General features: G+C 46.1%; 10 protein-coding genes, 1 non-coding gene and 1 pseudogene across 14 annotated transcripts in view; 9 read left to right on the forward strand and 3 right to left on the reverse strand.

Annotated features, from left to right (window-relative positions):
• Nucleotides 1-11,518: 11,518 nt before the first annotated feature.
• LOC113189718 (glycosylation-dependent cell adhesion molecule 1-like) lies at nucleotides 11,519-15,193 on the forward strand. Its single transcript, XM_077799059.1, has 3 exons — nucleotides 11,519-12,883; nucleotides 13,539-13,583; nucleotides 14,229-15,193. Exons 1-3 carry the CDS (start codon nucleotides 12,787-12,789, stop codon nucleotides 14,660-14,662), a joined length of 576 nt encoding a protein of 191 aa, XP_077655185.1. The 5' UTR covers nucleotides 11,519-12,786; the 3' UTR covers nucleotides 14,663-15,193.
• A 24,557-nt stretch (nucleotides 15,194-39,750) lies between these two features.
• Nucleotides 39,751-47,859, forward strand: Ppp1r1a (protein phosphatase 1 regulatory inhibitor subunit 1A). The gene is made up of 7 exons (XM_026398832.2): nucleotides 39,751-39,938; nucleotides 43,418-43,478; nucleotides 44,454-44,491; nucleotides 44,983-45,046; nucleotides 45,655-45,810; nucleotides 47,133-47,224; nucleotides 47,728-47,859. The coding sequence occupies exons 1-7, from the start codon at nucleotides 39,855-39,857 to the stop codon at nucleotides 47,731-47,733; spliced, it is 501 nt and encodes a 166-aa protein (XP_026254617.1). The 5' UTR covers nucleotides 39,751-39,854; the 3' UTR covers nucleotides 47,734-47,859.
• A 1,970-nt stretch (nucleotides 47,860-49,829) lies between these two features.
• Pde1b (phosphodiesterase 1B) lies at nucleotides 49,830-75,519 on the reverse strand. The gene is made up of 15 exons (XM_026398829.2): nucleotides 75,410-75,519; nucleotides 58,847-58,960; nucleotides 57,560-57,742; nucleotides 57,294-57,360; nucleotides 56,852-56,968; nucleotides 54,623-54,763; nucleotides 54,203-54,303; nucleotides 53,996-54,121; nucleotides 53,769-53,870; nucleotides 52,577-52,697; nucleotides 52,178-52,259; nucleotides 51,699-51,807; nucleotides 51,120-51,250; nucleotides 50,573-50,691; nucleotides 49,830-50,146 (listed from the first exon to the last, which is right to left on the reverse strand). Exons 1-14 carry the CDS (start codon nucleotides 75,517-75,519, stop codon nucleotides 50,588-50,590), a joined length of 1,608 nt encoding a protein of 535 aa, XP_026254614.1. The 3' UTR covers nucleotides 49,830-50,146; nucleotides 50,573-50,587.
• A 4,962-nt stretch (nucleotides 75,520-80,481) lies between these two features.
• Nckap1l (NCK associated protein 1 like) lies at nucleotides 80,482-130,656 on the reverse strand. Its single transcript, XM_026398780.2, has 31 exons — nucleotides 130,546-130,656; nucleotides 129,142-129,252; nucleotides 128,175-128,267; nucleotides 119,988-120,044; nucleotides 119,379-119,521; nucleotides 118,429-118,519; nucleotides 118,202-118,339; nucleotides 117,060-117,108; nucleotides 116,808-116,964; nucleotides 109,870-109,926; nucleotides 109,069-109,165; nucleotides 107,831-107,940; nucleotides 107,536-107,668; nucleotides 106,932-107,013; nucleotides 106,684-106,742; nucleotides 106,343-106,488; nucleotides 105,125-105,257; nucleotides 104,718-104,837; nucleotides 102,305-102,450; nucleotides 101,449-101,580; nucleotides 98,048-98,266; nucleotides 96,398-96,528; nucleotides 92,990-93,087; nucleotides 92,754-92,847; nucleotides 92,518-92,600; nucleotides 92,169-92,249; nucleotides 89,559-89,652; nucleotides 88,402-88,518; nucleotides 87,792-87,901; nucleotides 85,926-86,015; nucleotides 80,482-81,844 (listed from the first exon to the last, which is right to left on the reverse strand). The coding sequence occupies exons 1-31, from the start codon at nucleotides 130,645-130,647 to the stop codon at nucleotides 81,713-81,715; spliced, it is 3,405 nt and encodes a 1,134-aa protein (XP_026254565.2). The 5' UTR covers nucleotides 130,648-130,656; the 3' UTR covers nucleotides 80,482-81,712.
• A 5,008-nt stretch (nucleotides 130,657-135,664) lies between these two features.
• Nucleotides 135,665-149,063, forward strand: LOC113189719 (gametocyte-specific factor 1-like). The gene is made up of 7 exons (XM_077799060.1): nucleotides 135,665-135,757; nucleotides 136,164-136,284; nucleotides 136,433-136,534; nucleotides 138,294-138,360; nucleotides 139,343-139,413; nucleotides 148,843-148,922; nucleotides 149,043-149,063. The coding sequence occupies exons 1-7, from the start codon at nucleotides 135,665-135,667 to the stop codon at nucleotides 149,061-149,063; spliced, it is 555 nt and encodes a 184-aa protein (XP_077655186.1).
• On the forward strand, nucleotides 139,722-139,824 carry LOC113189837 (U6 spliceosomal RNA). Its single transcript, XR_003301701.1, has one exon. It is a non-coding gene; the product is annotated as a U6 spliceosomal RNA (small nuclear RNA).
• Nucleotides 149,064-151,005: 1,942 nt separating the features above from the next.
• Nucleotides 151,006-162,072, forward strand: Gtsf1 (gametocyte specific factor 1). Its single transcript, XM_026398827.2, has 6 exons — nucleotides 151,006-151,021; nucleotides 157,558-157,658; nucleotides 159,795-159,921; nucleotides 160,336-160,419; nucleotides 160,886-160,949; nucleotides 161,970-162,072. The coding sequence occupies exons 1-6, from the start codon at nucleotides 151,006-151,008 to the stop codon at nucleotides 162,070-162,072; spliced, it is 495 nt and encodes a 164-aa protein (XP_026254612.2).
• Nucleotides 162,073-200,876: 38,804 nt separating this feature from the next.
• Itga5 (integrin subunit alpha 5) lies at nucleotides 200,877-224,516 on the forward strand. Of its 2 annotated transcripts, XM_026398792.2 has the most exons (30): nucleotides 200,877-201,325; nucleotides 207,836-207,966; nucleotides 210,367-210,479; nucleotides 210,612-210,732; nucleotides 210,926-210,987; nucleotides 211,074-211,119; nucleotides 211,354-211,479; nucleotides 211,695-211,739; nucleotides 211,860-211,903; nucleotides 213,750-213,806; nucleotides 213,981-214,033; nucleotides 214,321-214,529; nucleotides 214,820-215,011; nucleotides 215,222-215,267; nucleotides 216,068-216,169; nucleotides 216,344-216,399; nucleotides 216,532-216,686; nucleotides 216,984-217,121; nucleotides 217,254-217,321; nucleotides 217,791-217,941; nucleotides 218,024-218,116; nucleotides 218,276-218,355; nucleotides 218,472-218,552; nucleotides 218,659-218,764; nucleotides 219,147-219,299; nucleotides 220,840-220,923; nucleotides 221,030-221,143; nucleotides 221,743-221,844; nucleotides 222,380-222,502; nucleotides 223,428-224,516. In XM_026398792.2, the coding sequence occupies exons 1-30, from the start codon at nucleotides 200,934-200,936 to the stop codon at nucleotides 223,509-223,511; spliced, it is 3,327 nt and encodes a 1,108-aa protein (XP_026254577.2). In that variant the 5' UTR covers nucleotides 200,877-200,933; the 3' UTR covers nucleotides 223,512-224,516. The 2 variants fall into 2 exon arrangements, with proteins under 2 accessions (XP_026254577.2, XP_026254578.2); XM_026398793.2 differs by lacking the exon at nucleotides 214,820-215,011.
• Nucleotides 224,517-233,693: 9,177 nt separating this feature from the next.
• On the forward strand, nucleotides 233,694-250,609 carry Znf385a (zinc finger protein 385A). 2 transcript variants are annotated; one of them, XM_026398776.2, is made up of 8 exons: nucleotides 233,694-233,771; nucleotides 234,842-234,975; nucleotides 244,042-244,152; nucleotides 245,952-246,114; nucleotides 248,095-248,337; nucleotides 248,693-248,862; nucleotides 249,078-249,173; nucleotides 249,306-250,609. In XM_026398776.2, the coding sequence occupies exons 2-8, from the start codon at nucleotides 234,892-234,894 to the stop codon at nucleotides 249,534-249,536; spliced, it is 1,098 nt and encodes a 365-aa protein (XP_026254561.1). In that variant the 5' UTR covers nucleotides 233,694-233,771; nucleotides 234,842-234,891; the 3' UTR covers nucleotides 249,537-250,609. The 2 variants fall into 2 exon arrangements, with proteins under 2 accessions (XP_026254561.1, XP_026254562.1); XM_026398777.2 differs by having other exon boundaries at nucleotides 233,702-233,771; nucleotides 234,821-234,975.
• A 1,238-nt stretch (nucleotides 250,610-251,847) lies between these two features.
• LOC113189836 (small nucleolar RNA U3) lies at nucleotides 251,848-252,045 on the forward strand (annotated as a pseudogene).
• Nucleotides 252,046-257,447: 5,402 nt separating this feature from the next.
• Nucleotides 257,448-258,629, forward strand: Gpr84 (G protein-coupled receptor 84). The gene has a single exon (XM_026398835.2). The coding sequence runs from the start codon at nucleotides 257,448-257,450 to the stop codon at nucleotides 258,627-258,629; it is 1,182 nt and encodes a 393-aa protein (XP_026254620.2).
• A 9,600-nt stretch (nucleotides 258,630-268,229) lies between these two features.
• Copz1 (coat protein complex I subunit zeta 1) overlaps nucleotides 268,230-284,591 on the reverse strand; it is a 24,645-nt gene continuing 8,283 nt past the window's right edge. The window contains exons 2-9 of one of the 2 annotated variants that reach the window (XM_026398688.2): nucleotides 278,579-278,647; nucleotides 276,940-277,021; nucleotides 276,236-276,327; nucleotides 274,473-274,528; nucleotides 272,801-272,878; nucleotides 271,982-272,033; nucleotides 270,363-270,401; nucleotides 268,230-269,591 (exon numbers count right to left, since the gene is read on the reverse strand). In XM_026398688.2, coding sequence (XP_026254473.1) covers nucleotides 269,544-269,591; nucleotides 270,363-270,401; nucleotides 271,982-272,033; nucleotides 272,801-272,878; nucleotides 274,473-274,528; nucleotides 276,236-276,327; nucleotides 276,940-277,021; nucleotides 278,579-278,647 — 516 coding nt within the window. In that variant the 3' untranslated portion in view covers nucleotides 268,230-269,543. Of the gene's footprint in view, nucleotides 269,592-270,362; nucleotides 270,402-271,981; nucleotides 272,034-272,800; nucleotides 272,879-274,472; nucleotides 274,529-276,235; nucleotides 276,328-276,939; nucleotides 277,022-278,578; nucleotides 278,690-284,591 lie in introns of those variants that run through there. The other variant, XM_026398687.2, reaches the window with a different exon arrangement.

Below are 284,591 nucleotides of genomic sequence, written 5' to 3' on the forward strand. Positions count from 1 at the left end.
AGAAGCATCAATGAGTGCTAAAACTAATTGATTTAATTATGATGAGCAATGAATATCTACATAATCTTGAAGTAACTTCCCACAAATAATTTTATTAATTACAAGGGGAAAAGAGTAACTTCACAGTGGAGAAACCTGGCAGATATCACCTTAATCAGTGATCAAAGTTAACATTACAATACTGGGATAAATGGAAATCATGTATCACCTAATAGAACTTAATGTGAGGAACGTAGTGTGGCCTCTTGATATATCTGCCAAAAGTGTACAACCTGAGTCTAATCGTGAGGAACCTCAGATGAACCCAAATTGGGAGACGTCCTATAGAATAAATGGCCTCTCATCTTCAAAAGTGGCAATGTCATGAAAGTCAAAGAAACACTGAGGAAGTGTGGCAGCTAAATGCTATACATAAGGGTGAACTGGATGTTTTTATCACGGAGATATTATTGGGACAACTGACAAGTTTTATTTTTTTTTTTAATGGTAACAAAGCAAATTTATTTTTGTGGCACTGGATACCGTCATCTATCCAAGCTGGCGACCTACGCTGGGTTCACAAAATCTGACTTATTCTAATAACTTAAGAAAACAGTGAAGAAAGCATGCAAACACACAGAAGTACCTTTTGAAAATCCGGGGACAGCTCTGTGACCTTAGGGGTTCGTTGAAAGACAGAGATCCACTGGAATTCTTTATTTTTATATAGGGGACACACAAGGGGAGTTTCCATGGAACACTCTATCCCAAAAAGGGCAAAGTAGCAGGATGACAAAGGAACAGGTGGGTGTAATTCAACCCCATAGTGTGACGCCCACTGATGGAGCCACACCTTCCTTATCTGAGCAGAGGTAAAGCCCAATGTTTTGAGGGGTGCAATAACTATTCAGCACCCCTTTACTCAGGGCTTACAGTTGTGCACATAGCTTCTGTTCAAAGCGGCTCCCAACAACTGGGGATCAAACCCAGGGCATTGCTCATGCTGGGCAAGTGCTCTACCACTGAGCTACACTGCCAGCCCACAGAGCAAAATTTTTAACTATAGAAGAAGAAAAAGAAAGGGTATGGGAATGTGGGGAGTGAAGAGAGAACTTAGAAATATAAAAATTATCTCTTAATTAATGAAAATTAGTGACACCCCATAAAATACATTTCCTTTTTTAAAAAAAAATTTTTTTGAATTGTCAATAGGTCTTTATTTTATTTATTTATGTACAGTGCTGAGAATTGAATCCAGTGCCTCACACGTGCTAGGCAAGCACTCTGCCACTGAGCCACAACCCCAGCCCCCAAAAATACATTTCTTACAACCATTTGGGGCCCTAACAACATCCCTGAAATTCTCATCAAATGCCATATCCACCTGGATGAACCATCAAAGACCCACAAATATCTGCCCCCAAATCTCTTAAGCAGCACTCTTTTTTCTCTTTGAGCACAAGCAGGTCTAAAAATCCTGAGATCAAGTGATCCTCCTGCCCCAGCTTCCAGGTATCTGGGGCCACAGGTGCCCCCACCTCACCTGGATCTGGCATCACCCTTGAGCTTGTTGTCCCCATTAGCGGTGTCACTTCTTGACTGCAGCATTCGTCTCTGAGTCCCACTTTTAAATCATGGGCTGAAGCATTCCCACTCAGCAATTCTTTTCCTGAACACCCCTAGTCTATACACACCCACTTTTTCATTCTATCACCAGCCTCCCTCCTTGGTTCCTTCCTTGATACACTTGGATTTAATGACCCCACATTTCATCACTCCCTTGCAAAGAATTGGAACTTCCTTGTCTTTCTCCTGGTCAATCCCAATACTGGTTACAACAAATCATGGGGATACGCTACGCCCACTTGCACCAAAGCAGCTGAAGATGGTTGGGAAAAGCAATAGAGTTGTCTCCTGATATTAATGGTTGCATTGAGACGACAATAAGAATGTCCTTGTTTGTAGAAATTAAACACAAAATTCAATAGAAATAGAAATTCATGTAACTCGAAAGTTTTTAACTTTTGATTGAAAGTTGAAAGATCAGCAGAAGCCCTTTACACCAATTTTGAAAAAGAGAACATTGATCTTAATGTCAGCCAATATTTCTTTCAGGGTTATAAGTGTACCTAAGCAGTCTAGTTCTAAGTCTACACTGTTGACCAATACTTTAATAAACTCTAAAAGGTAGAAATAATGCAAATGGACTTTCTCTGATCATAAGGTTATAAAACTAGAAATTAAAAACAGAACTAATATAATCCAAAAAAATCTTATTTATATGAGGATTTATAACCCTCTTAAGCAACTCTTGATTAAAATAGGAAAACAAAACCAAAATTAATGAAGAGCTAGAACATGATAACAATAAAAATACTGAATATCAAAACCTATGAGATACAGCTAAAACAGCATAGAAAATTTCAAAATCTTAAATATTTTTATTAAAGAAGAGGTTTTTAAAAATTAAATAAGCACCCTGTATAATACATCAAAATACATTCTACTGTCATGTATAACTAAAAAGAACAAATAAAAATTCTTTTAAAAATTAACTAAACACCCAAAAAAAAGCCTAAAGAACAATTTAAATTTAATATAAACAGAAATTAGTTAAACAGAAAATTATAGGACCTAAACTTAAAATATCCAAGAGCTAGAGCTGGGGAGGTGGCTCAGTGGTGGAGCAATCGCCTCGCACGTGTGAGACCTGGGTTCGATCCTCAGCACCACATAAAAATGAATAAGTGAAATTAAAGGTATCATGTCCAAAAAACACACTCAGGAGATTTGCCACCAAAAAATCCATTTGGAAAACCATCACAGAAGACACATTCCAACAAACTGATCTAGAAAGATGCTTTGAGAGATATGGAAAATGAGAATAATTAAATAATTATCTAAAGGACTACAGCAAGTAAAAAAAGAAATACCCTAGAACTAAATCTACAATATAAAACTAAACTTCTGGAAAATACCAACCGTGGTAGGATATGGAGGAATAGATTAAAGGGACAAAGAAGCATAAAGTACCTGTCCCATTAGAGAAGAAATATAGATACCCATAGCTCCAATTCTTCCCACCAACATTTTCTCTCCACTCTCTTTCTCTGCCAGAGTTAAAGGGAAAGGTCTAGGCTGGAGGGTTTTTTTATTTTTTATTTTTTTAGTACCAGGAATGGAACTCATGGACACTCAACCACTGAGCCACGTCCCCAGCCCTATTTTGTATTTTATTTAGAGACAGGGTCTCACTGAGTTGCTTAGTGCTGGATTTTGCTGAGGCTGTCTTTGAATTCTCAGTCTTCCTGCCTCAGCCTCCTGAGCCACTGGGATCACAGGCGTGTGCCACTGAGCAGAGCTGAAAATACATTTTTAAGAGTAATAAGTATATATATGGGCTATAGATGGGATTTAAAGCCACCAAAGGAGAGAACTATAAATAGAAAGCACAAATAGAAGGAAAAAATATCTCCACCAATATTTAGAGGTTGGAGAAAGATAGGAGAAAAAGGCAAAGAAAACAGAGACAGTGAGGTAAGAAAAGATCAGGAAAACGTGGTGTCCTAGAAGCCAAAAGAAAAAAAAATGTATTTCCAAGAGGATGAGGTGATCAAATGTGTTAAATATTCCTGAAAGATAAAGCAATCCAGGGAGACTAGTAGAATCAACAACAGGACACTCTCTCTCTCTCTCTCTCTCTCTCTCTCTCTCTCTCTCTCTCTCTCTTTTTTTAGTTGTTGATAGACATTTATTTTATTTATTTATTTTTATGTGGTGCTGAGGTTTGAACCCAGTGCCTCACATGTGTTGGGCAAGCACTGTACCACTGAGCCACCACCCAGCCCCAACAGGACTCTCTTGACAAGAGCAATTTGGGGGGTGGCGTGGGTAGAAGCCTGTTTTAGAGTGGGTTTTGTAGAAATTGGTGAAAATGAGTACAGAGAATTCTTTAAATGGATTTGGCTGTTAGTAAAGTTGAGCAAAGAACCAAGCTGTTCCCCAAAAGGGACGTTGTTTTAGTTAACTTTCTGTTACTGTAACAAATACCTGAGATAATCTAACTCATAAAGAGAAAAGGTTTACTTTGCCTCACCCTTCTGGAGGTTGCAGAACATGGTCAGTTGGCTAAGTTGCTTTCAGTCTGTGTGGACATCATGGAGGAAGTAAGTGTGTGACATAACAAAACCACCCACCAGATGCAAAGAGAGAGAGAGAGAGAGAGAGAGAGAGAGGGAGAAAGCAAGAGATCGGGGTCCCACAATCCTCTTTGAAGACATGCCCCCAGTGACCTAAAACCTCCTAAAAGTCCCTACCTCCTAGAATTTCCACCACTTCCCAATAGACCAAACAGGGGACCAAGGCTTGGGGGACATTCCAAATCTAAACTATAGCAGGCATTCACTCTGTTCAATGTCCACCCTAGATAAGGCCCTAAAAGACAACAGACAAGGAAGATCCTCCCGGAGAGCAGATCTGGAGGATGCCAGATTGGCTGACCAAGGGTTCCATTCCATTGCTAGCTAGAGTACCATTGCTCTTGCTAACAGCACTGTGAATCATTGGCCGATGGCAGTGGGATTTTCTTTATTCTCTTCCTCCTCTGCTATTGTATATTGGAATTTTTACCATAGCCATAAGACATCAGGTGTGACAACTAGACTTGAGATCTAGATCTACAACAAGGTTCAGTAAATAAATGAGCACCTCTGGGGTGTCTTCTTTCAGAGAAGGCAATGTGTTTCACATAGGGCAAAAATTATTCAAGTGTGTACGTGAAATAAGATGCTGAATAAGAAATCCCCATTATTTGATCATTAAGACTAGAGCTACAAGGTGAAAAGAGGGAGTACTCCATACCATAACCTAAAGACAGCCAGCAAGGAACCACCAGACGCATCCCAGAGGATTGATTCGGAAGTCACCGAATTGGTTGTATCACCATCTCCCTACTTCCCAGCATGAGTAAAGAACATAAGTGAGAGGAAAAAAAATGTAGTTTTATTGGGATCGTGAATTGTCACGTTTTTTCCCCTCCAGCCAAGAAGCAAGGGCTTGGTGCCTTCTGGAAAAAAAGACTGCAGTCTCATTCCAAACTCAACACCTGCTTGCCCGGCAGACTTTCTGATCTGCCCTCTGTGCCACTTGAACACAGAATACCATGTAGTTGGAGAGGTGCAGCAGGGCAGGAGGGACAGAGAGTGCATTGGGCAAGCCAGCTGCCGTCCACTGACTGGTGAGGAAAGGAGGCGAGTGTCCCCTGCAGGTTAGTAGATCTGTGACTTGAGCCCCCTTGTTGGCAATCCCACCCAAAGAGGGTGGTTAATTGACAAAGGGACTCCAATGAGAAAAGATCCAGAAAATACTGCCAGAAACAGTTGTTATGATGGGTTGGAAGGTAAAACTGTACCATGGGGAGATCCCATAGAACCCCCAAGATCTCCAAGTAACACCCCTTCCTTGAGGCAGCTCTTCCCAGGCAGAGGATGTGGTCATCTGGTCTGGGCCAGTGAGGATTACAAGAGCAGTCAGATAGGGACTTTTATTTCTTTTTATTGATTCAGCCCCTCCTCCTGACCTAAAGACACGGGGAGAAGGAGGAGACCAGCAAGAGGAAGGAGGAAATGGAGAACGTGAGTGCTGAACTAGACGGGAGATCAAAATTTTAAACTGGTCCACCATATCCCTGGGGACCAGCCAGCCCCGTGTTGGTAGGCTGATTACGTTGGACCCCTTCTATCACAGAGGGGACAACCATTTGCCCTTGCTAGAAAAGACATGCATTCTGAATAGGATCTGCCTTCCTCATGTATCGTTCCAGCCAACATCACCGAATGCACTTTCATGGAAATCCATACAACAATGCTTCTGATGAAAGGAATAATTTCCCAGCAAACAAATAGCAGCAGCAAGTATGTGCGCATATAATTTTACTAATATTGCATGTACCTGTGACCAAGAAGCAGCTGGCTTAAATGAATGGTGGAACAGCCCACTGGAGATTCTGTTCTCATGCCAAATTGAGGGGAAAAAATGCTTAATAAAAGTATGGGATCTGTCTTACACAATTTGATCTATGCTATAAATATCATATGTAGCCAATGATGAAGGACCAGGATGTAGCTCAGTGGCAGAGTGATTGCCCAGGCACATGTGAGGGCTTCAATTTGATCCCCAGCCCCTCCCCCTGGGGAGATTATATATATATATATATATATATATATAACTATATATGAAGGTCTAAAAATAAGAGAAAATTCCTCTTGCTATTACTCCTAATATTAATTTCTGTTCCAACGGCTTCAATCTCCCATGAAAGGTCTTAGTTCCCAAGGGAGAAATAGTATTAGGGGACACAATTATGACACCATTGAACTGAAATCTGGACACGTTGCACTTGTCAGTTGGTGAAGAAAAAGGTTACTGTCTGTGATGACTCACTCCAGTTATCAACTTGAATTGCTGTTATAGAGGCAGAAAAATGATATCTGGAACCCAGAGGATTCTATATGGTTCTTCTTAGTACTCCCATGTTCACTAGTAAACATTAATGGCAGAAAACAAAATGTTAACAGGAATTTAAGCAACTCCAACCAAATAGGACCACTGAGAATTCAGATCCTTTGGAAATGAAATTTTGAGTCAGTCTACCAGATAAAGAACACTAACCTGCTAAAGTCCCAGCAGAAGGCAAAATAAACATGGAGAGGATAGCAGAAAGAATTTATAATATTAACCACAACCTTGTGTAAAGGAGTAGCCTTAGACTTGATGCAGCAGATTATAGCTCCTCTGTGGCTTTTTTTTTTTTTTGGTACTGGGATTTGAACCTAGGGGTGCTTAACCTCTGGAGACACATCCCAGTCTTTTTCATTTTGAAACAGAGTCTAGCTAAGTTGCTTAGGACCTTGCCAAGATGCTGAGACTAGCTTTGAACTTGCAGTCCTCCTGCCTCCTTCCTATTTGCTGGGATTATAGATATGTACCAATATACCAGGCTCTACTGTGACTTTCAAAGATAATTCTAACATTCTGTCAGGATAGTCAGCTTCAAGGTGGTAATGATTTACAGTAGGATCACTGTGTCAAGCTGATTATTTCTTTGTTTTTGTGTTGGGGATTGAACCCAGGATCTTCTGTAAACCTGGCAAGTGTTGTACCACTGAGCTATATCCCCAGCCATGATCAAGGTTTTTAAGGACTATATTATTATTATTTGTTGCTTTTCTTTTTCTTCTTTTTCTCCTTTGAGATGAGATCTCACTTTGTTGCCCAGGCTGGTCTCAAACTCTTGGGTTCAAGCAATCCTCCTGCCTCAGCCTCCCAAGTAGCTGGAACTGCAGGTATGTGCCATCATTCCTGGCTTTAGGACTACATTGGGATAGAAAGCAGGAGAATTATCCCTGAGGTAGGACTATAAACATCATCTGCTGTCCATCATGGATAAACACTGTCTGCTTGGAGCCTTTTCCCTGGTAGCCACTAAAAAGACGGCATTTGCAAGATCAAAAGCATCATACCAAGTGTTCTATCATAGTAAAGATGTTCCATCTGGCACAGCAGCTGCAATTAAGGCTACCACTTGGTTAAATTAGGACAGTCTACTGTCATCTGCTGTGACATAATCAGCTTTTGCAAGGGTTATACCAGAGAACTGAACAGAGTACTGTTCTCTACCATTCCATCTGGTGCATGATTACTTCTGATGGACTGTGTTAGCCAAACAATGGGCTCAAACAGTTTGAGAGACTTCTACTTCCACTTGGCCTTTCTAACCATAACAGTTCTCAATAAGCCAGAGAATAAATGTGTGGGTTCTGCTGAGAAAAAAAATACATAATTACAACAGAAGAGTCTTTTTCTGCCTCTGAATATTGCAAAGAGTGGCAACAGCCAGCTTGCTACTGAAGATAAATGGCGGAAAGACAGGCTCCCGGACAGAGAAGAGCCATGGGAAGAAAAGGAATCTGACATCCTTGATGATTTCATTGCGCTGCTGAATTAACCAAGCCTCGTTCAGTATTCCTGTTAGGTGAGACAGCACCTTTTTTTATTGTTTGAGCTAGCCAAATTAGAATGTCCGTCATTCACAGGCAAGAGGGTCCTAGCCGAAGTTATCCAGGAAACGGAGTGTTCTGAATGACATTCAGGGGAGCTCAGAGACAGGAAGACCCCACTTTCACAGCACAATGGAGCAGCTGGGGAGAGAGCAGCTTTTGCCTTATTTCTAGTCACGTTCAAATGGTTCCTCCTGAGTGAGCCTCCAGTTCCTCCTTCAGGGTCCATGGCCGATGTGTCATATCATATGTCACAGCCATAGCCACTGTCTCTGCAGGAAGGTCTGAGCCAGACGTGGCTCCGCCTGAGCAGTCTGTGAAAATACTCTCCATATGAAAGAGAATGGGTTCTGAAAAACGTTGACCATGTGGGCTGGCCACTCAATGTCCCCATGGAGCTCAGTGAGCTGGGTCGGGTGTGTTTGAGTGACCCTGGTGTGAGAACTGGACAGGCTAGCTACACTGGAAGCTGCAGTTATGGACACGTCTCTCGGCCACTCCCCAACCTATGAAGGTCTGGACAGTCATCTTTCTATCCTCTTGTAGCCCTTAGGAGTGACTCCTCAAGCTACATAAGCAATTCCCAAGTTGAAGGCTCTGTGTCCAGAACTCTGGTCTGTGGGATTGTCTCCTGGTGTGAGGACTGTGGGCTGTGAGAAGGGCTATAACACATCAGCGTGGTTGGATGTTAAGCAACCTGGGGGCAGGATGTCTGTCCTCCATAATAAAAAATGGCTGAGTGCACAGTGGGAGGGATGGAGGTTGCTGTTGGGGATAACTGAGGAAAAACCTAAAACACATATGGTTGTGACCCATTATGGTCACATCAATGTGTCAGGGATGCTCATATTTCTATTAATTTATTCAGGGGATATGTATGTGGGTTATTACAGGGGCCCTCGTTTAAGGATGTACTGGCTTTAAAACATAGGTATCTATTTATTGGCTTTGCAGTGCTGGGGATTAACCAGGGCCTTGAGTATGCTAATAACATAGGTGTTGAATGTCTCTCTCTCTCTCTCTCTCTTTCTCTCTCTCTCTCTCTCTCTCTCTCTCTCTCTCTCTCTCTCTCTCTCATACACACACACACACACACACACACACACACACACACGCACACACACACACACAATAACACTCTCTGACTCCCCAAATCTTTGTCACAGAAGAAGTTTGAGCTTTTGCTTAGAAGCCATGCTGTCAACCTAAGATAGGGTTGTCCCCAACACCTCCACTTCAGAACTTCTTTGGACTCTGGTTTTAGAAGACTATTCCTGGGCTACATCCCAGACCTACTAAATGAAGAGGAAAGAAATTCAAAGAAACTCCCTCAGCTGTTTCTGATGTGCACTGAAGTTTGAGTATAACCTGCCTGACGCCCTTTTCCTTCTAAAATGAAAACCTCCCAAGAAGTTTACCCTGGACCCAAGGGGCTGTCAGATATTGGAACAAGAATCCTAGATGGCCCTGGAAAGCCATCTGGACCTTCCCTCTCCTTGCTGAGGAGGAGACTGAGGCCCAGAGAAAGGGCATGGCTGGATAGAGGCCATACAGTGGAGGGGGTGGCAGAGCTGAACCTTAGATGCATGTGTTCTGAGTTAATATCGTCAAATGAAATTGACTTTCTTCCCATTTATAAGATGCACTCAGGTGACAACCAGTGACAGAAGGAAGGAAGAACAGGAACCATTTCAGGAGGCCTCCTGGAGTACAGGGTACAAGTGTAACTGAGCCATAAGCCCCTCCAGCTGCTCTGGCAAATCTGACACCAGGTCCAGAGCTCCTCTAGGCATGGGTTTTCTCCTCTGTCTCCATATTTTTTTTTCATGATACTGTGCATTGTATCTAGGGTCACTCTGCCATTCACTTCCATCCTCAGCCCTTTTTTTATTTTGAGACAGGATGCCACTAAGTTGCCCTGGCTGGCCTTGAACTTGAGATCCTCCTGCCTCAGCCTCCCAAGTCACTGGAATTACAAGCGTGCACCATCATGCCCAACTCTATCTCCATTTCTCTGCTTCCTCCTTTCTTCCTCTACTGTGTTTATGTCTCTTTATTTTTGTATCTCTGTCTCAAAATTCACTGAGGAGGACCTTGTTGACTTAGAAACCGTCCAATATGGAGCACCAGAAAAGACAGCTCTCTCACCCTGGCCTCCTCAGAAGCCACTGGTCTTCCTTATACCCACCCTATTGAGAGTTGCCTCTGAATAAAGCCCAGATTCCTCACAAAACAGGAATAGGCAGGAAGATAAAGTCACTCTGACATTTATATGCAAGAACCCCTGTGACCTCTTTTCTCAGGAGGAAGTTACGATATGGCAGGCAACTTTCCCTACACCTGAACCAAGCACATAGGATGAGGCCGGGACCTTAGAGTGACAGGTCAGAAAGAGTATGTATGGGAAATCTTCCCTGCTTCTCCTGCTAGTCTGAGGCTGGCCTGGAGTCTTGAAGGCCAAATTTAGCAAATAAATACAGAACACATTAAATAGGTTTTCAGACATGTTTATTATGGCTTGTGAAATATTTGAGACATACTTATTCTGAATTTTTTTTTCATTCCTTATATTAAATCGACATTTGGCTGAGTGACTTCTATTTTAACTGGTACCTTGAGCTGGAAGAACAGGGACAAGATCTGTTTTGTTAGAGCTCTAAAAGCCTCATCATGCCTGGTAGACAGCAGGCACTCATTGAATTCTTTTTGAAATATTTATTTGTTGATGAAAGCCTCTGAAAGATCTCAAACACACTCAGGAGACACTTCATTGGGCAAACACGTCCCCAGGGGCCATCTTTGAATAAACAAATTGACTCATTCAATAAAGCCAGACTGGAGCATGCTGCAAATGTTAAGATCTATGCTAAATAAATCGAGATGCAGAGATAAACAAACTATGGCTCTTGTCCTTGACATGGCAATTGACCAGTAAAACCAACAGATTTCAAATCACAATAGAATGTGATAAGTGCTAGACAATCAACCTCATAAGGCCAGGGACCAGATGGTTTTGTTTGCCATTACATCTCCAAAACTTGCACATGTCATTCCTCACTGGTATGTGACAATAAAAAGATGACAATATGAACAGTGCATTGTGGAGCCACCGAGGTGAGATGACTGACCAAGGTGCTTGTCTTCCCTCCAGTGGGGAGGTCTGGTCTCGATCATGATGCAGGAACATACCAAGAAGAAGGAGAGGCGACAGCAGTTCTGAAAGAGAAGTAGCATGAACCCAGGTCTAACAGGGGAATAACTCACAGAAGTAAGAGGTGAGGTTGGAAGGGCTGAGAAGTCTGGGCTTGATCCCCTGGGTAATGGCTAGTCATTAAAGACTGTCAAGTAGCAAGCTGCATGAAATTCAGGAGATCCCCGCAGCATTAGTGTGGACGATGGATTTTGGTGGAGACAGAATGGAGGCCAGAAGAGCGGTGATGGGGGGGTTTTAGGTGTATCAGGAAAGAAGCCTACAGACCTGAAATCCTGTCCTCTTGGACTCACTGTGACTGCCCTTATTTGTCCATGTCCTGCTCCTAAGTCCCCTGAGGTACGGGAGGGAAGATTGCTGGTAAGAGAGGGAATCAGGAAGGAAGGAGAGGGGAGAGGTAGCCCAAGACAAACTTCCTTCGCCTCACCATCTTGCCTAAGGAGAGGACTGTCCTGCAGAAATTGGAGGACAACTGCCAGCTCCTGGGGCTCTCCTCTCCAGGAAAGGAAGACTCCAATGAGCTGGCACAGCCCAGCGCTCACTGTGCTCTAGAGGCCTAGGCTGCGCTCCGTGGGACCCCACATGCCCAGTGAGCATGCTCCCTGCTGAGGGCAGGACGCTCCGTCTCAGGGTTGGCAGCCCAGAAACAGAGGTTTCAGAGAGATCATGAAAACTTCCAGCTACCTGACGACAGAGGAGATCTACTAACTCAGTCCTGAGGCCCAGGACCAGAACCCAAGTCCTAGGCCCACCTTCCACCTCCTCTCCAGATCCCTCCTCAGGAAAACCTCCTGCTTCATCTTGCCCACTAGACTCTGGATGTGGAACTAGTCTGACCTGGTCCAAATGCACCCAAATATGTGACTTTATACAAATCACCTCACCTCTGTGAATATGAATTTCTATGCCAAGTAAATAACCTCCTGTCACGAATTAACTATCCCACGGGAACAAACTCTGGACAGTTGCTTGGAATTCCTGTAACAGCCTCTCTCCTGAACTATTGGGGAGATTTAGCTGCACCCTAGAGGGCAATTTGACCCCTTCTTGATTCAGTCACCCAATTAATATTTTCCAGGCTCCTACTTTGTACCAGCTACTTGAAAAGTACTGGGAAAACAATGCCAGCAAAATGGGTAGAATTCCAGTCTTCATGGAAGATCCATTCTTCTGTGGGAGATGGATATTAATTGAATGATTGCATGAATAAAAGTAAAAAAAATATATACCAGTCATGAGTACCATGAAGGAGGGGAACTCGGACCCAGGAAATTATTCCATAGGCATACGCGATGGAGCCTGGGGCTGGCACACCTGTGGCATGGCCTTACTTTCCTGTTAACTGGTTTCCCAGAATCTCCAGTTCCCAAAAATAAACATATTCAGAACAGGGAACTTAGAAGGGGAAACCTGGTTTGCTCCAATCCCAAACCAGTTTCCCCACAGTCCATTCTTACCCCCAAAATAAATAAGGCCCTTCCAGACTGCCTCCTCACTAGAGCCTCCCCCAGGACAAACAGCTCCTGCTCCAGCTCCACCATGAAGCTCTTCACTGTCCTGCTGCTGGCCAGCCTGGCCTCCACCTCTCTGGCCATCCTTCATGGTGAGTATAGCCTCCTTCTCATTCCCTCGGTCCCCTAGAGGTCATCGAGTTGTCATCTGGGAGAATCAGCACAAGGGAGGCCCTTTCTCAATCCTTGTAATGTGCTATGAGAGAGATGGGGAGATGCAGAAGAGAGAGTCCACACTTGGGATGACCAAGGGATGGAGGTAGGGAACCAAGGCATATGGCCCTCGGGATCCTGCAACCCAGAAAGCTTGAGACTGGGGCCAAGGGAGATAAGCTGGGCCTAAATCAGAGTAGATTATGGGTCAACAGAGTTTCAGATTGGATCTCAGCTTCTGGCAATGGTGAACTACCCAAGCAGAGTCAGTACCATCCCCTGGACCTCCTTCTCTGTCTGTATGATCACACACACACACACACACACACACACACACACACATTCAATAGCTATTTAGTAAGCACTTACTCTGTGTCAGACGCAGCTCTAAGGACTTAGGATCCACTAACAGACTAGACAGTCCTCAATCTTCACTAAGATTATATTCAAGGAGAAAGAAAATATAATAAACATTAAATAAATTACCTGGTGGGTTAGAAATGAGAAGAAAAACATTAGAAAAGCAAGGGAGATTGGGAATGTTGGGGTATGGGGTTGGTTATAGAGGAATGACTCACATGTTAGCTGTCTTGAGAGCCCTGGAGGCTTTAATCTCTTCTTTTTCAGAGTCAGAAGATGAAATCCCCGTGAAGACTCAAGTCACCAATGACTGTAAGTCTCACACTAGTGTCCTTTAGAGTAAGATGGTGGGGGTAAAAAGTTGTTCAATAAGTGACAAATTCCTCACCTGAAGAAGTGGAGTAAAGACAGTCCCTCTTGGTGTTGGTCTTAATCCTTCCTGCTGCAAGAACTGGCCAAGATCTGGGGACCAGGAACCATTTGAACAGCGTTCATGCTGACTAGTCATCAGAGCCTGGAATGGGACCACACCTCACCTCCAAACGCTAGCCAGCAAAGGGCCTCGGTTCACCTAAGGCAAGCATGCCGCAGGGTCACCAGTTCCAGCCTCCTCACCCCCATAATCCCAAAACCATGCACATGTGGAGGTCTGACTTTGTAGATTATCTGTAGACATGGGTTAATCTCAGGTGATAATATCCAGAATTCACAGGAAAAGAACCAATATTTATGAATTCCTCCGATGAAGCAGACAAGTGTAGGCCGAGTTAATTTCTTTTAACCGGTTATAGGTGGATTTGGTGAGAAGAGTGTAATTCCTAATCAATGTCATTCAGACTCAAGCATGTACCTCGGCGGTGCTCGTAGAATCGGCTTGGCCCAGGACATCTATCCCACTTGTATGTTGGTTCAGCCACACACAAGTGGGATACACCCTGATGGCCTCACCGCGTTAAGGGACGGATATGGCAATGGCTGACTGCTTCTCACCAGGAGCTCTTTCTCTGCCCCATACTCCCTCCATCTCCTTAGTCCCAGCTTCCCAGTTTGCTTCTATCAACCATCCCAGGAAAGCCTCTATCTCCAGTGAGGACCTCACCGTGGAGCCTTTCATCCTCAGTGAAGAGCTGATTTCCAAAGAGAATGTGGTGATACAATCCACCAGACCAATGAGTCAAACACCTGAAATCCTTCACCCCGTACTCCAAGGGGACAGTTCCAAAAGTTCCATAGAAGAGACCACAGAATTCACTCCTACTGCTGGTATGAGCCAGGGAAGAGAGGAAATGACCGGGGAGGTGTTGAGAAGAAAAGGGCAGGGGTCGGGGAGCGACTTGGATGGGAATAAGGTGGGGTTAGAAAGAGGGGGATCGAGAATGAAATATAAGTGAGATCAAAAGACCCCACTGATTCCTAGTTCTGTGGAAGGTTGTTGCCAGAATGCTGGGAAGGGTTGGGAGAGAACCAGCCTGAACTTGACATTTTTCTCCCCATATTTCCCAGCAACCACCTCGGAGGGAAAACTGACCAAGTTTGGCAATAAAATGGGGAAGGATCTGAAGAAAGCCATCAAAGGAATCTTGGACTATCTGAAAAGCCTGATACCTGATGCCAATGATGTCATGAGGCCCTGAGGACAAGGACTCGACATCCCAGGCTGGGCCATGAGAGGTGCCTACATCACCCACACTGCACTCTTCCCAACCACCATCAACCCCTCAAATCCAGGCATTAAAGCATTCAACCCAAACACAGCTCTGTGGTGACTTTGTGGGAAAGGAGGCAGGAGGCCCCCACTATTCTTCCTCAACTCCCCAATCCCCACAGACCTGTTCAAGTCTCTGCATCCCACAACATCCTTGGCGAAGCCTTGACACTGCTCGCCCTGCCCCTCCACGTCACCAGAGTGGCACCTCCCTGCAGTCTGCCCTTTCCCACCCATAGCCCACCACTATTCCCCCCCAAATCACTGACAACAACAAGTCTCACAGCTCCCTCTCAGTCCTGACTCTACATTGTCTGTCAATGGAAGACTGGATCCCTTCTAGAAAATTCCCCTCGGAAGTTTCCAGGACACTGCACTCTCCAAACTCCCTGTTTATTTTCTAGTACATTTCCTAGTGGACTCCAGAGTCCAATGTCATACCTTCTTGCCTTCTCTCCACCCTCCCTCCTCTCCACCCTCATTTCCCAGAACTTCTCAAGGTAGATCACTCTGATTTACTCACTCCGCTAACATCCACCAGTGTCCACCATGTGCCAGACCCATCTATCTAGAATGTGCCCATCTCCCTGTGGCCCTGGGCATGCGGGATTCATTGGGTAAAAAAGAACATGAGAGAATGAAAGTCTCTTTGTGTCCGCTCAAGGGCAGGTAGGATGGCAGGAAGGAAGACACCTCTGGTCTCTGGCACCCTATTCCAAGGACACAGGAAAGGCACTCAGGATACCAATAGAGCAGCTGACCTACCACAGTGCAGGACTGGCAGTATCCTGGCCCAGGAATATCTGGAAGAAGAAAGATACAAAAATCTCCTTCCTTCCTTTGCTTTCTCCTGGTGTAGAAAGTAGCCACCTGTCCACTTTCCCTTGCTTAGTACCCACTCCCACAACGCCACCAAACTAGACGAAAATTTCTACTAAGAATCTTTCTCAAGCCGTTGCTTGAGACACTGCAAAAAATTCTTGCCAAAATATCAAAGATTATGGAGTTCAGGAAGAAATTGGAAGGAAGGTTTCCTAAGATTAAATTAGAAAAATTGAAGTGTCTTGGAGGATAAGACACTCTCCAGTTCAGACCACTACAGAAAATGACATGAGGCCCAATGCCCAGTGGCAATCAAAGTGTCCACCTAACTAAGGACTGGACAGCTGTGCCAATAAGGCTCCAATGCAGGGCTTCCTATTAAAACTAGATAAGAGGCCAAAGAGCAAAGGGGCCTTCTCCTCTCTCCCGTACTCTCCCCCACCCCAGCCCACTCTAAGTGAGCAGAGACAGAGTGGGAGGAGCCACTGCCAGGCTTTCACTCCCAAGGCCATCCCCTTGGGAATGAGGGAGGAATGGAAAGGTGGGCTCCCTCCAACCTGCTCCTCTGTCTGAAGGGAACATATAAAGGAGAAAGCCCCCAACATGAGCACCTGCTCTTTTCTCAATGCAGAAGGCTTAACTGATGGGCCTGTGATCAATCACAGGCAGGAATGGGAGTGGGACAGAGAAGACCAACAGTGCACCAGGATGACCACCCGTTTTGCAGACATTTGGCCATTTGTGACCAAACACGTGACCATGTGGCCCACAGATTTATAAAGCTCTCACTATGTGGCAGGCCCTATTTCCAAGTGCTTTACACATATTTTCTCACCCAACCCTTGCAAAAGACTTTAATATTTGTTAATCACACTTCCGGGGGGAAAAAAGTGAGGTACAGGTTCTCACCACTCTTCTTTGTATCCTCCTGGAATCAGTGAGGTGGCCAACAAGCTGCTGTTGGCCCCAGAGACCACTGGATTGGGTCCTAGTAGGACAGGAATTAACTCCAAAACTGTACCGTGCCCCAGACTCTACTTCCTCTCTGCAGTCTGCTCAGTCCCATGGCTCAATACAGCTCCCTTGAGGCTTACCAAATGAGCACTGCACAGCAGCGTCAAATACCAAACAATTCAACACCACCAACCAATAAAATGCCCTTAATTAATGCCCTAATTTCAAGAGGAGCAAATAATAAAACTGAAATTAAACTCTCTTTTAAACTAAAATGAAAGGAAATAAAAGTCTGACGCACACCCTCCCCGGGTACCCATTACTTATTTTGCTCCTTATTAACCAGGGGGACTCACTGCAAAGGAAGCTACATCTGGCCATAGGCTGCATCCTGGTCTTTTTCCCCCTGAAGTGGTAGTACTTCCTCTAGCTTCTTCAAAGTTCACTTACTCCATCCCCAAGCAGCTCAGGGATCCATCTTTTTCAAAATCAGTGTAACTAGGACACATGGGAGTCCATGGCACCAGCTCCACACCTACAAAATTTAGGAACTCAGGCATATTCTCAGGTCCCAGGGAAATTAGGTTTCCATTACCTAGTGCATGGTTTTGAGTGGTGCTGAGGTGCCGGGGGAGAAGCCTTTAACACAGGTTCAAGGGGCATGAGGAAGAGATAGAAGGCCAGAGTCAGCCACAGCACTTCCTGTGTGTGTGGCTGTAAGGTCTCCAGCCATGTATATCTCACTGGGTTCTTCCTAAGGGTCATCAGCAGGCAGCTTATGGTGGCACAGGGGACAGATGCAGCTGGAAGGGAAGCGGTGACGCCAAGGCATCTCAATGACAGTCTCTCCCTCCTCCTCAAATTCCAAAAGGCAGGCAGAAGCTTTGATCTCAGCAGGAATTGCCTTGTAATGCCAGCAACACACGTGGCAGAAACCTGGAGACTTCGGAGAAAGACCAGCGAGGATGCTCTCAGTCTGCACCACTTAAACTTGAACCTCAAACAGAGAACTCTCCTAAGGAGGGTTAATTTTAGCATGAAGTTTACCACTAGAGGGTGGTACGTGCACACTGTCTATTGGGTTATCGTGTTATAGTTAGGGATTTAAAGTATTGTTCCCAGAAGTCCCAATTTAACTCAACTAGACCTATTTCTCTTGTGCATGAGTTTCATCCTCTCAGTAACTGTGAGGCATGGCTCCTGGGCATGTTTCTTCAAGGCCTGGGCAATATCTCTACAAAAAAAGAAATAAATAAAAAAGAAAAAGAAAGAAAGAAATGAACAACTGTGCCCCTCTGAAACTTACCTAGTAGCGTTTGCAATCTCTACACTAAACCTCTAGGTCTGAGCCACTGTCCACAATATTTCCTGGGTCCCTGCTCCCTCTAGTGGCCTCCTTCTCTTTTGCATCCTTGTTAAATTTCTCATGGCCTCCTTCACCCTCCTGGTCTAGTAAGGAATGAATCTTCTACTCTTCTCTAGTTTTATCCTTAAAAGTACTTAAGCATGTAAACACTTCCTTTTGCCTTTTAATCTATCTTCAGTATGGGCGCTAAGAGCTCAACGTTTCTCCCAGAAAAATCTCATCCTTTCTCCCAGCTCAATCAACAGAAACACCTTCTCTCTTTTCCTTTCTCTCCGACTTTTCTCACTATAGGAACAAGACTTGAGCCAGGCACTGTGGTGCAGGCTTGTAATCCCAGCGGCCTGGGAGGCTGAAGCCAGAAAATTGGAAGGTCAAAGCCAGCTTCAGCAACAGTGAGGTGCTTAGCAACTCAGACCCTGTCTCTAAATAAAATACAAAATAGGGCTGTGGATGTGGTTCAGTGGTTAACCCCCCCCCCCTGAGTTTGCTCCCTGGCATCAAAAGAAAAAAGGAAAAAGACCAAGACTTGTTTCTGACATGAACCCCAGGCTCCCTGAATAAGTCTGTTCTGTAAGGACAGAGCGTTCCAGGTACAGGAATTATTCATTGTTCTTTCAGGTTGCTAATCATTCCATGAGGTTTTTTCCACTTCCTCCTCCAATGACATTTCCTCTCTACAGGGGTCCTATTCCTTTATAACTGTGGTTAGTCCCACAGCGGGCCTCTGAAATCCCCAGCCCCAGTCAGAGCTTAAAAAATGTCCAACTCCAAGCCAACTGGAGATTATGTGGCAGGAAATAATTCCAGAAGCCTGTGATCAGATCATAAATTAAATCCCTCCATGATTCCTGCTGCAGCCCTGAGTGCAATCCCAAGGTGACAGGAAACTGGGACAGTCAACCTAGCCTCACCTACTGAAGACTGCCACACATAATCTGAAGCCAAAATTTCACAGTCTGGTTGTCTATACTCCCATGGAATTGGGGAAATTTCATTCCAGCCTCAGCTGCATTTACACACCAGCTGGTCAGAGTTACTTTCAGAGCTTTTGCCCTATTAAAATCCACTCTACAGAGTCCCCTTTAAGCTTACCCTCCAGGCCCCAGGGAGCTCCACCTGCATGTCATCCCTCTGAGCCCAGTCGATGGCGAAAGGGACGAGAACAGGAACAGAAAAGGAGACCAAAGTGTCTATTTTATTAATGGCCAGACAAGTGCCACACCACCCAGAGCACTCTGACCTCGCTGGCAAAGCTGGACTGGAGACTGTCATGGAGACACAAGCCCAAAAGGGACCACTTTGCCTTCCTTCTGCCTGAGCCACCAAACAGAGAAGGAATTAGCAGAGGAGAAAGAGGGGGGAAGGGAAGCTGTGTCCAAGCCTGTGCCCTTGTGAGAGAGGGCAGGAGAGAAAGGCAAGTTGTTCAGGAACATTCCTGTTAATGCATTAGCTCCACCCTTCTGTGAAACGTGGTCTAAAGTTCTGTCTCACCAGCTGTCATAGCATCCAACCCTACAGGAGGGAGCGGTCACCAGGAGAGGAGAACCTTTCATCTGGTATCGGTTTTCTAATTACAAATTACCATGATCCATCTTGCTGGTTTAAAACAACACAGGTTTATTATCTTGCAGTTGTGTAGTTCAGAAGTCCCCATGGGTCTCACTAGGCTAAAATCAAGGAGTGTCAACAGAGCCACATTCCTTCCCTGGAGGCTGTCGGGGAGAATCTGCTTCCTCGCTCTTTCCAACATTCTTTGGCCCATGGCCCCTTCCCTCTGTTCCAGCAACATCTGGTCAAGGCTTCTCACCTGCCATCAATCAGGTTCTCTCTTCTGCCTCCCTTGTCCATATTTAAGGATCCTTCCTATTACCTTGGGTCCATCTAGATAATCTAGATAATCTCCCTATTTTAAGGCCAGTGGATTAGCCACCTCGATTCTATCTGCAAACTTCCCCGCTCATGACAGAACTGGACTTATTCACAGGTTCTGGGGATTAGGATGTAGACATCATTTGGGAAATTTATTATGTTTGCACATATCTCCTGTTCCTATGGGATTGGCCATCACCTTAGGTCACAGGAATCAGTCTCTGAAGATACCCTAAATCATCTAGGCAGATATTGAGACCTACCCTTTAACCCAGTTGCTCTTAGAGGAAAGAGGGCTAGTTACCACGTTCCTAATGTCACACCTGTTAATGTTGACCTCAAGGACCCAAGTCAAAGCCTCTAGGGATCTTGTTATCCAGACCCCCAATTCCACTTGGCTCTGCCAGCCCCTGATCCAACCCAATCTCTGCTCAGTCTCTCCCTCCCAAACTTTTTCATTGTGGCTTATAGAATTCCTGACCTGTAATCAGCAATTCTTTGATATTCCCAATATCTTATTTTGTATATTTTACCACCTAATCTTTTTTTTTTTCTTCCCAGTATTGGGGATTGAACCCAGGGGTACTCTGCCACTGAACTATAACCTCAGCACTTTTTATTTTTTATTTTAAGACAGGGTCTCTCTAAGTTGCCAAAGCTGGCCTCAAAGTTGCAATCCTTCTTCCTCAGCCTCCTAAATTGCTGGAATTACATTTGTGTGCCATTGCTCCTGACTTCTGTCAACTAAACTTGATAACATTTTAAGACTTCCTGAGAATCCCACAGCCTCTACAGCCCTCTGAAGTGGAAACTGCCTACTCCCTTAGCTGCTAATCACTTCAGAACCAGAAGGTGCAAAGGGGTGTCCTCCTTATATTGTATCACTGCTTCTGAACCATATCATATCTCCTTTCCTTCCTGAAAAAGCTCCCTCTTTGGACGCTCAGGACCAGGCTGCCCTGCCCCTCAGCCCCTCTCACTCTTCACTAATGACCTTAGCACCTGTTCTTCCCTCTCACTTGCTCTTGACCTCATTCTTGAGGACATTCAGCATTCATGAAAAACACTTCACCAACACTCTGGCTTCTCCATCCTTGACCTTTGCACCTCAGCCCACACAGTGCTACAGGAACCTCCAAAATCCTGATTTCAAGGACCCACCCTCTCGCCACAACCTCCTGTCCTTCCACCTCCATTACCCCAAGAGTCCCCTTGTTACGATTCCTTGACCTGTTCCTGACCTCCAGTTCAGTGACCCCGCCATTTTTTCCGTGTACCTGATGACTACCCCCAGCTTCCCTACAGCTGGATGCCACCACCTGACCAGATATTGGTCAGTAGGATGTGAGCGAATATTAGGGCAAATTATGACATAAGAGGAGTCTGTCCTCCCTGTCTCCTTTCTAAACCCTGCTCACTGATTGGAATGAGATGCCAAGGTGCAAGCTGGGGCAGCCACGAGAAGCCACATAGTGAAAAAAAAAAGCATCAGGATAGGAAGTCCCAGGTGTTGTGCAGCCACCACGTCACCCAGTTTAACTTCCATTCTTTTTATACCATGGCATTATGACCTAAGTACTGCACCTAAACAAATGCTTGAATACCTTTGCCCACCCCGTCTTCCTAACTGATTAAATATCACCACCTATGTTCCATTTCCCAAGCCAAAATTTAGAAGTCAATTTTTTTGCCGGGGCGGGCAGCACAGGGATTGAACTCAGGGGCACCCAACCACTAAGCCACATTCCCAGCCCTATTTTCTATTTTATTTAGAGACAGGGTCTCACTGAGTTGCTTAGTGCCTCACTTTTGCTGAGGCTGGTTTTGAACACTCAACCCTGAGTGTTCCTGCCTCAGCCTCCAGAGCCACTGAGATTACAAGCGTGTACCACGGCACCCAGCCTAGGAGTCGATCTTGATCCCCGTCTTTCCCTCAGTGCCCCCAATCAATACATGAACAAGTCTGCAGACTCCATCTCCAAAATATATCTAGACAACCTCCCTGTCTCCCCATTTCCTAGTTCCACCACCATTATTTACCACCTGGACTTTTGCAGTTACTTCCTGACTGATTTCTTCCACTCTTCCTCTTCTGATCCATCCTCCATTCAGCATTTAGACAAGTGACCTTTTGTTTGTTTGTTTCAGACAAGTGAAATTTTAAAAAATGTATCAGATCATGTCAATTGGCAGTCTACTCAAAAACCCTTAGAAGGTGTCCAATTTCGCTTTGAATAAAATCCAACTCCACCTGGCCCTCCAAAGCCCTGCATAATCTGGTTCCCAAATACCCCCCAGCTCACACCATCAGGCTCTCCTGATGGATGCATCATGGCCACGCTGCCATCCTCCCTGGTCCTGGACACATGGGCATCCTTCTCCAGCTCGAGGCTCTTATCCTGGGTTCCCCTTGCTGTTTGCATAGGTGCCCCCTCTCCTTGGCTCACACACTGCCTTCATAGAGAGCTGCCCCGGCCACACCGTTTAACACCTTCTCCCCGGTTCCTTCTGTCACCTCCCCTTGATATCCCCTCTTTGCATTTCCTATGCTCTGAAATGATCTCATGTATATATTTGTTAACTTGTTCTTAGGCTTTTCGCCTCACAAAATGTATGCTCCATGAAACCTGGGAACTTACCAGTTGCTATGATTCACTCTTTTTTCTCCTAGACCTTGAACCATAATACCTAACTCTAAAAGAGTTAGAGTTCAGTGAATGAATCTGAATTGAACTCATGAGTGAGTTCAAGGAATGAATGGTGAAATCAGCTGCTTCCTTGTTAGAAAGAGGTAAGTAAGGAAGAGAGGGTTCTGTCCAGCACTCGCCAGTTCCTCTCTTCTGATGGAAGTGGGCACAGGGACTGGGAGCAGATAAGGGCCTTCCTCTCAGAGTGTCTGGGAAGAGAAGACCCCTGGGAAAGGCTGAGAAGGCGTCCTGCTCAGCTCTCCCGTCCCAGCCTCTGCATTCCTGGAGAGATGAGAGGCTGGCTGCCCCGGGAATTTGACACAGAATCAGAAATCCAGACACCAGAGTGAGGAGGCCAAGGTCGCCCTTCAGGAAGGCTTCTCGACACACACAGGGCCAGGGGAACCTCGATTACTTTCTCTTATTGAAGGTGGAGTCTCTATGAAAACAGAACATCCCTCACCACACCCAGATTCCCTTCACAGAACCTGCAGAAGGGACAGGACAACCTCTACTGAGCCTCCTGCAGGCCTTTCCCGGACCCGAGGAGACAGGACAGCTGAGGCCTCAGATGATCTGGCCCTAGACTAGCAGAGCACTGATTCATTCCTCTGCTGGCTCTTTTTTCTGGATCCCAGGGCCCTTCTTCAGAGTCTTTCATCCATGTACTCCGATAGATAGTTTCAGAAAGACCCAGGATTCCAAAGCATCTTGTTGGGAAAAGCCCCTGGACAGACTCCACTTGGGCACTTCCGGCAACAGAGATCTCCTCCAGGTTCTGGGCCTTGGATGGAGCACTCTCCCTCCCAGCCAACCCCAGACTCTCTCCATCACATATCCATGGTTCAGCCTGCTGAGTGGCACAGTTAAGTGCCGTCCATGTGACAACTTTAAAAATATCTGAAAACAATTATCATTTCATTAATAAACACTACCATTTAACAAACTGTTACTAGGTACCGTGTGGAAAATTTTATGTACATCACCTTATTCAATATCTGCAACATCCCTAGAATGTAGAGATCGTTCTTCCCATTCCATAGATAAAGCAGTAAGCTCAGAGAAGCAAAGCGGCCAGCCCGCCCCAGGTCACCTGGATACTGGAAGAAGCAGGATTGTTCCAGGGCCAGTCTGAAGCTCACACCCTCACCCCTCGGTTAAGCTGCACTCACCCCCTGCACCCCAGCAAACTGAGTCTCCTTCTCTGCCTACTGAACAGCATCAAGTCCTTCAAGAGTTTCTTCTCTGAAAAGCTAAAGCTCCCATCCTCTCCCATTTTCCCCCATAAGCTTCAAGTTCAACGAAATCTTTGCAGCCAGAGCCTCATACCCTCCTCCATGAAACGGGGAGCGGGAGGGAAAATTCTATTGCTACAGGGAGGGCCCAATCTCCTCTCAGTCCTCAAACACAGCTCCAGCAAACTGACACTTTCTGCTGTCCCCTCAGTCCCCCCTTGAACATTTCACCTCCCTTGTCCCCAGGAACTTGTCAATCTGCCTTCCCCTTATTCTCACATTCTTCTTCCTCAAAGTTCCACTCATCCAGAAGAAGGAGAGAAGGAAGAGGAAGAGGGGGGAAGGAAAGAAGGAAGGAAGGAAGGAAGGAAGGAAGGGAGGGAGGGAGGGTAGGAGGGAGGGAGGGAAAGGGAAGGGAGGGGGAAGGAAGAGAGGAAGGTAGGGAGGGGGAGGGGAGGGGAAGGGAAGGGAAGGGAGCCGGGAAGGATGGGAAGAAAGACCGGAAGGCTAACTCCAATGTGCCCTCCTCTAAAAATTCTTCTCCAATTTCTTTCCATTGCTCTTTCCTGAATGCTTACAAAGCCCTTATTTCCTATTTCTTGTTTTGCAGTTCTGGGTGTCTGCTCTCAGGTCTCCCTCCCAGTTGGGCTTCTCCAGGGCAGAGACAATGGCTTTAATCTCTTCACCCATGACAACATAGGTACTCCATAAATGACCATCAGTTTCAAATGCAAACGGATTTCTTTTTGATATTCACCTGGAAGAACAATGGTTAGACTGCAGAAATCCAGGAAGCAGGCCAATGTCAGGAATCCAGATGTGATACTGAAGCCAAAATGAGACAGGCAGTCAGTCTAGATAGGTAAATCGAGTCAGATCAGGTCAAGGAGGCCAATTCTGAGTGAGTCCGGGAAGTTGGAGACTGTCCCCTGAGGGATTGAAATGTTAATTCCTTCAGAGCACTTCCTCCACCCTTATCAAGAACCTGCCCCTGGCCATTAGGTGGAATCCCGCCAGCCAAGCCCACACTGATCCTTGGGCCTAGTCCGGGATCTCAGAAGGGGAAGGAAGCGGTACAGTCCCATCCCCCACAGCGGACACTCCACCGAGGCAGTCAGCGGCCACCATCCGGTAAAGCTGAGGGATACACAGCCACTCTCCCACAGAGTGCAACATCAAAACAGGTTTGTGTCAATCAGCTCACCCCCCAGACATCGGGAATTCGCATAAAATCTCTCCTAGGCTTGCCGGGAGAGGGAGTATCAAGCTGAGCCTCCATAAAGACTAGGGGGAAACTAGAGACACCTGACCTCCAACCCCTCCTCCCAGTAGCAGCCAAAACGAAACCTGGCTAGCCAGCTCTGGGGGAGGGGCAAGCAGAAAAAATCAAAGTGATAGAGTGCCGGGGATCCCAACAGCCAGCAGCAGGACCCTGGAGATCCAGGCCGACTGACTCGTGCGGCCTGCCCCGCGGCTACAGAAGGCGTGGTGCCGCAGAGAAGTGATTAATTAGCAAGCAGGGAGATTAGGGACCGCCATTAGGTGGAATCCCGCCAGCCAAGCCCACACTGATCCTTGGGCCGAGTCAGGGATCTCAGAAGGGGAAGGAAGCGGTACAGTCCCATCCCCCACAGCGGACACTCCACCGAGGCAGTCAGCGGCCACCATCCGGTAAAGCTGAAGGATACACCGCCACTCTCCCACAGAGTGCAACATCAAAACAGCGGACACTCCACTGAGGCAGTCAGCGGCCACCATCTGGGAAAGCTGAAGTATCCACCACCACTCTCCGACAGATTGCAACGACAAAACAGGAGAAATCAAGACTAACAGGAGAAACCAGGAGACTAGAGGCAAGACCCTGGCCAGTGAGCGGCTGGAAACCGCAGGCCCGCCGGCGACAGTTCACCCACTGCCTGCGTAACTGGGCAGTAGGAGAACGCCGCCTGCAGACGACCGATCACCTGCCAGCGGCCTGTGATACTGGGCGGCTGAAGACTGCCTGCCGGCCATGACTGGGAACCGAAATCAAACAGAGGCAGTCCAGTCACACCCCCCTTTAGGACACCCCAGCAAGGAGCCTGGGGCCCGCCATAGCAGAGCAGTGTTGTCACTGGAACTCGGACGTCAGAATACCCTTCCCAGCGGAATCCAAGTTAGCAGGCATAGTTTAACAACACAAAGGAGAGACATCAGAGTAATACAGAACCAAAACAAAGCTATAGAAGAGAGCAGAAACACGACAATCAAAAAGAGCTGGGAAGCAACGTGGACAACATGAGAAAACAAGGGAAAAAAGGAGTACAAACAATGCAAGACAACTTAATGCTACAGGAGGACATAGAAACATCAGAAGCAGGGATAGGGAAAGAACTCAAGGCATACCTAACTCAAATGGAAAGGAATATTAGAGAAGACGTGAGACAGCAAGTCCAAGAAATAAAAGTATATTTTGAAAATGAATTAAACAAACAAATTCAAATGGCAAAGAACGAGCTCTACCAGGAGATAGAGATCTTAAAAAAAAAATCAAACGATAATCCCAGAATTGCAGGAAACTATAAACCAAATTAAAAATTCAAATGAGAATATTACAAATAGACTTGATCAAGTAGAAATCAGAACATCAGATAATGAAGACAAGGTTTATCAACTTGAAAAGAGTATAGTCAACACAGAAAAGATGCTTAAAACCCACGAGCAATCTATTCAACAGATATGGGACGTCATAAAAAAAACAAATTTGAGAGTCATTGGGATAGAAGAAGGAACAGAGATTCAAACCAAAGGAATGGACAGCATATTAAATGAAATAATTGTAGAAAACTTCCCAGAGATGAAAGATAGAATGGATTGCCAAATCCTGGAAGCCTACAGGACCCCAAGCATTCAAAACCATAATAGACCAACTCCAAGACACATAATAATGAAGATAGCCAACATACAGAGCAAGGAGAGAATATTAAAAGCTACGAGAGAAAAGAGGCAGATCACATTCAGGGGTAAACCAATTAGGTTAACGACGGATTTCTCATCACAGACTTTGAAAGCGAGAAGATCCTGGAACAATGTATTTCAAACACTGAAAAATAATGGATTCCAACCAAGAATACTGTATCCAGCAAAACTGAGCTTCAGATTTGACAACGAAATTAAAATCTTTCATGATAAACAAAAGCTAAAAGAATTCGCAGCAAGAAAACCAGCACTGCAAAGTATTTTGAGCAAAATACTACAAGAAGAGGAGTTGAAAAATAGTGCACAAAACCAATAGCAGGAAGTAGCTCAGTAAAGGGGGAGGAAAATAACCAAAAAGTAAAATTAGCCAAACTAAAATAAATAAATAAAGAAGCATGACTGGAAGTACAAATCATATCTCAATTGTAACCTTAAATGTTAATGGCCTAAACTCACCAATCAAGAGACATAGGCTAGTAACCTGGATCAAAAAAATAAATCCAACAATATGCTGCCTTCAGGAGACTCATATGATAGGAAAAGACATACACAGGCTGAAGGTAAAAGGTTGGGATAAATCATACCACTCACATGGCCCTCGGAAACAAGCAGGAGTGGCCATACTCATATCGAATAAAATCAACTTCAAACCTAAGTTAATCAAGAAAGATAAAGAAGGGCACTATATACTGTTAAAAGGAACCATCCACCAACAAGACATAACAATTATCAATGTGTATGCACCAAACAATGGAGCTGCAACGTTCATAAAACAAACCCTCCTCAAGTTCAAGAGTCAAATAGACCACAACACAATAATTATGGGTGATTTCAATACACCGCTCTCGCCATTAGACAGATCCTCTAGACAAAAATTGAATAAAGAAACTATAGAACTCAACAGCACAATCAACAACCTAGACTTAACCGACATATATAGAATATATCAACCATCATCAAGTGGATACACGTTCTTCTCAGCAGCACATGGATCGTACTCAAAGATAGACCATATATTATGCCATAAGACAACTCTCAGTAAATATAAAGGTGTGGAGATTATACCATGCACCATATCTGACCATAATGGAATGAAATTGGAAATCAATGATAAAAGAAGGAAGGAAAAACCCTACACCACATGGAAAATGAACAATATGTTATTGAATGATCAATGGGTTACAGAAGACATAAAGGAGGAGATGAAAAAATTCTTAGAGTCAAATGATAATACAGACACAACATACCGGAATCTATGGGACACAATGAAAGCAGTTTTAAGAGGGAAATTCATTTCTTGGAGTTCTTTTCTCAAAAAAAGAAAAAACCAACAAATAAATGAACTCACACTATGCCTCAAAAACCTAGAAAAGGAAGAGCAAAACAACAGCAAATGTAGTAGAAGACAAGAAATAATTAAAATTAGAGCAGAAATCAACGAAATTGAAACAAAAACAACCATTGAAAAAATAGATAAAACTAAAAGTTGGTTCTTTGAAAAAATAAATAAGATAGACAAGCCCTTAGCCATACTAACGAAAAGAAGAAGAGAGAGAACTCAAATTACTAACATACGGGATGAAAAAGGCAATATCACAACAGACACTACAGAAATACAGAAGATAATTAGAAAGTATTTTGAAACCCTATATTCCAATAAAATAGAAGATAGTGAAGATATTGATAAATTTCTTAAGGCATATGATTTGCCCAGATTGAGACAGGAAGACACACAAAATTTAAACAGACCAATAACAAAGGAAGAAATTGAAGAAGCCATCAAAAGACTACCAACCAAGAAAAGCCCTGGACCGGATGGGTATACAGCGGAGTTCTACAAAACCTTCAAAGAAGAATTAATACTAATACTTTTCAAGCTATTTCAAGAAATAGAAAAAGAAGGAGCTCTTCCAAATTCATTCTATGAGGCTAACATCACCCTGATCCCAAAACCAGAGAAAGATACTTCAAGGAAAGAAAACTACAGACCAATATCTCTAATGAACTTGGATGCAAAAATTCTCAATAAAATTCTGGCGAATCGAATACAAAAACATATCAGAAAACTTGTGCACCATGACCAAGTAGGATTCATCCCAGGGATGCAAGGATGGTTCAATATACGGAAATCAATAAATGCTATTCACCACATCAATAGACTTAAAGACAAGAACCATATGATCATCTCGATAGATGCAGAAAAAGCATTTGACAAAGTACAGCATCCCTTTATGTTCAAAACACTAGAAAAACTAGGGATAACGGGAACTTACCTCAACATTGTAAAAGCTATATATGATAAACCTCAGGCTAGCATCATCCTAAATGGAGAAAAATTGAAGGCATTCCCCCTAAAATCTGGAACAAGACAGGGGTGCCCTCTATCACCACTTCTATTCAATTTAGTTCTCGAAGTTCTAGCCAGAGCAATTAGACAGACAAAAGAAATTAAAGGCATAAAAATAGGAAAAGAAGAAGTTAAATTATCGCTATTTGCGGATGACATGATAATATACTTAACAGACCCAAAAGGGTCTACAAAGAAGCTGCTAGAGTTAATAAATGAATTCAGCAAAGTGGCAGGTTATAAAATCAACATGCATAAATCAAAGGCATTCCTGTATGTCAGCAACAAAACCTCTGAAATGGAAATAAGGAAAACCACTCCATTCACAATATCCCCAAAGAAAATAAGATACTTGGGAATCAACCTAACAAAAGAGGTGAAAGATTTATACAATGAAAACTACAGAACCCTAAAGAGAGAAATAGAAGAAGATCTCAGAAGATGGAAAAATGTACCCTGTTCATGGATAGGCAGAACTAACATCATCAAAATGGCGATATTACCCAAAGTTCTCTACAGGTTTAATGCAATGCCAATCAAAATCCCAACGGCATTTCTTGAAGAAATAGATAAAGCAATCATGAAATTCATATGGAAAAACAAAAGACCCAGAATAGCAAAAGCAATTCTAAGCAGGAAGTGTGAATCTGGAGGTATAGCGATACCAGAGTTCAAACTGTATTACAAAGCAATAGTAACAAAAACAGCATGATACTGGTACCAAAACAGGCGGGTGGACCAATGGTACAGAATAGAGGATACAGAGACTAATCCACAAAGTTACAACTATCTTATATTTGATAAAGGGGCTAAAATCATGCAATGGAGGAAGGATAGCATCTTCAACAAATGGTGCTGGGAAAATTGGAAATCCATATGCAACAAAATGAAATTGAATCCCTTTCTCTCACCAGCCACAAAAGTTAACTCAAAATGGATCAAGGAGCTAGATATCAAACCAGAGACACTGCGTCTGATAGAAGAAAAAGTTGGCTATGATCTACATATTGTGGGGTCGGGCTCCAAATTCCTTAATAGGACTCCCATAGCCCAAGAGTTAACAACAAGAATCAACAAATGGGACTTACTTAAACTAAAAAGTTTTTCTCAGCAAGAGAAACAATAAAAGAGGTAAATAGAGAGCCTACATCCTGGGAACAAATTTTTACCCCCCACACATCAGATAGAGCCCTAATTTCCAGAATGTACAAAGAACTAAAAAAATTAAATAATAAGATAACAAATAATCCAATCAACAAATGGGCCAAGGACCTGAACAGACATTTCTCAGAGGAGGACATACAATCAATCAACAAGTACATGAAAAAATGCTCACCATCATTAGCAATCAGAGAAATGCAAATCAAAACCACCCTAAGATACCATCTCACTCCAGTAAGATTGGCAGCCATTATGAAGTCAAACAACAATAAGTGTTGGCGAGGATGTGGGGAAAAGGGTACACTTGTACACTGCTGGTGGGACTGCAAAATGGTGAGGCCAATTTGGAAAGCAGTATGGAGATTCCTGGGAAAGCTGGGAATGGATCCACCATTTGACCCAGCTATAGCCCTTCTCGGACTATTCCCTGAGGACCTTAAAAGGGCGCACTATAGGGATACGGCCACATCAATGATTATAGCGGCACAATTCACAATAGCTAGACTGTGGAACCAACCTAGATGCCCTTCAATAGATGAATGGATAAAAAAAATGTGGCATCTATATACAATGGAGTATTATGCAGCAATAAGAAAAGACAAAATCATAGAATTTGCAGGGAAATGGATGGCATTAGAGCAGATTATGCTAAGTGAAGCTAGCCAAGCCCTAAAAAACAAATGCCAAATGTCTCCTTTGATATAAAGAGAGCAACTAAGAACACAACAGGAAGGAAGAGCATGAGGAAAAGACTAACTGTAAACAAAGACGAATGGGGGGAGAGAAAGGGAGAGAGAACTGAAAGGATTTGCAAATGGTAGGAGACCTTCAATGATACACAAAAGTATAAGAGGTTATGATGGGCAAGGGGGAGGGGGGGAAAAAGGGAGAGAGTTGAACAACAGCAGAGGAGGCAGAGAGGGAAGGTGGGAGGGGAGGGGAGGGGGGATAGTAGGGGTTAGGAAAGGTAGCAGATTAAGACAGTCACTAATATGCCATTATGTAAAAATGTGAGTATGTAACAGATGTGATTCTGCTATCTGTGTTTGGGGTAGAAATGGGAGTTCAAAACCCAATAGAGTCGAATGTGTGAAGGATGATTTATCAAGAGCTCTGTAATGTTTGGAACAATCAATAAAAAAAAAAAAGGAAAAAAAAAAAAGAAGATATAGGTCTATGTTTCAACACTGCATTTGGACAAGCGTTCCAAAGATTTTCTTGGTGTCTTCACTGGTAAAATTGAAATAAATTTCTACCTTAAGAAAAAAAAAAAAAAAAAAAAGAACCTGCCCCTGCTCCAACCTGTTGCCAAGGTAACCCAGGAATTGCCCTCCCTACAAGGAGCTGTGAGGTGGTTAATGTGTCCTTGGCTGCTCCATCCTGCCTTTCCCCCTTCAGCCCACCTGTTTCCTACCTTAGGGCCATTCCAGGAGCATTCCTGGGCCTAGTCAAGTATGCAGGACAGAGAAAGATAAGGAGAAGAGGGCAGTAGAACAAAGGAAGCCTAGGACACATGAAAATCTCAATTCTTGGAATAGAAGGATACCAGCTATGGTCCCCTTCTCCCTCCCGGGTGATGTCTGTTACCTCTTTTTAAATAAACCCTGCTTTATATGCTTGCATCGTCATGCTTCTCTAATCTTCAAACTTCAACAGGTGAGGAAGCAGAACTTGTCACTGGTAACCGGGGTAACAATACCAAGAGAGCTGAGACCTAAGCACCTGCGGGGACCTAACCTTAAGAGATTATTGGATAAAGCCATCTCTTTCCAAGGAAGCCAAGGAAACAGGATTTGAAGTAGGATCTGCTGCCCTCTGGTGGCCATTTCACCTCATCGCGGTTTGTTGAAGAGCTTAGCTCCTCTGGTCAAAGAGAAGTTGCTAGTGCAGACTTGGAGGCTGACCTCCCTCTCCCTGGGCACAATGGTAACTACCCCCCGTTATTTTTGTAAAAAGAAATTAAAATTATAATTTCAACTAGACACCAAAATACAATAGGTGAAACTTCAAAGTGAGATATCTCATACAAAGAATTTCAAAGGAAATCTTTAAGAACCAGTTTCTAACCCCTTCAGCCAGATTAAAGACAGAAAAAGGAATTATGGTATGAAGGGGGAGCGGGGAGGAGGGATTTTGTGAGGAAAAAAATGGTGCCGTCATCCCCATCTCCTCCCTCCATCTCCTCATGACCCACCCTGACAGGAGCCTTAGTGGGGACACTGGCAGAGGCGACCCCCAGAGCTGTGATTGTGTCACCTGGGGTAGGCAGCAGAATGTTCTGGAGTCTGAGTGCTAACAGAAGTTCAGGAGAGAGAGGATTGAGGAATCCTGTGGGCACCTAGGGATTGCTGCTGAGACACCCTGGCTCCCAGGAGGAGGAGAACAAGCTATGGCCCTGGAGAGGGAGGAGGTGCACCGTCATGGGTCCAGCTCAGGACCTGACTGACCATAGGGCCACCTCAAGGGACAAAAGGACCTTGTAGCTGAAGAAAGAATCTCAAGCTTCTAGAACAAAAGATGGCAGGTGAAGAAGGGGCCGGCAGGGGAGCTCTGAGGAGCCAAGAGATCCCCCCACCAGAGAATGGTCCCCAAAGAGTACAGAGTTCTGAGGACAGACGGGTGGTGGAGAAGAAGGTTGAGCACCAACTGGCAAACCCACAGTCACCTGATCCACGGCTGTCTGTCTGCTCCACACCCCTCCCACCCCCACCCCCATACCACCATCACCACGGCCACCTCGGCCACCTCAACCACCTTGCACTACTGCACACTCTGGTATAGCACCTATGAGAGGAGGAGAAGGGCTGGGTGGGGCCGAGGGCAGAGAGAATGAGTCAGATAAGGGAAGCCAGTCCTCAGCCTTTTCCCACTGCAGGCTGCCACCAAAGCAGGGGCCCCTGCAGGCTGGAGAAGGGGAGTGGGGTGGGTCCAGGATTTGCATCGTACCTGAGCCCAGTTGTCCTAATGTCAGAACTGAGACTACGCCTTACCTGAGGCTCAGGGAGGAGGCTTCCCTAGGTTTTCACCCAAGAGCAAGGAAAAAATTACCCTTGCCCCCCACCCAGAACTGTACAAAGGATAGCGGGAAACAAGACCATGAAAACAGAATGCGCCTCGAGTCCTGTGATCAAGTGCGACTTTTTAATTATGACAAGTTCTCATTGTGCATCACAAGGACACAAGAGTTTCCCTTCCAAGCCCCTCAGCCTTCTTTTCTGCCATCTAGAACTCCCTGGTCTCATGTCTCCCCTCTTCACCCCTAGTGGCCTCCCCTTCAAGATCTCCTGAGACCCAGCCCAACCCCAACCAGGGCCCTCAGCTCTTCCTCCACTTCTTAGGGACAAGCGAGAGCTCCCGTGCCACTGACCCCCTGTGCCAATCCCAGCACAGACCCTGAGCATCCCAGGGTCCTCCCTCTCCCTACCCTGTCGGGTATTCGCACCATCCATCCTGGGTGAATAGTGTCTCAGGAAAATGCATGTCCACCCCGAACTTCAGAAGACAAAATGAGGTCTTTGCTGATGTATTTAGTTAAGAATCTCAAGAAGAATTATCCTGAATTATGAGTGGGCCCTAAATCTAATGATGTGTCCCTATAAGAGGAGAGGACACAGAGCCTGACAGAGGAGAGACACCATGAGAAGACAGATGTGAAGCCCGCTGTGGTGGCACCTGTAATCCCAGCAGCTGGGGAGGCTGAGGCAGGATGATCCTGAGTTCAGGCCAGCCTCAATTTAGCAAGGCCCTAAGCAACTCAGCGAGACCCTGTCTCTAAATAAAATATAAAAAAAAGGTCTGGGGATGTGGCTCAGTAGTTAAGCACCCTTGGGTTCAATCCCTGGTACCAAAAAAAAAAAAAAAAAAAAAAAGGATAAAAGTAAAAACTGAAGTCCTGCTGGGATGAGTCAAGGAATGCCTGGGGTTATTAGAGCTGAAGAGGCAAAGAAGGGTCCCTCCCAGAGCCTATGGCTGCTGGCACCTTGATTCTGGACCTCCCACCCCAGAACTGTGAGAGGATAACCCCCTGTTGTTTTAAACCAGCCAGTTTTGTGGCACTTTGTCATAGTCCTAGGAAGTCATCTCACCAAGGCTCACCTGGCAAGAGGAGCATAAGGCTGGGGCCAGGCCCAGCACCCTCCGGAGGCAGCCTGGGAGGAGTGCTGGGCTGTAACTTCCAAATGACTCCCTCCCACCACACTCCCCTGCTGAGCAGCCCCAGAACACCTGGCATCTGCTCCCCAGCCACCTACAACAACATGCCCAGCCCAGGGGGCCCTTCCCTCCCCTCATTCCTACCACCTACCACGTCCCTGCGTCCTGTCCTGTGGCAGGGGAATTTTCCATCCTCCCACCCCCAAGTCAAAGTCATCAGATTTAATCATTAACAGGGCGGGTGTTAATTAGCAGGACTGGGTGATGTCCACAGTCCACGTCCATGCTGATAAGGTCACAGCTGGACATCAAGAACAGCTGATCCGACAAAGGAGAGGAAGAACAAGACCCAGCTGAGAGGTGGAAGAGGTGTTCTCCTTATAGACACCTCCCTCCCCTCCCTCCCGAGTACTGACTACATTGAAACCCCCTCCTTCGTTCCTGTTTCTGCAGGAGCCAAAGGAGAAAGCACCAGCAAATGCTTAATAGGTGCCAGACACTTCAGGACATGACCTCATCCCATCTCTCACCATTTATGATAGGGATGCCTGCTGTTTAAGCCAGTTCTAAGGCTGAGGAAATTGAGGCTCAGAGAGGATAAGCAAATTGTCTAAGGTCACAGAGCTACTAAATGGCAGAGTTGGAATGTGAACCCAGGCAGACCACCACAATGAAGGGAACTGAGCGTGGAGGAGGAGGAACAGTGGATCTAAGCAGCTAGAGGTCATGTTGACCTCCTTCCTCCTTCCTGCTGCCCCTTAGTCCATAATGACTCGTGCTTCCACTTTTGTAATATTCATGGCTGAAAATTACTTGGCAACCCCACTAGCCCCCTGACTCTGAGTAGGCTGAACACTGTCGCTGGATAGAAATAGTATCTATTTTGTGTTCCACTGTATTCACAGTATCCCTAGCACTTAGCATAATGACTGGCATATATGAATACCTGATCAGTATTTGTTGGGGAAAAAATTGAACCTGTTACAGAGTTGGGAAGGGAAGGGGCTAGCTAGAGGGACTGGGTCTAGGGACTGGGTCTTCCAGAGTCTTGATCATACGATTAAAATGTATGTCCAGAGGCCCTCTGGGGGGGCTGGGGTTGTGGCTCAGTGGCAGAGTGCTTGCCTGGCAGGTGTGAGGCCCTGAGTTTGATCCTCAGCACCACATAAAAATAAAGAATAAAGAGATTTTTTTAAAAAGAGGTCCTCTGGAGGCTGAGGTTGTGGCTCAGGGGTGGAGCGCTTGCCTAACACATGTGAGGCGTTGGGTTCCATCCTCAGCACGACATAAAAATAAATAAATAAGATAAAGATATTGTGTCCATCTACCACTAAAAAATAAAAATAAAAATTTAAAAAAGAGATCACCTGGCCCATGCCCTGCTCCAGGTCTAGCCATTGCCCCGCCAGAGCCACCAAATCTGTGTCACTGGGAAAAGTGCTGGCCCCGCCCTGGTCCTTGAGAGAGCTGCTGCTTGTCTGTAGCTCTAGCGGGTGGCGTAGGCTGAGGTCTCTTCCACCTCTACCAGCGGTATCTGTGGTGGTGAAGAGACAAAGCCCTGTGGAAATGAGCAGCCCGCCTGAATCAGCAGCTCTGGCCCCGTTCCCAAGAGCGCCAGCTGCAGGGGTGGTGAGCTCCCACGCCGGGCAGAACTGGAGCCGTGGGCTTCTTCACAGGCCAATGGGGCCTTCCACAGTCAGAGGGCACCGGGCCTTCTAACCCATCCTGGGAGAGGCCACACATCCACCTCTGGTGCACCTGGAGCCCACAAGAAGCTCTGGAAACTTCTCCTGCGAGGCCCTGTAGGGTACAGGGCATCCACACTTCTTCCAGGCCAGGCCTGCCCCCCACCTGGCCTCCTTCCTTCTTCCCAAGACTTGGCCTTAAAGACCCTCGGTCATTTTCAAAAGAGGAAAGCCACCCTGAAGGACAGAGATGCACTCCCCAGTGAGGCTTTTCAGAGCATATGCCACAAGCTCTGAGATGATTCCAAGAGTTTCCAGAAATGTCGGAGAAACAGCAGCACCCTGGTACGAGCATATGGCTTCCCCGGGGGGGGGGGGGGCCACTTGGATGGGGTCATTGCTCCTTTGGGGGTTTCAAAGCAGGCTGGAGTCTCACCTCCTCCGCAGAACAGTGTGTGAGCACGGGCCTGCGCACCTGTGTTCAGCACACAGGAGTCGGCCTGGCCACACCGGCCTCCGGGGTTCTAACCCTGGTTTCTAAGCTCCCTGGCTAAGGGACCATTACATCCCTAACTCAGGGCAGACATAAAAATACAAAGAAATCTGCAGGACACCTGGTCCCCCCCCCCTTTTGTAGATGAGGAAACCGAGCCCAGCGAGAGGAGGGAGGTGTTGGGGGATCCCAGAGGCACCCAAGGACCTGGTAGCAGAGGCTGATGCTGAACCCGGCCTCCCAAATCCCTGCCCAAGTGGCCCATCTCAGCAAGGCCCCACGCTCCCACTCTGCCCTCAAAAAGTAAAATAAAGATACGAATAACGCCTGCCCGCCCTCCCGGCTGGTGGTGAGAATTGGAGAACTCAGGCGTGGGGAGGTTATCGGGGTGAGGAGGGGTAGATGAGCAGAAGCAAAAAACCCAGAGCAACCCAGAGTGGCCCCATTAGCCCAGAGCCCAGGCACGAGGGCAGGGAGAGTGGGAGCCGTTAAGTGACTGCATCAGCGAGTCGCATCCCTGTAACCTTAAATATTCATGGCCCCAGAGTGCGCCATAGAACAGCTGCTGCTCTGTGGCCACCAGGCTGTGGCTGCATCGGGGACTTGCACACTCAGACACGCAAAGGCTGGCCTCGAACTCTTACTCACGCTAAGATGGGTTCCAAGTGCAGTGACAGGCCCTCTGCCACTCCCAGCCCGTGTGAGCAGCCCCCGCTTGCAGACACCCACACACCCAGCAGGCACGCTCAGTTACTCACCCGGCTCTGGGCATGAGTAAAGGTCAAAGCGACGCACACACCTTCACAGACAGACACACTCCGCCACCACGCCACCCACAGATGCTGCTCCCCCGGCCCCATCCCCCCCTCCCAGGAGCTCTCTCCCCCTCTCTACCCTCTCCTCCTCTGCTCCACCCCCCAACCAGCTGCTCCCAAAGCCCCTCTTCCCAGGAAACCCCTAGCCAGCCATCTCTCCAAGGCCTGAGCTCTCAGGGCCCCTCTCCCAACCTGTGGCTTTCAGGACAAGGGGCTCTGAGGGTCTGGGCTTGACAAGGGAAAGGTGAGTGTGAGACTTTGGGGGGCCTCTCCATGACCAGACCAAAGTTTGAGGGAAGGAAGAGATCTGGGAACACTGGATCATGGAAGAGAGTGGGCACACTGGGTGACCTGGTGCTGTAGGCTGGGGGTGTCTTCTGGAAAGCCTGGGACGGTGACATCCTGCCAGGAGAGAACCAGAGGGCAGAACCTGCAGCTATCAGTGAGCGTGGACCTTCCAGGGGCCAGGTAGCCACCTCACATGATCTGTCCCTGCTCCATGAGGCAGACACCATTCTGCCATTTTTTTTTTTTTTTTTTTTTTTTTACTAAAGAGATCCAGGCTCAGTGAGAGGAGCCTGAGTCCACAAAGATAGGTGTGTGGGGATCCTGGCTTCGGGTCCTGCTCTGTATGTGGCAGACCGCCACCCTCTGCTTCCCAAGCCCTCCTCCATGTCCTGGAGGCGGGTGCACAGACAGGGGACCTGGAGGACTGGGAAGCCCAACCAGCTGCTTGGGGGCAGACCCGGCTACCTTGACAGAGCAAAGGGACCCTGCAGGTGGCCACCAGGTAGAGGGAGGCACTTCTCTACCTATCCACAGCAGAAAGGGATCACTTAACATGCAAGTGCTGGCCACAGCCTTCAGGGCCCACTGGGTCCCCACACCCCCAGCCTGGCAGTGAGAAAACTGAGCCGGCCTGTGTAAAGAGATCCAGCCAGGGGAGGAGGCAGGAGAGGTTATTTTGGGAGGTAAGAGGGGAAGGGGCCATGTGAAATCCCCACCAGGAGAGGAGGCCACTGAGAGCAGAAGCTGACCCCTTGGAGGACCCTTGGAGAACCAGCTGTAAATCCGTAAGGAACTTGCCAGTTGCTTGGCTTAAGTTTAAAAAGAAACAGATCTCCTGGAAAGCACTCCCTCTCCCTCCTCCTCCCCCCAATTCTCCCACTTCATTCTCCCTCCCTCCCCAAACCCCAGCACCTCCCCTCCAGCTGTCCAATGATCCCCAGTCCCTAGCACAGGGCACATCAGCTCCTATGAATATACTATCTCCCTCACTGGCTAGTATTGATTGGCATCTTGGTCCTATACCAAACCAGTAAGTTCTTCACATAGTCTAACTTCCATGCCTTCAGTTACAGCAGATCATTTTCATTATTCTGCCAATAATAATGAAACTGGAAACCAACCCAGTCTGTAAACAAGCCACCCCACCAAAGGAGTCTTCCTTTCCATCCCTCAGCATTCTCCCTTTGCAAGCCTTTCACCCACTTGAGATCCCCATAATTCAGCAAGTCGAAAGTGAAATCTATTTCACAAGCATTAGCGGCTCCCCACCCCCATTACTCCTTCTGCCGAGCCCCAGATGGTCCTCTCTCCCCAAGCCCTCCACCCACTCCCTTTGGCACTTGAAGGGAGGCTCCCTCTGAAGACCTTCTGGGGCCTTCAGCTCCTTCTCTCAGTTGCTGAGTGAGCACTGGACAAGGGTCTAGAGCCCCCACTTCCCCTCCAAGTGTTCACCTCCACTCTAGGGTTTTCCTCTCAGAGGAAAGTTCCTCTCCAAGTCTAACCTTAATTCCTCCTGCTGCAAGCCTAAATTCCCTTTCCATCTTTTCTCCATGGGATCATTCCCTTTGGATTAGAAATGAAATCTTCCTCCCCTCCCCACCGCGCCCCTCCACTTTCCCAGCCCCTCAAACCTGCCCCAGCTTGAAAAAGTTCTTGGTAACGGCTCCCTACACCCACTGCCTGCTCTGAACTCCGAAGATACCTGGGTATCCGCCCCGGCTGTCAGTCGCCCGGGACAGTGACCCGGCCACGGAGTGGCTCGCTCGCCCGGAGGCGGTGACCCCCGCAGCCGCTGGCGCAGCCACGACGGGGTTAAGGCTCCAGGCTGGGGGAGGGGAGGGGGCCGGGAGGGGCGGGTGCGGAGCCAATCGGCGGCCACCGAGTCCCCGGGGCGGCGAGCGGGGAGCGCTGAGCCGGGAGCCGGAGCCGAGCGCGCCGGGCTGGGGCCGGGGCCGGAGCGCAGCGGAGAGGGAGCTGCCCGCCCCAGCCCGAGTCCCGCCGCCGTCCCCCCTCCCGCGGCGCGGGCCAGCGGCCGCCGCCCCAGCCATGGAGCAGGACCACAGCCCCCGGAAGATCCAGTTCACGGTCCCGCTGCTGGAGCCGCACCTGGACCCCGAGGCGGCGGAGCAGGTGCGGAGCAGGGCGGGGCTGCAGGGGACTCTCGGCCAAGGACAGGGACCCCGTGGGGAACCCGGGGTCCCCGCCTCGTCCTCGCGGCCGTGCGCCCTTAGGAGGGTGAACGCGCTCAGTTTGGGGGTCTCCTGCCCCCTCCCCCACCGTCGGAGCCACGTCGCCCATCAGGGCTTCTCTGAGCTGGAGCGAAGGACGAGTGCGTCCAGGCGCTGTCTGTCCCCCAGAGTGTGGCTCCCTTCCTCCCCAGCCCTGGGGGAGGGGGCCTGCCCGAGGACGCGACCCCTCCCCCCTTCTGTAAGCTCGCGTCCCCCACCCAGGCAGCCCCCGCCGGAGTTCCTGAGCTGGGTGGCGGCGCCCAGGGTGCCCACAGCAGCCGGGAGGGAGGGCAGGGCGGGGGTCGGTAATGGAGAGAGCCTGGTACTGTGGGAGTTGGGGAAGGAGGAGCCGCTCTCCCTGCCTCCTCCTAACTGGAGCTCCGGAGAGTGCTAACGGGAAGGGGCTGAGGTCACCCAGAGGGCCGGGGGCTTAGGGGACAGGGCTAGGAGGTCCGCAGACTTGAGGCTCCATTCAGCGAGGTTTGACACGTGGGTCCTGATTCCCAACTCCTGCCCTTGGCAGCGGGGCCAGTGTAGAAGGAGTGACACTGTGGGCCAAAGGTGGTGCCGCCTAGGGACGGGGGTCCAAGCTGAGCCATTCGCGAGGCACTGTGCGGGCCTTGGCTCCAGGGTGGGAGTCCAGGGCCCTGGCCCAGCCTCCTGGCCTGGGCTATTTTTAGCTCACGCAGCCAGGCAGAGGCGGCAGTGTGTGAGTGGTGTCTCGGGGAGAGCGGGCGGGCGTGTGTGGAGAGGGCTACTACCTGCCGTGGGTGGCCAAATATTTGCGTATTTGCCCATGGCTCCATCTCCTTTTGTGATCTCTGTGCATTCACACAGACCTCCCCATTCCTAAGACTATCCAGTTCCCACAAGGTCAATGCTCTGCCCCAGCCAGCTACCAGGTTCTGGCTAGGCCCCCTACTGAAAAACTTGGGGACCCCTTGGGACCCGCAGGAGAGAATAGTTTTGTTGCTGCCCCAGCTGTTTGGTAGAATAAGGTCCAGATGTGAAGGGAAAGGCGGGTATCTCTCTATAACTAGCTTCCCAAAGGTGGGGTGCAGTAGGTGCCCTCCTCCCTGGCCAGGGTGAGCCCCTCTGCAGACCTCTAAAGTGTGACTGCAGGAGGGACTGTGGTGAGACCTTACAGACTGAGGATGTGGGGAATGAGGAACCACTAGCATGGTGAGCATTCCCCTGTGGTCAGGAAATAGGCTTTTCTGCCCAGAGACAAGGGACTTGCTAAAATACCTCCTAATCCAGGAAAGAGTCCCAGGAGTGTGGGCAGGGGGGGGGGGCAGTCCACACAGCATCACCTCCCACCAGACAGACAGGCCCCACACCTGCTCCTGTTTGGTGTTGGAGGAGGCAGGTGTAGTGGGGGGGGGGCAGGCCCACTGGTTTGGGGACCTGGGGGGCAAGGGAGGAACACCAGGCAGTCCAAAGAAGCCAGAGGGAAAAGAAGAGCTGAGACTTGGGTCTGCTTTTCTCTAGTCTTCAGAACTCTGTGTTTCCCCAGCCCTGAAATTCGACCTGCAGACCCGGCTCAGCCCCTCCTGCTGTGTTAGCAAGTGTGGAGGCAAAAAGATCCAGAGGGGGCAGGAGAGCCTAACCCAGACCCACAGGGAGGGTGAAAGGAGTTGGGAGTTCTGAGTTAAGGAGGATGAAGTACCTGGAGGAGGGGATGGAAAAGTGCCCCAAACGACCAGAACTTTGGCATGATGGGTTTGAAAATAAATAAGGGGAAGTCACACATACTGTTGGTAGCTAGGATTTGAGATGGGTACCAAAAAACAAAAGTGGCCATCTACTCGTTTCCTAATAGTTCAGGTGCCTGGGAGGTGCCTTCAGAAGTCTATCTTTCCTCCCTCCTGCCGTTCAAAGTTCTCAAACATATCAAAGTTCTCAAGGGCTCTGAGTGCCTCAAAATCTTGTCCAAGGCAAGGAAATAGGTTAAGTAAAGGGACCCATCCAAGATCACAAAGCCCTGCTGCCCTTTCAAAGGCCATTTTTTTACTTGAAGTCACCTTGAGCTCCCTGTCTGTTCCACCACTCCCCAACCCCAGGACAGGAAAGAAATTGAGGAGTCCTCTCCTAGTAAAGGTATGGTCTCCACCCAGCGCGTCCATGAAGCACCTGTCAGACATGAATGTCGGGCAGCCTGTCTTCCACCCACCGCACCAGAAACAGCCAGAGACAACTCACAGTTAATGTTTGTGCATGTGTATACACACACACACACACACACACACACACACAGGACTCAGGCTGCCAGGGACCTTGAAATGTCACTAAAAACAGATGCTACTATGTTCTCGTGGAATGATGCCTTTCCCCCACAGACCGTCATTCTGTGCTGCTACCTTTTCTTTGGGGAGAGTCCCCTTCTCAGGCTAAACAGCCCCTCTTGCTGTAGCTGGTACCCACTTTCTAGACACAGAGAAGGGCACTGGTCTACCACCCCAGCCTTCACTGCCAGAGGTAATGATACTGAATAATGGACACACAAAGATAGGGGCTTGGTCATTCATCCTCACCCCGCTCCTCTGAGCCCTAAGTAATTTTAGCCCTTCCCCAACCCCATTAGCCTTTTCTGCCCTCTGCTACCCCATTGTTTCACTCTCTTCCAACCCTCTAAAGCATCCCAAGAAGGAGAAAAACTACACATCCCAGGAGTCCTTGGACTGACTTCAACAACAATCAACTTTATTGACAGCAGGACAAAAGTACAGCAGCAGGTGGTGTGGTTGGGGGTTGAGGGGAACGCAGAGACTCAACAGTCAATCAGCTTTATATGTTTATATCTTAGAATGGGACCTTGAACCCGGGACAAGATTTTTTAGCTAACCTCTAGGCCTTGACAAGGGTCCTATATAGGGGACTTGCACATTCACACCATACCTCCTGGAACTAATCTCCCCGACTGCGCTGGCTTGAGGCATGTTCCCTGCAGGTGCTGGCCCCAAAACAGTTAATATCTGCTTGAGGGATAGGATGGGAGGCTGAGGGAAAGCCCTATGCCCTCTCAGGTTATTTCTGACCATTGATCCAGGACGGACGGAAGGACAGCAGGCCAAGATCGATGCGTTAGAGAGATAAAGCTGCTGAGCTGGGGCAGAACCAGGGGGAGAGAGACAGACAGAACAGGGGGCTGGGGGTCTTATAGGGAGCAGAGGTGATCTTTTGGGTTGTCAGGAGTAGTTCTCCCCCGAGGAGGGGGATGGGTCCAAGGATGTCTGCCCTACAATAGTGGGTCAGTATAACATGGCACTTTTTGAGGTAGGTTAAGTGAACTGGCCTGCACTATGTTTCTCAATGGCTTCGAATGAGGCTTAATACTTCCATGTGCATTTGACCTCTTCCTTCTCTCCCACCTTCCCCCAGATTCGGAGGCGCCGCCCCACCCCAGCCACCCTTGTGCTGACCAGTGACCAGTCATCCCCAGGTAAACCAAGGATGGGTCACTGAAGGAACTAGGGGCCACTGCAGACAGCAGGGTTCTGGTGAGAGCAGATGGGTGCTAGGCAGAAGGCAGATGTGAGGAGTCAGGGATCTCCTTGTCCTAAGGAAGGGAAGTGGTAGCTGGACAAGCAGAATATCCTTTTCTGGAGCAGTGCAAGGAAGGAGAGGGGGACCACCTGGTTCCCAAGCCCCTCAGGAATTGGGATGGTCAACTGAGGGCTGGTTGCTGCGGCAACAGTTTTCCAGGTTTCTCCAGCAACTGAGATGTGCTGCCCCCACCCCCAGAGGCAGTGACAGCTGTGAGGGGGAGGACCCGCCTCCATCAGCTATCTTCATGGCCCCCAGAGGGGAAGGGGAAGGTTAGAAACAGTCAGGGAGCAGCTGGGATTCTGGCCACCAGTGTCCCCATCAAGGTCTGGGGAGAGAACAAGGTCTCAAAGAATGTCAAGGGAGCCTGACAAAGGACTGAAGAAATGGTGGCCAGGCTAATGAGCCAGCCTAGAATTCATGATGCTGGGGTCTCCACTTTCCCTCCACCCGTCAAAATGACTGCACTATCCTGGAGCCTACACAGAACAAAGTCACTGTTCTCTACAGATGTGCCTTCCCATGCAGAGCTCAGTTCAGGCCTTGGGGTGGGGGAACAGTTGGAAGAAAGACACATGGATACTTCAGAGGGAGAGACAAAGCAGGAAGACCACAAATTCTGCCTTCAGGAACCTCAAGGGCTGGGCAAGGATGTAGGCACCGATGGGCCACAGAGTCAAGGATAGGACTAGATGCACAGGACAGAGCCAGCCAGAAGGACAGAAGGGGAGCTAGAGGGAGCAGACCAGCTTCTGGGGGGGCAGATCAGGAAGGGGGTGATTTCAGAGTCCTTTCCCCATAGAGGTCAGATCTTCAGGGTCCCCTGGATTTCCTGTCCATATCACCTTTTCCTTCCCTTTGTTCCTCTCAGAGGTAGATGAAGACCGGATCCCCAACCCACTTCTCAAGGTGAGCTGGCCCTGCTTACTAAGCCCAGCCCAAAGAACCTACCGAGGCATTAGGGGATTCTTCCTCCAAACCCTAATACTCTAGACCTTGCTTGGGAGGTAGCTCAGTGGTGGAGTGCTTGCCTGGCATGTGCAAGACCCTGAATTCAGTCCCCAGCCCTGACAACAACAACAACAAAAAAACACACTACAGAATCTTTGACTCTCTCTTCCCTGCAGTCCCCCAAAAGTGCCCAAGTGGACCCGAACCCATGCCCCTGCACACACATGCACGCGCGCATGCACACACACACACACACACACACACACACACACACACACACACACACACTGTGTCTTACTCACCATGGTAGAAACAGCTGGGAAGCAGGAAATTTCTTCCCCCACCCTTTCTGAAGCCCATACCTAGCCAATCTGCAGTCTAAAGCACGGCAAGGCAGAGGGGGAGGGTGGGAAGCGCTGACCCCCATCTGTGCTCTGTGTCCTTCATAGTCCACTTTGTCAATGTCTCCACGACAACGAAAGAAGACGACAAGGACCACACCCACAATGAAAGGTTCGGCAGACCCTTCCATCCCTCTTTGCCCCTCTATGCCTGAAACCCGGGAGCAGACTCAATGACCCTTTGGAAGGAGCGCTTGAGAGGTCACTGAATCTACTTTAATTAGATTGGAGCTATTGCTAGGTGTCCTGGGCCTACACCCTTGCTCTGCCACCATCTAGCAGATGACCTTAGAGAAACTGCTTAACCTACCCAGCTCTGAATGCCACCTCAGTATGGCAGATAAATAATATATGTGAACTCATCAGCATAGTGCACAGCACAAAGAAGGTACTTAAATTATTTCCTGAATCCAAATTGAGTCTTTTCTCCTGCCCCAGGGGAGACCAGACAGCCCAGCAAGCTAGGAGTATCTGTCTGGTATCCTTAAAGACTCTTCCCCTGCGCCTCCCTTCCCTTTGGAAGAAGGGCTTTCTGTGTTCTAGCTTATATTTCTCCCTATTGCCCAACTAATGTCCCTCCTTGTTCAGATCTCAGGGAATGGGAATGTCAAACACCCAGCAATGTGTCGCCAGTCCCTGAGTGGGGCTGTTGGATTGGGGACCACAGGGGAGGTTCTGGGCAGTATGTCTAATGCTGTCTCCCTTCCCGTGTGCCCCCAGAGCTCCAGACGATGGTTGAACATCACCTGGGGCAACAGAAGCAAGGAGAGGAGCCTGAGGGAGCCGCTGAGAGCACAGGGACCCAGGAGACCCGCCCACCTGGGATCACAGACACAGGAGCAGAGCCACGCCTGGGCACCTCTGGGACAGCACAAAGTACGTTTGCAGGCCAGGGAGGGCCCCAGGCATCCTGTCCCCCAGCCCTGCAGGAGGCACACCTTATCTACTGGGGGAAGGGAAAGAGTTGGTGCCTGGGAGGGTTCTCATCTAGCCGAAATCTACCCCAGGGCCATGGATGTCTGTCCACACATTGCGCATATTTGAATCCTCATCTTTCCTTACCATATGACTGAGCCCTTCCAACTTGGACCCCAGAGGTCCCTGCTGTGGCTGGACGGGAGAAACCACACAATGGGAACACCACTCACAGGCTAGAATCCTGGCTCTGCCACTTGCCACTTTACAGCTAAGAGGCTTTGAGCAACTCAACCTCAGTCTGTAAAATGATAATGTGATAATGACGGTCCTATTTCATTGGGTTGTTTGTAAATATTGAAATGAGTCCGATTCTTAGCTTAGCACCTGACACATACAAAGCCTGCAGTAAATGGCATCTGGTGGCAGTGGTGTTAATCCATGTCCACAGTGCCTTATCCCACATGAATTCCCAGAATTCAGAAGTTTTCCAATTTTGTGAAAGTGATACAATGTATGTGTGTGTGTGTATACTGTATGTTATATAATACACTATAACCAAACATCAATATCCTATAATCCAAAGCATAGTCTTACTAATTGGGATACATAAAGACTAAAAATAGCCTCATATCAGTTCAGGTCAGCTTTAGCTACATCTTAAGCTTTTATCCCAACTTTTTTTTTTTTTTTTTTTTGGATGGGGGCGGTATCTGGGATTCTACTAAGGAGCACTTTACCACTAAGCTATATCCCCAGCCCTTTTTTTTTTTTTTTTTTTTGAGACAGGTTCTTACTAAGTTGCTGGCGCCTCCCTAAATTGCTGCCTCAGCTTTGCCAGTTGCTGGGGATCACAGACAAGCACCACCGGGTTCACTGGTTTTTTTGTTTTGCCTTTTTTTTTTAATCTACTCTCAGAAATTGAAAAAACAAACTCTAAAAAAAAATGTTTTTAACAGTTGGGGTACAGAGCAGGATTCCATGGTGCACGCCTATAATCCCAGCAATTTGGGAAGCTGAGACAGGCAAGTTCAAAGCTGGCCTCAGCAACTTAGCAAGACCTTGTCTAAAAATAAATAGATAGATAGATAGAGAGTGAGCCTATAGCAGCAATTGTGATTAGAGAAACCCCTGTTTTGGTCTTTCCAGTTTGTTCCCAGCTTGGTCTTGAGCCCCTTTCAGGGATCACTGGGCCAGAGGATGCAGTGAGCAGAAGCAGTCCCTTCTCTCCAAGGCCTTCATAAATGCTACCTCACCTCCCACCTCCCATTTTCCCTCTTTAGAGCCTGCAGAACCCATCCCTAAAACTCAGGAGCGTTGCAGTGAGAAACCCAGCACCCATATACCACCATTGGATTCCCAGGGAGCCAACTCGGTAAGAGCCCAGGGCTGGGCCACCAGGCCTACAGGAGAACAGGCTATGTACATAAGGGCAAGAGGCTAATATCTGGAATCAGAGAAGGGGGAAGCAAAGGACCAGCTTCTGTCGCCAAAAAGTTAGCCTTTAGGGCAAAGGAGTTGCATCTCCTCTGACAGACAAATGAAGAGAAATGGGATTGAGCTGAAACAGGAGGGATTAAGGTTAGACTTTGTGTCGGACTTTTGGCTCCTGGAACAGGTAATAAAAGTGGATCACAGATTTTTTTTCATCAAGGGCATTTGGAATCCAAATGGAGACTGTCACCTGCCCACACTTGAGTGGACAGTGGCCCTACCTGAAGGTAGAGGCATTGCCGAGACAACCTTTTGGCAAGGGACAGAGACTTGTGACTCCTGAGCTAGCTTCCTGAGAAGTGGATGGTTGGGTGGGCCAGAGGGGACAAGATGACCCTCTGGCCCCTCAGTCACCTTCCCTTTCTGCCCCTTTCCCCACAACAGGTCTGAGAGGAGGAGGCATCCTGGACCCACAACTGCAGTTTGACAATGCATGGACACTGGATCTGTTTCTTATTTCTTCACTTTTGGGGAAAATCTCTTGTTTTTAAAAAGTGATAAATTTGGTGTTAGGTCCTTGGCACTTTCCTTCTTTCCAGTCTTGGAGAATCCTTCTCCCTCCCCTCCTGTCTGCCCTCCTACATCCCCCACCACTTCACCAGCTGCCTCTGGGTGAAGGAAACACGGAAACTGGTCAGAAGCCTTAAGAGGGGAATCCTTCCCCTTGACTTGATGTGGGAAAAGACAAGGGTCTCAGGTACAAGGTATACCTTCCGGGTTCCCAAGAAGGAAGGACAGCCCCTGGTTCTTCTTTCTCACTGAGGAAAGATCGCGCCACCTGGCAGGGGTGCCCTGCTGCTAGCATGGAGCCTAAAGCCTGTGCCCTTGTCCAGCAGTGACTGGGTTGCAGGCGCCATCTGCTGGACAGAGCGGGAAGTGCACTCTGGCCCTTAGCTCATGGAAAAAAGAGGCATTTATTGATGCGTCCCTCCTCGGACAGTGAGACAGACCACCAGCCCTTATTCCAGTCCATTAACAAAAGATGGATAAAGAGACCCTGGAGGGGAAGTAAAGAGTCATCTCTCCCTGGTTCTAGGGACTGAGGGGCCAGAGTTAAACAAAGACCAAGCATAAGTGAAGAAATGTCCTCTGATCCCACAGACAGACCTCTCCTGCCACTGACTTTGATTTTCTGGGGTAGTAGAGAAGAGAAAGAGAAAGAAAGAGAGGAGATAATCATTCTTTTGCTCTCCTTGCTGAAGCAGCAGTGTTGTGGAGAGGGAAAAAGGGCACAGTTTGGGAGGTGTAAGCTGAACCCTGAAGGCCCCTCGTGTGCCTCTGACAAGACCTCAGCTCTGGGTGTCCCTCAGCTCACGCTCAGGGGGAGCACCCCACCAGCATCCCATCCAGCACATGACGAAGCTCCACCAACTTCCACCCAGTGAACACAAACACAGCCAGGCCCAGTCTCCCTTCTTTATTGAACTCTGGCTATAGCAGGGGCCAGGGAGACCAGGGCAGGGGTGAGTCACATGCGTTTCTCCCCACTCAGGGTGGGGTGGGAAGGGCAAGTTTCAGGGTGGCAGGTCTGAGAGACCATGAATATGGACTTCACAAGAACAGGGTCCACTGTACAAATGCATGAGTGGTATCTACAAGAAAGGAGGAGCCAGTCACCTGGACTTTGGCCTTTCCTGGGGCCAGGTGGGGGGGAGAGGAGCCTGAGGAGAGGAAGGGGCACCGGGCCTGGCTGGGCTCTCCCCAGAGGTTATGACAGCAGTGGCCCTGACCCCACCCCCACTCCCACTGTCTGCCTTCTACCCACCAAGGTCCCAGGGAAGGGGTCTTCTGGTGCCTGCGGCTGAGACAGTTCTGGGAGATGGAGGGAGGGGAGGGACCCTCTCTGTTAGTAATACAGGATTCTTGGATTATAGCTCACCCTCCCCACATGCCCTAAACCCCAACCCAGCTGGTCTCTCCTGCCTGTGCTCATAAAATACACCCTGAAGGTGCTTTGCTGTGGAGACCTCAAAGCACTTTACAGACATTGGTCGGATGGGAGCCTCCTAGCCCTGGGGGCAGGAAGGAGGCAAAGGGCTCAAGACTTGGCCAGGGCAGAGCCTAGACAAGCCCCCAGCTCTCGAGGCCCTCAGGACAGGCCTCCCCTCAGACCTTGGCCCCCATGGTTCCTCTCTTCCCCCAGTCACCATCTGGGCATGAGAGAGAGAGAGAGGATCACAGGGAGTCAGGCAAGAGATGGGGCCAAAGCAGTGCAAGTGTGGGTCAAAAGGATCCCACCCCACCCCTGTCCAAAAAAGGGACCATGCCCTGAAGGAACCCCCTCCCCTTCCTGCACATAGGGCTTTGAAAACCCCCAGCTTTTTATCCTATTCCAGCCCTTCCCAAAGGAGGAGAAGGGGAACCCAGACCTGCCAGCTAAGATCTGGGGTGGGGGACTGAGGGAACCCCCAAAATGTATTGCTTAGAAACTTGGAGGCAAAAAGGATAGGGGAGGGCCCAGGGGGCTGGCATCTCTGACCCTCCCCTTTAGGCCCTGGGAAGCCTCCAGGAAGCTCCCCGCTTCCAGGTAGCCATCCGGCCACGAGGGGAGCCCAGAGGCAGGGGGATGGGCACAGTGACCACTGGGAGCCTGAAGTTCCCCAGTCTTGCTGCTGGGAAATTAAAGTGCGCCCCAGAGAGTGTCAGATGGGGAGGGGCCCTTCCCCCAACCCCACAATCTCTGGCGTTTGGCCTTCTGGTGGGTGGTCTCTTCCATGACCTCCATGCTCCCTGGGAGCAGATGGGGGAGCCAGTCCCGATGGATGGTGCTAATGACATCAAACACTTCAGACTCGGTGAGGACCTGGGGAAAGAGGGAGAAGCTTCAATGCTCTGGTCTTTGCCTTCATCTCCAGCCCAACCTGCTCCTCCAGGTCCTGCCAGATCCCCACTGGTCCCAAGTACAGTTGTACAAAAATGCCCTTCAGAAGCGAGCCAGCCGAGGGTATGAGCTGGGCTGAGATGGAAGTGGGGTTTACCTGACCTCACCAAGCCTGTACCCCGGTGGGTGCGCTGTCCCTAACCCTCACAAAGCCTGGTGCGGGTGCCACCCTGCACAGTTCTGCCCTTCCTTCCTGCAGGGACTGTGGGACCAAAGAGGGTGGAAGTATTTCCCATCTCCTACCCCTTTGCCCTGTGCCTTCACCTCCTCCACTTTATTGCCTGAAATGAGGACAGGAGAACCAAGAGGCCGTGTTGGTGTGACTCCCAGCCTCCATCACCGGCTCACCTGGGCCAGCCGGGGCTAGTCCAGATTCCCATTCTGGTTGTGTTCGTCTTCTGCAGGGGAGGACGGGGTCTCTTCTTCACAGGGGGACAGCTCATCAATGGACATCTGGTTGGTGATGCCTGCAGAGGGGTGCAAAGGAAGCCAAGTTTAGACCAAGAAGTATTTTTTCCCCAAGAAAAAAAGTGTGAAGGAGAAAATTTTAAAAAAAAATAGGGAATTCTCACCCACTGCTCTGCCTTCCAGCCGAGCTCCCCTCTACCCATCATCCTTGGAAGATCCTCTCTAGCCTTGCCAAAACCCACAACTCCCACCCCGCAAGGAAGAGCCAGAGCCACCCAGTCACCCAGATCTACAGAGGCACACATCCATTCTAGAACAACCCAGGCCACTCAGCTAGTCAACCTTTCCTGTGACCTAACTTTAGTCTAATTGGCTCCTTTCCCAACTCCAGGGGGTCAGAGTTGCCCCAGGGCTTAGGAAAGCCTAGGCCTGCTGTTGCTCCCTCGGCCACCACACAGGCTCACCCCCCACATGCAAGGCCACCCACCACTCGCTGCCCGTTCCTTCCACTTCTGTTTGTTCTCCTGAATGTACTTGGTCCAGGTGGCACGGAAGCTGACCACGTCGGGGTTGGGGTCTCCCACCTCCACGTCTAGAGAAGGCTGGCGCCACTGGAAGCTGGGAACAGGACCCCACCCCAGATCCGGAAGTTAGAACAAGCCACTCCAGTGGCACCTTCACGGCCCTCAGAGCGGAATGGAGGAGACCAATGGCCCAGAGGAGGCCTAGGGATCCAGGTCCTCTTTCCCTCTACTAGGCCTGCTGCAAGTCCCTGTCCCTCACCCCCCAGTGTCACCCCTCCCTCTCCACGCCTTCTCTTTGGAAACAAAGATTACTGGGAAAGCAGTAAAGACCAAAAAGGAAGAAACAAAAATGTGGCGAGGTGCAGGGTACGGTCCCAGGCCCTAGTTCCATCGTCCACCCCGTGGCAAGAGGCAGACGGGCTCCAAGCTTGGAGTAGGCTCCTCCCCATGGCCCTGCCATGGCTGGACCTCATCCCCAGGAATTAGTCCTCCACACATCCTCCCCGGGAACCAGGAGACCCGCTTACTCCAGCCCCCCTCACCTGGGCTGGTTTTTAGACTTGGAGTCATCATCCACCAGGGGCTGGACACTCTTCTCTGCCACATCGGTCAGCACAGAGAACGTGGGCTCCACAATGAAGTCAATGAAACCTGCAGGCAGGACAACAGAGGTGTCCTACCTGGAGGGCGGGGCAGAGGACACAGCTGACACGGCCATGACCCCCAGCTGTAGGTGGAACAAAGTGGGGAGGTAAGGAGGTAAGGGGGGGAGGGGCTGGAACCTTCCCAGCGGGGACAGACTTTGGGATGATGTCTTTGTGAGCCCAGAGAACTACTCCTGCCATTGTCCCCCCTCCCTCCCCCCCCATGGCGGAGCCCCATGCTGGAGCGCAGAAGCAGCCCTGCCTCTGCAGGAGGAGTGGTTCGGGGGTATTTAGGGACTTGAAGAAATCTTGGCCCAGGCCCACGCAGCACCCTTGACCCTTGCTGATGCACCCGCTTCCTGCAGCAAGGCACTCACCAATCTGAGACTGCGCCACCAGAGTGGACGTGCGATCGCAGAGTGGTGAAAAGGGCAGGCCCAGCTCTGCCTCCTTGTCTCCCTGCGGGGACAGGACAGGTGGGGAAGCTTGGAGAGAGCGCCTCAGCCCCACCAGACTGGTGTGCAGCTGGGACGGCAGGGGCTTTGGGAGAACAGGGAGTTTCTGTGCCTGGGACCTGGGAGTGACTGATGTGCAAGGGAACGGAACTACGGCAACCACCGTGAAGCTGTGAGGATGGAGGAGTTTATACCCCAGGTTCAGGATGAGGTCAGCAGCAGAAGGTGGCTGAACCATCTGGAGCAGGAGTAGGGAACTTGCAGAGTGAAAGCCACGAGAAAGCCCCCATGGGCAGAGGGTAGCCAAAGATGCCACTCTACCTGGCGAAAGAATTCTTCCATGAGGGCTTTGGTCCAGCGGCTGTGGACTGACCACTGCTTGGTAGGATGGCTGATGTCAGCAGCATGGAGCAGAAGAGACAGGGCCTTGGACTTGTCGATCCTGGGTGGGGCAGGTGTCAAGGAAAGGGAAACTGATCTTTTAGGGAAAGGAAACCTGGGCCATTGCCAATCCCATGCCCTCTCCCGGACCCATTCAAACATATCCTTTCACATAACTCTGAACACCTTCTGAGCTGCACACACACACACACACACACACACACACCTATATGCGTACAGGTAGCAGCACAGGTTGGGAGTGGGAAGCCAGGCTCCTAGAATCTAAGGGCCTGGGTTTGAATCCCCCAAACCCACAGCACACTAGCTGTGTGCCAAGGAGCCAGTTACTTAAAATTTCCATATTTCATTTTCTTCCATTCTAAAATGAAAATAACTCTATCACATGTTGAGTTGTTCTAAGAATTAAATGACATACAACAAATAAGTAGGGAAAAGAGTGTCTGGCACATAATAAATGCTCAGTTGATGTTATTTATAGTGATAATCATTATTATTATAGTACCCCCAACAATGACCCGCCGTGACACTGTACACTCTCCCACACAGAGAGTACACAGAGATAGGCACACACGTTCAGGGCACACACAAACATATTCTGTTCTCTTTTACATTTAGATACGCCCCACTTCTAAGCAGCACTAGATGTAATTTTAGCATTTGGTTTGTCCTGTTTGGGGTTTTTTTGGTTTTTTTTTCTTAACCTCACACGACTCTCCCAATGGCCCTATTAGAGCAGGAGCTAGTGGCAAGCGGATGTGGTGAGAAGTGTATCATTTTTGCCATTTCAACAATGAGGACGCTGGATCCGTAAGAGTTGAGCGAGTTTCCCAACACTGTGGAGGAAGCCCATCCTCGGGCTACTGGGGAGACCCATCTTGGACTCCAGGCCAAGTGCCCTCCAGCAGGTCAGGTGACCAGCTGCCCACAAACCCAGGGCCATGGTCAGACATGCCACACGCACTCTCACACAGGGATACACTCAGGAAGAAGGCTGGAGCCCGCAGAGTCTCCACACCCAGCTAAAGACCCAGCACACCAACTTCCCGGCACACACCCCATTCACACGCCCCTCCCTCTGGCCTGGCACCAGCCGCTCCCCAGCCCAGGCCACCTCTCCAGCTGCTGCAAGGCTGTCTTCATGGTCTTCACTTGCTGAAAATGGCAGGACATGTCTGTGGCCAACACCATCTCAATGACCAGGGCCCGCAGCTCTCTGCATGGAGAGAAAAAGACAGGTGATGGGCCCTCCCAGTCCTGCCACTCAGGAAGTCCCACAGGTGGGAGAAGACGTCTGGGCTGAGGGGTCTCTGAGGAGGCCTAGGGCTGGCTTCTGCTCACACAAACTCATCCTTGGTGAGGTTGATGAAAATGTTCATCTCGTCGTCCTGCATCAGGCGGAAGACAGAGCTGATGTGGTGATTCTCCAGCACAGAGCGGTCATTGTATAGGATGGCGCATTCCGACCTGCAAAGAGCCAGGGTCGTCCTGTCTGGTCGTCGCTGAGGGGGGCCCTGGCAGCCTCCCCTCCCCCACCCGGCCCCTCACTTGGTCTGGATGTGGAAACTGTTGGTGGTGCCCGTGTGCTCATAGTCGTGAATGGCTGCGGCGAAGACGATGGCCAAGACCTCGATCTCCGACAGGCAGTGCTGGGGGAAAGAGTCAGCATGAGGGACGCGCCCCACTAGGTCGTCTTCCAGTCTTCACGGCCAGCTCCCGGCATGGCCAAGGACCCTCCTTCACCCCAGCCTGCGAGAGTCCTAAGGCACTGTCCCCAGCACTGCCTGTGAAATTCTGATATCCCTGGGAATTCCCTAGAGTGAGCTCATCCAATTTGACTCTGTAAAGGCTTTGGGATGCCAAAGAGGGAAGAAGCAGAAAGGGGGAAATGGAGCTGGAGGATGACCTAGACTCCCAACGCTGACACGGTGACCCTGAGCCACGGGAAAGTGCTCTCCGGGCACCTACCACCATCCCAGTGCGGAGCAGGAAGCAGTGCACCGTCTGGGTGACGTCGGCCGCATGGATCTGGTTGTGGTAAGGGTTCTTGTATTTCCCATAGCCTGTCTCCAAGGCCTCCAGGAAACTCATCAAAAACACAGTGGGGATCTATGGTAGGAGGGAGAACATGGAGAAATATCAGGATCTGCAGGAATGGCAGCCACGAGCAAGTCAGTGTGACCTAGGGAGAGAACAGGGGCGACAGCCAGCTGAACCTGGGCTCACATCCTAGCTCTATCGCCTGCTGGCTGTGTGACCTTGGGCAAGTCACGACCTTGGGCAAGTCACTGTGCCTCCCTGTGCCTTGGATACTTAACTGCAGAACGAAGATAATACCACCTACCTGGAATTTAATGAGATAAGTACAAGGCACTTAGAACGTGCTCTCTAAAGAGTAGCTATAATTATTGTTATTTCCCTGGAGATTTGTAAGAAAAAGAAAGAAAGCTTCCCTCCTATCTTCCAACCATACAGCCCCATCCCCAAACCCAGGACCACAGGAAAAGGCTCAGAAGCAGGGGAAAGAAGATGACAGAGAGAGGACCCACCCATCCGGCAGATGTGGGTCACCCTCTGCTCAGAGAAGCCTTTCCTGAACCCCTCCCTAGTACACTCACTGCCATCCACCCAACAGTCCCACAGCACACACATCCACATGTCTAGCCCTGTCTCTATATATGCCCTGGGTGTCTCTGCCTCCTTCAAAAGGCTCAAGGCTCCCAGAGGGCGGAGCTGATGTCTTCACCTGTCCTAGGCTGGGAAGGGACCAAGGTTCTGCACTTTGGGAAGCTTCTATAGAGATGAGCTCTAAAGTGCAGAGACAGAAGACATGCCACTAGTCAGACCCCGCATCCCCCTCCCCTACCCCTGGAGGGCTGTGCCCCAAATTCAGGGAATTTTAAAGGACTGTTGCCATGACAACTGCCCTTGCTTTTGCGTTGCCATGACATCCCTGGAGGGAAGGGAAGGGAAAGAGAGGAGCAAGGAGGGGCTGGGTGCCCAGAAAGAGAATGCGGAGCTCAAGACAGAGGCTGTGCCCAGCAAACAAAAAGCCTGTGTGTGCCACACCCCACACACTCACACTCACACACACACACACTCACACACACTGACTGCCTCGAGCTCGCAGATGAGGTGGGCCAAACCCAGCCTGGTGTCCCTTCCAGGTAGAGAGGCGGAGTTGGGGGAAGCTGGTGGCTGACGTATGTCTGTGACCAGTGCAGAGCTGGGAAAAGGACCCTGCTGTTCTCTGTCACAGGGACAGGGACAGCAGGACTGGAGGGAAGATCATGAAGCCACAGGACAGGCGGCAGGAAAGTGCTGAAGAACATCTCAGCTGAGCACCACGGGAAAGTTTGGAAACTGTCTTGGGAATTGTTGGGAGGAGAGGACGGGAGAGTCAAGAAGAGGCTCACAGGGACGCGAGGACTGTGGTCTGTTACAGTGAGCGGGGCGAGGATGGCCACAGGGGCCTTCCAGAGCCCAGCTGGGAGGGGACCCTCCGCCTGGACTCCCTGGACTGCGCCTCTCTACGGCGCTGTCTGGGAACACTGGCCTCCCCTCTGCCTCTAACCTCCACTGTGTACCCAGGAGCTACCAGGAACCCCCACGGCAACTCTTCAACCCTCACCCCCACTTCTAATGTGGTTTTTCGATGTGGAAGTGCTGCCTCCTGGTCTTTGCTCCTCCCCAGTGCAGGACCTGGAGACCCCTCCTGCCCACACACCCCACCAGCCCTGTCAAGAGCTGGTCCCCTCCACAAAAGCCCTCGCTGCAGAGGCCGAAGCTGGGGGGCAAGGGAAGGAAGGGGTAACCAAATGTGTCCCTCTCCCTGCCCAGGAAAAAAAGAAGACTCTAGTCCCAAAGGACACCGGCTGACAGCATCTGCACTCTAGGCCCCCAGAGTCACAGACAGGAGCTGAAAGGGGAGTGAGCACCGCCCAGATTTGCGGAGAAGGGAGCAAAAATCCCAGGCCAGACAGGTACAGACCTGAAATCCCCCTAGGGTGAAATCCCCCTAGGGAAGCAATCAGGAAGGTCAGAGGCTGGGACTACAGCCAAGGCCAGCAAGGGAGGCTGCCCTGGCACTGAGACTGAATGAGGGAGCCTGTGGAATCTCCTCCTGAGACTCTTTCAGAACAGGAATGAGAGGAGTGGAGAATCCTGCCTGGAGACTGAGGCAGAATGCTGGCCAACCTTGAAGCGACTGATGAGGTTATGTCGAGTCAGCAACTCAAACACAATGGTCCTCAGGGCATGGTCATCTGCTGCCCGGTTCAAGGAAAAGACATCAAAGCACCAGAGGTCCAGGTTCTGTGGAGAAACAATGAACTAGGCAGAGAAGCTCCCTTTGGGGAGTTTCCTTGCAGCAACAAAGCTTGAAGTTAGGCTTCAAGGAGGACTTCACCAAGATTACAAAGAACTGGGAAGCAGGAAAACAAAGAGGTGGTAAAAGGGACCTCTTTCTTCCCTTATATCTCTCAGTATGGAAGAGGGGGAAAAGGCAAGCATTTGCCTCTGGGGTAGGCAAAAGTTGTCTTGAGGACTATGGAAACATATAAAAGGGGAGGTAAAAATCACATCATAAAGAGAATCCGGAAGTCCCATGGCTATTCCAATCCCTAACCTTCTCTCTCACCTTGAGACAGTTGTGGACTGCAGTGGAGTAGGTGGGACCCACGGAGGTGTATGTTCTCCGGAACATCCTAAGAGAGAACAGTGAAAAGACAGAACAGGGAGAAACTGCTATAAGTCCAGGCAGTAGGGACCTGGCCAGGTGGAGCCCTGGGGACGAGCCACGAGCATGTGGGGTCTCAGGGCTGGTGGGCTCATAAAAGACCAGGACAGTGGGGAAAGGGGGGCAGAGCTAGAGGCAAAGGGAGGCTGGGTGTGGGCAAACCTCACCGCTCCACGAAGATCCCGGCCTGCACAGCATGCACGATGCTCCGGAACTTGGGCTTCTCCTCTGCTCGGCGACCTTTGGCTCGGGTCTGCTGGGTGAAAGTGGAAGCCAGCCAGTCCCGCACCTCGGAAGGCACAGCATCGGACCGCAGCTCCTGCAGCTCATCTTCTGTGTCCAAGATTTGCCTGCAGCCCAGAGGGGAGTCACAGAGGAGAGACAGCAGGTGCTGCCACAGCTATAGACCCTGCACCCAGCCACACACCACGCTTAGTAACATGCCAGCTCACTCTGTCTCTGCCCACCCGTTCCTTTCTTTTGCTACATCTTTTTATTTCGGTCTCGCTGTCTGGCATCCCCAGCAGGGAAACGGCTCACTATGTGAGGTAGTAAGCGTCCCGACCACGGGAGTATCCAAGCAGGCCGTGGAATGCCATCTGCCAAGGGATGCCACAGACAGAGCAGCACAGCCCAAAGAAACAAACTGCAGGCTGCGTAGATGAAGTTTTTAATTTTCTAGTAGCTGCATTAACAGGGTAAAAAGAAAACGGTGAAATTTGTTTTAGTGAAAAATTGGATTTGAGCTAATACCTTTAAAATAATATCACTTCAATGTGAATCCATAGGAAATGTATGAAGGACGTGTTTTACAAGCTTTCTTCCAAGACTCTGAAAACCAGCATGTAACTTACATGTGGATCTCAATCATCCCTGCAGCATTTCAAGAGCTCAAGCGCCACACAGAATCAGCGGCTCCTATGCGGGCAGCACAGGTCTAGAGAAGTACTCCGCACTGGGAAGTTTAAGGTTGGATGAACTCTCCTCTTTCTCTCTCTGCCCCATAAATGCCAGGCAAGTGCTCTACTACTGAGTTACACCCTGAGCCCCCTCTTGGTTATCTTTGCCTCTATCTCTGCATCCATCTCTTCCTCTGGCTCTTCATCTCTCTCAAGAGTGCTTTCTATTTGCCTCCCCTTCTTGGACTCTGTCTTTGCTCTGCTTTTTTTTTTTTTTTTTTTTTTTTTTGGTACCAGGGATTGAACCCAGGGGCACTTAACCACTGAGCCACATCCCCAGCCCTTTTTTTATATTTTATTTAGAGACATGGTCTCGCTGAGTTTCTTAGGGTCTCACTAAGTTTGTGAGGCTGGCTTTGAACTCTCAGTCCTCCTGCCTCAGCCTCCCCAGCCGCTGGGATTTCAGGTGTGCGCCACCGCCTGGCCTTTTTCCTACTTTGTTACTCCCTGTCTCTGAAACACGTGTGCCTAGCTGCTAGCGCAGGTCTCGCTCACCGAGTCTCATCGATATAGACGGCCTCCAGCAGAGAAGCTGTGTACTCCAGGTTCTTCTTCAGCTCCTCGATGTTTACCTCCCCGTTCTCCAACTGCTTTACCATGTAGCGTAACCTGCAAGAGGGTATGGGGACAATTATCCTGCTCAGGCATTGCTACCTTGTCATGAAACTCTTTAATAGGACAGCTTTTATTGAAAGCTTCAGTCTTCTACAAGTTGTTAATAATCCTATCATCAATGATAACAGCAGCTAATTTTTTCTTCTGGGGCTATGGCTACTGCCTGAAGTAGGTTTATTCCAAAAGTTTCATGCCAGGCTCTCCTGACTCTACCATTCCCATCCACCATCTGATCTCTGTTCCCTGCAAACTCTTCTTTAAACTGCCGGGGTCCCGCAGAATTAGCCAGGAACAAGCCTCTGGGGTGATGTTTTGGGGATGATTTGTGTCATCATTTGAATAACCTATAATAAGATTTGTCACCCGGGAGAAAGGTCTGAGGATCCACAGCAACCAAAACAGCCCCCAGAATTCTTTCATTGTCTCTTGGTCAAGGCAGGAAGGGGGGAACATGTCCACAGCCCCTCTGTCCCTGGCAGGGACGGCAAAGGCACAGAACAAAGACCAATCTGAATGCTTTCGCCTGGTCTCACTCCACGCAGGCAGAGCTAATGGATTATGATTCCAGAATCCATCAACCAGGACAAGGCTGGGTTAACCCCTGCCTCCCCGGTGGTGCATCAGCTCTGGCAGTTCCTGTCCCCATCCACTCCCTGCCTGTGACCAGTCTAAGCTTCATCCAGGGCAAAAGTGGTGAGTTGAGCCAGGGATCTCACATCCTGGATGCTTTCCCTAAAGGGACAATCACATTTTGCACTTAGGAGTTCTGGGGGTCAGTGATTAACTGAGGGGCTTCTTAGAAGTCTGGCAAGTCCAGCCCAGGCTGTCACAAAGCAAATGAAGCTCTCTGATTCTAGATGGTGATTTTTAAAAAGTGACTAAACACTCTTTCCTCCCTCTTCTCCAAAACCCGCCCTGCCCCACCAAAAGCCCACACCAGGGTAAGATCACAGCCCTTACAATTCCCCACTGAGAGGGGGCTTCAGAAACCCAAGGTCACCCATGAGTCAGGGAAAGAGAATGAGTCAGGGACCAGAGGCTGAAATTAGCATCAGTTCCCAGGGATGCCGCGGGAGGGCTGAACAATGGCATTCCTGAACAGAAGCAGCTCTAGAATCCTGGGGTCTCCGCAGCTCTGGAATAGGGGTGCCCAAAATAGCCGGCACCAGCAAGTATTACAGGCCAGCTCTCACCTCAGGGCCTGGCAGTCCTGGCCATCCTGGCTGGCCTAAGAGCAAAGGGGACAGAAGGAAAGGCAGCAAACGGGGAGGATGAAGGAGCCGGAGGGTGCTGCTGTGGCTGCCGGCCTGCGGACCGTTTCCATGTGGGGACAGCCGGGTGTCTAATAAGAGGGAGGGCGGCTTTAGCAAGGCTCAGCCCCAGCTCAGCTTCATCAGGAGGAATGGACAGAGAGGCTAGATAGACCTCACCAAGGCTTTCCCAGGCAAATGAGCCAGAAAGGAGCCACAGGGCCTTGTATCTTCAAAACACACCAGGGATCACAGAACAAAGAGGTACCCTGAGGACCCAGGCATAATCCAGGGCTTCCCTCTCCTGGTCAGTCCCGGTGGCCAGGGACCCTGGAATCTGGGGACATACTCTCCAGAATGAAAGAAAGCCCTCTTCTCTGGGCTATGGTTCCATCTATCCCCCAGATTCCCTCTACCTTAATCTTGTAGGTCCCTCGGCTTTCAACAATCAAAAATTCTGTCCCCAGGGGTCAAGGCCCACCACCAAAGTTCTCCCAGTTTCTTTCTCAATCCACCTCTGGAAACACACCTCCCAGCGCAGGCTCCCAAGTGAACAGCCACGCCCACGGGTGCTCATTTGCGTGTATTTGCATAATCACTAACAATGCTGCCAGCTCTACATTTTAAAAGGAGGTTTCTCCTACATTATCTCATTTTATCCTCACAATGGGCCTATGAGGGAGGGAGGAGGGAAGGAATTGCTAGCCCTGTTTTCAATGCAAAACCCTGGGCTCAGGAGGCTGTTTTGGCCCAGGGCAGCCAAGCAGCTAGCTGGAGGCTGGAACCCCAGGTTCAAAGCTGTCACTTCCTGCTGTGAGCCCTTGGGCAAGTCTCTAACTCTTAATCAGTATTTATTTAAACGTGGCCTAAAGACTCCCGGTGGAATCGCCTTGGGGACGTGTTAAAACTTAGATTCTAGACCTCACTGTGCACCTGATGAACCAGGATGTGAGGGGATCATCCAGGGATATGCATTCCTAACTAATACTCCAGATGATTCCAATATACTCTAGAGTTCAAGAACTTTCTTTAGGGCATCAATTTCCTCATCTGTAAAATGGTAAAAATGATAATGAAGCAGCCTCATAAGGCTATTAAGAGGATTAAACAAAATAATATATGTAAAAGACCTGGCACATGCAAAGGTCTCCATAAATCTGATTTGAATAGAAATTAAGTGACCAGCATCATACTGGCCCTGTGAGGCTCCCCTCCCACTCCCTTCAAACCCACAAAGAACTTGCCTGCTCTCCCCCAAGTCCAGTAGAGAAGAGAGAGTTGAGTTTGGATGGAGGTAGATAATTAGGAAGCCCCCTAACAGAAGACACAGATGATGATAATGACTATGATCTCTCCTTTATGATTAAAAGACTCATTTGTTTCTCTCAAGCACCTTATGAAGGCCACACAATTAATCAATCTCAGGTTGGCAAGGCCTCCAACTCACACTTAAAGACCTGCCTCTGTCCCCACACAATGAAGGGCAAAGCAAGTCAATTATGTACTTAGCTTGGACAGATGTGGAGAGCATTTCACCACAACTTCTCCAGCCTCAGCCAGTTGACCTTAAGTGTTCTTGCAGGTGGGACAATGGGAGGTGAGTCTCTGGATGACACTGACAGTGACTGATTTCTCTTGGTTGCCATACTCAAAGCATATAATATGTGCTTAGTGACAGCTCAACAAATAAATATCAGGGGAAGGGGACAGATTAATCAGATGTGAGGCCATCTCCCAGAGCTCACCATGGAAATCCCTGAGCCACCGTTTCTGAAACTCTAATGGGAAGCCTGTCGAGAAGAATGAAACTGCTCCCCAAGTTCCTCCTTCCCTCGCCTCTAGATCCCATCCAGGAGCTCACGTACAGCTTCTGTTGAAATCTGAATCAAACAAGATCCAGACACAAGAAGGAAGGAGGTAGGGAGGGAAGGAAAATTAAAGAATAAATTTGACAAGGGAGGAGTCCAAGAAGAGATCTGCACTCAGGCAGCTGAAAAGATCCAGGTGTTGACTGCACCCTTCTGAAGTCTCACACATACACATACACACACACACACACACACACACACACACACACACACACACATAAGCGTTCCGGTCAGGAGGGCTTCACTTAACCAAAATCCTTCAGAGTTAGGATCTTCCTAAACCTACCCAAAGCCCTCACCTCACTATCCTGCAGGAAGTCCTTCTTCCCACCCACATCAGTTTTAATTCAACCCTCTGGTTCAGGCCTCAGAGAATCTGGCAGGGACTGGTCCCCTTCTCTGTAGAACAAGATACTCAGCACTGTCCAGTTCTCATTCGGCAACAACGAAAACAGAAAGCTTCCCACCTCCATCCCTACCCCTGATTCCCAACCACCATTTTTTTTTTCCTTTACCTTCAGTCCCTGCATGACGCAAAAAGCCTCAGATCCTCACCCCTGGAAGCCCAGCCTCTCCCAGCTCTAGGCAGCCAGCTGGAAGAGAAGACTCCTGGCAGTAAAAACCCCAACACCTCAGAAAAGCCCAGCTTCCCCAGCCCCCACCAGCTCATTTCTTTGGATCACCACAAGGCTGATGTTCTGGGGATTTCCAACGCCCTCTGCCACTACTTCCAGCACCCACCATTCTGAAAAGATCACCCACTGTGAGTAGGGAGCTTAGGTCAAGTCAGCCTCCAGCCAGAGGATTGGGAGTCAGAGGAAGAATTCTGTTTCCAGTTTGGGTTCTTAAGACAAAAGGAAGAAACTTCAAGGGGATGTGAGGTCCCCAGGCCGCTGAGGATCAGGAAAGAGAGAAAGAGGAAGAAACCCTGCTAAGTCACCTGCCATAGCCAGGAGGCAGTGATAAGAAAGGAAAGAGATGGAAATGGGAGGAGACTAAGGGGAAGGCAGGTAGATGGAGTAAAAGGTGGAGAAGTTGGTGCACACAGACACACAACTCATATGGGGACTCTCAGGTCTTGGTCCCTCCCCTACAAACAGCTTGTTCTTTCCTCCTCCCATCCCCTCCCCTCTCATCCCCAGTACCTACCTGAGGATGGGACCCTGGAGATGGCTCCTCTGAACAGGTACAGGGTTTGCCATGGAATCGAAATTTCCTACTTTAGTGTATCAAAATGCTGACCCCTGGGACCCAGGGCCCCTACGAGGGTACAACTCCCTCTTGAGCCTCCAAGTTCCTCCTTCAGGTGGAACAGAACTCAACGACTGACCAGAAAGCACTTTAGGGGATGGGAGTAGAGGGGGCCCAAGTAGAGGAAGAACTGAGTGAAGAAGCAGAGACTCAGCTTTACAGGAACTGGGTGAGAGGCCGCGGGAAAAGTTTCACATCTGAATCAGACTGAAAACAAGAATCTGTTGTCAGAAGAATCCCAGAAAGGACAGAAATAGCATAGTCCAGCCCCTTGTTCTGAGGAGGTGGGGCTCCTGTTTGGGAAGAAGGGGTTAGCAAGAGGCTTTAGGATACAGGGACAAGGAACTACCCTGAATCTGTCACAAAGAAGTCTAGAGTGGAAGGGGAAGGAGCCCTGAAAAAGCCCCCTAGAGGGGCTAAGCAGATTCAGCTCCCTCTCAGGGTCTTTTTCTGGGACCATTCCACAAAATGAGTTCTAACCCACCTGAAAGAAGAGAAGCAAGACAGGAGAATGAACTTCCCAGAGAGAATTAGAAACTCTAGGGGTGAGGCTTGCTGAAACTTGGAGCCAGGTGATCCTGAGACAAGGTTTCATAGGGAGGGAAGGAATGAAGTGAATGAATGTCAGGAGGTCCTGTTCATAAAAACCAAGAGACTGGGCAAATAAACACTCCCAGCCCCAATTTTCTCATCTGTAAAATGGAGATAATGGGAAAGTGGTGAATTTTAACTGAGAGAGATCAACCCAGCGCAAAGGTAGAGAAGTAATGAGATGGCCCAGGAGGGACCAAAAGAGTCACCCAGAAGAAGCCTGGAGACCAAAACCCTCTCCTTCCACCTCTACACTTCGCTCTCACTCGGGCAGAGAAGGAAAGAACCGGCCTCTGCAGCGCGGAGTGGACGTGCGCACACAGCCCCAGCCGCCTCCCGATTGGCTGTGAGATGACATCACCAATACAAGAACACTGGAGCCGCGATTGGTCAGCTGAGGGGTTGGGCGGGGCTAAGAAGGAGAAGGCGTGGGTGAAGAGGAAGGCTTGCAGTGAAGAGTTCCTGGCACCTACAGTGTCCTTAATCTGGGATCTAAGGCTGGGAGTGGTGTGGAAACGAGCAAGCGGGCTCTTGCAGATGAGCATGGCGGGAGAAAGGGAAAAGGGAAGGAACAAGCCAAGAGCTTGGATTTTATGACAGGAAGTCTTCTCCCTCGTCCCTAGCAAAAGCAGAAAGAAATTAAAATAACTTGTCACTATGCCAAAGTCTTGAAGGATTATAAATACATGAAGTTTGGAGTGGAAGTGGACTTCAACAGCAACAAGAGCCATGGAGGTCAAAGACCTCCTGTGGGTTTTTTTTTTTTTTTAAGAGAGAGTGAGGGGGAGAGAGAGAGAGAGAATTTTAATATTTATTTCTTATTTATTTATTTATTTATTTATTTATTTATTTATTTATTTATTAGCAGACACAACATCTTTGTTGTATGTGGTGCTGAGGACCGAACCAGGCCGCACGCATGCCAGGCGAGAGCGCTACCGCTTGAGCCACATCCCCAGCCCCCTGTGGTTTTCTTAATGAACTCCTGATGGCCATGTGAAGAGGGCTTCTGCAGATTGTGGAAGAAAGTAAACCTACTCTGTCCATCTTGTTCTCTCTGGGCCCCATCACCTCCACCCTCCCCACACCCACCACAAGCTGATGGGTTTCCAGAGAAAAAGGACTGGACTCAGTGTCAGAGACACAGAACTGTCACTCAGGTTATGAGGGACAAGTTATTTGGCCTATTCCCTGGACATGCTTGATTGGAGAGATGGCCATGGGGATTGGGGCAGGTGGGAGTCAGTTACACTCAGCCTGAAACACCAGCCACCTCCAAGTCAAGCCAGCTCCTCTCTCTCCCAGGTGGCCTCACTCCAGGGCCTGCTATATACTAACTTCAATCCTCCTTTTGAAAGGTGGGATTTCTTAGACTAGGCAGCAACTTACCAAGACACTGTTTCTAAATAAAATATTTTTTAAAGGGCTGGGGGCGCTGGGGATGTGGCTCAAAGCGGTAGTGCGCTTGCCTGACATGCGCGGTGCACTGGGTTCGATCCTCAGCACCACATAAAAATAAAATAAAGACGTTGTGTCCACTAAAAAAATAAATAAATATTTTTTTTAAAAAAGGGCTGGGGATGTGGCTCAGTGGTTAGTTAAGTCCCTCTGGCTTCAATCCCTAGTACCAAAAAGAAAAAAAAAAAGGCTTTGGCAAGAATATCCTGCCCATTCTTCTGCTCTCTTGCTCAATAATACCTAAGTTGGTTGGACAAATGACTGCTCACCACCTCTCTCTCTCTCTCTCTCTCTCTCTCTCTCTCACACACACACACACACACACACACATACATACACACTGCACATGCTATGTCACACATTCTAGAATATTATTATTTATTGCTCCTAATAAGAAAGAGTTTTGGTCAACCACTACCTCTTCCTTGAGAAAATAATTCCACATGCCCACACTCTACCTCTATCTGAGCTAAGGAGACTGTCACTCAGCTGGGAGGAGGTACAAAGATGTGAGGATGCCAGCAAAGGGTCTAGTATCCATTTTTCCTTTAGTCCATAAATTTAGGTTAAAAACGAAAAGGAGGGGCTGGGGTTGTAGCTCGGTGGTAGAGCACTTGCCTCACACACATGAGGCCCTGGGTTTGATCCTCAGCACCACATAAAAATAAATGAGTAAAAATAAAGATATTGTGTCCATCTACAACTAAAAGAAAAATACATTAAAAAAAAAACCAAAAAGGGGCCCAACCATAATGCCTCTCTCCCCTGCCCACACCCAGCTTCCCCACCCATGCTGAGGAACAGGAATTGGGAGAGGGAACAAAGGATGGGAAACTGTCTCCCATCACAGAAGGGAGTGGGTAAGGGCCTGGGGTGTTCTGGTGAAGGGACTAACTTGCTCATCTCAAGGGTCTAGAATCTCAGAAATTGAAAGAAATCATCTAAATTCAATAAGAAGAGGACATGAGTTAAAGTCAGGAGAATTTGCCTGGACTTTCTCACTATATGTGACCTGGGCAAGTCACTCTGAGCTCTAACTTTCTTGCCTATAGCAGGTAAATAAAATGTACTTCACAGAATTCTCACAAAGACCCTATGAGATATTGTATGAGAACACTTTGGGAACTATAAAGTGATACATGAATGCAAAGGATTATTATTTAATATAATCCTTTATTTAGTCCAGCAAATATTTATCAAGAGTCCTCCATAAACAAAGTTCCATGTGTCCACCCTTGTACCTAGGACCCAACTTTCCATCTGGGCCCCAAGTGGTAGCTGGGTTACTGGTGGAAAAGTTCTAGTCACCTTGCCACGGGCACTCTAGATATCCGGGGCTTCTCTCTAGCTTTGTGTTCCACAGAAGCCAGGGAAGCTGTGGAAGCAGAAGCCAGGGATTTCGCTGAGCATGGAGCTCCAGAGCTAAGAGCAACCAGCCCTCTACGTCGCTCAAGCATTCCCATCCCTCCCCAGGCTTCCCATTGCTATAGGAGCAGCCCCAATTCTGGCAGCTGGCTGGGCAGAGTGGCGGGGGTGGCTCCAGAGATAAAAATAGCCCCCCTGGTGGCAGAGCTGGGGTGCCATCCTGGGAGGCAGCAGGCCTCAGGTTGACATGGCAGCAGTGGTGAGAGATCTCTAGGCATGGGAGGGGGAAGGGACGGGGAAGGGATTGGGCAGGGCTGGGGAAAGACTGGAAGATAAGTTGGGGAAGCACAGAAGCCAGGCAGTGGAGAGAGGTGAGATGGAGGGGCAGGAGGTACTAAGAAAGCAGGGAGGGAAGGAAAGATCTGAAGGTGCTTCAGGAGAGAGTAGGGGAGGTAAGAGGGGGAAGTCTGCTCCACCCTCGGTGTCTGAAGGCAGCTCCCCCTCTGCCTTCTACCCAGAAGCTGTTTCTAACAGGTGTTCCTAGCAACAGCCAGCACAGCTCCGATCACATGAGGAAGGGAATAATCTAAACAGTTGGAGCCTTAGCCAGGACTAATAATAACCCAGGTGTCCTAGCTCCCAGCCCAGTACACAAAGGAGTCACCTCTCCCTCGGGCTTCAGCCCTTGAGAGAAGGCAGCGGCCTTGGGAGGAATGGGCAAGAATGTCAGAGGAAGGCAGATGGGAGAGGAGCTCCCAGGAGGCAGTCCGGAAGAATCTTCCCCTGGCTCACTTGTCCACCTCTCTCCCTCCCTATGCTATTTAATTCTCATTAACCACTTCCACATGGACCACCCCACCAGCCCTCCAAACCACATCCCAACAGATGTTTCCAGCAGATGCCCTGCTTCCAGGGAGCCTAACAGATGCTGAAGGTGGCCTGGGAAGGAAAAGAGAATTGGAAGCTTGGCAAGGGATGGCTGCAGGTGTGATGGGACACTAGATTGTGCACCACCAGGAGTTCAGTCTGGTCCCAGCACAGCCCCTCCATCTATCTCTGGCATCTATTTCCTTCTCTGTAACCCTTTAGGACTCTCAGAATTCAGGCCTGGAGTGGAGACACTAGGGACATAGGAAACCTGGACCTTGGTCCCCAGGTTTTTTCTGACTAACTCATTGCTTCTCCTAAATCACAGCTTTAAAGGAGGAGAATAATTTCTTCTTTGTCAGAGAAAGGTCACATTTTGGCCTCCATGAATTTCTCAGGAAGTTCTCCTGAATATCTGTGTATCTCCAATCTATTTTGCTGCAATCAAAACAACAGCTAACTTTGTTGGCATTTCAAAGAGCAGAAGGGGAGAGAATGGGAAGGACAAAGGCTAGTGCGACTGGCTTTTATCTTCTATCTTTCACATTGGGATATCTGAAGCTCCTGCTTATAGAGAGATGGTCAGGGTTTCCAGAGCTTGGCAACAGGGCTGGCATGTGTGCTCATTCAGCCCAGGCCCCAGGAAGTTTCCAAACAAGGTGAGCATGAAGGAGAGAACTAGGGAGAAGGTGCCAAGCTAGATATGCAAGAGCTGATAAACAGGGGAGCAGGAAGCCAAGGAAGAGAAATGAAGGAAGAAACTGCCCTAGTCTCCAGGTCCTGCTGCCAGAGAATCCCAAAGCACCCCCGCCCCAGCAGGCCAAGCTCCCTTCCCAACCTAAAGTGTGCCAATACCAGCTGGCAGCCCAATCATCCCACTGCAGTGCCACTATCATTATTTGCAAATCCGACTTCTCATTGCAACTATGAAATCAACCGACCTAAGAGCCAGGCTCTAGCCAACAACAACCTGAATCACCCCTTCCTAACTCCCAGCCCCCAGCCCCAGGTCTCTCCATGGATACACCCTGGCTTTTTCCCCACCAAGCCTGTCTCTCTCCCCAAACCCCCACACAGCTCCCTCCACACACACCTCTGCCAGGTCTGGGATGCTGAGATAAAATCCTAACCCAACATTTTCTTCTCAGACAGGGATAAGCTCAAGACGCAGCAGGAGCTGGGGGGACAGGAGCAGCTGCAGCACAGGGCGGGGGGATGAGGGCAGAGGGGCAAGAGCACTGACCCTGGGAACAGCCCTGCATTGAGTGGATACAAAGGTTTTCCCCTTTTCCCTGCTCAGGAGCCTTTGCCCTGCAGTTTCCATCTATGCCCCTTCCTGGGATTCTCTCCCAGTTCTCTTGGACCATCTAGCCTTCCTCCCATAGGGGACAATCTCATTATCTAACAAACTCCAGTCTCCCAGTTGTCTCGCCTCTACCTCACCTGCTGCCCTGGTTTTGGCCCTCTTTCTCTGCCTCTGTCCTGAAGAGAGTTGGAAAATAGCTACTCAACTTCCGTACCTGAGAAAATCAGCCCCTTGAGATTCAAAGGCAATTACTTGGCTTCCTCCCCGAGGAGCTGGGAGGATGAGGTCATTAAGAAGGCAGGAGAAAGGCCTGCAGACACAGAAGTTGAAGCTGGACTCCTACGAAGGCTCCAAAGGGTGCCCGCAGCCAGCTCATCCCCTAACATCTGGGTGAGGGGAGGGTGCCCCAGGGATTTTCTGGTTCCTAGCCCAAATAGGGAGGAGTGGCAGAGAGAAGGCAAGAGTGAGAAGATAAATATAAGGGAACAGGAACAGGGAGAGGAAGGGAGACAGGAAAAGAGCAAAGGAACCTAGGAAAGAAATATGGGGCAAAGGAGGGAAGGGACAGAGAAGAGGATGCAGGAAAGAGTCAAAGAAGAAAGGAGAGAGCAGAGGAGTCAAAGACAAATCCTCCATGATTCCTTTATGGGTTCAAAAGACAGGCAAGACTTCTTTCCAGGTTTTGTTTTCCTCTATCCCAGTGGGGAGGCAGGGGAGTGACCAAATAAAAGAGGGAAAACTAGAGACAACCACTCAGTTCAGGGGTTTTAGTAAAATAATGCCCTGGGCAAGAGCAGGTAGAGAAGGATCTGAAAGTGTCCAGGCCTCTCCAACAGAGTCACCTGGGCTTCAGTCTCACTGCATCCCCAACCTCCTTTTCACCCTCCTCTGGGCAAAAGTGAGATAAATGCAACCTCAGAGGTGGAATCTCCTCTCTGTCTTTTTCCAACCTGCCTCCTGGGGCTCCTAGACAAGCAGAGGGATATTTGATTTCTAAAAAAACTCTTAAAGATTCTCTAAAATAGGATGTAGCATACTTGAAGGCATTAAGCCAGGCCTAGGACTTAAGATGAAAGCCATTGAGGAAGAATCCACCCATGTAAGGTCCCCCACACTCACCACGTCTCAGAACTGCAATTTCTCCACCAACTTCTAGTTTGGCCACCGGGACAAGATGACTCTCTTTTCTTTGGATCTCAGTGGCCCACATCCTTCGTGGTATAGTCCTCCTTCATTACCACCCAACCTTCTATTTCCTAAGCTCATATACCTGCCCTCGCCCCTTCCAGGTAAGCATTTGTCAACAAAAGTTTTCCAAATCATGTCTCCAACACAGGAACTTGAACTTCTTAGATAATTCATATTCCTTCCTCTTGAGTCTTTATCTTTCTCCCCTATCCCAGCCAGTAGTCACCTATTCATTCCTATTCCCCCTGCCTCTTCACAAGCTCTCCTATGCTGAAAGCCATTGTCATTTAAAAGTCACTTTCGTATGGATGATATCAGATGAAGAACCGAGACCTCAAGATCACACAGCTAGTGATTACCAGAGCGGGAATATGAACTCAAACTCCAGGATCCTAACATATTCACTGCTCTTTCTCCTATCACCACCCTGCCTCCCTAATTCCCACCTATTCCAACCAGAGGTGTGTGGAATTCTTCCTCTGGTCTGAGTTTGATTTACCCTGTCTCTGCACCTCCCCTTCACCTTACTGCAGGAATTTTCCACCCTCCACTATTCCAGAGATGCCACGCAATTCTCATTCAAATAAAGCAGATGGAGGGAATCAAGATAGGAAACATCTGATGGGCGAGGGGGTATAAAACCAGGGAGAAGAGATTCCCTGTGCCATGGCTGGAAGTGAAGAAGGTAGGACTCATCCAGGAAGGATGCACACACACAAAAAAATCATCCCTCTGAGACCGGAGAGAAATGATGCTCCCTTTTCTCCAGAGGTCCAGGGAAACACAGTTTACCCTGCAATCTTCACAGTAGCGCCACAGTTACATACAGAGAATGAAGGAGAGCAGCATGATTTTCAAAACTGGTAAGAGCCACACAAGACCACTTCGCAGGGCATATACAAAATGAAGACAAAAGGAAGGGTAAATCAATGAAGCCCCAAGTCCAGGCCCTCAGCATCCTTGTTCTGCCCTCTGAATTACCCTAGGATTGTTAAAAAAAAAAAAAAAAAAGTCTTTTTTTTTGGTGAGTGTGTTACAAATACATACACAGGATCACCCATACATATTATCCCATTATCTTATATACACACACACACATAAATCATCCCATTCATACCTAGGGCAATCAATTTCACATACTCAGGTAAGCACATACCTTCCAAACCCATTTACTATCCCACATGCCATTTAGAAACACAAAAACAGAGACGTCATCACGGAGCCCTGATTCCAGCATGCACATCAACTTTTACCCAAACACTTACGTATACATGTCAGACGTTCACAGATTCATCCTGACATATATCGTTCACACAGTCCAAATACCATAGCTTTTGTATCCTATCTGTAATTCCTTCAGTTCCAGGCTGTGTCCTCCCAAACCCCCCTACCTTTTAAGCATCACCCTGTCTCCAAAAAAAAAGAAGAAAAAAGAAAGAAAGAAACAAAGAAAGAAAAAAGAAAGGAAACTCCCTTTCCTCCATTCTATTTCCTACCTCCTGCATGGAGGTACACACAAACCACAGAATCAGAGGCAGAACTGGGCTCCATGGCATATAGATGTATAATCATTAATTCATTTGTTCATTCATTACTTTAAGACTATTTATTGAGTGCTTATCATGCTCAAGGTACCAGAGAAGACTCTGATGAAAAAAGACGAACAAAAATAATCCCCAACTGGGTCCTTGCTCCAATCTCATCTGTAATGACCTTGAACCACAGCATAGGACATTGAACCTAGACCTCAGAGATCTGTGTGTGAATCAATCAGGGAGAGAAAAAAAAAGGGATTATGTCTATTCTGTCCCACAGGAAGGAGGCCATTCTATCTGTAAAAAGTAAAAATCCAATAGAAACTGGAGCAGACAGATGAGAGTGACTCTTGTAGTATCCTGGGAGAGGGAACTCATATCTGTGCCTTTCCTATGTGTATATAATCCCCCCAAAAGAAAAAATTAGGCAGAAACCCAGAGTGATAGAATTTTACCTCTTGGGTAGGGACAGCAAAAGGAGGGTGCCTACCTCATTCGTACCACTGAATGGAGCTGAACCAGATTCCAAGCTCCATGGGAACAAGGTCCATATCCATTTGTCCACCACTGTAACCCAGCATCAAGCATACCACCTGGCCCACAGGAGAGTACCAAATAGTTGTTAGATAAATAAATGAGCTGAGGCAGCAAACCAGTCTCTGCTTATAGTTTTCCTTGAGTCACAAAAGACACAGAAACTCCTTCTACCCCTATTGATCTCTCCCAACACACTCTCCAAAGCCCTCTGGTCTTGAGGACCAATGGACAGTCCAGTCAAATCCTTCATCTTAGGGTTAGAGATGCTGAAAATCCTCCTGCCCAAAACATCATTTCCAGACTTTCTCTCTAGCCTCTCTCATACCTCAGTTTATGAGTCTGCTTAGTTAGGAAAAATTTCCGGCTAGCCAGAGGTAAAATCCCATAGTTAGAGACTTTTTCCAGCTCATATGCTCCATATTCTGAATTTATCTCTTGACAGGGTCCTGGGGTTGAAAACAAAATTCCTGGATATTCTTCCCAACAAGAAATTTTCCTCCACAATTATATTAGAGGGGGTTTTTTAACCAGAGGCAGAAACACCAGACATGGTCCCTCTGAAAGGAATCTAGATATCCTAGATTAGAAATTAAAGTGGGGGGTAGGATGTGTTGAGTAGGGGAATCAAGACATATATAGAGAGAAAGAGATAGATATTTAGATATTCCATCTGTCTTTGTTTCCATTTAGTACCCAGTCCTGAGATAATCATGTCTACTCCCTGTTTCCAGACTACACAACCTTTTCCTCCCTAGCCCATGAGGGAGGGAGGACTGTATTTCCATTTAAGGGTATTCCTCCTTTCTCACCTCTTTAGGAACCACCTGACCCAGAAAGTTAGGGAAATTCTCCTAGCCAGCAAAATCCATAAATCCTTTTATTTCCTTTCATCTGATTTTTCAAAACCTCCCCAATATTCAAACAATGCCAGATCCAGAAAGCCATCAATTTGGAATCTACCTTGATATTAAGCTCCTTCTCTGGGCAGGGGTTGTGGCTCAAAGGTAGTGTGCTAACCTAGCATGCACGAAGCACTAGGTTCGATCCTCAGCACCATGTAAATATAAAATAAAGATACTGTGTCCACCTAAAACTTAAGAATAAATATTAAAAAAAATATCCTTCTCTGCTTTGAGAAAAGGAGACTGAGAATTTACTCCTGTTGATTAATCATGGGGATATGGTACTTTTAAATTAGCACACGTAGCTGGCTAGAATGGAGGCAAGGTGCGTATAGGATGAGCTATTTATGCTGTGGGGAGGACATCCTGATAGACCTAAGGACCAGATTGTTGAAGTGAGTGAACACCAGAATAATCTAATCACTAAGGTTAACGATCCTTGTCCACCATGTAAGGCCATCTCAGCTGGGACATTCTAGAGAGTCAGCTGCCTCCACTCTCCTCTCTCCCCAGGTTTCAATGCCTTCTGTGATCCTCTTCTGTCATCATTGAGCATTTCTCACAATCAAGGCAGAGACAGCAATTTGTTTTCAGGAAAGACTTTTAGTTAGAAAGGTGTGAAAGATGGTAAAACCCTCTCTTCTACAGGGCCCCACTACCTGCAGGCAAGGTGAATATATGGTGAGCCACCAGTGCCATGGGGAAGTCATCCTGAGAAACTGAGTTTCCCCATTTATAGACCCTAAGGCCCCCACTTTGCCATTCAAATACTTTCTTACCTGCCCCTCTCTTCAGCTTCCTTACCGTTAGCAAAGCATCATTTTCTATCAAAAATCACCTACTGCTCCTCCCAACAAAAATCAATTCAGTCCAGTTTTCCATTTCTTCATCCCAGAACTCATTCCAAGGCTGCACTTCATAGAGCCTGGCAAATTGCATTGGCCAGAGGCAGCAAAGGAGGGGAACCGAGGAGCACATTTGAAGTCCAAGCTCTGTTGCCCACCGTGCCTCAGTTCTCCCTAAGGCCTCTCTAAGCAGTGAGAGTATAAATCAGACCCACCTGCCCAATATAAAAGCATCATCTTGTCACCACAGGCGAAGTATCTGAAGAACACAACCATACGCATCCATCCATCCCCTTCCTCCATTTCTCACTTTATCAGAACCCAGAAATAGCAAGCTTCAGTGTTCACTACTAAGGTGACTGGGGAAAATGGGGTTCAAAGGTTATGTTTACTATTTCATCACCAAGTATCCATCCTCTCCTATCTAGCCTCCTTCCTGGTGGCTGTAGGGAGTCATCTCAGTGAAAGGGGCATCCTCCCTTGTTCTCTGATTAAGAATCAACAGACTGCGGAGATTATTACCCCATAGCAACTGATGGGGAAGTAAATATGGTGCCTGGCCTGTCTCTGACCCAATCCTCTCCTCCTCTGAGGAGCAAGAAGAAAAGTTCCTTTCCTCCCTGAGACTGGTGTGTGGGACACCTGAGTCCTTCCTTTCCCCATTTATTCTTCCCCACAAGCCCTGATCCTGCAACAATAAAAAATGATGCCAAAATGTGCTTGGAGATCCCGGAAGATCCTATATAAACAAAAAGGCTTTGATTAAGCCAATTACCTGGCTCCTGTCACTCATTCTTTCTTCACTGCCACCCCCTCCTCCAGCTCCCAGGTGGGGGCTCCACCCCCTCCTCCAGATTCCAGGTGGGTCATTAATATGCAGAGTGAGTTTCCAGGCCCCAAGAAAAATGAGCAACCTAAGTATGGGGCACCCTCACCCCCACTCCTGTGGGATGCAGAGGGTAGAAACTACCAATCCCAACCAACCTATATATGACCCACAGGTTGACACAAGTATCCCCATGCACTACATCTGCAGCTGTGTGTAATCACTACAACACAGCTCTGTGACCCACGGACACTTGTGCACACGCATGTGATGTGTCTCACATCTGCACAACCCTGCACATGGATACGTGTGAGTCAGCCTGGCACCTCCTGAATGCTGCCCGTTTGCAGCCCTGCCACACCGCACATACTGTGCCGCCTCTTCGCGCTGCGTGTGTCACCCGGGGGGTCCACAGGCACTGGTATATCGTTAGCTTTGTAACTCCCAAACCTGCTCCAACCAACCGGCTTGCTCCGCACATGCCTGGCACATGTGGCCTGGACACGCGTGTCAGGGCCGTGTTTCCTCGCACCTGCCAATATGTGTGCCCAAGAGAATTTATCAGCCGGGCTCCAGGTTCCCCTCCCCGCCCCCCGCACACACACTCCAAGCTCCTACGGCCCCTTCCCCCCTGTTTCCCGACCAGGGACTCACAGAGATCGAAGCTTAATCCACATCTTCTTGCTGGGGGCTGACTTCAGCTCCAGGGGTGACGGGCAATCCGACTCCAGCATCTCTGGAGGGCTGCGGGGGGACAGCTCCATGCTCAGCCACTGTCTAGAGAACAGAGGGAGGAGATCGCACCTCGGCTCAGCTTCAGCCCCTAGCCGAGAGACCCTCGCTCCCTACCCCAGGCCCTTCCCACCTGCGGCTGGCGTGGTCCAGCCAGGCCGGTGTCTCTAGGCTCAGCCCGAGCTGGCAGAGCTGCAGTTCCTGCGGCTGCTGCTCTCCCGCTGCCCTGCCGAGCTCTGGGCTCCCAGTCCGAGCTCTCCGCGCCGCCGCTGCCGCTACCGCCGCCGCCGCCGCCGCCGCCGCGCTGCCAGAGCCGCCTCCTCTCCTCTCTCCTCCTCCGCCGGCCGGGTCCCCCCTCCCTCTGCTCCCCTCCCTTCTCGGCCTGCCCGCGCGCCCGTCTCTCACTCCGCGCAGCCACTCCTCCCCCTCCCAAAGGAACGATTGGAAACCGGGGGCACACACAGAAGTGCCCAAGGGCGAGCGCGCGCGCACTGGCACCCGGCACCAGTGGCTGCGGCGTGTGCCCTGAGCGGGTGAATGTGAGTGCGTGTTTACAGAGTGCAGCGCAGGCGGCGGGCAGGACGGTGTGGGTGATGGTGTGGGTTCCCTCTGTGTTTGTTTGGAGTTTCTGTGTGTGTGCATATGTGGTTTCGTGTATCCACGAGTGCCCAACTGCCTGTGTGTCCCATGTGAGAGGGACTGGTAGAGGAGAAGCCCATATCTCCCCCACTGGGGTACCGGGACAAGGGTTGAGCAAGTTACCTACCATCAGAATCCAGAAAGACCAGACCCCAACCGTGCTTCTGTCTTTGAAGGGAAAAGTTCAAGGTCCACTCTGAGCTGTGGACAAGGTCCACACCTCCACTGGCCTCCCTCAGCTTGGTCTCCCTGACCTGTCTCTCCATTGCTGTGGCCTGCCCCCTAAGGTGTCTCTAGCCATCCTGCCTGACCGGTGGAAATTTCTCCAAGTTTAAAGCTCTCCAGAGTAGGCAGCCCCATATCTTGCCTGACTACATAATAACGGCACACTGCCGGGGAAATTACTCCTGAGAGCTTGCCTCAACCCAGGCTGCAGCGTTCCAGCTCATTTCCTCTTATTCTGTCTTCAGAAAGAAATCTAAGGGCTAAAGGCCCAGCACAAATCAGACTAGCTGCTTAACAAGTTTTTGTGGAATCAGGGAATGGAATTTGAACTCAAGATCCTGTGACTGGGCTAAACCTCTTCCATCCAACTGAGTACTACCTGGGATTCCTGCAGAAACCACCTCTCTTTCTTAGTATTGTTCTCCCCTAATGACCATCTGCATGGACACTCAATGTAAACAGAAAGTGGAGACTATTCACTACCTGCTGAATTCAAAATAGGTCCCTGTTCCAGAAGGATCTCTCAATATTTCTTGTTAACATGTGGCCCCTAATCCAGGATCCCAGAATGTGAATTTTAATTGCAAGAACTCTGGAGGTTGGAAAGAGAGGTAATCAGGAAAAAAGTATTTATTCTAAATATCAGGTGGAGATTCCCTCCCCCTTTCTCAGGCAAAGGAAAAGAAAAGAGCAAAGGTGAAGTGGTAGCTGAAGAAAAAGATGGACTGTCCCAGCTGAGACTCTCAACATAAAAGAATTGCCAACTTAGGTCAGGGCTTCAGATCTGGCAGAAGCAGCTCCCAGGAAGTACAGAGGCAGAGGGAGAGGGAAAAGTCAGAGATGGAGAAAAGTGTAGAAAGAATCCTGGGATTTCCCCTCTGTCCATTAACTTCAGCATATATCCCACGTCTCTCCTGCCAGAGTTAACAGTTGCAGCCAAGAAACTGCTACATCTAAGACCCTAGTCACACACTCCTCCACAATCCAGTTTTCAAAATTTCAGAGCAATCTCCTTTGTAAAATCAAATGAAAGAGGAATGGGCTGGAAAATTTTTAAAAAGACTGTAAATTGGGATTAGAGCTAAAGAGTTCTAATTAGGAAATTAGGATTAGAACTAAGGAGTTCCCTATTTAGGTAGGTATTTAACATGGTTAAAGGCAGAAAACATACTTCCAGAGAGATCCCTCAACATTCCTTATCAACACATTGGCACTTCTGGTTCTCCCAGGACCCTAACTCCTAACCAATTTTAAGAAACAGGTCATTTGTAAAGAAAATTTGGAGTCGGTCCATCTCATTTCTTTCACTTAATAAATGGAAAACTGAGATCAGAAAAATTGTATAGTCCCACAGAGTCAGTGACAAAGCCAAAGCCAGGTCTTTTATGCTTCTTCTAATGCCTTTTCCCACACTGTGGCCTTTCACTTTTAGTCATCAGTCCTGGTGTTTAGCCTCAACCCCGTTACTCTTGTGGCAATCCAATCCCACTTCTGCTTTATTGAACCTCTAAAGAGAGAATAGTGTATACTTGTTCCATTCATAGACTCAAAAGACAACTCCTCTCCCTGCCTTTTTCTCTTGGCCCCCACCCCCACCTTTCCCAGGTTCCTTCTACCCAACCTCAGTCCTCTCCTTTTCAGCTTCTGAACTGCCCCTACCTTTTTGGAAACCCTGCCTCCTCGCTTCCCTAACCCCATAGTCCCTTCCAACAAGCTCAGAGTTTGATAGAGACCAAAAATGATGCTTTGGCAGCAGGTGACGGATGGATGTGATCTGCCTCCTACAGGAATGCTATTTAAAGGGGCAGCCCCACAATCCTTTCTTTCCAAAGTGACAAGAGAAAAGCCTGCTCCTCAATCTCTCCAGTGCTGCAAACTCAGCTCAAGTTAACTTCTGACTTCCTCAACCTGCAACCTGGCCTGCTGCTCCTGCTTCCTATTCAGGTGGGAGGGAGAGTACTTGACAACTCACTGAGGTGTGGGGGCTGAGGGGGGACTCATCTTCATCTCCTTTGATGACAGGTACTTGGGGAAAGCAGGAGGCCCTGTGGGGAGGAGGATTGAAGAATGTTCTTCCCCCAACAACGTGAGTACATTTCAACCATGTGCCAGCTTCTTCTCAAAGTCAAACTTTGTTGCAGAAGAACTCATGTAGGCATGAGGATCTTAAGCAAAGGAAGCCTTGTCCCTACCTGGGACCTTCTTCTCTCCTGGGTCCTGGTGCTCAAAATACAGTTGTTCCCTTCCTGAAGAGCAAAGTGCCAAAGGGCAAGATGCCTTGCATCTTCTGCCCCTTGAGTTTGCCCTCCCAGCCTGCCCACAGGATTGAATCCAGAGAGGAAGAGGCAGTGTCTCTGTTGCCCAAAGGGAAGAGAGCGGCTTGGCAAGCCTCTCCGCCAAGGCCTGCTGGAGGAGTAATTCCATCTCACTGCTGCAAACAAGTTAATGGAGACTTTAATGAAAACGCGCACTAATGAAAATGCTGAGGCTAGAACCTACGCTCTGCCTGCAAAACAAAACAATTGGGGTCAGAGCTTCTCCTGATCATCATTCCTCACTTCTTCTGTGGCCTAAGTAAGCAAGCCAGGGATCTGAGAGCAAAAAAGCAATTCAGAGTTGATTGTGTCTAGGTTGTAAGAAGTCGGACACCATCCTGGTCAAGGAAGATGACTTCCTGAAATGCTGATGGGTCCTGTTATCCCTAGCTGTCCCTTCACTCTGGACAGTCACTTTTTTGGGAGGGGGAAGTACTGGGGATTTAACTCAGGGGCACTCTCCTACTGAGCCACATCCCCAGCCCTATTTGTATTTTATTTAGAGATAGGGTCTCACTGAGTTGCTTAGCACCTAGCTTTTGCTGAGGCTGGCTTTGAACTTGTGAATCCTCCTGCCTCAGCCTCTTAAGCCACTGGGATTATAGGCATGTGCCACTGTGTCCAGCTCAGACAGTCACTTTTTGTTTCAGGTGATAAGGTCATCCGTGTCCTTCTCTTATTTTCTCCTGTTTTCTAGGGTCTCTGGTTTCTAAGTCTTGCCATATGAAGAGGTGGTCTGGTCAGGTAACGAGGTCTAGAAATGAACATGAGACTTAGGTCCCAGTTCTGCTTCCACTAATACTAGACACATGATCTTTAATAAGTCACTTACCACTGCTGAGTCTGTTTCCTGACCTGAAATAAGGAAGCCTTCCTCGGCTACCCTGCAGAATCGCTATAAGAATGCAAAAGCACTTTGAAAAAGTATAGGTGGTAGATAAATGCGTATAATTATACGTTTACAAAAAGATATTATGTCAAACCACAACATTTCAGAAATGAAGAACAAATCTGTGTCGGAAGGAGGTGCGGGAGAGAAGTGAACATGTTATAAAAGAGGAACGTGAGGGATCCTGGGTGAAGGAACTGCTCAGTCTTCTGACTGAGCTGGCAGATACAGGGACTTGCCTAGAATTGAATATACACAGAGAGAGAAATGAGTATAAGTAAAACTGGGACATCTGAATAAGATCAGTGGATTAGATCAATGTCAATATCCTGGTTGTGATGATGTACTATAGTTTTATGAGATGTTGCCATTGAGGGAAACAGTGCAAAGGTACATGGATCATTCTGAATGACTTCTTTCAAGTGTATATGGATTAACTATCTCAATAACTTTTTCAACTAAAAAGAGAGAGATCATGTCTACCCTCCATCCTCTTGTAACAATTTATCTCGCTATCTTTTAGGAGGGACTTTATAAGCAGTTCTCCATGCAGATGGAGAAGGGGTCTCCATCTTCTCAAGCAGAAGAATGGAGCAGAGATATGAGGATGCGGGTCGTTGATCAGATCTGAGTCTTCTCTTCCTCCTCAGCTGTGTTCACTGTCTCAGTAGGCCTGACACTGAATTACTCCTTACGACACAATGTCCTTCCTGTAGCAAGGAAGGACGATTAGCTGATGCATGAAGCAGGATTCCGTTGCTTCTCTCCTAAAGAACAGACAGTCGTTGCTAAGAAAAATTTGTGTGTTGATTTCGGGTGTCAAGAAAGTATTAACTAAGCATGGATCTGGAGAAATAAAAAGCAAACACACATTCAAAATCCAACAACAGATATCAAATAGGTTTAATGAAGGCCGGATGGTTTTGCCGAAAGCCAACAATTGCTTCCCTTTCATTGTGGAAGTATGGACATGACCCTAATTAATCGACGAGCTAATTATATTTGCCCACTCCAACTGCTCTGGACCTCTGACATACATGATCTGTTGCTCTCATCCTCCCTGGCAGTGGGTGCTCAGCAGTGATGGATGGGCCACTGTTTCCTGCCATGGAGTTAACTAAACCTAGTTCAGTGTTATCCTGAATGCCCCAGGCTCTGTGACACTTGAAATTCTAATTAGTGCAGAAAAGGGCTAAGTTGAAACAGCTAGTAGTCCCTCAAGGATACCCACTCTCAGGGCCCTACAACCTAATGAGGTCTGTGAAATTTAAGATCTAGAAGAGAAATCCCTGCCTGGAGCAACAGCTGTACCCAGGGCTGAAAAGAGGATTTGGGGTTAAATGAGTCCCTCCAAATACAAAGAAGAGTGCCCCCAAATGGTGTGGGAGGGAAAATCCATAGGAGTCTGGTTTGCTTCACTGCATGTGACCTAGGATTGACCCAGACCTTCCCTCTGCAATGGGTTGGGGAGATATCAAAGAAAAAGCAGGCAGGGTGACAGCAGAGAACTTGCTCATTATCCACAACGGGTAGGACAGCAGGAGAGCAGCAAAACCCTCTGGAGAGCACTTCCTCCCTGCCCCAGTGGGTAAGGCAGTCAAGCAGAGGCAGGGGAAGAACCCCACAAAGGAGAAGAGGGGTCCCTTTGCTGCCCCTCTGCAGTGGGAACAGGCTGCATGTTTGCTGAATGCATTTGGAAGAGGAAGAGAGGAGATAATCGTCCTAATGAATGTGCAGGAGACAATAGCAGCTCCAGTGGGAGGATTATAAGCTCATTATGGTTTAATATGATGATTGATCATCTCTGCCCGCCAGCATTATCCTAGAATAGTGATGAAGGTCGGCGAGACCCATGCCTATCAGAGCCCAAGCTCTAGTCACCAGAATAGGAAATATACTTGTATGTCACTCATTTTTTTTTCTGGTAAAAAAAAAAAATTGTATATATCTCCAATCCCCTAACTTTGTCCATAAAGTGTCCTCCACGCCCCCAGCCTGCCCCACCTCTCTGGGTTCTCAGTCCTGTACTCTGCATACCAGTTCATCAGTATTGGTGCCTGACCCTCTCTCCCTAGTGACCCCATCCCCACTCCCACCCTTGAGAAAATGACCACAGTTTCCACCATGGCGTGGGTCTAGGCAGGTCCAAAAGGCCCTTCAGTGGATATTGGCAGGCACCCGGTTCAAGTGGAAGGCCCGGGACACCTCCCGATAGGCATTTCGAAGCAGGACGTAAGGGAAACAGGACTCCAGCATGTCCAGGGTCAGGAAGGATGACTCCTCCACCACCTGGAACAGACAGGGCGAGAGATGAGAACCTTCAGCATTATGTGTGTCTGTGACACTGTTCTTCATGCAGCTCCCGGGATCTCTGAGGCCCTTAAGAGCTCCAAGAGAAGAGAGTTCCAAATCACACTCCCCTCTTCCTCCCTCACCTAGGGTGACTCCAGGAGGGCAATGTGGACTCCTCAGATCCATTATAATGGCCCCTCTCCCCTTCATCAGGGCTATTGTAAAGAGAACAGAAGAAGAAGGCAGTGGAAAAAAATTTTTCTTCCTGGTGGCAGAAAAAACCATTCTCTCCTAGATATTAAATTATATGTGAGAGGGCAGCACAGATGCAGGTAAAGATGGATAAAAGTGCCAATTATAAAGCTTCGCAGTGAGAGGAACAATTGCCACTGCAGGCCAAGGAAGAGGGGTCTAGAATCCACATGGGTCCTCTTGTGCTGGGCCTGTCTCCTCCCGTGCTCAGTAGTGTTTAGGGAACACTAAGGATGCTGCATAAAGAAGCAGGCATGATTAATTAGTTTAATTAGAAGCTTGTGTGTTGTGGTAATCCCAGAAGCTCCAACAGCCAAGCAGGAAGATAGATCAAGATGCCCAGATAAGAGTAAGAGTGAGGGTGAGGGTGAGGGTAGGAGTGAGGGGTGAGGATGGGCAAAGGGAGCGAGTTCCCTGAGAACAGCACACCCCTGTGTTACAGGGGAAAGCAGTGTGTCCAAGAGGTTAAGGAACTAAAAATGTGCTCTGGCCTGGTGTGGTGGCTCACACTTGTAATCCCAGTTACTTGGGAAGTTGAGGCAGCAGGCTTACAAATTCAAGGTCAGGCTGGGCAACTGAGTGAGACCTTTATCAAAATAAAATAATAAGGGCTGGGAGTGTACCTCAGTGGTAGAATGCTTGCCTAGTATGCATGAGGCCCTAAATTCAATCCCCAATACAGAAAGAAAGGAAAAAGAAAAAGAAAGAAAGAGAAAGCAATGGAGAGGTGTGTCCCCTATTCCCTGGCAATTCACACAGATGGGCCCCTTCCCAACATGTCTGGAATTTCAAGTTCTGGAAATCCACCAAGGAAAGGGAATCGGCCACAGCTACTCTTATATGTTTCTCTCTCTATCTGAAGTACTTTCAAGTTTTAAGAGTTATAAGATTTTGCTCTTCTCAAACACATGCGCATGGTAATACACAGAACGGCCTCAGAAGAGCAGACACTGTGGGTTGAAGGAAAGGAATGCTCCTGGGCAAATTTGCAGATGCCAGGTCTCATAACAGAAAGAGTTCCTTGCTCATAAGACTTTCAAACTGTAAGGCATGATAGAGATGAGCTTCCCTTTCCAGGATATCACTCTTAGGTTCAGGGAAATGAGTGATGACTTCCAGAAGGATCCATTGGCCCATGACTTCCTGTTCCCAGAGAAGCACAAGAGAATAACAGAGTTCTGAACTGGCAGAAGTATATGGTACTGCAAGCAGCCCTAGAGTAGAAGCCTAATTAACTTAAGGTTCTAGTCTCAAATCTGCTCTCATATCACAGGGGAGACCTTGAGTATCATCTTTCTCTCCCTCTCCCTCAGTTTCCCCTCCTATGAATTATAAGTCCTGGACTAATGGCCAAGATCTGGTCTGGTCTGACATCACAGATTCCATGACTTTCTGAGAGAGCCATCTCTTGCCCCCAGGAACCATGCCAGGAAAGGCTGGCAACATCGGGGTGGACACTGCCCAGACTTGACAGTGAAGACAGAAAATCCCAGGGAGAGAAGTATTGGCCAGAATTTGGGGCTACCCTCTCTTAACTCAGAACATAGCTCCTTCCCCTCCAGTCATTTCCAATTTATCTGTAGAAACATTTGCATTTAAATTGCTTTGCAGCAGCTAGTCCCTCCAATCTCCACCTCCAACAAATAATGCCAGGTCCTAACTCTGCTACTGCCATTCTGCTGGCCTCCCTGGGCGGCAACAAGGGACAGACATTTCCCCATGTTTGGGGGCAGAGATTGGTGGGATGGAGGACAGGGACAAAACAGAGGAGGTAGGCTCACTGGCAATTCAGAACCACCTCCAACCTTACAGAGGGAAAACCACAAGAAGAATGCCTAAATCATCTGGAAACTAAAATAAGCAGCAGAGAGAGGGGGAAGTGCATTTGTTGAGAACCTAAACGTACTGAGCAATTTTGTATATTTTATCTCATAAATCCTAACCACTCTATCATAAGGATTATTACCCTTTTTTTTTTTTTTTGGTACTGGGGGTTGAACCCAGGGACATTTTATCACTGAGCTATACACCCAGCCCTTTTATTAATTTTTTTTTGAGACAGTCTCATTAAATTGCTGAGTCTGGCCTTGAACTTGCAATCTTCTTGCCTGAGCCTTCCGAGTCAATGGGATTACAGACATGTGCCATCATACCTGGCTTTATTACCCACTTTTATGGATAAAGAATTATGCTGCTCCAAAGACTGTGTTCCACCTAGCCCACTTCTGGCCTTTGCCCTTCCTCAGCCCTCTTGCCCCTCACCACACACAGCCCACACACATACACCATGTCTTTCCCTCCACCATCCTATCCCAGATCAGCCTAGGCCTCTTCCTAGCTGGAGAAACTGAAACACAGATACCACTCTAGAGTTGGGGACCTGGAATGAGTCCCAGGAATACCTGCTTCCAAAATTTCTGGACCAAGGCCAATAGTACCAATGGAGGCCCACCTACCAAAAGACTAAATAAACTAGCAAACTATTATCTTCCATCTTTCAGCCTTTATAATATACCTTTGTAATTTCATGGAAGTCTGAGCTTAAGAATTCTTAAACTCTGATGGTAATGTAGCTCAGTGGCAGAGCACTTGCCTAGCATGTGTTAGGCCCTGGGTTTGATTCCCACTACTACAAATAAATACACATAAGTAAATAACAATAAAGCTTTTTTCCAGATATGGTGGCACACACCCATAATCCCGGTGACTTGGGAGCCTAAATCAAGAGGATCGCAAGTTTGAGGTCAGCCTGGGCAATTTGGCAAGATACTTGTCTCAAAATGAAAAATGAAAAGAGCTAGGATTTAGGTCAGTGGCAGCACCCTGGGTTCAATCCCCAGTACTTTAAAAAAAAACAAACCAACCTTAAAATCCTCAGAATTCAGACAGAATAGAGTAAAGGGAGGGAACCAGGCTCTAACACCATCCTAGTACTTTTCTCACTCCCAGCTTGAGGGATTTTGTATACACATATACATGTAGACTTTCTCAACTCCTGTCACACATACTTTAGGCCCTAGAGGTACACCCATAGTCTGGCTCAGTAGGATGGACTTGGAAAAGAAGTTCCACACTCACATAGGTTTAGTGTGTGCTTTGAGGTGGGACAGGGTCTCTAGGTGAACATATCCTCTCCCCATAGCCCACAGGAGGGTCTCTAGAACATATGCAAAGGCAGGAGCCACTCCTGTCCATATCTAAGTATGGTACCAACCTGGAGAATCACACTTTTAGAACAAAAGAGTGAATAAGCATGTTGAAGAGGGTCATGAAACAGGGGTGAGGGGAGAGACAAAGTTGAGTTTCCAGAACTTTCTGCCAGAGTAAAGGCAAACCCACAGCTTGAAAAGCAAAAAGTGACAGCAGGTGCTGGCTGATTGATGGCCCACTGGGTCCTGCCTTGCAGCTAAAATCCTTTGCTTCCTGAGAGCCCTACCCCTAAACCTCTTCTGTTCCACTCTGTACTAGTTAGGACTCTCTTCACAGCACCCTGAAGGACAAGAAATACAGTAGTAGGAAGTTGTCAAATAAAACCAAACACATGCTGAACAGGTAGTTACTGATAAGGGACACAGCTGTGCCATCAGGTCAGACTCACTAGCAACGCAGGACAAGGAGCCCAGTCAGCAAGGGACCAGGAAGACTCTGCTCTGGGATTATAGCATAAATCTAAAATGTTGGCCAGAATGTGAGCATTAGACCCACAGGGCCAAGCAGAATTTAATTGTTAGTTAATGTTTTTGGGTGATGACAATGGCAGGGACCCAAAGACCCTAAAAAGGAGTCGTCTTCTCTTTTCTCAGACCAGTTTAAACAAGATACATACCAAGCGCATGAGTAGAGAAATGGATTCCCGATTTCGGGTTTTCAGCTTGTCGGTGTCCTGGCCCAGCTGCAAGAGGCTGACAGAGGCCACCTGGAAGGGAAGAATTTATAAAGAAGCAGATTTTTATGGAGGTCAGAATAGGACAGCCTCAGGCTACAGGAAGTTAAGAACAGATCAAGGAAGAGAGTTAAACCAGCTAGGATGTTCCCAAGGACTCCAGGTGGAGAGGCAAGTCCCCTCGGTTTCAGAGACGCACAGTGCCTATAAACAAGCCCAGATCCCATTGGCCTGACAGTGCCAACAAATTGAGGTGGCTGAGGGTGCCCAAGGAGGGGCTGCACAGGGCAAAGGAAGGACCTAGAAAACAGGCCAGCGATGCTGTGTGCCAGGAGATTAATCTCTCTTTTCCCTGGCAGCCTCCAGACACCTCTGTCATCAGGCTGTTTACAGCTGACTCCCCTCACGACTGGAGCCAGAGCCAGGCCTCTGATTCAGACTCTTGCTCTTGGTATTCTCCTCCTGTCAACTCCCCAGGGGCTGTCATCTCCATTCACCTGCAGGCCCCCAACAGATCAAAGCAGGAGAGAGAAATGTGATTCACATCCCACACTCAGGTTACCTGCATTTAGCAAACAAATAGGATAAAAAGGAAAATTTCTAAGATTCACACCATCTTAGAAATCTGGTGTGAATTCTTTTTATATTTCAGATGTTCAGAGCCCATTCTGTATGGTTGGTTGTCCTAGTTTAGAGACCCTCTAACCAACCTACAGTCCTTGACATGTACTTCTCAGGACAAGGGTATAATTCCTGAAACAACAATATGATCTACTGTTTCCTCCTGGAAGAAAAAAAAAATTGAGGCTCCAGTTCTTAAATCAGGACCAAGCTTTTCAAAAGAAAAAAGCTTCCTGCTACTGAGAATGCTCAAACTGGCAGTGGATAATGGACCATGTATCAGAAGTGTATGGACAGGATTCCTCTGTGGAGGATTTAGAATGGAAAACACTAGGGCCTCTTTCAACTATGGAAGGAGATTATTTATTCTGTGTCTTTCCGGAGGCAAAACTAAGATCAATGGTGATAGTTACAGGAGTCAAACTTTGGCTGAAAACATTTTTTGAAACAGTTTTTCAAACAAATTGGACATAACCTATAGAGGAATCAGCCATCTGCTTGTGAACCCCAGTCCATAGAAATCTAGATCAGTGGTTCTCAAAGTAAGAGCCCAAGACAAAGGACATCAAGTTTAACTAGGAACTCATTGGAAGTGCAAACTCTCCAGGTGACTCTGATTTCCAGTAAAATCTGAAAATTAGTCATTGACTGTCAACATAGAGTTAGAAAGGGACTGGCAGGTTACAAAATTCAGTGTCTTGACAACTTTAATGCGCATCTGATCTTCTGGAGACCAAATTAGAAGCACAGAAACCCAGCCTCCCCTGGCAAATTCTAATTCAGTAGGTCTAGGGTAAAGATCAAGAATCTATTTTAACAAGTTCCCCAGGATATTCCGATGCACACCCAGGTGATGAACGATGGTTTCAGTTTTATCTCCCTAGTTGACAAATGGGAAAACTGAAGGCCTAAAAGTTAGGCTCTTCAGACGTTATACAATCTTGTGTAGTGGCAGAACTCAGATTTTTCTCTTTGCCCAGTGATTTTTCAAGTACTCGGGCAGAAACACTGGCTGTCAGGGAGTTTAGAACAAACTTCTGCCTTTCACAGAGGAGCCTCTCACTATTTACTGAATGATTCCAGTGAGAGGTGAACCTCGAAGGCCTGTTTGACAATAACTGTGGATTTGAGGACAACCAATTCCAGCCCTTGGCCATCTTCCATTCCTTATCATCTAGACGCACTCACCACCAAAAATTCTTTGAGGTGAGTTTCAATGTTCTTGTTGTAGAGCGTGAAGAGGGCAGCAGACACCTGGATGATGGCCTTGGTCAAGCAGTGGATGTTATTGTTGTAACCTGAAAGAAATTACAAAGTGAGCCACCCCAGGTTGATCCCGACAGGTAATTTCTCATTTCTTTCAGGCTAGGCTATCCCTATTTGACACCAAAAGGACTACAAAGACATTTGGGGATTAGAGGAAGGATATTCCCAACATTTGACTAGAATCTAATTTTATGCATAGTTCATTCTGAAGTGCTTTTTGAAACAGAAATTTATACCTGAATCAGAAATCTGTATGTTCCAGCCTGGCATGGTGGTGCCTATCTATAATCCCAGCAGCTCAGGAGGCTGAGGCAGGAAGATCACAAATTCAAGGCCAGCCTCTGTGATTTAGGTAGGCCCTAAGCAACTTACTGAGACTCTTTTCAAAATAAAAAAATACAAAGGGCTGGGGGTGTGGCTCAGTGGTTAAGTACCCAATCCCTGGTACAAAAAAAAAAAAAAAAAAGAAAAGAAAGACCCCCAGGACACTAACCTGAATACCCTTGGTTTCTCACACCTACTCCTTACTTACCATCATTCTCAATGCTATAGAAGGAAGAAGGGTCCATGGCAAGGAGTGGGAGGGACACAGCAAGAAAGATCAAGAGCAGGCAGGCCACCTTATATTCTTCTTCAGGGGATGAGCTGTCTGGTGAGAGGGAAAGAGGAAAAGTGAGTAAGTCAGCAAATAGGAGTTATCTTCTGGGCAGGGATCCTGCTTCACAGAATTATGACCACATGAGAAAATATCTATGAACACACTCTGCCAATCACTATAGGAAAGTGATTACAACTAAAGGAGACAGGACTTAAAGCCAAGGGCTCAAATTCTGGAGGCCTCCTCTGATGACAGAGCAGAACTCCTAGCCTAGGGCTCTGCTGATCTGCAGTCCTGAAACACCTGTCAGCTGCCTGGAGGGAAGGAGAGGCAGGAAAGAGAGAGAGGACTCGTGGGCCATTAGAGAAAGGGGGGTAGTCTGGCAATTTCAAAAGGGCTCACTGCCAGTCACTGGATTCCATCCTCTTCTGGGTGTGTGTACATAGGAACATGCTACTCAGAGGAAATGTGTAATGAACAGTATGAGAGACAAGTGTGAGACGGGGGAAGGAGTGGATAGGGTCAAAGTGATGACGTGGGAGGGAGGAACACAGGATCAGTATGGGGAAGTCAGATGCCATACCACACAACTTCCCAGGAAATCAGGTACTATTTTGGCTTGTTCTTTGATTCATTTGCATGAGTCTTGCTTCCCCAACCAGTGTGTAAGTTCCTGTGAGCACTTGCTGAGCACCAAACAGACTCTCATTTAGAGCATCATATCTAGCTAATTGGTACATCAATTGTTTGCAACATACGGAGAACCCTAAATCACCTACCATAAATATTTTCTGGGGCTGGGGCTGTAGCTCAGTGATAGAGCTAGCACATGTGAGGCACTGGGTTCAATCCTCAGCACCACATTAAAAAAGCAAATAAAATAAAGGTACTGTGTCCATCTACAACTAAAAAGAAAAAAATTTTTTTTTTAATTTTCTGGAGGTTAGGGTCTACACTGCAGGTCTTTCCATACCTACCAGTTTATATCCTCTGAATTCACAATCCCAAATAAAGGCTTCTTTGACATTGACATTTTCTTACCCAAAAGTAGGGCACAAGCCCTCCCTCATCCCAGCTGTCCCCTATCTTACCAGCTTTCAGGTTGGCAATGGCAGCCACTAGGGCTGGGTCAATGTCACAGCCCACCCCTGCAGCAGATGCCAGCTCAAAGATACTCAGGGTCACCTGGTAGAGAAGAAAACAACATTTTGGGTAGGAATCCAGGAGAAAAGTACTTGGCAGAAGCTACTAGCAGCCTGAATTCCTGGATCACAGATTTTAAGATTTGGGTGTACTATATCATTTTTTCTAGATATTCCTTTCAAAGCTTTCCCTAGTCTCCAGGAAGAAAGCCCAAATGCCTTAACTTGGTATTCAGGACACTCCACTGTACAAATTTACTTTTCAATCTTATTTCCCTAAATGCTTCATTCAATGAAGCGAGGGTAATTTATTCACTGTCCCCAAACCACAACTTCCTTTCTTTCTTTTACACTTTGGGTTCACTTCTTGCCTCTCGGGCTCTTTCCTTTCTCTACTTCCATCAAAGTCACGCCCATCCCTTAGGCTCAACTCAACTCTAATCTAATCAATCTGCCCTGTGAAGGCCTCCCTGGTTACTTCAGCCCAATCAACTCCCCCCACCCCTTAAATTGGTCCCTCTAGCATTGATACACACAGCACCTGGCATTGCTTATCTTTTCAGAAAGGAAGTGAGACATATGGCTAATCTCACCAAATAGATTATAACTTTTTGAACCCCACGGCATAGTGAAGGGAGAAGGTGACTTTAGAACAAAACAGATCTAAACTCAAATCCTAGCAATCAACTCACTAAAATGTGATTTTGGCTTAACCTCTTTGGGCCTCAATTTTCTCATCTGTAAAACTGGGATAATAATACTTTGCTCACGGAGTTATTGTGAAAATTCAATTAGATCTCAAGGGCAAAGCTCCCGTCTACCCTAATGACTAACAGAGCAAATGTTGTTATGCCTTTTCCTCTTTATCTTAAAATCAGGAACTCTGATTTTTCTTTATCCTCTCTAGCATTTAACACAATGCTAAGAACACAGAAGATGTTCAAAAAGATTGATTGATTTATACCTGAATCCCTTGTTGTACTTACAATAAGGTTCCCAAGATATAGGTCCCCAACCCCCATTCCCACACCAAGAACTCAAACCCCTTTTTAAGCTTAAAATATAAAAAAAAATCAATAAAACTTTGAAATATTCCAAGAGAACAAGGATAATTGCTTCTAAGTAGCACATCTTTATACAGACATTACAACATGCACACACTTTGTTCATGGTACTGACCCAGAAGGCAAACCTTAGCCACCTTCTGCTCTGCCCTTTATTTAAATCCCCTAGGCCCCAGTTGACCCTGTTTGTGGCAACCATGGCCAAGCAGATCAGGGACCTGGTCCATGACCTGTAACTTCCTGAAGGAGTCTTGTTTTGTCTCCTCCTAATCTTTTTATCTCTCGAGCAAGTAACAGCTCTCGGATGGACAGGCCATCCCCCTTCTCTGCCCACACCTGCTTATTTTTCACAGGCAAGCTCACAGCTGCCCAGGAGAGATCAGCTAGACAAGCTCCTGACAGGCTAGAGCATTCAGCCCCGACAGCAGCAACTGCCCAAAACCCAGGCTCAGTCCCAAATCAGAACATTCAGGAGGGCAGTCAACCTAGAGACACTTCAGCATCGCTCTTGCTGCCCCCGTGACCACCCCTCAGGTGATTTCAGGCAGGTAGAGGGGAAACTTCATTCACTCTTATGTTCTCAAAGCAAGGAAGTGTTTCGTAATATCCAATTTAATTTTTTTCCCTAATACTGGGGATTTAACCTCATACTGGCACACGCCAGTCAAGCACTCTACCACTGAGCTACACCCCCAACCCTTTTGATTTTTAGACAGGATCTTGCTAAATTACGCAGGCTGACCTTGAACTTGCAATTCTCCTGCCTCAGTCCACAGAGTGGCTAGGATTACAGGAATGCACCACTGGCTCCAGCTTAAATTATTCCTTCTCACCAAACCTCTCTCCTTTAAAGGAATCATAAAAGTAGCCACCTGCTTTTGCATTGGAAAGACCTTGTCCCCAGGCTTTGGCTATATTTCCTACGTAACACACTTGTTTGTTCCAGATGATTCAAAAGACAAGATGACTAAAAGATGTGCAAGGGCTGTGGACATCTAACCCAGGTGACCTGCAGAAGCCCTTCTTCCTCTTTTGCAAAAGGGCCCTGAGGCAGGTGACAAAAGGCCAGAAAGGTTAAGAATCAGGAAGAAGAAAAGAGCAGGAAAAGAATCAAACTCTGAGGACAGGCAGAGTGGGTGAGAATGGGAAGAACAAACCTTACAAAAGGTACTGGAGCTCCTGTCTAAAGAGGGGACCTGCCTGCATACAGCTTGGCATCTAATTTGCACATTGCTTACCTCAGGTGAAAACCTACAGGCACATCTCCCACTCCAGAAATGTTTCCCCAACCTCCCCAGACTCCATTTCTCTCCCTACCCCTCATGTCTCCCCAGCTCCACTTTCTCTCTCCAAGAATAACTGCTGCCCATTTTCCTACTGGAATCCTGGCTGATTCCTGCAGTGTTCTTCAGAGCCCTCTCCCTCCCAGTCCCTAGATACACCATTCTCCCCCAGCAAAGGTCTCCTAACTGGACTCCACTTGGCACCTCCCTACCTTGATGTCTGTGTCTGGAGTGACAAACTCCTTCAGGCACTCGATAGGACCCATGAGAAATGGGCAGTGGGAAGAGAACACCTGGAGGAAGAAAAGATGAATGAGTCCACAGGGCAGCAGCCAGCACCTTCTAAAACAAGGGGGGACAAGCGGATAAGGGGCCTCAACTTAGATAAGAACATCATCAGCTATCCAAGCTATCCCTCTCCTCGTGCCTCTAGGTTTCCTCAGCTCATCTAGTCACCGGGACCTCCTAGGACTTCTGTTTCTCTTCCGTGCTCACCAACCCCTTTCACAACTTGTCATGTAAACCCTACCCACAGAACATCTGGGATTCTCTGACACTCACCTCCTGAAGTCCCTCTTGAGCCATGGCCCTAAAACTGAGAATAACTCCAATAATGGTCATGCGCTTCAACACATTATCTGCTCCTGAGGGGAAAGAGGGATATTAGAGATGAGATCTTAGGAGAGTGATAGTTTTGCTTCTTCAAACCCAGCCTAACCTCAGTTCCCTGAAAACCCTTGTCATCGACAATGCCATTCCCATAGTATAGTTCTTTCTCATTGCAGAGAAATATGTACCCATCAGCTGTGGCAGCAGAGAAGCCATCAAGTCCGGCTTGCTAAAGTTGGATCTGATCTGAACAAGTATATCCATGTTTTCCACCACCAATTTCTGCAGCCCAGGAACAGAAACATTAAGTAGGGAAAAAAAGAGAGAGAGAGACACCAATGTTACATCTTTCCTCCAGCCTCCTTCACCTACCCCTCCTCTCCCAAGATGGGACCCTTCTCCAGGGGACCTGTTTCCACAGTACCTTTAGCTCCACAATCTGAGAGGTCACATGCCACATCAGGTTTTCACTCAGGAACTTCATGCCGTAGGGGCCCAAAAGTTCAGCCAAGGCTCGCATCTCTGGAATAGAGTTTTAGAGGTCCCAAGTGGGACTCAGGGGACGCTGGGGCATTTGTACAACAGAATAGGGTAATTTGAACTTTAAAATGTCTAGCAAGGAAAGGAAGTGGGAAGCTGAAGCGCAAAGATGGCTTGAAATCCTGCATTCAGGTGACAGGTCTAGTCTGTCCAGGGGATAATTTACCCTCTTCCCACTACAACTCACACCAAGATAACTATGACTTCACTTTCTTGTAAGAATCTATACTTTCCCAAGCCCTTCACTTGATGCCTGGGTTTGGCTCTTGCCATACTAGCTTCATGAGTTGTTAAGACTTCAAATAAGCCATTGAGTCTCTCTGAGCCTATTTACTTCTCTGTAAAATGAAGAAATTCATGTCTCCTGTGAATTCCTCACAGGGTTGACGTAAGAATAAAATGCTACATTAGAAAAACCTTACAAAACTATAAAGATACATATGAACAAGGGATTCTTATTGTGTTGGTTAATAACGGCCCTCTGAGGTCTGGGCCACAGGCACTTCATCCTGGCTTTACAGACAAGAGGGGTTAGGTGCTCGTCCAAGGTCTCTTATTCACGTCAGGGACAGGTCCAGAAATACAATGCAATGCCTCTTTTACTTTCCTTATTTAATGTGTCCAAGTTTTCCAAGCTACCTTTTCTTTTTTCTTTTTTCAACACACATCCCCAGAGTCTCCACTCTTCTTTTCCTTTCATTTTTTCCCCCTCTAAATCTGGTCTTTCTCAGTGCCTTCTTCCTCCCCACCCAGATTGCTTTTGCCCTTTGTGAATTAAATAAAACCTGCCTGGGGAAATTCCGTGTTGGAAGTACTAGTGACAAACTCTGCTAGAGAGGAACTCTGGCTGTGATCTTTGGCTATGGGCCATCCCAGCAGGAAAAACTGTAAAAGACCAGAAGTAACAACAACTAGAGAGCTGTAGAAGAAAGGCAAGGTGACTATCATTAATCAGAGTTCAGGGAGAAAAGCGTCAAGCCCTGCACTCAAGTCTTTGAAGGCAGGACCAGTCGATCTCTACCTCCCCCAATGACAGAGGAAGGAAGCAAACCTGATCACAGCAGATGACACAGAACCTTGTCTAAAGTAGATACTAGACACTTTCAGAATCACCTATTTATAATAGGGAGAACTTAGCTAAGAATTATACAAGGATTTCCCAACTGGTCAACTTAGATAATGCTAAACATGGCTGACAGAAGGAAAGGGAACCACAATCACCTTCTCTGGAGCTGACAGAGAGGAGACACACTGATCTACTGGTTTGGATCTGTCAAACCTCTTTATTCTAGTCTTCTCTACTCCCAGCTAGTAACCCCAGGACATCCTTCTCCTTCTATCTATCTATTTTTGCAATAGCATTGCCCCATTGCCATGGTAACCCAGGGAAATTGGGGTGGGGGTGGTAGAAGGGGGAATGAGCATTACCTCCTGCTGCTTGTCAGTTGTCAACAAGACCTAAAGCAGATCTTAGAGGCTGCCTATAGCTTGGGAGTAGAGCTGTTGGGAAGGGGACATCTAAAACCCCCCAGTAGGTAAAGCATAAGGTACAATGACAGTAAGGAGGCAGAACTGGAAAACACAACTGTGTAAAAACACAGCTGTAGGGCTGGGGCTGGGGCTCAGTGGTAGAGCACTTGCCTCACATGTATGAGGCACTGGGTTCAATCCTCTGCACCACATAAAAATAAATGAATAAAGAAATATATTGTGTCCATCTAAAACTAAAAAAAAAAATTAAAACAAAACAGAACAAAAAAAAAACACCTGTACACTCTGGCTTTCTTAATATCCCCAAAGGAGGAGGCAAAAAGGTAGAGGACAAGATCCTTGGAACATCTTCTGCCTATCCCAGTGACCATGCACAACCCACGATTTATACAGAGGTGAGAGGAAGAAGAAGGAAGGATAGTTCATGAATGACTGAGTCCATAAAACAACATTATAGGCCGTGTGCCAGGTCTTGGGGCAAACAGCCTGTAATCCCACCTACTCAGGAGGCTGAGGCAGGAGAATCACAAGATCAAGGCCAGCCTGAGCACCTCAGCAAGACCCTGTCTCAAAATAAAAAGAGCAGGAATAGACCTCAGTGATAGAGCACTTGCCTAGCACTTGCAAGGTCCTGGGTTCAATCTCTAGTACCATGAAAAAAAAAAAAAAAAAGATCTGTATGGTTTCAAGCCCTCTTTAAAAAGGAACCAGCTGCTGGGCTTGATAGCACATGTCCATAATTCTAGCTATGGGGAAATTAAGGCAGAAGGATGGCAAGTTCAAGGCCAGCCTGTGCAACTTAATAAGACCCTGTGTCAAAAAAAAAAAAAAATCGGGGCTGGGGTTGTGGCTCAGCGGTAAGAGTACTCGCCTCACATGTGTGCGGTCCTGGGTTCAATTCTCAGCACCACGTAAAAATAAATAAATAAAATGAAGATATTTTAAAAAATCTTTTGGTGGGGGGACACATTGGAGATATAATTCAGTATGGTTCATTAGTAAGACACTCCTGGGTTAAATTCTCCAGAACCTCAAAAATAATAGTAATATAGAAAAATAGAGACCAGCTTCCCAACTCTTTCCCTTCACAGCCCTTATCTACCCCTGCCCACCCATCTACCCCCACACAAAAGCTTTCTATAAACTGAGAAGCAGCCCTACATTGTTCTAGTTTTTGCTTGAGTTGAAATTCCAGTCCTACCATTTATGAACGCAGGACCTTAGGCAAGCTTTTACACTCTTTGTATCTCAGTGTCTTCATCTGGAAAATGGGAATAATGAGTGTATCTTCTTCAAACTGTTGTGAGGATTATCTGAGTTACTGTGCATGAACATTTAGAACTCTGTTCACAATAAATGTCACTCATTGTCCCATCATCATTGTTATCATTAAACGTCAGCAATCCAAACATGAGCAAGGCTCTAAATTTATCCCCAGGGAAGAAAATGCCATGGCATCAGACCACTGTTAAATCATTTCAAGCATGAGAATGCCCTCCTTATGCTTTACCCATCACTAATGTGCTGCTCCTGCATTCTTTGTAGAAAAATAAACCCCTTCAGTGATTTCAACATCCCTGCCTAGCTCCTAAACTCTTTTTCTTCTCAACTCTCAGCACCCCCAGGCCCCTCTTCAATTCTGAGCTTTGCTTAGAATGTCTTTATTTTTCCCAAAATCCTTAGCAGGGCCTAGCAGAGATAATGAAGAGAATGTAGAAGGATCACTCTGCAGGTAGAAAAAATTAGATGGGTCTGTGGGCCAAGGTGTTGTTGGAAGGGAAAGACCAGGCCCTGGGCTCACCAGAGATGTCGGAGAACTCCTCTGCACTGAAGTTCTGCTCGCCCTCTCTGGGAAGGCTGAAGAAGGCCTGCATGGCTGGGGAAAGGATGATGGTCCCACTGCTTGTCTGTCTAAGCAGACTTTCTAAGTACCTACAAGGTTGGCCAAGAAAGCATAAGTTAGTGTCCAATCCCTTCTCCCAATCACTGCTGCCTACCACTACCACTGGGCTTGGGAAGAGAAATTCTGCTAAAGACCAGGGTAGGGAGAAGAGACTCAAAGAAAACAGTACAACAATCCACACCCCAAGCTCTGGCCTCTGATCTGCAGGGTATTTCTCTATGCTGAAAAATGCAATGGCATGTACGTCTAATCCCTCAGCCCTACTCTTTTTCAACCATTGCATTCTTTCAACCTTGCCTTCTATCAGATAAGACAGGCTCAACCTGGCATAAAAAAGAAATTCTTCTGGGGCCTGAGGTATAGCTCAGTAGTTGAGCACCTGCTTAGCATATGCAAGACTCAGGGTTCAATTCCTACCAAAAAAAAAAATCCTACTAATTGGGGCCCTCTGAGATATACTTAGTGTTAACTGATCCAACAATAGGGTTGGACTGAGGACCTAGGAACCTGGAGGTTAGCCTCAAGTCAAACTTCCTGGGCAGAGAGAAGCCCCATGAACACTGGTCATCCACTCTTCAAATATTTCCTCCTGACCTCTGAGTTTTGAGGAGCCAGAATCCAGCCAGTACAGGGGGAAGGGTTTGCCCAACTCCTGCCACTACTTACTCAGGCACCAGCTCTGAGTCTATTTTACAGATGTCACAAGTTAACCACCAGTGGGCCAACCCCACTGTCAAATATATTTTTCCCTTTCAATTTTAATTTGTTATCAAGTTTTTAATCAGATATTTTACATTAAAAATAAGAGTTTACTGGGTATGATTCAGGTGTTGCTAAATGGTAGATGTCCCCTTTAGAGAAGCATCCCCTCTCCACCCTCTCAAAGTCCTCAGCTAGCTCATGACATCCCTTATCTTGCCTGCCTGATCCCTGTTGACCTTTGTATTTGCAAACTTTGCTCCCCTTACTCAGGGGGTTCTTTGCAGATGGCTTTGCTAAATTGATATTAGATTAAGAGCACCACCCAGTGGCTTGAGGAAGGGAATCCAGCTTCTCAAAAATCTCAGAGGAAATGGTATTGATTACACCTCCAATCTGGGGAAGGAGGCCACCTTTCCTATTAAGAATAATCTCCTAGACTTGATATGGCCATGGCTGGGGATGAGGAGACAAAGTTCCCGGGAGAAGTCAGTAGAATATTCTCAGAGGGAAAAGCTAGAGCAAAAAGAAATCAGGATATCAGAAAGAGGAAGTTAGAAATTAAAACAGTAAGAATCTAGAAAAGGAAGGTTAAGAAGTGGAGATGAATAGGAAAGGGGTCAAATGGCTGCAGGGTGGGCTGATGGGTGTTATCTTGAAGTTCAGAAGGAAACCTCATGGGAAACAGAAGTGGGTCAGCATTTGTCCCAGTTTACTGCCCTGATCCTCAGACAGAAACAAGCCTCCATTTGGGGGTCCATGACCCTGGAAGCTAAAATGCTTGGGCCCTGCAAAGAAAAAAGTGCTAATAAGAAGGAAAGGCACTGGGGAAGGGTAAGCAACACTGACCAATTTGTATAGAGAGTGGTGATGGTCTGTTCCCCACACGAGTCCAGTGGCTGTGTCTGCTGCAGGAGAGCATTGCGGATGACTCTGGAAGCGTCTGCACCCAAAAACTGGGCCAGTGACTGTATGAAGCCAATATATGCTTTGACTCCGGCCAATAGCTCAGAAGGCCTTAGGATCTCCTGGGTTGCAGCGTTGTAGCCAGCCAGCCACACAATGGCTCTAAGTGATTAAAAAAATAATAACAATCATAATGATAAATAACATAACACTTATTGAGTGTTTTCTATGCTCCAGATGCTGGGCTCTGATTTTACTACACATAATATCTCATTTAAACCTCATAGCAACCTAATAAGGTAGGGACAATTATCCCCAATTATCCCCACTTTACAAATAACAAAACGGAGGCCACGCAACTGGCAAGTGGCAGAGGCAAGAGCAGAATTCAGTAAGATTTGGTGCCTAATCATTATGCTCTTCTGCCTCCTCTGAAGAAATCGGGGAAGCTGGTAAAAGATCTGAGCTTCCAAATTCCATTGTTCTCAGCGCCAGTATTTGTCTTAACTTGGAAAGAGTGGTTCCAACCAATGACAGGAATGGAAACACATGCTTAGAAATCCCTGGAAGTGCAATGCAGTCCCCAGTGGCCATGGATGGCAGCACACTCGGCGGGCATGTGGCCACAGTCATAGCTGTCTACACTCCGCTATGGTGGGCACTCAACAGCAAACCCCTCCCCCTCGGGCCCCCAGCTCCTTCCAAAATACCTTCCCCAGTTACCTGAGATGTCTCCATTAAAGTCAATCCTTTTACCTTGTAAAAAGGTAAACTGTAGGAGAAGGAGGAACACCCCTCTCCAGGCCTTTGTCAGTTATTTGCATCCCATTATAAATGAGTTCCTCAGATTTTCTTTAAAGCCACAAAATTGTTGGAAGTTTTTTTATTTAGGGTTTTTGTTTTTTGTTTTGTTTTGTTTTTGTCTAATGTTTATGGCCAAATCAGGGTGGGGAACAGGAGAGTCTGCTCCCCAGATGAAAAGGAAAAGACTCTTGAGCCACAGAAGGGATGGACCGAGGGCAAGCCTGGTTAGAGTTCTCACTGAGGCCAAGCCTCCAGGCCAGCCTAGGGGCTGTGGGAACAGGATGCCCAATGAAGCAAGTACCAGAGATATTATGGGGAAACTAGACTCTCACGCCCCTGCTGATCCAGGACCTAGCAACCACCAGCAGTTTCTGAAGGGTGATTATCACACTGCCATCTTCTTGACATTGTGTATGCAACTGAGACGCTTTCTCCCGTATAGCTAATGTGTATGTAATGAATGCAAACTAATTTTACTTCACCCAAGCAAAAACCTAATTGAAGAGGCCGGAGATGTAGCTCAATAGTGGAGCATTTGCCAAGCACGCACAAAACCCTGGATTCAATCTCTAGTACTGCAAAAAAAAAGAACTTAATTGAAAAATAAATCTGCCTGTCCCACAATCAAAATTCAGATTCAGCTGGCCATGATGGCACTCAGGAGGCTGAGGCAGGGGGAATCCCAAGTTCAAGGCCAGCCTCAGGAATATAGTGAGGCCCTAAGCAACTTAGCAAGACCCCATCTCAGAAAAGAAAAAGAGCTAAAGATAGAGCTCAGTTTTGGCACACCCCTGGGTTCAGTTCCCGGCACTGCAAAATAAAAAAACAAACAAATGAATAAAACAAACTCATAGGCCCAGCACAGTGGTATACACGCATAATCCCCACTACCTTGGAACCTGAGGCAGGAGGGTGGCAAATTTGAGGCCCACCTGGGCAACTTAGTGAAATAAAATAAATTAGAATGTGTAGCATGCTCAAAATAAAATAAAAATGCTTAAAGAAACCCTGTTTCAAAACAAAGGAACAGGCTGGGTTGTAGCATATTGGTAGAGCACTTGCTTCTCACGCGTGAGACCCTGGGTTCCATCCTCTGCACCACATAAAAATAAACAAATAAAAATAAAAATATTGTGTGCATCTACAACTAAAAAAAAAATTTTTTTTAAAAACAAAGGGACAAAAAGGGGGGGAGGACATAAAAGAGTTCAGGGAAGGTAGCTCAGTGGTAGAGAACCCCTGGGTTCAATCTTTAGTACCCAAACTAAAACAAAACAGGGACTCATAACTGGTCTCCCTGCTTCTGTCCTAACTCTTACTAATAGTGCCAGAGAGAAATACGGAGGAAATCTTACAACAACTCTGCTCAGAACCAGACAAGGTTCCCCATCTCAGATAAAAGCCAGAATCCTTGAAACAACACATAAGCACCTATAGTCTTCCACTCCTCCACCCTCTCTAACCTCAACTCCCACCAGTCTCAACAGGGCTCAGCTAGTTCTGCTGCAGCCACAATGGCTCTTCCACATCGGCTCCTCCACCTCCATCCAACAGACCAGACATGTTCCCACCTCAGAAAAGCACTGGCTTTTCCTCCACCTGGAATGCTGGTTTCCCTAGCTTCCTTAGCTCCTTTGGGAAATGTCACTTTCTCAAGGAGCTTTCCCTGGTCACCCTCTATATAAAACTACAATACTCCCACACCCCCACACCCACGTCCACAGCCCCCATCTCCCTCTCCTGCACTCTCTTTCTACTTGGATGATTACTATCTACCATTCATTCTACCTTTTTATTTTGTTTGTCCATCTCCTGCACTAGAAGTCAGCTTTATAGGGCAGAGATTTTTATCTGTTTTGTATACTGCTGTGTTGACAGCTTCTAGAACACTCCTGACACATACTAGGTATTCAATAAATACCTGTTGAATGAGTGTGCTACATATTCCAAAACAAAACACAGAAGGCTAAAGGATTATTCATGATCATTCTATCCAATACCCCTAATTGCTGACTGCAGCATCCAATTCCAATATAAGGGGTGTTCCTCCTACTTTAGGGAACAATGCAATGAGGGGCAAAGAGGAGGAGAGGGTATTTATTTTATTAAGGGCTATAACATGTCAGAAACTTTGCGCTCATAATTATCTTTAATTGTCTAGCAATTCTAAACCACAAGTAATTTGTAATTACAAAGTAAATATCATTATCCTTACTTTACAGGGAAGGAAAATGGCTTAAATAAGCTAATCTGCTCCAGTGTCATTGCTAATGGCCTGGATGTTGGTACAGCTCTGATGACTAACAGTTCTGCTCATTCTACTAAACCAGGAGTGAGGGATTCTGGCTGTTCATCAAAACCACCTGTAGAAGTTTGGGGTTGTTTTTGTTTGCTTTTCAGAGGAACTTGGAATCTATGCTAGAGTGACCATGGCAGAATCTCCAGGATGGATATAAAGAAGCCCGACATTGAGGACTACCTTGCTTTGCTACCCAGACAAGGAAAGAATAATGGCAACGTAGACAAGGAAAGAGTGATACCTGTTGAGCCTGGCTTCCAGGTGGCTGCTAAGATACTCAGAAGGGAAAACAGTGTGTTCGAACACAGAGAAGCTGTATACATGGTTCATTGTCAGTGCCAATTCTGTCAAGTTTAGGTGTAGCTTGTCCATGCTGGAAAATAAAATGAGCCTTGATTACAGATCTGGCCCTGCCTACTGGTGTGTGAGAAGGACTGTGCCAGGCACATGGCCTTGGACTCCTTTCATCTTGTAGGGATCCTCAGCTTAGAATAGTATACATAATGCTGCCTTCAAAAGCAAAGTGGAAAATTCACATGAAAGTGCTTTTCCAGGGGCTGAGGTTGTGGCTCAGCGGTAGAGCGCTCGCCAAGCATGTGCAAAGCCCTGGGTTTCGATCCTCAGCACCACATAAAAATGAATAAATAAAATAAAGGTATTATGTCCAACTACAACTACAAATAAATAAATAAACATTAAAGTGCTTTTCCATATCCATCACTTCCCACCACTTCCACTTTTTTTCCCTTTCCTCTATCATCTCCCCTCTTCCCTTCCTTTATTTATTTATTTATTAGTTCTAATCAGTTATATATGAAAGCTCTTCAATTCACTGTATACCGATGGAGCAGAATTTTTCACTTCTCTGATTGCACATGAAGTAGAGTCACACCATTCGTGCAATCATACATGTACCTTGGGTAATGATGTCTATCTCATTCCACCATCTTTCCTACCCCTTTGCCCCATCCAAAGTTCCTCATTCATCCCATGCCCACCCCCATTATGAATTAGCATCCACTTATCAGAGAAAACATTCAGCCCTCTTCCCTTCTTTAATGCAGCACCCACGTAGCCCTCTGAGGCCAGGTTCATACTTGGTAACAATGCTCCGGTTCTTCCGGTGACTCTCAGCTCCTGGCTTGTCCCTCTCGGGTTCTCCTTTCTTGGGAGCCTGCTTCTGCTTCATGGTCTTCTTGTTCTTAGCCTTGCTGATGGTGGTGGCACAGTGCTTCGGCAGAAGCTTTAGAGACAAACATAGTTGAAGGGAGAAATGAGATTCATTTCTGAAAGTGTTGTTATAAGAAGGTCTCTCCATTATCATCTGTTCTTTCTTCTCTCTGCTTTTCTTTCTCTAATCTAATCTGGGCCTATTTGGAATGTGCTCACTTCTTTCAGTTTTCATAAATATCTTCCCATGTATAACCTTAAAGTTCCAAGACAGCAGTGTCTTTCAGGGGTCACCATGTTCCCCACCTACAGCCTGAGAGAGACTTTCCTAATGGAAAACTCAAGCAAAAAGTTCCACTAAACCACCTTCTAGGGTCTTCCACCCTGGGAAAGTTATTTTTTGCTAGATGGAACTTGCTACATTCCTGCATATTCTGCTCCATGAAGGCAGTTCCCCACAGTACCAAAGCCTTCCAAAACCTCAGAGTGAAGAGTTGGCCAACATTCCCCTCCCACCTCTTTTTTAGAAATATATTTCTTGCTAGTTAAACATCAATCCTGCATCACTTCTCTTCTTCAGTTAGCCATATAGAAAATATATGATACAACTGGATATTCAGGTATTGCTTTCAAAGAATCAACTTGGAATTCTCTATTGATTCCAAAGCTACTGAGCATGTGCAAAGCATGTGTGAAAACTTCTCAGTTGGAATTCCTCTGAGAGCCACACATAGAAAAGTGCCACACAAGAAAAACAATTTTGCACTTTTGGTCACATTTTCTTTTTTAAATCCAAAATCTTACATGATCCAAGAAGAAAAATTAAAAAACAAGTCCACCTTAATGGACTTGAGAATGCATCAACCCTGGGATTATCCAAAAGTGTGTGTAGGGGCCAGGCATGATAGACCCATAATCCCAGTAATTTAAGAGGCTGAGGCAGGAGAATCACAAGTTCAAGGCCAGCCTCAGCAGTTTACTGACACTCTAAGCAACTTAGTGAAACCCTGTCTCTAAATAAAAAATAAATAAAAAGGGCTGGATATGTGATTCAGTGATAAAGTGCCCCTGGGTTCAATTCCTGGTATCAAAAAATAGATAAGATAATAAAAATGTCTGTGGTAGATTCTATAAACAGTCCTTAAAATGTAGCACTATCAGTAATGGCAACATCATTAATTATTTACTCAAAATGTTAATTCTGAAGGGCCAAAGATAACAAAAGATCTTGTGTGAAAACAATTATTCACATTAAGGTTTAGCATTCCTGGTACAGCACTGAGTAAATCTCTTTACCTGTATCTCTTGCATATATGGTAGACATTCCTGGGAATGAATATGCTGATAAGCATGCTCACTTGCACATCTTCCTTGCATTAATTACTGAAATTTCCTTCAAACATATATTTTTACTCCCTTTCCCATAAACGAGAACATTCTGCAAGGACAGGGATCATGCGCCTTCCTTCTGCATCCCTACCCCAAACATCTAGCAAAGGGCTTAATGTCCAGCAACTACCAATTAATACAAGAGCTAACATTTATTGAGTGTTGTGTATTAAATATTTAATGTACTCTATTTCATTTAATCCTTCTAACAACTCTAGGAAGAAAGTATTTTAATCTTCATTTTACATATGAGAAAACGAAAAGGTTAAGTAATCTGTATAACTGTCCTTAAAAAAATACACGCTTCACAGAAATGCACACGGGCTCCCTTTCTACCCAAGCTGCTACAAAGCCTGATTCAAACCCAGGAAGGGTGGGTCATCTGGGAAATCTAAAACACTCCAGGGCAACAGCAAAACCTAGTTCCTCATTTTCAAATTTTCTGAAATTTAGGTTGAGCTAATTGTGACCAGGTGCTGTGAGTCAGTCAAGGGAGGAGAAGGGGGGAAAAAAGAAGACAAAGACAAGAAAGCATCCTTGAGGATAAACACAGAAGAGGAGCCTGGAAATGTCCAGAGAGCCACGGGGGAAGCGAGGATGCAGAGGAGACAAGACAAGGGATCAGGCCACGGTCCCAAGCATGTGTACACAGAGGAGAGGAAGGGAGTAAATGAGAAAGTTAATTCATCTTCCAGATCTCTTCAAATGGAACACAGATTCTGTTGGAGTGCAGCTGTTCAAATAAGAGTATTTTTAGACACCTCTATCTAGTCCTATGGGAGAAAGGACTGACAGGACTACTCTAAGAAAGGATTCCTGCCGCCAACTCACATACACAAAAGCCTCAGCCCCACTTGAGGAAGAGCTGAAGAATTTATCATCTGAGAGGAACACAAAGGAGAGGAGAAGGCACCAAGGGCTGGAGAGGAGACAGAAACAGACTTTGCCCACCTGTTGGCTCAGGTTGTGCTGTTCGGCACAGATTTCCAGGACACAGTTGCTGGTCTGCTTGGCCAACTCCTCCAAGAAGGAATTGCAGTGGTGAAGACTATGGTTCTTCAGGTGGGGATACTAGGGGAAAGGACCGAAGGGGAACTTGTTATCTCCAGGACAGCCACTTCTTTCTCATAATACTGCCCCCATCCCCAATCCTAAGCCGCCCATTGCCAGGAAGAAGAAACTGAGGTCCAGAAAGAGAAGACACTGTCAAAATCAGACTGAGATACTTAGGGATTCATGTCACATACCTCTGCTTGTACCCTTCCTGGGCCCAAAATCAATCCTTGGAATTGTGTTTGGGGGAATAAGGATGAGATATGACTAGAGAGGTGGCAGGGCTCAGAGTTCAGGACACCCACCTCTTCAGGGCACATCTCATGAGTACAGTGGACAAAATGAGCACAAATTAGGGGGAAAGCGATGGCATATCGCAGCATGTTGGGTTCCTCCAGGGTCATGGCAAACATCTTCTCAAACGCACGGAGATGAAAGCTGCAGAGAAAGGGGAAGGAGACTTAAAGGTTATGAGCTGAGCCCTCTGAGCAGAGAATATTCATTCTTTCAACAAATATTTATTATATTCACGACTTCCTCCTAATTTCCCTTGAGATAGAAGGAAATCCAAGAACCTTAACCCTTCCAGACCTTTACAAAAGCCCCAAGGCTGTTCAGTGAGAATCTTCTTCTTTTTCTTTGCATAAAATTTGCTATTTTCCCCTCAGAACCTTTGCATTATTTGGGCCATTCCTCCTAATTTAGAAGTCCTAAATAAACATTTCTCCCCAAATTTGACACTCCAGCTTCAGAAAAACTTCACAGATTAATTCTAGGAGATGAATTTTTCCTAAGCTCTTTATCTTCACAACTTCATGGTCTCTTTTCCTATTTTCTTACATTTGCAAGTATTATGTTGATGTCCTTTGGGCATATGATTATTATATCTCCCAATTTATATTGATTGCAGAGAGCACAGACAACATATTATTTTGTTTGTTTGATCCTTCAAAGAATGCAGGTATGTACCTGATAAATGTCAGGTGCTACCTGTAGAAAACAAGCTAAATGTTTATTCTCCAAAGGTCCTATTCTTCACCCTCTTAATTATCTTCAGTTCTCACCATAAACTTCCAGATTTTTTCCTATTTCTTTAAAACCCAATGTGCCGAGACCTTTAAAAAAAAAAAAAAACTATAGGGCTTAGGGTTGGGCTGTGGCTCCATGATAGAGCACTTTCTAGCATATGTGAGGCCCTGGGCTGGATCCCCAGTTGGGTGAGGGTTACTGAGGAAGTTTCCAAAGATAACAATGAAGATGCAAAAAGATTAGAAGAAGACATCTTGCTGAATTATCCTAAAGAAGGGGAAGTAGTGTTAAGTCTAAAGAACTTTCCTCACAAGGATGAATATAGAACATAAGGGAATCAACTTCAATTCTACCTGTTAGGATTACTGGCTTTTACAAGGGGGCATGAGTGAGCTGTGAAGTTGAACATCTACCTTTAAGATTGCAAGGAAAACAGGACTTTTCCGTCTGTCTAGGGAAATTATGGTTCTCCACAGAGCCCAGGCAAGGCATACCAGAAAGTAGACAGGTCAGAAGTTTCCACCAGCACCTTCTCTACAGAGTCAAGCATTCGGGAGTGAAAGACGATGAGGTTCATCACCTTGGCCAAGTCAGGATTCTCATGCAGGTGCAAGGGCGCCTTAGCCACACTAGTGTATGCCTGCAGTTGGAGTTGGAAAAAGAGAGGAAGAAGCCAGGTGAATAAGAAGGGTCCCCAGCCTTGGGACTACAATTTGTCCTGGCTGTGTCCCATCTAGTCATATGTTTTCAAGTTTCAGTTACTCCATAAAGTAAAACTTAGGAAATAAAAGAGAAGGGATTGTGGGAGAGGAAAAATCTGAGGGGTGCCCATTACCTGTAGGCGGAACCAGTCCAGTCTTAATCCAGAGAATTCAAAGTTCTCTCCACTATCAACTGCAGAAAACCAGAAGCAAGTGTGAAAGGGAACAATAAAACAGCACCCTAATATCTGACTGCACAGAATCTAAGTTCTTTTCAAAGTCTTCTGGCCCTATTCTCTGGCTAAAGATCAATATTTCTAGAAAAAAGATAATGACTCTCATATACTCCCCGCCTCCCCCACCTCCCTCCACCTCCAGTTACCTTGTTTGAGATTCAGAGAGGAGAGGGTACTGACAAAAGAGGACATGATGATGGACTCCTCCTCTGGACACACAGATAGGTTCTAAAAGAGGGTTGGAGCTGCTGTCAGTGAACATAGTTTCTATCAAGACAGGAACTAGTCTTTGGTACAGCCAGAGGAATGAGAAGTTGTGCTCCATTTGTGTACAATGTGTCAAAATGTATTCTATTGTCATGTATAACTGATTAGAACAAATTTAAAAATTAAAATTAAATTTAAAAAAAAGAAACTAGTCTATGGGCTCGTAAGCCTATAAAACAGAAAGAATTGCCAAGTGCCCAAAACAGAGCAAGCTAGCAAGAGATGGAGAAACCCTGCCATGTTAACATCAGTTTTTCCTTATTTTTCTTTCCTATTTGTATGTAGTTTCACTTGGGGTGGGGGGAGAAGGACTGATGGGATTAGTAGTCTTGTCTTTCTTTTTTTCTTTTAACAAATGTAGAGAGGGAGATCGGGGGTTTAGACACCTAATCTTCAGAGCATGAGATTCAACCAGCATGACTCCAAAAGGAAAATGACCAGGGACCACCTTGAAACCTCCAAATTATAATCAAGTAAACACACCTGAATGATGTCACTGAGCACAAGAGCATCGAATCTGGCCAAGTACTGAAGGTGGTATTGCCGTATCACTTTGAGGTGCCTTCGGACCAGAGCCCTGATCTCCTCCAACAAGAAAAGCAGCTCTGCGATGTTCCTGAGGAGTTGAAGACAAGAATGAGACTAGAAATATGAATGGAGACAGTGCTAATGGGGAAAACTTTCTAGAAACTAGAACTTTCTGAGGTCATTTGACACCTCCCTCTCCCCTTTCCCAGCCCATCTTAGGACAAGGTTCTTAACCATGTCAAGTACTAACGAATCAGTATAGTCCTCAGGGGTCTTTGTCTTGGTGACATTTTCTGTATGGCGAACCAACCAGGTGACCTCATCACGAATGAAGGACAGGGCCATGAAAGCAAAAAGGGCCTAAGGAGAAGGCAAGGATTGTTAGAATTTTGAACTTTACAAACAGATTTTAAAGCACAGAGAAAAACTACCATGATAATTTGCATGTGGATACAACTGTATAGCCCTACCAACAGTGTCCAACAATAAACACACAGACCCACGCAAAACCTGAATTATGTGACACAAAATTAGATATGTGTGCATGTGATACTGGCTCAGTCAGTACCCCCTCCCTCTCTATCAAATTAAAATTTATAAATATTTACTAGACACTTATATAGTTTAAAACACAAAAGTGCCAGCACAGTGGTGTATGTTTATAGTCCCAGCAACCTGGGAGAATGAGGCAGGAGGATTGCAGGTTCAAAGCCAGCCTCAGCAACTTAGTGAGGCACTGAGCAACTTAGCGAGATCCTGTCTCAAAATAAAATATAGGGGGTAGGGGCTGGGGCTGTGGCTCCTCGGTAGAACACTCGTCTCATGTGTGAGGCCCTGGGTTCAATCCTCAGCACCATATAAATAAAAATAAAAAGGTATTGTATTCACCTGCAACTAAAAAAATATTAAAAATAAAATACAGGGGGTAGGAAAGATGGTGGAATGAGATGGACACCATTACCCTAGGTACATGAAGGAAGACATGAATGGTGTGACTCTACTTTGTGTACAACCAGAGAAATGAAAAATTTGGCTCCATTTGTGTACTATGGACTGAAATGCATTCTGCTGTCATGTATAACAAATTAGAACAAATAAATAATTTTTTTAAAAACTATAAAAAAGGATTGGGGATGTGCATTAGTGGTTAAGTGCGCCTGAGTTCAATCCCCAGTACAAAACACACACACACACACACACACACACACACACACACACACAAAAGCAAGCTCTGTCATCATTTAGCCACACTCATATAGAAGAACAAGTACACAAATAGCTATAATACATGACATTCTGTGATAATGCCCAAAAAATACCTTAAAAAAGGTTGGGAGGTTCTCTAGGAAAATTCAAGGAATCAGCACATACACATACAAATAGATCACAAAAGATTCAGAAATGCAAAAGGCTCATGAATGCTAAGTCACTCCCCCAGAGAACCTCTTATCATTGGCCATCATTCTGCTCCCAACATTTCCCTCTTGCCTTAGGACCCAGTAGTCCTGGCTCATCAGTTAACACAGTCACCAGCTCCTTCACTGCCATCCGCAGAAATTGCCGCCGTTGACAATGAAACTGGCCACTGAGGAAGAAAAGCAGAAACTAGAGAATACCGCCTCTCCCGCCTGTAACAACCCTCCACAGGCAGTGCAGGAAAGAAGGGGTGTCGGGCAGAAAGAAAGAAGGCTAGATGCTGAGGTCAGCCTTGGGAATAAAATACAGGAATCTGGGAGGCAGCAGCATGATCCTGGGTTGAGGCAATAAGTCTGTCCAGAAACTCAAGATGTCTTAGGTGATGTTATGGTTTGGATGGGAGGTGTCCCCAAAAGCTCACATGTGAGACAATGCAAGAAGGTTCAGAGGAGAAATTATCGGGTTGTGAGAATCTTAACCCAATCCCCAGTGAAGTGGTAACTGAAGGCTGGTAAGATGCAGCTGGAGGAGGTGGGCACTGAGGGCCGTGGCTTTGGGGTATATATTCTAAATCTAGGGAGTGGAGTCTCTCTGTCTCCTTGCTGATCATCATGTGAGCTGCTTCCCTCTGCCACACTCTTCTGCCATGATGCTCAGCCTCACCTTGAGCCCTGAGGAATGCAGCCTGCTATCTATGAAAAGAGAGCTCTTTTTAAAACTGTGAGCCCCCAAATAAGCTTTTCCTCCTCAACAATTATGCTGGTCAGGTCTTTCAGTCACAGCAGTGAAAAAGCTGACTGAAACAGGTGAGAACAGAAGTCAGGAGAAAGCTCTATTCCAGCCCCTCTCAGAGAGCCCATCCCCCACTTTTACCTGTTTGCAATCGCATGCTCCTTGCTCTCCTTGATGTCTGTCACGCGCTTGCCATACCTAAGGATTGATAGAGGGATAGCAGGGTTGAGCATAAAACCACTGGGGGTGGGGGCGGGTCTTGCCCACCTTCCATGTCATCAGATTCCAACCTATAGGCTTAGGATAGGACAGGCAACCCTCACTAGCGGGACCTTTTTGAGCCCTGCTTCTTCCCCTGACCTAGCAGGAAAAGACTCACAGAGCTTAGAGGCCACCCTCTTCTACCTCTATTTTTCAGATAAAGAAAATAACTAGGGAAAGGAAATGACTTGCCCAAGCTCCCTGTAGGGCCTTAACGGCAAAGCTGGGGCTGGACTTCTCACCCTGTGCTCCTGCCTTGACACCTTGGAGTCAAGACACTCTTTCAAGTTTAAGGAGGATAAAAGAAGCAGTGCAAAACACCACACAGGCCCTGATCTCAGGCAAAAGTAGTTGCTCCAGCTGTACCAGGGGGCCCCTCCCCACCCACTTCCTCTTGGAATGTAACCTTATGGGTTATCTCTGTTACTGTGATCTGTCCCACTCCTTGGACTTGTTCTCTTCTCCCAGCAAATAAGTTCAAAGCGTCCCTTATTCTAAAAGACCTTATGTGACCCTGACAAGCCACTGAATTTCACCCATTCTCCCACACCACCAAACTCCTTCAAAGAGACATCTTTTTACTTCCTTACCTCTCACTGACCCTTGGATCCCACAAGACCTTCCACGCTTAACAAACCGCTCTCTCTGAGGTCAATGTGAACCTCTGAATCACCAAATTAAATAACCTTTTCATTGCCTGTGGTTTCTCTGGAGCATTTGGCCATGTTCCTTTTTTTTTTCTACTAGCGACCTGTGCTCAGAATCCCAGCATAATCACAGACTCTTTGCTCTTTGTGTTCCCTATATCTGTCTTTCCTCATTGAGTATTCCTGTCGTCACCACATGGAACTTCATAACCTCTCATGTCCCTTCTCCAAACCACTCGTCTATTGAACTTAGTACAAAGTCAAAGAAATTTGGAGTTTTAAAGTATCTTAATTAAATCAGGATTCAACTCCAAAGCATTCCCGGTGAATAATTATTTCAAGTTTTATATATTACAAAGGAAAGAGACAGGCAGAATTAAGAGTCAAAAAATCTAGAATTGTTTCCTAATTCCACCTCTTATTAACTGAGGGACATTGAGACTGAGCTTCTCATTTTCCCATTTACAAAAAGGTATATTAATACTTAACACTTGAGTTATCATGAAAATCAAATGAGCTCACTTATGCCAAAGAACTCCCTAAACAATAAATCATATATATTGGTTGCTGTTCTCAGTGATGGGGAGAATTATACCTTCCATTCCTTAGATGTGGTCATCATCAAAGTTTTTTCATCAAGGACTTTATACCCCAATCCACCTTCTACAAGTTCTAATTATTAATCTTAAATTTACTCTCTTAACTCTGGTAATGATTTTTCTCTTTTTATACTGTTTTATTTTTTGGCAATGATTTTTTTATTAGTGCTTTTTTATCCACTCCCTCAGTCCCACCAACCACCATACTGTGAATTGAACCCAGGGGCACTCTACCACTGAGCTATATCCCCAGTCCTTTTTATTTTTTATTTTGAGACAGGGTCCCTTGCTAAATTGCCAAGACCAGCCTTGAACTTATGATCCTCCTTCCTCAGCCTCTCAAGTATCTGGGTATGACAGGCATGTGTAGCACACTCAGTTCCCCTCTACTTGTCTTTCTGGTTCTGCCTTATTTTACTTAACATTATGATCTCCAGTTCTATCCATTTTTCTGCAAACCACACGGCCTCATTCTTATTTATGGCTGAATAATCCTCCATCATGTATATATACCATCTTTATACTTTTATCCATTGACAGGCTAATTCCATAACTTGGCCTATTGTGAACTGTGCCACAATAAGAATGAATATGTAAGTATCTCTATAGTATGCTGACTTTGATCCCTTTGGGTGTATACCAAGGCATGGTACAGCTAGATCATATGATAGTCCTATTTTTAGTTTTTTTGGGGGAACCTCTATACGAATTTCCACTATAGCTCTAATAATTTATATTCCTTCCAACACTGTATAAGTGTCCCTTTTTGCATTTTTTCCTCCACTTCTTTGCCAACATTTATTGGGTTTTTTTATACTTTTTTTTTTTCAGTGCTGTGAACCCAGGGGCTCACACATGCTAGGCAAGCACTCTACCATGGAGCTATTTCCCCAGCCCTCATTTTGTACCCTTGATGATAGACAATCTGACTTAAGTGAAATTGAATCTTAATGTAGTTTTTATTTGCACTTCCCTGATGCTAAAAATGTCAAACATTTTTTTCATATAAATAATTTGCTATTTGCACTTCTTTCGAGAAGTGTCTGTTCAGTTCATTTGCCCATTTATTGATTGGGTTATCTGTTTTTGTGTGTGTGTGTGTGTGTTTAGTACTTTATTTATTCTCTATATTAAATCTATTTCAGAAGAGAATTTTGCCAATTAAAATACAGCAAAGATTTTTCTCCCTTTGTGTAGGTTTCTTCATTCTGTTAATTATTTCCTTTGCCATGCAGAAGCTTTTTAGTTTGATGCCATCCCATTTGTTGATTCTTGCTGTGATTTCCTGAGTCCTATCCAGGAAGTCTCTGCCTGTATCTATATTCTAAAGTGTCTCCCCTGTGTTTTCTTCTAGCAGTTTCAAAGTTTCAGGTCTTACCTGTAGCTCTTTGATCCATTTTGAGTTTATTTTTATGCAGATTGAGAGAGAGAGAGATTGAGTTTCAGTCTTCCTCATAAGGATATCCAGTTTTCCCAGCACCTTTTGTTAAAGAGGTTGTCTTTTCTCCAACTTGTTTTGGCACCTTTGTCAAGAATCAGATGACTGTAGGTGCCATTTACTCTATTCCATTGGTCTTACATGTCTATTTTCATGCCAGAACCACGCTGTTTATGTGACTATGGCTCTGTAGTATATTTTGAAATTGCGTATTGGGATACCGCCAACAATGCTTTTCTTTCCCCCCTCAGGATTGTTTTGGCTATTGAGGTCATTTTTTAAAAAAATTTATTTTTTAGTTCTAGGTGGACACAATATCTTTATTTTGTTTTTATGTGGTGCTGAGAATCGAACCCAGTGCCTCACGCATTCTAGGCGAGTGCGCTACCAGGTCATTTTTGCTTTTATATGAATTATAGGTTTGCTTTTTCTAGTATGGTAAAGAACATCATTGAGATTTTGATAGGACTTAATGCTTTCTAAAAATAATACTTAGGAATTAGCATTCTCATAGGCTGTTGATAATATAATCTATTTGGAGGGCAGTTTGGTAAAAGCTATTGAAATTTAAAATGTGCATTTCCTTTATTCTTAGCAATTACATGTCTGAGAATTCACCCTATAGAAATATTCACATAGGTTCACAAAGGTATATGTCTAAGGATGTCCATTATATACTTGTTTATAATGATTTTTTATATATGTCTAAGGATGTCCATTATATACTTGTTTATAATGATTTTTTATATATTTATTTATTTTTGCTGTGCTGGGGATTGAACCAAGGGTCTTGTACATGCTAGGCAAGTACTCTATTACTGAGCTACACCCTGCCTTTTTTATTTTCATTTTGAGATAGGGCTCACTAACTTGTCCAGGTTGACATCAAACTTGCAATCCTCCTGCCTTCTGAGTTGCTGGGATTACAGGCATGCACCATCACACTTGGCTTATACTGTTTTTTACAAACAGAAACAGTTCAAATATCCACCATTAAGAGATTGGGTAAATATGTTATAACTACCTAATGGAATATTGTTCAACTGTTAAAAAAAAAAAAAAAAGTAAGTCTTGCCAGGCACAGTGGCACATGCCTATAATCCCAGCAGCTTGGGAGACTGAGGCAGGAGAGTCATGAATTCCAAGCCAGCCTCATTGTGAGTTCAAAGCCAGCCTCAGCAAAATTGAGACACTAAGCAACTCAGCGAGACCCTGCCTCTAAATAAAATACAAAATAAGCCGAGTGCCTCAGTGGTCGAGTGCCCTTGAGTTCCATCCCCAGTACTGAAAAAAAAAAAAGGTAAGCCTCTATAGATTGACATTCAAAGATACCCAAAAATATAGTAAGGGGGGAAAACAAACTATAGGCATAATGTAGAATGTAGGTATGTTTCTTTTTTTAAAAATTACTTATATAAGGTTGAAAATACATGCACATCTTTTATGTTTGTATATAAACACACACACACAGACACACACACACACACACACACACACACACAAGCATCTGGAGGATGTACATCAAACTATTCTGGGAGGTGCCATTGTAGCCAGCTTACATTCTGTACACATACCTGAAAGTCATATTTGCTACCAGAAGTAATAATATAGGTAACTTGATACCCCCTCCTCCTAATCACATACCACCTCCTCATTATAGCCCTATTCTTTCTTTCACAGTCAAAGTACTCAACAAAGTGGTTATTAAATTTCTTATCTCCTACTATTCCTAAATCCGGTGCAACTTGGCTTTCAGCCTCATCACTCAACTGAGATTATTCACAAGAGGGCACTAAGATGATCCTTATAACCAAACCAAGCCCTATAAAAAAATTTTTTTTGTACCAGGGAGTGAACTCAGGGGCACTTAACCATTGAGCCACATCCCCAGCCCCTTTATTTTTATTTTTTATTTTGAGACAGGGGTCTTGCTAAGTTGCTTAGGACCTCACTAAATTGCTGAGGCTGGCTTTGAACTTGCAATCCTCCTGCCTCAGCCTCCTGAGCCACTGGGATTACAGGCATGCACCACCACGCCCAGTCACACATTTTTAATCCTTATTTTATTGGATCTCTTACCACCATCAACATTACAAAACCCAGTCCTCCCTTCTTACAACGTGTTCTTCCCTTGGCTTCTGTTTTCCTCCTTCTTCTCAAGGCCCCTCACTGATTTCCCTGCCTCTAAAATTCAATATACCCTGAGGTACATTTTCCCTACTCTTCTCAATCCAATTCTTCGTGAACATTTTACCAGTCTACATCTGAATCCAAACTTCACACCTCACTTCCAGGAGCACCCAGCAAAAAGCTCAATACATCTGTCCTCATGGTCCTTCACGTACTTCAGATTCAACCTGTTCAAACCGGAATTCACACCAGGCATGATGGCACACACCTGTAAACCCAGCTACTCAGGAGGCTGAGGAAGGACTGCCAGTTTGAGGCCAGCCTTGACACTTAACAAGACCTTGTCTCAAAATTAAAAGGGCTGTGGGGATGCTCAGTGGTAGAGCATGGCAGAGCATTCAATCTCCAATAGCAAAAAAAAAAAAAAAAAAAAAAATCTGAATTCACAAAGGCTGAGAATGTAGCCAGGGGTAGTGTGTTCACCTAGTGTGCACAGAAGCACATGACCTTGGATTCAATCCCTAGTACCACAAAAAAGCAAAAAGGGAAAGGAAAGGGAAAAAAATCACAAACTTTCCCCCACAAACTTGCTTTACTTCATGTGTCCACTGTCAAGGAATTTGCCAGGTATCCATGTCAGAAGCCTTGACATCATTTCAATTCCTCCTAACTTACTTAATTAATCCCTGCCTCTACCTCTGCCCATCCAATCTCTTTTCTTCCCTGCAGCAGAGTGACATTTTTGAAAATGCAAATATGATCATGTCATTGTCCTGTTCGAATTCACTCAGTGGCTCCATATCCCCATTAGAACAGATTTAGACTCCAGGCAGAACACAGAAGGCCCTGACTCACCTCCCCAAACCCATCTCCTGATGTCCCCACTCCGTCACCAGTTGCCCACTCCCTGAACCTGTGAACTTCTTAGCACTGGTCACGCACTCTTTTTTTTTGTTGTTGTTGAATTTTTAGTATTTATTTTTTAGTTCTCAGCGGACACAACATCTTTGTTTGTATGTGGTGTTGAGGATCGAACCCTGGCCGCATGCATGCCAGGCGAGCGCGCTACCGCTTGAGCCACATCCCCAGCCCTGGTCATGCACTCTTGCCTCAAAATTTTTGATCATTTTTCTGCCTAAAAGCCCTTCTTCTGGAGGCTGGGGCTGTAGCTCAGTGGCAGAGCACTTGCTGAGCCCAGTTGAGCCCCGAGCTCAGTTGAGGCAGTGGGTTCGATCCTCAGCACTGAATAAAAATAAGTCAGTAAAATAAAGTTATTGAATCCATCTACAACTAAAATAATAAAAAATAAAGAATCCCTTCCCTGCCTTAAGAAACCCTGTGTATACGCACGCGCGCGCACACACACACACACACACACACACACACACACACACTCTTCAACTGTTTAACTCTTAGGTCTACCTGTCTCCTGATCCTGCAAGGCCAGTTTAAAGACCTTCTAAACACCTCCACAACACTTTTCCTTACTCCATTGCAACAGTTTGCCTATTTTCCATCATTTGTAAACTCCTTGAGAGCAGAGACTCAGGTAGGTTGGTTGGTTTTAATAATTGCATAGTACTTACTATATACTAGGCACTTCTACGTGCTTCACAAATAGCAATTCTTCTATCCTTTATAACCCTATGAGGTTAGTCATAGGAAGGTATTACTATGATCCACATTTTATAGATGAGGAAATTGAGCCAATGTCACAAAGAAGTTAATCAACTTGCCCAAGGTCACACAGCTAATAAATAGTAAAGCACGTATTCAGTCTAGTTTCAGAGTCCTCGCTTTTCACCCTCTGTTATCTTATTAATCATTATGTAACTAAAACCCCGTGAAGCACCTAGGAAACAGTAGGTACTCAATAAATACTTCTCCAATAGTTAGAATTACCCCTTACCACCCATACTCTGAGAATACACACTGAGACAAAAAAAAGATGTTGGGAGGGGCTAAAACTCCCCCAAAGATGAGTTTGGCTCTCACACCTCTTACCCTTTCAAACTGCTAAACAGGTCCTCCGTGACCTTGTGCACCTGCAGCACATCCTCCCGGATGAGGGTGATGTACAGGGAACCCTGCAGACACAGCTTCCACAGCTTCTGGCACTGGCTGTTGGAGTTGAGGCACCCGTGACAAAGAAGAAATCCAACTGTAGGTGGGTAGAGAGTGAGAAGAAGCCTTTTAGAACTTGCTCTCCATGTAAGATGCTGCAACATCTGTCTGCATGTGACCCACAGAACTTACTGATAATCCAGCGCTCCATCACCTCCACAGACAGATACTCACAGGCCATCTGAGAGCAGAGAGACAGAGACAGTCAAGCAGGCATCTAAATCAGTGTTCCCTGAAGGAGAAAAGTCTATCTATCTAGAATCTGAACATCAAAACCAACTTTTGGGGTCTGGAGTGTAGCTCAGAGTAGTGTGCCTGCCTGGCATGGCCAAGGCCTGGGTTCAATCCCCAGCACCAATTTTTTTTTTTTTAACCACACTGGATAGGGCTATTTGACAAGCCAACAGCTGGGAAATCTGCCAACAATGAAAAGGAGGCGCTGGAAGTGGACCCAGGGGAACAGGACATAATTGAGAAAAGGAGAAGGAACTGGAGCCCGAGGTCAGGATAAACAAAAGGTTTAACATAACTTCTCTTCAACAGTTCAGAGGCTTTTATTAACAGGAGAACAGAATCCAAAACCTCCTCATCATTTCTTTCTCCTTTGGATTCTTTTATCACACAAATCACTCATTTGACCCTTATTACTAATCTCATGTTACCAGCTGTATTTTTATGACAACATGACTAATAGCTTTCCTAAACAATATAACAATATGTTCTTTTTTTTGGGGGGGGGGGGTACTGGGTATTGAACTACCCACTGAGCCAAATCCCCAGCCCTTTTTATGTTTTATTTTTTGATACAGGATTTTGCTAAACTACACAGGACCTCACTAATTGCTGAGGCTGGCTTTGAACTCACAATCCTCCTGCCTCAGCCTCCCAAATCAGTGGAATTACAAGTGTGTACCACCCCACCCGGCAATAGTAAGTTCTTTGAGGGAAGGACTTTGGGCCCATTGTAGTTAAAAAAATTTATTCAATGATTAACTCCTAAGCTCAAGTTCCTACTGGTGCCCAGTGAACCACTTCTACCCATTTATTCATCCTATGAACAGTTACTTAATTTCTTTTATGAGAAGACACACACTAATCCTGGTCCCAAAGGAAGGTCAATCATGGTTTTGAGCTACAAGAAGTGATCAACCAAGAGACATATCCTACAAGAGGGCTAACTCTTCCTAGGGCTGACGTTTCCTGAAAGAAGCACCTTCTGCAGAGATGGCCTTGGCCGAGAATGCCTCCCTTAACAGAAGGAAAAGGGAACTCACCGTGTCTGAATTAGCAGGGTTAATCATGGCCGGGGGGCTGCTGATGACACTGAGAAGCTGGGCACTGCGCCACTGCTCAGCCCCCTGGTTCCTCCGGACGAAGAGGAAGTGCAAAGAGAGGAGGGCGCCACTCACAGCCTGCAGGAAGAGGCATGTCAACCCCGAGTGTCAAAGCCGGGTGCAAGCACTTCTGCCTGAGGCAGTCTCTGCTCTCTTAGGGAACTTGCCTTTGTGTGAGGCCCAAATTCTTCTGTCAGCTTCTTCAGAGGGTGGTCATACTCTAAGACCATCTGGCCCAGGCGCGCAAAACTGGGGTCACTGGAAGAAAGCAGAGGACAGAGGCCTTTACCCCGACAGAAACATAAATGTTTGCATATAGGATAAAGACTTGTGCATAGGTGGGAATTCCCGCCACCTCCAAAGACAGACGGACTAATCTGTGAATTACACCTACAGATAACCACTCCAGGCTCAGGCATGGTTAGACAGAACCATACAATTTGGGGCAGGTCCATGAAAGTTTGTCCTTTTAAGCATCCAAAATAGGGATGGATATATAATAGGTATTCCATGAATTTGTGTCAACTAGTCAGAAATCAAGTAGTGTGCCTGTACAAAATCTAAAAGGACATATAAATATCTGAAGCAAATGGGAGTGTGCCCAGGTAGTCAGGCGGTCACGTGGGAATGAACATCATACATAGAACAATGTGCCATGTCCCACTCAAATTCCTCCAGTGTTCATTTTATCAGCCCTTAAATGCTTATATTTGCACTACTGAAGTGGGGGAAGAACTGCAGATCGTCCAAAATTCATTCCTATTTGGGTTCAAATGTACTAACATATATTACTTACCTCTGGTGGTTTAACCTTACTAGTATTAGTGCTACCAATATTACAAAGAATTGTCTTTGACTTTTGCAATAACCTGAAAAGCAGAGTAGAAGCCAGTCCAGGGAAAAAAAAAAAAAAAGAAAACATAGATCAGAGATAATGCAAACTGGATAATCCACTGATAGATGTTGAAGGCTTAACTACACGTAAAAATGTACCTTCTTTTCCCTGAGCTGTATGTAGATCATAGGTTCTCCCCTGAGAAGTCATGGCATCCATAGCCTTTCTATCCACCCCCACCTCGTAGCACCACTTCTGAGGCTTCACCTCTCCTTCACTCACCTATGCCCATGCTGCATCTCATGGGCACAGTTGTACATGCCAATGAGTATCCGTCGATCTTCGATCCGTGACAAAAGCAAAATGACTGACGTGTAAGTCACAATCAAGTCCAGGTAACTTCTAGTGAAATCAAAGTTGAGACTCTACAAGGAAAAAAATACAGAAATCTAAGGACAGAAACCCAATGACTATGGGTCTCCCTGCTTCCCCAGCCATTCCAGAGAGTGCTAATAGACTCTGGGTGAATCTGTTTTGAAGTAGGAACTGATGGGATCAAAAATTCAGAAGAAGAAAATTGAAACAAAAGCCAGGGAGCTAAGTACAAACTCAAAGATACCAGAAGACCAGGAAATAAGTTAGCATTTGAGGGTTGGAGGAAGTGAAGTAAAAAGTTTTTGTGTAATTTTTGAATTAATTAAATCACCTTGCTGATCTACTTAACTTGTAAGCACATCTTAACTTTGGTAGTTTTTACAAAAGAATTATGGTCCTGAGAGGGACTATACGGTCCATTCTTTCAGTCCCATCCCACCCTATACTGTCCCATCCTAAACCCAGTCTCTTCTTTAATTCTATTCCATAGTAAAAGAAAATTACAACGGATCTTACGATATCAAAATGGCACTGGCAGGCGTCGATGGTGTTGAGAAGTTCATATACGTGATCCTGGTGGTGGAATTGAAGATGACAGTGAATTAAAAAAAGAATAGAGAAGATGAGATGTAATACCAGAATATGAGGGAGAGAGACCACTCCCTTAGAGACCTCCAGGTCACAGAAGAGAGGCATTGTTAAAAAGAAGGAGAAGTTTCTCTGCATGCCATCAGTAGCCCCTGTCAGGAGACTCCACCACATGCCCATGTGTCCACAGGCATGAGTCACGACTCTATTGCACACGCTGTCCCTGGTCTTATCATCCCGGCATCCCATTTCTTCACTGGGTAACATGGAACAACTTTAAACAATCGTTTGGCAGTTTCTTAGAAAATTAAATTCTTATTAAGAATGAATACTCTGGGGCTGGGGTTGTGGCTCAGTGGTAGAGCACTTGCCTAGCCTATGTGAGGCCCTAGATTCAATCCTCAGCACCACATAAAAATAAGTAAAATAAAGGTATTGTGTCCAACTACAACTAAAATAAATAAGTAAATAAATATTAAAAAAAAAAGAACGAATACTCTTATTAAGAACTAGAGAGGAATCTGAAGTTTCCCAACACAAAGAAGTGATGTTCAAGCAGATGGAAAGGCTTATTATGCTGATTTGATCACCAGACATTGTACAAAAAGCTAATTATCAGACTGTACACCACAAATACAATTATTATGTCAATTAAAGGAGAAAAACTCAAAATATTAAACCTGCTCTTACCATATGAGTTAACAATTGAACTTCTAAATTATTTGCTCAAGTGAAATGAAAAATATGTCCCTACAAAGATTTATAATTAAATATTTATAGCACTGAATGCATAATGGCCCCAAACTGGAAACCACCCAAATGTCCATCAACAGGTAAACATATAAACTAATTGTACCCATAAAATGGTATAGTTCTCAGCAAAAATAAGTCATGAATTACTGATTCATGCAATAACATAAATAAATCTTAAAAATATTATCTTGCATGAAAGAAGCCAGACACACACACACACACACACACACACACACACACACACATGCTAATTAGATTCCATTTATTTGAATTTCTAAAAAGGAAAACTCTATTCTAGAAAGCAGATTGTCTTAAAGGGACCTATTGAGTCATTAAAAAAAGAAAGAAGTCGGGCGTGGTGTCACAGGCCTGTAATCCCAGTGGCTCAGGAGGCTGAGGCAAGAGGATTGAAAGTTCAAAATCGGCCTCAGCAACAGCGAGGTGCTAAGTAACTCAGTGTCTCTAAATAAAACACAAAATAGGGCTGGGAATGTGGCTCAGTGATTAAGTGTCCCTGAGTTCAATCCCTAGTATGAAAGGAAGGAAGAAAGCAAGCAAGCAAGCAGATCAGTGGTTTCCTGGGGCAAGTAGGAAAGGTAGAGATTGACTAGGGGGAAAAAAAGACTCAGGGAACCTTTGGGGGTAATGATGTTTGCTAACTTTGACTGTTGTGGTGATACACTGTCATATACAGTTGCCAAAGTTTATTAATATGTATCAGAAAAATATTTTTAACTTATCTTCCTAAATTAACAGATGGGAAACTGAGACTGAGTAGTTAAGAAACTTGCCCAGGATCAGAGAGCTGGTGAAGAACAGCACCGAGATCCTATGACCTTTCCTATACACAGCCTCATTTGCTAGGAACACTTCTCTACATTCTAATCTGCAACCCAGTGCCTACAGGTTATAGCTGAAGTTCCCTTTAAATCACTACATAGGTCTTATATGCTACAGACAAGAATTAGAGGAGAGGAGCTGGGGATGTGGCTCAAGCAGTAGCGTGCTCGCCTGGCATGCGTGCGTGCGGCCCGGGTTGGATCCTCAGCACCACATACAAAGATGTTGTGTCCGCCGAGAACTAAATAAATAAATAAATATTAGGAACAATTCTCTCTCTCTCTTTAAAAAAAAAGAATTAGAGGAGAAAATAATTCATGTTTGTTGCCTTGTTACTTAATGCTAAACACTGAGCTAGACATTTTTCATGCATTATCTCATTGAATTCTCAGAAATACCACATGTAGTAAACATTACTTCTCTGAGAAGGGCTGGGATAGAGCTCAAAAGTACAGTGCTTGCCTTGCATGCATGAGGCCCTGGGTTCAAGCCAAACACCATGGGGGGAGGGACTTCTTTAAAGTCATTCTGTTTGTATGTGGTAAAGCTGAAATTTGAAACCTGATCTAATTTAATGCTTACCCTCTTTACAGTGCACCCTAATTCAGTGTCCTTAAACAAGCCATACCAAACACTTTGGGCTCAGACTTTTACCACCATGGCAACTGGCAGGTGCCCTAAAATACCCTTTGGATTCCAATTCTTTTTCTAGTAAGAGACATTTTGTATGCTTCAACATTCTTCCCACTGTCTCCACCAGCACCTACCCTCTTCCTAACTGGTACCCCAATTCCAAGATGAACACTCTCTGGCCTGACACTCCCTCAGACTCATAGTCCCCACTGTTGCCACTGTTCTCTTCACTATGTGAGCTAAGAAATGGACTAGCTCCCTAAAGTAGGCACGGAGCTCCCAAGGCAGAGCCCAAACTCTTGCATCATCTGAAGAAAGAGTCCACCACCACAAACTTAGACTGCTCAGAGGGCTAAAATGTGCACGTCTTTTTTTTTTTTAAGAGAGAGAGAGAATTTTTTAATATTTATTTTTTAGTTTTTGGTGGACACAACATCTTTATTTTATTTTTATGTGGTGCTGAGGATCGAACCCAGTGCCCTGTGAATGCCAGGTGAGCGTGTTACCACTTGAGCCACATCCCCAGCCCCAACATTTCTTGAACATATAAATAATATGTGTTCATTGTAGAAAAATTAGAAAATACAAACAAGCTTCATTTTAATTTATGTTAAGCCACCTATAATCCTGCCCATTAGAAATTCCAATCCTCTGAATATGCATATTTATCTGTGTAAGTATACATTTTAGTGACATCTTACATCTTAAGTTATATTGTAATTTACTCTTCCATTAAACATGTGAAGAACATTTTTGCATGTCAATTAATATAAACATATGTTACCATCTTTAACAACTGCATAATAACCATTTATAGGTATATACCCCGAACTTTTCACCAAACCTCTGTTTTTATCAGATATATCATTTATCAAGTTGTCATTATCATAAATAATGCGACAGAGTATATTATTGTACATCTATCTTTGCACTTACATCTATTTCCTTAAGACAAATTTCTAGACGTAGAATTAGTTCATTAATTTTTAACAATTTTGAAATACATTATTGTCTTTTTTAAAGCATTATATTAAATAACTCTAATGGTTATTCATGTTTACAAAAAAAGTATGTGCTTATTGTTTAAAATTCAAATAAATATCACCTGTGTAGTACTGCTACCAGAAACTTTTTAACAGTAAGACAAATATAAATTTAAGGATATTCTGAAAAATTTCTAGCCTGGGCTTTTCAAAAAGGTCAGTGTACAAAGGAACTAAATAGACACTTCACAGAAGGAAAAATATGAATGGTCAACAAATATATGAAAAAATGTTCAATGTCTCTAACATTAGAGAAATGCAAATTAAAACTACACTGAGATTTCATCTCACTCCAGTCAGAATGGCAATTATCAAGAATACAAGTAACAGTAGCCAGGCACGGTGTCACACACCTGTAATCCCAGAGGCTCAGGAGGCTGAGGCAGGAGGATCTCGAGTTCAAAGCCAACCTCAGCAAAAGCAAGGCACTAAGCAACTCAGTGAGATCTGTCTCTAAATAAAATACAAAATAGGGCTGGGGATGTGGCTCAGTGGTTGAGTAACAAAAAATGTTGGTGAAGATGTGGGAAAAAATGTTCACTCATACATTGTTGGTGGGACTGCAAATTGGTGCAACCACTATGGAGAGCAGTATGGAGATTCCTCAGAAAACTTGGAATGGAACCCGCTCCTCAGTATATACCCAAAGGACTAAAAATCAGCATACTATAGTGACACACCCACATCCATGTTTATAGCAGCTCAATTTACAATAGCTCGCTATGGACCCAACCTAGTTGCCCTTTAACAGATGAATGGAACAAGAAAATGTGAGATAGATAGATAGATAGATAGATAGATAGATAGATAGATATACCCACTCAGTATTTGTATTTGGTATTTGAGGTATTTGTCAGTAAAGGGATAGAACTGGGGACTATCATGCTAAGTGAAATAAGCCAATCCCAAAAAAAACAAAAGACCAACTGATCTCTCAGATAGATGTTGACACACAAATTGGGGACAGAGAATAGAAGTTCATTGGATTAGACAAAGGGGAGTGAAGGTAAAGGAGGGGGGGATAGGAATAGAAAAGACAATAGAATGAGTGACATAACTTTCCTATGTTCATATATGAATACATGACCAGTGTAAATCCACATCATATACAATCATAAGAATGGAAAGTTATACTCCATGTGTGTATAATATGTCAAAATACACTCTACTGTCATGTATATCTAAAAAGAACAAATTTTTAAAAATGTCAGAGTAGCCAGGTGCAAAGGTGTATGCCTGTAAACCCAGTGACTCGGGAGGCTGAGACAGGAGAATGGCAAGTTTGAGACCAACCTCAGCAACTTAGTGAGGCCCTAAGGACTTTGTAAGACTATCTCAGAATGAAAAAAAAAAAAAATGTTTAAAGGGCTGAAAGGTAGCTCAGTGGTTAAGCAATCCTGGGTTCAATCCCTGGTATCAAAAAAAAAAAAAAAAAAAAAAAAAAGTCAGTGTCATAAAGATAAAGACTGGGAACATTCAGATTAAAGACTAAGGAGACAAAACTAAATCCAATGGAAGCTCCTTTAACAACTGGAGAGATGTGGATATAGGCCATGTATCAGCCAATAGTGATAGAGACAATGGTACATTTCCTGAGTATGAAAGTTATATTAGAATTATGTAAGAAAATATTCTTATCCTTAGTCTACAGCAAAGATAGCTAAAATATTTGGGGAAGGAAATGTCATGATATCTGCTACTAACTCAAATGGTTCAGAAAAAAAATAGAGTGATAATCAAATGCAACAAGATACTAGTAATTAGGAGATCTTTGCACAGGTTGAATATATTATCCAAGAAGCTTAGAATCAAAAGTGTTTCATATTTCACCTTTTCTTAATTTGAGTATACCGGTATACACATGTAAGATATCTTGAAGATAAGACCCAAAGCTAAGCACAATATTCATTTATGTTTCATGTATAACTTATTCACGTAGCCTGAAGGTAACTTTATACAATATTCTTACTTTGTAAAAATGTACTTGAGTTTTGATCACTCCCAGTCACATGAGGACAGATATGGAATTTCCCACTTGTGGTAGACACACACATCAGTGCTCAAAATTTTTCAGATTTTCAAACATTTCAGAATTTAGATTCTCAGACTAAAGATGGTCAACCTATACTACTCTTGGAATTTTTAGTAGGTTTGTAATAAAATATTGATGGAAAATAATTTAGTGTTTTAAAATTCAATGAATATAAAAAAATATATAATTTCTATAGAAAACTACTAAAACTCAAAAGGCAAAACAAACAGGAAAAGGACATGGACATTTTTCCAAAGAAGACATACAAGGGCCAATAAGAACATAAGAAAATGCTCAACATCATTAATTATTAACAAAATTCAAATCAGAACTACAATGAGGCTGGGTAAGTAGCTCAGTAGGTAGAGGGCCTGGGTTCAAGGCCTACCACCACAAAAAATAAAAAGTGAGGTAATATCTCACACTCAAAAAGCAGAGAGTAACAATCGTTGGCAAAAATGTGGAGAAATTATAACCCTTGTGCACTGTTAATGGAATACAAAATGGTATAGCCACAGTAGAAAACAGGACGGCAGTTCCTCAAAAAGTTAAAAATAGAATTACCATATAATCTAGCAATTCCACTTCTGGGTATATACCTGAGAGAATTAAAAACAAGATCTCAAAGAGATAGTTGAACATCCATGTAGCAGCATTATTCACAACAACTAAAACACGGAGGCTCCCCGAGTATCCATTTACGCATGGATGGCAAAATGCAGCTTATCTATACAACAAGATACTACTCAGTCTTAAAAAGGAAGGAAGTTCTTCAATATGCTACAACATGGATGAAACTTCAGAAAATTCTGCCAAGTGAAACAAGCCAGTCACAAGAAGACAAAAATACCACTTACATAAAACACTTAGAGTAGTGAAAATAATAGAATCAGAAAGTAGAATTGTAGTCTCCAGGGCCTGAGGGACAGGGAAGATGAACAGTTATTGTGTAAAGTGTGTAGAGTTTCAGTTTTACAACATGAATAGAATGATTGTACCACATTATGAAAGTATTTAATAGCATTGAACTGTATACTTAAAACAGTTAAGAGGATAAATTTTATGTCCTGTGTATTACAATAAAAAATTTTTAGCAACTAGAGAAATACAAATCAAAACCACACTAAGATTTCATCTCACTCCAGTCAGAATGGCAATCATCAAGAATACAGGCAACAATAAATGTTGGCAAGGATAGGGAAAAAAAGGTATACTCATATATTGCTGGCGAGACTGCAAATTGGTGCAACCACTATGGAAACCAGTATGGAGATTCCTCAGAAAACTTGGAATGGAACCACCATTTGACCCAGCTATCCCACTTCTCAGCTTACACACAAAGAACTTAAAATCAGCATACTACAGTAACACTGTCACATGTTTATAGCAGCTCAATTCACAATAGCTAAACTATGGAACCAACCTAGGTGTCCTTCAATAGATGAATGAATAAAGAAAATGTGGTATGTATATTCAATAGAATATTACTCAGCTTTAAAGAAGAATGAGATTATGGCATTTGCTGGTAAATAGACAGAGTTGGAGAATATCATGCTTAGCAAAATAAGCCATCCCAAAAAACCAAAGGCCAAATGTTTTCTCTAATATGTGGATGCTAATTCACAATAAGTGTCAGTGGGGTGGAGTGGGGAGACTAAGGAAGAATAGAGTTACCTTAGATTAGATAGAGGGAAGTGAAGGGAGGAGAGGGAAGGGGATATGGGGAAAGATAGTAGAATGAAACAGACATTATATATATATGATTGCATGACCAATGTGATTCTACAACATGTATGTACAATCAAAAAATGAGAAATTATATACCATCTGTGTATATCAAAGTGCATAAGTGCATTCTACTGTTATGTATAACTAATTAAAACAAAAAAAATTTAAAGAAAAAAATGGAAAAAAATTTAAAGTATGGTTTAGTAAATTGAAGCCAATCATAATACATCTCCAAAGATAGTTACTTTTTTAATATTTATTTTTTAGTGTAGTTGGACACAATGCCTTTAATTTATTTATTTTTATGTGGTGCTGAGGATCAAACCCAGAGCCTCGAATGTGCTAGGTGAGCACTCTACCGCTGAGCTACAACCCCAGCCCCAGATAGTTACTTTTAACAGTTTAATGTCTAATATTCCAACTCTTTCCTGTGTAAATACAAACAGTAATGTGCATAAAAGTTTATGTATCTTTTTTGGGGGGGTGTACTAGGATTGATCAGGGCACTCTACCACTGAGCCATATCCCCAGCCATATTTTTTTTATATTTTATTTTGTAGTTGTAGTTGGACACAACACCTTTATGTCACTTATTATTTTTATGTGATACTGAGGCGCGAACCCAGGGTCTCCCACTTTCAAGGCAAGCACTCTACCACTGAGCCACAATCCCAGCCTTCCCAGTTCTATTTTGTATTTTATTTAGAGACAGGTTCTCACCGAGTTGCTTAGCACCTCGCTTTTTGCTGAGGCTGCTTTGAACTCACAATCTTCCTGTCTCAGCCTCCTGAGCTGCTGGATTACAGACGTGCGCCACCGTGCCCAGCAAGTTTATGTATCTTTTACAATACAGATATGATATGTCATATGCTATTTTGCAATTTGCTTTCATTTAACAATACAACTTAGATATCTTTCCATATCAGAGTGTCTCTCTCTCTCTCTCTCTCTCTCTCTCTCTCTCTCTCTCTCTCTCCTGTTTTCTCAAGAACTTGTATTAAGCAACATAAGTGAACATTTAATAAGGAAGGTATAGCCTCTGAAAGACTGTGCCTATGTTGGGGACTTGGGCTTAAGAGAGCTCACCCGAAATTCCATGACATCCACAAATGACTGGTAGTAGTTGATGAGGAATCTAGTTATCTCAGCTTTTTCCCGATGTACTGGTCCTAAATGTTGCTGGGAGAAAAACAAAACAAAGAAAAATGCAAACTAAGAAGAAAATTGATCAAAGTAACTCAAGGAGTAATACCTAAACATTGGGTTGAATTAACCAGGACAGAGAAATTAGAAAGTCTCCACTGCTCTCCAAGTCTTTGAAAAGAGACTCTCTAGGTAGGATGGTTTTATTTGAACCTGACATGATACAGAGGGTTAAATGAGAAGAAATTTCAAGGTCCCTTTCAGCTGAAGAGATTTACTATTTATGTCAAAGACAAAAGAAGCAGAATAAGGGGCTGGGGATGTGGCTCAGGCGGTAGCGCGCTGGTCTGGCATGCGTGCGGCCCCAGGTTCGATCCTCAGCACCACATACCAACAAAGATGTTGTGTCTGCCGATAACTAAAGAAATAAATAAATATTTAAAAAAAAAAAGAAGCAGAATAAGAAGATACCACAGGTAATATGGGTGAAAAATCTAGGGCTAACGTTCAATAAAGGAAAAGTGGTGGATATTCCACTAGATGCATACATAACTCTAAGTAGCAAGGAAATATTGAGTGGGAAACGGAAACAACAGTAAAATATTGCACCCTGTTGGGTGGGTAGAGTGTCTTGTTCTCCCAAGTGCAAAGTGTTCTCATGAATCTTCTCAAGGAGAAAGGGGTGATGCTTTGCTCCAGTTCACCCTGGAGGACTCCCATCTTATCTCAAAGTCCTAGAGACCTAAAGCTTTACAACAACCTGAAGCCCTGTGGTTGAGCCTAGAAAAACAAAAGGGGCTACTCCATCCCCTGCCAAGTTTGTAGAGAAACAGTCAAAAGACAGAATCTGAGCCCAGTGTGGAGTTTCTCTGAAATCAGAGAAAGGGGGAAATCAGGACCAAGTGCTCACCGTGCTGTTTCGGACATCTATGTTGGGAAATTTCTTGTTGATGTACTTGAGAGATGATTCCATGGTCTTGTCCAGTAAGAAAGGTGGTTTGGATTTGGGGTCTGAACAAGTCTGCACAGATAAACCACGCAATACCAATACGTAAGTTACCCTTTCTCCTGCCCCTTGGAAACACACCTCTTCCTGCATCGTTGATTCTCATAATCTCTTTTAGGAAATGGCAATCCAACAATTAATTATAAAAGCAGGTGAGTAAGTTGTGAGCATGTTCTAAGACATTAAGCCAACTATCTCAGATCTTAATAAACAACCTGGGATCTTGTCTTGCTAGGTAAAGCTTAACATTTACTGTTTCCAGCACAAAGAGGAAGCAGTTTCCCCGCCCCTCAACTGAATCCGGAAGGCATGAGAAAACCAGCTGCTCAGGAGTTACGCTTTGTGGAGACTCATTGTCACGGTTGTGTCCATTATATTAGAATCTTATCCAGAGGACATTTATAGGAGACTAGAGGACTCAGAATCTGTGTTTCTGGTGATTTGTTGTATTAAAATGTACAGAAGTACCCTCCCTCCCACAATTTTCTCTTCCAGGAACTTCCCACATTTACCCCCCACCCCTTTTTTTTTCAGGTTGTTGTTTGTTTTGGCACTGGGGACTGAACCCAGTAATGCCTTACCACTGAACTACACCCCCAGACCTTTTTATTTCCATTTTGAGACAGTCTCACTAAATTGCCCAGACTGACTTCTAACTTGCAATCCTCTTGTCTCAGCCCCCAGAGTCACTGGATTACAGGCAAAGGGCACGGTGCCCAGCTCAATGCCCCTTCTTTTATCTCTTTTCTGCCTTTGGCTTAACCAGGCCCTGGCTCACCATCAGCTTCTCCCAGTACCACACTTCCTATCCTAAGCACTCACACAGACAAACAGAGCATGAATTGCCCCCAAAGCACCTTGGAAATCACCTCTCCCTTTTTTATCTATTTACTTTTTTTCCTTTTAGAGAAATGCTTCCACAAAAAAAGTGTTTGCCAGAGTCCCACCTTAAGATCTCCTTGGAGTGTGAGGGGTCAACAACAAATAATAAGGCCCAAAATTCTAAACCTCAGATCTTTATATAAATCACTCAGAACAGAATTATTCTCCCTACCATCCCCACCCCAACCTGTACCCTCAGCCCCAGGGCAAAGCAGGCTCTTTCACTCGGGTGAGAATCATACCTAGAAATGGGAAAGCTTGAAAGAAAGCCCCCTTCTGCCTCCCTGAACTGGCCTACAGCATCTGGGTAGATGAACGCCAGTCAAAGCAGTAAGAGGAGGGGATCTAACCGCTGGACCTTCTGGCCTAAGGCTTCCCCGCCCTACTACTGCCCGAGTCATAGCACCAGTTCCATCTCTTGCCTACCTTCTTGATGTTGTACATACGGATGAGAACCCCCTGACCTCGATCATTCAGGATGGTGAGCTTCTCCGCTAATTTATGCTGGTAAGCAGAGGTCAAAGACATGATGGCCTCTGAGAGAGAAGAGCATCCGAAGAGCAACGCCTGATCTCCCCAAATACTTTCAGCTTGTGTGGTGACACCCTCCCTCTGGGCGGAAGGACCCAGCCTGGTTGGTGCGCCCGTCTTCCTGTTGCCTCTGCAATTGGCTGATGGGTGAAAGCAGTTATAATGGCTCTTAGGCCCTCAGAGCCTTCTTGCTCTTCCTCTTGCACACTCAGCAGAGGACACTTCCTCTTTTGGTAAGGCAGTGAAGTGGGTGGAGGCTGGGGAAAGGGACAGATTTTCAAGGCCCTTCACAGTGTGGCACCAATCTTTTTGGGTTTACTCCTCCATAAGAGTCCTAGAAAAAGCCCTACACCACATTAAGAAGTACCTACTACCCCACCCCACACGCCTCTATTCTGTCCCTCTTTTATATCCCATCAAAAATGGCTCTAAGCCAGGCGTGGTGGCACCCACCTGCAATCCCAGCAACTGGAGAAACTGAGAAAGAGGATCACAAGTTCAAGAACAGTCTCAGGAATTTAGTAAAATAAAAAATAAAAAGGGCTGAGGATGTGGTTCAACGGTTATGTGCCCCGGGTTCAATCCCTGGTATCCAAAAAAAAAAAAGAATCTGTTATTTTTTATTGAACCTTGGGCACTATCAGATTTTAGGACCCAGGTCAAATCCTATCTCCCCCTAGCTGCACCATTCAATGTAAAATATTATATTGTATTATATTGTATATATATATATATATACACACACACACACACACATACACACACACATATATATACACAAAATATTTCTTGTTAATTTTGTCTAATCTCTCCCAACTACATCATATGTTTCTTAATGACAGAAATTGTACCTAATATTCTTTATATCCTTCACAAGGCTCTAGTACAGTGATTCCCAAAGTGTGATCCAGCAGCATCAGCATCTGCTAGAAACTTGTTAGACATGCAAATTTTCTGATCTACTAAATTCAAAACTCTGGGGTGGGTTCAGCACTAGTTGAACAACACTGCAGGTGATTCCAATGCACCCTCAAGTTTGAGAACCACAGTTGTAGTACAGTGATACTTAAAGGTGTTTAAGAAACCAAGATCAACCCCTGTCAGGTTCTGATTGGTGGTTCTATGAGAGAGCCAATAAATCCTGGGGGTAAGAAAAAAAAGAGAGATGATCAACATTATTATTTAGAAATTTAACATGTTTTTTCCCAAGAGAATTTCTTCTTTAAAGAAACAGAAAGATGGCAATGCTTAACATGTTAAATTCCAAACATCTCTAAGGGAGACTTTGTTTTTTGTTGTTGTTTTTGTTTTTTTATTTGTTTTGGGGTCTTTTGGTACTGGAGATTGAACCCAGGGACACTTAAGTACTGAACCACATTCCCAGCCCTTTTTATTTTTTTATTTTGAGACAGGGTCTCCCTAAGTTGCTTAGTGCCTCATTAAATTTTTGAGGCTGGCCTTGAATTTACAATCCTCCTGCCTCAGCCTCCTAGTCACTGAGATTATAGGCAGGAGCCCCCATACCCAACTATGAGACTTTGAATGTTATGCAAAAAGAATCTATCTTCCAGTATATTTAACAGCAGGCCTGGTATAATGTGATATTGGCCCTGAAGATTTGAGTCACCTGCTGTTATCAAACAAAACCCAGTTTTTACTGAAGACATTTGTGGAACTTCTATTTGTTTTTTATCTTGATAAGGAAGAATAAAGGGCAGGCTGTAAGATGCTAACATGTAGGCCACTGAACAACAGCAGAGTGCCAGCCTTCTCTGGGTCAGTATTATTCTATTGGTTCTTTCTCACTTGCATTTCTTTATCCAAAAATTTGGTTGAAGACTCACCATACCAAGACAATCTTGTTTATTCTTCAGGATCTAGCTCAATAGTCCCAGCTCCAGCCCTTGCTGAACTCCAATAGCACTTGATCTATATTATATCCTTCACACCTAAATCAGGTTCTGACTTTAATTGTTCATTTTATATTACACTGCCTCCCCAATGAAAGTGAAAGATTCCTGGAGCCTGGAAAAATTTAGTCTCCTGTACTTGGTATATAGGAGAAGTCTACATTTTGCTGTCAGTCAGAATTGGGCTCAAACATAGTTGAGTACAATGGGCTGAGCCTTATGACACGGAGGCTAAGAGCCCAGGTTCTGGAACCAGGTAGCTTGAGTTCTTGTTCCAATCTGATCATTTACCAGCAAACTCAGGTTCCCTGCATGTAAAATAGAGATGATATTGATAAGAGTTCTTATCTTATGGGTCTATTATGTCTATTAAATAGTGCAAGCAAAGTGATATAACCTAGTTATTCACTATGTGATGGGTATTTTTAGTGCTTTGCTTTGTAACTTTAGGCTATCATCCCTGAGTGGTTTCCTAATCTATAAAATGGTGATAATCCCATACAACTGTGAAAGTGATTAAATAATTTGGCAAATGTAAGCATTTGGCTCAAGCTCCAGCACATTGCAGTAGGTATGCAAACAATAAATTAAAATTTTGATTTTTGAGTTTGTGGTGAGCTTCTCATATTACTTTTTGTGGAGTTCTGTTAGTTGCTTTATAAGGAAAAAGGCCAGGTTTAAAGATGGGCTAATTATGCCAATTGGTAGTCTTCAAAGAAACTTTATCGGAAAGATTATTCAGCAGTTCCTCCTGTGAGCTGGAGGAGCCCTTCTAAAGGTATATAAGTACTGCAGATGAAGGCCTAGTAACCCTGGCTGCAAACTAGAATCCCCTGCGGAACCGAACCCTTTTTAAAGCCACGCTCAGCCAGGCTCTACTCATGAGATTCTGATCCAATAGTTCTGGAGTGGCATCAAAGGATCTGTCACTTTAAAACTACTCAGTGATTCTCATGCACAACGAGATCGAGAATCACTTCTGTAAGGCTTCACTGTGACATCAAGACCTTCCAAACTTCTGAGAAACCATAGAACCTACAGTGGGAGAAGAGGAACTAAACAGAAGGCTTAAAAGGCACATCAATTCGCACCATTGACTGGAAGGTATTATGCTTTCCCTTTCCTCAAACCTCAGCTGTTCACCTTATGTGCCTTACAGAAAGATTGTCTTCCTCTTTTAGTGACACTCCTCTTGGGATTCTTGAGAGACACTAGTTTGAGAATAAGGTAGGTCTCAAGACCCTTTGGGCCAGATTCAGTTGTAAAGGTGGCATCAAGGTTGAAATTCTCTTGCCAAGTCTGACCTGAGTTAAGCCAAATGACTTCCATCATAGTCTTGGCATCCCTGCATGGGACATTTGGCTTTCAACCATTAGGTGTACCATCCAACATCACCAATTGTCACTGTCTATTCTGAAGCAAGTCTGTTTATCAAGACTGTACTTACCAGGCTGGTCAAAATCATACTTTTCTAGGTTGCTAGCTAAAATAAGGATTTGGGGTTGTCTAATGACTACATCTAAATATTAAGCCCCTTTTCCTTTATCTTTAAGAATATAAAGATGCATGATTCTTGGTTCAAACCCCGGCACCACAAAACAACAACAAAAAATGTATACAATATTGGGTTATATACCACAGCCTTGATTTTTTTTTTTTAGAAAGTCAGTTCACTATGATTGTTCATGGCTTTAATATAATAATTACTATGCAGTGAAAGCTTTAAAGAACTACCTGGCTTGTGTTCCTGAAAGCTACCCGAATCTAAATCCCTGCATTTGATCACAAAAATGCCCTCAGGAAAATCTGACATTTAACAGTCTATCTCTGTGCCCTTTATCTGTGCCCTGGGCATGGTGCACAGCAGAACTGAAATGGGCTATTCTGGGGCATTTTTCTATCCCTAGTGCTTATGCCAGTCTGCCTTGATCTTTTATCCCCCCTATCAAACTATACATCCCTGCTTTGCAGAAATCTCAGATTTAGCTGTTGCCTGGAAACTTGGAAGTCCTTGAAATGAAATGAATGTCTGCTAGGATAGCTAAAGACGGCTAGCCATAGGGGAAAGTTGGCCTCCTATTGGCAACAAAATGCAGCAGATTTGAGATGGTATATTTTTAGTACACTTCTAGGAGTCTTCGTGTGTTAATATCTAAAACTTTAGAGATTTCAGACTGGCATTCTCAGGTAATTACAAAGTAACCTAGACTTCACCATAGTATTATTCATTCTTCTGATTCTTTCTCCCAAAAGTGCTTTGCTGACCTGAAAATTAGCATCCTTTCCTGACAAAGAGCTCAATTGTGATAAATTGGAGAAGAAAGAGAAGGGAACAATAATGAACAGAAAAGGAACCAGCTGCCCCAGCCTTGCTTTCTCTGATACTCACATTTAAAGTGTTAAAGATCTTATCCCAGGTCTGAGTTTTCTAAGGATTTCTCCTTATTTAATACTTCATATGGGAGCCAAGCATTATGTTTAAAATAACCTGTGAAGCCTAGTGTTGTGGCACATGCCTGTTATCCCAGCACCTCGGGAGGCAGGTTCAAGGCCAGCCTCAGCAACTTAGCTAGACCCTGTCTCAAAATAAAAAGGGCTGAGGATGTAGCTCAGTGGTAAAGTCCCTCTGGGTTCAATCTTCAGTACCAGAATAAATAAAACAACCTATAAGACTATTGTACAGATGTTAATTTTTGGTCTTCTAAGGCATGGAAACGGAGACCTTTCCCCTATTGTCTAATTGGCTAGGCTATTGGTTTAGAATTCAAACTTTCATAGGTAAGACCTGAGAGACCTGGGCTGGGGATGTGGCTCAAGCGGTAGCTCGCTCGTCTGGTGTGCATGCAGCCCGGGTTCGATCCTCAGCACCACATACAAACAAAGATATTGTGTCTGCCAAAAACTAAAAAATAAATATTAAAAATTCTCTCTCTCTCTCTCTCTCTCTCTCTCTCTCTCTCCAAAAAAATAAAAAAATCCTGAGAGACCAATATCTCTCATATCACTTTTGAGAATTAAAAAAAAAAAAGGCCTATATCAAGACTACTTGATCTTAAATGTCAGTCTTGTCTTTGCTAACCCATTGTTCCTGCCATTTAGGCCTCATGGAGCCAGAAGACTTAAAAACATGTCCTTATGTCCCGAACCACAGGATGCCAGCCAGCAGGTTACAGTACCACCTAGCATCATGCAAAAAGGTAAGTTTTCCTAGTAAGAACTGTAAATCCCCAGATGGAAAAAATAAGCTCAAAATATTAAGTTTTTAAAAATTATTTTTAAAGCCTGGCATGGTGGTACATGTCAATAACCTCAGCTACTTGGGAGGCTGAGGTATGAAGATCACAATTTAGGGAAATCTTGTGTCCAAATAAAGCAATTTTTAAAGGGTGGAGCCGTGGTTCAGTGGTGGAGTACTTGACTAGCATGCTCTGAGACCTGGGTTCAATCCCCAGCACAAAAAACAAAAAACAAACAAAAAAAAACTTACAGCTTCCAACCATATGTGGTACCTGCCACGTCTAAATGTTGGAACATGATAACTCTTCATCATTTCCAGAAAGATTAGAATGCAGGCAAAACCTAACAAGAATTTTTTCCTTCTAGAAAAATCCAAAGATAGCTAAAAAGATGGCTAACTGCAAATATAATGCTTGTCATGTCGTCCCAATTGAAAGGCTCAAGGAGCATGAGGCTAACTGTACTGAAAGAACTGCAGTAGATGACGGTAAGTTTTTTATTTGGGGGGATAGGGAAGTGACATCAAGTTCTGTTGCTTTGCATACCCCATGGCTGTGGAATCCTTAAACAAATGAGAGGAGTGAAAAAACAAAAGGAGTCTCTACTCCTGTAATTTCTGGTCTACTTTATTTCAGAGCCATTTAATCTTCCAAAGGTTACTTTTCCAAGTTTGGAACCAAATGAAAAACCTTCTAATGCTGCCCATCAGATTCCTGACACTGATATCTGGAACGAAGGTGAGGAAGGGTAAAACGGTGAACATAATTATGAAGGAGGCCTGAGCCCTAAGGCCTTTATAGCTAACAGGCACAGCCCTGAGTCTTAATTATCTTTCCACAAAATCCTTTAGTAGAACAATCAAATTAGTAAATCTAAGAATTTCACCTGTTTCCAAAGAAGCAGCTCAGTAAAAAGGAGTCTAAGTAAAATCTAAATACACTTTTTTTTTCGTGTACCAGGGATTGAACCCAGTGACATGTAACTATTCAGCCACTTCCCCAACTCCTTTTTTTATATTTAGATACAGGATCTTGCTAAGTTGTTAGGGCCTCAATAATTTGCTGAGGCTGGATTTGAACTGGCAATCCTCCTGCCTCAGACACCCAAGCTGCTGGGATTACAGGCATGAGCCACCACACCCAGTCTAAATTCACTCCTAACAGTTTTTTGGTTTTTTTTTTTTTTTTTTTTAGCAGTATCTGGTCACTTTTCTGTGTACAGAAAACTTTACTGGTATAAACTAAGACTTGTAATATGAAAGGTTGAAATTTATTTCAAGTGGGGGCCGGGGATGTGGCTCAAGCGGTAGCGCGCTCGCCTGGCATGCGTGCAGCCCGGGTTCGATCCTCAGCACCACATACCAACAAAGATGTTGTGTCCGCCGAGAACTAAAAAATAAATATTAAAAAAAAATTCTCTCTCCCCTCTCTCACTCTCTTAAAAAAAAAAGAAATTTATTTCAAGTGATATTTTGTATCTCAAGATGCATCATATTATAATGCATACTTCATTGGCTTTCAGTTAGATCTAGATTTGGCTATCTGCTGTGACCTTAAAGGAAGTTGCTTCCCAGCACATCTTATCTTTAAAAGCCTGCCTCACAATCAACCTTAATATTTTTTAATTTTTTTTAGATGTTGATGGACCTTTATTTTTTAATATTTATTTTTTAGTTGTAGATGGACACAATACCTTTATTTTGTTTACTTTTTTTTTTAATGTGGTGCTGAGAATCAAACCCAGTGTCCCACACATGCTAGACAAGTGCTCTACCACTGAACCACAACTCCAGCCCTCCACCTTAATATCACATAGGAGCTAGACATGTAGCTGAGGAGCAGAGTGCTTTTCTGGCATGTGCAAGACCCTGGGTTCAATCTGTATCACCACCAAGAAAAAAAAATTCAAAATGTATGTTAGTGTAATTCTAGCTCCTCCTCTAACATATAAACTTCAAATCATGCAAATATCATGGCTTAACACAATAGAAGTTTTCTTGTGCAAATCCTAATACAATCATTCACTTGGTACCGATTCAAGGACAATGGGCTCTTTTCATCTGTGGCTGTCACCTTTCACATTTATCTTCTACAGAAGGAACATAGAGAAAGTGCAACTGCATTTTTTTTTAATTGAACCCAGGGGTGCTTACCCACTGAGTCACATTCCCAGCCTTTTTATTTTGAGACAGAGTCTCGCTAAGTTGCTGAGGCTGGCTTTTGAACTTGCGATTCTCCTGCCTCAGCCTTTTGAGCCACTGGGATCATAGGCGTGTGCCACCTGGCCCTGCTGTGCAACTGCTTTTAGCCACCTCAGCCTTTAATTCATATTCCATTGGCAAAACTATCGATGTGATCACACCCAAATGTAAGGGAGATGGGCATGTGGTCCCTGGCAGAGTAGTGACTTCCCAGCAACAACTATGGAAGGAAGCTGCAAACAATGCAAAAATGCCTAGTTACATGTGTTGTTTCTTCTCCCTTTCCTTCTTTCTAGATAACATGCATCATTCTCCTTCATTCGTTCTTCAGACTTTTACTCCAAAAATGCTGGTTTGTGAAAGGTAAGAAACTATATTTTCAGTATCTTATTAGAGAGCTGAAGTGGGAGGCCTTTAGGTGGCAGATGCTTAAGTGTGGACTACTCGTGAACTTAAAGGATCTGGTGGGCTGAGTACTTGCCATTCCTTCTCAATGGCACCACTTAGGACTATGTTACATGATGGACTTGCATATACAACATTCTGGAATCTGTAATATATTCAAAGATGAAAAAAAAAATTCCTTAAACTGTGGGAAAGAATAAACATACACTACATGAACCAGGTCAGAATCCCCAGCCAAACTAACTTGAAGAACACAAACAAGAGTTAAAGGAGCCAGATGCCGTGGCACACGCCTGTAATCCCAACTACTCAAGAGGCTGAAGGCAGAAAGATCACAAGTTCAAAGCCATCATCAGCAATTTAGCGAAACCTTGTCTTAAAATAACAAAGGGCTGGGGAGGTAACACAATGGTAAAGCACCCCTGGGTCCAATTCCTAGTAGGAAAAAAAAATAAGAGCCATTAGTGGAGCTACCACCACATGCACAGGGAGAAGGGAAGGAGACAGAAGATTTAATTTTGTTGTTTTTTTTTAACTTTAGGGAAATCTTAACTGTCAAATTTTAGGAAACAACTATTGTCATTGGCATCTTAACTTGTTTATTTATTTAAATAAAGAATATTTTTCCAATGACCAACCATATAGGGCTGGGGATGTGGCTCAAGCGGTAGCGCGCTCGCCTGGCATGCGTGCAGCCCGGGTTCGATCCTCAGCACCACATACAAACAAAGATGTTGTGTCCGCCGAAAACTAAAACATAAATATTAAAAAAAAAAATTCTTAAAAAAAAGAAACTATATAAAGCATAAGTTAGCAAAAAAATCAAACAATCATTTCTGTGACTTAATAAAAATTATCTTTGATAACCAATTCTAGGTGGCTAAATTACTTTATCTAGACTAAGTCTGGTTTCCAAATAACTTATGGTCTTTTCCTGCAGTGACCCAAGAGACCTGAAAAAAGAAGTTACAGATAATAATGATCCCAACAATTATAAATCCTGGAGAAAAGGTAAAATAACTTTTTTAGACTAATATCAGAAGGGTTTTTTGTTTTTTTTGTTTTGTAGTGGGGATTGAACTCAAGGACTCTTAACCACCCAACCACATCTCCAGCCCCTTTTGTTTTGAGACAGGGTTTTGCCAAGTCACTCAGGTCCTCACTAAATTGCTGAGGCTGACTTTAAACTTCCGATTCTCCTGCCTCACCTGGCTAAGTCTCTGGGATTACAGGCATGTACCACAATGCCCAGCCTAATATCTGAGTTTTCACTAATCATTAATGTTGTAGTCTAAACCTTCAAAGATTCTTAGACATGTTCTGGCTTGGGCAGCACATACTAAAATTGGAATGGTATGGAGGAAATTAGCATGGCCCCTGTGCAAGGAAGACAACACAAATTGTGAAGTATTCTGTATTTAAAAGAGATTACTAGGCTGGGGTTCTGGCTCAGTGGTAGAGCATTTGCCTAGCATGTGCAAGGACTTGGGTTTGATCCACAGCACCACATATAAATAAATAAAATAAATGTATTGTGTCCAACTACAGCTAAAAAATAAATATGAAAAAAAAAGATTTCTAAGCAAACTTTCTTTTAAAAAAAAAATTAAACAAATTGGGCATGGTGGCACACACCTGTAATCCCAGCAGCTCTGGAGGCTGAGGCAGGAACACTACAAGTTCAAAGCTAGCCTCAGCAACTTAGTGAGGCCCTAAACAACTTAACATGACCCTGTCTCAAAACAAAAAATTAAAAAGAGGGGCTGGGGTTGTGGCTCAGTGGTAGAGAGCTCACCAAGCATGCAAGAGGTAGTGGGTTCAATCCTCATCACAGCATAAAAACAAAATAATGTGTCCACCTAAAACTAAAAAAAAAAAATGCATAAATAAATAAATATTTAAAAAATAAAAAAGACTTGGGATGTGGTTCAGTGGTTAAGTGCCCCTGGATTCAAACCAAAAGAAAAAAAATTTTTTAAACAAATCATATTATATAAGTCCTTCCTCTACCCACAATAGAATACAGGGAAAGTCCTGATGGCTTCACATGAGATTTTGGCCTTGCTAAATTGCTCAGGCTGACCTCAATTTTTTTTTGGGGGGGGATATACTGTCTAAATATATATATTTGAAATGCTACTAACATACCTCAAGCTTACATCCTCCATAAAAGCATTATCAAAATGACACTACTTCAATCTTTCTCCTTACAGGTCAGAAAAACTGATGGAGAACTTGAAGAGCCAGCAGACAGAAGATTTAATTTTAAGTTGTTTTTTTTTTAACTTTAGGGAAATCTTAACTGTCAAATTTTAGGAAACAACTGTTGTCATTGGCATCTTAACATGTTTATTTATTTAAATAAAGAATATTTTTCCAATGACAAGTTTCATTTGGTTTCTTATTCTTCCTTGTTTTCACATTCATTTGTCAACCAAACAGCTACAGAGCTCATTTCCCCATTTCCTTTCTTAGCAGGGAAATACAGTTAGCCTGTGGGTTTAAAAAGCTGTTCCATATATAGGTTCTTCATCCTCCAATTTTTTTTCTCCAAGTCACTTACTATATGCCCTGTAGACCAACTTTCTTTAATCGACTCTCTATACAAATCTTCTGTGCTCCTTAAAGAATAGTTTTTATAACAATTGTAGTTAGGAAGATAGATTTGGAGCCATGTTCCAATCTCCCTAAAGTCAATTTACTCAAAGAATGGAACCCAGAGTGTCCTACCTCTGAGCTACATTTGCTACATTTCCAACTCCAGCCCACTTGTGTGTGTGTGTGTGTGTGTGTGTGTGCGCGCGCGCGCGCGCGAATTGAACCCAGGGCCTTGTGCATGCAAAGCAAGCACTCTGCCAACTGATCTATATCCCTAGCCCCCAACCCTTTTCATTTTGAGAACAGGGCCTTGCTAATTTGCTCAGGCTGATCTCAAATTTACCCGCAATCCTCCTGCCTCAGTCTGCTGAGTCTCTAGGATTACAGGCTTAATATGCCTTATTCTTTGTCACTCTGTTCATTTTTAAATATTGCCCATTCCTCTTCAACTATTTAAATCCCTGTTCTAGCTTTTTTAAAAAGTCTTATTTCTCACTTAAAATTTCCCTGTCTTTAGTGACTTCTAACATGACAGTTAAGTATCTCCAACCTCAATCCTACCATGAATATTCATAGTGGAAGTCACAATCATGTGTTTTGTATCTACTACACAACAAGCCTGGTGCTGTGTATACCTAATAGATATTCAAATGCCAAGACCTAAGTTAGGGCAGACTGAAATCACTTTCCCTTAAACTCTAATTTTAAACATAACACTAGCTTTTTTTTCTAGTTTACTAATTATTCGAAGTATATTTAGATTTATAATTAAGTTATGCTGCAGTGGTTCATGTCTTTAATCCCAGCTACTATAGAGGTGAAAGGGTGGAGCTGAGGCAGGAGGATCACAAGTCTGAGGCCAGCCTGGGCAGTTTAGGAAGACCCAACTCAATGCACTTAATGGTACCTAGCATAGTTAAGGCCCTGTGTTCAATCCCCAGTCCCACAAAAATAAAAAATCATTACAATCAAATTAATATTTTCTGCCTGGAGGCTCTTCCTTATGCAAGTATTTTCTAGATCCTTTTCAAATTATCTTTTTTTTCTCTCCATTTAAAGCAGAAAATGGAAAGGAAAAAAAATAGGCATTTTTAATATCTAGTACATCTTTTTTTTTTTTTTTTTTTTACTGTATTATCTAAACATTTTTCTTTTTTTTTTTTTTTTTTATTGGTCGTTCATAACATTACATAGTTCTTAATACATCATATTACACGGTTTGATTCAAGTGGATTATGAACTCCCGCTTTTACCCCGTATACAAATTGCTGTATCACATCAGTTACCCTTCCATTGATTGACATATTGCCTTTCTAGTGTCTGATGTATTCTGCTGTCTGTCCTATTGTCTACTATCCCCCCTCCCCTCCCCTCCCCTCCCCTCCCCTTTTCTCTCTCTACCCCTTCTACTGTAAATCATGTCTTCCATTTGTATTCTCTTGACTTACCCCTCCTTACCTCTTATATGACATTTTGTATAACCCTGAGGATCGCCTTCCATTTCCATGCAATTTCCCTTCTCACTCCCTTTCCCTCCCACCTCTCATCCCTGTTTACTGTAAATATTCTTCTCAAGCTCTTCGTCCCTACCCTGTCCTTGTTTACACCCCTTATATCAAAGGAGTCATTTGGTATTTGTTTTTTAAAGATTGACTAGCTTCACTTAGCATAATCTGCTCTAGTACATCTTAGTATGGTGTGTACAAAGGAGAGCTACTGACTTTCTCCCTTAAATTTACACAATATAAACACTTTTTTTCCATGAAGGGTCTCACAATGTTACCCAGGTTGGAACTCATGTGAGTTCAAGTTATCCTCCCATCTCGGCCTCCTGAGTACTTGGAACTACAGGCTCAAACCACCACACCCAGTTTGTCCTCATTTCTTAAATAATGCCTTACACATTTTCAATTTTTTAATTATATTTTGGTATTTAACAACTATTTTTTTAATTTTTATTGTTGGTTGTTCAAAACATTACATAGTTCTTGATATATCATATTTCACACTTTGATTCAAGTGGGTTATGAACTCCCATTTTTACCCCGTATACAGATTGCAGAATCACATGGGTTACACATCCATTGATTTACATATTGCCATACTAGTGTCTGTTGTATTCTGCTGCCTTTCCTATCCTCTACTATCCCCCCTCCCCTCCCCTCCCCTCCCCTCTTCTCTCTCTACCCCCTCTACTGTAAATCATTTCTTCCACTTGTATTATTCTTCTCTTACCCCTCCTTTCCTCTTATATGTAATTTTGTATAACCCTGAGGATCAACTTCCATTTTCATGCAATTTCCCTTCTCTCTCCCATTCCCTCCCACCTCTCATCCCTGTTTAATGTTAATCTTCTTCTCTAGCTCTTCGTCCCTACCCTGTCCTTAGTTATTCCCCTTATATCAATGAAGTCATTTGGCATTTGTTTTTTAAGGATTGGCTAGCTTCACTTAGCATAATCTGCTCCAATGCCATCCATTTCCCTCCAAATTCTATGATTTTGTCACTTCTTAATGCAGAGTAATACTCCATTATGTATAAATGCCACATTTTTTTTATCCATTCATCTATTGAAGGGCATCTAGGCTGGTTCCACAATCTTGCTATCGTGAATTGTGCTGCTATGAACATCGATGTAGCAGTGTCCCTGTAACATGCTCTTATTAGGTCTTTAGGGAATAGACCAAGAAGGGGAATAGCTGGGTCAAATGGTGGTTCCATTCCCAACTTTCCAAGAAATCTCCATACTGCTTTCCAAATTGGCTGCACCAATTTGCAGTCCCACCAACAATGAACAAGTGTACCCTTTTCCCCACATCCTCTCCAGCACTTGTTGTTGTTGGACTTCCTAATGGCTGCCAATCTTACTGGAGTGAGATGGTATCTTAGGGTGGTTTTGATTTGCATTTCTCTGACTGCTAGCGATGGTGAGCATTTTTTCATGTACTTATTGATTGATTGTATGTCCTCCTCTGAGAAGTGTCTGTTCAGGTCCTTGGCCCATTTGTTGATTGGATTATTTGTTATCTTATTGTCTAATTTTTTGAGTTCTTTGTATACCCTGGATATTAGGGCTCTATCTGAAGTGTGAGGAGTAAAGATTTGTTCCCAGGATGTAGGCTCCCTGTTTACCTCTCTTATTGTTTCTTTTGCTGAGAAAAAACTTTTTAGTTTGAGTAAGTCCCATTTGTTAACTCTTGCGCTATTTGTGTCCTATTGAGGAATTTGGAGCCCGACCCCACAGTATGTAGCTCATAGCCAACTTTTTCTTCTATCAGATGCCGCGTCTCTGATTTAATATCAAGCTCCTTGATCCATTTTGAGTTAACTTTTGTGCATGGTGAGAGAAAGGGATTCAATTTCATTTTGTTGCATATGGATTTCCAGTTTTCCCAGCACCATTTGTTGAAGATGCTATCCTTCCTCCATTGCATGCTTTTAGCCCCTTTATCAAATATAAGATAGTTGTAATTTTGTGGATTGGTTTCTGTGTCCTCTATTCTGTACCATTGGTCCACCGGCCAAATAAGGTGTTTTTATATCAAAACACCATGTTGTACACTTAAATATAGAGAATTTATTTGTCATCGCACCTCAATTAAAAAAAAAAAAAACTACTATGAGGGAACAAGGTCTACTATGAGGGAACAACGTCAACAACTACAGTATAAGGCAATTGTTCTCAAACTCTACTGGATATCCAAACCCAGATTGAAGGGCATCTTGTTCCCCAGTTTCTGATTCAGTAGATCTGCCATAATATGCAAGAATTTTCATTCCCTCAAGTCCCCAAGTGATGCTGATATTGCTGGACTGTGAACCATACTTTGAGAACCACCAGCACAAGGCAAGGGGAGGGAGGAGGGTAGAAAGATGTTACCAAAAAAAAAAAAAAAAAAACAATGTAAGGACTCCCAAGTAGAGTTTAGAAGATAGGTTCATAGAGAAAATGAACCTGTGTTTAAACATTTGACGTTCCTTAAAATAACAGATCTGACAAAGAGCAGTATTGGAATTTTAGAACTATAATTTTCATCGGCTTCCACTACCTTTCCTGCTACTTTGCCTGAACAGTTATAACCAATCCAAACTTTTTATTTTCCTCTAAAGCAATATTTCCCAATCTATCCTCCCCAATAACACCTATTACATCCCCCCATAATCCCTTGTTTTCAAAGATTTTACAAATGTCTACTTGGAATTATACACTTAACTACCAATCAGAAATCATAATTAGATGAGAAAATCAAGACTTAGTTGATAAAATTCAAGCCAGAAACAAAGAAATAGAATAATTTAGTCTTGAGGGGGCAGTTATACTGAGGATTGAACCCAAGGCCTCACACATGCTAGGGAGGTACTCTACCACTGACCTAAAACCCCATCCCTTTTTTAAGTTTTATTTTGAATTAGGGTCTTGCTACGTTGCTAAGGTTGACCTCAAAATGTATAATCCTCCTGCTTCAGTCTCCCAGGTAGCTGGGATTACAGGTATATGCCACCACACCTGGATAATATTTCAGTTTTCTAATGAGCAAAAGTTGATTTCTTTTTTTTTGGGGGGGGGGTGGTACCTGGGATTGAACTCAAGGCGCTTAATCACTGAGCCAAATCCCCAGCCCTTTTTTGTATTTTATTTAGAGACAGGGTCTCACTGAGTTGCTTAGTGCCTCACTGAGGCTGGCTTCGAACTCACAATCTTCCTGTCTCAGCCTCCTCTGGCTTCTGGAAAAGCTAATTTTTATGATTATTAACTCATATTAATTGTACAAACTAATGGGTTTCACTGTATATATTTCCATGCATGCATATATCAAGCTTTGATCATGTTCCCTATCTTTTCCCCTCACTCCCTTTCTAGACCATAATAGTCCCTCTTCCACTTTCATGTCATCTTTTACAGTTTGTTGTTGTCGTTTAGTTTACACATACGAGAGACAACATACAATATTTGTCTTTCTATATCTGGTTTATTGTGCTTAACATGATATCTTCCAGTTTCATCCATTTTCCTGCAAATGGCAGGATTTCACTCTTCTTTATAGTTGAATCATAATTCTCCACTGCACATTTTTCTTTAGTCATTCATCGGTTGATGGATACCTATGTTGATTACATATCTTGGCTATTGTGAATAGTGTCACAACAAAAACAAGTATGCAAATATCTCTTTTGTACGCTGATATCATTTTTTTTAATATTTATTTTTTAGTTCTCGGCGGACACAACATCTTTGTTGGTATGTGGTGCTGAGGATCGAACCCGGGCCGCACGCATGCCAGGCGAGCGCGCTACCGCTTGAGCCACATCTCCAGCCCTGATATCATTTCCTTAAGATATATATCCAGAAGTGGTATTGCTGGATCATGTGGTAATTCTCTTTTCAATTTTTTGAGGAACTGCCATAATGTTCCAAGTGTTTTAAGTTTTATTAGGTTTCTGAAATAGTGAAAACTTCTGTAGACTCTCAAAGACTATTGGAATTCCTTCAGTGTTAAGAACTGGAAAAACTCTTCTCACAAAGGCATCCAATGACCAAAATACAGATCTTCTCACTTATTAGCCCATAGACTTTATTTTTAAGTTATAATTATTAATTTTAAAAATATATTATTTAGAGATACACACAGGTAGAACCAACAAGAGTTAGATTCTATTTTGGGGGTATTAAGTCTTACTAGCTCCTAAAATGAAGCTTGTATAAGTTTCTTGGTCTCATTGTTTTTTTTTCCTTTCCAAGTATGATCAACCTGACTGAAGACCAGTATGAAAGAAAGCTCAGCAGGGAACTCAGATAAAGTAGAATGTTTCTAGGAATGTAGGAATGTACAAAGCATTTAAAAGTAGAAAGAATAAATGTGTGGTGCATTTTTTATATCAGAATCACCACCAAAAGACAGTTTGGCTCTTGTTTATAAATTCTTAAGCTTGTTCACTGGTGCTAAATGGGACATCTTTATCAGTTGTCACCCTGACAAGACATTACTGAACACAGTGAAGCCTGATTTTGGATTCAGGTTCAGGATCTATCCTCTCATGCCCTTAGCTCTTTCTGCCTCAGAAATTTCAATCTGCAGGTAACTGAATGAAAAGAATTTATGGATTGTAGTAACGATGGCAACAACTGCACCAAATTACTGCAATTTAAAGCCTGGAAAATCATATTTTGGTTCAAATCACTCTGGCCTGCTAATTATGGTTCAAAGACATCATGATAAATTCAGAGGTCTGGTGTTCCATTAAAATTATTTTAAACCATCCAAGTGCAGTTGTGCTTGACTATAATCCCAGCCACTCAGAAAGCTCAGGCAGGAGGATTGCATTTTGGAGGGTGGCCTAGGCAACTCAGCAAGACCCTGTCTCAAAATAAAAAAATAAAAATAAAAAGGGCTGAGGTGGCATAGCCCTGGGTTCAATCCCCAGTACCACAAAATAAAAATATGTATATATTTTTAAACTATTTCCTAACAGTCTGAAACTGACTTGCCAAAACAGCAGCTTTTATAAAATGCTTTGTGCTAAGCTTGCAATGAAGCTTTCATTCTTAGCAATTATCTTTGAAAAAGCACTTTAACAGCTTGTTCCTCCTTCCTATGAATCATACAGGCCACCCAGGTGAAAGAAGAGCTTTTATAAATTCAAAACAGTGCCTAGGTCAGTGGTTCTCAGTCCTGGCAGCACATTAGAATCATCAGGGTAGGTTTTTAAAAATAACTATGGCTGGCTCGTTCTGATTACTTGGTAGGGAATGAGAATGGAACTTGGCATGGTATGTTTTAAGAGTTCCCCAGATGATTCTAATGTGCAGACATGATTTAGAATCACCAGCCCACAACAAGAATGGCTTAACCCAGTCTTCCATCAACACCTATATCTTTTAAGAGTTTAATCTGAATTGAAGACTATGAAAAGCACATGCTCATCAACCTAAGGACTGCTAATTGGAGTGGGGAGGGACCTGATAATTTATGTTTACAAATTATTCATGTAAAAATAATATGTTTCACTCCAAGATCCTTTTCATTAAAGCTATAGTTTTTACTGTCAGAATAGGTCCTCTCAACTCATATTTAGAATCAAACGCACTGAAATGTTTCAGAAATTCCAATAGTTTAGCACCCACACTGCATCTTACATTTTGGACAGTACAAAAACATTTTTTACAACTTGGTTTTTAAAAAATATATTACTAGCACTTGCCTAACATGTATGTGCAAGATGCTAGGTTCAATTCTCTGTATGGGGGAGGAAAGAAAGAGAAAAAGGAAAGAAAATTTTTAAAACTGCAGAACAAAGGCTCACAATATATTTGGTTTTTCATCAGGTTTTAACTTTCTGACCCACTTGTCCTCAGCAACCTAAAAATCCCGTTAGCCCTCCAAACACATCCATTACCTACCTACCATTCTCTGATATTGTTGCCCTTTGAATTTTGAAATTCTACATCACGCGCTAAACAGACAAAAAAATTCCTGCCCTTGGTAATTGCCTGCTCTGCCTATGCCCTATATAATTGCTCTTCCTTCCCCTCAAAACATTAATCATATATCTAAACAATTTCCACAAACAAGGTTTCCTTCCAAACAGCTCCCCACATCTACCCAGTCCCATTCCCTCAAAGGCCCAAGATGGCCGCCACAAAGACTAGACAAGGAAGGTGGAGCTCCACCCACGCAGAACCACTATCGACCCAAGGCCAGCGGAGGATGGGCCTAAGAAGGTGCTGAGGGTCGGAAAGAGTAGCAGCTGGGCCCTGGCGGAGAAGGGGCAAGGGTAGGAGACCCCATTGGCCCCAACACGCCAAGAACGCCTGTAACAGGAAGTGGGGGCCCCACCCCCTAGCGTCAGGGACCGGAAGTGGGCGTTGCCGGGGCGTGGCTAAAGGACGAAGGCGGCGGTGGGGAGAGCGCCTCTCGATTGAGGTAGGAAGGATATTCCCGCGCTGGTTTGGCTCCTTCAAACGCTCTACCTTTAAAGTACTGGGATAGCTCCCCCCTTCTAACACTTTCTAACACCTTCTCTTTCCCTTTTTCCGCTAGTAGCTTTCAGCCCTGGGACTCTGAACGCAGCTCTGTTGGATTTTCTGCTGGGTCCGCTCCATCGTCCACTCGAGGGCCTCCCTACCACCTTTTCCTCCCTTCTTTTAGGTTAATCATCTTCCCCGCCTTCTTGTATTTAGTCCCACGGCTTAACCCTGCTCAGCGTTTGGTTTTGTGGTGGTGGTGATTGTTTGAAGGAGGAAAAATTATTTTACTAAGGCCTCTGTATTAGAAATTTGAAGAGTCGCTTCCCTGTAGATCCAGTTCCCAGACTTAACTGCTTCACATAGTGTCTAATCCACCGCAGGTCTAGTGCTAAGGAGAAGGGAAAGAGTCACCTGTCAACAATTGGATGTGGAAGATACTTAAAGGAACACAGCTGAGTGGTGATGCTGTGAATTTCATTGCCCTTAGTCTTTTCTCCTGGAAGGAATAGATTGGCTTTCCACAAGTCACTGAATCTGACATTCATCCCTCCTTTTTATTCTTTGAAATCAAGAAACAATTCTTGATTTATCCTCCCAAACCTTTTATTTTTAGTGAAAAAGTATGAAGTAACTGTATAAGTAAAACGTGTCCAAAAAGGTCAGGATTTCTTAATCCAAACATGAAAAATATTTTTAAGATAGTTTCACTAATGATTGTTATTAACAAGTGAGGCTCTGCCCCATCACTTGTATTTCCTAACCTGGGTTCTAATGTTGCTTATGTCATAGAATGAGGGGAAGGGGTGTGGAATTGTATGAGAGGCCAAAGGAGAGCTTGCCTAGAGACAACAGCTGTAAATGTAACCAATTTTCAGAAGTTTCCTATGGGGGTTCTTTTATATTAAAAAATAGTTTTTTTTCTCATGATAGTTTATTTAATCACATGTTCAGTAGAAGAGAACTTTAGTAAATGAGGATCCAAACTACAAAACCATTTCTCTTAATCTTTTACATTTCTGTTAGGTTTGTTGTCTTATAACTATTAACTATAACATAGACAGTTCTTAAGTCCTAATATTCAAAAGTTTTCCCTCAGTGAATAGAGGGAATGCTATTAACTGGAGAGGCTTAAATCAACAACTTTTTTTTTTTTTTTTGGTACTGGGGATTGAACCCATAAGTGCTTAACCACTGAGCCACATCCCAAACCCTTTTTATATATTATTTAGAAACAGGGTCTCACTAAGTTGCTGAGGCTGGCTTTAAACTTGCAATCTTCCTGCCTCAGCCTCCTGAGCTGCTGGGATTACAGATGTGGGCCAGCACGCCCAGCATAAGTCTTGTCATATTAGCACAGTAGTTTTGGGGGTGTAAAATTCAAGTAGCACTAAAAAGGGGGACTATCAGGGTGGCACTTATAATTATGTTTAAGTCATGAATATGGTAAATTAGAATGTCTCTGAGGGTTTGGATGAGTTAGGTGTTCACTGTCTGACATAGACATCCAGCATTCCCATATTCCAAAGAAGGGCAAGAGTAGTAGCCTTCCCATCCTGTAATTTTTAAGAATTTTGGAAGAGAGCTTTTAAAACTGTACCCTATCCAGAAGTTTAAGAGTAGTCTTATAGCCTTGATTCACCCCCCTCTATGGTTAAATAACATCAAACCCAAATAGCAGGTGAATAGTGACAGGCTGGGTAACAGCACTTAAAATACATGGATATCTTGTCACCTTAATAGAGTTCATATTAGTAGTCATATTTGGTTTTTCTTAACTATTGGTGGACCCTAGAATTTATTCCAAGAATATTAATTGAGCAATAATGTTAAATGTTTCAAAGGAGTAAAGAATGCTTTACAGAGGAAAAAATTGGGGACAGGAGGGTATACACTGCAGATTTTGTTTCCTCGATTTATGTAGCTTCAATTCCAGAAGTAACTCTACTTCTTAGGGTTACTTTTTGGTACATTTCATTTCTAATTCTTTGAACCTTGCTTTTTCCCCTGTAGCACTTGGATTCAGCTCCTTCGTTTTCAGCATGGAAGACACTTACAGTATGTACTTACTGTTGCTTTTAGAAAATAAGTTAAATCATGTATTACATGTAGTTTATGTCTTAACTAGGCTTTTATTGTGTTGTGAAAAATTCAAAGTTCTCCCTGAACTGCTGGTGTGGAAAGGTCTGTGTGGTAAATACAGAGAGGTACCCAAATTAAATGAGGCACTTGAAACTTAATTACTTAAAAGATGTATAAGAAGTCATAGAGCTTTGAAAAGGCAGACACCTGTGTTGCCAGGTGCAGTGATGCAGACCTATAATGCCAGTGACCTGAGAAGCTAAAATAGGAGGAGTGAAAAGTTCAAGGCCAGCCCCAGCAACTTAATGAGACCTTATCTCAGAATAAAAGTAAAAAGGGCTGGAGCTTTTTAGCTCAGTGGTAGAGCACCTCCCAGCACTTCAATGGAGAAAAAAAGTCTGTGTTAAACTACTTATTAATTTTTTTGTTGTTTTTTGTTCTTTGGTACTAGGAATTGACCCTAAGTCCCAGCACATGCTAAGCGTGTATTCTATTATAAGTAGTATTTTTATTAGACTTATTAACTCAAAATGTGGATTGCCTTTTTTATTTATGATACAGGGATAGTAACCTCTGTTTTTCTATTTTGAGAAGTAATATAGTATGCATAATACAATTGATATGTGGGACTGGGGATATAGCTCAGTTGGTAGAATGCTTGCCTTGCATGCACAAGGCCCTGGGTTCGATCTACAGCTCAAAAAAAAAAAAAAAAAAGATTGTGCATTGAGTTTTTTTTAATATTTATTTTTTAGTTGTAGGTGAACACAATACCTTTATTTTTTTTAATGTGATGCCGAGGTTTGAACCCAGTGCCTCATGTGTGCTAGGTCAGCACTCTACCACTGAGCCACAACCCCAGCCTGCGTTTGAGTTTTTAAGATAAAAAATCCTGGGAAGGAGTCTTATATCTATCTCTGTATCTCTCTCTCTCTCTCTCTCTCTCTCTCTCTCTCTCTCTCTCTCTCAAACCCAGGGGTGCTCTGCCACTGAGTTACACCCTGAGCTATTTTTTTCATTTTGAGACAGTTCCTCACTAAATTGCCAAAGCTGTCCTGGAACTTGCCGTCCTCTTACCTTAACCTCCCAAGTCGCTGGGAGTACAGGCAGGTGCCACAATGCCCAGTTTAGTAAAGACTATTTCTTTGTAGTTTCTATATTTTGGTAATAAAAATCTTCATTGGACTTCTTTATTTACTTAGTGGTACCAGGGATTGAATGTGGGGGCTCTCTTGCAAGGTGAACAGCTTTCCCACTAAGCACATTCCCTGCCCTTTTATTTTATTCTGAGACAGGATCTTACTAAATTGCTCAGGATGGCCTCAAACTTTCATCCTTCTTCCTCAGCCTCCCAGGTAGATAGCATTAGTCATGTACCACTGCACCCAGCAAAAATGTGCATTTCTGAGAAGTTTTCAGGTAATGCTGATGCTGCTGATCTGAGGACTACACTTTGAAAATCATTGATCTAGAAGGCTGATTCTTTTTGATTTTCTTTAGGATTCTCCCCACCTTCTTTATTTTTCTTAAAATGTTTTTACTTAAAATGTAATATTTATGGGGCTGGTCCACATACATATGCAAAGTGAAATTTATGTATGGTATATGTATTTACTCTTGGGTGCTTTCTACTCAACATGTTAAGTTAGAAAGCAACCTCTCCCTTTTTGGTCTCTCAGTTCTTCCTTTTTTTATGCATAATTTTTTTAACAAAAAAAATTTATCTATGAGCTTGTTGGAAATATAAAAAATCTCAGGTCCCATCCCAGACCTACTGAATCAGAATCTACCTGTTAACACAATTCTTAAGTGATTTAACACCTGGGAATGTTGCTAAAGTTTGAGAAATGCTGCATCAGAAATGCTGACCTCTTTCCCAAATTTACCTGAAACACTTACCTTAATCTGATAGTCCCGAAGATCTTCAGGTTCTGTCCTTGGATTATACCTCAGTGATACTTTTGTCATGCCTAGTATCATATTCCCATGAAGTTTCCTCAATTTCTCACCATGAGTTCTAAGCCTTAATTAAATTTTTGAGTAACAACTGAGTCTCTGCTTTTGGGGGGGAAGCTTGTCAATAGGACCCACTTTGTTTTCCAAAGCAAGTTGTATTTTGGGGAAGCCAGAAAAAATTGTTGCAGGGTAGTTTAATGTATTTGTTAAGAACTTTAAATGTACATTCACTTCAGTTCAGCACTCTTAGGTATCTGCCCAAAGAAATATTCATAAAATGCACAAAGAATATGCTAGATTATTAATCATAGTATTGTATATAGTAGTAAAAAACTGGAAACTTAAATGTCCAGTAAGGGAACTGATTAAGAATCTAGTATATTCATATGAAGCAATGAAATGGTCCTTATATGTACTGACATGGGAATAGCTCCAAGAAACATTAAGTAAAAAGAATAGAAAAGCTAATCTCAGAAGATCAGGAAATCCTGTCACATGCTATAACTTGGATGAACCTTATGAGTATTATGCTAAATGACGTCATAAGCCAGTCAAAGAAAGGCAATTAAAAATTAGAATGATTCTAATGGCTTGGGAGAGTAGAAAACGGGGAGTTGATATTTAATGGACAGTTTCAGTTTTGCCAGATGATAAAAGTTTTGGAGGTTGGTTGCATAACAGTGTGAATATACTTAACACTGCTGAAGAATACGCGTTAAAATTATTAAAATGGATATGGGAGATGTGGCTCAATGTAGAGTGCTTGCCTAGCATGTATGAGGCTCTGGGTTTGATCCCCAGCACTGCAAAAAAAAATATATATATATATATATTAAAGTGGTAAATTTTATACTTTATCACAGTTGTAACTGTTTTAATTAAAAATACATTTAAATCTAGAAAATCAGATTAGAAATGACTGCAATTACTCGAAATTATGGTAGGAAGCTCTCATTATCAATTCTGACATATGCCACTGTATAGTCAGTATGATGTGTATGAATTATAAGGTACGTCCAGTCTGTCAGTTGCTGACATGGCCTAACATTTACTAGTGATGGAACAGATTAAATGAAGGGAAACTAATAAGAATTTCATCTGTAAATGCTTTCTGGGTGTCTTAAAGCTTCAAAATTTGAAAAGATTGCTGGTCAAGAAGAGCCTGGTTGGCATAATAAGCTTGCCTGTCCTCTAAGATTTTTTCTTCCTATTCATTCTGTCCTTCAAGTCACCTTTCTGGCTCATTTGCATCACCATCATGGTTAGCAATTTATTCCATGTTTACCACTCTTCCAGTGAAACTGTCTGTTTCAATTCCCTATTGGCTCCTGATTTTCATTGCAGTCTCCTGGTTTATAAGCTTCTTATCAACTGTGAATTGCTTATCTTATTTTACTTTTATCATTATCTTCAGGGGTGACAAGAGGGTTGCCTCTTGTCCTCAGAATGTGCTTAACCATTTAATTTCCCTTCCTTGGCCATGCTTGTTAAGATTTGAGGCTCAGCCTGGGCATCTTGTATACCATAAAGGCAGGACAGGAGAGATGTTGACATTTTTGGGGTTTTGTTTGTTTTTGATTCTGAGGATTAAACCCAGGGGCATTTACACTGAGCTGTATCCCCAGTTCTTTTTATTTTTAATTTTGAGACAGGTTCTCATTAAGCTGCTAAGGGTCTTGCTAAATTGCTAAAGCTGACTTGGGATCCTATCTCAGCCTACCAAGTCACTGGGATTATAAGTATGCACCACTGCCCCCAGCTAAAGACAGTTTTAAAGGTAGATATGTTAGAAGCCTTCTTTCATAGAGCAGTTCTATATCTCTACAATTGTCTTAGCCTCAGGTGGTTCTGTTTTTTGCAGATTGTCTATTTGTTATCTGGCCAATTGGGTAGTCACTAGATTATTCTTTTGTATTCTTTCTCATCCATGTTCCAAAATATATAAAGTAAAATCACCAGTCTGATAAAGGAATGGTTTAACTTGAGAGGCAACTAAAGTAACCAACACCAGGAAGTACTTATGGGGAAAATTAAAAGAATGCACATGCCTGTAACCCCAGTTCTCCAGAGGCCAAGGCAGGAGGATTACAAGTTCAAGGCCAGCACAGGAATCTTAGTGAGACCTGTCTCAACATAAAAAAGGTTTAAGAGGGAGTCTGGGGATGTAGCTCAGTGGTAGAGTGCTTGTCTAGCATGTACAAGGATTTAGGATCAATCCCCAGTACTACCAAAAAAAAAAAAGGTAAAGTAGACAGATGGGGAAAAAAAAAACCTATCCACTAATATTTTTCAAGTTTACATAGAGCAGTACTTACTTTGTTCATGGGATACTACAATGTTAATATAGGGAATTAACCAGCCCCAACCATTTGGATTGGTGAATGGTGGGATTTGCAAGTGCAAATTATATTATATTGGAACATGAGCAATCCATTCCAACTTTAGCACACTGGTTGGGAAATTCTGGTTGGACTGACTAAAGAATAGAAATGATCCTTAATTAGCACTTTTAGGAAAAGAAAAGAGGGATGTATCTCAGTGGTACAGTGCTTGCCTGGTGTGCATAAGGCCCTGGGTTCAATCCCCAGTTCTGAAAGAAAAAGAACAGGAAAAGATGATTTAATTTTTTTTTTTGTGGGTGGCTACTAAGGATTGGACCCAGGGGCACTTTACTGAGCGATATCCCCAACCCTTTTTATTTTTTTAGTTTGAGGCAGGGTCTTGCCAAGTTCCTGAGGGTGTCCTTAAATTGCCAAATCTGGCCTCAAACTTGCTGTCCTGCCTCAGCCTTTGGTGTTGCTAATATTACAGGCATGTGACTCTGCACCCGCTTAACTTTTTTTTTTGTAGTAAAGATAACCAGTATAGGGAAGCTAGCCAATCCCTAAAAAACAAATACCAAATGTCTTCTTTGATATAATGAGAACAACTAAGAACAGAGCAGGGAGGAAGAGCAGGAAGAAAAGATCAACATTAAACAGATACATTAGGTGGGAGGGAAAGGGAGAGAAAAGGGAAATTGCATGGTAATGGAGGGAGACCCTCATTGTTATACAAAATTACACATAAGAGGTAGTGAGGAGAACGGGAAAATAAACAAGGAGAGAAATGAAATACAGTAGATGGGATAGAGAGAGAAGACGGGAGGGGAGGGGGGATAGTAGAGGATAGGAAAGGTAGCAGAATACAACAGTTACTAATAGGGCATTATGTAAAAATGTGGATGTGTAACAGATGTGATTCTGCAATCTGTATTTGGGGTAAAAATGGGAGTTCATAACCAACTTGAATCTAATGTATGAAACATGATATGTCAAGAGCTTTGTAATGTTTTGAACAACCAATAAAAAAAAAAGATAACCAGCATTGAAAACAATATCCAATCAAATATGAGCTGAGACCTTATACCCTACAATTGCTGGTTCCACTGGACTTATCCAGTAATGGGGGAGGGCTTGGGTCTTGTACCACATCTTCCTCCTCCTCAAGACTCCACCTTCAGCCTCCTGCATCTACAGGGTCCCATTTCCTTGGTCCCCTACATTTTTGACTCCCCTTACAGGTTCATCGAAGGCAAACCCGTCTGAAAACTTTTCTTTAGATGAAACAGAGAGACATCAAGATTGGGCTTTCCTTGTGCCTCCTTTTCTTTATTCCCTGCCCTGGCTGAAGTCGGTTTCATTTTCCTTCTCCTCCATCTCCCTTTTTGCCTCCTCCTCACTCTTCTTCCATGACCCCAAATTCTTCCTTCTTAGCCACTTCCAGCCCAGAGAAAGCCCAAGTCCCAGGGAAACACTATGAGGTGAGGGAGACTACTAGAGAAATCCTGTCCCCTCAAGCAACTCTGGTGTTTTTCAAAGGAAACAGTCATGGAGTTAAACTGTTTCTGCAGTCCCTTTATTAATAGTCTTAGCCAGTCCGACAGACGAGAGGCAGTGATGGGGAGGCTGTCCTAGTGGAGGAGCATCTACTCTTGTCACTCCTTCCTGGGAAGTCTGGCTTCCATAAGTAAGAGACTCAGAACTCAGCACTGTAGCGGTCAGGGAGAGGATATATTATGGAAAAGGCTGTCCCCTGTCACACCGCCTTTAGAAAGTTATTAACCTTGAGAGAAAAAATGGATGGGGGAAAAAAAAAAGACTTAATGATACCAAAATTTTCTCAAAGTTACATTTTCATCTTTGTTTAGGCACCCTTTTTTTAAATTGAAAGTTTTATTTTATTTTGTTGCAGTACTGGAGATTGAACCCAGGAGCGCTGCACCACTGAGCTATATTCCTACTGCTCCCCCAACTTTTTTTTTTTTTTTTTTTTTTTTTTGAGACAGGGTCTCCCTTAGTTGCCCAGGCTGACCTCCAACTGGCAATCTTCCTGCCTTGGTCTTCTAAATTGCTGGGATTAGAGGCATGCACCACTGCACCCAGCTAAATATAAGTTTTCTTTAGACTATCTTATTCAATTATTACATAGTCCATTGAAAAATCCAGTGTTCCTGGAATGCTGTAGTTTTATAAGAACCTGTGATGCTTTATACTCATTGTATTTTTCTCTTTCAGTCGACTCCCTGGACCCTGAAAAGTTATTACAGTGCCCCTATGATAAAAACCACCAGATCAGGGCCTGCAGGTTTCCTTATCATCTTATCAAGTGCAGAAAGGTAGGGTATTATTTTCATAATTTGCCCTCTCATGTGCTCTTGAATTATTTTAAAAGGCCAAGCTTTTGTAAGCAGCAAATAGTTTTAGCATAAATGTTTTAATCAAATGCCAGAATTGTTTTGGGACTCTACCTCTGTGTTAATTAAACACCAGCATTTATAGAAAGGAGTTTATTTCTTGGGGTGCATAAGTTTTTACTTGTTTTTGTTTTCTTCCCCCTAACTAGTGACAAAGCACCCTTTAATAAACAGCATCTCTGGAATTTTCATATCCTTTTTAAAACAAAAGAAATACTAATTTTTGCTAGCAATGAATCTTATAAATTTGATGTATTCATCATCTTGATAAGAATCAAATGCTATAATCACTTCTTTCCAATTTTGTTTAGAAATTTTAGAGCAGTTGAATAGCTAGAGACTAGACCAAGAAAATACTATTCCTAAAAACAGATGTTTCTTCAAGTTTCATCATCTTTTTTAAAAAGAAAATTTAGGATTTTTCTCTCTAGTCACTCTTTTATTAGCTGACATAAACTACTTTAATGTATATTAATAGGCACTTTGACAGGGTTGTTAGAATGCAAATGTCAGATACAAAGACCAAAATTATGCAGGCATTTATGTTTGGAAAAAAATTTTAGTATTTAATCCAAACTGCATACAGTTCAGACTTAACATCCTTTAAAAAAAATGTTTCTCTTAGCTAAAAGTATAGCTCGGTAGTAGAGTGTGCCTAGGATGCTTAAAAGCACTGGGTTTGATTCCCACCACCAAAAAAGAGGGGGAAAAAGTGTTTATTTTATTATCTCTAAAATAAAATGCCTTTTTTTTGATCATTGCTCTACCATATTTTTAATCTGTAGAGCAAGGATCCCTTAAAGTTAAACGTGAACAATATGGATTAGCATTTGCTACCATAATTCCACCACCACACACACCCACACCCAGGCTCTCAGATATTTCTCAAGGATAAAGATTGGGAAGGGGAGCCAAGTGGTATAAAAATACTATTATAATTGCTTTCTTTTAATGTCCTTAATCTTTAGCCACAAAACCTTTGCATTGAATTTCTGATATCTTTTATGAAATTGATGGAGATTTCTTCCCTCAAAAGTTTCTTAGAATGTTTTTCAACCTTTTCCATGCTTTACATTATTTTTACTTTGAGTTTTATTAGTGACATATTTTTTTCCTTTTCCTAATGAATAAATTTCTTAATTGCTGGAATATTTGCCATAGAATATGAATGACATTAAATCCTTTCTTTAGGTTTAAGGCAAGAAACTTGGTTAGCAAAGTAGTCTGTCATTTGGGTTTTTTCTTTTGTGAAATAGCCAAAATAAAGGTTAAATTGTTCAAAGCCTCATTTCAGGCATCATTGCTTTAAATAAGTGTCTCTATGTTAATCTGAAAAATCATTGGTTTGTCTCTTCTGCAGCTCTCTTACAACAGCTATTTTCTAGCACTTATTGGATTGCAATAGCAGGGCACTACTGCATTGCAGACTGAGTTTCAGTGTTACTATTCATCCTGAATGTCAGCTTGCAAAGACATCCAGAGAGTGCTACCATTACAACTACACTAACTGAATCTTGCAACTTTCAGAAACAGAGAAAAAGATATGGTTCAAATTTACTATGTAGCTCTATGTTAGCCACTTGAATTCCAGTATCTGTTTTGTCAGTCTACAAGCTTATCTTTTCATTTTGATATAACGACTATATGATCTATGCAAATGATAAATAATTCCCTCTTAATTTTCTACTCTGGCTGGACGTGGTGGCTCACGCCTGTAATCCCAGCAGCTTGGGAGGCAGAGGCAGGAGGATTGAGAGTTCAAAGCCAGCCTCAGCAAAAGCAAGGCACTAAGTAACTCAGTGAGACCCTGTCTCTAAATAAAATACAAAAAAAAAAAAAAAGGGCTGGGGATGTGACTCAGTGGTTGAGTGCCCCTGAGTTCAATCCCCAGTACCCCCCCCCAAAAATTAATTTTCTATTCTGAGTTTGGCTACTATAGTTAAACTGTAAGTTTATTGAGGAATTTTAAGGGAGCCATTTATAGAATAAAGCTAAGCTACTCCCCTTAGACTTCAAGATTTCCAAAGAACTGACAAATCCCTTAATTTGGTTCCACAGAATCATCCTGATGTCGCAAACAAATTGGCTACTTGTCCCTTCAATGCTCGCCACCAGGTTCCTCGGGCTGAAATCAGTCATCATATCTCAAGTTGTGATGACAAGAGTTGTATTGAGCAGGATGTGGGTAAGCCTGACTAGCTAAATTATTTCAGTACTAGAGGTTAGCCCCTGAAGGATCTGTATTATGCTACATTGTGAGCTTAATTTTTTTCTGTCTTCATTTTAAAAGAAAAATATTTTTCTGCCTTTGAGATTTTTATCTTAGAGTAGCAGTAGATTGTCAGTTTCTGATGTGTCATACTCCTTTCTCTTCTGAATAGTCTGATTCACTTTACTAATGAACCATCTAAAAATAAAATCCTTTTGTTGTCTTAAATATGGTAAATATCTTTGTTTCTGCTTTTCTTGTCTTCTGTCAGCAAAGAGATATAAGACCCCTTTTTAGTTTTTATACTATCCCATTAGGCTCCCCTACAACCTTTAAATATGATAACTTGGCACTGTCCCCTTCTTATGTCAGATCTTTCTTATCTTGCAGTTAACCAAACCCGGAACCTTGGACAAGAGACTCTGGCTGAGAGCACATGGCAGTGCCCTCCTTGTGATGAAGACTGGGATAAAGGTAAAGTGCCTCTACATCTTTCTCTTCACCATGTCTAAATCCCAAGTCATTTGCTTAAGACAGAAGGAAGATTTTCCCTTTTTATGAACATACCATGTTGTTCAGAATGCCTTATTATTTTTATTGGGCCCCAAAATGAGCACATTTGTATCCCTGTGCAGACAACGTAGAACAGCCTATCCCTCTTGATTGGAAAAAGCACTCCTTTACATCTGCTTTTTTCCATAAATTGTGTTGTACCATCTGTGTTTGATTGTTACTAGGCACATTTATTATTATTTATGTTGCTTGTGTTTATATCCTTCAATTAAATTCCTGCTTCTGTGTCACTTCGGCAGTGTACTTGATCAATTTTTACTTGCATTTCCAAACTTAGGTGTATTATTTCCCATCTTACAAACACAACTAGCATGAACTGATATCTTCTCAAGTAGAACTACAGACTATGTTTTGCTTCCTTTGGCAGATTTGTGGGAACAGACTAGCACCCCATTTGTCTGGGGCACAGCCAACTTCTGTGGCAACAACAGGTAAATGAAATAGTCCCATTCCCAGAATTGCCCCCCCAAATCAGAATGTCCCATTACCAAAAAAAAAAAAAAATTCAAATCCACCTTTTTTTCCTTGATAATGTTCTTTGATAGTAACTAAGTATAAACTAAGTATAAACATTATTTTAGTGGAGTTTTTTCCCCTTATTTATTCCTTGATTTATAAAAAAGCTCACGTGCTCCATGCTGATCACTGGGAATACAAAAATACTACTATAGAGTCTAACAAGAGATATTGGTGCCAGACATTGTGTTTTGTTTAATTGTTATTGTTTTTCTGTGAGGTTAACATTATTTTTAATACTTAGAAAAAAATTCCAGTTATACCTCTTGAATCATTTTTTACTCTAGGAAACTAATGCCTACAAAAAAAGTAGTCTGAAAAGTTCTTTTTTTTTTAATTTTTTTTTTTGGTTGTAGTTAGACACATACCTTTATTTTATTTATTTTATTTATTTTTTATGTGGTGCTGAGGATCGAACCCAGGGCCTTGCACATGCTAGGCGAACACTCTACCACTGAGCCACAACCCTATCGCCCATGAGCTGATAATTTTAAATATAAACTATATGCCCTAAGATAGAAAAACTTAAAGATAAATTCCATTGGTTGCAACTTTAATTTTATATCAGTTCTATGAGATTTGCAGCCTTTGGTTAAATTGAATGGCGCTGTAGTTTATCTCTTATGTTTATTGAATGAGTTTTATGAGCCTGTCATACTACTGAACAGTAGATGGCATTGCTGTTTATCTCAATTTCTGGAAAGTGAAAATGGTTAGACCCATCTTGATGCCTGTACAGAACAGGGAACTTTCCAGAGAAATGGTGATCATCCTAATTGCAGGACTGTTTTAATGGAAATGTGTTTACATTTCAGATGAATATAGCTTGTTGCTCTTGCCCAAATTACAAAAATACACATTTTGATTATCTTTTGTGTGCCTGCCTGGAGAATTCAGATATGCTGACATGGTCAAATTTCTCTTCATTTTTGCAGTCCTGCAAGCAACATAGTCATGGAACATAAGAGTAACCTGGCTTCAGGCATGCGGGTTCCCAAGTCTCTGCCGTATGTTCTGCCATGGAAAAACAGTAAGTGAAATAGCAGCAAAATGCTTTTACTTTCTTTGTTATGCCAAAAACAGTCTTGATCATTCAGATGTGTTCAATCCAAACACCTTGCACTTGTATGACCCTGAAAGTGCTTCCTTAAACTTTGTGTTCTAAGCACCTCACTCACTCACTCACTACTTCTCCTGGCCCTGGTTAGAAATTAGAAATTATAAAGAGTAAAGTATAAGACCACAGAAACCAAAAGAATATTTTGAGATAGGATGACCATTGATATGAAATAGCCTAAGAAAATTTGGGGCCCAATAAAAAGACTATTGATTTTGGCTAAGAGTTCATCTCAGATTTTCAGGGCATAACATCAACAGGAAATTGGGATCAGACATTGTACTGCAGGTCCTAAAAAGAAATGGGTAGGGAGAAAAAGGAAGTAATAAGTTTTAGGAGCCCACATAAGGAATAGAATTCAGATGATTTCCCTAGATATCCAAGGACACGCTCAGGTAACTAAATACTAATTATACTACCCTGATAACAAAATCCCCACATTCAGAATATCCAAAATAGTGTAATTTTTTATTTAATTCCAAAATTCAGATTCCCTTGATTTCAGTCTTTGCTACAAGTTAAGCTAATTTTTGAGGAGTCAGAGGATTCCCTTTAAAACATCTCCCACTGGATACTTGTATTTCCCAAAAAGTGAAATCATCAAATTCTACACCAAAGGATTTGGTAGGTGAAGAACTATTTTCCCATGCTCTTGAATGGAATTTGATCACTAACTTTAAATTCTTCTACTTTTATATGATTATTCAGTATACTCCAAGAATAAGTCATTTGTGTTTAGTAAGCATAGCGGATGTAGTGAATTTCAATTGACATGGTGTATTTATTTTGAAATATTTCTACTTGCAGATGGAAATGCACAGTAACTGAATATCTTAAGTAAGTGTTTCAGTTTTATTTCAGTATCTCTTCAGATGGTAGCAAGATTTAACTGGACATAAAGCAATTTGGGTCCAATTTTCTTTCAGATTATGGTACCAAATTAAAGCTTTGTGTATGCACATGTTTTTTAAGTATATAGCCTCTGTTATGGCTTTACACGCTAATGAATAGACATTTACTGGTTAAATTAGAATTCCGTTAACATGCTTAGTTGTTTTTGCTAACATTAGTACACATTGCCTTTTTTTTCTTTTTACCAAAGTTGCATTTGAGATCTATCACGCCTCTTTTAATGGACTGAGATTAATCAGACAGCTGTGCTTCACTGCTCAGCAATTCTCTCCCTGTGCAGTACAGTTTAATCCTCATCAAAAAATTCATACTTTTTAATGAGCAGTTAAAAGTTTGGGGTCTCTAAGAGTCTTACACTGTTGATATTATCTGAGTATCTGATTTAACAGAATCTCACAAAACTTACACAAAGAAACCCAAATCTTTTACTTTTTAAGGATGATGCCTTTCTTTGAGATTACCATATGTGCCCATGGCAGGGCCAAGTTTGATGCTTCATATACTGCCTTAGCTGAGTTAGCCCAGCATTGCTTTTGGCAAAGGGAATATTATAAAGGCTGAAAAATGGGATTAATCCCAACTGTCTTGCAGATAGTAGGCCTTTGGTAAATACTTATTGAATGAATAAATAATTGGCCTGTTGCTTGCCAATGTCACTCTCTGGACAGTGAAGTGGATGAATCTGTGTTAGGTTTCATTTTGTACCAGAACTAATGTTTTTTCTGCTGAGAAGTGGGAAAGAGATGCTAAAAGCAAACACCTCTTAGCTAAGGACAACACTATCTATCAGTAAATTTTGGTCATTTTTCTTTGTAGATTCTGATTTAAAATTGTCAAATACATTGAAAGCCAGAAAATAAGATTTAGCCTCAGAAGGGAAAGAAAGACAATAGCATTGGGGTATGTCAGAAAGCATACATTGAACAGATCTGGATAAATGGTGAACTTTGAATTCCTCTCTAATATGCTGCACAAGATGTTTGGTGATCATGCAGTACATATAGCTTGCTAGTAAAAATGGCAACTCTAAGATGAAAACCTAGTAGAAACTTATTTATAATTTAAGACACTTCTTTAGAACTTAACTCTTGACTATTAAATTCTTTAACACTGCAAATTTATTTTTTCTGTGGAAAAAAAATTGTCCCAGGTTAAATAAGAATCCTTAAGCAGCCACAGACATTCTTATCCTCAATAAAAATCAAGCATCATTTTTTGAATGTCTATTGTTGCAGAATTCTCTAGCTTCATTAGAGGATATAAAAGAATTATAGAAGATGTGATTTATTCCCTTAAGGAATTTATGTGTGGGCGGAGTATTTTGGATGTATATACATGAAAATGTTTTGTTCACTTATCAACAATTCTACTTTTTAATACATAAGTAATTCAAAAGCAGGTAATAACATTAATTTTTATCCCCTAATGTACATTGTAACAGCTCAAAAAATATTGTTGACTTGATGAGTTAAATAGAGTATATAAGAGGAAAATAAGGTCAATGTAAGTTAATTGGAATTGGTCCAAACTTGTCTGAAGGAGCTGGGCGTGGCAATGCATGACTATAATACCGGTGGCTCAGGAGGCTGAGGCAGGAGGATCATGAGTTCAAAGCCAGCCTCAGCAATTTGGTGAGGCCCTAAGCAACTCAGCGAGACCCTGTTTCTAAATAAAATATTTAAAAGGGCTGGGGATGTGGCTCAGTGGTTTAAGCAATCCTGGGTTCAATCCCCAGTACCCAAAAGAAAAAAAATTCTCTGAAAGTGTCAGTTGCCTAGAGAGTCAATTCTGATGTTCTCCTCACTTATTAAACTGTTAACATATGAAGCATATATTAAACCAGGCACTGTAGCACATGCCTGTAATACCAGTGACTAGGGAAGCTGAGGCAGGAGGATCATGAGTTCAAAGCCAGCTTCAAGGGCTGGAGATATAGCTCAATTGGTAGAGTGCTTGCCTTGCATGCACAAGGTCCTGGGTTCAATCTTCAGCACTGAAAAGGAAAAAAAAAAAAAAGCTAGCCTCAGCAAAAAGTAAGGCACTAAGCAACTCCCATGAGACCCTGTCTCCAAATCCAATACGAAACAGGGCTGGGGATGTAGCTCCAGTATTTGAGTACCCCTGAGTTCAGTCCCCAGTACCTAAAAAAAGAAAAAAAGAATTGTACATTAATGTCTATGTTGTTTTCAATTGAATTAGCAAGTTTCTGTGTGCACAGTAGTACTAAAGAAGGTCAGAAGGTCCTTGGTGTTCTGCTATTAACAACAGCTAGATTCCTCCAGTTGACCAAGAGAATTTAATTGGGTTATAGTTGTGTGGCCTGTAGTCCCATGTAGTTGATGCTTTTGTATTTGAAAGGAACTAAAAACTCTTTGTTTTTGTCTGTTTTTGTTTTGTTTTTTTGTTTCCTTGCAGATGCCAGGTCCTAGAAGACTCTTGCTTCTTCCTGCTACCCAAGGGTTCTTCATTTTTTTCTCCTTATCTAATAATAGAATGATAAATTGTCTGTGACTTTCAAACTGACAAGTACCTTTTTTTCTTCCCCGCTTTGAATTCTCATTCATTTGATGCAAGAACCCTCATACTCAGAAGAACTTGCATCAATCCTTCTGAAAATGACTTCCTTGATAAGCCATCAAGGTAGATAACTTGATAGTTTGGTTAAGTTCATGCAGCCCCAAAAATCAAAAATCACATCCCAAACATAATGATTTGAAGTTATGTCAAAAGGTCTTGCAAAAGCCAGACATGGTGGTGCCCGCCTGCAATCCCAGCCATTCAGGAGGCTGAGGCAGGAGGATTCAACTTTACAGGCCAGCCTCAGCAACTTAGGGGGATCCATAGCAACTTTGCAAGACCTTGCCTAAAAATAAAAGGACTAGGATGTAGCTCAGTGGTAAAGTGCCTCTGGGTTCAATCCTTAGTGTACACACACACAGCCAAAAAAAAAAAAAAAAAAAATCCAGGTAACATAGGCAGTAAACTTGGATTGGAGAAAACAAGTGTGTATTTATGTTTTATGACATACGTGGACCAAATCCTTTTAAGTGTTTATAGAAATGGGATTTTTCTGATCTATTAATCCAGACTCTCTCAGGTGTTGATAGCATTTATATAGCAAAATACCCCATTCTTTAGAATCTTTAGGACATCTTGCTGTCTGAATATTTCCAACATAGGGTAGATAACATTTTATTATCATCCCACATTTCAGCTAGAAACTACTAGCTGTCAGACTAGGTGTGGATTAGGTAGGGATGAAGATTGAAATGGAGGGGGAAACAAATTTGTGTGGAGAGAAGATAAGCTTTCCACTAGTGTGTGAAATTTGATTAAGCTTCGAAACTTGAATATGTGAGGGCCTTGGTGACTACCATGGAATGTGTGCATAACAGTTTAGATTTCTGAAACACCCAAGGTTCTGGCTGTCATAGCACTTTGTGGGCCCTAACAAAGAGATGTCAGAATCTCCTCAGATCAGTTTTTGTTTAGTTTGTTGTTTTGGTTCTCTAGGGATTAAACCCAGGGCTTTGTGCATGCTAAATACATGGTCTATCCCTGAGTTACATTCCCAGACATTTAGACCAATTTTTCAGTTGTTGTGAAGTTTAGTTTGGTTTTATAACTATATGAACTGGGGAGGGACTTGAAATCTGGTATAGACAGGGACTTAGACGAAGCATGCTGACAAATGCATCCAAAAATGTTCTCTCTAGCATTGTTTGCAGGTGACAGATAAGAAGGGGAATGGGCTACTACAATACTTCATTCCAAGAGTTTGACTCAAAACAGGATTCTCTTTTAATAAAAGCAGAGCTGTCTTATTTATTTTGTTCCAAACTCTAAAAACAGGTTCAAGATAAGTTCCCAGTACAATACTATTTCTTCCTCTACCTGCGTGATCTTAAGCAAATAGATTATTTCTTCTGGAGAGGGTGGTAATATATTGAGGAAATAAAACCCTCCCAGGTGTCCCTCATTTTGGACATTTATTTTTGTGCATTAATCAACACCTCATAACAATGTAACTTTGTTTTAAAGAATACTACTGGATACAAACCTCTTTGATTTTGTTTATTTGAGTGATGACAGAACAAATCGGGCCATATAATACTTATAACCAGGAGCTCCTAACTAGTTAAGAAAAACAAGAGGTATGAATCCTACCACAATACAACTCAACAAAGGAATTGAATAGACAATAGTTACTTTGTGTTCTTTTCAATGTCTAAAGGGCTAAGAAAACTAATATCTACCATTTATGAAAAAAAATCTTAGTTTTTTATTTTGGGAGGACATCTTTTTGCTCATGACTACTAGAACCTAATAACAAAATCATCTTCCAACCTTCTGTAGCATAAATAGCACTCATTATAGAAGAATGTTAATTTTGATAGCTCACAAAGTAGTCCTCTTGTTTTCTTAGTAGCATATTTAATAATTAATTTACTATGTCTGATTCACAAGCTTTAAAAGACTGCTTGGAATTTTCATTGGGCCTAGAATTCACTAGTCTGGATTTAAGTTTTCTGGAAATGTTTGGAGAGTCCTAAAAACCAGGACAAAGAAATGGTTCTTTATCTCTACCACTTCTGCCAGAAATTGGGAGATGCTACTTATCGTTGGAACATTCTTTTTTAGAGATATTCCTCCTTTGAAATGTCAACAGTAAAAGGTAAAAAGTTGAATATTCTCCTTAGTTTAAGTTAGTCAAGTGTTATGATTAAAGGTTGAAGCAGAAGTGTTTCAAAATCTTGGCCTAAAAAGCTAAACTCTACATCTTATACAGGGCTTCCATACTCTACCTCAAGGAAAGGATTTATTCTTTGGAAGATTGTCTTTCTCTGCAAGGTTTCTACAAGTGCCATTGTAATTTGCAAATGTTCTCACCAGGAATAAACACGTGTTGATGATAAGTGATGCTTAACTCTCCTGGCAGTTTTACCTGAACTAAAGAGTGGGAGAGTGTTTGGATTTAATTTCAAAAAATGCACTGCACTACCCTTTTATTGCTGAGACAGAACAGTAACTGCTTGTGTTAGTCACTTAGACAAAATGTATGTAGTATATACCACACTGGCACCCATTTCACAATTCTGTTAAGCTTCAGAATAGGCAAAAATAATAATAATAATAGTAATATTTTACTTAACTGTTTTTAAAGAGGCAGTTTATAAAAATCAAGGCAATTTGTATACCATGTATTTGGTTTTGATTGGTTGGTTTTGTTTGGTGCTGGGGATTGAACCCAAGGCCTTGTGCATGTTAGGCAAGAGCTCTACCACTGACCTACATCCCCAGAACTATATACTATACATACATACACACACACACACACACACACACACAATTTTTTTTCTTTTGAGATGGGGTCTTGCGTACTATATTTAAAGGATCAAAGCTGGACTGGCCTTAGAAAGAAGAGACTTAAGAAAGTACATGTGTATATTTCATGTGACAATTCAATGGTAGAATAAGGAAAAACTGTTTAAATTCCATGAGAAAAATACTATAGCAATAGTATTTGCTCATTCTTTTCATTACTATCTTTTTGATACTGGTAGGATTTAAATAGATTGACGTCCTACTTTATAATGTTGGCCTCTTCAGAAACATTGAGAACACCTGTTACCTCATACCAACGATCCCTGCTAACTTTCTGTTCTAGCCACGTTGAAATCTAATCAATGTAAACCTGGGTAGAAACAAAGACATTTGCCACTTACACAGTAATTTCTACTGCATGTTTCCACTCACTTAACCCTTAAAACTGGTTGACTGCTGAAACAAATACAGAATTTAAGGTTGTTTATAGCTAGGAAGAACAGCATCTAGGCCAGACAGCAATTCTAGAGTACAGCTATTTGGTCAGCAGTTTGCATTTGTGTTTTCCTTATTTTAAAACTGTCTTATAAGAAACAAAAATGATATAAGAGACTTTGAGGAAATCTGAAGACAATTTTAATTGATTGTTATAAGGAAATTCAGGTTGTATGAAAAACTGCTTCTTATAAACCCAACCATGCCTCTTAATTTTCATTAAAATACTTGTCACTGAAATAATGTATGCTTTTCAAGTTCCTCTGTTCCAGTTCTATTTCCTCAGATTTGAGCTTGAAGTTTTTATTGGACAGCTCCTTGTGTTGGTTTTCTCTAGAGTAAATCTTTATAGCAGAGGTGCAAATTGAAAGTGATGGAAAATCTTGAGATTAGAAACCCCATTAAGATATCCTTTTGTTGAATTGGAGATTTTGTCAAATGATTCACTGTTTTAGCTTTTTGAACCCCTTGAAAAAGAAGCATTGATGTGATTCCACTAGGTATGTAATTTTGTTGTTCACCAATCATATTTCATGTAGAGCTGAAATAGAGCTTAGAAAGCACTTAATCCAAGATTTATTTTACATATGAAGAAACAGATCCTGTACAAATGTGAAACCTGAATTTTTTGAAAGGAAAGAGAATTAAAAACAAAGTTCAAATAGTGGTTATCTAGAGAAGAGGCAAAGGTGGTGGGATCAGGAAGAAAAAGGATGTTAGTAGTATGTTCAAAAAGTTAGGTAATTTCTTGATGTTTATTATGCTTCACGTGTGTATTAAGTAATATATAATTTTAAAACATTTAAGAATAATTGTTAAAATAGTTGCAGAGTGCTTACTATATGTAAGTCTCTGTTTGTTCTTAGCATTCTATATTTTTTAACTCAGGAGGTGGAGGGGGAAAAAAGGACCTGAAAATTGCATCTTTCCTAAGAATACACAATGTGTCTAATGTACTATGACCATAACCTGAGATTTCTGGTTTCTAATTTTTCAGTTTTGGCATCTGTACCAGTCTATTTCCCTAAATGTTGATTCTGTACTCATCCTCTCATTCTCCTACGCTACAGATTTCTTCCTGAACTCATTTCTGTATCTGCCAACTTGAAGTCCTTGATCAGTTTCTTCAGTGGCCTAAACCAGCAACCTGAATTCCCTAGACCCCTTTGTATTTCTGTCTCTCCTTGACCCAACTTCCAAGTCGGATAAAACCACCACCTTTTAATTGTAGGTTACTGAGCATAAGTAGAGAAAATATCAAATATGCTACCTGACTCCACAGAAGATATGATTTCTAAACTCAGGCATTCATTCCTATTAAGCTTTTTAGACTATCTGGTTACTGTTGCAGTCCTTTTACTATTCTCAACTTTGTAACCCCTACTTCCCCCCCACACACACTTTCAGCAATGACTTTGCATCTCTCTTGAGAAAATACTGGTATCAAACTTACCTTACTCTTTAAGTCATACAGCATTATTCTTCTTTATCTCAGAGATACATTTTCTAATTTCATCTCTGCCCTGAACTGTATCCATTAGTTATCTATTACTATGTAACAGATTCCTCCCAGACTCACCGTATTAAAACAATAATAAATACTTGTTACTTTCACAATATCTGTGAGGAAGGAATTCAGCAGTGGCTTAGCTGAGTCATCTTGGCTTGGGGTCTTTCTGTGGTTGCTGTCAAGATTTAGCCAAGGCAGCAACTTTCTAAAGACTTGGCTGGGGCTTAAGGATTTACTTACGTGTCTGGCAAGTCAGTGTTGATTATTGGCAAAGGGCTCAGCTCCTCCCCATGTGGGACTCTGTACAGCCTATTTGAGTGTCCTCACAACATGTCAACTGACATTCCCCAGAATGGGCAATTTAAGAAAAAGGTAGAAACTATAAATTCTTTTGTGCATGATTTCACTTCAGAAGTCACACTCCTTCATTTTTACATTATGCCTTTGGTATACTAATGAGCCCTTTTCCTTGTGGGGAGGGAACTATATAGGAGCATGAATACCAAAAATCAAGAATCCATGGGATTATGTTGAAGGTAGCCTGCCACACTCAGTTCCCCATCCTCCAATATCTTCTATGAGAAATTCTCACCTCTCTTTACCTTTCTCTTTCCTTAACTCTTTCTTTTTTTTTATTTGTTTTAATTAGTTACAATGACCTTGACATATCATACATTTGAATCAGATGGGATGTAATATCTCATTTTTCTGAGTATACAGGTTGCAGAATCACATTGGTCATGCATTCACATATATACACACAGTAATAATGGTCTGTTTCATTCTACTATCCTTCCTATCTCCCCTCCCCTCACTTCTCTCTACCTAATCTAGGGTAATGCTATTTTTTCTCACATCTTCATACATGCATTTTGTATAACAATGAGGGTCTCCTTCCACCATCCATGCAATTCCCTTTCTCCCTCCCTTTCCCTCCCACCCCTCTTCCCTATGTAGAAGTAATCATCTTCTCATGCTCTTCCTCTCTCCCCCATTTTGAGTCACCCCCCCCCCACACTTATATCAGAGAAGACATTCGGCATTTGTTTTTTTGGGATTGGCTAACTTCACCTAGCATAATCTGCTCTAATGCCATCCATTTCCCTATCCTTAACTCTTTCTACTACAAAAATTCTAGTTGCATCCATTCTTTAAAAAAAAAAAAAAAGATATAGGCTCAGTGTGGTGTTACACACCTATAATCCCAGCAGCTGGGGAGGCTGAGACAGGAGGATCACAAGTTCAAAGCCAGCCTAAGCAAAAGCGAAGCACTAAGCAACTCAGTGAGACTGTCACTAAATAAAATAGGGCTGGGGATATGGCTCAGTAGTCGAGTGCCCCTGAATTCAAACCCAAGTATCAAAAAAAAAAAAAAAACCCTCCCCCCCTCCCCAAATTGATCAGGATTTGGTTGCAGAGAATCAAACCTATTCCAACTAGTTAAGGCACTTGGTGTAGGGTGCTAACTGCACCACAGAATTTTTGGAAGAGCTGAAGAAACAAATGATGGACTACCAGAAATTATTTCTAAAGATGGCTAAAGGACCTGACACCGCTTCCCTGCATTAGGAAGCAGCCAGCTCAAGCAGCACACGGTTGTTGCCACTGTCGGCATTCTGCTGACAGTGCCCTGCACGCTTTCTTTACTCCTGCTGTCCTCTGAATTCAAGTGATAAACTAATGCATCTGATTGAGTTTGAGATGTGATTTATTTAAACTAGAGGCTAAGGATGTAGTTCAGGGGTAGAGCACTTACCTAGGAAGTGCAATGTCCTGGATTCAGTCCCCAGCACCACAAAAATAAACAAACTAGCTAGCTACAAGGGAATGTGGAAAACATCTTTAGCTTTTCAGTCTCTTCAGTGTATGCTGAGTAAACCGTATATAGAACCCTCCACATGCCCTCTCAAGCAGTAGCTTCTTTCTTCAGTGCCAGGTTTTAGAAAAGATTCTTGAAAGGCGTGTTTAGGTCGTCCCCACCTATCCACCCCACTGTGCTGGGGAAGCAAATGCAGGATCTCACACATACTAGGGAAATGTTCTACCACTGAGCCCCATTCTCACTTGTTAATCTTCTACAGTCTGTCCGCTCTATTCTCACTGTCCCCACTGGATCTTCTGATTTGCAGGAACAGTGTTTTTTCAGTACCGCTCCCTGAGCGTTCAAGGAGTAATAATTTATATTTTTATGACGCTCATAGTAGGACCCATATCAGTGTTATACACAAAATCATTTAAGGTCCTTTCTTCAAGGAGGCCTTGGACTTAAAGGCACTTAGAATTTCAACTATCGCTTAAATTATAAACATGCTTTTCCTCCTACATAACTAATCTTAAATTAATGATGACATTTTCATCTAGTCTTTTCAGAATTCCTTCACTTTCAGTCAGTCACCAATCCTGGCATCTCAATACCAGAGAGAACTTCTGAAGCCAACCCAGCTCTTTGCATCCCCACTGCAACTGCTCTATTTCAGATTAGCAGCTTCACCTAGATTATTACAGCAAACTCCTCCTGACTGGGCTTTTAGCTTCTGGGGTTTCCCATTTTCATTTTATCTTCTGCTTTAGCACAACTTTCAAGACATTTAATTATCTGTTCCCAATTTACCTTGTAATAATAGTAGCAAAGGCTGTTAGGTTCCTTAGGTTCTCACTTGGTAAGGAAACTGAGGGGGTCATAGAATTCAGAAGATTTGGCCAGAGTTTCTTGATTTCTGTATGGAAGAACTAGAATTGAAGTCATGTCTTCTACCCCTAAGCCAATACTGTGTGTGTGAGAGAGACTGAGGATTGAACCCAGAGGCATTCTACTAAGCTACAGTCTCAACCTCCTTTCTTTTTTTGAGACAGTCTCAATAAATTGCTGAGGCTGGCCTCAAACTTGCAATCCTCCTGCTTCAGCCTCTCCAGTCACTGGGATTACAGGTGTGTACCACTGTGCCTAGTAAACCAGAACTCTTAACCCCATTCCATTTTACAGTTACTACAACTTTATCTTTACTCATCCTATTCATAGTCTAGCCTTGGTGAAGGCACCATCTTTTTCAACACATGCTCTTTAATGATCATACCTCTCCTGAATTGTAGCTATTCCCTCCCAACACTTTTCTGCTTAGCTTGTCCCTATTCCATCTTCAAGTTCCAACTCAAATGTTACCTCCTTAGCTAACCTGAGATTATAGGCATGTGCCACTGCCCTGACTTTAGCTAGCCTTTCCAAGCTCTCTGTTCTATATTCTTCTCTGTTCATACTTTTTTAAATAGCATTTGCTGAGTTGTGTGGTATTGTCTTTTAAATACCTGCATCGTCATGTTTAAAAAGAAATAGAAACCACTCTTTGTATCTTAAGCAGGGAGAGAAAAATAATACAGAGAATTGGGTGGTAACAAAATAATTTAAATAGCTGAAGGAGCTGATGATAGGCCAAGCCTCTAGGAATGACTCCCAGAACTATTAGAATAACCCTCCAGGTGCCCACAGCCTCTGAAGACCATTGGAATACTGTTTGAGAAGATGGCACCTTAACTACCATTCCACAATGTACAAAGTATCAGACTTTTTACAGAACCACTGACTAATGTAAACATATGAGTACAGGGTCATCGGAAGAGGAAAAAAGAAAACTGGGTAAACAGTACCTTGAGCATTGAGAGTTTGTTCTAAAGCAAGTTGGGGTTTTGAATGTTTGCTTTTATAGCAAGATAGAAGTCAGGGTTTTGTTGTTGTTTTTGTTTTGTTTTCTTCCTTTAAAGGAAATGAGTTATTTTCAAAACTTAGAGGAACAGGTACCATATGCCATCTTATTCACAAAAAAATGCCTGTATATGCCTACATATATGAATGTATAATAACAAATCCCACTATTGTATATAATGCACCAATAAAAACTTTTCTTAAAAAAAAACCTTGTTGGGCTGGGGATGTGGCTCAAGCGGTAGCGCGCTCGCCTGGCATGCATGCGGCCCGGGTTCGATCCTCAGTACCACGTACAAACAGAGATGTTGTGTCCGCCGAGGACTAAAAAATAAATATTAAAAATTCTCTCTCTCTCTCTCCTCTCTCACTCTCTCTTAAAAAAAAAATTAAAAAAAAAAAAACCCTTGTTGCCATATTATTTGAGTGCTAAATAGGCAGGCAAATGGGGAGGGGGAGTGGTTATGAAAGCAGTTAATAGGTAACATTGAACTAAGAGTCAATACAGACTTAATTTTGAGTCTAAGACCAGCCCTATGACCTTGGAAATGTCAAACTTTCTATGCCTCAATCCTCTCTTGTAGAGAGGGAATGAAACTAAATGACTTCTAAGGTTCAGTCACAACTTAAAATTTTGATTGCTTTTGTTATTCATTTGAAAAAGTATGTTAAAGAGGATGATGATTATACAACCATTTCTGGGGCTTTTGATCATTCTATAAAATTTTCCTGTCAAATTTAAAATATTCTCTGAGGCCATCTAGATGAGGTGAGAGAAGAGGGTGGGGGGAAGCAATCTAGAAAGTGAAGGGACTTTTACCCTCACCTATTGAATCAAATACAGCTCTTTAAAACACACATAGCAACTACAGTGTTCCCTATTTTCCCAATTTGGGGTTTTAGTTCAGTTTTTCCCAGGAGTTAAGGGGGAGGGATGCTATTCAAAGAGTCATCACTGATTCTAGGAGCTGGAATAGCTCATCACAGTCTCACTTAAAAGTGCACTGAAAGCATCCTTCAGGCTACGTTAGTGAGGCCAGAGATTAACTGGAGCTTTCTACTTGGTCCCTGCAACTTCCTTTGGGCTATTTGAGGTGCTTGCTATGCTTTTTGGCCTTTTTTTTTTTTTTTAATTCAAGACTTGTCCTTCATTCTCTTGCTTGTCTGATGTAAACTGCTTTTCAGAAAACCGTTTCCAGACAAACCTTCAGATGTTACCCAAAGGTCAGTTTGCCAATACTGTTTTTTTGTTATTTCCCTCAAAATAAGAGACACGTGACAGAGCCTGGGGCTCACTTCAGAGAATGCAGTGGTGTTCCAAGAGCTGTGTGCAGCCCTTCATTTCTCCCCTGCTAATATGCTTTCTTATTTTCTTCAAAGCTTGTTAACCAATTCCAGCTTAGTCCCTGGACTCTCCTTTCCTCACCCTGCATTGTACATTTCAAAAAGTGGAGAAAATAACTTTCTGAGTCCTCCAGTGAGGACTGCAGAATCACCAGGACCCTTATGTCAGATCTCACAGCCTTTACCAAATCTTCATGTAGAGATGGTCCAGATTAGCAAAAAAGAAGAAGGGGGGGGGGTGGAGAAGCCATTAAAAACACAACAGTTTCTTCCCTAAGGAAAAGAGCTTCTGACAGGCCCCAGGACTATAGGGGAAAAATTAGTGAGAGGGTTTAGTTCTCAGCCAAAGATGATAGAAACCCCAATGTTATATCTTGCTGCATGGAGCCAAATTAAATGGGATGTACACATGGAGATTTGTTTTAGTTACAGCCCTACCCTCAGGCCATTTATAGTCAAAGACAGTGTTTCTCAAAGCATGATCCAACTATCTATCACCTACATCAAAATTACTTTGGATGCTTATTTAAAAATGCAGATTCCTGGGCTCTGGTCCAGAATTCCTAAATCAGAAAATGTGGAAGCAGCATACAAGAATCTATTTTCATAATATACCTTAGATTAATTCATATGTACAATAAAGGTTCTGAAACTTCATATTACTTGAATAAAGGCTTTTAAGGAATTTACAAGACAGATAATTATTTGAGCTTTTAAGGACCCAAGTCTTTAAAAAATTCACACACTAATCACAAAGTAGAGTATAACAATAGTGATTAAGAACCTAAAGATAATAAAAGTGCATTACCTATGACATACGATTGTAAAGGTATGAATGGGAAAATACATTGAAGATTTTTAGAAAGTATTAATAGAGAACACTGAATACAGTTAGCTGTAATGAGTAACTGAAGGTCCTTGATACAGAAATGACAAAGTGCATCTAACAAGATTAGTTCCAACAGTGTCTTAACTCTTTCTTGATTCCTTCCTTTTAAAACAAAATTCAAAAAATATGTTTAAAGGGCATAATTTGAGTCAAAACCAGGTTTCTAAAAAATAAGAAATGTTTACTTTTGGACTAGGAATTTAACACAGGGGCACTTTGCCACTGAAGTCTTCCAGAGTTGCTTAGGACCTCACTAAGTTGTCAAGGTGGGCCTTAAACTTGGGATCCTCTTGCCTCGGCCTCTGGAGTCAACTGGGGTTACAGGAGAACCACCATGCTCATCCCAAGAAATGACTGCTTTTTGACCTTGGTAGATCATAATGTGAGCTAGGTAAAGAGACTAGATTTCTGGATCTGATGTAAATTGTTTTCCTAGCCCTGTAAAACTCCATGAGTTGATACTATTTTAAAGCCAGTTTTGAGGTTGTGATTAACACTGTCCCCCATTTCTCCAATAAAAAAATTCATTTGAAAGCTGTCACTACTTATAAATGACCTTCATTTCTGAAGATGTGGCCCAGAGTGTCAGCATGGATTGAATGATTGTTAATGGATATTAATGACATTTTCTTTGCTAATAAGGAAGAGAAGAAAACTGCTAGTAGATATAAAAAAAACAATAGAGGATAACCCCCCAGTTTCCCATATCTGAATTAAATAGGATTAGAGACAAGTATAGGCAATTTTTTTTTTTTTGTGGTGGTGGTTCTGGGGATGGGACCTAGGGGTCCTCCACCACTGAGCTACATCCCCAGCCTTTTTTTCATTTTTTTATTTTGAGACAGGGTCTTGCTAAGTTACCCAGGCTAGCCTCAAGGTTGGAACCCTCCGGCCTCAGCTTTCCAAGTAGCTAGGTTTCCACGTTTAAACCACCATACCCAGCTTAATATAGGCAATTCTTTACCTAGGATTTATTTCTCTCTGCCCTAAAGCTAACAGGGATCCTATAATCTAACCCCATTTACCTGCCACTTTATGGGCATAGGAGGATATGATATTTATTTTGGGGTTTTCATCTACAATTCCTGGCTCATCACAGAATCTCTAATCTTACCACTTTTCTGTCTTAGAGCTGACCATAAAAATATTCTCTAACCTACCCTTGTCCCTTGTCATAAAATGGTCCTCATTCCAGAAAGGTCCTGCCCTATACCCTATATAGGATGGAAAGAGGACTTCTGCCCAAATGGGCCAAAAAGAATGTTGAAGCAGAAAAACTTGGGCAGGGGGACTCCTCACACAGTCCATTATAGTCTGTTAACATCAGATATGCAATAGAGTCTCCCTCCATAAAAACCCTAAGGGACTGAATTTGGAGAGCTTCCAGAAAGTTGAGCAGGAAGAGATTTCTGGAAGGTGGGGCACTGGTAGAGAGCATAGAAGTCTGCACCCTTTCCACTATGCCCCACCTAATGCATCTTTCATTTGTACCCTTTGTAATATTCTTTATAATAAACTGATAGACATGTTTCCCTCAGTTCTGTGAGCTGCTGAAGCACATTAATCAACCCAGGAGTAGGGGGGCTCGTAAGAAACTTCATTTATAGCCAGTCAATCAGAAGCCCAAGTGAAACAACCAGTGCATGCGATTGGCATCAGAAGAGGGGGAAATCTTCAGGTTTCAGCTATCAGACTATGGGATCTGACGTTGTCTCTAGGTATAGTGTCAGAATTGAAGGACAGCGGGCTGGGGTTGTGGCTCAGTGGTAGAGCACTTGCCTAGCATGTGTGAGACACTGGGTTCAATCCTCAATACCACATATAAATAAATGAACAAAATAAAGGTCCATCAACATCTTAAAAAAAATGGACAGCTAGCTGGTATCCTCTGCAGAAGTGATTGCTTGCTTGGAGCACAGGGAAAACCCCCTCACATCTCATGTCAGAAGTGATCTGTGTCTTGAGAGTATAGTAGAAGAAACCAAATTTGTTTTCCTGAAACAGAAGAGAACAGAGTTCAGCTATCCTAGGGCAACTGAAGGAAGTGAGGCTCTTTATTCAGCCTCTGAGAGGTTTTTTGTTGTTTTTGTTTTGGGGTTGTTGTTTTTGTTTTATAGAGAAAAGAGCATATAGGGGAAATTCCACTAGTATCCCTAGTATCTGGTCTTAAAAAGCAATCAGTCTGCTTCCTTGAGAAAGAACTATCTTCAACAGATTCTGTAAGGAAGGACTCAGCACTGGGATAAAGATGGAGTGTTGAAGTTTTAGTCTTTATACTAGTTGTAAAGACAACGCTGCACATTGTTAATCTCCATGGTGTCCAGCAGGTGGAGTTACAATCTAAGGCTGCCTGGAACTGCAGTGGAAATGATAGGGCAACAGTCTTCTGAAGCCTGTGGGAAAGAGTCAAGCAGGGTGCTTCTGCTGCTCTCTGGTCCATTCATCCTAATCCACACAGACTTCATTTCTCTTCCTATACTTTCATAGAAACTTTAGCCTGGAAAAAGACAGGAAGAAAGAAAGAAAAAAAGGAACTCTGGCCTGAGATTGAGGGTGCCTACCATATGTGACTTCTTAGTTTCTGGTATCAAACTACGGAAGAGTGACACCAAGAACTCTAGAATCAAGGAATGTTGGGGGAAAGGAGACTTTTTTGAAGTCCAGGTCCTGGACTGTCCAGCCGAGATTCTAGACTGGCAGTGAGCCATCCTCCTTCCTGCCAATCTGGAACCACCCTCCTAAACCTCACACACATATACAAACCTTAAAGTGGCACCAGCCAGGAACAGCAGACCAGGCATGTGCAATATAGGTATCCAGCCAGCCATCTGGTATCCATGGATGACAGGCATCAAATTAGTACATAGGTGGGCACTTTGCCTGCCAGTGGGCACAAGGCCATGACCACCAGTTGGGTACAATCAGCCTGCCAGGGTAAAAGGCATCCCATGGCATTGTGCCCATGAGCTTCCCTGCCACAAACTGAGTGAAGCCAGAAGTTCTGCGAGCTCTCCTGCCTATGGAGAAATAGACTCCATTTCTCATTGAAAGCAACAGGGAACATAGAGGCCAAGAAAGGAACAGTGCTCAACCTAAAAACAGTAATAAAGCCTCTCATATTGGGTGGGACACAGGGAGCCTGGAACCCAAAACTGGAAGGTGGAAGTCAGTAGTATAAAATGAAATATAAGTAGAGTGAAGGCAAACGTGGCCTGGTGAAAGCAGCTTGGAATAAGACACCTGGTCTCTGTCCCACATTAGTTTTATGACCTTGGGAAAGTCATTTCCTTTCTCTGGGCCTCACTTTTCTTAACTATAAGATGAGGCCACTGATCATAAAAACAGACACATAGACCAATGGAACAGAAGACAGAGACAAAACCACACAGGTACAGTCATCTGAGTTGTGACAAAAGTTCCATAAACAGATATTAGAGAAAAGATAACCTTTTTTGCAAAAGGTGCTGGGGAAACTGGTTATCCATATGTAGAAGAATGAGACTAGATCCTTATCTGCCACCCTAAACAAAAGTCAACTCAAAATGGATCAAAAACCAAGGAATTAAACCAGAAATTTTGTAACTCATAGAAGAAACCATACAAGTATAGGAAATGACTTTCTCAATAGGACACCTAAAGCTTAGGAAATAATATCGAGAATTAATAAATTTTTGTTAAGAATTTGTGTGGGGGCTGGAGTTATGGCTCAGTGGTGAGCACTTGCCTAGCATGGGTGAGGTACTGGGTTTGATTCTCAGTACCACATATAAATAAATTAAATGGAGGTATTATGTCCATCTGCAACTAAAAATCTTTAAAAAAAAAAAGAATATGTAACTTTAGATAGGGCAGAAGGGTTGGAGGGGAAGGGAGGGGGCATGGGGTTAGAAATGATGGTGGAACATGATGATCGTTATTATCCAAAGTACAGGTATTGGTGTGAATATACTTTGTATACAACCAGGGATATGAAAAATTGTGCTCTATATGTGTAATAAGAATTGTAATGCATTCTGCTGTCATATATAAATTTAAAAAAAGAATTTGTGGGGCTGGGGCTATAGTGGCAGAGCACTTCCCTAGTTTGTGTGAGGCACTGGGTTCGAACAGCAGCACCACATAAAAATAAACAAAATAAAGTCATTCTATCCATCTACAACTACAAAAAAATTTTTTTTTAATTTGTGGCTCAAATTCTGAGTTGTGGCTCAGTGGTAGAGCACTTACCTAGCATGTGTGAGGCACTGGGTTCGATTCTCAGCACCACATATAAATAAGTAAAATAAAGATCTATCAACAACTTTTTTAAAAAATTTAAAAATTAATAAATGCAGCCAGGTGTGTTGGTGCTCACCTGTAATCCCAGCAGCTCGGGAGACTGAGACAGGAGAATCTCAAAGCCAGCCTCAACAATGGTGAGGCGCTAAGCAACTCAGTGAGACCCTGTCTCTAAATAAAATATAAAATAGGGCTGGGGAGGTGGCTCAGTGGTCAAGGGCCCCTGAGTACCCAGTACCCTCCCCCCAAAAAAAGAATAGAGCAATGAATGCTGAAGATGTGAAGAAAAAGAGCACTTTTACACTGTTGGTGGGATTTTAAATTACTACAACCACTTTAGAAATCAGAATGGAAGTTCCTCAAAAGACTAGGAATGGGGCTGGGGATGTGGCTCAAGCGGTAGCGTGCTCGCCTGGCATGTGTGTGGCCCGGGTTCGATCCTCAGCACCACATACAAAGATGTTGTGTCCACCGAGAACTAAAAAATAAATATTAAAAAAAAATTCTCTCTCTCTCTCTCTCTCTCTCTCTCCCTAAAAAAAAAAATCCCGTATGGACTGGGGCTGGGGCTCAGTGGTAGAGTGCTGGCCTGGCCACATGGAGGTACTGGATTAGATCCTTGGCACCACATAAAAATAAATAAAATAAAAAATAACCTGTTTAAGGATTGAGAACAGAGAGTTTACAGATATTCCAGTGTGACAAATAGCATTTACTTATCTGAGTTCTGTTGTCCTCACTGTCTGGAAAATCTTAACCCTCAGGGAAGAAAAAAAAATGGTCAAAAAGTCAGATATAATTAATATCTTAAGTCCAATTGCATTGTGTTGGATTTCAAAGGGAATGTCATTTTACCTCTCATCTTCCACCAAATGTGTTCCTGTGCTGTGTCTGCCAAGTGGGAAGTAGGAGGTGACTGATGCAATAACTTGAGGTAGAAACAAGTATAAAACATGAATCCTACTTCAAGAAATTTATAATCTGAAAAAAAAAAGAAATTTATAATCTGTACTGTCTCCTAATGCATAATGTTACATCTAAAGTGTGGTTACGTAAAACAACAAACATTTATTCTATCAGTTTTTAATGGTCTCTCATGAGGTGGCAGTCGAAATGTCAACTAGGTCTGAAGTTTTCTGAAAGTTTGGGTTTGACCATCCTGCAATGAAAGGTGGCTCATTCACATAGTTGGCAAATTAGTACTGGCTCCTGGTGGAAGGTCTCAGTGCCTCTTCACATTGGCCTCTCCATTAGGACGCTTGAGTGTCTTCATGACATGGTGGCTAACTTCTCTCAGAGAAAGTAATCAAGAGAAAGACCGAGTTGGAAACTGCAATGTCTTTTAGACTTAGCCTTGGTAGTTAAACACGTCATTTCCACAGTATTGTGTTGGTCACAGGGGCCAACCATTTTTCAGGGTAGGAAGGGAACACAGCATAAATACCAAGAGATGAGGGTCACTGAGGCCATGTTGGAGACTAACAATCACATAATCCATCTGGGGTTTCAGAGTTTTCATAAATAGTTAATAAAGCTAAATAAAAGAGCTAATATGTAGCTGGGCATGGTAACACACACCTATAATCATAATGACTCCTGAGGCTAAAGCAAGAGGAACACAAGTTCAAGGTCAGCCTCAGCAATTTAAACCCTGTCTCAAAATACCAAATCAAAAGGGTTGGGAGTACAGCTCAGTGGTAAAGCACTGTACCCCAATACCACAAAAAAACTTAAGCCAGTATATTTATAAACCTACAAAAACTTTGAATATATTCATGATAGAAAAAATTTCCATGTTTAACAAAACACCATCTAAGCCAGGCGCAGTGGTGCAAGCTTGTAATCCCAGCAGCCGGGGAAGTTGAGGCAGGAAAATTATGAGTTCAAAGCCAGCCTCAGCAAACACAAGGCACTAAGCAACTCAGTGAGACCCCGTCTCTAATAAAAATACAAAATAGAGTTGGGAGTGGAGCTCAGTGGTCGAGTGCATTCAATACCCAATACCAAAAAAAAAAAAAAAAAAAAAAAGGCATACAGTAAAATAGACCAGCAGATTCTCTTTTCATTGAAACTTTTTTTTCAAATATTTATTTTTTAATTGTAGTTGGATACAATACCTTCATTTATTTATTTTTATGTGGTGCTTAGGATCGAACCCAGGGCCTCGCACGTGCTAGGCAAGCACTCTACCGCTAAGCCACAATCCCAGCCCCTGAAACTTTTTTTTTTAACACCTTTAAAACATGCTTCTTCAGAGTAGGCTAAAGGCTTTCATGAATTCCATGGTAATCTTTATGCAAAGAATGTAAACCATGCTGCTATAACAGAGAGACCCACAAATGAAGTAGTGATTCAGAGATAAAAAGAATAGATAGATAGTCCTTGACTGGTAAAGAAGACTGCATCTCTGGGTCCAGGACAGCTGCTTAATATGTTATCAATTCCCGGTAAGCAGAAGTAAGAAAGAGGAAGTAGAGAGCTACTATTTTTCCTTTTTAAGGCCATGACCCAGAAGTTACGCACATTGCTTCACTCACATCCCATTGACCAGAACTTACTGATGGGTCCCCTCCACCTACTGGAGGCAAGACAGTCTCCAGCTGGCAGCCAACTACCCTACTACATACAACTCAGTGTCTGGGCAACGGGGCAGAAGGGTCATATTACCAGAAGGAAGAGACTAGATGCCGTGAGTCAGTGATCTCTGCCACACTTAGAAAATATAGTTCTGTGGGGAGAGGTTAAGACCAAGGTTAACAAGTAATTGAACCACATCTCCAGATGCATTTCAAGAACTGGCTGCACATTAAAAGCATGATAAGGAGCTGGGGTTGTAGCTCAGTAGAAAAAAAAAAAGAGCATTTGCTTTGCATATGTGAGGCCTGGGTTCGATCCTCAGCACCACATAAAAATAAATGAGTAAATAAAACAAAGATACTATGTCCAACTACAACTAAAAAAATATTTTTTAAAGAAGCATGATAAGTGAGAAATACCATGTTGCTAGAAGACTACCCATGTGAGATGTCATATAAAATATATTTGTCATAAAAATATAAATTTGTCACAATTTTATAATGCTCTTAGGTTATATTTTATTACTTTTTTTTTGGGGGGGGGATCAAGGATCAAACCTAGGACCATGCACATGGTAAATGCTCTGTCACTGAGTTATAGCCCCAATTCCTTTATTACATTTTTCAAAAAGCTCGGTTGATTTAAATAATATTTATTAACCCAGGCAATGTCCCAGGCCAAGAAAAAACAGAAATAAACAAGAACCTTACTACAGAATTTAGTCTAGTAGAAGAGACAATCAGAAAGATATAGTACAGTGAGGTAAATACTATGATTGATGAAATCTGAAGTATTTAATGCAGGGAACTAGGAAGGCTTTTTGGAAGAAGTGATACCTGTGCTAAGAACTGACCTCTGAAATGTCACATTATATTTGGAGAGTATATCAGACTTTGAGTAGATTTCAGATTCTTTGGATGGAGGTGTTAATATTTACCACCAAGAGCTGCAGTTGTACAGATAGTATGTTAAATTCTCCCAACAAATCTATGAAAAAGATATTATCTCTATTTTACAGATTAATATAATGCAACTCAGGGAGGTTAAGAAACTTGCCACTGTCACATGTCAAGCAAGGGAGGCAGCAAACTCAAGTCTTCTTTTCAGTATAACAGTCATGTTTCCTGTCCAAAATGCAAGCACATTAACAAAAAGCAAATGTCAACATTAAAAATTCTATGGAGGGCTGGGAATGTGGCTCAAGTGGTAGCATGCTCGCCTGGCATGCGTGCGGCCCAGGTTCGATCCTCAGCACCACATACAAAGATGTTGTGTCCGCTGAAAAAACTAAAAAATAAATATTAAAAAATTCTCTCTCTCTCTCTCTCTCTCAAAAAAAAAAAATCTATGGAATATTCTTTCATGAAATATTTATAGTTGCTTCCATCATATGTACATCCAAATATATTCAATTTCTAAATTGCATAAGAACTTTATAAATATCCTGGATAATTAAGTGCTAGACTGTGTAGTACAGTCTACAAGTGCAGGACTTCAGAAGAGTGGGACAGAGTCAGAATGATCTGGGGAAGATGGTGCAGGGCTTGAGTGAGCCTCAATAAAACATACAGAGGACTGTTCATTCCAGATGCTGGGATCACAGGAGCAAGGATAAAGATAAACTCGGCACATTAACAAGACAACAGTTGAGACCCCCAATGACTACAGCAAAAAGGATATTGGAAAAAAGCTTTCTGTTCTCCTGGGTACCAAGCAGGAGAAGGTGGAAGAAGTATAGGCCTCAGTGTCATTTTACCCCCATTTAAGTGGCCCTGATAACTGTGACTCTACCTTTCCCCTTTTTCTAGAATTAAAAAAAAAAAAAATCAAACATTTCCAAGATCTTCCTTCTCCAGTATAATCATATTGCTCCCTTGTATATCAAGAGGCATATATTATTCTCCCAGTACTGGTCTACATCTACTGATAGACACACATCCTTACTCCATTAAAGCTTCCAGGCTAGTGGGATAAAGGAGACAATTCAGAAAACAGAATGGAGCAAACTGAACCTAAACCAAAAGCATAATATTTCTTGTAAAAAGTCAAGGTGTTTATAGCTCTACCATGTTCGAAACCATGGCAAACTACATGGAAGAAGATGCGAGGCAGGGGCAGGGTAGTCCCAGACTGGATGAGGTTTCTTACACTCCTGAATCCCTGTAGTCAAGCCAGAATCGTCACCGGGAAAAGGGCTGACAGAAGGGCTACCTTACCTCCAAAGAACTCCTGCCCCTTCTGCCTCTGCCCTCAAGTAAGCAGTGAGTGGGAAGCTAACCAAAGGGAGAGATTGGAGGTGCCCTTAGGTTCAGGCAGGATCCAGCAGACTGGACCCAAGCCAGCGGAAAAGGCCATTGTCTGAGTTGCTTTCTGGATTTCCTGCCCTCAAACACCTACCCCGCCCAACATGCCCACTCAACCAGACCTTTTGGCTCACCCTCTCCCATCACTGTGGTAAGGAGGCATTGTCTACCACTAGGACAACAGGCCCTCAAGGTTCTCCTAAAGTGAGAAGCAAAATCATCCAGACCCATCTACACTGAAGAAGGGCAAAAGAGATGACAGTGCAGACCTTTAAAATCACTAGAGGAACCAAGCACTGTGGTAATCCCAGCAGCTTGGGAAGCTGAGGCAGAAGGAACACAATTTTGAGACCAGCCTCAGCAACTTAGTAAGATCCTGTCTTAAAAAAAAAGACTAGAGGTGCTGGGGTTATGGCTCAGCGGGAGAGTGCTTGCCTAGCATGTGCAAGGTCCCAGATTCAATCCTCAGCACCACATAAAAATAAATAAATAAAAACAAAGATGTTGTGGACAACTAAAAAAAAAAAAGAAATGAATATTTTTAAAAAAGAATTTAAAAAAGGGACTGGGGATAGATCTAAATTCAAAGTGCCTCTTAATTCAATCCCCAGTAGCCTCCCTCCCACCAAAAAAAAAAAAAAAAAAAAAAAGCTCTCTAGAGGAGGATATTTCGGGATCTTAATATAAGATCCAGGATCCTCGTATCTCTCTCAACCCCACTCACTTCTAGTTTTACTCACCTAAAAGATCTGGAGTTTTCTGGGGGAAGTGAGCAATGGCTGAGTGGTGGAGAAGTGGGAAATGTGTATGTAGGTGTCTGTGCCTCTAGGCACATCCCAGTGTTTTTAAGTCAGCAGACTGGGTGTGGCTAGGATAAGGAATCTACAAGCCCCTTCTGTTGAGATCCGTGGGCCTTCTTTCCTACCAGCCCTGACCTTGATCCTCTTTTGTGACCCTGATGAGACCAACTTCCCACTCCCAGCTGATTCCCATTTGGAATCACCCACTTCCAGCTCCTGGGCCCCTCCCCCATCCACATACTCACTCCTCTGGCAGCTAGCTGGGCTCTTGGCTGGGAACTGTGCTCAAAACGGAAACGGGCAGTTGGGAGGTGTGATTTATGTCTCTGACTTCACCCCAGGCTGGAACCCAAAAACACTGACCCTCCTCCACATGCCCTTATGGCAAACTTCATCTTCCTCAAAAATCTCAGGCTCTTCTAGCTGGTCAGGGGTCATCCAGGCAAACTACCTCATCCTCACTCCCAGACCCCTCTGCATCACACTAACATCCACACCTTCACCTCCTGCCCAGTAAGAGATGGAAGAATGCATTAACTTCATTATCACCCACAGGAGGTGTAATCTTCTATCAGCCCCCTATAACAAGGAAGTTCCTCTATATATATTTAGTTTCCTTCTCTCCTGATATTGGACCAGTGGTTGGTGAAAATGAAGAGGAGCACACTTCTATAATCCCACCTACTCAGAGGCTAAGGCAAGAAGATCACAAGTTGGAGACCAGCCTGGGCAATTTAGATTCTGTCTCAAAATAAAGAATATAAAGGACTAGGGGTGTAACTCAGTGGTAGAGAGCCCCTGGGTTCAATCCCAGTACCAAAAAGATAAGAGAAGAAGGAGAGCTAGCCCACTCAGAATTCTGAATTCTGCTTCTGGTCTCTCAAGGTCTCTGCAAATTTAAGGTAATCCCCAACCCTATGATTATTTCTATCTCTAAAGATTTCTCAGAAACATTCTCAAAGATATCAAGGTGCTTTTTCTCACTCCTAAACAGTACCCTGGCATGTAGATGCATATCTTTAGGATCTATTTGTGGAGGGCTGGAAAGCATACCCCATTCCAATCCGCAAGCCCAGAGCCAGGAAAGATCTTACTAGGATGTGAGAGTCCCCTCCCAGGGACTTCTACCTTTACCAGTTAGAAAGCCCTGCTAGAAACTCATTTTCATCCTTTCCTGCTTATAAAGATGCCTCATCAAATGGTCTCGTTAACTTTAGAGGGATGTTAGAAAAATTAAATGTGGATATCAATTTGAAAGATATAAAATGCTGCTTCATAGGATTATTTTGAGGTTAATGAGGTAATATATGTTAAAATGCTTATATCTGTAACTGGTATTTGATTAAAAAAAATAGCCATTTTTCCTTGTAATACCTTAAAATCACAGAAGGACCTAGGATTTTGCCCTTCCTAGAAGTCCAGAGTTCATGCTTTCATTACAGTTTCCTTGGACAGGAGGCTCAGACTCCTAGGTTTTAGTTTCTGAAGGTATAGGATCCAATGAATGAGTCCACCCTCCATTCACTTTTTCTTGAGTCTGACTTGCCTGGCCTGGCCTCCCTCCCATTACCCCCAGCAGAGCCTTTCCCCCAGAGCCCTGAGCTCATCCTGGTTACCAATTATTTGTTTATCCCTAGCCCCTACACTAGGACTCCAGCTCCCATTCTGGTTTTCCCCTGAGTTTCTATATAACAATCTGAATGTGTTGAACTAAAATGAAACCTTAAGAACCATGTAGTCTGATTCCTTTGGTTTAGGAAAGACAAAATTGAGAACCAAAAGGCAGAGTTCAAGTTGGAACTTCTAGGCCAAGTACCTGGATCCATCCCAGGGGTTCCCCATCTGCTTTCAGGACTATAAAAATTCTCATCCCCTTCTTCCTTTGTCCCTCTCAGTGGATAGAGTAAATCATTATTTTTAACTTCCTGGAACATAAACAAAACTGGAGAGGGGTTCCAGGAAGTCCTTCCACACAACCTTAGTTTCTTCTTAGAGCATCCCTAACCTTATTTCTGCCCCTTTTTATACATCCCTCCCCTCCCACCTTCCACTCCAGTCACTCATACTTGGATCCTGTGCTAACCTGCATATCACTCAAAAATAGATTTGTTTTTTAAATTGCTGAGGCTAGCTTTGAACTTGGATTCTCCTGCCCCAGCCTCCCAAGCCATTGGGATTACAGGCCTATATACCACACCCAACTTAGATTTGTTTTTTAAAAAATGAATTTGTTGGGGCTGGGGTTGTGGCTCAGTTATAGAGCACTTGCCTTGCACGCGTGAGGTCCTGGGTTTGATGCTCAGCACCACATAAAAGTAAACAAACAAAATAAAGTTTTTATGCCCATTTACAACTAAAAAAAATGTTTTAAAAAAATGAATTTGTTGCTGGGCACAGTGCTGTATGCCTATAATCCCAGCAGCTCTGGAGGCTGAGGCAGGAGGAATTCGAATTCAAAGCCAGCCTTGCCATCTCAGTGAGGCCCTAGCCAACTCAGTGAAACCCTGTCTCTAAATTTAAAAAAATATATAGAGAAAAAGGCTGGGAATGTGGTTCAGTGGTTAAGCACCTTGGGTTCAATCCCCATACCCCCCCCAAAAAAATTTTTTTAAATGGGTCAATTGCTCTTTGGAGGAATATTTAATCTGAATCTATTCAAACACCCAAGGCATGGGGGTCCCAAGTGGAGCAATCAGATTCTGTGACTATCACTACCCCATAAGCCCCATAAGAGGCATTCCTTATGCCCCTGTCAATGAGGCTCTAGCACCAGCTGGGTGGGCTGATCTCTCCTAAAGTGAAACCAGATTACTTGAATTTGCATCCCAGCTTTCCCACTTATCTTGTACAAGTTAATTAGCCTCTATTCGCCTCTGTTGCTTTATCTTATGAAATAGGTAGATAGTACCTCTCTCACAGAAGGGCAGTGCCAATTAAATAAGTTAACAGTATGTAAAGCTCTTATGCCAAACACTAAGCTATTATTATTAAAGGAAAGAGAATAACTCTAGGGAGCTGTGTTCCCATCCCTACCCCCGACATACCTGGGCCATGTGGCCCAATTCCTTTATCTTCCTGGGATCTCATTACCTTTCTCCAAACCTGCCCATCTGGCCCCTGTGCAATCTTACCCTTGCCCAACCCCCTTCCCTCCCCAGGGCCCCAAACCTGGGTATGGGGGAGGGAAGGAAGAAGAAAGGGAAAACGTGGCCATTTTAGGGCAGAGGATCTGTTGGAGGGGAGAGGAGAGGTGGGGGCAGCAGGGGAGTGGACCCAGAGTTGGGAGGCTCCTTATTGGGAAAGGGCCCTGTCTGAATCTGGGAGACAGAGGCCAGGCCTGGGCACTCAGCCAAGTCCAAAGAGCAGGCCCCAGGCCCTACTCCTGGCCCCAAAGCTAGCAAGGATGAAGGGACTAGATGCTCAATTGCTTTGGACCCTTCTCCAGACAATCCCCTGCCCCAACCCTTCCCCTCCTGCCTAAATTTCCATAACTATTAAAGTAGCTAGAACCAAGAGTATAACCTCCTGTGCATATGTGCATGTGCTGGGGAGAAGGAGGGACTCCTGATTCTGGGCCATAATAAGATTAAACTGCTGTTCCAAAACTAGCTGTCTCTAGGACATTACCCACCACCCACAACCCCCACTAACTGCCACCCCACCCATGTCCAACTGCTGACTGTGAGCTCCTCCTACAGGAATTCAGCCAGTTCTGGGGAGACTGCTGGTGACTGGCAGCAGAGGTGGGGGGCCCAAGGGTGAGTAACGGTTCCCACGGGGATCGGGGTGCCCATGACTAATCAATGAGAGAGAGAGGAAACTTACATTCCTTGACTTGTAGGGCAGTGGATGGAGGTGGGAGGTGGGGCAGGGGCAGATTGAGGCAAGGACAGCCAAGTAGGGACACAAAGAGGGAGACTAGCTGGGGTGGGGGCGGGGCATCTTTCATCCCTGCTCTACCCACATCTCAGGCTGAAGGAGAGGCAGGACCCAGGTAATCTCACACACCTGGGTCCCTGCTTCCTATCCCCTGGCAAACAAGCCTCTCCCCTAGTCCATGCAAGCCAGGTCTACTGACTGAATGAGATGAGGGAAGGGCACCCTGGCATCTCACTGGTATTCCTTAGCCCTATGCACCCACATAGGGGTCACTTTCCCCAAAAGACCAGCAGCTTAGAGGAGCACTGTGCAAGGCTGAAAGCTGCACTAGGGCATAAGAGCGGAAATGAGCTGGGAGCCAAGGTGCTGAAGAGAGGAAGGAAGCCAGTCTGCTGCCACAAAGGAGTCAGGAAAGACAAGGAACAAACAGCCAAGGGCCTCCTACCACCCCCTCTCTGCCTCCCACCATCCTCCTCCAGCCTGTCCAACAACTCAGAGCCTCCAGGAGAGGGAGGAAAGGGATGCAGAGACCCTCACAGGGAACGCTCCAAAATTTCCAGCTCTGCAGCCTCAGTGGCAAGAGCCAGAGCAACTCCCCGCAGCCTGTGTGTCCAAGGAGGTATGATCACCCCACCTCAGCCAGCTCCAGAAGTCCCACTGTCCCAACTTACTCTACTAAAATGATCCATTTCTGTTTCAGTACTTGCTTTCCCCAGCTCTCCAATTATCAGTGGTTGAAAAAGAAGGCTATGAGTTAAAGAAGGAGTGAGGAGGTGGGAAGAACTTGTCCCAAACCTGTCTGACCTTCCACTGCACTGGGAAGAGAGCAGAGGTGCACACACACACACACACACACACACACACACACACACACATAGTTTGGGCCCACCAGGACACAGAACCATCCAGGACACAGAACCCAAACAAAGCATACACCAACACAAGCATGTTCAGGAGTTCAGACAACACATGCTGGCATGCACACACACACACAGGTTTTCACCTCACATACACATTCGAGTCCTGCCTGGCCACCACGAGTGAACATTCCCATAGAGGGATGGAGAAACCTGGGCTAACTTGGGTCCAAACTCTATTCCTCTCAAGCCCTGTTTCTCCTTTCCCTGCTCCTTCCTCAGGACTGTCCCCTTCGTAAGGTAAAGAGGAGGCACCTGAGGGTGATCCAGCCTTGAGCCTGCTTGTGGTGAAACTCACTGTCTGGAATTCTGGCCCCCAGCCCCTTCCCTGAGGTGAGCACATGGAAAACATCCAGCTGTGGTTGCTTGGAGAGATGAGCTCAGCCAGTCTGAATGGGGCTGGGGGCCTGGACTCAGCGTCAGACTTTCCACCTCGGACCTTACCCCTCCTTCCACCCCCAAATACCGCCCCTGGGATTCAGGAGCAGGAAAGGGGCCAAGGGGACTTCTGACGCAAACTTCTCAGCCACAGACTGGTTTGGAGGGGGGAGGGGCGCTAAGCAAAGAGCAGACCAGATCTGGATGCACCTCCAGTCTGCTTCACCCTGGGAAACAAACCCAGAGGAGGGGGACCAAAAGAGACCTAGAAGACTAACCTGCAGGGTGGTGAGTGGGGAGGAGGTTGACTTCAGGAATCTAAGAGGTGGGGGTGGAGAGGGCAGGGTTCCTAGGAAAGAATAGAGTCAACACAAGAAGGCAAAAATGACCAAGGACAGTCCGGTGCAGTGGCGGCACATGCCTGTAATCCCAGCAGCTCAGGAGGCTGTGACAGGAGTTCAAAGCCAGCCTCAGCAACAGCAAGGCACTAAGCAACTCAGTGAGACCCTGTCTCTTCATAAAATAAAAAAAAAGGACTGGGGATGTGGCTCAGTGGTTGACAAAGGACAGAGAAACCTGGGGCATAAATGAAAGTAGGCTGGGATGGGGAAAAGAGCAGGCCAGGCAGCCTGCTTCCTGCCCACTGTGGAGAGCTCCTGACCCAGGAAAGGACGGGCTCCTCCATCTAGGCTAATAGTCTATCTACCTTCCGCTCTCCAGGACTCCACACCTGCCCCACCTCTCCACATTCCTCTCCCCCTCCTCATCCTCCCTCTTTTTCCTTTCCCTGCCCTCTCCCACCCTCTTTCAGAACCCTTCTTTCTGGTTCCTCCATCCACTTCTCTTTTACCCACCGCTCATCCCTCCTGGCTACCCTCACTAGACACTCTGCTATTTCTCTCCCTGAGTCCTCTCTTCTCTCCCTCTCTGCTCTTATGTCCTCAACCTAGCCCAATTCCCCCTCCTTCTTCCTTTTTATCCTTCACATAAGCCCTCAGAGTTTTGTATATACTAGTAAGCACTCAACAGTGTGTGCAGAGCAAGATCAAAGGCAATTTCTGTGTACCAGGCACAGTTCTAGGCACTTAAAGCAATCTGAGGTCTTTTCTGGTTCAAAGATTGAAGCCATGGAAGGCTTTAAACTGAGAAGTAACATCATCAGAGTCTTGGTTTAGGGGGATTCAGTTATCCATTGAGTAGGTGAATTGCAGGGGGAAAGAGACCCTCTTTTCCATCTCCCACTTTCCCTCTTCAACTGTTACTTTCTCTTGGACTTCTCTGTCTTCACAGGCTTCCCTACCTAAGAAAAACTTCCTCTTTCCCTTCCATGAATCTCCCCCTCTTCCTCCTAGTTTCTTCTCTGTACCCCCTATTCTGCCTTTCCTCCTCTGAACACCACCCCCCTTTCCTAGAACATCTGTGAACAATTGCTTATACAGGCAGTTAGGTTGAGATCTCTCCCCAGCCAGCTGTGGGGCTGTGGCCAGCCATGGCAGCCCAGGTGGAAGGGTGTGGCCTGAAAGAAAGGCTGGTCTCCTGAAAGTAGAAGTTGCTGGCTTCATCCCACCTTTCCCTCTCCCAGTCACCTATCTCTCTACCCAACCCCCAACTCCCCTCTTCCTGATTAGTCTCTATCACACATTCCTTCTCTATCTTAGAAACCTAGAGATCCTGGCCCTACTCTCTAATCCCAGAGTTCTGTCAGCTAGAACCCTAAGCCAAATTTGATCAGAGATGGAGCAGTGAGTTCTCCCGGTGCCCAGCCTCTGTGCTGCTGGACCGATATTGAAAGGAATCTAAGCCAAAGGGGTTAGGGAGCTCCTCCTCTTGGCTTCTTCCCTGGGACTTTGAAGTCCAATCAAGGGTTGATGCTTGAAGTGGGAAAGAATGGGTGCTGACAGGGCACAGTGCAAGCAGCCTTTGCTATAGGCGATGTAGGAAGCCAAATAGATTTTGGTACGAGACAACTAGCAATAAACCACTCATAAATTGTATTTGTAAACTGTGTACAACACTACCTCCCTTTATATTATCATCACTCAACTTTGTAGGTCACAACCTCGGAGTCCAAAGGTGGTTTAAGAATCTTCTGAGAGACTCAGAATCACACCTATAGTTCCAGCTACATGAGAGGCTGAGACAGAAGGATAACTTTTTTGTGTTTTGTTTTTGGTACTCGGGGTTAGGGCAATTTACCACTGATCTACATCTCCAGCTTGCTTATTTATTTGTTTGTTTGTTTATATTTGAGACAGGATAAGTTGCCAAGGCTGGCCTCAAACATGTAACAAAAGGATCCCTTCAATCCAGGAGTATGAGGTTAGCCAGGGCAAAACATGAGACCCCTGTCTCATAAATATGAATGTGTGGTGTGCATGGCTGGGTGTGTAGTTCAGTGGCAGAAAGAGTGCTTTGCATACATGAGGCTTTGGGTTCAATTTGCAGTCCCATGAAAAAATCTTCTAAGGCAATACCAATGAGATGCAGCAATCCCACTAAAGGGTATATACTCCAAGGAAAGGAAATTAGCATGTTGAACTGTGTCTTCATATTCACAGCTGCACTATTCATAGTAGCCAAGGTATGGAATCAACCTCAGTGTTCATTAATGGATGAATGAATAAAGAAAATGTAGTACATATACACAATGGAATACTACCCAGTCATAAAACTGAATGAAAGGGCTGGGGATGTGGCTCAAGTGATAGTGCGCTTGCCTGGCATGCGCAGGGCGCTGGGTTCGATCCTCAACACCACATAAAAATCAAAGAAAGATGTTGTGTCCACTGAAAACTAAAAAATAAATATTAAAAAATTCTTTCTCATAAAAAAACTGAATGAAATACTGCCATTTGCAACAACATGGATGGACATGGAGGACTATATATTAAATGAAATAAGCTAGGCACAGAAAGACAAATATCACATGATCTCACACAATGGAATCCTAAAAAGTTGATCTTGTATAAGTAGAGAGTAGAATGGTGATACCAAAAACTGGGATAGTTAGGGGAGAGGGGAGGATAGGAAGATGTTTGTCAAAGGATACATAATTACAGTTAGCTAGGTGGAATATGTTTCAAGAGATCTGTTGTACAACAAGGTAACTATAGTTAATCATGATATATCCTATTCTTGAAAAATGAGCAGGGTTAGTAGCTCACTCCTATAATCCCAGCAAATCAGAAGGCTAAGGCAGACAAATTACAAATTTGAGGCCAGCTTTGGCAAGTTCAAGACCAGTGCAGACAAGAAAGATAGAAAAAAGAAAAAAAAAAAAACATTAAAAATATTTTTTTAATGGGCTGGGGATGTGGCTCAAGCGGTAGCGCGCTCGTCTGGCATGCTTGTGGCCCGGGTTCGATCCTCAGCACCACATACAAACAAAGATGTTGTGTATGCCGAAAACTAAAAAAAAATAAATATTAAAATTTCTCTCTCTCTCTCTCAAAAAAAATCTTTTTAAAAAAAAAATATTTTTTTAAAAAGTGTCATGTGCTGTCACAAGAAAAATGGTAACTATGTGAGTAAGGCATGTGTTAATTAGCTAGATTTAGCCATTTTCCAATGTATACATACTTCAAGTATCATATTTTATACATGATAAAAACATGCAATGTTATTGATCAATTTAAATATTTTTTAGTTAATTAAAAAAAATCTCCTAAGGGGCTGGGATTGTGGCTCAATGGTTGAGGGCTCACCTCACACGTGGGAGGCTCTGGGTCTGATCCTCAGCACCACGTAAAAATAAATAAATAAAGGTATTGTGTCCAACTACATCTTAAAATAAATAAATATATTTTTTAAAAAATCTCTTAAGATGTGGTTCCTTTTCATACTGTTGTTCTGGAAGAAAGGGAGGGAACTCTGCTCCTCGGGACTACTGCACATCACAGAACTCATGAATGTTGGTGCCAACGACTCTATTTTACCCTTATGAAATATTGCTGGGGATACCTGGAACCCTTGCAAGGGTTTACAGTGAGCCTTCTTGCAAGGATTTACTCCATAGTTCAGCCCTCCAACAGGTCAGCTCTTCCTGAAAGGAAGGGCAAGAAGATGAACCTATTCTTAGCCTTCTACATGATCCCTGAAGTATAAATGTGCTCATTGTAAAGTGACGATGGACAGGGAAGAATTTGCAGCCAAGGAAGGATTGTGTGTGTATGTTTGGAGGTGGAGAGGTAAGAGGTGCCAGAGGTCCAGTGAACTCATGGAGAGGACTTATGCAGGTTCATGAAAAGCAAGGAGGGGGATCATGTTGGGCACCATCTCCAACTTCATGTCATTAAGGACACACACACACACACACACACACACATACGCCAATTTCTGACTAATCAGAAATACTGTCATCTCTGTGGGGTCAGGAAGAACTGAAAAGAGCTGAAACTGAAACAGCATGTCTGAGTTTGGGGATGTAATCCCTGGTCTTGTTCTCCTCCCTGGCCCCTTCCAATGCCCTAACTTCCTGTCTCCATTGGTAATCCTTCCCAAGAGAAGGCTAGAAATGGCAGACAGACTTATGGGAGTAGGAGGGAATGCCTGGCTCATCTGTAGCCCCAATCAGATGTGCACTGGGAATCATGGTGCTCCAGGTCCCTCCCTGATGGGCTCCAGATGTGCTTACATCTGGGAAGACCATCCCAGGAAGCTGACACTCTCGCCCACAGCTCCCACCCCAGATGGGTCTGTCCTCCAGCCTCTAAGCCCTTGAGCTGAGAAGCTTCAGGCACCCCTTTCCTCTACAGAGTTTAGGTTCATGGCAGCAAAGTGGAAAAGAAGGAAGAAAAGTAATGGGGCTGGGGCAAGTGAGCAAATACAATGAGGTCAATGTTAGGACACTTCAGAGGATCTTATTTTCCTTTTAACTCCCGATCTGGGGTCATTATATTTTGCTGATGAATTCTGGAGCCTCCAAAAATTCTGAAAAAAAGAAAAAAAATTTTAAGAACTGAAGAGAAGTTGGAAGAAAAGACACTCGTTAAGATGTGGAGTGGGCAAATTCCTTCCCATTGACCTGCTCATTCAGGACCCCTGGGTCTTGTGTATTTTTATACTAGTAGGCCCTCAGCCCTGCCCCTCTATTATAAGTGCCCTTGAACTAGTCCTTGACCCTTTGGCCCTATGCAGCCTAGAAAAATTCCCAATTTAGTGACTGCAGACATTCTGGCCACAGTCTCAATCACTAGGTTGAATCCTAGATCCCCAAGAGAATCTAAGCATCCCAGGACTGCTCCTGTCACCCTAACAAATATCTTTCATCCACCCCTCCACTTTTCTGAACAAAGTAGGGATAGGGGAGGGGAATCTGGGTTTATTTTAAGTCTGGGACATGAGGGAGGGGTGGCTCCAGGTCAGACAGTGGGTTGGAGTGGTGGTAGTGACTCACAGATGATGGAGCTATCAGTTCCCCCAGGCAGAGACCTGAGTCAGGCCAGTGACAGAGTTCATGGGTTCAAATAGTCGGCTCCTGGGTTTTCCGACTTCCCTCTTACACATGCACAGAGCATTGCCCCAACTTCAGCAGGCTTTGGACTCAACTCCTGCTATGACTGGGCTCCTATACTCTACTGCTGGGGATCCCCCACTCCCTTCAGCTCCACAACCTTCCACAAACGTCCCTCCTTCCTTCCCTCTGTGAAATCCAGCTTCTGCTCATCGCCCCACCACAGGGCAGGAGGAAGAGGGCCCAGAGCCAAACTTAGGAGCCACAAACCAACAAGCTCCTCTGGCCCCCTTTCCTCCAACTCTTAACCAGTCTTTTTTTGCACTGTTCACACGGAGAACGTTATAATTGCACAATTCCCTGAAGTAATCAAGAGAGGCTTGCTCTGGCCAGAAGCCACTAGCCTGGGGTCTCTGGCAAAACCAGATACTTCCAGGCTTCAGGGATTGAGGGGGTCATTATCAGTCTCAGCACACCTATAACCCATTTGTGTTGGCATCAATACACCAATTGGGAGCTTTTACTTCATAGAAACCTCAGCTGAAGCCACCTCTACCCACCTAGGCTTTTTATGGGTCTCAAAAGGCTCAAACTTATGTCTTGAAATCAGAGCACCCTGACTGTGCTCTCAGAATTTCGAGGCATTTGAGAATCTAAAAGAAGCCACTGATACTTGGTACAGTGGTGCACACCTGTGATCCCAGAGGCTTGGGAGGCTGAGGCAGGCAGATTGAGGGTTCAAAGTCAGCCTCAGCAAATTAGCATGGCCCTAAGCGATTTAGCAAGACCCTGTCTCAAAATAAAAAGGGGATGTGGCTCAGTGGTTAAACACCACTGGATTTAATCCCTCCTATCAAAAAGAAAGAAAGAAATTAAAGGGAAGAAGCGGCCACTAAGTTTTATCACATATATGCACACATAAAACTTCCATCCGGTTTCAGAAGGATTAATGGCCTGTACTTAAAATCTTTCCCCCACCCTACCCCCAAGGACAACAGATCTAGGTTAAAATCCCTACTCTAGAACGCTTTTCCCTATAGAAATCCAGCCCAGTTTGGAAAGCTAATAATAGGAAAAGAAGGACTCTGGCCGGGCTCAGTGGCACATGCCTGTAATCCCAGCAACTTGGGGGGCTGAAACCAAAGAATCGTGAGTTCAAAGCCAGCCTTAGCAATGGTGAGGCACTAAGCAACTCAGTGAGACCCTAGAGACCCTATCTCTAAATAAAATACAAAATAGGGCTGGGGTGTGGCTCAGTGGCAGAGTGCTCCAGAGTTCAATCCCCAGTACCCTCCCCCACCCCCCCAAAAAAAAAAAAAAAAGACTCTGGAATCCACTGGGATTGAGTTTGGATTCCCCCTCTGCCCTTTTCTCTGTTGACATTGTTAGTCACTCCTATAAACCTCAGTTTCCTGGCCGTAAAACGAAAACAACAACACCTTCAGTGCTGGATAGTTGGGAAGATTAAATGGGATAGAGGCAATTTAAAGGGGAATCCCAGAGCCAAGCATATAGCATGTGTTAAATAAATCACTATTAATACTTTCCACCGCTTTCCCATGCTACGGAAATTCAGCATGACTCTTGGCTTTAGAACCTGTACCTGCACCTGCATCTTGAACCTCTGTCATTTTCTGGTTCTGAAACTGTCTTCTGAGCAGGCTGATAGGTGACAGTACTAGCCCAGTGAGTGTCCTGGCCTCGTCCTTCATCCCCTGTGCCTCCATCATGATGAGTATACCATGATTAGGAACAGTCAGTCATCGTATCAAATCATTCCCATTGAGCAATGGAGGGACAGAGGGTAGCAGAGAGATCAGGTCTGAGAGAGAAAATAGAGACACTAGGAGGCACCCATGCTGAGCCACCAGAGAGAGAAACTGAAAGATACACAAGACAGAGACAAAGCTGAAAGGAGGCAGAGGACAAAAGGAGAGTGGGCTGAGAGGAGAGGGCTTTGGGTTGGGAGTCACAACACTTAGGTTTTAGACTCATCCTATCTGGTAAACCATGTGACCTTGGACAAGTCACTTCATCTCTCCACACCCATTTTCTCCTCTTTCAGAATGTTGGATGGATGGTCTCAAGGCCCGGAGGATTATGCTGAAATATCTCCAGCCAGGAGGGAAATCTCAAAGTCAGGCCCAACTGGGAGCAGAGGAAAGGAAGGCCAGACAAAAGCAGGCATGGCAAGAGGAAAGGCAGGCAGTGTTGGGGCCACTGGGAGAGGACTTATAAGGGCAGAGACAGCCAAGAGAGGAGGGATATTGGGGAGAGTAGAAAAGCCAGCCAGAGAATGACTAAGGGGCTCCCGGTGTAAACAGGAGCAGGGAATGGACAGGGAGGGGGCCCTGTTTGACTTGGCCAAGACTGGGGGCGGGGTGGAGTGGGGAGGAGGACTGGGGCAGGACACTCTGTCCCCTGTCCCCCACCAAAGCTCCTGGGAGGAGCTGAGTCACACACCTCCCTCCCTGCACCCATCCCACTCCCACCCCCAAGCTCCCAAATCCTGGGAAAATCTAAAGAGTGGTTGAACTGAGAAAGGAGAATTCACATACATGTGTTTTTCTGGGTTCTACAGCAATCAGGATTCCATTCTTCTCCTCCCAAAGCGGGTTCCCAGCCCCTTAGCTAGAGTGGTTTTCACTATAGGTTACCTTTGGGCACTGTTATGCTTAAGATCCTGACTCGGACATTCCTTGGGTTCTGCACCTGAGAAAGGGTCAGGACACAGATGTGGGTAGGATGGGGGCTAGCATCAACCCATGGTGGGATCAGAAGGCCTCTCCCTGGGGCTGCAGCAGCTCTGGAGAAGGCTTTTGAAAAACTAGCTGGGTGATTTGGGACAGGAAGTAGAGGAACAGTGAAGGGAAGAGTTGTGGCAGGAAGAAAACTGTTGACTGTGGGCACTTTTATTCTGAGCCCCCCAGGTTAGAATCTGGCAGAAAACAGAGAAAGACAATGATCAGGGTTTGACTTTGGGGGCGTATTATCCTGGAAGAAGACTCTGGAGGAAAAAGACAGGAAAGGGACTGAAAAGGAGAAGGGGTTAGGAGAGAATCTAGGCTCCTTGATCCCCCTCCCCCAGACTAAGATAAAGACTAGAGTCCTGAAAGGTGATCTCATCACACAGTGCCAGAGCTGGGGGAAGGGATGGGCAGGGGGTCACTGACTTCCTGTAGGACAGACCCTTCCTGTACTTCCACAAGGGAGCTGGGCATAAGGGGTCTGGATTCCAGCTCCCAAAGTTTCGAGTCAATAGAAACTGAAGGTTGGGCCCCTCTGTAAGACACCCCTCAACACCACCATCACCTTCCATAATTCCCCAGGCCCTGTAGGAATCAGGCCAGTCTGATCAAGGTACTGAGGGGCCAACCACTTCCAAGTTTCGTCAACTGCCAGATCCAAGGAAGGGGCTTCCCAGAGGTTTCCATTCCCTACAACCAGGTGGGAGACCTGAGGCGGAATCCTGCTGGTGAATGACCCCAGACTCGTGGGGTTTCAATTCTAGCAGCTTGGAGGGGGAGGGGAGTGGCAGCGGAACTCAGGAGCCACTTTCAGGCTCACTGGGAGCGCTCTGTACCTCGACTGCCGAGTCCCCAATCCAGCTGGCCGGAACCCAGGCACCCGGTGGCCCCGGAAGACAAGGGGGAATCCCAGTTGGCCAGACGCCAGAGGAATCTCCTATCTCTTTAGACCCCCAAAGTGTTCTCCCTGAAGAAGCGAGGGAGACCCCACACACCAGACACAGGCTCCCTCCGCCCTCCAGAGGTGATTCCTTTCCTCATTAGGAAATTCTCCGCTCCCTTTTTCCGACTCCTTTTCCGAGCGTTTACGTTGTACATCTGGAAAGGAGGAGGAGGAAGGAGGGGACGCGAGGGGAGGGGGAGAGCGCGAGCCCGCCCAGTCTGACCCCGCCAGACACCCGGCCTCCAGCTGGGGCTGGGGAGAGGGGGTGGAGAGGTGCGGCCCCCCCACGCCCCTTTGGGGTGGGGGGCGCGGGCTAGGCGTCCGGAGGACCCAGGAATGCCCCCCCGCCAGCCCCCTCGGCCGGCGGGGGGAGGGCTCAGCCGGGAGTTTGGCAAACTCCTCCCCGCGTTGAGTCATTCGCCTCTGGGAGGTTTAGGAAGCGGCTCCGGGTCGGTGGCCCCAGGACAGGGAAGAGCTGGCGCTATGGGGAGCCGGACGCCAGGGTCCCCACTCCACGCGGCGAGACTGCGCTGGGGTCCCCGGCGCCGAGCCCAGCTGCCGCCGCTGCTGCCGCCCTTGCTCCCGCCGCTGCTGCTGCTGCTGCTGCTGCCGCCGCCACCCAGGGTCGGGGGCTTCAACTTAGACGCAGAGGCCCCAGCAGTGCTCTCTGGGCCCCCGGGCTCCTACTTCGGCTTCTCAGTAGAGTTTTACCGGCCAGGAACAGACGGGTGAGTGACGAGGGTGGGCGGCGGGATGGGGGTTGGGGCCGCCTGGAGACTGGGGACGCGGCTGGGGTCTGGAGGGGACCCGAGCTTGAGTTTGAGGGCGGAGTTTGGAAGGACCTGGGCTGGAGTTGGGGGCCCACGCTAGAGTTGGGGGCCCGCGCTGGAGCAGGGAGGGAACCGTGGCGGGCGTGCAGGGGGGCCTGGAGTGTGGGAGAGATCAGTGGCGAGACATGTGTCGGGTGGGGAGAGGACACGAAGCTAGAAGCCGGAGGAGTCTGAGCAGGAGTCCCGAGGCCAGGAGACAGGAGAGCACATGAATGAGGAGCTGAGGGTCTTGGGCTGAGATCTGTGGGTTGCACGGGGACCGGGGGGCGGAAAGGGGGCGCGGAGGCCAGGAAGGGCTTTGGGGGGCACTGGCTAACCTCGGGATTCGTGGGGCATTGTGCAGAAAGAAAAAGGTAGAAGCTGGATGAGCTCTGTGTAGTAAGAGTGGAGACAGAGGCGGAGGGGGTCGGAAGGTTAAATGGGGGCCAGCTTCATCCCTCCCCCTCACTCAGACTTGGGAAAGACCTGGGAAGGGGATGGCGGCTCCCTCCCCTTTCTCCACAGTCTTCTGCACCGCCTTCCACCCGCAATCTCTATTTAGACCCGGGGTTTCCAAGAACCTGGGGAGAGTCCCGGGACCGTGGCACTGGGGGCGCTGGGGCTGGGGGCGGGCTCAGTCAAGGGCGGGTGCACGGGAGGGGTGTGTGTGCGCGCGTGAAGGGGGGTGGGCGGTTTCCCTCTTCCTTTAGCTCTTGGGAGGAAGAGAAAAGCTGATTTCCTGTAGCTTGTGGCTGAAGCTGAACTGAGACCAAAACTTCTGGGACTAGGGTAGGAAGCTGGGTAGATGCCGGCTCGCGCTGGCCAAAAGGTCCAGAAGCAAGGACTCAAAGACCCTGAAGTTCTCAAAAAAGGATTCTTATTACCAATTCCCCAGGGTGACAAGCAGACCCGGACCCTGAGTGCCTGGAAAATGGGGTGTCCACAGGCTTGGAAAAACCACAGTTAGAGCCAAAGTCACATTAGAACAAGGATTTTCTTTTTGCACTGGGGGTCTGGGAGGAGAGGAAAGTGACTGCTCCTGACTGGGCCAGGGACCCCCAGATGCCTGATCCTCCACTATGACTGGAGTAATCAGTCTGTTTCTCCTCCTGAGCTCTGAGTTTCCCACTGCTCACCACCCCTCTCATTCCCCAGGATCTAGGGTGTGATAGGACCTCTATCAGAGGTGAACTGTTTTTGCACATGATACCATTACCTGAGTTCTACTCACTTTCTTTAATTTTTGGAGAAAAGGGGCTAATCTAGCTAATTCAATTGGGGAGGGAAGCAAACATCTCCTTTGTCTGGGGGACTTGGGCTGGGGGAAAAAAAAAAAAAGATTTTAGGCCCCAGCTGTTAGATCTGGGCTTTTCAAGGTCCCCACCCCACCTCCCTGGCCCCTTGCCCAAACCCCATTGCATCACCCTGGCCTGGAACCTCTGCCAGGCCTTGCCTCCCCAAGGCCCCCTCAAACTTCTTACCACAATCCTAATGGAATAGAGGAGGGTGTGAGGGAGGGAATGGGGTCTTCTTCACTGATCAGGGTTTTTAACCTTCCCCTGCCCTCCCCACCCCAATGCAAGAGTGTCATTTCTCTTTTAAAACATTCTTCTAAAACATCTGGATTTCACACACTCCTGGTCCCCTAGCTGTCTGTCTGGCCCCTGGCCCTGATCTTACAGTCCCTGAAGCCCTCTTCTAAAACAGGGCCCAGCATTCTCCCTTCACCTCCCCTCTGCTCATCTCCCCTCCCAAGAGAACCCAGGTGTCCAGCTTACACTCCTTCCCCTCTCTTTTTCTCTGTGTAATACCCTCTTAGAGTAGCATTTGTAACATTCTGCCTCCTCTGTGACTTTCCTCCCACCACAGCTGGGCCTTTGACCTCCTCCCCTTCCCTTGGGACAACATAGCCCCTCATTTAGGACCACAGCCAGAGTGGAAGGACCTGAGTGTTCTTGGTCTCTCTTCTGCATCACCTTTCATGCAGTACAGTAAAATAGCATCAGAGGACAGGGAGAGCATCTCAGAGGTTGCATGGCAGGTAGGAGCAAAATGTGAAGTCAGGCAGTCCTGGGTGTGAGTCCCTACCACTTCCCAGTTAAAGAACTGCCATGTGCACATGCCTGTAATCCCAGCAGCTGGAAGGTGGGCAGTCCTGAGGTAGGAGGATTGTGAGTTCAAAGCCAGCCTCAGCAATAGTGAGGTACTATGCAACTCAGTGAGACCCTGTCTCTAAATAAAATACAAAATAGGGCTGAGGATGTGGCTTAGTGGTTGATGCCCTTGAGTTCAATCCCTGGTACCTCCATCACCACACACACACAAAAAGAACTGTCATGTGTACCCAGGCATCATGGAACACACCCATAATGCCAGCTACCAAAGAGGTTGAGGCAGGAGGATCTCAAATTCAAGGCCAGCCTGGGCAACCAAATAAGACCTTCAGCAATTTAGCAAGACCCTGCCTCAAAATAAAAAATAAAAAGGGCTGGAGCTATATAGTTCAGTGGTAAAGTGCCCCTTGGGTTCAATCCACAGTACCAAAGGGGGAAAAAAAAGAACTGTCATGTAGAGCCAAGTTCTGTAAACCTTTGGAGCCTGATTTTCCCATAAACATCAGATGCCTAACTTATTCTAAGAACTAAAAGAGACAAAATATATGAGACACCTGGTCTACAGAGTGATCAGTACATGGGAGGCATGAGTTTTTTGGGTAGCTGATTTCTGTTATGGTTTTCTTCTCCCTGGCCACCGGCTTGTTCTTTGTTTATGTTTTCCTCCATTACCTGCTTTTAGTACTTGCTTGTAACCATGATAGTAATAAAAGTCCTTCACATTCCTGTAGCACTTTCATATCGATTTCTCCATTGGATTGTTACAAAAACCCTCGTGTGGAGTAGAGAAAGCATTATCGCCGCGTTTGATATATATAAAAACTGAATTGTCAGGAGTCCTAGAAATTTAGAACTAGAAGTTAGTTTAGGGACCACTCAAGGGCAACCCATCACTTTATGGGAAGAGAATCTAAAACTTTAGAGGGACGCTACTTGGCCCAGGACACTTGAGAGGTAGACAGTCTGAGCTCAGCAAGTTGAGCTAAGCAGCCCGAGGCAGCTCTTCCCCCCAGCCAACCAGGCAAACTCCTTGTGAATCCCAGGCATATATTTGAAGTTTCGGAATAGGTGTCCCCCTCTGGTCTGGTCAGTGCTGGGCCCACAGGACCTATAGGAACTGGGCCCCGATCCACTTGCTGCTCGCCACCTGACCTTGTCAGGCCATCAGAGTGAAACAGTAACTGAGTATTGAACGGGAACTGGTTAATCAGAAGCCTGCTATGGAGATAGTGGAGAAGGAGAGAGGAGGAGAAGAGGGGATAAATTGGCTCTGGTGTGGACCAGGACTCTGGCCTAGAAACCAGGATTCCTAGTTTCTGATTCTTATGCTAGGAAGAATTCTGAGTGACCCTGGACATATTATTTAACTTCTCTGTGACTTAGTTTACCCCCTCTTTCAAAGAGGACACAGGCCTAGGTCAGCAGCTTTGGAACTTACGGAGCATCAGAACCAAGCTGGCCTCCCTTTGCAGCACCTCTGTGGGCATCTACACCAGTCAAAACCAGTGGGTGCTTCTGCAGTGTCTGTTGTGACAGTCTGTGTCTCCAAGGACTAAATCTAGAATCTCAGGGTTCTGGGCTTTGAAATAAATTATGGCAATTATTTCATCCCTTGGACTCAATTTTGGAAGTTTATCGGCCAAACTGCATTCCGTAAGGAATAATTAATGGGTTTTCTCACTTTTTATTAACCAACATCTACAGTTGCCAATCAGAACTTCTGACCAGCATGCGATATCATCTCCCCACAGGAGCTGATACAATTCTAGCCAAAAACAAATACACTAGAAGTTTTAATTAACTTGGGCTGCCTTATCAGTAAATGCATGATTTCCCGTCAGGCTTTCTAAATATTGAAAACGGCCCAAGGACTCTCCATTGTTACCTTCTTGAATCCTTAAGAGGACCCAGCTTGTATGGGATTTAGGAAGCAGGAACCAGGAGAAGGGGAATAAGGACAAACTCACTTACATGGCATCCCAGGCTCTAGGTATCTCACTTAGCATGGGGGAAGGGGAGTGGGTGTTGAATTGACCAGGGATGGCAGAGCAGCCAAGTCTTCAAGTACAGGCCATGGGCAGCATGGCAGGTCAGGATCTGTGTCTTATGCCTGCACACAGGTGTCCTGAACCTTCATGTAGTCAGGGCTTGTGGGCTTCACAAGCTTTGTAAAGCCTGTCTGTCACCTTCCAATCCTGTTAATCTCCAAGCTTCCTCCTCAAGCCATCCCAGGAGACTTAGGCTCAGCTCTTCCCCAGGAAAAGTGGCTGTTAGAGAGAAATTGGGAGTGGGAACAGGGTCCCTGTCTTCGTGAGACTTCTGCAGTAACCCAGAGAAAGAAGGACACAGTGTTGGTGTTACCCAGGCCCATGCTGAGCTAGGGTCTGACCTCAACTCCTGGACCGTCCAGTGGTCTGTTTCCAGTTGGTGACCCTTTCTGATTTCTGGAGCCTAAGGGCTGTGACCAAGTTCTCTGAGGCAGCGCCTTTCCCAACCCTGAGGCGACACAACCTCTCAGGATCCCCAGCCTCGCCTTGCAACTGACCAGGTTCCTGTGCCTTTGGAGTGGCCAGCTCCCACCCCCAACTGAATGTAATGTCTGAGTGAGAGGGGTGGGGCCCAGCGGGTGGGAGACAAACGGAGAAGTGAGGACAGGAAGCTACAGGCAGTAAACATTTCCTGTCCCCAGGGTAACCAAAGCTGGAACCTCCCCTCTCCACTCCCCATAACTTCAGGAACTCTCTCTCTTTGGCCTCCCCTCTCCCATTCCTCTGGACCCTGCCTTCCCTCTCCTCCATTTTCATCTTCTGACCCTCATAGACCCTCATAGACCCCTTCCCACACACATTTTAGTCCCCTCGGGCCTGCTCTCCCTGTGTTCCCATCTAGTATTCCTTTTGGACCTCAGCCCTCCCCTATTCAATATAGCTGGTCCTCCTGGAAGACACCCCCAGCCTTTGTGACCTCTGCCCAATCCCCCTCTTGGGCCTGCTTTCCTACTGAAAAGGCTGAGGAAGATCCTCCAGTCCAGGGAGGAATGGCTATTGAGAGTGTTGAAAGATGAATGGGGACGGAAACCAAAAGAGAGAGACACCACAACCTAAACCAAGAGAGCCAGCACGAGGGACAAAAGGATGCAGAGACTGAAGAGTTGCCAGAGGCACATATAAGAGAACAGCAGGGACCAAGGCTTGTGGGGATGCCCAGGAGCCCAGACAAGTTGCCCAGGCTATGGGATGAAGTCCCCACAGAAGACCCTAGAAGAGAAAGCCAGGAGAGCTGTATGGAAGCCTTGGAGGCAAGGGACCTGGGGATGGCAGAGGTAGAGCTGAAGGCAGGAAGATTGTCTGGGACATTAACTATGAACAGCCCATGACATAGGACCCCTATCAGGGACCAACTTCTCTGGGGAGAACTGAGCCACCATGTGGAGAACACGGCTTGCAGTTGAGCTGAATTTGAATTCAGTCCTGTGGGGCTGGTATGTGAAAAGGGTTCAAGGGCTGAGACAGAAACCTAGCCAGGAAGGTGCTGTCCAGTGCAGGCTCCAGGGGGAGGGCAGACCCAGGCTCAGGGGAACAATCTGTCTCACCATCCTCCAGTTCCTCTCTCTGCTTCTACTGCCTGATTTCCAGGACTCACATTTTCCTCCTACACGCCCCAAGGCTGGGCAGCTGGACGCCTGGGTCTTGGCCCAGGGAAGCAATCTGGCTAGTGACAAGGAGTACAGTCTAGGTGAGAGGACTCAGGCTCCACAGGAGTCTGGGGTTCCAGGACTGTGCATCTAATTTGTCCCTTTAAAATTTTTTTTCTTTTGATTCAATTTTCAATTGGAGGCCACTTGTTGCATTTGATTATTATGTACCTTTTTTTTTCCCCCTGGTCCTGGGGATCCAACCCAGAATCTATGCTGAGCATGCGCTCTACCACGGAGCTCTTCCTTCAGCTGGGCTGTGCATCTAATCTTGGCAGGCAGATAGAGATGATAGAGAAACTGGGGTCTAGGCCCTTTGGCCCCCCTTCCCCTTCCTATAATTGACTCTGGTTCTTCCTTTCTTTATTAATAGGGGAAGGTAGGAGAGAGAGTGGTGGGAGGAGGGGAGGGGTTGGGTTAGTGACAGCAGCACATGGGGACCGCCTGACTCCAGCCTATGCCTCTGGCATCTGTGGCATCTTCTGAGATATAAATACAACCCAGGGGGCATCTACCCCACCCCCAGCCATCCCTGGCCCGGAGGCCTGGGTCCTTCCTGCCTTCAGAGACAGATCGCGACCTAGGAGCCAACCTAAACTGCCTTTCCTTTCCCCTCCCCAGGGTCAGTGTGCTGGTGGGAGCACCCAAGGCCAACACCAGCCAGCCTGGAGTGCTGCAGGGTGGTGCCGTCTACTTCTGTCCTTGGGCTGCCAGCCCTGCACAGTGCACCCCAATCGAATTTGACAGCAAAGGTAGGCTGGTGCAGTTCAGGGAGAGATTGAAGGAGGGGTGAGACTGCAGCTGGGGGCGGGGCCTGGGTGGGGCCTGGAGCCAGGGGCGCAGCCTGCCGGGCTTTGAGGCCACGCCCTCCCAGCGGCAGCTCTGGTGCTCCAGCTCCAAGCAGTGGCTCCCCATGGCACTCGCTCCACGTTCCCAGCCCAGCCCAGGGAGGGCGGGCATGATTCAGAAACATGTGGCTCTCATTTCCACTGAATCACCCACAACTCCGAGAAGCCAGGGCTATAACACAGACAAAGACAGGGAGAGTCTCACACACTATTCAGTTCCTTTAACTAAGCATTGACTAAGTGATAGTGCATGCCAGGCACTGTGCTCCTGCTGCAGAATTGGAAGATGATTCAGCCACTGCCCTCACGTTGCTCAAAGTCCTGAGGCCCAGAGGTGGATGGAAGGCAGCCACAGACTGACAGCTAATACTCAGAGCACTTGCTCTGTACCAGGCACTGTTGTGACCACTCACATAATATTAACTCACTTAATCCTCCCAACAACTGTATGAAGTATTATTGTCCCCATTGTACAAGTGAGGAGACAGTTTAAATCACTTGTCCAAGGTCATACAGCTAGTAAATGGTGCAGCAAGGATATGAACTGCAGCAGGCTATCTCCAGAGATAGACTTCGGTGAGGGGAAAGGAAGAGAACATATAGCAGTAAAAGACTCTCCTTGTATATGTGAGGCCCTAAATGTGAACCCGGCTCTGCAAAAAAAAAAAAAAAAAGGATGGGGAGGAGGCCAAGTGCAGGTGAAACTCTGTCTCAAAAAATAAGATGGGGTTGTGGCTCAGCGGTAGAGCTCTCACCTAGCACGTGTGAGCTCTGGGTTCGATCCTCAGAACCACATAAAAATAAATATAAACAGAGTAAAGGTATTGTGTACAATTAAAAAATAAATATTTTTTTTAAATAAAAAGAGCTGGGGCTGTAGCTCAGTGATAGACTACCCCTGGATTCAACCCCCAGTACCACTAAAAGGAAAAAAAAAAAGCAAACTTGAAAAGTTGGAGACAGGGCTGGGGTTGTAGTTCAGTGATGGAGCACTTGCCCGGCATGTGTGAGGCACAGGTTTGTTTCTCAGCACCACATATAAATAAATAAAATAAAGGTCTATTGACAACTAAAAAAATATTTTAAAAAAAAGTTGGAAACAGTGGAGTTAAGAATCATGAAACAAGACTGTTTTGTTCCTGTTGTGTTGTTTTGTTTTTTGCAATGCTGGTATGGAACCCAAATCTTTGTGCATGCTAGGCACGTGTGCTGCCACTAAGCTATACCACCAGTCCCTAAACAGACTGATTTTTTAAAAAATTTTTATTTTTTAATTGTTGATGGACCTTTATTTTATTTTATTATTCAGATGTGGTGCTGGGAATCAAGCTCAGTGCCTCATGTGTACGAGGCAAGTACTCTATGCTGAGTTACAGCTCCAGCCCCAACAGATTGATTTTTAAAAGCCTAAAAGAAACCAGGCATGGTACTACACCCCTGTAATCCCAGCTACTCTGAAGATTGAGGCAGGAGGATCCCAAATTGGAGGACAACCTAGGCAACTTAGTGAAGCCCTGTCTCAGAATAAAAAAATATAAAGGGCTGGGGATATAGCTCAGTGAATTCAATCTCCAATACCCCCAAAAAAGTCTACATGATAAAAATCAGAAGAATAAGAAAGGCTGGGCACAATAGTAATCCCTGCAACTCAGGAGGCTGAGGCAGGAGAATCACGAGTTCAAAGCCAGCCTCATCAAAAGCAAGGAGCTAAGCAACTCAGTGGGACCCTGTCTCTAAATAAAATACAAAATAGGGCTGAGGATTGGATCAGTGGTCAAGTGCCTCTGAGTTCAATCCCGGTGCCAAAAAAAAAAAAAAAAGAATAAGAAAGGTGGTCATATAGAGAGCAGAGATTGGGTTTAGAGGAATGTCAAGAAAGATTGTGAGGAGGATCCTGTTAGAGACATAGGCCCAGGTACAGACCAAGAAGTGCAGCTGTACTTACACCCTGGGTTTGGGGAAAGCCAGTCTCCCTATCACCTTCCTGCCCCAGCCCACTGCAAGTATCCTGTCTCAGCTGGGGGAGGAAGCTGGGGGATCCTGGGGAGGCAACTCTAGAAACCCCTGTGTGAGGTGTGTGTGTGTGTGTGTGTGTGTGTGTGTGTGTGTGTGTGTATGTGTGTGTGGAAGAGGGCTGAGTCTGCACACAACATAAGCTAAAGATTCTTCTCCGCTTACCCTCTCCCAGTAAGTCACTGGAGCTCAGGGCTTGAAAGTGCTGGGCATCCCCAGCTGAGGGCAGGGGCTGCCCTGGAGCTCAATAGCTCAAGACCCAGCAAGACTTCCCTTTCTCACCTCCCCAAGGCTCCCGGATGCTGGAGTCCTCACTGTCCAGTACAGAGGGAGAGGAGCCTGTGGAATATAAGTCCTTGCAGTGGTTCGGAGCGACCGTTCGAGCCCATGGCTCCTCCATCTTGGTGAGGGGCCAGAGGACCTGGTGTGACAGCTGGGGGAGAGGTGGTGGTGGAGTAAGGCCAGGCCTGGAGGGAGGGAGGGAGGAAGGCCCTTACTGGACTAAACCTAAAGCCCCCTCCTCCTGGTCCTCGCAGGCATGTGCTCCACTGTACAGCTGGCGCACAGAGAAGGAGCCACTGAGTGACCCTGTGGGCACCTGCTACCTCTCCACGGATAACTTCACCCGCATTCTGGAGTATGCACCCTGCCGCTCAGGTAGGGGTGAGGGAAGACCTGTGTGCCAACTCCGCCATCTCCATGAGAATTTCTCCTGTGCTCAGGGCTGACTCCCCACAGCCCCCCAACTCAGCCTGTGCACCTTGACCCAGCCTGAGGCCCTTCCCCTGGCTCCCTCCCCTCTCCTTCCCATCTGTATGGGGCTTGCTCTCATTGCCATCTCCCCTCACAGATTTCAGCTGGGCAGCAGGGCAGGGTTACTGCCAAGGGGGCTTCAGTGCCGAGTTCACCAAGGTGAGAGGGTGCGCTGGAGTTAGGGGTGGTGGGCAGTGGACCCCGAGGTCAGGATCAGATGTTGGACTCACCTCCCTCCCCCACAGACCGGCCGTGTGGTCCTGGGTGGACCAGGGAGCTATTTCTGGCAAGGTAAGTCCTTTCTCTAGTCCATTCGAGGCCCCTGGCGCTGGTCCTATCCCCACTCCAGCCAGAGTCTCTAGTCCTCCCTGCCTCTGTCTCCTCGCCCCTGCCAGTCCTCCTTTTTCCATCACCCTCTACACACTTCCCTTCCGAGATCCACACATGGAATCCTACCTGGCCAGCCTCCACAGTCCCCTCAGCCACCTGCCCTCCATCCATCCCCTCCACACCACCCTTCCCCAGGCCAGATCCTGTCTGCCACTCAGCAGCAGATTGCGGAGTCCTATTACCCAGAGTACCTGATCAACCTGGTTCAGGGGCAGCTGCAGACACGACAGGCCAGCTCCATCTATGATGACAGTTACCTGGGTGAGTGAGCAGGTGGGGAGGGGATGGCAGGGGAAGCACTCAAGGGCCCTGTCCTCCCCTACACCCTTGCTTCCCTTCTCCCACTCAGGCACCACCAGCCCCTCTGCTGTACTTGTCCATGAAGGCCCAGCAGGGGAGGGGAAGGGATTAAGGGTGGGTCAGGGCAGAGGAGTCCCAAAGCATAAATGCTAACATTCACCCACCCTGTTCCCCAGGATACTCTGTGGCTGTGGGTGAATTCAGTGGTGATGACACAGAAGGTCAGTGTGTCCCCAGGATGGGCCAAGGTGGGGGGAAATAGGGGCCCCGGAATTCTAACATTCACCATCTGCTCCTCCCCTTCCCCTGCCTCAGCCCACAACTCTGCCTTCTCTTCACAGACTTTGTCGCTGGTGTGCCCAAAGGGAACCTCACCTATGGCTACGTAAGACCCGGCCTTCCCCCCCCCCCCCCCCCCCCCCCCCGTGCTGGCTAAGCACAAAGAACCATGCTCAGCAGTTTGCAAGGGCTCAAAAAGTGGGCCAGAACACCACAGGCTTTAGAGTCAGACCTGGGTTCAAGTTCTGGCACTTACTCTGGATAAATTATTCTGTTTTTATTCACATCCTGCTCCCTGCTTAACCTCTCTAAGCCTCATTCTTCTCTGTATAATGGGATAATAATAGTTCTGACCTCACAAGGCTCTTATATGGGTGAAATGAGATAACGCATGTGAAAGTACTTAGTGAATTGTTAGGCAGGGTACAACGGGCAGCTGTTATTATTAGACCAGGACAAGTGCCTGTACAGATAAGAATGCCATAGGCCGTCATTCAGTGAACAGCCTGTATTGAGGGGAGGGAAGAGACAAGAAAATGAAGAAGACATCACACCCCATCTCATAAGATGCTTCTAATCAAGTACATGAGATAAGACACACATAATTCTCTTCTGGGGTGGAGCCCCTCAATGCAGCAGACACTGTCCATTCTTGATGCTGTTCTTCACAACAAGTCTATGCTGTAGATGTTATCATTCACATTTTACACATGACAAAACTGGAGTTCTAAGAAATCAAGTAAATTGCTTAAGCTCACCCAGCTAATGAGTGGCTGGAAAGAAATTTAAAACCAGGTCTAGCTGGACACAGTGGTGCATGCCTGTAATCCTAGCTACTCTGGAGGCTGAGGCAGGAGGATTGCAAGTTTGAGATTGGTCTTGGCAACTTATTAAGAACCTGTCTCAAAGAAAATAAAAATGACTGGACATGTGGCTCTGAGTTAGAGCACCCCTGGATTCAATCCCCAGTACCACACACACACAACGGGTCTATCTTTTTCCAAAGTCAACATACTTTCTGCACTAACGATAAATTTCAGAAAACCAGTCAAGGTGATATAACAGTAAAGAGCAAATAATAATTTCATTCTAGAGATGGGGTGGAGATTCAGCAGAGATGAGATGAGAGGACATCTTTGGAAGGAGCATGAAGGGGACAGGAAAAAAAGGAAAAAGAAAAATGTCAAGATAGTTTAGCAATTTCATGGGCTGATTGAGGAGGAGGAGAATAAGGAAAGATTGAGGAGAAAACAAACAAACAGGTAAGTTAGGACCAGATTCTCCAGTGCCTTGGTGAACCAGGCAAGAAGCTGAGAGTGGGCAGTAGATACAGTGACCATCTTCAACTCACTCTAGGGCAGTCAGCCAGTCCTACTGCACTGGGGATGAAAGTGGGAGCAGGAGGCCAGGAGACTGGCTGTCCAGCATTTTGGGAGGAAGGCACACGCCTGAGTCACTGCAGCAAGAGTAGAGAAGAGCAGGATCCAAGAGACTGGGAAGGCCAGTTACTAAGGGGAATATAGGAGAAGCATGAGTGTGTTTGGGGGGAGCTAGAGGATGAGAGATGACTTAGGTTTTAAACATCTTGGGTTTGAGGCCCCAGTGTGCATTCAGTCATAGTTACAATAGTCTACTACTCGCCAAGCACTATTTTTGGTTCTGGGGCAAAAGCAAAGAACAAAACTAAGCTCCTGTCCCCACTGATGTGCTACTCACTATTCTAGTGGTAGAGAAGGACCACAGACAGAAAAATGTGAAATCTGTCAGTAGTTGGTAAGCGCCCACAGGCAGAGCCACCTGGCATAGAGTTGGAAATGGGAGGGCAAAGCTCATGAAGGAGTTAGGGGCCATTAGTGTATGTCTGAGGAATGCCTGCTTTCAGGCACCCTGTACCCGTTTGTCCTTCAATTGTGAGAGGTTCAGGAATAATGGGCCTATCCCTTCACCCCCAGGTCACCATCCTTAATGGATCAGATATCCGATCTCTCTACAACTTCTCAGGGGAACAGGTAAGGACACTCCCCACCCCCACACTGGCTTGTCTCACTGCCAGCCAGGCCTCAACCCTGACCCAATAACATCAAACTCCCTGCCTCCTGGCAGCCTCTGGACTGTCCCTTAATCCTGGTTATTGACCCCACATTCTGATCTCATGCTGCCCCTTTATCCTGCCCCTCCCCCAGATGGCCTCCTACTTTGGCTATGCGGTGGCTGCCACTGACGTCAATGGAGATGGGTGAGTAGTGGGAAGGGCACGCCATGGTGCCCTGACTAGATCCTGGAGGGAAGAGTGGGGCTGGGATGGACTGCAAGCAGTGTTTTTCCAGGGCTTTTTCTCTCACTCATGGTTGTGTTCCCCTTGCTCAGGAACATGGACAGAGCTGAGAGCTAAAACTGGAGACCTCAGGTCTCCTGGTGGTTAGGAAAGAGCCTGGGGACCCAGGATGTCTGGATTTCTGGCACTAGAATGGGAGGGGAGTGGCAAGACAGGGTATCAGGATGCCTGGATCTTCTCTTCCCCAGGCTGGATGACCTACTAGTGGGGGCACCCCTACTCATGGAGCGGACAGCTGATGGGCGGCCTCAGGAGGTGGGCAGAGTGTATGTATACCTGCAGCACCTGGCTGGCATAGAGCCCACACCCACCATTACCCTCACTGGCCATGATGAATTTGGCAGATTTGGCAGCTCCTTGACCCCCTTGGGGGACCTGGACCAGGATGGCTACAATGGTAAGTAAAATGGTTTCAGAGCACTAAGGACGAGTTGGGGGCCTCAGTTAGGAGGGGTTAATTGGAAAGGTGTCCTTCAGCTAAGACACCAAATGCCCTGTGATTTTCCAAGGAGGGGTGCAGACTTTAATTCCAATGTCTGGAACTTGAGGTTTGATGGAGGAGTAGGGATGGACTATAGGGGTTGACAGATAAGAAAAAATAGGATACTGGGTACTGAGGTCTATTGGTAGAAATTTGGACCCCTGGATTCCTGGCCTGCTGACTGATTTATGTTGTGTGTCTTGCAGATGTGGCCATTGGGGCTCCCTTTGGTGGGGAAACCCAGCAGGGGGTAGTTTTTGTATTCCCTGGGGGCCCAGGGGGACTGGGCTCTAAGCCTTCCCAGGTTCTGCAGCCCCTGTGGGCAACTGGCCATGCCCCAAACTTCTTTGGCTTTGCTCTTCGAGGAGGCCGAGACCTGGATGGCAACGGATACCCTGGTGAGTTTTACCTGAGGCCCCTTCCCAATTCCCTGGTCACAAACCCCTACCAACTTCTCTTCCTAAGCTTCCAGGTGCAGTTGTGGGATGCTGCCACAAGATGGCGCTGTTCCCCCACTCAGCCTCGGGGCAATGACACTAGCGGTGGTTAGCAAGAAAAGATCCTGATTTGGGGATTGCTATAAGGGGTGGTTTCTTGGCTTTTTGCAGATCTGATTGTGGGGTCCTTTGGTGTGGACAAGGCTGTTGTATACAGGTACGAACTCTAAGGGGGGACAGCAGCCTGGTAACCTGGGAACTGGGAGTTTCTCCTTAGAGCTAAATTATGAAAATTTCTCCTTAGAGCTAAATTATGAAAATTATAGACCAGGTGCAGTGGTGCAGGCCTATAATCCCAGTGACTCAAGAGGCTGAGGCAGGAGAATCACAAGTTCCAGGCCAGCCTCAGCAACTTAGCAATACCCTGTCTCAAAATGGAAAATAAAAAGGACTGGTACCTTTGATTTCCAGCAACTTGGTAGGCTAAGGCAAGAGGACTTGAAGATTGCAAGTTCAGGCAAGCCTCTGCAATTTAGTGAGACCCTCAGCAGCTTAGTGAGACCCTGTCTCAAAACAAAAAGGACTGGGGATGTAGCTCAGTGGTATAGAGCCCCTGGGTTCAATCAGAGCACCTTAAAACAATTTTTAAAGAGTTGGAGAAGCCCAGTGGGGTGGCTCATTACCGTAATCCCAGCAAGCTGATAGGCTGAGGCAGGAAAGTCACAAGTTCCAGGTCAGCCTCAGCAATTTAGTGAGGCCCTAAGCAACTTAGTAAGACCTTGTCTCAAAATTAGGAAAAAATAAAAAAGGGGGCTAGGGATATGGTTCAGTGTCCCCAGTACCTCCTCCCACAAAAAAGGGCTGGAAATGTAGCCCAATCGTAGAGACTCCTGGGTTCAATCCCCAGTATCACCAAAATAGAAAGGAAAATCACTCTAGGGGAAACTAGCATTCTGGGGCTTGGGCACAGGTTTCAAAGGAGCCTTAATTCTATTTGTCCCATACCCACCCTTGCAGGGGTCGCCCCATCGTGTCTGCCAGTGCCTCCCTCACCATCTTCCCCGCCATGTTCAACCCAGAAGAACGCAGCTGCAGCTTGGAAGGGAACCCTGTAGCCTGGTGAGCTGGGTCTAGGAGGTTGCAGAGATCTGTGCCTGGGACCTAGGATGGGAGACCAATCTGACTTAGGAAGGGGACGGTGGGGGTGTTCTACCCAGGGTCTGCCCAGAGGTGGGAGCAGAGAGGATGCCTGTACCAGTGTGTTCACCAGCTTTCTCCTTGGTCTTTCTCCAGTATCAACCTTAGCTTCTGCCTCAATGCTTCTGGAAAACATGTCCCCAACTCCATTGGTGAGAAGACTGCCTGGGTCTCTCAGGCCCTAGGCTGGGATGTCGGGGCTGGAGACCGGGTACCTCCTTTCTCTCTGAGTGGACCAGGAGGGAGAGGTAGATCCCCATAAGTTATTAGTCCCCGGGGTACAGGCTTTGCGGTGGAACTCCAGCTGGACTGGCAGAAGCAGAAGGGAGGGGTACGGCGGGCACTCTTCCTGGCCTCCAGACAGGCGACACTGACCCAGATACTGCTCATCCAGAATGGGGCCCGGGAGGACTGCAGAGAGATGAAGATCTACCTCAGGGTATGGCCCTGGGGGTGGGTGTGGACTGGTCAGGGAGGGGTACCACATGGAACGGAGGCCTCTTCTGGAGGAAGACATTGGGAAAGTTCCTCGAAGGGCTTGGGGCTCGTGGGGAGGGGGTCTGGCTGAGGAAGGGAGGCCTCTCTGTTTGAGGAGCTGAGAACCGGGCTGCCAGGGACTCTGAAATAGTGAGAACAGTCAGACTTGGGTCCCTGAGTGGGGAATAAGAGGCTAAGAAGCCAGGCTGCCAAGTCCCTGGATACCCCCTGACCCTGAGAACTTTCTCCCCGGCCCCAGAATGAGTCAGAATTCCGAGATAAACTCTCCCCCATTCACATCGCCCTCAACTTCTCCTTGGACCCTCAAGCCCCCGTGGACAGCCATGGCCTCCGGCCCGTCCTACATTATCAGAGCAAGAGCCGGATAGAAGATAAGGTGAGGACCAGGAAGGGAGGGGGCCTAGGAGGACAGAGGCCTGGGCACAAGGGGCTAAGGCCCTGGGGAGTGGGGAGCCTGTAGCCCAGGAACAGTAGAAACTCCCCATCTTAAGGGTGTCCTGCTCTCCAGGCTCAGATCTTGCTGGACTGTGGAGAAGACAACATCTGTGTGCCTGACCTACAGCTGGAAGTATTTGGGTATGTGGGGGCTGACAATGAGCTAGGGTGTTCCAGATGTCTTACCACCTGGAAAAGTAGAATAGGGACATAGGAAAAGTAGATCTTGAGAAGGTACTGAACTTCTCTGAGCTTCAACTGCTTCATTTGTATAGTGAGAATAACAGCATTTATTCCTCTGACTTTTTGGTTTGGGTGTGTGTGTGTGTGTGTGTGTGTGTGAATGCACGTACATTACTAGGGATCAAACCCAGGCCCTCGCACAATAGGCAAGGAATCTGTCACTGAATTATACCCCCAGCCCCTCTCTGAGTTTTTGGAGATGAAAACGTGATCATTACATAAAGCATGAAACCTAGTGCCCACTGTAGAGTCGGAACTCAGTTAATGGTGTCTATTACTACTTTATTTTTGTTGTTATTGTTATTATTACCCATTGTCCTGGTTTGAGAATTAATTCTAGTGTTTCTTCTCCTTGTTCCCTCTCCAGGGAGCAGAACCACGTGTACCTAGGTGACAAGAATGCCCTGAACCTGACTTTCCACGCCCAGAATGTGGGTGAGGGAGGTGCCTATGAGGCTGAGCTTCGGGTCACAGCGCCTCCAGAGGCTGAGTACTCAGGACTTGTCAGACACCCAGGGGTGAGAGGGGATTCTCAAGCGGGGATTGGGGGGAACACCAGGGGAGCACCCAAACCTGACCTGTGCCCACCCCCACCTCCAGAACTTCTCCAGCCTGAGCTGTGACTACTCTACTGTGAACCAGAGCCGCCTGCTGGTGTGCGACCTAGGCAACCCCATGAAGGCAGGAGCCAGTGTGAGTTGGAGACAGAAAAGGAAGGGGCAGGAGGGAGAGAGGACCACTGGACAGTGACCAGCATGTTCAGAACATAAGCAAGGCACGGGGAAAGAGGGTTGGGATTGGAGCAACACGAACGCACTATGGAACCGCCCCTTTGTCCTCCCTGTCCCACAGCTCTGGGGTGGCCTTCGGTTCACCGTCCCTCACCTACAAGACACAAAGAAAACCATCCAGTTTGACTTCCAGATCCTCAGGTAGGGGGTGGGTTGGGCAGGGAGGAGGGAGGCTGGTGCAGGAGGCCAAGCCCTTGGGGGTCAGGGAATCCCCGCTGGCCGGGCTCCAGCACCACCTGTCTTGCCTCCATCCACAGCAAGAATCTCAACAACTCACAGAGCGATGTGGTCTCCTTCCAGCTCTCTGTTGAGGCTCAGGCCCAGGTCTCCCTTAATGGGTCAGTATCCAGGCAAATGGGGACCTACTAGGAGGGGTGACAGACTCAAAGGGAAGGATGCGCATGGGGTCCCTTCCACCCTCCTCTAAACCACCCTACTCCTTAGTGTCTCCAAGCCTGAGGCTGTGTTCTTCCCAGTAAGTGACTGGCATCCCCGAGACCAGCCTCAGAAGGAGGGGGACGTGGGCCCTGCCGTCCACCATGTCTATGAGGTGAGGAGAGCTGGTAGGCGGGCCAGGGGAGAGGGGTGGAGGGTGGGCCAGAGTGAATGACTGAAAGGAGGAGCTAGCATGAGTGACGGTGGCTGGGACCAGAGGGAGGAAGACGGGAGGGTAGAATGAGTGACTGCAGTGGGTGGAGAGAGGCCGCCAGAGGCTAGATGGCTGCTGAGTGACTTAAGTAGAAAGGAGAGATGGAGTGTGGCCCCCCCAGTGTGGACTGAGGAAGATGAGGTTTTCATCTCTGCCCTTGGCCCCTCCTTGGCCCCTGAGATGGGAGCCTACAACAGGGTACACTGGGGCCATGGTGACCAGGTCTCAAGTGAGGCAGAAGCTTTGCTATCCCTCTCACGGTAACTGTGCTCTCCCCCCTCAGCTCATCAACCTGGGCCCCAGCACCATCAGCCGGGGAGTGCTGGAGCTCAGCTGTCCCCAGGCCCAGGAAGGTCAGCCGTTCCTCTACGTGACCAAGGTCGCTGGAGTTAGCAACTGCACCAGCAGATACCCACCTAACCCTGAGGGCCTGGAGGTAAAGGGCCTGGACACTGGCTTGGGGGCAGGTTCAGAGGTCCAGGGCTAAGGGGCTAGGAAAGGTCTTTGGGATCTGGAAAAGGCAACAAGAATGTGCCTATAGCTGGGACTGAGGGAAAGGGTCAGAACACACAGATACCTCAAAGGCCTGGGAGGCATCTTTCTTCCTGAACTATCCTTTCCTATTTCTTTCTCTTTTTTTTTTTTAATGTATTTTTTAGTTGTAGTTGGAAACAATACCTTTATTTATTTATTTTTATGTGGTGCTGAGGATCAAATCCAGGGCCTCGCACGTGCTAGGCGAGCGCTCTGTCGCTGAGCCACAACCCCAGCCCCACTTTCCTACTTCTTGACACACTTGTAAGGCCAAGATTTGTGCTGCCTCCTCCAGGAAGTCTTCAGACCTGTTTCTCTGAGCCTCAGTGCCTGTTTTATAGTGTACCTACTCAAACATTTAATTGAATGAGTATCTAAACTGAGCACTATTAGGCTCAGAAAAAACCTACAGTAAACAAAACTGACAGGATCCCCATGGAGCTTGTGTTCTAGTGGAGGCAGATAAACAATGGAAAGTTAAGCCAGGCACAGTGGCACACACCTGTAATCCAGTTACTCTGGAGGCTGAGGCCAGAGGATCCCAAGCCTGGGCAATTTAGCAGGACCCTGTCTCAAAAAAAAAAAAAAAAAAAAAAAAAGTGCTTGGGATGTAGCTCAGTTGTAGAATGCCTCTAGGCTTAATCCCCAGTGCCACACACACACACACACACATACTGAAAAGAGAAAAATTAGGTAGATGTGGTAGCACATGCCTATAATCTCAGAGACTTGGCAGGCTGAAGCAGAAGGAACCCAAGTTTGAGGCCAGCCTCAGCTACTTAGTGAGACCCTGTCTCAAAATAAAGTATTAAAAAAGTTCTGGGGAGGGTCTGGGGTTGTGGCTCAGTGGTAGAGCACTTGCCTCACATGTGTAAGGCACTGGGTTCAATTCTCAGTAATGCATATAAATAAATAAAATAAAGGTCCATCAACAACTGAAAAAATATTTAAAAAATAAGTTCTGGGGATGTAGCTCAATGCTTAAGTGCCCTGGGTTCAATTCCTAGTACAAAACAAATTAATTAACAGGTATTAAAAGTAATGGAAGTACAGGGCTAATGTGCTGTGGGGAGATGAGACTATCTAAACTGAGTCATGGGAGAAAGCTGTTAGAGAGGTAATAGTTAAATAGAGGCCTGAAAGACAAGAACGAACCTACCCCTGGGACACAGGGAAGAGTGAGCGTTGCAAACAGGTAGCAACAAGGACCTGATGACTGATTTATACATCTCTTCCATGTAAATTCCGAAAACCAAGTTTTACTTATTTCCATTTTTCAACACTGCCCTTGCCTGGTGCCTGGCACAGGGGAGTTGGTTAGCTGGGTGGATGGGTAAAGAGATAAGCAGGTTGAAGCTGCACCTGGCACCAGGCACAGGCCGACTTAAATGCTGTGATGTGATGAGGCAGAGAGGCAGCTAAGGGTCTCTTTCTTCTTCCAGTTGGATCCCGAGGGTTCCCAACACCACCTGCAGAGAAGAGAGGCTCCAGGTAGGAGCCCTGCCTCCTCTGGGCCGCGGGTCCTGGTAAGTGATACTGGAAATAAGGTCCAAGCCCGAGTACTGAATACCTGTTGGGCTGTCAGAACCACCAGAAGGGCAGAATTCCAGATCCACACCTCTTCCTTCCCAGAAATGCCCAGAGGCTGAATGTTTCAGGCTGCGCTGTGAGGTTGGTCCACTGCTCCGGCAAGAGAGCCGAAGTCTACAGCTGCATTTCCGAGTCTGGGCCAAGACCTTTCTGCAGGTGAGGGAGCCTTACCTCAGCCCTGACCTCTGACCCTCAGATCTACCCAGATTGACCCCAACCTTTCCTACAGCACTAGCCTCCTCTCCTTGGTGAATGGACTTGGTACTCCAGTCCTCCTCCCTCACCCTTGTCTAGACCAGGCTGTGTCCTTGGCACCACCTTGTGGCCACAGCAGAAGCAACCACTTGTGGCCCATTCAGAGAAGAGAGAGCTGGAAAAGGAGACCAGTGTGCAAAGTTGTGATAGAAAAACAGAAAGATGGAGATGAGTGCAGAATGGATCAGGCAAGAAGATGTAGGAATAGTAAGCACAGCCATTTATGGAGCACACATTGTTAGCCACGCTGTCCTGGGTGTTAATCCACGTAAATGATTTTTAAAAATACTTTTTTTTATTTAACAGGTAGTCAGTCATCTGATTATACATTATTTAGTTATAATTATTCAATTCCACATTTATTACCTCATATAAGAAATATCAGGAAAGAATTAGTCCCAAATAGGGAAAGATCACAGCCTGGGCCAGACCCCAGAGAAGAAGCCTTATGTCTCTAGATCCCAAGAGGTGCTACCCTGATCACCTTTCCCCACCCACAGAAGGAGCACCAATCATTCAGCCTGCAGTGTGAAGCTGTGTTTGAAGCCCTGAAAATGCCCTATCGAATCCTACCCCAGCAACTACCCCAAAAGAAACTTCAGGTGAGTCCAGAGCCAGAGGTCGAGGCCAAAAAAAGACAGGGCTCAGAGTCCTTGTTATTTTAACAGCTATTTGCTGAACATCTGTTATGTGCTAGGAACTGTACAGGTGCCAGATACAGTAGTAAGCAGGATACATATGGTACGTTTGCTCCTGGAATTCACAGCCTTGTAGGCAGTGACAGTAGAGTGTGACAGGTGTCAGGGTATTCATGAAACCACATCATATGAACACCTCAACCTAGTCTTGCAGGATCAGGGAGGTCTTCCTGGAAGAAGTGGTGTGCAAGCTGAGATGTGAAGTTACTAACCAGGCTAACCCTGTAGAAAAGGAAGATCCTAGGGGGAGGGAACCTCGAATATGAAAGCCCTTAAGTAAAAGACAATAGTATACATTTTAGGAACTTACATCTTTTAAGTTTAGAAAGCTGTTAGCACTAAATGAGAGGTGGAAGGTGAGTTCACATCCAGTGAGGGCCAACTGTATCTGTAGGAAGAATTTCTGGGTCTCAGTGACATCACCTGGCTTGTTCCCCAGGTGGCCACAGCCGTGCAGTGGATCAAGGCAGAAGGCAACAATGGCGTCCCACTGTGGATTATTATCCTCGCAATCCTTTTCGGCCTCCTGCTCCTAGGTCTGCTCATCTACGTCCTCTACAAGGTCAGCCATGTCCTGCCCATGATTTGGCCACCATCTCATCAGGCTCTGCCCTTGACTCAGCACAATCCCAAGCATCCACCTCCAGATCAATTTTCTAGTCATATGCCTCCACCTCTGCCCTGGCAGTTTGCATCCCATCCTGTCCCTTCCTATAGGATCCCTCCATTCACGCTAGAGCCCCTAGCTTAGAAAGATTTCTCTTATCTCAAGATGATTAGTTTGCCCCATATTTGCAAAATCAATGTAAGCCACAGATGGCAGGCACATGCTGTTACTCCTAAAATCCGGGGCAGCCATCATTAATTGATCACATCCTAGCAGTGGCCTAGACTCCTCAAGGGGCAGCCACTAGTAAGCAGTAATACTTGGCACTCGAGTTCAAATCTGTTTGCCCTTCCCAATTTAACTGGGCAGTACTGAGGACTGAACCCAGGGGCACTCTACCACCGAGCTACATCCCCAGCCCTTTTTTTTTTTTTTTTCACTATTATTTTTTATTTTTGAGACTGGGTCTCACTAAATTACCAAGGCTGCCCTTGAACTTGTGATCTTCCTGCCTCAGCCTCCTGGGTAGCTGGGATTATAAGCATGTGCCACCATGTCTAGCTTCACTGGGGGCTTTTTTGGGGGGCGATGTTAGCGATTGAACCCAGGCTCTTCTGCACACAAGGCAAGCACTCTACCAACTGAGCTGTATCCCCAGCACCTTACTGGGGGCATTATTAAGGAATTAGCAGAATATTCCCCACATGCTAAAACATCACCAATTTTGACCCTTCTGTGCCCATTGGAGCTCTGGGAGTAGTCTCAGCCTGAATTCACAGGCCCCTTTTGCAGCATGGGGAGATTCTTTCTCATTTCCTCTTGAGATAAGAGCAGGGGAGAAATGGTAGGCCTAAACTCTACCTCCTTTCCCCTTCATCAGCTTGGATTCTTCAAACGCTCCCTCCCATATGGCACAGCCATGGAAAAAGCTCAGCTCAAGCCTCCAGCCACCTCTGATGCCTGAGTCCTCCTGATCCCAGATTCCTGATCCTGAAGATCCAGTCCCCCACACTCAGTCTGCTGATGACAGGGAGGGGACTGGGCACTTCCTGAAGGTGCTGAGGGCCAGGGAGAAGCTCCTCTCCTTAGCCCAGAGACATACTTGAAGGGCCAGAGCCGGGGGAGGGGGATGAGAAGCTGGGGATCCCTCCCCACCCCATGCACTGTGAAGGACCCTTGTTTACACATGCCCTCTCATGGATGGGGGAACTCAGATCCAGGGACAGAGGCCCAGCCTCTCCACAGCCTTTGCATTTTGGAGTTTCCTGAAAACAACTTGGAACCATAACTAGGGAATCCAGTCGTGGTTATTGGGCCAGACATGCCGTCAGGACTTCCTGTCCAGCTTCAGCCTGCAAAGATATGTCATCGGTCTTGCCAGAGATGCCAAGGAAGCCCCAGCTAAAAATCTGGGACCTGAGGAGTGAGACCTGGCAGCTGTGACAGCCCCCACCCTGGTGGGCCAACAAGGAACACTAACCGTAGAAGGTGCCCTAGGACCAGCTCAGGACAGATCCCAAAGGTCCATGCTGGCCCAGAACCCAGCTCCAGGGGGGAATCAGAACTCCACGGAGCCAGATCCAGTCTGGGGCATGGTGTTGATCTGGAACCCAGACACAGACATTGGCAACCTAACCCAGGCAGATCCAGAACTACAGTTGGGTCTGCTCCAGACCTGGGCCTAGAGGCCCAATTCACCCTGACTTGGGAGATGTCAGGAATTGCCCAGGACCCTGAAGAGGCCATGGTGGCAACAGATCTGGAACCTCAGCCTGGCCAGATGCAGGCCCTGTCAGTCCCCAGAGAAAGGGGAGCTGGGCTCCTGCAAGATTTGGGTTCTGCCCACCAGCTGCACTGACGCTGCCCCTCCTCTCCCTACCCAGCCCTCCCCTCCCCTCCCCTCTCCTCCCCTCAGCTCCTGACACCCCGGACTTATTTAAACTATGTTGCAAGTGCAATAAACCCAACCCACTGCCCCCACTACCAGAACTGCAATCTGTGACCTCCTACCTCCCTCTTTCCAAACCCATCCTGGAACCAGACCTCTTGGCAAGAAGGAGATCCCTGTCTCTTGACTTCTGTCCACAGAGCTGGGAGTATGCCCCCGGGAACTTCTCTTAGTTGAAAGAGACAATGGAAGGAGAGAAGGGAGGAAATGGTTTGGGTTTGAGGATTAGGGGAGAGTGCAAGGGGCAGGTCCAAGTAGAAGGTGGAGGGAGATAGTGCAGAAGACTCACCTGATCTTCCCTTAAATCAGTAATGAAATGGGAGGGGAAATCCAGAGAACTAAATTGGAAGAAAGCTATTAACACTTACACAAAAAGAAACTGAAGCCCAGAGAGTTTATGTAACTTGCCCAAGGTCACACAGAGCAAAGTCAAACCCAGCCTTGTCAGACTGTGACTACTCGAATTCTTACCCAATATATTATAGGATTGGGGTCTTCAAGAGAAATCGGGCACAGTGGGGGAGCCTCTCAGGCTCCTCTTTTCTCATCAAACCACTTCTGATGTGCTGTGGAGGAGGGAGAGGACTGGGGTTGTGGGAGGCAGATGTCCACGTCTTAGTAGACCATAGTTTTGCCAGCAGAGGGCAGCAAAACCACAGATTTAAGGGAGTTTGGGGAAGAGGGGAATGAGGTCCACCTCTCTCTTCCCCCATCACCAGGGCTGTCCTTGTTAACTCAGGCTCTTGCCTAGCAGGGCCTGCATCACCTCAAAATCCTTCTGGGACACCATGCCTGGATCACACTCCAGCCTGTGTCATTTTAGAATTCCATACCTCAGGAATGTCTTCCCAGAGCCCATAAATGAAGAGACGCTGATGGGGAGGAAGAGATAAGATTAGACAAAGAATCACCCAGCATTTTAAAGGATGTCAGCCATAGTACAAGGCACCAGAAATTCTTGAGGAAGGAAATCCCATACTGCATCATCAAGAGGAGTTCCCCTTCTTGGGAGGATGGAGATGGGGGATCACAGCAGCCAAATGCTAGGGGCCAGATCTGAAATTTCTTCCACTGTTAGGAAGAGGGAAATGGGCTGTGAGCGTTGGGCTGGGGTCTGGGTTTTCAGTGCGTGGTACCTGTGCTCTTGAGAAAGTGAAGAGATCTGTCCCATGGATGCACAATTCAAGGAAAGAATTCCTTGGGCTCAAAAATGAAACAGATGTAATCCAGAACCAGCTTTTCTATCCCTAGGCTGAAACACTCTGGGCTGTTTCCGCTCCCAAATCATGTAGCCCTGCAGAGCAAGTGCCTCCCACCTTGAGACTTGAACCATCCAGAGGAACACGAGGGTGGGGGGCTAGAAGGCCGGAGCCCTATCCTTGTCTGTGTTGGTGGAGATGGAAAAGAGGAGGGAAAGAAGTGAACAGAGCAGCTGGGGGCGTGTGGAGGGGGAGGGGGCTCAGAAGAGGCAGCTGGCAGGCGGGAAGATGATCTGGGGGTCTCAAGTTTCTTGACATCAATTAGAGCAGCCGGCCTGGGCTCATTAGTAGCCTGGGGTGCAGGGCTCATCAATAATGAATTCACCCCACACTCCCCACCCCCAGCTGCCTGCAAGGTCACCCCGCCCTCCAGCCAGCTGCCTCCCCATAGTAAGATAAGCAAACCCTCTTCTCAGAGTCCCTGAAAAGATGAACAAGGACTAAGGGCAAAGGAGGCTCTATCACAGGTCAACCATGCCTAGCGCTGGCCCTTTTTAGTCTTAGAGTCCACCCAAGAGAGACAACACAGGAAGAGGAGAGTAGAGGCAGGGTCTAAGAAAAGAGGGTTTATGACACTGGTGTAGAACCCTATGGTGGCAGTTCAGACCCAGAGCAAGAGGACACACCTGTAATGCCAGCAATTCAACTGAAAAGACTGAAGCAAAAAGATCTCAAGTTCAAGGTCAGCCTGGTCAATTTAGTAGAATCCTGTCTTAAAAAGTAAAAGGGCTGGGGATACAGCTCAGTGGTAGAGCAACCCTGGGTTCAATTTCCTGGTAACACACACACACATACCATAAGAGGACTTCCTCTGAGAGACATAGAGACTTCATATCCTCCCCCAAGGCCAAACGTGGACAGCCAGGTCACAGTCCCAAGATCTTTGAACCTCTTGGTCAGAACAATACCAAGGCTTTGGCACCCCCAGCATTCTGTTGCCCTTGAGCTAGAGCACCTTGACAGATGCAAAAACAGATCTTTTCTTCAAACCAAGTCAATGTGGCAAGAGATTGCTGGTGCCCAGAATTAGGAACCCACACTTCTTATTTGGTTATCCAACTCTAACTTGCCTCCAGAACCCAGGAATGCCAGTCCTCCTTCCCCCTCCTAAACAGTTATGAGATTCTAATCCCACCACCCCTTCCACTGACCTCTTTCTCCCTGTTTCCACCCTCCCTAACTCCCGAGTGTTCCTGTTCCCAAGTACACCCCCTTTCCCTCTGGCTGGGGTTGGCCTGAAGCTGGCTGCTTGGCATTCTGGGAAATCTGCCTGGCACCCTCCCTCTCCAGGCAGGTATGGACAGGTCCAGGCTGTAGCAGCTGCATCCTCCCCAGACACCTCAGCAGACTCCCAGACTCCAGCCTTGTGCTGCGGTCCCAGTTGCCTGACTTCTTCCCCGGCCCCTTGTTGGCCTTAGAATACAAACAAGTGTCCTGTGTGCCCCCTTCCAACTGACATTCTCCCCAACTCAATATCTGTCCTTCTTTCCATTCTCCCCTCACCTCACCATGCTCTTCGTAGAAGCTCTCTCTAAAACTTACACCCTCTCCCTCCCCAAGCCAATCCAGGTCATCTCTACAAAGTTGCATCTCAGTTCTGGATTTTCTGTCATCTTCCAGTTATGTTAATGATATCAGCTACAACCTTCTATTTCTACATCCTCAAGAGAATTGATTCTAGTCTCTTCCCCCAAAATTTCTTTAAAAGACCCAGGCATTCCGATCCCCAGGCAGGGATCAACTCAAATCTATCTTCAACCCCCAAATTCACCCAGCCCCCAGGCATTCTGCTCCTAAATTAGGAAAACAAACCGGTGGATCGCAGTGGCCCTCGCCTGGCCTGTAATCGCAGCCACGGGGGAGGCTAAGGTAGGAGTTCGCAAGTTCGAGGCCAGCCTCAGCATCTTAGCGAGGCCCTAAGCAACTCAAGGAGACCATATCTCAAAATTTAAAAAAATAAAAAAGGCTGGGGAAGTAACTTAGTGGTAGAGCGCCCCTGGGTTCAAGCCCTAGTTTTTTAAAAAAAAGAAAAGGAAAAGAAAGAAAAGAAAAACAAACTAGGACCCAAACATTCCCGAAGCACCTCCCTCCAACCCCCTCCCAGCTCATCATGTGGCCCCCAATCCGGGGCTCCATCCCTCCCCAGAGCACTCCAGCAGCCTGCCCGACATCAGCCCAGAACTAGACTTCCCGCCCTCAGACCCAGGCCTCTCAGTTTTCAGCCTCCTCCGTCACCTCACGGTCTTCGGGGCGTCTCGTTCCCCCAACCCCGGCTGCAGTGACACGGCGAAGCCCAGAGATCAGGGGCAGCCAGTAGAAGGTCGGGAGGAAGCGGGAGGGGCCAGGACGCCCCCTCGCGGAGCCCGGGGTGCCGGGTCCCCCCTCCTCCCGTCTTCACCTGCTGCGGGCCCCGCCCCCGCTCCGCCTCGGCCGGCCTCTGCTCCTCCCCCGACTCCTCCCCCCGTACCCCCAGCCCGGCCAGAACGGCCCCCGGGACAGAGCGACGCGGAACCCCGGGCGCCTGGGTCCCCAGCATGATCCTCGGTGAGTGGGCTCTGCGACTCCAGTCTCCAGGCTCCTGGGTCCCTCTCAGTGGGTCACCCCCCTCCACCTCCCGGCACCGCGGTGACTGCGGCCGCCAGTCAGCGACCGGCTCCCCCTCCCCCTTCATCTGGCTCCACATCTGGGGTCCCTTCCTCCCCTCGCTAAGCTGCCGCTTCTCCCGGTGGTCTAGGGAGCGGCAAGGGGGGAGGCAGAACGGAGTGAGACCCCCGCCCCATAATGAGAGCATTGCGTATTCATGAGGCTCATGAATATTATATGACAGTCTACGAGAGGCTGGGGGAGGGGGCTGGTCCTGGCCTGGTGGAGTTGGGGGAAAGGTTCGGACCCGTCCCCTTCAGCGCTTCCCCCCACCCTTTGCTTTGACACTCCGACATCCTTCTGGGCCCAGGATAAGAAGGAAAGGAGGAAGTGGGGGGCGGGGGGAGAAGATGGTGGGTGTAGCTTCGAGGTGAGTGTGGTGGGAGGTGGGAACCTGAGGGCTGAAGATAAGGGGGCTGGGGAGAAGAGGGGGTGGGAAACTGTCCATCCCAGGGCTCCTGCGGCTTAGATCCTGTCTCCGCAGCCATCCTGCCCCAACACGCCGGGACCTGCCCCTCTCTCTCCCTGCTCTGGCTGCCTGGGCCCTTCCTTCCCGTCTTCCTTCTTCCCCTCCACCCCTGCCTTGGGCCGGGGGGCACCAGGAGAGGGAGGGGTGATGGGGAAAGTAAGACTGGGGGAGGGGAACTCCCGCTGGGCTCTGACAGCCCGTCAGCCACAGCCACCCCATCCTCATGACCTACATCGGGAAGGGAGCCCCAGGGATGGGGGAGGAGAGGGCCTAGCTGTGCTCTGGACTCCGCATCAGCTCCAGCTCCAGGCCCCTGCCCTGGGCCCTGCCGCCACAGTAGTGCACAGACCTACTCTGACCTCTGCCCTCCACCCTGGCTAGGCCGGTTCCTGTGCCCTGTTTGTAGTGGCAGCCCCCCACCAAGCCCAGACACCTGTGGTCTCCCTCCCTGAACTGAGGACACCTGGATCTATGCTGATGCCCAGAGGGCTTGACTGGCTCCTACTCTCATCCTTCTCCGGAGACCCTCTGCTATTTTTCTGCTTGTCTTTTCTTCTTTCAATTGACCTCCCCTTACTCTATTGACTTCACTAGCAGAGGCCCATCCGCCTTCCTTCTCTCCTCCTCCTGTGTGGCCTGTCTCACCACTTCATGTCTCACTCCCCTCCACCTGGCACTCCAATCCTATCTATCAAGTGAATGAGAGAAGCAAGGCATGAATGACTTCTTCCCTGCCTCTTCCCCAAGAGTATTCTAGTAGGGGAAGATATTCCACAGCCCTCTTTGAATACCACCCCCATCCTCTAGGGGGACACCCCCAACACACTTTAGACTCAGACCCCCTTTGCACAGGCTGCACGGTCCTCCACCCTGTGCCATCTCTGCACTCTGCCTTCAAGCTGTAATTAACTCCTTCCTTGTGCCAAGGCTACCAAGGGGTGGGAAGCGTGCCAGGACCCTCAAACCTCAGTCTTTTTTTAAATTTTTATTTTATTTTTATTTATTTATTTATTGGTGCAGAGGATAGATCCAGAGCCTTATGTATGCATACATAGACACAAGTTCTACACCCCAGCCCCTGCCTTAGCCCTCTCTGAGGAAGGAGGTGGGTGGGGGAAGCTGCCAGGCTCAGGTCCCCCTCTCAGGACCCATACTAAGGTATTCAGCTCTAAATGCCTCATTTAGAATGAACCACTGAGTCCATGTGCTAGGTGGCCCTGGAGGGGCCCTAAGATGTCCCCGCCCAGCCTGCTCAAGATCTAGAGTTGGAGTCCCAGGTTTAAGGTGGTTCTGGGCTCAGCTTCCTAGTTCCAAGCCTTTCTGCATCATCCTTTCCAATGGAGTCCCTGGTGCAGTGAATGGCGGGACTTAAAGAGGAGGCCTCTTCCAGTCAGATTTCCCAGAGGTCTGCTTCCCCGCTCTTCCCTTCCCAATTTCCTCCTCCCTTTAAGCCCTGCTCCCGCCCACACCCACCCTGGGGTTATTAGGGATGATGTTTTGAGTAGTTGTTCATAATCATCCCCTTGTCTCTTTCATCTTTGACTTCAAAGCCTTTCCAGCTCTCAACCTGCCTCCTGCCAGGATGGGGCAGAAGGGGACAGATACATTGGACTTGGTCAAGAAGATAAGACCCAGGAGCTCAAGGATTTCCACCCACTCCCCACCCTGATTTAGGCATTTCTGGGGAAGGAAGAGAAGCCAAAAGGCCTAAAAGGAAACGGAGATGGAGATGGAGAGATGATATCTCAATTCCTCCCTTTGGCCACAGAATCTAATTCCCATTCTAACCCAGCGCTGACCCTGTGATTTTTGCCACCTTGAGCCCTAACCACTTGCAACCTTAACCCCAGTGCCTCTCTCTGAGCTTAGTCTCAGCTGGCCTACCCTTCAGACCAGCAGCACTACTCCCAGCCCTGCCCAGCACCTCTCCTAGCTCCTGTGCCTACTCAGGCTTTGCCACACCCTGAGCCAGCTCACAGCAGGCGCTCCCATTCTTTCCACCAGGGCCTGAGGCCGGGGCTCCACCTGAAAGCCAAGGAGCTAGGCCTCCCAACTTGGCCAGAACTTCTGGGGAAGAGAAGGAGGAAGAGACCAGGCCTGAGTGGGATGGAGGAGCCAGATGCAGCTTGGTGGTGGGTTAGTGTTGGCAGGGAATCCAGAGCAAGATCAAAGTGCCCGTGGCTAAGCAGGGTATGGAAATGGGCAGATGTCCACTATCTGAGGGGCTGTGAGCTGGGCCCTCTAAAATACACTGGGAACTGTCTTTAATAAAGCATGTGGCAATTCCCTATGGAGCTGGGTGGGGTTCCGTCTGCGGGAGGTAATTACTCTAATGAGCTGCTCTCTGGAGGAGCCTGCCCCAGCCAGGCCCCAGCTCCTCCCTGCCCTGCCTAACATGGGTGCTTCACTTGTACACACTCCAGTTTACTCTTCTTCTCTCCTCCAAACCTGCCTGAAGCCCTCGCCTAGCCCAATGACAAAAGCCCAAAGTTTTTACCTCAATTGCTGATCACCTGGCCCTTCCTATAGTCTTGTCTTTTTCCCTTTCCTTCCCCCAGAAAAAGTGTAGTACTTAAAAGCCCTGCCTCTGGAGCCAGGAGTGTTCAAATCCCCTAATAGCTGTGTGACCTTGGTCAGATAACTCCCTCTCTGAGCCAGCTGTCATCATCTATAAGATGAGAATTCATTTATTCAGCAAACATTTATTGAGCTCTCATTGTGACACGCCAGCACTTGACATGGATTTGTTCAATCCTCTCATCAGCTCTGTGAGGCAGGTACTGTTCTCGTTTCACAGATGAGAAATGAGACTGAGAGAGCCAGAGAAACCAGCTAGCCACCCAGCTAGTGCACAGGGATCATGCACTGGAAGACCATGCATGTAAAGTGCCCGGCATATAGTAAGCCCTCAAAAAGTGGCACCTATTGTTATTCTCAGAAAATGGGGAGGAGGGAGCCAGGTGTGGTGAGGCACACCTGTAATCTCAGTGACTTGGGAGGCTGAGGCAGTAGGATTGCAGGTTCAAAGCCTGCCTCAGCAACTTTAGCAAGGCCCTAAGCAATTTAGCAAGACCCTGTCTCAAAATATTTTGAAAAACAGGCTGGGGATGTGGCCCAGTGCTAAAGCACCTCTGGGTTCAATGCCTAGTACAAGAAAAAGGAGGGGGAGGGAAGAGCCTGAGGCTTGAGCTACATGAAACCAAGAAGTCTGTTTCTGCCCACCGAACCCATAAGCTGCCATCTGCCCCTCTCCACACCTCAGATTTCAGAGTGGGGCAGAGGACACAGGAATCTGGAAAGGAGAAAATGAATCTCCAGTTGCCCACCCTAGTCCTTCCCTTACTCCACTCTTATTTCACCCCTCTCTCACATTCCCCCCACCCCAAGGTTCACACCAGTGGAAAAGATGAGCTACTGGCCACAGGGAACTGAGTGGCTGTACCTGTTTTGTTTTGTTTTGTTTTATCCCCCTCTGGAGTTGAAATGAGGACTCCAACCCCAGGAAATGCATGGAACTTGCTCTTCCCATCCTATCCTTCAACCAGATGGAAGCCTGTGCTCACATCTCTGCTTCAGAGTTAAATTAGAGCCCCTTGGGAGTGATGTAGCAGAGAAAGAACTTGCTATAGAGCGCGACAGATCTCGATTTGAATCTCAGCCCTGGTACTTACAGGCTGTGTGACATCAGCCAAGTTTTTTAACTACTCTCAGTCCTGGTTTCCTCACATGTCAAGTGGAAAAACATATTATCAGCTCCTTCATAGAATCCTTGCCACCTCATAGCCCCGGTCACCTCCGAGATTAAAAGTGATAATACTCAGAATTCATTGCCTGGCACATAGTGGCTCCTCGATTTTTTTTTTTTCCCCTGTGGCTTTTTCTGGAACTCAGCTCTATCCTCTAAGATGGGTGTGAGGAGTGGGAGGTTAGAGGGTGGAGAGCCACTCTGCAGTCCCTGGTGCTCCAGCAGGTCAAGTGCCAGCCCCAAACCAGCTGCTGGGGTGGGGGCGGGATGCTGGGGACTCTGGGAGCACTCAGGTTTCTGTCACCATTCCTGAGGCTCATTAAGGCTGCCCTGGCCTTGGGTGTCAGGCAGAGAGGCGGGTGGGGCCTAGGGGGAGAGGCCATGAGGGGACAGATCGGGAAGGGGAGATGGCCAAGCTGTTAGTCTCTCTGTTGACTCTCTTCTCTTTATCTTTCTCCCGCTCTCCGTCCTCCACCTTTTGGTCCTCCCACCCTAACCTCCAGCTCTGCGCCTGCTTCTCAGCAGTGTCTGTTCTCTATCTCATGTCACTCTCTTCCATCTCCATGGTTCTCGACCCTCTTCTCTCGCTGTGTCTCTGTCCTCTTCCTCAGTTACTTATTCCTGCTCTGCCATGCTACCATTTTCTCTCACTTGCTGTCTGTCTTTGCCCACCCCATCCCAACCCTGAAGGTGTCAGAGGAGGAAATGGACACAAGACATACAGACCCCCAGCAGCTTAAGGGCCAAAGCCAAGCATCCTAGTCTCTCCTCCAGGCCCTAGAATTTGTGAGCCCAAACTCCCAGCAGCCTTGAGCCTTCCCTGCCTGAGGCACCCTGGTCACCCAGTCCTGGCACTGGGTAGAAGAGAGAGACCCCCTCCAGACCTTTCTGGACCAGCTCCCTGCCCCCAGCTGTGCCTGAGCTCTCCCCACCCCCTCTCTCTCGCCTCAGATTCCCCTAATCCCTGCTCCCCCGCCCTCCCCTCTGCCCCACTTTTCCAGGACTCTGATTGGCTGATTCTACTGACTGGGCTGGGGGAGGGGGATGGCAAGGGAGGGGGCAGAGGGCAGAACCAAGGGAAGGGGACATTGTCAGGCCCAGGCCCCTGGGGGGCCAGGGCCAGGCCACTGCCTGGGGGCAGCGGGCACCAGAAACTGAAGGTATGAAAGAGGGAAGTCTCTATGGAGGGAATGGGAGAGGATCCTGGGGATCCCCTGCCCTAGGAAGGTCAAGGGAGGACGGGGCAAAGCAAGCAGGGCTTTGTTCCTGGGAACCCCTGTTGCTGGCAGGGGGTGGCTGGAGTAGTGGAGGGCAGCCACAGCTCCGCAGCTGGGGGACTGTGGGGTCGCAGAAGGCAGCTGGGCCAGAGGAAACTCAGAGGGTCCTGGGTGCCCCTGCGCTCAGGGCTCCCTTTGGAAGCTGGTAGAGTTCCTCCTCTGACTTAGTGGGGAGAAGAAGGTTTCAGGGGAGGGCAGTTGGAGAGCAGGCCTGCACTTTCATTTCCCCTTGGGGTCAGAGGCCGGGTGGTGGCTGTTCCTGCAGAGCTGGAGCGGAGCACTCCTGGTGAGACAAAGGGTCTGGGAGGACTGAGGAGGGTTGGAGAGGGGCCTCAGAGGGTGGCCCAGGCCATCCACTTCCCAGAGCTTTTGCCACCCACTGGCTACCTGCCCCCAGAGAGGTCAGCAGTTAATTAAGGGTCATGCTTGGAACAAAATCATAACTCCAGGGAACCTGAAAGATTCTGCAGCCCCTCCCCCAGATCTTGGCTTCATGGTCCCCTTGGGCAGTGAGTGGCATGAATCACCCAGTTGACTCCGTCCTTCCTGGGATGATAACAAACCTTTGACTATCCAGGGAGAAGGCAGTGAATGCCAGGGAAGAAAGGAGCGGCCAGGGACTTGGGGCTCAGAGTCCCTGTGGGTCCAGCAGGCAGCCTGCAAAGAAGGTCTAGGCTTTCCTGGGTCTGTAAAGTACCCACAGGTCTTGGGGGAGGGAGGATAGAGAAGGGGGAAGCGAAAACCACCCAGAAGGGAAGGCCCACAGTGGAGGACCTGCTCCAGTGCTCCGGAGCCAGCAGGGGAAGTGTGTCTACACTGCTCACACGTGCACGCACTGGGGGTCACACTTCTGAGTGAGGGGGGGAGCAGCTAGGGAGTGGGACTGCCAGGCTTGGGCCGGGTTCCCAAGCTTCAATCTTCCTACCCTACAGAATGTTTTCTCTGCCCTCCAGGCAGCCTGAGCCGGGCAGGGCCCCTCCCTCTGCTGCGGCAGCCCCCCATCATGCAGCCTCCACTGGACCTCAAACAGATACTGCCCTTCCCTCTGGAGCCGGCTCCCACCCTGGGCCTCTTCAACTACAGCACTGTGAGTAGCAGCCGCCACCTTCCCCACCCTCCTTCCCCAGCCCTGCCCTCTGCTTCTCCTGTGTTTAATTCTTTCTCTCTTCTTATAACTTAATCTTCCTCACTTCTAGTCAATTACAAGTATTGTCAGCTCTCTGGTACAGTATTAACCACAATAATAATAGTTAATATTTACTGAGATCTTGCTATCGACCAACACATGGAGTGTTTTGTTTGAATGATCTTAGTCCTCCGTGTTTGGCAGACCATCCAGGGAAGTAATGAGACCCAAGTTGGGGTAGTGACAGTGAGGAGGTGGCAGGGTGTACATGCTGGATCCAGAAGGAGGGGATAAGCAGGAAGACAAGCATGCCTGCTTAAGTTCTAGCTCTCTAGAGCCTCTAGCTCGGTAGATAGGATCAGTAGGTAGGGCTTGGACGGTTGGTGAAGTTGTCTGCTTACTACAACATGAAATAGGGAGCCACTGTCCATTCTTGAGCAGGAGAATGACTTGCTAAGAGCAGCCATGGAGGAAGGTGACTGGGCCAGTCGGAAGTGGGGCTGGAAGGGAGCAAAGACTGGAGGAGGGTGGCCCGTCAGGAGGGTGCCCCAGCAATGTGGGCCTGGAGGGAAGTCAGTCTGGGCCAGAGGCAGCAGCAGGGTGAGGAAGAGGAAGGGGGAAGGGTGAGGTGTTTCCAAGGACATACTGACAGGCCTGGTGACCAACTGGTGTTCAGGGGTGGGGGAGAAGAGAAAGGATGAATCAAGGATGACTCCAAGGTCCAGGCCTATGTGACTGGGAGGAAGAAGTTACAGGACACAGGCAGGGTTGGAGGAGGAAGCTGTCTGGGTGGAGAGTGCTGAACTCTTTGGGACATGCTGAGAGAGATCCCAGAGAACACTGAACCAAAAAGGTCCAAGAGTTGGGCGTAGTACTGCGTGCCTATAATCTCAGCAACTCCGGAGGCTGAGGCAGGAGGATTACAAGTGTGAACTGCAGCCTCTGCAATAGTCAACTGCCGCAGTCAACTAGAACTTGAGACCTGGAAAGAGGGCTGAAGCTAAAGGTTGGGGGGAATCAGCCTTACTCAACCCAGATCATTCACCCTGAAAGCACACTTGACCACAAACACATACTGGATGGAGGATGCAGGATTTCTATATCTAACTCCTTTTCATCTTCACAACCACCCAACAAGGTAGACATTAATATTCCTGTTTCACAAATGGGACAACAAAAATTGAGGTTCTGCAGAGTTTAGTAATTTTTTTTTCCTGTATTGGAGATTGAACCCAGGGCGCTTAACCACTGAGCCATATCCCCAGCCCGTTTTTTTTTTTTTTTTTTTTTTTGAGTCTGGGTCTTGCTAAGTTTCTGAGGCTGGCTTTGAACTTGGGATCCTCCTGCCTCAGCTTCCCAAATTGCTGGGATTACAGGCATACACCACATCCAGCCAGGGTTCAGTAATTTATATAAGTTGACACAATATGTGTCCAAGATATAATTTGAATCCATAACATCTAACTCCAAATAGAATTATCATTATTCCATAGCCACTCTCCAAAAACTCCAAAAAACCCCAACCCAACATTCACATTGCATTTTAATGTCTACAAGTGCTTTTCATATCTTTTTTTTAGTATAATTTATTTATTTATTTTTTATTAGTTGCTCATGACAATACAACAATCTTGACATATCAAACATTTGATTGCTTTTCATATCTTAACCTTTAACCTTTATAGCACCCTTTGGGGCAGCTGTTGTTATTATTCTTATTTTACAAGAGAAAATTGAGCATTGACTATAAGCAGTTCTATGTACAATGCAGACAGGAGAGGTAAATATGAGACAGTCCTCTCTTAAAGGACCTTATATTCAGAAGAAAAAAGATATGTACACAGTAGAACAGAGAGAAGATTATGAATATTGTAACAGAAACACTAACAAAAATTCAATTTAACCAAAGAAAAAAAATTTTTGAGCATATATCGTGTGCTGGGCACTGTGCCTGGTGTCAGGGATGCAGGACTCAGTCCTCCCCCTTAGGGACCTCACAGTTTAGTAGGAATAATAACAAGTTAACAGTTACCCTGTGGTGTTGAGGAGCTGTGTCAGAGGCTTTTAGCTTGCATGGGAGTCCAAGGCAGTGTCAAACAAGACTTGCTGGATATGGAAGTACCTAAGGGACCAACCAAAGTTAAGCAGGAAGAGGCTTAACCTAGAAGGAGTAGGTAACATGACTTAGGTTTGTTTTGTTTTGTTGTGTTTTGGTACCAGTGATTGAAAACAGGGACACTCAACCCCTGAGCTACATCCCCAGCCCTATTTGAATTTTATTTAGAGACAGGGTCTCACTGAGTTGCTTAGTGCCTCCATTTTGCTGAGGCTGGCTTTGAACTCTCGATCCTCCTTCCTCAGCCTCCCAAGCCACTGGGATTAAAGGCATGCACCACTGTGCCCAGCCCATAATTTAGGTTTTGAAGAATTAGTAGTAGGATTTAAAAAGTGGCCTTAGACAATGTTCCAGATTGAAGCAAATCACATGAACAAGGACTGGAAAAGAACCCTTAAGAAAATGCCATTTGTTGGGTATAACTGGATCAGAAGGTGTGGGGGATACTTCCCCCTATCTGAATACCTGATGTTCATTTACCCTCATGTCTCAGCAGCCCGTTATTGTCTCCATTTTTAAAAGTTATTTGCTTTTTTATGTTGTTTTGAGACCAGGGTCTCACTGATCTGCCCAGGATGGTTTTGAATTCAAGATCCTTCTGCCTCAGACTCCCACGTAGTTGGGATTATAGGAGTGTCATGTCCCTATTTTATTGGTAAGAAAATATGGACTCAGAGAGGTTAAGTGACTTGTCTAAGGTTGCAAAGCTATCTAATTCTGGGCCTGGGGTTGTGCCTCAGAGGTAGAGTGCTTGCCTAGCATGCATGAGGCATTGGGTTCAATCCTCACCATCCTATAAAAATAAAATAAGGGACTGTGTCCATCCACAACTACAAAATAAATGTTAAAAAAAAAAAAAGAGTTCTCTGTTTAAAAATAAATAAATAAATAGCCCAGGTTTCTGAGTTCCACAGGGTTCCTCTCTCTACTGCTTCTAGTGGAGCTGTTTAAAACCACGGATGCCTGGTGTGGGGCTGCACACCTGTCATCCCAGCAACTCTGGAGACTGAGGCAGGTTCAAGGCCAGCCTGAGCAACTTAATGAGACTTTCAGCAACTTACTGAGACCCTGTCTCAAAATTAAGAGATAAAAAGGGCTGGGGACCCCAGGTTCAATCCCTAGTACCAAAAACAAAAAAGAAAAAGAAAAAGAAAAAAAGAAGAAGTCATGGGATCCGGAAGTGTAGCTCAATGGACACCACTTGCCTAGGATGCATGAGGCCCTGGATTCAATTCCCATCACCACTATTTATTAATAAATAAATAGGTAAATAGATAGATAGGTAGATAGAGAATTAAGGGCATGAGCAAAAATACACTTGAGAGTGCAGCAGGGTGTTGAACATCATCATCTTTGGCACATGACTATCAGGATGTGAATTGATGTTCCACTGTACTGGCTGTGTGCCCTTAGACCAGACATTTAACCATCTTGAAACTCAATTTTATCATCTATAGAATGGGATAGTAATAGTACTAATTCACAAAGTTATAACACAGTAAGTGTTCAATCAGTATCAGCTGCTATGATTATTATGTTATTGCTATTATTTGATTTAAGGGAAGAGCAGAAAGAGAAAGGAAGGATAGTCAGGGACTCAGCCTTGAAGAATAAGCAGAATTCGGCAATGGGAACCTGAGGAGGCTCAGTAAAGGAAACAGAGGAGCCACTGGAGGGGGTGGGAGAGGAAATATGTTCCTGTAGAGTTGGAAAAGCCAAGGGAGAGAGTGTGTCAGGCTGCATCAATAGTGTCAAATTCTGCAGGGGAATGAGGACTGCAGAAAAGCTGCAGACAGGCCTTTGGAAGTACTGTGCAGCAGTTAAGTACATGGCTTTGGAGTCAAGCTGCCCAGGTTTAAATTCAAATCCCAGTTCAGCCACTTACTAGCTTATGACCTTGGGCAAATTATTTAACCTTTCTAAACCTCAGTTCCTTCGTCTATAAAATGAAGATAATAATAGTACTTACTTCAGATAGTGGTTGTGATGATTAAATTAGATAATCCATGCAAAGAGTTCAGTACAGAGCAGCCACATTCCAAGGGCTCAATCAACATTAGGTGCTGCTGGAGGTGATATTATTGCTCATGGCACCTCTGTTGGTCTGTGGACTGGTACCTCCAGCTCTCTTTCCTACTGGACAGTTTCTACCCATCAGACCCCTCCCTGCATTGCTGTTTCCCCTTTCTCCTTCCACTTACTCCACTGCTTCCCTCTGCCCTTGGACGTCCCTCACTGTCTCCCAAAGGCAACCCCTCACTGGATCCAGATCCCTGGTTCCGTCATGTCTTTGCCTTAGGGAATGTGTGAGGGGATGAGACCCCGAGATGAGATAGTAGGATCTCAAGCCCTGTCCACAGAGAACGAGGTGTCCTGGGGAGTGGGCTGCTTTACCTTCCTGCCGCTCACGCCCCAGTACTGTCCCCACTCGACCGCCAGGGGGCAGTAAGTGCACGAAGCGTGGTTTAAGCTTAGAGTACCTGGTGCGCTGGCCGGAGTCGGGCGAGGGGAGGGGGTGAGAAGAGGTTAGGGATGTGTTCCCTAGTCTGAGGTCGCTTCTGTCCAGAGAGGCAGCCCCCGCCCAGCTCCATCATTGGAAGGAATCTCTGAGAGCAGTGCCTGACACCTGGGTACCTGGGCTCGATTTCCCACCCCTGCGGGGGAAGAGGCTTGTAAAAGGTGCAGCACAGGGACTGTGTGCAGAGGGAACTGGGAATGGGTCGTCTGCGGACTCGAAAGAAATGCTGTCAGCAGAGGAGCGAGGATCAGGGCGGAAGGGGTGAAAGAAAGGACAAATGTCCGAGCTAGACAGAGTCGACCATAGGATTGGTGGGAACATTGGACCCAAAAAGGAACACCAGTGGAGGCCCCTTAGGTCATCTGTTCCTTGCCTACGCCGCTGGGCCAAGTGGCCCCTAGCCCGGAGAGGGTCTTTCCGGGAAGCAGCGGCGGCACTTGGACATCCCCTCTAGTCTTTTCGGTCTAGCCCCCTCCACTCCTCTCCAGTTCCCTGTCCCCGCCCCGGCCCTCGGACCGCCCTCGGCCCCGCCTCTGGGGCGGGCTCCAGAGCCGGCCGGCGCCGCCTCCCAGACTCCCGACCCGCCCGGCCTCACAGCCCCGAGCCGCCCGGGCAACCAGCGCCGCGTCCCCGGCCTGCCCGGCCGGCCAGGCTCGGCCCCCCGCCCGGGTCCGCCACCCGGGCCATGGAGCCGCGGCCCCCAGGGTCCCGCAGGGTAAGCCACCCGGCCCCTCCTCTCTCTCGGGCTCCGCGCTGCCGCAGCGCCCCCCCACCCCATCCCCGCCCGCCCCTGCGGGGCTGGCCACCTCTCCCTGCGCCCGGTCCGCGGGTTGTCCGGCCCATCCCCCACACCGGCGCGGCCCTAACCAGCCTCAGGATCTCGGCTGGTGCCCCCAGACGATGCCACCATACCGGATACCCTAACCTCTGGTCCCCAGGTCCTTGGAGTCCCTCAGATCTTCAGACTTCCCGGCAGGTCCTACACCTACCCTCAAATTACCTCACTTTTCAGCTCCCTCTTCACCAGCCCTGGCCCAGTGCCCCTTCCCCACCAGCTTCCACCTGCTCTTTTTATCTTCCCCATGTCAATCCTTCCTGTTCCTCAGGTTTTCCCACCCTTGAGATTCCACTCCCTTTCCCTTGTGGTTTGTCACCTCATTTTGAGGGGTGGGGAAGTGGGGTGGTCAAACAAGGGGCAGCAGGTTCCAACACATAAAGGGGAATGGAAGGAAATATAATCAGAGCTTCCCCATCATGATCTGGTTTCCTCCCTTCTATCCCCATTGCCCTTCCTGATTCATTTTGCCCCAGCTTCAGAAAGCTGTTCCCCTTCACATCTGCTGTTGGAGGGCACATGGGCGGGGACTGTTTGGTGGACTTGTCCAGACAGCATGTAGGCCAACATCCCATAGAAGAGGCTGTGGAGTGAGATGGGCTCTGGGAGATGCTGGCCTCCACTTCTCCCCAGGGATCCTTCATCTAGGTCACCAGGGCCTCCTGACCTTGGCCCAGAGCAGTACTTCAGTGGCTCACATTCCACCTGCACCAGGATTGGGCCCACGAGTCCTCACCTTCAACTTGGTGTCTCCTCTGTTCATGGAAGAAAAGGTGGGAAAGGCCTGCCTGACTCCAGTGCTACCCTCCATGCCCCCAGTTGGTGTTTCTGGACTTTAACCTGTAGAAAGAAAAGTCTGTGCAAGAGTCACTTTCTCACCCTTGAAGAGGGACCCAGGTGGGGCCAGGATTCTTAGGGGAGGAGGTTTGGATGATCAGTCCACATCTCATCCTCAGGGTCCTGGGTCCTTATCCTCACATGGGAACAGGCTGGGGCAATAGGGTGGGGCAGAGACAGAACCAGGAGACTCTGCCCTCCCCTCTGCATCCCATTCCTCTCTCCCTACTGTTTTCATTCTACTTATGTTTCCTGGGCCAGATTGGGTTTCTGTCTGGGCTGAATTCCCATTCCCCACCCAGCATGCGAGGAAGCCCAGGGTTTAGGAGAACCCTGGGGCAGAGTTGGGGGGGGTCTCTGGATAGGAATGACTTAGACCTGGAGATTGGGAGCTGAGAGCAGCAGTCTGTCTCCCCTTTGTGATTAAAGCCTGTCTCCAACTTGGTCTGTCTTTCTTTCTGCCAAACACATCATATATTTACACAGATAAACACACAGCTGAAGATTACACAACCTGACCATTCGTGGTGTCAGCAAAGCCCCCAACACAGAACTGTTGATACATAAAAGATGTACACACAGTACATGACACTCATTCACACTCCACCCATGAACAGATTGATCACAGCCTGCCTCGCGCGTGCACGCACACACACGCGCGCACACACACACACATCCATTCCTCCCCTGTTTGACTTTTCCTTGAACATAACTGGGGCTTCCAGAAAGGTGATGGGAGATGATAAAAAGACAGCATTGAGAGGGGCTGCTTCCAGCCCAGGGTCAGTCAAGAGGTTGATGCTTGTCAGACACTTATCTGAATCCAGTCCTGATGCTTGCATCCCCCATTGCCAAAATGAGGCAGAGTAGGTGAGGCTGCCACCCATTTCACAAGGGATGCTGAAAGCCCCTTTCCTGATATTAACCCCAACCAGCCGGTGAGACTCCTGCAGGGTAGGCAAGGAAGTCCAGACATCTGGGCTTCCAGACTTGCCCCTGCTTCATGATCCCTCTCTCACAGTGTCTCATTGGGAACCCTAAAACCTGGGCACCAGCAGATTCAACCAAGGAACTAAGGATCCCCAATTCCCCAGCAATTGTGTCTTACTTACTTCCACCTGGAAGATAAGGTTTCACCCCTCATTTGGTCTGTTCTTTTTTTTAAAAAATATTTATTTATTTATTAGTTATTGGCGGACACAACATCTTTGTATGTGGTGCTGGAGGATCGAACCCGGGCCGCACGCATGCCAGGCTAGTGCGCTACTGCTTGAGCCACATCCCCAGCCCCTGGTCTGTTCTTATGAGAGGTCTTAGCCATCACCCAATCTTCCACAGCCTCAACTGCATTCCAGTCAGTCTCCCTGGCCGCCTGTGGGCCAAGGGGAAGAGGGCTGTTCAGGAAGACAGTTTTCATGCCTCTAGGCCCTGGCTTTATCCCCTGATAGTAAAAGGCCTCAGAGGAACTCTCATCCTCTTCCCTCCTCATGTGAACTCTTGGCAGGAGACTGCAAAGACATCTGCTGACCCAGGGTGGAGGCAGAGATGGCCCTAATCCTGCCCAGCCCACAGCCCTGTCTCAGAAGCCCTGTGATCAGGGAGAGAAGGTTCAGAAGATCACTGGGCTGCCTTAGGCTTGTCCAGTTGTCCAGTCCCCCTCTTATTCCCCATTATTTGCTAGAGCCACCTATTCCCTTCTGATTTATTTATTTGTTTGTTTATTTTTTGTACCAAGGATTGAACCCCCAGGGGTGCTTAACCACTGAGACCACCCCCTGACCCTTTTTTAAAAATATATATTTTATTTTGAGATAGGGTCTTGCTAAGTTGCTGAGGCTGGCTTTGAACTTGCAATTTCTCCTGCCTCAGCCTCCCAAGCCACTGGGATACAGGTGTATGCCATCATGCCTGGTTCTTCTGGTTCTTTTACTTTCTCTAGAAGGTGCTGCCTTTAAAAGGTCCAGAGAGCCAGGCACAGTGGCACACACCTGTAATCGTGGCAGGTCCAGAGGCTGAGGCATGAGGATCATGAGTTCAAAGCCAGCATCAGCAACTTAGCAAGGCCCTAAGCAATGCAGCAAGACCCTGTTTTTAAATTCAAAAAAAAAAAAATGATAAAAGGTAAAAGGGCTGGAGGTGTGACTCAGTGACTAAATACCCCTGGGTTCAATCCCGATACCAAAAAATTTTTTAAAAGTCCAGAGAAAAAGTGTTAAGGGCAAACTGGGTCCCAGAAATGGGAAGAGAGGAATACCTGTCTCCTGGAACCAGAGGCTGGGCTGGACAGAAAGTCTTACACCAGAAGGGGACCAAAATGGTTCAAAAGCTTCAGTGGAAGGCCCAAAGGTCTAGGGTTCCTTGGGACCTCATGTCAGCAGGCCTCTGGCAGATTCGCTAGCTGTAGGAGACAGGTCAAGATGACAGAGTTGGACCTTCATGGTTTGATGAACCAAGGCAAGAATCCAGGATCAAGTTCCAGCTCAGATATTAACTCATGATGTGACCTTGGGCAAACCACTTCTACTTTTTTGTGAAATAGAAGCATTGGTCCAATGCCTCGATCAGGTCCCTTCCAGTGCTATGAAGATTGGGCTAGAGGAATCAGGGAACTGAGCTTAGAGTCTGAAAAAGCTCTGGGACCTTGGTTTAACCTAGCCGCTGCCAGTTGGGGGAGGATGGACTTATGCTGGGTTCCTGGCTCACCCTAGCCTGCCTCCACAGATGGACCCTGTGCAGAAGGCTGTGCTCTCCCACACTTTTGGGGGACCCTTGCTCAAGACCAAGCGGCCCGTCATTTCCTGTAATGTCTGTCAAATCCGCTTCAATTCTCAGGTAAGAAGCCCAGCTGCTTGTCCCACCCATGGTGGGGGAGGGGGCAGCCAGGGGACCTTGAGGGAGGGTAGAGACTGGGAAATCTGGGTGAGGGGCAAAGATTAAGGGGATATTAAGGGAAGAACAGGGAGTGGGGACACTGTGGGAGAGGTGAGAGCTACTAGGAGGCACTTCAGGGGAATAAGAGGTCACTTTGTATTTTGATATGAAATAGACCCATCCCAGGGCTGGGGATGTGGCTCAAGCGGTAGCGCGCTCGCCTGGCATGCGTGCGGCCCGGGTTCGATCCTCAGCACCACATACAAACAAAGATGTTGTGTCCGCCGAGAACTAAAAAAAAAAAGAAAAGAAATAGACCCATCCTCTGAGGCTGACCCCTTCCTCCCTCAGGGACTGAGGTATTAGAACACAAGTATCTGGATGGGAGTGTGGCCTTTGGCCCCCTGGTTCTCGGGTGCAGGGCTGAGTTAGGTCATTGGTTCCCCTGCAGAGCCCGTGTCCTTTTTGGCCTCTGCTAGGCTCCTCCCTGGGCCCACTCACTTCCCTCTAATCCCTTGGTTTCCTCTTCTCTCCACCCCATTTCTACCCTTTTCCCTCCAAATCACACACCAAGTCTGGCCCCTACACCCCTCCCATGGGACTTTCCCCATGGAGAAAAGCCACCCCAAACCCAAGTGTCCAGCCATCCAGATCTCCTCCCTCTGAGACTCACTGGGACTCCTTTTTGGGTCTAGAGGGAACTTCATGGTGTACATGTGCTGAGAGCTTTTGGAGAAAAACAGCAGGGCCTCATTCTGCTGAGTAGAGAAATAAAAGCATGTTCTATTTCTCTACCCAGTACACAAACATACACACGCACAAACCCCATGCCATGGGCCTTGCACACCACCGCCCTCCCCCTGGACTGCCAGTGTTCCTTCCTGCCTCTCTACACCTTTTATTTCTACCCCCGTCTAAGTGACCTTGGGCCTCCAGGATTGTACATTCTTAGCAGGGGTACAAATGGGAGCGGAGAGTAGGGGCAGGCGGTGGGTAGGTGGAGCCAAGATCAACCCAGCATTAGGTCTCTATTTAGCTTGGTCCCCAGGCATCCTTTCTACCAACCCTTTCTCTGCTCACTGGTGAAGGGAACAAGATTGGAGGGGTGGGGAGCCAATAGCAAATAGCTCTTCCCTCTCTTTGCCCTCCCTTTCCCTCCCCCATCCAGTGGCTCTGTTTTGACAGCTGTCTCTACTGCTGTCTTCTGTCTCCAGAGCTGGGCTTAAGGCCAGGGTCCTCTAGGGTGTCCGTAGAGGAGTCATGGAAAATGAGACCTAGGGGGAGTCATCAGGATAGAACCCAGGCATCAGAGCTCCTGCGACACCCAGTCTGAGGGTAAAACAATCAAGGGCAAAATCCTGGGGGCACAGGATGCAGGACATAGGCCTAGGGTCTAAAGGATGCCAACTGACTACATTTTAGGTCCCTTCCAGTGTAGAATTCTCCCACAGGTTTGTGGTCCTCTCCCCTCTATCCCAGGATTAGGTGGAGGGCCTCAGTCAGCAGTCAGGCTCTGGGTGTGGTAGTGGGGTACAGTTCTGGGCTAAGTGGGGATCCAGATTCCCAGAAACTCACACTTTAGGTATTTGCCCAAGGTTCATGAACCAGCAGACTGATCAGCATGGGGCTGTACATCTCAGCATGCAGGGAGATTCATTGCAGCACGCTGAGGCCACCTTAGGAGCAGAGGAGCCCTGTGGGGAGATCAGACGATGAAAAGTGGTGATCTCAGATTCCATTTTTTTCTTCCATCCCTAAAGAGTCAGGCTGAGGCACACTACAAGGGTAACCGCCACGCCCGAAGAGTCAAAGGCATCGAGGCTGCCAAGACCCGAGGCAGAGAGCCTGGCATCCGGGAACCTGGAGACCCAGCTCCACCAGGAAGCACCCCCCCAAATGGGGAAGGCATAGCCCCTCGCCCAGGTGTGTCTGAATCCCCCACATCCTTCAACTAATCTGTCTTCTCTGTTCTCTCCCCATTTCCAGAACTTTCCTCTGCTTCTCTCTCCCTCCCTCCCTCCCTCCCCACCCCCACTCCCACTCAAGGTGGGTCCTGGAGCCAAGCACAGTGATGTAAAATTTCCATCCTGTCACCCCCACCCCCTGCCCCAGCTCCTCTCAACAGAGTCCCCACTGTGTGTCCTCTCTGCTCAGTGACTCAGAGAGGGGCTAGGGTGAGGCCACCTGGCAAACCTCCCCAAGAAAAAGGGAACCATCCAATCCAGAGAGAGGCCCCTTCGTGCTGGGCGAGGGAATTGGGATGTCTGAGTGCCTGCCCTGCCGGGACTCTCCTCAGAGAAGACTAAACCCGAGAAACCAAGGAACTCCCTAGATGATCTCCGGTAGACCTTTGAACTTTTCTGGGCCAGTTTTCTTTTCTGGCGAATAAGAGTGAGACTTTTAAGATCTTTGATGTCATTTCTAGGTTTACAAAAACCAGCTCCGAAGTTCTTTTTCCCTCATGGCCAGTGGCCATCCTCAACCATACTTCAAAAGACTGGGAAGAGGGAATATAGAGACAGGAAGATATGAGCCACCCCATCCTAAGATTACCACATCCAGTGACAATCATGGCCAGCTCCAGAGAGACGTAACATCCCCCTTGTCCCCATTTCCTCCTATCCTGGCCTGCCCTTCCTGCCTTACTCTAAGAAGAATGAGAAACAAGCCTGTGCACCATCCACGCCCCCACTCTCACCACACACACACAGGGAACCACCCTCGGGCGTCCACAGATAGAAGGGCGGGCCTGAGTCCTAACTGTGCTCTGCCTGCTTCCTAGCCTGATCACGTTGGTTCAGTTTAACATCTCTGTAAAATGCGGGACGTTGGTGGTAGTAGTGGTGGTAGGAGATAACATTTCTTTTCTTTTTTGTGTGTGGTACTGGGAATGGAGCCCTTTTTTGCTTTTTATTTTAAGATAGGTTCTTGCTAAGATCCTGTGTGCCTCACTAAGTTGCAGAGGCTGGCCTTGAACTTTTGATCCTCCTGCGTAAGCCTTCTGAGTTGCTGGGATTACAGGCCGGCACCACCATATCTGACTAGTTAACATTTCTTGCACAGCACTGTTCTAGGTACCTGACACATATTACTTCATGTAGTCCTATACTTTCTGAGGATACAGAGCAAGATAACTATGCCTGTCCTGCTTTCATAAACCATGAAGTCCTATCCAGAATGGGAGTGGATGTGCTGTCTGGATTGGGATGAAGGTGGAGGATGTCAGAAATGAGTAAGAGAAATAAGCGGAAGAATCATAGGATGGACAAACAAATGGACATCTGTAGGGTTCAGGAGTTCCCTTCCCAACAGCTCCCTACCCCCACTGCAGTCCTCCTCTTGACCCGGAAACTGGATCGTCTGTTGGAGCGAGAATGGGAGCGCTAGAGTTTCCCCTGTACAGAGGCCAGAACACAGTGCTGAGGCCTGGGGCCTGTGCATCTTTAATTGAGCCATGAATTATAGAGCAGCCTGCATCCCTGTTTCTTCCCTCTCTGGTTCTGCTCTTTCTGTTTCCCTTTGCCATGCCTGCATCCTTCTCTCCTGGCCCTCCCTCATCCTGGTTCTGCCCCTTCCAACAGCTAGCAGGCCACTGGGGGATGAATCCTTATTCTATGCCTCACCCTCTGGCTGGGCAGAATTCCAGCTTTACCCTCAAGGTAGGCTGGTGGGGCCAGACCCCCCTAACCATTCCTAGCTCATGGAGAACAAGCCAGGCACTGGAGTCTCACACCCAGCCTGTGGCAACTGAACCACATCTGGCTCCGACCCATGCATGACAACATGCATGTTGTCACAGGGTGGGGACTCCTGGGCCCTTGCCCTCCAGGAAATGGGGTTAGGTATCCACATGAAGAATGTTCTCCAGGAACTATCTGGGTGACCCATGTTTTACCCCAACAGTTTCCACGGAAAATGGACTGGGTCCAGCCCCGGGATCCCCAGAGAAACAGCCTGGCTCCCCATCCCCCCCAAGTGTTCCAGAAACTGGCCGGGGTGTAATCAAAGGTGAAGGGGGGGCTTCAGCCTCAGCTCCCCTGCCTGGGGGCAGCAAGGAAGAGGAGGAGAAAGCCAAACGGCTGCTCTACTGTGCTCTGTGCAAGGTGGCTGTGAACTCCCTGTCCCAGCTTGAGGCACATAACAAAGGTATGGACTGTCCCCAATCACATTCTCCAGTCCTCTGCCCGTCCTGCCTCCTAGATCCTGAGTCCCTGGCTTCCAATGTCCCTGGAGCCTTCAAGACCTAGGAGGCTGTCTCCCTCCCCAGCCATCTCCCTCTGTCCTTAGCCCCCTGTTGCCTCAGCTCCCCCTCCACCTTACTTTTTTCACATGTGATTCTCCTCTGTCCCACCTTGGGTTTAGGAAGAACCCAAGGGGCTCAGAAAAACCCCACACTTGTATATCCCTCCCAATATTGTCATTGGGAATGTGGGTATTTAAGGTCTAGTAGGTCTGGAAATTGTTCCTCTACCCCTTACCTCCTGCCCTCTGCGGGATCCAGGTACTAAGCACAAGACAATTCTGGAGGCCCGAAGTGGGCTGGGGCCCATCAAAGCTTACCCTAGGCTGGGGCCTCCCACCCCCGGGGAACCAGAGGCTCCTGCCCAAGACCGAACCTTCCACTGTGAGATCTGCAATGTCAAGGTCAATTCGGAGGTCCAACTGAAACAGGTGAGTCTGAGGCCCTCCCCAGGAATTCTGGGAAGCTCCACCCGCTGAGGGGTCAGGAGTACCAAGAGCTTGCGTGAGGCCCCTTCTTCGGGCTCCTACCCCTGTGCTAAAAAAGGGAATGGGCCCAGAAACTGGGCTATCGGCGAGGTGGCCCTGCCCCGTGGCGGTTGCTTTCTTCTGGGGGCTCGCAACCCACCACCCAATCGCTTCCTCAGCACATCTCCAGCCGGCGGCACCGAGACGGCGTGGCCGGGAAGCCCAACCCACTACTGAGCCGTCACAAGAAACCGAGGGGCGCCGGGGAGCTGGCGGTGAGGCCAGGGCGCTGGGGAACTCGGCCGAGGAGTGATCCCTGCGGGTTGGAAAGAGGGACGCGGGCGGGGCCCCGGGAGAGGTGGGGTTTACGGACCGCCGCCTGACCTCCCTGCACTCTCTGGCTTCAGGGCACGCTGACTTTCTCTAAGGAGCTGCCCAAATCCCTAGCCGGAGGCCTGCTCCCGAGCCCCCTGGCGGTGGCTGCGGTGATGGCAGCGGCAGCAGGCTCCCCGCTGTCTCTGCGTCCAGCTCCGGCTGCACCTCTTCTGCAGGGACCGCCGATCACCCACCCCCTGCTCCACCCGGCCCCGGGACCCATCCGAACTGCGCACGGACCCATCCTCTTCTCCCCCTACTGACCTCAACCCCTGTCCCCTCCCATTCAACCCCCCACCTCCAGCCGGGACCCAGGCCTCCGGGCTCCCAGCCCGCCTCTCCCGGCGCTCCCTGAATGATCTCTCCTTCCCCCCCACCCCGAGGTACGGGGTTCCAGGAAAGGGGAGGGTAGTGGGGGAGGGGGGCTTCAGAAGGGGGGGAACACCCCAGATCTCAGGGAACCCCGCCCCCTGCCCTTCCCTCTCCCCTAGAAAAGGGGGGGCCGTCTCACCCCGAGCCCCCTTGGAGACACCCCCCCTCCCAAAAGCCATGTCCATCCAGCCCTTCCCCCCCAAACCTAGCACAAAACGGGGTTCACAAGCCATGGTCGGGGCCCGAGGGGCAGAAATGGATTTCTTGGCAATAAGCGGACTCTGGGACTCCGGCCCCCTACCCCAAACTGAAGCGCTTCCGTGAACATGCCCGTCCTCCGCAGGGGGAGGGGGGCAAGCGGGATCCTGGGTCCCTCATAAGCACTTTGGTTTTACCGCCGGCAACCTCACTGTGCCCGCCCCGCACCATGCCCCAGCCCCAGGGCTAGCCGGGCCCAACGCAAGGGGCAGCACTTGGTGGCATCTCTGGCACTTGGGTGGGACCAAGGAGATGCCTCCCTAGACCCTTCCCTAGCCTTCTTCCTCCCCAGTCCGGGTTCCATTCTTTTCACCAGCACCCATCGCCCAAGGGGTACCGAGGGGGGCAAGGGGTGTCCAGTCCAAGCCCACCCCCGCCTCGCCTTCCGCAAAACTGTGAGCAAAAAGCAATAGAAGCCTCGCCCCCGCCCCCTCCCCCTCCGCAGGATTTGCCGAGTCTGTAGCCTCCCCCATCCCAGCTCCAAGACCTCACGGCTGTCCCCTCCACTGCACAACTCGGGCGGGGGCGTGACACCCCCACCCCTCTGTGGTTTCTGTATTGTCAGCCCTTCCAGCCTCCAACCCGGGAGGGAGATGGCCACAACAGGCCTTCCCTCCCCATCAACTCCTTCTGCTTGACAATGTAGCAACCCTGGCCCCCCATCCTGGCCCTCCTCTTTTCCCTCTCCCTGACAATAAAGTCTGGATTCGTTCTGCCCTCCGCCCTCAAGACTCAGCCTCTGTCTTTGCCCAATGACTTGAGAGCACTTTGATCGGGAGATGTATCTGTAGGGTGAAGGAGACCGACACGCCGAAAGGGGGCCAGGAAGAGGAGGGGGATAGGAAAACGGAGTTGGGAGGAGGCAAGGTAGGAGACTTGTGCAAAGCTAGCGCAGTCTAGCTTTGCATCCCACCCCGCTGGTGTAAACTTGGTCCAGAGGAATCTTTCTTTAGTCCAGGTTTGGGATTGCAGCTCGGCTGTTTAGAATTTGCCACAAGTCCACTAGGCGGCGCCAGCGACAGGGAAAAGGAGTGTTGCCTAGGCTAAGCCGCTCCTTTGATATGCTTTGCGATTCCAGGGAAATGGATTTAGACCTAGTCTCAAACAAAGGAAAGAATCCAGGCTTTTGTGAATCTGGTGGGAAACCCATGCCAGCAAGACAGGGCACGGAAAGAAGTGGGGAAGGGGCCTAGAGATCTGAGCTCTAGCCTTTGCTTGGCTCCATCCAGTGACCTCAGGCCAGTCTTAGCCTCTCTGGATCTCAGTTTCCCCGTCTGCAAAGTGAACCCTCTTGAATCTTTTAAAGGTTCATTGAGAGCTCATGTATGTCAAGAGTATAACTCACCCCTGCTATGCGATCTGAAAGGGAGAATTTGGTCACCTCTCACAGTGGGGGAAAGGGTCTGCTCCTTAACCTCAGAATTCAGTTCCAGCACTTAGTCCCAAGAACAGAAGCTAACCCTGTGGACCTCTCTTGTAGCACTACTGGGTGGCAGAAAAGTCAAACCAAAAGGCCCAGAACAAAACCCAGCATCTTGGAGGGGCCCTCCTGACTTTGGTCATCTCTTCTCACTTCCCCTCCTCTACCCACTTCCTAGTCTTGCAAAGACAGGAGGAGGGAAGGTGGGATGATGACTGTTAAAGAGGAAGAAGAGGGGAATAGGGGCCCTGGGTTTGTGAAATTGGGGGTGGGAGTTCACTGTGGGTTCAGAAATGGAAACTGACAAGAAGTTGGTTTTTTTTGTTTGTTTGTTTATTTCTGTTTTGGTGGGGGGAGGGTTGTTTTTCAACTTAATCTTGTTCAAAAAAAAAAAAGGCAGAGAGTAGAAATCCAGAAGGATGAAAGTCCCAGAGAGGATCTAGAAGAAACAGGTTGGAGAAACTGGGATACTGGCACCCCTATAGGTACCTCAAACCTGCTGGTTTAAAACTGAATTAATCATTAAGACTATACTTTCATTTCCATAGTTCATTGCTAGAGACGTTTCTCTGAACAGGTAGAGCAAGAGCACCAGAAACCACAAGGAATAAGTACAGTGTTGTCACCTGAGCATGAAACACGGCTCTTAGTGTTGCTTTGCTGTAACTGCCATTTGCCATTAGGAGGGTAGGGTAAGAGGAAGAAGGTATCATCTGAGTAGTTTCTGGTTTATTTCTTTCTTTCTTTTTAGTTTATTTTCAGAGGACTTTCTTTTACTTAATAATTTATTTTATATATTTATATGCAGTGCTGAGAACCAAACCCAGTGCCTCACACATGCTAGGCAAGTGTGCACTACCACTGAGCCACAGCCCTAGTCCAGTTTCTGGTTTCTTGATATATTTTAGCTTTCTTCCTTCTGACTTTTTTACCAGTGTTAATTTTTCTGTAAACTTGTACTATGGTGTCTTTCTTCCTTTCTTTCTTTTTTTTTTTTTTTTCCTTTCTACACTGGGGACTGAACCCAGGTTGGGGCTCTATCACTGAGCCACATCCCCAGCCCTTTGAGATAGGGTCTTGCTACATTGCTTGGAGCCTTGCTAAATTTCCCAGGCTGGCTTCAAACTTATGATCCTCCTGTGTATCTAGGATTACAGGTTTGTGCCACTGTATACTGCAAACTGGGACTATTTTTCAGTTTATTATTATTTTTTAATTTTTCTGATTTTTTAAAAATATTTCTTCTTAGTTGTAGAGGGACACAATACCTTCATATTATTTATTTTCATGTGGTGCTGAAGATGGAACCCAGTGCCTCACACATGCTAGGCAAGCCCCTCGGTTTATCCATCCAAAGGCCACATCTTGTTGGTCCTGTGATGGCCACTTGTTTGGAAGTCTATTGGTCAGTGAAGGGATGTAAAGCCTTAGCCACTGGGTAGAAGTTCCTATGTGGGATCCAGGCAGGGTTTGATTAAAGATAGGGGAGCCAATATCTTTATTAAAGTTAGCTGGGCATGGGGCTGGGGTTGTGGCTCAGTGGTAGAGCACTTGCCTAGCATGTTTGAGGCACTGGGTTCAATCCCTGGCACCACATAAAAAAATAAATAAAATAAAGGTATTGTGTCCATCTGCAAATAAAAAATTTTAAAAAATAGCTGGGCATAATAGTGCATGTCTATAATCCCATCAACTCAGGAGGCTGAAGCAGGAGATCACAAGTTTAAAGCCATTCTCAGCAATTTAGTGAGGCCTTAAGCAACTCAGTGAGATCCTGTCTCTAATAAAATATAAAAAGGGCTGGGGATGTGGCTTAGTGGTAAAGGGCCCTTGTGTTAAATTCCCAGTACTGAAATAAAGAAAGAAAGAAAAATAAAATACAAGAACAAATCTGGGGCTGGGGATGTGGCTCAAGGGGTAGCGTGCTCGCCTGGCATGCGTGCGGCCCGGGTTCGATCCTCAGCACCACATACCAACAAAGATGTTGTGTCCGCCGAGAACTAAAAAATAAATATTAAAAATTCTCTCTATCTCTCTCTCTCCTCTCTCACTCTCTCTTTAAAAAAAAAAAGAATAAATCTGATTGTAGATGGCAGAAAAAAAATCGAGATTTGAAAAAAGCAGTGTCTAGATCTTTGAGTCAGCCAGAAATGATGAGTGGAAAAGTAGATGGGTTAGTCCAGATAAGGTAGTGAGAGTAAAAAACAAAACTGAATTCATTATTTACTTCTTTCATTAAGCCTGTTCCTCATCCCATATCCTCTATCCTTTTTTTTGGTGAGGGGATGCTGGGATTGGAAACTGGAGCTTCACACATAGCATGCTAAGCATGTTCTCTACCACTGAGTTGTGTGTGTGCATGCACGCTGATTCAGAGTAGCAGCGTCCATGTAGAGACCAGAGATTCATCAGAGTTCTTCCATCTTCCTAACCTCTTCATCCAGTGGCTCACCCTAAATAAGTTTTATATATATATATATATATATATTTTTTTTTTTTTTTTTTGTGGTGGTGGTGCTGGGGATGGAATCCAGGGCCTTTTGCATGCAAGGCAAGCCCTCTACCAACTGAGCTATATTCCTAGCCCTTATTTATATTTTTTTTTAAAGAGAGAGTGAGAGAGGGGAGAGAGAGAGAGAGAGAGAGAGAGAGAATTTTTTAATATTTATTATTTTTTAGTTCTCAGCGGACACAACATCTTTGTTTGTATGTGGTGCTGAGGATCGAACCCGGGCCACACGCATACCAGGTGAGCGCGCTACGGCTTAAGCCACATCCCCAGCCCCTTATTTATATTTTTAATATTTTTATTTTTATGGGCACCAGGGGTTTGGACCCAGGGTACTTAACCACTGAGCCTCATTACCAGCCCTTTTATTTTTTATTTTGAGACAGGGTCTCACTAAGTTGCTTAGGGCCTTGCTAAATTGCTGAGGCTGGCTTTGAACTTGTGATCCTCCTGCCTCAGCCTCCTGAGCTGCTGGGATTTATAGACATGTGCCACCACGCCTAGCTATTTAACTTATTTTTATTTATTCATTTTTTACCATACCCAGGATTAAACCCAGTGGTGCTCTACTACTGAGCTACATCCCCAGCCCTTTCTATTTTTATTTTGAGACAGAGTCTTGCTAAGTTGACCGGGCTGACCTCAAACTTTCCTTCCTCCTGCCTCATCCTCCCATGTCACTGGGATTACAGGAGTATACTGCCACTTCTGGCTAAATAAATCCTATTTGACTTCTTAGTGACCTCTGAAGCCCGATGTTGTTCTCCATTTCCACACCACTGTCCTAACCAGAACTGGCTGCATCATTTGTGGGGCTTAGTGCAAAATAAAAAAGCAAGGTCCCTTCCTCACAAAGTATTAATAATTTTGAGACTGTGACTGAAGAGCATTAAACCGAGCACCAGACTCTTCTTTTTTTTTTTTTTTTTTTTTTAATACTGGGGATTGAACCCGGGGGCACTTAACCACTGAGCCATATCTCTAGTCCTATTTTGTATTTTATTTAGAGACAGGGTCTTGCTGAGTTGCTTAGTGCCTCACTTTTGCTGATACTGGCTTTGAACTCGCAATCCTCCTGCCTCAGCCTCCAGAGCCACTGGGATTATAAATTCACCACTGCACCTAGCAGCTCCAGACCCTTCTAAGTGTGGGGCAATGACACTGGTGGCCTGGTCCTAACATAAGTGCTTTCTACCTCTATCTGAGCTGGTGCCTCTTTACTTTACTCTCTCACTCCTGGCCTGCATGCCTTCACTCTGTACAGCTATGTGAGGGCAAATCTCTCTAAAGACTTCTAAAACTCCAACTCCTTAGCATGATAAGCAGGACCTTCTTGACCCCTCCCTTGCTCACCTCTCTAGGCTCTTCCCTGTTGTCCCACCCTCACACTCCTGGTGGCTTCTGCCTGACACTGTTCTATGCATGCTGTTCCTTTTGTTTAAACTGTCCTATCTATCATCCAAGAATACTGTTCATCATTCAAAACAACTCAGGCCAGTAGTGGTACCACACTCCTGTAATCCCAACGACACGGGAGACTGAGGCAGGAGAAAGGAGAGTTTGAGGTCAGTCTGGGCAACTTAGTGAGACCCTGGCTCAAAATTTAAAAATAATAAATAAAACATGCTGGAGATGTAGCTCAGATGCTCCTGCATCCAATCCTCAGTACTGCAACAAACAAACATCACTGCGCATGGTGGTGCGTGTCTGTAATCTCAGCGGTTCATGAGGTTGGAAGACTAGCTTCAGCAAATTAACGAGGCCCCAAGCATTTATGGAGACCCTATCTCAAGACAAAAAATAAAATAAAAAGCACTGGGGATGTGACTCAATGGTTAAGCACCCCCGGGTTCAATCCTGGGTACCAAAACATAACAGCCAGAAAATGGTACATACTTGTAGGAGGCTGAGGCAGGAGGATCAGTTGAGCCCAGGAGTTAGAGGCCAGCTATCTAGAAATCAACCAAAAACAGATGGCACATCAGATTTGGTCCATAGGCCACAATTCACTAACCTCTGATTTAAGGAACTAAATGAGCCTTTACACATTTACATATCTTTGTCCACAGCTAGAATACGCATGAGGCCTTGGATCATTCCTTCTAATGTCCCCAGTGTCTTGCTCAGAGTCTGGTGCACAGTAGATACTCAATAGAGATTTGTGGAGTGGACCGATGAATGAATGAATGATTAAACAGGAGCTTGGGTGCCTATGGGAAATGAAGCCATAATCCCAGATGGCCCATTTTCCATCTTTTTTTACCCAACTCCTTCTCACACGGGACCCTCTGACCTGAACCACCTCCAAATCCTGGACAGAAGACAAGCAGTGCTACCCCTAAACAAGCCCCAGGCTTCTGGGGGGCCCAGAGTTGCTCTTGGAAACTGGCCTCATTTTTGGAGTGGCCCAGATGACGATGCTGCCTCCAGGTCCCAACCATTCTCTGCAAGGATCTTCTAAGTGTCCTACCAGACAAAGAGGGGAAGTAAGCAGAGTCCACGTCTAAGGAAGGAGAAAGGAAAGAGTGAAACAACTCTGGAGTAAAAAATGGGGAATTTCAACAGAGCAGCCCAAATTTCACTAGCTAAAGCAAAATGAGTAGGACCAACCGGAGGTGGGGAAGGAAGTGGCTGAGGTTGGGTAACTGGGGAGTTTCTTATTCTCTTAGTCTGGTATAATAGGAGACAGGAGAACAAGCTACCTCCTACTTGAAACCTGACTTTGCACTGCTTTGGGGGTGAGTTGGACTTCTTCCCTTGGAGAGAGAATCAAAGACTGGGAGACTCAGGTGAGCACTTTTTTTGGGGGGTATATGTTTACTTTGTTGGACTTCTCATTTCTCACATGGTAACTCATAGATAAAACTGAGGTCTGTGTGTACGTGTAACAGAGGGGAGCAGAGGACACTCCAGCAGCCTCTTAAGTACAAAGATGGGACTCCTGAGTAGTCTTTGGGAATGGGGGAGGAATTAGGAAGGTGGAGGGTGCTGGGTTTACTGAGAGCTTCTGGATTTATGTGGGGGCAGACAAAGACCTGAGACATTTAGAAAAGAGATATCTTTGATAAGAACTTGGGAAAAATCTTTGGGATTGGGAAAGGACTAAGCCTAAGGGAGAGTTGGGGACCTTGAGATGAAGAGGAATGAGAATGGTTTGGAGGATGGTGAATTACAGTGAGCTCCAGGAGCACACTCCAGTGGCCAGGGCTCAGAGCTGCTCAATAGACCTAAGTCAAAGCCTGGCATGTTGGCACCTGACTGTAATCCCAGTGATTTGGGAGGCTGAGGCAGGAGGATCACAAGTTCAAAGCCAGCCTCAGCAAACACGAGGCACTAAGCAACTCAGTGAGACCCTGTCTCTAAATAAAATACAAAATAGGGCTGGGGATGTGGCTCAGTGGCCGAATGCCCCTGAGTTCAATACCCTATACCCACCTCACCTCACCAGCAAAAAAGGGCTGGGGATGTGGTCCAGTGGTTAAGCGCCCTTGGGCTCAATCCCTGGTACCAAAGAGAGAGAGAGAGACAGAGAGAGAGAGAGAGAGAGATATCTAGTGCAAAGGCAGGTTCTGACTCGGGTTTCCTCTTGCACTCCCTTCCCCTTCAGCCTCCATGATGAGGAACACCTCTGAAGCCAACTTCTCCTGCTACCATCAGTCTGTGCTGGGCTATAATTACTTTGCAGTTACCTGGGGGGTGGTGGTGGCTGTGACCGGCACTGTGGGCAATGTGCTCACCCTGCTGGCCTTGGCCATCCAACCCAAGCTCCGGACTCGCTTCAACCTGCTAATCGCCAACCTCACCCTGGCGGACCTGCTCTACTGCACCCTCCTCCAGCCCTTCTCCGTGGACACCTACCTCCACCTGCGCTGGCGCACTGGCGCTACCTTCTGTAGGATATTTGGACTCCTCCTTTTTGTTTCCAACTCTGTCTCCATCCTCACCCTCTGCCTCATTGCACTGGGACGCTACCTCCTGATTGCCCACCCGAAGTTCTTTCCCCAGGTTTTCAGCACCAAGGGGGTAGTGCTAGCACTGGTGGGCACCTGGGTTGTGGGTGTGGCCAGCTTTGCGCCCCTCTGGCCCGTTTACGTCTTGGTACCTGTGGTCTGTACCTGCAGCTTTGACCGAATCCGAGGCCGGCCTTACACCACCATCCTCATGGGCATCTACTTTGTGTTGGGGCTCAGCAGTGTGGGCATCTTCTATTGCCTCGTCCACCGCCAGGTGAGGCGAGCAGCCCAAGCGCTCACCCAGTATAAGCTGAGCATCCGCAGCACCCACGTGGCGGGGACCAGTGAGGTCATTCCTGGTCGCTTCCAGGAGCTGGACAGTGGGCTGGCATCCAGAGGGCTCAGTGAAGGGATCTCATCTGAGCCAGTCAGTGCTGCCACTACCCACACCCTGGAAGAGGGCTCATCAGAAGTGGGGGACCAGGACAACAGCAAGGTAGCTAAGCAGTTGGCAGAGAAAAACCCTCCAGAAGCTTCTTCCAAGGCTGGGCCAACTAAAGGAGCCCCAAGAGCTCAGGACTCTCCGTCAGAGTTTGGGAAGGTGACCCGGATGTGTTTTGCCGTGTTCCTCTGCTTTGCCCTGAGCTACATCCCCTTCTTGCTGCTCAACATCCTGGACGCCAGGGTCCAGGCCCCCCGAGTGGTCCACATGCTGGCGGCCAACCTCACTTGGCTCAATGGCTGCATCAACCCAGTGCTCTATGCAGCCATGAACCGACAGTTCCGCCAAGCCTACAGCACTCTCTTAAGAGGAGGGCCCCAGAGTTTCCGGCGGTTCTATTAGAAACATGTCCCCAGCAACATGTCCCCAGCAACCAGAATCCCAAATGGTCTCTGGAGCCAGAGTGGCCAGCTGACATGAGAACGAGTGACGGTCAGACCTGTGGGCATTTTTACAGTCCCTCCCCCAAACCACAGTTCTCCGTCCCTTGATGAATGAATGATTCAGCCCTAGGCTGCCCAAAGAGCACCATTAATTATTAATAGGTGAATTGCATGTTTTGTTTTGTTTGTGGTGCTGGGGATCGAACCCAGGGCCTTGTGCATGCAAGGCAAGCACTCTATCAACTGAGCTGTATCCCCAGCCCCGAGCCCTTTTTACTTTTTATCTTGAGACAGGGTCTTGCTAGGTTGCAGAAGCTAGCCCCAGACTTGGGATCTTCCTGCCTCAGTCTCCCATATTGCTGGGATAACAGGTGTGTGCCACCATGCTCGGCTAGATGACATGCTTTTAATGCTTGGTTGTACTCTCTGAGCAAGAAGGAGAGAGGCCAGGGTTGGAGCTGGAACCTAATAAGTGAGAATGTGGGGACCTATGTCAGAATAAGGATAAAGAGCACCTGGCCAGGGACAGAGCCTTCAGCTGAGGGGGTGTCCCACTCATAGAACACGTGAAGTAGTTTAGAAGAATGAGCTTGCAGGGCTGGGGTTGCGGCTCAGTGGTAGAGCGCTTGCCTAGCCCCTGTGAGACAGTGGGTTCCATCCTCAGCACCACATACAAATAAATAAATAAGGTTAAAAAAAGAAAGGATTAGCTTGCCTTTTTTGCTTAACTTCCCAGAAATGATCTCTGCCCCTAACAACTGCTGCCAGCATCCCCCATCTCCACAAACAGGTTTATTCCGCTCAAAAAAGTTTGATGATCCAGCTTGGGCACCCACTCCAGTGAACCCAGCTGCCCGCCCTGCCCTGTGCAAAGAGAAGAGTCACTGATGAGGAGCCCTGGCTCTGGGAAATGGAACTGAGCTTTGCTGAGGCAAAAACAGGCTTCAGCCCCCCCTAATAGGATCTCACTCTTTGCAGCTAATTCACCCTGTGGCAGGCCATTTACCCCATTATCCTGGCTTCTGAAACAGAGCAGAAACCAAGAGGGCTCTGGGGCCAGAATAGCGGGGAGACCACACCAGCCCTTTCCTCCAGCCCGACCTACACATCCTGTGGCAGTGGGCATGCTCACGCACAGCGTGAGAACACTTGCGGCCACCAGGTGACGCTGGTTCTCTGTGTTTTCCTTTCTGGCTTTCTGCTTAAGGACAGGAAAAAAAAAATAAAATACCAGCAGAACTGCAAGTCCAGTCCAGAGGTCAGAGACCCAGGGATCTGCACCCGCCCTTTCTCCAAAAAAACTTAGGAAGAAAAGAATTGAGACCTTTTAATTTTTCATGAGCTATTCATTATCTCTGGTGGGCAGCGTGGGAGAGCAGGGTGAGCACTGTGGTGGCACTGGGGGTGGCATATGAGGTCAGGCTGGCACGAATGCAGAGGCTGAGAGTTGTCCCCTTCCTACCCACAAACCCGCGTGAGTTGAGAGCACAAGGGAAGTCTGGAGAGATTCAGGCAAGGACACAAAGAACCAGAGTCCAGGTGGACAGATGGAAACCCTCACATGCCACACACCTCCAGGGCCCAGGAATCCTGTTCCTAATCTGGAACCTGCATTTCGTGGTGTCCTCCTTCCACAGAGATCATCAACAGTCAGGTTGACGCTACTGAGGCAGGTGAACTGCAGGACCAATGAAGAACATCAGCTTGGGAGTGCAGAAGAGGGTTCCACTCAAGGCTCGCTGGGAATCAGCTCCATGAACTTGAACAGATCTCTGGACCACTCTGGGCCTTAGGCTTTATGATCTGCATAAGGGGGAGGGGACTCTTCCTTGAACCTACTGCAATTCTAAATCCTGCAAATAAATTGTTTTATGTAATCCTCACAAAATTCCTGTGAAATATTTATTAGTATACACATGAGAAGACTGAAGCATAAATTAGTTAATTTTGTGCAAGGTCAAAGGGCTGGTAAGTGATCTGACCATGATTTGAGGGCAGTCATGTTACCAGCACACATGGCTAACCACTACAGAACAGCTGCCTTGCTAAAACTAGGATCAAGTGACCAGATGATGCCTAAAAGTCTGTCCTACTCGGACCTTCTAAGATTCTGAAAGTTGATGACTCTCTGAAGGGTTGTAAAAGGGTTTACTTTTCATATTCCTTGAAGGCAATTCAAAAGCTTCCTCAAAGTAAAAGGGAGCAGCAATAGGGACTGAGGTTAGACCGCAGGAAGGACTTCCCGATTAGCAGTCACTGGAAAAATGAATCAGGTGACGTTTTTAGGGGTAAAAATGTGAAAGAAGTTCTGGAGTCCGAGACCGTACAGAGGACAGGTATTAGCAAGAAGGCAACCCTCTCCTTTCTCACCCTTAGCAGCCCTAGACACCCATCCCTGGCCCGGTAAGGGCTGGATAAGGGGAAAGGAGCAGAAGAAAAGCAAGGCTTTCTTCAGGTGCTGTCTCCCCTGCGGATGTGCGTGGCGCGTGTCCCTGCACTAGGTCCCCCGTGATGCGTAGCTCACGCGTGACTCGGGACAAGTGTATGCGTCTGGGAGCCCTGCGTGCTCCTGAATATGAGGGTGTCTGTCTCTGTCTCTTTATCTCTGTCAGCCTCCCGCCCGAGCCCAGCTCTATCGCTGACTCTGACGCGGCTTCTCTTTGTCTCGCTCCATCTGCCCGTCCCTCCCGCAGGCTGCACACACGCTCTTTCCCGGCTTTCGCCTCCGCTCCCTGCTCGCGCCGCCCCCGCCCGCGCCCGAGCCCGAGCCCGAGCCCGCGCCCGCGCCTCCGCCTCCGCCTCCCGCCCCAGCCTTCCAGGCTCTTGCTCTAGCGCACACTCTCTCTCTTTCGCTGTCTCTTACAGGCAGATTTATGGTCAGCCCAGGGCCTTTCATTGGCCAAGCGCTGACAGGACTTGATTTAACGCCGTCTCTCATTGGCTGAGCTTGACAGGCCGATTTACGAGTCTCTCTACCATTGGCCAAACCGTATTGGCCCTGATTTATGGTTCGGTGGCTGCGCGGGCGGGGGTGGGGGCGCAGCTGGGGAGTGAGGAGGCCCCTCCCCGCGCCGCCGCGTTCCTCTCGCTCTACCCGCTCGCTCTCCTCGCCTCCCCCGCCCCTGAGGAGCAGGGCTCCCTCTACCTGTTCCTCCAGCCCCCTCCCTGCCCGTCCGTCCGCTGGGAGGGGAACGTGGGGCAGGGTGGCGGTGGGAACCGGAGCGGAGGGCCGGGTCTGAGGGGTCCGGTAGGGGCAGGGTGGGGACACTGAAGTCTAGAGCGAAGAGGAAACTGAGGGGGCCCCAGGGTGACAGAGGAAGGTTGAGGGGCGGCGGCCCGGGGAGAGCGGGGAAGGCCTGACCGGAGAGGGGGTGCGTCTGAGGGATAAGTGGGCGGAAGCGGAGACAGCGGCCACCGAGGGGCACTTCAGACCTCACTGTCCCAATTGGATGAGAGACAGATTTCCTTTTCAGACAATGGCTGCAGGGGAAAGGCTTAGAGGAGGGAGAAACAGGGATAGGCGAGGAAGGACCACTGAAAGGTAATAGGAAAGAGAAGCCATGGCGAGGCCGGAAGTAAGGTCGACTTTTTTTGGGGGGGGGGAGGCGTGAGAAACGACTGATGCCCAGAGGAAGTTTTGAGAGAGAGGCTCCCACGCTCCCATTGGCTTCTGCATGGGGACAAGTGAAGCGCCTCCCCAGGAGATGTTCTGTTTTCTCCAGGCTGCAGTGGACTCCCCATTCCATGTGCCTCACTTCTCCCCCTCGCTCACCTCCCCAGTTAAATTTATGAGTTCAGGATTGGCCTTCAGGAATTAGGAATATTTATGCTTCTTTGAGAGTGAGGTTTGGAGGGTGATAAATAGGGGTCCATGGGTGTGTGGGGGGGTGCAGCTGGGGGCTCCTGTGTTTAACCTGGCTACTTTCCCAATGCCCCCACCCACCATTCCTTCTCATCCTGAGCCAGAGAAGGAGCACTCCTGGGGAATGGGTTTTGGGTTTCGCTATCACGAAGGAGGCTTGATTATCCTGGAGAGCTCCCCTATCCCACTCCCACCCCCACCTCAGAGGTCTGCAGAGCTTTGCAGCAGAAAGGATTGAAGGCAGATAAGGAAAGAACTTTTTAAGCATCCTGGCATTCATAGAGCCCCTGGAGTGAAGTTACAGCATTTCTACAGAAAATAGGGAGAAGTCTGTTCCCCTAAACTCAGTTGCCTAGGAATAGGGGAGAAGGGCCAGGAAATTCAAAGGCAGGTTTCTCTAACATGTCACTTCCCTCACAGGGAGAGGAAGATTTGAAACCTCCCACCCCCCCAGAGACCACAGCCTAGATCCCTGAGAAAGGAGGCTAGGAATGTGGGCTCCGAACATCTCCTAGGAGCTTCAGGCCCCAACCTGTCCACCCCCACTGCTGGCTGCGAATTAAAAACAGCCAGTAGTTCTGGACACCCCTTGCCCTGGGCCTCCAGGAAATGAGGGAGGGAGGAAGGATCTGCATCTGGACCCACATGCCTTGGAGAGTTCTTTTCCAAAAGCCGCATCTGTGACCCCTAATCCAGTAAGAATGCTTATTCTGGGCCTGGGTAGATAGTGAACAAAGGGATGGGCCCATGATATAAGGGAGGTTTAAGGAGACCAAAGAGCTGGGGAGGAGTTGCCCTGCCCCCACCATCCCCTCCCTCTACTCTGGCCTTAGCAAGGATGGTCACAGTGCACATGTGTACACAGGAGACTGCTGCCTGGAGTGGGAGGAGGGAGGGAGAGAAGGGTCTAGACTGGCCCTTTAAGAGCCACTTAGGGTCAGAAAGCTTGGGCTACAGAGAGGGGAAGGAGCTGATGTCAGAAGACGGATGGGCAGCAAGATGGGGATTGATGCTAATGGGGGAGTTAAAGCTAAGTACCCAGACACTCAGAGGGCAGAACTGCAGATCTGTCTTCCTTATGCTCACCCCCCTCCCAAACCAAGGCTGTAAATCTGCCTCTTCAATTGGGGGAAGGGGAGTAAGGAAAAAAGAGAGGCTCTCTTCTCCCTTTTCCTGTTTTTTTTTTTTTTCTTTCTGCAGCCCCCTAGATCTTCTCCCAATCTCTCATCCCAATCCATGATCTTTTCTCACTAAAATATTCAACTTTTGGCTTTTTATAAAAAATTGAGAGAATGGCCTGGCATGGTGGCACATACCTGTAATTCCAGCCACTGGGGAAGCTGAGGCAGGAGGATCTCAAGTTCAAAGCCAGCCTCAGCAATTTAGGGAGACTCTGCATCATAATAAAAAATAAGCTGAGTGTGGTGGTTCATGCTTGTACTCCCAGTTAAATTTGACTTGGGAGGCTGAGGCAGGAAGATTCCAAGTTCAAGGTCAGCCTTAGCAACTTAGCAAGACCCTGTCTCAAAATAAAAAAATAAAAAGGGCTAGGGATGTGACTCAGTGGTTAAATGTCCCTGGGTTCAATCCAGGGTTTATTTTATTTATTTATTTTTTTTTTTGAGAGAATGGTTTCAGCTTGCAGAGGAATGTGAGGAAATTTGTCCTCAACAGAACCCATGTAGGACAGGTTGATGGGATTGTGGTGAGAGACTATAGATTGGAACTTCCTGGTTGCCTCGGTTTCTCTTCTTTTCACCCTATTTTTACCAGGACAGTAGGATGGGGCAGGATGTAGGATGTTCTATGTCAGGCTTGTGAAAGCCCCTGTCACTGAGATTCTAGAGGGATTGGTGCTCAGCCTCCAAGGGCAGTTAGGGAAGTTGTGGGAGCCCTCCACTGAAGATATACAATGTAGTTTCTCAGAAACTACTGGATCATACTGTTCCCTCTTGAGCACCCACCCTATCTGTTGAGTGGAGGTAACTTCAGGCCAGTCATGGATTTGCTGTAGAAGCAGGGTACCTGGCTGCTCCTTATGCCTCTCAGGAAAGAGATGGGGATTTCAGGGAAAAAGGTCTTAGAGGGGCTAAAGCTGGTAGCCCGTGGCCAAATTCTAATTCTTCTTTTTCAGATGGGGCTGTATCTCCCACCCTTCAGGACTGTCACTTCTCTCCCTGTTGGCAGTCTGGGCCTGTTCTGGAGAAGACTCTATGTTAGGGGGCAGCCCCTCTGTATCCCATCTGTTGCAGTATTATACCTGAATTTCTTCCTAGTCCTAGAAACAGTTGGTGCCCGATTGTCTCTGGTTTCTAAGTCCTCCTCCTTATCCATAAAATAATAATCCTAAGACAGGGATCTTATCTCTTCTCTCCTTCCAGGCTCTCCTTCATAGGCCAAAAATCACCTCAGAGTCATCCTCTGTTTTCAGCCTTCAGAGACCAGGGTGCAAGCAAGACTGGCACAGCAAAAGTTGGGGGCTGTGAGCAGGAGCCACTGGAAGCCAGCCTTCCAGCCTCCCATCACAGGGAGGTCAGCCATTGCCCTATGTATGCTTCTCTATACTGGTGATAAATCCTGTCTTTGTCTCTCCTCTGACCCAGACCCCAGGCGGGCTGGGGGTCAGAGGCTGGGGGAGGGGTCAGTAGGGAGGAGGGGGAGATACAAGGAGAGTGGGAGGAGAAGACAGACAGGAGCAGCTGGTGGGCAGGCCTGGGGGTGGGCAGTAAGGGGCTGGGGCCTCTTGATTCTGTGGATTGGTAGGCATTCCGGCAGGCCTGCATTCCAAGTGAGAAAGTCAGGATCCCTGAGATGTGAAAGTACCTTCAGAATGGAGCTTCAGGATTCCTGGGGTACTGCGGGTGTTGGTATGGGGGTGCCTCAAGGAAAGAGGCTGCTAAAACAAATGGGAGAATAATGTTGTGGGAATCATCTCAGACCCCTACTCTATATACATGTGCTTCGTGCACATGCGCAGGCACACAGGATTTATGGCCTGTCAGCAGGAGGGAGCCCAGGAGAGCCAGCCTACCCCTAGCCTGGCCCCTCCCCAGCAGTCTTGTCTTGCTGTGACTTTCCTGTCTCTGTCTCTCAGTTTTTCTCTGTTCCCAGCCTTGCTTGCTTTCTTTGTGTTACTTTCTCTCCCTCTCCTGGTTGGTTATTCTTGCTCTCAGCCTTTGCCTCTTTGTCTCTTACTCACATTTCCTCCCTCCTTGTGTTGTTCTTCCTGTCTTCTTGTACCCCTCCTCTCCTCTCTTCCAGTTCCTTAGACTCTCCATCTGTCTTGCCTGCCTCTGCCACTCTTCAGTCCAGCCATCTCCCCTACCTCAGTTCTCCCATGAACCCTGTTCTGGCTGGGGTAGGAGGACTTTTGGGAGTCAGGTTGCAAGGAGAGATGGGAAGGAGAAAAGAGGCTCTGAGAAGTCCTTCCTGTGATGGGAGGTCTGAGAGCATTGGATTTTGCTATGGTGTGGAAGTAGAGGAGGGGGAGGCCAGGAGGTGACTAGAGAGACAAGAGACTGACAGAGGGCAAACAGTAAGGAGAGAAAGGCAAGGACTCTTAAGAGGGTTTTGTGAAGTCTGAGAGGAAGAAGCTGAGAAGCATCTACTGTCTCATGTGAGACAGATCCAGAGACAAGGTCTGGAGACCCTGCCAGACAAACAAAAACACACTGTCCACCATACAGCCACAGTCCTGGACGCTCTCGCCTGACCAGGAAGTTGTAGAAGGCCTCTTTATCCTATGCAGACAGTCTTGAAGTGCTGGTTCCCTCTCCACTAACCTCCTCCTCTGCCACCTCCCTTCCTCCCCTAGTGAGAATGACATCAGCTCTGGCTGCCGCTGTCCTCAGCAGCCTTGCTGATGTACTCTCCCATGGGTGCAACAGAGGCCAACCACCTCTGCTCCACCCATTCATTCTCCAGCCCAAGAGCCAGGAGCCTGGGGTTACACAGCCCAGCCCCCTGCAGTGGGAGTGGGAAGAGGCTGTACCAGGAAGGTGGCTGCAGGAAATGGTGGGAAATGAGGGGGACATGGGTACCAGGGGGAGGGAGAGGAGCCTGAGGGGGGCACTTGAGGAAGAGAAGCTGCAGTAAATCACTCTATGGGGGGGCTCCCTCAGCCTGAGCTCAGTGGGGTGGGGAAAGGATAGACATGGGGGGGGGGAGGAGTGGGGAATTGCCACATCTGGCAAGCAGGTGTCTGGCACTGTTCAGGCTGTAGTCACTTTCCCAGCCAAAGGGGAAGAAGCGGGAGAGGGGAGGAGGGGCCTCTTGGGGTCCCCTGGGAAATAGGGAAAGGCTCACAAACAGAAATTCAGAGGCCCACAACCAGACCAAAAAAAAAAAAAAGCAAGGGAGATCATGCAATGTTCCCCTGTCTCTGCTCCAGTCAGTGCTGAGGATGGTTTGCTCAGAGTCCTGAAAGAAAATTGCTGACCAGAATCCTGGGTAGGCCTGGCACCCAAAGTTTCATTCCTACTGGGACAGAGAAGACAAGAGAAACTGAAGCTCAGAGAATTCCAAGTTTGAGACTGGATAGAACTCAGCTCTCCACACCATCGCTGGTCACCAATCCCCAACTCCAGCACTGACACATCCCCTACCCAAGGACCAAGCTGGGTGATAAAGCAGGTGATAAGGATGCTAAGTCTGGTAACTGCTTTATGTACAGCTCAGGTAAAGACAGAATGACCCTTCTGCCTGCTGCACTCCAGCTTTCAATGCAAGACCACAGGCAGGAGTGACATGATGGAACATGAACTTTCTTCTTTTCTATCTGCTGAGAGGAATCCTGCACCCAGGTGCCCCCCACTTGCTGAGCTAACTGTTAGGTTTCCACAGGGAAGCAGGCAAGTCCTGTGCTGCAGGGCTTCTTCTCATTCTTGGACCTTCCTCCCCTCATCCTTTCCATCTCTCTTGCTTAATCCTGGAATTGCAGGCCCAGTTTATAAGCTGTAGAGGTGACTGAGAAGGAGACCCTTAAATTGCAGTGGAGAGGAGGGCTCCCCACACTGCCCCCTCCTTAAAATCCTGCAGAGGAAGGGGGAAAGAAAACCAAAGCATTCTCCTGTCGCCGCGGCAACCATAAAACCCCCAGCTAAATCCATCTTGTGAGCTCACCGCCCCATTAAGATGCAGGGCCAGGCTCTGCGCCAGCCCAGCCACATTCATTTGTGCGAATAAAGGTGGAGGAGGGGGAGGGGAGCAGGCTCTGGAGGGACGGGGAAATGGCGAGAAGAGGTTATTTACACCGCCGTCCTGACCTTCTGGAGCAGTGCTGGCTCCGATAAATAACCCGCTCAGCGCCGTTTCAGAGCAGGAGTGGGAGGTGCAGGAAGGGAGCAGGGGCTGGAGGAGAGCCCCCACGCAGGTGCGCGTCTCTGGGTTACTAATGGCTGAGGCGGGAGCAGGCAGCTGGCTTTGGGGGTGGTGGGGGGAGAACTCAGTTCCCTGAGACTCCCACTGAGAAAATACCATCCCCACCCCACCCCTGGCGCCAATTTCCAGGCGAGGGGACGGAGCTATGCCAAGGAGGCAAACAGCCCCGTAAATTAGGGATGGGGGGGTTGAGTTGCTGGGGAGTCTCTGAGGTAGGAGGGAAGAAATATTATAAGATGGGGAGTGGGAGGGGGCTGGAGGAATAGGAGTAGCTGCCAAAAAGAGAGGAAGAGGAACAGAAACATCACACAAAGGCAGTTTGGAAAAAGAAATGTTTTATTCCTGGTCACACAGAGCAGCATAGGAAGGTGGCCATCTCCTGACTGTACATCTCTTACACCAAGATGCCCCTCAAATATGCCCAGTTGTCTGCCCCACTTCAGTGTTGGAGTATTGGCAGTTAGTGGATGGGACAGAATGTTTAAGTCTCAGGAAGGTTATCTTTTTGTGGGGAAGAAGTTTTGGGTCAGGGGAAAAATTAGACCCAAGAGTGGATGATCCATTCTCTTATCCTCCTGGGGAAATCCAAACCCCAAAGGAAAGTGACCTCTCCTGGCCACATAGGGAGGGAAAGAGCCCAGACCTACTGCTTTCATGTAAGGCTGAGGCAAAGGAAGAACAGAGTTAAGCAGCAGATTGCAGACCCAAGGCAGAGGAGAAAATACATGTTGGGAGCTGAGGGGACCAATCACCTCAAGGGCCCAGTTGAAAGTCCCCCTCCTTCCCCAGTTCTGAGCAAAAACTCTTCTTTCCAAGACTAGAATGGAATTTTGTTCCAGGGACTGGCTTTGCTCTGGGGCAGAGAGGATAAACCAGGTAAAAGGCCCACGGGTAGTAAAGATGGAGAATTAATGTTGCAGATCAAGAGATGGACCTCCCCAGAATGACCACTCACAGACCATAGCAGTTTTAAAGCTGCATGCCAGGATCAGGGTGGAGAATGAACTTTATAAGCCCACTCCATAACATTTAACTCACTGTTTTTGCCACTCTGCTCCATTCCCTAAAAGCTGCCTCCAATCACTTTTCCAAGGCAAAGGACAGGGCAGTAAGAAGAAATGGGGGGAAAAAGGCTGAGGCCAGTAAGTGGAGCTGAGACTGAGACTGGACACATCCCTGCCCATCCCCAACCTCACTCATAATACGGAAAGGAATTCCCCTCCTACCTCTACCCTTGCTGGACATATGGGCTGTTGGGACAAGGCCTAGTAAAGGCAAAGGGAAGAAAACATTCAGCACATTCTTTCTCCTGCTTTGATCTGGAGTGTAGCTACAGCGAAGGGCAAAGGAGTAGAGAAAATATGGGGGTAGGAGAGCATGGACCAAAATCCAGTCTAGAAGGAAAGAGGATGTTTCCTCTGCCCTGCATCCAAATCTGCTTGGAGCTTTACTCCTAGCAAGACTGAGGAGAGAGAAGTATACTGGGGGAGGGGGCAACCCCAGACAGGATGGAGATTTAAGGATCCCTTATAATCCTGGAGATGACCCTGAGAGCACCGGTTTGGGCCTGGATGAGAAATCACAGCAGACATGCAGAGTTTTGAGGGGGGCGAAGAGCCAGGCATGGGGTCTTCACCGGAGGAGTGACCACTTGATCTGTTCTTTAGCTGACTGAAGCACCTGCAGAGACAAGGGCAGCACTGAGGGAGACTTGCTGAGGGGCAGGGTGGGAAGGGGGGGGCGCTCTCCTTCTCCTCACTTGCCTTCCCTGTCCTTAGAAGAATGAGGAATAGAAAATCCCCAAAGGTAGAGGAATAGGAAGAAGTCTCTAAGGCCCTAGAGGATTGTCAGTTTGGGAAATTCCCCCAAAATTCAAATCCACTGGGAGGATGAAGAGAGAAGAGGTATACCTGGGAAGAAAGAAAAAAACTGGGGGTTACTGTACATATGTTAAAAAGAAGAGGTCATACATCCAGATGAACTCCTTAGTGAGGATTTCAAGTGGGTAAAAAACAACCCCTCCCTTGGCCCCTGAATCAGGTAGACAATCTATCTGCAGTCAAGGTAGCAGGATGGATCTGCAAAACTTGTATATCCTAGAATATGCATTTCCAGCCTTCATTTGAATAATAAGAGAAAGAGAGTGTGCACACACACGCACACAGACCATCTGCTTAAGGCAAGCCTCTGCTGGGGAATAAATCACTGAATGAGGCATCAGACAGGGAGGGTTTGAAGGGTACTGAGGAGGGCTGACAGCCACTGCTCACATGCAACTGGGAGAAGAGTTGGGAGGGGGGTGGGGAGCACAGGGCTGTGTGAGTTTCAGTTCTCTGGAATAAGAGGGAACCAGGGAAGATCTCCCGTCTCATCAGACTTGGCAAACTGGGATAGACTACTATTCCTCTTTAGTGACCCCATCCATCTGGAGAGGAAGAGAGAGAGTCATACCTGAGACACGGTCTGCTCCGTTAAGGGTACATCTTCACCCTGTGGCACAGAGACAAGCATTTAGGTTGGAGGCTGGCAGTGGATAGGACGAGGTGGCCTTTTAAGCTGAAGCAAAAGGCAGGGGCCCTAAACTTCTCAGTCCCTTCTAGTACAGCCACAATTTTACTTGGCCAGAGGGACCATAAACACAAAAGGGTCATTTCATCCATCCTCCATTTTAAGGCAAGACTTCTTAAAAGATTTATTCCATTTCGAGTAATCAGCAGGTTATCTGATCCTCAACTCCCTCAACTTGGGGGGTGGGGACCTGATTCCCTAGTCAGAGAAGACCTTCCCTGAATATCAATGTCGCTGGGGAAAGGATGAGGGGGAGCCAGGGATAGTTTAATGGATCCCGCAAGGCCTGATGGGTAACGACAGCATGTTAATTTGAAGAAATAAACTGCTGCAACAGCAGCCTGAGAAGGGGAAGGGGGGAGTCGGTGGTGGGGGACCCTTTCTCTTGCCACATAGAGACATATGTTAGAGGAGAAGATTAAACTATGCAAATGGAGCCCACGGCAGTTAAGGGAGAAGATTTCCCATTACCCGGCACTGTCAGCCTTCACTCTATGGAGGTCAGAGCTGGGACATTCTGTGAATGGGGAGATTTGCTTTGTTCAGACATCATAGCACCCCCTCAATTTGCAGGTGGGCTCTCCTACCCACCATGGTCCCCATAGCAGACTTGCAGCCTTTTGTAGCGGACTCAGAGGCCCCTTTCTGATATCACTAGTACCAAAGAGGACTGAGGTTCTGGTGAACAGAACCGTTTTTTGGTAATGGGGATTGAACCCAGGGGTGCTTAGCCACTGAGCCACAGCCCTAGCCCTTTTTATTTTTTGAGATAGGGTATTATTGAGTTGCTTAGGGCCTTGCTGAGACTGGCTTTGAACTTGAGATCCTCCTGCCTCAGCCTCCTGAGCCACTGGGATTATAGGCATGCACCACTATGCCCGGTAAATAAGTACTTCTTGATGGAGAGGTAGTACTCTCAGTTATGTTAAGACTTTAATGGTGTTTTTTTTTTGGGGGGGAGGGGGCTCACAGGAATTGAACCCAGGGGATCCCCAGCCCTTTCGATTTTTTATTTTGAGACAGGGCTTTGCCAAGTTGCTTAGGGCCTTGCTAAATAATTGAGGCTGGCCTCAAACTTGTGGTTCTCCTGCCTCAGCTCCCAAGCCACCGGAATTACAGGCATGAGCCACCACACCTTGTTACATAAGACTTTAAAAGGCAAGAAAGACACTCCTCTGTCTCAGATCTATCTTCAAAGAGGAAATAAGTCAACCTCAAGTTTCAGAACCATGAATATTAAAGTTTCTTTTATTTTATCATTCATTCAAATACATTAAATGTTTACTTTGTACAAAGAAAACATGAGATGCTAGGTATCATGTTAGGGGAAGAAATAAGTTCCTTTGCTTCCCTTCCTTCCTAAGATAGGAAGGAGGGACAAAAGTTGTATGTATGCTATCAGCCCAGACCCTTAGACACATTCGATTGGTCTGGCTCTGGAGGGTGTTTGTGGATAGATTCATGGGAGGTGGGTAACAGGAAAATACATTGCTGCTGCTTACCCTTAATGCCACCCGGTGTACAACTTGCTGGGGATCACTCTCTAGTATCACCCTACAGAGACAAAAAAGAGACCACTGTTCACTTTGGGATATGTGTTGTGATTGAACCCAGGGGTGCTCTACCATGAGCTACATCCCCAGCCCTTCTTTCTTTTTAATTTTGAGAGAGATTTCCAGCACTGGCCTTGAACTGTCAATCCTCCTGCCTCCATCTCCTGAGTCACTAGAATATAGGCATGTGCCAGCACACCAGGCCTCCCAGCCCTTTTATGAATGTGTATGGTGTTGGGGATTGAACCCAGGGCCTTAGTGCATGCGAGGCAAGCACTCTATCCGCTGAGCTATATCCCCAGTCCCCTCTCAGCCCTTTTTATTTTTTACTTTTGAAACAAGGTCTGAGTTCCAAGGCTGCTTTTTTTTTTTTTTTTTCGGTACCAGGGATTGAACACAGGGGCACTCAACCACAGAGCCACATCCCCACCCTATTTTGTATTTTATTTAGAGACAGGGTCTCATTGAGTTGCTTAGCGCCTTGCTGTTGCTGAGGCTGGTTTTGAACTCTCAATCCTCCTGCCTCAGTCCCCTGAGCCGCTAGGATTACAGGCATGTGCCACATTGCCCAGCCTAAGGCTGCTCTTGAACCTGCACTCCTGCCTGTCTCCTGAGTAGCTGGGAAGTACACCAGGATTCCTGGCATGTTCACTCTGTCCTAGTGGACCAACGTACTATGGGGACAGAATTCTGACCACTTAACCCACTTGACTTAGAAGAAGGGCAGCTACCCAACCATCCCAGATCCAGGCAGGTCAGAGAACTCACCCTCCATCTACGATTTCATCCACAGCCAAGAAGAGCCCCTCCATGTTCTCCAGCAGAGCTCGTTTTTCTACATTTTTCCTGAATCCCCCAAAGAAGAGAAAAACCAGTCCTGTGTGATAGAATCCTAGGACATTGTCTGGATAGGGATCCCAAACTATACTAATAAATATGTCCAACAAGCACATAAAGAGGTGAATAAGATGAAGAACTTTTTAGCCAACCTAATTTCCTCTAACCCTTTTCCTATTTTTGTATGCTGAGTAAGGATCAGGAATGTCAAAAAAGAGTGTGAATATATAGGCTGATTATCCAGAGCTATTGTTTCTTTCTTTTCTTTTCTTTTTTGGTATTGAGGATTGAACTCAGAGGCACTTTACCACTGAGCCACATCCCCAGTCCTTTACTGTATTTTATTTAGAGACAGGGTCTTGCTGAGTTGCTTAGTGCCTTGCTTTTGCTGAGGCTGGCTTTGAACCCACGATCCTCCTGCCTCTGTCTCTGGAACTGCTGTGCCAAGCCCTGGTCTCACTAAATTGCCAAGGCTGACTTGAACCTGAAATACTTCAGCCTCAGCCTCCTGAGTTGCTGGGATTACCGGCACAAGCCACTGAGACCAGCTTAGATATATAATTTTTTTCCTACGTGATGTTTTCCTACTATGATGTTGTTCATGACATTGCTTATAAACACAGACATCAGTAGGTAGGAAAAAAGGAAACAAACACAGCTAAAAATCTGGAGGTGGTGGGAGGTGGGAAGGGGTTGAATACAAACCCTATCTGCACTCAAGCTCTGACAAACCTCCTACAGCTCGCTCTGCATCCAGTCCTCCCCCCTCCTTTACCAGCTCTGCTTAGGCTCAGAAAAGAATCCCAACAAGGGGGCTAAGAACAATCAGGGCCCATATCCACCAGCTGCAAATCCGGTGGTTGGTGCATGTGGCCTGTCACATCCGTTAGTTTGACTCTTTCACTAGATTACCCGAAATGAAGTCTATTCATTCACCTGGCTGAAAAATAAATCATCCCCTTCCTGAGGAAACCTGAGCCATTTGCCCTGCTGATTTTGCGGGGCTGAGAGCGCCTGCTGTTCTGTTCTGGATGCTGTCTGTACTGGGTTCACTTGGGAGCTGCTGGGGGAATGAAGTTCAGAGCCCTGGGTGTTTTCAGGAAAAGTATCTTATGTCTCTTCTCTTGCCCATCGACATGGAGAACAGAGGACTAGTGAGGAGATGGAAAGGGAGGAGAGGGTAAAGAGCACATTATTCCTGTACTACAGAGGGGGAAAATTAAGGGCTAGAGGTGGAAACTTGGGAGTGCCGCCTCCATTCCCAAGGTATGGATGTTTCACATGGGATACTTCCTTATGCTTGCCCTTTGCCTGCTTCTAATGCAAAGAATGACGCCTCAGAGCCTCGGAGAATGAAGCATCAGGAGGGGCTGAGAACTCTGACAGAGCCACTGGGGACCAGTAGGAGAATCCCCATCCTCAGGAGAATGGGAGGGACATGCTCTCATCCAGTCCTCCCCCTCAGTGTGAGTTACTCTGAAATAATAAGCCCACTTCTTAAACTAAATCGAGTCCCTGGAGCTTCTGCTGATCCCCCTCAAATCCTTGGGCCTGAAGAATAGTTACTTTCTCTCCCAAACCAACAGTAAGAATGGCTGCTTACCTCAGCATCTGGCTCAAGGAGTCAAAGAGGCAATTCAGAACAGCCATAAGCATCAACTGTTGAGAGACAGAGGGAGAAAGAGAAGGATCAGGGCCCTACAAACTGCTCCCCAAAGGCAAAACCCTCCAATTCATTAACCATCAAAATACATGGGCTTTCTAAAAGGACCAGAAACATAAGGTAGAAGTGAATACAACACAGGAAGAGGACATATGGTTTCTCACAGGAGTGAATTCTGCCATACCATTCCACAATTTGAGGCCTCTTTAGCCAAAGTTTAAATAGAACTTTCTTGTTGTAGTCCTCCACATATCTTTTTTTTAAAAAATAACTTTATCTTATTTATGTATTTTTTTTTATGTGGTGCTAAGGATTGAACCCAGTGCCTCACACATGCTAAGCAGGCACTCTACCACTGAGCCACAGCCCAAGTCCTCCACATATCTTTACTAATTGTATATGTGTTATCTGATGTCTTAAGTACAGAGAAAAATCACTGCTAAGGTCAGAGAAAGACAGCATGGTTAGTGGAAAGAGCATGTCCTTCTTTTTGCCCCTATGGTGCTGGGAATCCAATCCAGGGCCCTGAGCATGCTTAGTGCACACTCCACCAAATGAGTGTACCCTCAGCCCAAGCACGGGCTTTTAAGTCAGACAGAACTGGGTTTAAACCCCGGCTGAACCATTTCCTATACATATGACCCTGACAGAATTATTTCGTTAAACCATATGAAACTGCCACTTTTGTAGTTTGACAATGGCCACAAACAAATAATTTTATGGTTCCTCATAGTTTGGTTTCCTCATTGGTAAAACAAAGGCACTGATGACTACGACTCACAGAAGCACTGTAAGGTTTAAATAACAATGTACTTAACAAAGCACTTGCAGCAATAAGAGCTTGGTAAGGGGTGCATCTCTCAAACTTTTTTTTTTAATCTATTTATTTTTATGAGGTGCTGAGAATCAAACCCAGGACCTCACATGTGCTAGGTGAGCGCTCTACCACTGAGCCACAATCCTAGCCCTCCATGTCTCTCAAACTTTGACTTTTGCTAAAATTATCTGGGGACTTATTTTTACCTATCCTTTTCCCCCAAAATATTTATTTTTTACTTTTTTTAGGTGGACACAATATCTTTATTTTATGTGGTATTAAGGATCAAACCCAGTGCCTCACAAGTGCAAGTCAAGTGCTCTACCACTGAGCCACAACCCCAGCCCTTACTTATCTACTCTTATGGAAGTTGCTATTACTTGACATAAATGGTTTTTCCTGCGTATAGGAAGCAGGCTAGGATCTTACCCATAGTCCCATTCACACTGTATGACTTCATCCAATGACCCATTCATACTGTATAGCTTCAGCACGACCCAGAATATCTGTTCCTAGCTCAAGCTCAGTTGGGTATGCACCATTCACAGAGGACCCAGCGTCCCAACCCTAACCTTGACCATATCTCAGAATCTCAGAAATCCATCTTAAAAAACACTGTGTGAGGGAAGGATATTAAAACCTATAATATACACACACACACACATATACACACACACTGTGCCTTCTATATGGAAATAAGAAAGTGGGAAAACTTCCTTTCTAGGCAGATTCATTTGTGGAGCCATGGTGGAGATCTCTGACCCCTTGGTTAGTCCTGTCAGAAGCCAGAGGAATGTGGCTCTCCTAAGCCCAAAACATGCGGCTACGTCCTGCCTGTGGTTTAGGAAGTGCATCAAAGATAATAAAAAGGACTGGGGATTCTCACCTCATTTTCATAGGAGCTGCCAATCACATAGAAATAGAGATCGATACTGCTTTTATACACCACCGTCAGGCCTTCCAAGAGGGCAATTTCACCTGGGGGGAGAAAGGCGGAAACAGGGAGTGCCCTGAGATGAAGAAGTAGAATAGGAGTTACCTGAACTCCTGGTATAAAGTTGTTTGGGGCCAAGGTAAGGCAGGCTCTAATGACCTCCAGACTTAAACTGACCTATTGTTTTGGAGTGGTATCAGAAGGGAAATTTAAACCAGGGGACTCTAAATTGTATCTTCTCTCTAACCTCCCTCCCCCACTCCTACCCACTACACTTATTTCCCTCCTTGTATATGAGACAGGATACTAGTCGATCCTTCGGAGGTGAAAATGCAGAGCGGTCACCTTTACAGACTTCCATTTACCTGCCCTAATGGATGCGGTACAATAAGCAGAGCTGCAGTTAAATTTGTCAAGTGAGGCTCATAAATCCAAGGACTAGACAGGTAGCTAACAGCCAACCTTCCAGCACGGTATTCCCGCGTGAGGTACACTCACCTCCCCATTACATTTCTGAAGAGTTTATTATATGAGGGGAGGAGGTGAAAAAGAAAAAGGAGGCAGTCATTTTATCCTTTTTCTGCAGTCCTGCTGCCACCCCCTTCCCACCGTGGTTCGCCCCCAACAGAGGGAGTAGTGAAAGGAAAATGACCTACTGTCAGTCCGATGGGTCTTGTTGAAAATATTCTTTTCAAAGGCCTTTTGCTCCTTGACACTGGGGTAGGTGTCGTCATAGTACTGGTCAGAGGGAAAGGAGACAGGGTTGGGTCATTAGAGCTGGGAGCCCAGAATGATTAGTGACTATGCTCGCCCTGGGATCTTGGATTTCTCTCCTTCAAGGCAGAGGGTGAGGGAGAAATAATGACATGGAGAAGGAAGGGCTACTGAGGCAGAGAATGAGCAGTGAGTAATCAAATTTAAAGAAAGAATTAAAGAACCCTGCAATAAGCAATCCCACTTCACATTTCTAAAAACGGTGGGCAAAGGTCTACCAGACCTATAATGAGGCCTGCGTTTTTTGTTTGTTTGTTTTGTACCAGGGATTGAACCCAGGGGCACTTAACCACTGAGTAACATCCGCAGCCCTTTTATGTTTTTATTTTGAGATAGGGTCTCACTAAGTTGCTTATGGCCTCACTAAATTGGTAAGACTGGCCTCAAATTTGTGATCCTCCTGCCTTGGCCTCCTGAGTCACTGAAATTAAAAGTGTGTGCCACCACACCTGGAGATGAGGCCCTGCTTCTATCTGCATTTTAGGAGAGCTCTCCTAAGACGGTTCCCACCAAGTGCTTCTGGGGAGCTGCCCTGTCAGGCAGCCATGCCAGAGAAAACAAAGACTAGAAGGCAGAACTCTTCCTCAGACCCTTCCTCAGACACTCCCTCACTGTATGAAGCTGAGGAAAGAGGAAAGACTGTAAAACCCTCCTCCACAGCATGGTGAGCCCTGCCCTGTGGTCTCTCAAGTCTCAGCTTTCCTTTCTGCAAACTAAGAGAAGCAGGGGGCAGTCTAGCACATTGCTGAACCTATTCCCAGGCTCTCCCTGGCAAGGGGGTGGAGATGCAGGCTGCTAAATCGTTCTGCTCTTTAGGGGCTAATCCGTCGCAGTCAGCTGAAGACCTATGACAGGTCTGGCATTTAGTAACTGGATAACTGTTTCAAAAGGTGTCCTGCATAGTTACATCCAATTACAAGGAGGAACAGCTGGTGAATTCTAAACTAATCTCTACCTGCTGATTGATTTATGCTATGCTCGCCTGGAGTTAATACACCAGGGACAGAAGAAATTTCTACAGGAGGGGGAGAATATGGAGGGAAGAGAGGGGTGTCCTTTCTCCTCTCTTTCAAAAGATCCAAAGTTAAAAACATCATACTGGGAAGGCAAAGAGGTAAGAAGCTTGGTGAGTCCTGTAAATCTAGAGTTGAAACCACAAAACAATCCCCTGGGTAAATCCAAGCAGATGACAGGGTGGGAGGGAAGGAGGTAGGAATGATGTACAGGGGTAGAGTGATTCTAACATCTAGATACTGCTTTGATCAGGAACCAATGTTCCAATGCTTCTCCCCTGATGCGGGTAACAGTGGAGGTCAAAGTCTGAGGACAGCAAGTAGGAAAGCAGTGTAGCTAGAGACCAAAGAAAACTGAGGTTTTATCTGGAGATGTCAAAGGGAGATGGAAGATTCTCAAAATGATACTATCACTATCAAAGAATATGAGTTAGTAGGGCCAGTCTCAAGATTCCAAGCTCACAATGTCTTTGTCCTGCTCCTAAACTAATTTGAAAGGGAATCTCACCTTGGCAAAAAGTCGGTCTCCATCATTATCCAGAATCAGGATGGCTTTGACAGTATACAGGGAGGGTTCCTGAGGAGATACGAACACATCTTCAGTCCTGAAGGCTCCCATCACCACTGGCACCCCAGATAACTTTCCCTAGTCACACTGGGGCTGTAAGGGGTTACAGAGGTGACTCTATATGTCCCCTTCCCTGATACAGTTAGATTTTGACATTTCCCACTGAGAATGATCAAGCAGTGAATGACCTGGGGGAGGGAGCATTTCAACAAAGGACTCCAAGGCAGCGACAGAGGAAGCGTCTGACTCACAGAGAACTCAGTCAAGGTAGGTCATGCTGTTATTTCCAAACACTGTGGTACAGTTATTTTCCAAATTACCATCCCTCCCTGGTCTCCCACACAGGTGGGTATGGAATGTGACCAGATTAATTATTAGGCATTGCATGAGGCCATCTGAAAATAGGATTGAATGCCCTAGTACACTTGGAAGTGTCTGCAGTCCCAATGCAGTAGCAATGCAGAGGCATAAAGCAAGCCTTCCCTAAACCACCCACACACTGAATAGAAGATTAAGTGTTTATGTGCATGCACGTGCGCACACACACACCAATTCTGAACGCAGCCCAGAGAGACAGACACAGCCCCAAAACTCTCCTACCAAGCCCAATTCCCCCACTATATCCTAGTCACTACCACTTAACTTGCTAAGACAAAAACCAATCTGAATTTTGGGGGTTGTAAGAAGATTTGAGAAACACCCTGGGGACTGGAGGAAGTAAGCAAGAGGGGAGTTTTCTTTCACTATCAAGAATCAAACCGAGGCTGGGGATGTGGCTCAAGCTGTAGCGCGCTCGCCTTGCATGTGTGCGACCCGGGTTCGATCCTCAGTACCACATACCAACAAAGATGTTGTGTCTGCCGAGAACTAAAAAAAATAAATATTAAAAATTCTCTCTCTCTCTCTCCTCTCTCACTCTCTCTTTTAAAAAAAATAAAAAGAATCAAACGGAGGGGCTGGGGATTATGAGCTCAGTGGTAGAAAATGTGCTTAGCCTGCCTGAGGTCCTGGGTTCCATCCCCAGCACTGAAAAATAAAAAAGAATATTGGCTCTCATAAGGGTATCCCAACCTCAGTCTAAAGGGTTACATTTAATTCCCTTCATCAACTGCAAATATACCTCTTTGCAAAAGCTCAGTGGTGGGCTGGTTGCAGCTGTTGCAGTTCAGTGAAGAGAGCACAGAAAGACAAAAAGCCGCAGTGGCCAGGGTCACTCTCTTCTAATCAGCTTACTAGGGGAGGGGAAAGGGGGAGGACAGGGAAAGAAGTGGTACCTGTACAGAAGGCATTTGCTAGGGCACATTCCTTGACTTGGCAATCAACACTACTTACCACTGGGATCCCTGCGCTATGAAATGAGGCTGTTGTTTTGCTCCTTTCCTGGTCTTACTAAGCAAACCCCTAGTCCTCCAACACATTCTCTAAGGACATGTTGAACAAAGACCCAAGGATGAGGAGAAAAAAAATTATACCCAAGGATTCAGAAACTATGCGTTCTACAAAGGTCAACTGGCTCATGAGGGTCCAGGAGGTGTAGGTGTCCCCGTGAAAAACCAACAGAGCTCAGGAGAGGGAAGGGAGGCTAAGAACGGGAGTAAAGGGTGATAAGAAATGACAACTTTCACAACTTGAATTCTTGAGGACAGCAATTTGTTTTTTTGGTTTTGTTCACTGATTTATCTGAGTGTCCAGAACAATGCCTGACATATACTAAACTCAGGATTTGTTCAATCATGGAGAAAATAATTTTGATTTTTTTTTTTTTTGGTTGTGCTGGGGATGGAACCCAGAGCTTCCGCATGCAAGGCAAGCACTCTACCAACTGAGCTATATCCCCAGCCCGAAAACAAATTTTCATGATGTAGTGAGCATCTAAGAGAAGTTTTAAAAATATATTTTAAGTTGTCAATGGACCTTTATTTATTTATTTGTATATGATGCTGAGAATGGAACTCAGTGCCTCACACATGTGAGGCAAGCACTCCACCACTAAGCTACAACCCCAGCTCTAATGGAATTCTTATAATTAGATTTCCGCATATAAGTGGATTTTTCTTCTGTGACCATTTGGGGTGATATTACTACTGACCTTACCTCTCCTCTGACAAGCAATCCTTAGAGCTGCCCCCCACAAACTGCACTCTGGAATAAACAAGGTAGAAGGAACTTCTGTCTCCAACCAGGAAACTGTTGTCTAGCAGAGGAAAGTCCTCTACAGTCTAAATTAAGAGAAGCAGCTTTCCTAACTCCTACCTAGCTCCTCAAAGATCTTCCCATACAAAGATTTCCCCATAATGCAGCCTCTGTTCCATAGCAACTTAGCTCCTAGATTCACCAAGAGGGAGACACTAAAGGATTTCCCTGTCAGTGAATTGAGAATGAGTTTCCTTCTTTCTTTTTTCTTTTTTTGGTACCAGGGATTGAACCCAGGGGCATTTAACCGCTGAGCCACATCCAAATCCTTTTGATTTTTTATTTTGAGACAGGGTATTGCTAAGTCTTTAGGGCCTCACTAAGTTGCTGGGGTTGGTCTCAAACTTTCGATCCTCCTGCCTCAGCCTCTTGAGTCACCGGGATTACAGGTGTGTGCCACTGCAACCAGTGTTTTTCTTTATTTTCCCCTCTCAGTACCAGGGATATAACCCAGGAGCATTGTACCACAGAGGTACATCCCTAGACCTTTTTATTTTTCTCATATTTTGAGACAGGGTCTCACTAAGATGCCCAGGCTGGCCTCAAACCTGCTATCTTCCTGCCTCAATCTCCAGAGCAGCTGGGTTTTCAGACATGTACCACCACACTCAGTGAAATGAGTTTCCTTAATGGAAACAAAGAAGTCCAAAAGAAGGAAATTTAGAAGAAATCATTTTTTCCTGCAACCATTTTCCCTGAAGATCCTTGGCTTTGTCCCTCTATCCATTCACTGCAACTTAGAGAAAAGCCCACTAGTTTAACCTGGACCTTATTCAGGCATAGGTGACTGGTTCTTGCAGGCACAGAATCTGGTATACTTAGAAGGTACAGGAATACAAAGAAAAGAAAAGCCCTATTAGCCACAGCCCAACTGTGAAAGTCAATGTTCTTGTGGCCAAAGTAGTATCAGTGCCTAAACAGTTATGCTGGCAAAGAGAGAAGAACATTCCCTGGATTCTGTTTCTGCTCTTTTCACTGGCTTCCTAGAATACCTGCTTAAAACAGAGATACTGGGTCTTCCCGGGCAGGATAAAGATTGGCTGAGGAAGGCACAGACAAGGTCCAGATTCAATGTATTAGAGCTCTGGAAGAAGAAAGAAGGCATGACAGAAAAGCTGGCTAGTTCAAACTTCCAAAGAAGAATCACACTAAAAATAGCTAGAAATGCATTAGAACTTCAATGCTGCTTGACATTTCTATTCTACTACTGCTGGAGCCAGCAGCAGCAGCTTCTTTACTTCTCCTGCCACCTCCTGACTGCAGCTGGTTCCACTTCAGCCCGGGGCCTTTACCTCTCAGGAGTGGGGAGGGCCAGGAGTTCCCCTCATGCCATAAAACCAACCAGTTTAAAGGCCCCAGAAGCCATTACTGATAATGTAATTTCATTTTAAGTTTTAGCAAAGGGCAAGTTTATAAATAACTCCCAGCTACTGAGAAATGGGCTTCCTAGACAATGCACTAGGCTTGACCTTGTAGCATATTAAATGCTGTTGTTAAGAAAGATCCTACAAGCTTAGGCCCATATTCAAAGGACTTAAAAGGTCTATTCTTCCATCCCACTCCCCAAATGGGTAGCTGCTAGAAAGCTTTCGAGACAAAGTTCTGTGATGCACTGACTTTCAGAGAGCCACAGCCTGAGTGTATAACAGAACTTCACCTCAAATGCTAATGGTGCCTGGAAATGGTGTACAGGCAGACTGGTTTGTAGGACAAGTTTTCATGCATGTTTTTATGATCAAGAAAACTAGAATGTTCTGCTCAGGACAGCTGAAAACACCATAAAATTAACAAATGAGGCTGCTGCAAATGTGTCTTCAATCTCTATAAAGGGCTTCTGAAACCTGATGAAAAACACTGTCTTCCAGAACCCTCTCCCTCTGCACACTTAGGACTGTAGGCGGTGGGGTGGGGGTGGGGTCATTCCTAGTGCTGCCCCCTGTGGGCCTCTGGATGACCTGCAGCTTGCTCAGGACTAGAGTCATTAGCAAAAGTAATTAAAAGGCAGCTCTGGATAAAAGCGGTGTAAAGACCTGTAATCCCAGTGGCAGGAGGCTGAGACAGGAGTTCAAAGCCAGCCTCAGCAAAATCAAGGTGCTAAGCAACTCAGTGAGACCCTGTCTCTAAATAAAATAGGAAATAGGGCTGAGGATGCGGCTCAGTGGGCAAGTGCCCCTCAGTTGTTCAATCCCCAGGTTAAAAAACAAACAAACAAAAAAAAAACCCTCTATATTTGTGTGTCTTTTAAGTGAAACTAGTAAAGATGGATTTTTAAAAATCACTGAGTTACTCTGTTTATATAGTTTTATATAGTAAGAGAATACTTTGGGGTGTAACACTCGGTGCATATCTTGATATGCCACCAAAAGACTAGAAGTGTTTAGGGCAGATTAACAGAATATTCGGGAGCTGTGACTAAGGGGGCAAAATCAAAAACCCTTCATGGAGGTAGAATATGTTATCCACAAAACCAAAAGAGCAACAAGTTAAGAATCTGGTTGTGATTCTGGAAAGTTCTTCATTTCTTAAAGAGAAATTCTTAGGGCTACACTGAAAGGATATACCATGGTTTGGCAATGGGTTTCAACCAATTGGAAACTAGAAGATGCTCTTCTCTCAATCCTACTTATAAAATAAAACCAAGATAGTAAAAACTCAAAGGAGAAATTCCTACATACCACTCCCAGCTGCACATGGCTAAAGCAGGTATTTTTGCTCCCTGATTCTGTGCCAATGTTTTTCCAATTAAAAGCTCCTTTGGGGCTGAGGGCTCCAATCTGCAAGCCACAAGCCTTCGGACTTCAGAAGAATTAGCTAAGGGCTTTGACAAGGACATGCAGTTAGAGTCAAGAGGCACAGTTCAGGGGCTGGGGATCTATCTCAGTGGCTGAGTGCAGGAAAGGCCCTGGGTTCCATCCCCAGCATGAAGGGAAACAAAGCAGAGCCTTAGAATAGGAGCCACAGGTACCTCAGAACATTCCCCGGCTGACATGAGACCAAATATTGGTTATAAAGAAGACACTGATCACATGTCTTAGGCAGAACTAATGGCAAGAAGACAACTAGAAAGAATCTTCCTAGCAGGGATTGGGGATGTGGCTCAAGCGGTAGCGCACTCACCTGGCGCTGGGTTCGATCCTCAGCACCATATACAAATAAAATAAAGATGTTGTGTCCACCGAAAACTAAAAAATATTAAAAAATTAAAAAAAAAAAAAGAATCTTCCTAGCTAACACAGATTCAAATCATGGCAAGCCAAATCACCAAGAGTTCTGCCATTACAAGAGAAAATGTCTCTAAATTCCTAGGATCCTTGTATTACATTCTTGATCAGCCATACTCAAATTCTCCCTTTTTCTCACCTTCCTCATGGGAGAAGTAAGAGACTTGACCTAGATCAGTTAAGGTTAATACCTCTTTTGAGTAACTGCAGGCTCCCTTCCCCCTTCATAAGCTGGTGAAAAACTAGTGAAATCTATGGACCTTGCTCCCAGCAAAATACACACTCAAGAACTTATGATTTCAAGTTCACAGACGTGGGTTGAGAATTAAACAAGTTTGTCTCTGAATACAATAATGTGGAGAAGGAGAAAAAAAATGGGGAAATGATTGATCCTTTTATAAATTAGGCCTGTTGCCTCTCACAAGTTAATGAATTCAATAAACAGGTGTGGCCTTCAGAAATGAATGAGGCTCAGAAAACTAACACAGCCAGCAGGGGGAGTAGAGGCCGGCGCCACACCCCTCCGGCGGTCAATGGCA

This window comes from Urocitellus parryii, chromosome 5 (genome assembly GCF_045843805.1).
Source record: "Urocitellus parryii isolate mUroPar1 chromosome 5, mUroPar1.hap1, whole genome shotgun sequence".
NCBI lineage: Eukaryota > Metazoa > Chordata > Mammalia > Rodentia > Sciuridae > Urocitellus > Urocitellus parryii.

Coding starts and splice junctions, on each gene's coding strand:
- LOC113189718 (XM_077799059.1), top strand. CDS start 12,787: ATGAAGCTCTTCACTGTCCTGCTGCTGGCCAGCCTGGCCTCCACCTCT. Junction 12,884..13,538: donor CCTTCTCATTCCCTCGGTCC/CCTAGAGGTCAT, acceptor CTTCTTTTTCAG/AGTCAGAAGATGAAATCCCC. Junction 13,584..14,228: donor GACTCAAGTCACCAATGACT/GTAAGTCTCACA, acceptor CACCGCGTTAAG/GGACGGATATGGCAATGGCT.
- Ppp1r1a (XM_026398832.2), top strand. CDS start 39,855: ATGGAGCAGGACCACAGCCCCCGGAAGATCCAGTTCACGGTCCCGCTG. Junction 43,479..44,453: donor CAGTGACCAGTCATCCCCAG/GTAAACCAAGGA, acceptor TGTTCCTCTCAG/AGGTAGATGAAGACCGGATC. Junction 45,811..47,132: donor CACCTCTGGGACAGCACAAA/GTACGTTTGCAG, acceptor TTCCCTCTTTAG/AGCCTGCAGAACCCATCCCT.
- Pde1b (XM_026398829.2), bottom strand. CDS start 75,519: ATGGAGCTGTCCCCCCGCAGCCCTCCAGAGATGCTGGAGTCGGATTGC. Junction 53,871..53,995: donor CTCACCAAGGATGAGTTTGT/GTGAGCAGAAGC, acceptor CTCTCCATGCAG/AGAGCTGCGGGCCCTGGTCA. Junction 51,808..52,177: donor GGTGGCGCAGTCTCAGATTG/GTGAGTGCCTTG, acceptor TCCTGCCTGCAG/GTTTCATTGACTTCATTGTG.
- Nckap1l (XM_026398780.2), bottom strand. CDS start 130,647: ATGTCTTTGACCTCTGCTTACCAGCATAAATTAGCGGAGAAGCTCACC. Junction 106,743..106,931: donor CTCTCTGAATCTCAAACAAG/GTAACTGGAGGT, acceptor GGTTTTCTGCAG/TTGATAGTGGAGAGAACTTT. Junction 106,489..106,683: donor TGGACTGGTTCCGCCTACAG/GTAATGGGCACC, acceptor CTCCAACTGCAG/GCATACACTAGTGTGGCTAA.
- LOC113189719 (XM_077799060.1), top strand. CDS start 135,665: ATGGAGCCAGAAGACTTAAAAACATGTCCTTATGTCCCGAACCACAGG. Junction 136,285..136,432: donor AAGAACTGCAGTAGATGACG/GTAAGTTTTTTA, acceptor ACTTTATTTCAG/AGCCATTTAATCTTCCAAAG. Junction 138,361..139,342: donor AAAATGCTGGTTTGTGAAAG/GTAAGAAACTAT, acceptor CTTTTCCTGCAG/TGACCCAAGAGACCTGAAAA.
- Gtsf1 (XM_026398827.2), top strand. Junction 157,659..159,794: donor ATCTTATCAAGTGCAGAAAG/GTAGGGTATTAT, acceptor TTGGTTCCACAG/AATCATCCTGATGTCGCAAA. Junction 160,420..160,885: donor TGATGAAGACTGGGATAAAG/GTAAAGTGCCTC, acceptor TTCCTTTGGCAG/ATTTGTGGGAACAGACTAGC.
- Itga5 (XM_026398792.2), top strand. CDS start 200,934: ATGCCCCCCCGCCAGCCCCCTCGGCCGGCGGGGGGAGGGCTCAGCCGG. Junction 213,807..213,980: donor ACAACTTCTCAGGGGAACAG/GTAAGGACACTC, acceptor CCCCTCCCCCAG/ATGGCCTCCTACTTTGGCTA. Junction 218,553..218,658: donor GCCCAGGTCTCCCTTAATGG/GTCAGTATCCAG, acceptor CCTACTCCTTAG/TGTCTCCAAGCCTGAGGCTG.
- Znf385a (XM_026398776.2), top strand. CDS start 234,892: ATGCAGCCTCCACTGGACCTCAAACAGATACTGCCCTTCCCTCTGGAG. Junction 246,115..248,094: donor AGGCATAGCCCCTCGCCCAG/GTGTGTCTGAAT, acceptor TTACCCCAACAG/TTTCCACGGAAAATGGACTG. Junction 248,863..249,077: donor CGGAGGTCCAACTGAAACAG/GTGAGTCTGAGG, acceptor TCGCTTCCTCAG/CACATCTCCAGCCGGCGGCA.
- Gpr84 (XM_026398835.2), top strand. CDS start 257,448: ATGAGGAACACCTCTGAAGCCAACTTCTCCTGCTACCATCAGTCTGTG.